The 281,549-nt window shown below is 46.3% G+C and overlaps 5 protein-coding genes across 9 annotated transcripts; 4 read left to right on the top strand and 1 right to left on the bottom strand.

The window, feature by feature from the left end:
* Positions 1-4,925: 4,925 nt before the first annotated feature.
* LOC100767629 (olfactory receptor 10AC1) lies at positions 4,926-24,104 on the top strand. Its single transcript, XM_027413401.1, has 2 exons — positions 4,926-5,600; positions 23,958-24,104. The coding sequence occupies exons 1-2, from the start codon at positions 4,926-4,928 to the stop codon at positions 24,102-24,104; spliced, it is 822 nt and encodes a 273-aa protein (XP_027269202.1).
* Positions 24,105-39,768: 15,664 nt separating this feature from the next.
* On the top strand, positions 39,769-150,671 carry Rnf216 (ring finger protein 216). Of its 3 annotated transcripts, none has more exons than XM_027413551.2 (17): positions 39,769-39,924; positions 50,920-51,055; positions 56,862-56,995; positions 60,402-61,037; positions 61,878-61,954; positions 62,978-63,080; positions 64,535-64,699; positions 70,411-70,525; positions 73,272-73,411; positions 80,565-80,615; positions 81,736-81,873; positions 83,904-84,052; positions 84,653-84,731; positions 125,682-125,779; positions 134,374-134,596; positions 147,891-147,960; positions 148,529-150,671. In XM_027413551.2, the coding sequence occupies exons 2-17, from the start codon at positions 50,989-50,991 to the stop codon at positions 148,843-148,845; spliced, it is 2,562 nt and encodes an 853-aa protein (XP_027269352.1). In that variant the 5' UTR covers positions 39,769-39,924; positions 50,920-50,988; the 3' UTR covers positions 148,846-150,671. The 3 variants fall into 3 exon arrangements, with proteins under 3 accessions (XP_027269352.1, XP_027269351.1, XP_035299023.1); XM_027413550.2 differs by having other exon boundaries at positions 60,231-61,037; XM_035443132.1 differs by lacking the exon at positions 39,769-39,924 and adding an exon at positions 39,966-39,988 and having other exon boundaries at positions 60,231-61,037.
* Positions 150,672-170,389: 19,718 nt separating this feature from the next.
* Positions 170,390-193,439, bottom strand: Fscn1 (fascin actin-bundling protein 1). 3 transcript variants are annotated; one of them, XM_035444802.1, is made up of 7 exons: positions 193,229-193,439; positions 187,349-187,600; positions 181,449-182,876; positions 173,133-173,289; positions 172,923-173,044; positions 172,531-172,698; positions 170,390-171,652 (listed from the first exon to the last, which is right to left on the bottom strand). In XM_035444802.1, the coding sequence occupies exons 3-7, from the start codon at positions 182,278-182,280 to the stop codon at positions 171,450-171,452; spliced, it is 1,482 nt and encodes a 493-aa protein (XP_035300693.1). In that variant the 5' UTR covers positions 182,281-182,876; positions 187,349-187,600; positions 193,229-193,439; the 3' UTR covers positions 170,390-171,449. The 3 variants fall into 3 exon arrangements, with proteins under 3 accessions (XP_035300693.1, XP_035300695.1, XP_027269350.1); XM_035444804.1 differs by having other exon boundaries at positions 187,349-187,568; XM_027413549.2 differs by lacking the exon at positions 187,349-187,600.
* A 37,343-nt stretch (positions 193,440-230,782) lies between these two features.
* Actb (actin beta) lies at positions 230,783-232,668 on the top strand. Its single transcript, NM_001244575.1, is given in 5 exon segments — positions 230,783-230,905; positions 230,995-231,234; positions 231,690-232,128; positions 232,227-232,408; positions 232,525-232,668. Coding segments are annotated over 5 exon segments (1,128 nt in total).
* Positions 232,669-243,567: 10,899 nt separating this feature from the next.
* Fbxl18 (F-box and leucine rich repeat protein 18) lies at positions 243,568-267,854 on the top strand. The gene is made up of 5 exons (XM_027413548.2): positions 243,568-243,691; positions 248,802-249,017; positions 249,710-251,253; positions 258,721-258,939; positions 266,664-267,854. The coding sequence occupies exons 2-5, from the start codon at positions 248,805-248,807 to the stop codon at positions 266,818-266,820; spliced, it is 2,133 nt and encodes a 710-aa protein (XP_027269349.1). The 5' UTR covers positions 243,568-243,691; positions 248,802-248,804; the 3' UTR covers positions 266,821-267,854.
* Positions 267,855-281,549: the final 13,695 nt, after the last annotated feature.

Here is a 281,549-nt window from a genome sequence, read left to right as displayed (position 1 = left end):
CCAAGCTGGTCTTGAACTCACAGTCCTCCTGCTTTAACCTCTCCAGTGCTAGGTTTACAAGCACTTGCCTCCATGTCTTAATAGTTTTAGGACTTTTTGAGGAGCCTAAACTATCTTTAAAAATAGTAAGATGAAGCCAGTCATGGTGGTGCACATCTTTAGTCCCAGCACTCGGGAGACAAAGACAGGCCGATCTCTGTCAATTCAAGGCCAGCCTGGTCTACAGAGTAAGTTCTAGGACAGTCTGAGCAGACAGAGAAACCCTGTCTCAAAAAAAAAATAAAGAGTGATATAGGGGCTTCGAAAAGGACCAGTGGGTAAAGTGTGTGCCATGCAAGAACGAGGATCCGAGTTCAGATCCTGGCACTTACGTAAAAGCCAGGCGTGGCAGTGTGTGCTCGGGAGGTGGACACAAGGGCTTGTGGCCAACCAGTCTTGGCCAAGTCAGTGAGTTCTAGGTTCAGTAAGAGACCCTGTCTCAAAAACTAAGGTGGAGGGGTTGGAGAGATGGCTTAGGCATTAAGAACACTGGCTGCTTCCAGAGGAGCCAAGTTCAGTTGCCAGCACCCACATTTGATGATTCACAATCACCTATAACTCCAGCTCCAGGGAATCCAACAGCCTCCTTTGGCCCCCTGGGGCACCCACACATAGGTTCACATATCCACACCGAGACACAAATACACAGAACTAAAGTAAAATCTTTTAAAAAGAAAAGAGTTGTTGAGGAAGATCTCTGTGGGAGGGGGTCTAGCCAGTGTGACACACACTCACACAGGCAGGTGTGTATGCTCCCATGCACATATTTTTTTTAAAAGATGGTTATGGCTGGTGGTGGTAGTGCACGCCTTTAATCTCAGCACTCAGAAGGCAGAGGCAGGTAAATCTCTGAGTTCAAGCCTGGTCTGTAGAGCGAGTGCCAGTACAGCCAGGTTGACACAGGGAAACCCTGTCTTGAAAAGACTGAAAAAAATATTTTAAAAAGAAGACGGTTCATTTTGAAAATAAAAACACAACCACAAACAACTTTTTATAGTTCCACAAAATAACAGATGGAGAAGAGACATCGTGAGCCTCCGGTGAGGAGAGTGAGGAGAGGGACCATTGACTAACTACAGAGGACAGCTCCAGTGATGGTGGGACTTCACCTCAGCCTACTCTCTCGGTCTCATGGTGTTGAAGGTAGGTGCGTGATCGACTCTAAAGAAGCAGAGACTGGACCCAGTCAGCTGAACTTCTTGGGAGAGATGAACTTGAGTTACCTTTGTGTGTGTATGTTGTATATGTGTGCTTGAGTGTACACAGGTACGTGTGTGTGTGTGTGTGTGTGTGTGTGTGTGTGTGTGTGTGTGGTATATGCATGCTTAAGTGTATGCAGGTACACCAGTGTGCATGCATGTGGACACCAAAGGTTGCCTCAGCTGTGGTTCTTCAGGTGCCATCCACCTTGGGTTTTGTTTTATTTGTTTCTTTGAGACAGGGTCTTTTGCTTGCCATGAACTCAGCAACTATGCCACATTAGATGGCCAGTGAGCTCTAAGAATCCTATCTCTACCTCCTCAGTGGTGGGGCTATAGGTGTGTGTCTCCACACCTGGCTTTAAAAAATTTAAAAAGGGGCTGGAGAGACGGCTCAGAGGTTAAGAGCACCGACTGCACTTCCAGAGGTTCTGAGTTCAATTCCCAGCAACCACATGGTGGCTCACAACCATCCCTTATGAGATCTGGTGCCCTCTTCTGGTGTGCAGATATACATGGAAGCAGAATGTTGTATACATAATAAATAAATAAAATTTTTTAAAAGTTTTTAAAAAATTAAAAAAGAAAAAAGAAAAGAAAATGGGTCCTGGGGATTGAACTCAGGTACTCATGCTCATAAGACAAATACTTTCCCATCTCTTGGACCCATCTCTCCAGCCTCAGAGCTTCAGTTAGTCTTTAAAGGGGACTAGAGATGTGACTCAGTGGCAGAATGGTTGCTTGGCCTCTACAGATACTTCAGGCTCCTCAAAAAAAAAAAAAATCTGGATGCAGTAGCATATACCTATACTCTGCAGCAGGAGGAGTTAGAGCAGTGGTTCTCAACCTCCCCAATGCTGTGACCCTTTAATATCTTTCCTCATGTTGTGGTGACCCCCCCACCCTAAAATTATTTTTGTTGTTCTTTCATCACTGTAATTCTGCTACTATTGTGACTCTTTTTTTGTGACCTCCGTAAAAGTGTTGTTCAACCCCTAAGGGGTCATAACCCACTGGTTAAAAACCACTGATTTAGAGTCTGAAGCCGGAATGGACTCTACAGTGAGACACTGTCTCAAAATTATCAAGGGGTAGGGATGCCATGCAATGGTAGAACACTTGTCTGCCATTCAGATGCTTCCATCTGAAGCATCATAAAATATGATGGTGGTGATGGTGGCAGTGATAACGGGGTGATGATGAAGATGATGATGAAGATGGTGATGTGAAGGAAACTGTTAAGGCATGAAGGTTGAGAAGAGAAAGAGAAAATGCATAATATAGTTGACACGACCTTTGGTAGCCAAATGTGGAGATGGATCAATTCTAATAGTTTGGGAGGTAGTGAGTAGAACATCCCAGCTGAAACTGATGGTCACAGTGATGGAAAGTGTCAAGAAAATGTTTAGGGAGGATGCAGCAGAATCTGGAGTAATTGGTGTAGGGAAGGGTGAGGCCAGGGGCTCTCTGAGGCCACAGGGCTGGAAACGCAGGCCGGGGAGATAACCAAGGGCCTGTGGGAGTGCAACACAAATGTGTGAGGACTGATCCCTCAGCTTTCAGTAATCCAGCAAATAACACAACTATATCTCAGACTGTCCATCCCAGAAGGCTGAGGTTAGTAGTGTTGCTGTGGCAACTGTAGCTTCAGAGAGTGACATCCAGCCTATAAGTCCAGCATCTTTGGAGGTTGAATAGAACTTTTCCAGACAGTCTAGAAGGGTCTCTGTGTCTGTCTATCTCTCTGTCTCTGTCTCTGTCTCTGTCTCTCTCTCTCTCTCTCTCTGTGTGTGTGTGTGTGTGTGTGTGTGTGTGTGTGTGTGTGTTTATTTTGTTTTGTTGGCAGTGCTGGAGATAGCATCCAGGGCCTCATGCCTGCTAGGCAGGTGCTCTACCACTGAACCACACCTCAGCGCCTCAAAGGGGGATTCTAGATGATTTCTATACAGAAGAGTTATCAGCTCAGCCTAAAAATTTCCAGATAGGCAATATGAGGTCCCAGGGGAATCCAGAAAGAAAATAGCAGGTAGAAAGATAGGGAGCAGGCGGGAACAGAGACCATCCAATAGGGTCACAGTGCAGAGAGGAGACTGATGAGCAGTGAGGCTGGCCTCAAATCATGAAGGGTGATGAGAGAGATGAGCTGAGGGAAGTAAGTTCATCCTGAAAACAAGGATGAGATAATGAAGCAAGGACCCGACTTCTGTTCTTAATTAAAAAACAAAAACAAAACCAAAAAACAACTCACTACAGTTGGTAGTGAAGTCATTTAGAAGGACAACCAAGTGTGGTGGCACACACTTAGCACGTGGGAGGTTGAGACAGGATCATGAATCTGAAGTCTGACTGGGCCACATACAGAGACCTTGTCTCAAAATAAAATAAAAATAAAATGTGAAGAGTCAGCAAAGTGCTTGTTTGCAAGCATGAGGACCTGAGTTCAAGTCTTAGAACCCACATTAAAGAACCACACATAATGGCACATGCCTATAATGCCCAGGATGGGGGAGCTAGAGATAGGAGGATGTCTGGGGCTTACTGGTCAGGCAGTTTAGCAGAATTTCCAACTCCAAGGTTCAATGAGGGGCCCTGTCTCAAAAAAATAAGATAAAGGGGGATTAAGGAAGTCACCAGATGTTGACATTTGGCCTACACACACACACACACACACACACACACACACACATATATGTATACAAACACAAGCACATACAGTCAGACTTTAAATCGTGCTTTAAAAGAGTCTTACTGGGAGTGAATGGACCCACTAGAGTCAATTGTGACTGTCCAGAGAAAGACAATGGAGGTCTCTAGATAGAAGGAAATGTGGAGAGAGGTTCCTTTGGCAGAGTGTGGCCCCTCATTTTACTCAAAGGTGCTGGAGAGAAAATTGATCCAGGACTACCTTTTTCCAATCCTGTCCAGAAGGGAGGTTTGACTTGAAAACCATGAGTCAAGTCAAAATAAGACCAGATGGAATTTGGTGTGTGAGTGCAAATGCTTTCGGGGGGGGGGGGGGCAGGGGCAGCGGCGGGGGGCGTGCTTTGAACACAGAGCATGGAGCACAGAGAAGGGCTCAGTCCTGGGACAGGTTTAGTAGTCACTATGGCTTAATCCATATACACAGGGCTATTGCTCATAAAGACCCTTGGCTGTTACCAACCTCAAGCTCTCTTGCTGGCACCAACACTGGGCAGCTCACAATAGCCTGTAATTCCATCTCCAGGAGATTCAGTGTCCTCTTCTGACCCCCACAGGCATATCACATATAGATACATATAATAAAAAAAATAATAAAACGTACCATCACAGGGCAGGATATAGAGAGCTGACACGGAGTTCTTGGGTCCAGGAGAAGATAAAGGCACACGGACCTTGGGAGGAAGATGTCCACCATGATGCTTCTCTCTCGTTTGTCCTCCACCAGGCCCCAACTTGAGCCATTGGTCTGAGCCCAACTGGACCGCACCGCAGGAATTTGTTATCCTAGGTTTCTCAGGGTGGCCTCAGGGCCTCCGTGTGCTGCTGTTCTCTCTCCTCTTGCCACTCTACTTGGCCACCCTGGCTGGGAACTTGCTCATTCTGGGCCTGGCCCTGGCAGAACCTACTTTGCACACACCCATGTACTTTTTCTTGGGCTCACTGTCTGCAGTCGAGGTGGCTTATACGCTGGTACTCACTCCGCGAATGCTGGCTGGATTCCTCCTGCCTCCCGGTGGCCAGGCGGTGGCGCCCTCTACCTGCGCAGCCCAAATGGGGCTATTCGTGGCTCTGGGTGGCTCGGAGTGCCTGCTGCTGGCAGCCATGGCCTTGGACCGCTACCTGGCTATCTGCCGCCCTCTCTACTACCCTCAGCTCATGACCACTGGGCTTTGCTGGGCCCTTCTAGCTTCCTGCTGTTTGGGTGGCTCTGTCCTAGCCTTAGGCCTCACCACTGCTATATTCCAGCTGCCTTTCTGCCATGGTGGCCTTGTCAATCATGTCTTCTGTGACCTCCCAGCTGTGTTGATTCTGGCCTGTGGGAACCGGGACCTTCAGGAACACGTGTTACTGGCAGCCTGCATGCTTCTGCTGGTGCTACCCCTAATCCTTATCTTGCTGTCCTATACCAGGGTACTGGTGGTCATCCTGGGGGTGGGGGATGGCGCTGGCCGCCGCAAGGCCTTCAACACGGTGGCATCCCATCTCACAGTGGCCGTGCTCCACTATGGCTGTGCCACAGCCATGTACGCCAGACCCTTGAGCAGCCGCTCCCTGGAGGAAGATAAGCTGGTATCCCTCATCTACATAAACCTCACACCCCTGCTGTACCCGGCCATCTACACGCTGCGCAACCGGGACATGCAGGGTGCCCTCCAACGGGTAGTGAGCCAGAGGACGATGGGGGTGGTGCAGCAAACTGATGTTGTCTAACTATGGATGCCTCCTCCCATCACCCGCCAGATGTGAACTTCAGACCAGCAGCGCTTCTTTCTGCTCACCTTCAGAATGACATAGCTCTTTGCAGTGGGGGTACATGTTTAGCAGCACCTCGGGCTTCCACTCACTGGATGCCGGTGGCATCCGCTGTCTAAGTTGTGACAACCAAAGAAATGTTATTGGAAAGCAGGTGTGGAGCTCACACCTGTCATTCTAGCCCTCAACAGGCAGAAGCTGGAGGATCAAAAATCCAAAGCCAGGATGCACTTACACAGGAAGACCATGTCTGAAAAACAAAACAGAAGCAACACCAACAAATTTGGGAGTGGTGGCTTACACCTGCAATCCTAGCACTTGGGAGGTGGAAGCAGGGGTTCAGGGTCAACCTCATGGTTACATGGAGGCTAGCTTGGACTACAAGAATCACTGTCTTAAAAATACATAAAGGGCCAGGTGTGGAGGCCCATACCGTCAACCCCAGCATTCAGAAGGCAGAGGTGCTGGGTGGTGCACACCTTTAATTCCAGCACTCGAGAGGCAGAGGCGGGTGGATCTCAGTGAGTTCGAGGCCAGCCTGATCTACAGACTGAGTTCCAGGACAGCCTCCAAAGCAATACAGAGAAACCCTGTCACGAAGAAAGAAAGAAAGAAAGAAAGAAAGAAAGAAAGAAAGAAAGAAAGAAAGAAAGGGAAAGAAAGAAAGAAAGAAAGAAAGAAAGGGAAAGAAAGAAAGAGAAAGAAAGAAAGAAAGGGAGGAGGAGGAAGAGGAAAAAGAAGAAGAAGAAGAAGAAGAAGAAGAAGAAGAAGAAGAAGAAGAAGAAGAAGAAGAAGAAGAAGAAGAAGAAGACGACGACGACGACGACGACGACGACGACGACGACGACGACGACGACAGAGGCAGGTGAATCTCTGTGAGTTTGAGATCAGCCTTGTCCACATAGCAAATTCCAGTCAGGGATATATAGTAAGACCCTGTCTGAAAAAAAAATGGGTTTTTTTTTTAAACTTTCAGTGTCCTACTCCTTTTTTTTTAAAAAAAGATTTTATTTATTTATTTATTATGTATACAACACTCTGCTTCCATGTATATCTGCACACCAGAAGAGGGCACCAGATCTCATAAGGGATGGTTGGGAGCCACCATGTGGCTGCTGGGAATTGAACTCAGGACCTGTGGAAGAGCAGTCAGTGCTCTTAACCTCTGAGCCATCTCTCCAGCCCTGAAAAAAAATATGTTTAAGAAAATACAGAAAGAAGAGAGAGAATGAAGGGAGGAGGGGTAGAAGAAAGATATTAGTAATTAGTAGAATTAAATCTTTAAAATGTCATTAGATCAAAGGCTCCCCACCCAGGGGCAAAACATTGCTGTTCTGATGCTCCAAGCCCTAGCCAAACAGTAGCTCTCAGACAGAGTTGCAAGATGCTTATAGGAGCATCCTTTACACTATGAAAAGTGGAAGTAACTACCCACAGCTGGGGGCCAGTAAGAGCTCAGTGGGTAAAGCTGCTTGCTGAGTAAGCCTAACAACAGGAGTTCCATCCTCTGGACCCTTGTGAAGATGGATGGAGATAATTAATCCCACAGCATTGTCTGAGCTCCACAAACCCACCAGCGCATGCACACCCCACTCCCATCATGCCCGTGTATGCACAATAATAGTAATTCTTAGAGCCTGTCCTGGAACTCACTCTGGAGACCAGGCTGGCCTTGAACTCACAGAGATCTGCCTGCCTCTGCCTCCTGAGTGCTGGTATTAAAGGTGTGTGCCACCACTGCCCAGCTACAAAATATTTTTAAGCATCTGCAAATGCAGACTATAAATAACCTATTGCATATTTATGGAATATTCAGGTGCAGTATTTGTGGTCCACTACCCAGCAATGAAAAGGAATGAACTGTTATTGTCAGAAACAAAACAAACAAAAAATGTCAACAACACAAATGTAGCGCCAAGTCTATTAAGCAAGACATAGAGTCCATCTGTCATGGACTCCCATGCAGGTGACAGACAGGGGTAATCCTTTGAAAATGGCTGGTGTCCAGAGACTGGTGGGATACTTGGGTTCATAAGGGACATATCAGGAATGTTGCCTGGATGCTAGAAATACTTTAGGGGGGCATGGGGGGATCAGCGAGATGGCTCAGCAGCTGAAAGTGCCTACTGTCAAGCCTGGTAACCTGAGTTCAATGGCTGGATCCCCCACGGCAGAGAGAGACAGTTTCTAAAAGTTGTTCTCTGATCTCTACACAGGTACCCACCCCTCAATCAATCAATCAATAAATAAATAAATATAATTTTAAAGCTCTATCAAGATTTAGACGCACTGAAGACTCATACATCACATTATAGCAAATAAGCTAAGTTGATTCTGATGGTTTGATTAGAGCGATTCTTCACACACCACCTGCGGCTCACACCACCTTGGGTCCCCGGTACCCTCTCTGCTTCCTCCTGTCTGTGCAGAACCTTGTATCAGTCAACATCAGGCCCATTATTACCCTCTCGGGAAGCCCCACTTCCCTTCTATCATAACCACTGTCGTCTAAAGTCTGTCTCAGAGCTGGGGAGATGGCTCATCAGTAAAATGCTTGCTGTGCAAGCATGAGGACCTGGAGAAATGGAGACTTCCAAGAACTCAATGGTCAGCAGGCTCCATGCTCAGTGAAAGAGCCTGTCTCAAACACTAAGACTATAGGTTAGTGAGATGGCTAAGGGAGTAAAGGCATTTGCCACACAACTGACTTTGATTCCCCAGAACTGTAAAAGTTGTAAAAGGTAAAGCTATAAGAGGAAAACAAACTCCACAAAGTTGTCCTCTGACTTCCAGATGTATGTAGTGGTGTTAGTGTTCAGGCATCTGTACTGGGCTGCCCTTGGGGTTCTGACAGGATACACCCTCAGCTGCAGCCACTAAGAGAACCACCTGTGCACATTCACTATGTTCCCTTTTAAAAGGGCCCCACCCACCTCCTCTCTTTCTTTCTCTCCTTCTGTCTGTCTGTCTCACTTCCTCTCTCTCTCTCTCTGTCTGCTCATCTTTCCTATTTCCTGCTGCTCCTGTCCCATGAGGCTGGTCTTCGCCCTCCCCTTTCCCCTTTTTAGGATCCATTTCAATAAATAAATAATAAAATAATAATAATAATAATAATAATAATAATAATAATAATAATAAACATCTGCTTGAACCCTGAACCCTGTTGCCTGGCATCTTTCTCTCATGCACTGTTTTTTGTTGTTGTTGTTTGTTTTGTTTTGTTTTTCAAGACAGAGTTTCTCTGTGTAGCTTTGGAGCCTATCCTGGTACTCACTCTGTAGACCAGGCTGGCCTCAAACTCACAGAGATCCTCCTGCATCTGCCTCCCGAGTGCTGGGATTAAAGGCATGTGCCACCAATGCCTGGCTACTGCTTTTCTTAAATTACAACAAGTGGTATGTACATTCAAACACACACATACACAAAGATAATAATAAAATTTAAATTTAAAAATATTTATCCGTCTGTGTAGGTATGTGCTTGTACATGCAAGTGCCCACAGAAGCCAGAACAGGTTGCTGTGTTGGAGTCCCTTGAGCTGGAGTTATAGGCCATTGTGAGCCACCTGATTTGGGGTGCTGGGAATTGAACTTGAGTCCTCCGCAAGAGCAGTATGCACTCTTTTTTATTTTTATTTTATGGTGGTGTGTGTTTTGCCTACATACATCTGTTTAGCACATGCCTGCAGTGCCTGTGGAGTTCAGAAGAGGGCATCAGATTCCCTGTAACTGGAGTTACAGACTGTTATGAATTTCCAGGTGGGTCCTAGGAATCCGAACCTGGGTCCTCTGGAAGAGCAGCCAGTACTCTTAAGAACTGAGCTATCTCTTCACCTTAATTCTTTTTTTTTTTATAAGGAGGCAAGCCACTGAAGAAAATATCCTACATCAACCTCTGGACTCCACACATGCCTGCACAGGTAAATGTCTCTGCACACACACAAATGAAACAATATAATAATCCAATTCAAAATGAGCTTGAAAGATGGCTGCTTTTTTTTTCCCTCTGTGGCTTTGGAGTCTGTCCTGGAACTAGCTCTGTAGACCAGGCTGGCCTTGAACTCACAGAGATCCACTTGTCTCTGTCTCCCAAGTGCTGGGATTAAAGGTATGTGTCACCACTACCTGGCTGGAAAGTGGTTGCTTTTTGTTGTATGGTTTGTTTTTTGTTTTGTTTTTTGTTTTTTGTTTTTTTTGTTTTTTTGTTTTTTTTGTTTTTTTTTTTTTTTGTTTTTTTGAGACAGGAGCTTTCTTTGGAGCCCAGGCTAGCCTTGAATTTGCATTCTTCCTCCTCAACCTCCTGAGATTACAGGCAAGCAATACCACATCTGGCAGATAGATAATTGAATGAATGAATGAATGAATGAATGATAAAGGTATTGGAGATCAAACCAAGGGTTTTCTAAGTGCCAGGCAAGAGCCCTATCATTGAGCTACATCCTCAGTTGTTGGATTTTTTTTTTTTTTTTTTTTTTTTTTTTGGTTTTTCAAGACAGGGCTTCTCTGTGGCTTTGGAGCCTGTCCTGGAACTAGCTCTTGTAGACAAGGCTGGTGTCGAAATCACAGATCCGCCTGCCTCTGCCTCCCAAGTGCTGGTATTAAAGGCAAGCACAACCACTGCCCAGCTCAGTTCTTGGATTTTGAAAGGGCAGCGTGTATATTTTTTATTTTGACAGTGTCTCATCAAGTTGTTGAACTCATCCTGTTTATTAGATTGGCCTTGCATTTGCAATCTGTCTGCCTCACTTCCTAAGTACCTCTGGGGTAAAAGGCCTGCCCCACCAGCCTGGATATGTTGTTGTTTGTTTGAGAGTCCTGGATGTTCTGGAACTTGCTATGTAGACCAAGCTGGCCTCAGTTCAGAGATCCATCTGACTCTGCCTCCTGAGTGCTGGGATTAAAGGCATGGGCCACCACTGCCCAGGTGTGAAATGTTTATATTATTTATAATTTCCAATTGCTTATTGTGAATTATCACTTACAGATAGAATACCATGTTGACAGAAATTGAGTCCCAACTTACACATAATATATAACTATTTCAAGACAGAGCCTTGCTATGTAGTCAAAACTGGTCTCTGTGACCCTCCTGTCTCAGTCTCCTAATTTGCTGGGATGATAGGCATGCAGAACTATACATAGCTATCTTAGTGACTAAACTTACTCTTATATTTTAAAGTTTAACATCCACAGTTAACAAGATAATCTTTGGTCTTTCCCCAGCCATCTGCCATGGTGGATGGATGAAAGACCCGAGCTAACATGGGGTTAGCTCGTTAAACAACTGCAATAAAGCCTCGTGCTGTTTGCATCAAGTTTTCGCCTCCGCCTGGTAATTGGGGTTGCCAAGGTTCTGGCCAGAGATCCTGGGGGCCTGAGCCTCCGGGGTCTTTCATTTGGGGGCTCATGCCCAATTTGTGACCACCCTTCACCTGAGTGGAGTCCATCTTGGAGGTAAGTGGGTACCCTAGTCTGTCTCATCTACTGTCTAAGTCTGTCAGCTCTGTCTATTCTGTAAAAGCGCTTTCAGTTTTCGGTTTGCAGTTGTCTTAGTGGTCGTGAGACTGCCAGGACTGCAATCGGTAGACGTGCCCAGAGGATCGCAGACTGATGCCCTGGGGGGACGTTCCACAGGAGGATTGGAGACCCAATGATGCTTGGGACTCTTCAGATAGCGGCGATCGTAGCCTCCTGGTTCTGCCGCCCGTCCACCCGGCACCATTGCCCTATAAGCAGCGCAGATGGATTGGGTTGGCGTCTATTCTTTTCTGTCTATTCTGTCTCTGTGTGTTTTTATCGTTGGTTTTCAATTCAGGATCCACCACGACACCCCCTTTCGCTGAGTCACGTGGTGCCACACAGGGTAACTTTCCTTTTTCTGTCTTTGTTTCTGTATGGTTTCTGTGAAGCCTGGAGGGTTGGAACAGGCTGTGTGACTGGCCAGTTAAGCGGGTTTTTTATTTTTTTTTTTATTTTTTTTTATTTGATCTGTTGCAATCCACAGTCTGCATGCCTGTTTTTCAGTGCTGGCTTGGCAGATCCTGAGCTGTATGTTCTGTGTCAGTTTTGTGTTTTCAGGTCTGCTGTTTTTGTTGATTGTGTAAATGTAAAGGTCCTATGTTGGGTTCGCTAGCAAAATCCGTAAGGGGACCCCAGTGGGTCACCTAATCTGTAGGGAGTGGCTTGGTTGTGGACCAAGTTGTTCCCCATGTGGCTAGCCGTCTGAAATTCTGAATAGGACCCTAGTCCTAGTCTGTGCTGTGTGTTTGTTAAGCCTGGCGTCTCTCTCTGTCCTTACCGCCCACGCACATGGCATGAGTGGGTCAGGGGTCTTTTCTTGCTGCCCTGAGCACGTGGTGTGTGGGACAGGAGTTCCTCTGCCATGTGTGCTGCAGTGGGACCCCCTATCTCTGAGCACATGGTGAGGTGGTTGTTCTGAACTCCAACCACTGCTGCGGCCCTCACAGCTGAGCCTGGCCAGTACAAGTGAGTCTAACTCTCCATCCTCACCTGCCGGTCTGTGAGGCATGCAAAGTGGGGCTCTCTCTCTGCCCCAACTTTGATCCTGCTGTGGGTCCTGGCATGCAGCCAGAGTTTCCCTGCCCTGAGCATGTGTCTTGCAAGGCCACCATTTGCCCGACCTTCTCCGTACTCCACACACGTGGTGTGCAGAATGTTGGAACAGGGAAACCTCGGGGAGTCGCTTTCCCACCCCTGCATTGACAGAGAGTCTGGGATTACCAGCAACACCCCCTCCCAAGTCTCTGCCCTGAGCACATGGAGCTGGGGCAGGTGAACCATCTGGCCTGATCTGGACATTCTAAAGAAACGGCCTTAAAGTTATTAAAAACTACAAGAAGGACTTTGGTAAGAGTTTTTATGTTGACTGAGAAATGAGAGAAAATGTAGGAGACTAAGGTAATAAAGAGGGAAAGGGAAAGAGAAATTTGTTCAAATAAGAATGTCTAAAAGAGACCAGCCTGGTCTCCAGAGCGAGTGCCAGGATAGGCTCCCAAGTACACAGAGAAACCCTGTCTCGAAAAACCAAAAAAAAAAAAAAAAAAAAAAAAAAGAAAGAAAGAAAGAAAGAAAGAAAAGAGAAAAGAATGTCTAAGGGAATCAGAGAGGAATGAACTGAAGGTATGTAGAAAGTTATAGAGGGTCAAAGAAAGTCGTAGACGGTCAGAGGAAAGTTGTCAAAGGTCAGAGGAAAGGTTTTTAAAAGTCAGAGAAAAATGTAAACTATTTGCTATGGTTTCTCTTGTCTAAAAATAGTAAATTTTAAAAATTGGTAATCTAAGTTAAAATTTTAACCATATTAAGTTAATTCTGTTTTAAAAGTTCTGTTTATTTCTCAAGTAATTTATGTATGCTTGTTTTAAAATGTTCTGTTTCCTGGCATAACCTAAGTTCTGTTACAAACATACAGCTAAAACAAATGGTGCAGTCAGTCACATGGCAAGCTGGTCACGTGGCTGGCTGGTAGCCATTTTGCTGAAGTTGAAAAAAGATACTTGAATAGCTATCTTGACTAATGGTGACCACATGGAAATTAGGAGGTACCATCTTATAAACAAGTTTTTCAATTAAGATTTAAAATGTTAATGCTTCTATATATTACAGAAAGACATTGATGTTTGTGCTTTTAAAATGTTAATGTTTCAGTTTAGAATCATTTCTAAGCAAAGCCTGACAATGTAAAGTTCTTGTTTTATAAAGGCTGCTAATCTAAGATGTTAAAAATACAAATTAATATAGTTTATGTTTTCAGAAGTTAAGCTTAAGCAAGCAACTAAAGTGTGTACATGTAGCTACTGTCTAAAGAATATATTCTAAAGAATATAAAGAATATAAATATGCAATTTAAATTCAACTGTGCTAAGTTTCAACTATTTTAAAACCAGTTACAGTCAGACTAAAAATTAATTACAAAAATAAGGATTTACCTAGCCACCTATGTGCTTAAGGCAAGTAACTAAAACAGGCAGACAGACCTCTAATGTTTCAGAGACCTGCAGAATATGGCATTTAAAATGTTATTTTAAAAGTTTATAATATCAGACAGACTGCCAGATCTTGACAGTGACCCAGTCTCCAAAGAAGATTATGAGGTACCCTAGTTCCTGCACCTGAATGATGTCAACGCTGACCAGTGAGTGAGATGCTCACATGTGACACATGCTACCTGCCAGGACCTGACCAAGACTGTGGACAAAACTGCTGGACACTGAAAATTGATTGCACCCGCTTTGCCTAGACAAAACAAGGTCAGTCTTTTCCATGTCCCTCTACCACAGAGAGAAAAAACCTCTCACCTTATAGGCCTGGGGAGATTGCCGTTCTTTGACACATCTGCCTCCAACGCGAATGGAGAGACTTGGATATGGCTAACTCCATATGTACTGTCTCCTGTCACTTTTTAATAGATTCAGAAACTGTATAAAATTTACCCTTCTCAGATCTCTGAAAGTATTTAATGGTTGTCAGCTTGACAGCATCAGGCAATCAGATACATATAGACAGCATGTTAGCTAATAAAGTAATGACTACCTACTGTTCAGTCACAAGCTCAAGGTTTTTACATTTATTTTGGTTGTCATCTAAGTGTAAGCTTAAAGGGCTTTTCATCAGGCCAAAGTCACCTCTGTCCAATCCATACCTGGCTCTCTGGACAGAAGAAAAATGTACATGCTTCTAGCCCAAATTTATAGTTTTTGCCGGGACTCGAAGTTATAAATATGTTCCTGCTGTTTAAACAGATATCCAGATATCTGCTTTTTTCTACACTGTGGGTTTCAGTAAATAAGTTTTAACTTCTGTTCCCAGTTTAAACATGTCTTAAACAGGTTTCTGCTTCTGCAGACACATCTGAGTATCAGTTGCTTACTACAGGCTGTTCCTAAGTAAACTGGGAGCCCTGGACTTGCTGTGGATGTGGACCAGTCCAGCTGGTATGGACACCCCCTATCTCTGCAACAGAGTCTGCCAACCAGCTGCTTCCCTATTGCCTGAATTCCCTTTTTTGCTTTTGACTAGCATTTCAGCCTTCTTGGGTCCCTAACTTCATCCCAAAGTCAGCAGGAAGTAGATGGGAAAGAATACATCGCCCATTTTCCCTGGTTAAAATACTAAGTCAAAATAAACTCCCTTACATAGGGGATGCCAATATCACTCACTCCCTGATGGGGACGCCGGAGAGACAGCAATTCCATGATTGGAATCTCCAAAAAGAAAATGAGGGAATGAAGGGACCAGCTCCCAATTTCAGCAGCCATAATAACCTAACACATGCTTGCCTGACCTTGCCTTGGTCACTAGGAGATCAGATGCTGCCTCGTGGCAAGGGACCAATCAGAAGTTAACTGGTAGTGCTATACTTTACAGCTCTGGGTGTGCTTTACAGAAAAGTACACAGCAATGACATGCAGAGCATAGCAACCGCCCTGGGAGGGCCTATGGGCCATAACAACCAGTTGACCAATCAACACAGGGAAAGCCCTCCAAGCCTGGAGGCAAACCAATCCTGAGCCTGTGCGTATCCCTAGAGGCTCCCCTTACGCTGCCCTATAAGATCTTTGTCCCGTGGTTTCTCGGCGTCTTTCCCCAGCCATCCGCCATGATGTGTGGATGAAAGGCCTGAGATAACATGGGATTAGCTTGTTAAACAACTGCAATAAAACCTCTTGCTGTTTGCATAAAAAAAGATAATCTTTATAAGTAAGAATATCCTTTAAAATATAGGCAGGCAAGATGGAATAGCATGCACTAAACAATTCTTGCCTTCTGGGTTGACCATCTAAATTAGGGTTCTCAGGGATATGGTAGAAGGAAAGAAATGGCCCCACAGATTGTCCTCTGGTCTGTATTCACAGGCTGTGGCACAGGTGCACCTGCATGCTTGCACGAATGCACCCACAAAAGTAAATAATAAATAAGACTTTGAAAATGTATCACTCAGGGCTGGAGAAATGGTTCAGAAGTTAAGAGTGAGTGCTACTCTTTCTGAGGAACCCAGTTAGGTTGCCTGCACCCACTGGGCAGGCAGCTCACTGCCTGTAACTGCAGCTCTAGGGAATCTGACGCCCTCTTCTGGCCTCTTTGGTACCCGCACTCACAAGCTTATAGCCATAGAGCTATATCACACAATAAAAGTTATTAGTCTTCCTTCATTATGTTGACTACAATGTTCTCTGCCTAACTGCAGAGGGACAGGATGCCCCTGGGCTGTGCAGATGGTGTCCCTGGAGTTGTTACTGAGGGTGCATAGGTCACATTTACCTGCCTTTGGATCCCTGTTGTGCATTCAGGGGTGTGTCCTGGCTTAAAGCCTACATTAGAGACATTCCCACTATGTCAGCCCAGAAGTCAGGATCTCAGATTTGAAATAGAGAAACAAGTTCCTGCGTCCATGGCACTCCAGTTTTGTCTGGGCCGGGTAGGCATTGTGCATAAACCCCATTCTCTGCTGTAAACCTTGTCATGATGATCACACAAGTGGGGCTGCTGTGTGGCTGAAAGCAGGTTTCCAGTTGTAGAGAATTTTTTGTTTCGTCACACTCACAGAGCACTTTGTTGGTTAGAGATTTTCTTCATCCTGCATCTTGAATGACCTGTCGCAACTGTGTATCTTCATGTCTGCATTGTCTAATACACTTGGGTATCAACTCTCCACACTTCTAGGGAAAAACAAAACAAAATAAAAAAAATCCACAAAACATCTCATTTTTTCCGGATCATGTCACAGAGCCACTTTAAAAATGTTCAGAAGGGGCTGGAGAGATGGCTCAGAGGTTAAGAGCACTGACTGCTCTTCCACAGGTCCTGAGTTCAATTCCCAGCAACTACTTGGTGGCTCACAACCATCTGTTATGAGATCTGGTGCCCTCTTCTAGTGTGCAGATATACATGGAATTAGAATGTTGTGTACATAATAAATAAATAAAACCTTTAAAAAATGTTCAGAAGGAAGATGAGTTTTGTTTTTCAAATCTAAACTGCTCAGACTGCAAAATAATAGTTCTTTTTTTAATGTGGTATTTTTGTTAATTTCTAAGAATTTCAGGCCTGGTGATGGTGGCTCACACCTTAATCCCAGCACTCGGGAGGTAGAAGCAGGTTGATCTCTGAGTTCAAGGCCAGCCTGGTCTACAGAGTGAGTTTCAGGACAGCTAGGGCTACAGCTAGAAAAACCTTGTCTCAAAGAACAAAACAAAACAAGTGAGAAAGGGAAAGGGAGAGATAATTTCATATATGCATACGATAGATAGATAGATAGATAGATAGATAGATAGATAGATAGATAGATCATATCTATCTGTCTTAGGTTTCTATTGCTGTGAAGAGACATCATGACAGCCGCAGCAACTCTTATAAAGGAAAAGATTTAATTGGGGCTAGCTTACAGTTTCAGAGGTTTAGTCCATTATTTTCACAGCAAGTGGCATTCAGGCAGACATGGTGCTAGAGGAGCTGAGAGTTCTACATCTTGATCCACAGGTAGCAGAAGCAACTATGTCACACTTAGCTAAGCCTGAGCAAAGGAGACCTCAAAGCCCACCTCCACAGTGATACACTTTCTCCAACAAGGCCCTACCTCCTAATAGTGGCACTCCCTATGGGGGCCATTTTGTTTCAAACCAGCACACTATTCCACTCCTCCCTCCTAAAGTAGTAGTTCTTGTGGTACAAACTCCTTATATTCCTTTGGGTTTTACAACAACAACAAATTGAGATACTGAATGAAAAAGGAGAAAACACTGACTATATTGAACCAATTAATGTAGCTCAGTTAGGTGGAGCATCTGCCTAGAATCCCCCAGTAAGGAGCTGAGGATATGACTCAGTGGTAGAGCACCTGCCTAGAATCCCAGTGAGGGGTAGAAAGTGTAAGCATTTGTCTAGCATATACCAGGCCCTGGGTTTGATCCTTAGTACTACCAAAAATAAAACACAATAAACTTAAATAGTTTATTTGTAGCAGAACACAATGGATTCCTACCATCTTGGTAAATGGAAAGCCAAAGCAAATGTGGCCAACATGTTAAAAAAGCAGAGAGAATTTTATTGTTAAGGCTATGGAGATGGCTCAGTGGATAAAAGCACTAGCCATGCAAGCCTGATAACCCAAGTTTCATCTCTGGAACCCAGGTTAAACAGCAGATTTAAGAGGTAGACATCTGTAACCTCAACACTCCTGTAGCAAGATTGGAGGCAGAGACAGGAGAATCTACTAGGGGAGTTGGTGGCCAGCCAGCCAGGAGTACCCACCACAGCAGCAGAAACAAGAGAAAACTGGCCTTGTAGAGGTAGAAGGTAAGAACTGACTCCTGAAAACTGACCTCTGACCTCTGCATGCATACTGCAGCACACACTCATGCACATACTTATGCATGCGCGCGCGCACGCGCGCACACACACACACACACACACACACACACACACACACAGAGGCATGCATGCGCGCACGCACACACACACACACACACATGCACACACACACACACACACAGGCATGCATGCACACACACACACACACACAGAGGCATGCACACAAGCACTCACATACATGTGTGCATGTACAAGCCCACATGCAAACACACATATAAATTAACTCATATGTGCCGGGTGTTTGGTGGCGCACGCCTTTAATCCCAGCACTTGGGAGGCAGAGGCAGGCGGATCCCTGTGAGTTCAAGGCCAGACTGGTCTACGGAGCAAGGGCCAGGACAGGCTCCAAAACTCCACAGAGAAAACCTGTCTCAAAAAAAATTAATTCATATGCTTCAAATTACATAAGTAAAATAATTTTCTTGAAGGTTAGCCTGATATGTTGGCATAGGCATGGAGTCAGGGGATCAGGAGAGGACGGTTTTTCCATTCAGAGACATCCTTATCCATTGTCAGTGTGCACAGCCAATGATAAACCTGTGCTGGCTTTTCACTAAGTAACGGGAAATCCCCCAAGCAGCTTCTTGACAACCACAAAGTGATAAGATAAACCAATGGCAGGAAGTGTGGTTACAGATTGTCTTCCTGGCTCCCAGAAACAGAGCAAGTGAATTGGTACCTGTGGTGAGCTGTTTCCTCAAATCTGAAACACAAAATTGAGGTTTGGTTTTGCTTGTTGCAGAACTGAAGGTTGATTCTAGGGCCCTGAGATGTGGTTATATATTGTTTATGATCTAATAAAGCTCACCTGGAAATCAGAACGCAAAGCTAGCCACACCCATAGCAGCCAGGAAGTGGTGGTACACTCTTTCTTTCTTTCTTTTCTTTCAAGACAGGGTTTCTCTGTATTGTTTTGGAGCCTGTCCTAGAACTTGCTGGGTATACCAGGCTGGCCTCAAACTCACAGAGATCCACCTGCCTCTGCCTCCCAAGTTCTGGGATTAAAGGTTGCATCACCTAAAATTTAGACCTTGTTTTGGTTTTTTGTTTTGCTTTTTGAGACAGGATTTCTCTGTGTAGCTTCTGGAGACTGTCCTGGAATTCACTCTGTAGATCAGGTTGGCCTCGAACTCACAGAGATCTGCCTGTTTCTGCTTCCCAAGTGCTGGGATTAAAGGCGTGTGCCGCCACCACCACCTAGCTGGTGGTACACACTTTTAACCAAGCAACCACACTAGTTAGCCATAGAAGCTGGGCAGTGTTGGTGCATGCCTTTAATCTCTGCACTAGAGAGGTATATAAGACAGGAGCAGGGTCTTAGTCCCCAGCCACATTGAGTACAGGATTGCCCCAGCCTTGGTTGAGGTTTAGAGCTCTCTGGTGGCTTCGCTGCTTTGCTTCTCTGATCTTCAACTTGAACCCTAATATCTATCTCTGGGTTTTTATTCATGCTACACTGCAATCTCTACCACTAAGTGACAATAGCCACCAGCTCTCTCTCTAGTTTTTTTTTTTTCTCTCTATTTTAGCTAGGCTGCATGGGCAATGAACTGTCAGTATCCACCTGACTCTATCACACACTGCTGAAATTCTAGGCATGTGCAGCTGTGCATGGCTTTCTATGTGTGTGCTGGGGATTCAAACTCGGGTCCTCATGTTTGCAAAGCAAAGTCTTTTATCTACTGAGACACCCTCTCTACAACCCTGCAGCCTGCCTTCTTAAAGCCAGATGTGACAGATACACATCAACAGGGCATTGGTGACCTCTGTGGCTCTTAAACTGTATCCCACTTGGATCAGCCCTTGTCTTCAGAGTTGCACTGCTTTTAAGAGACTTTTTGTATGTGTGCGTGTGGAGAGGGGTACATGTTCATGTATGCACATGTGTCCATGAGGGTAAAAAGGCTTGTATTGGGGCATATGTGTGATCAGAGGTTCTTCCTCAATCTCTCTGCGCCTGCCTTAGTTTTCAACACGGGTTTCACTGGACCAGGAGCTCATCACTTTGTCTAGACTGGCGGGTGAGTAAGCTTCCCCTGCACTTTGAATCCAGGCACACACTACAGCCTGCTGGGGAATTAACCTCAGGTCCTCATCTTGTTGTCTTTGGCAATAATGCACAACATTAATCCCTGAAGCATAAGCAGGATCTCTATGAGTTCAAAGCCAGCCTGGTCTACACAGAAGTTCTAGTGCAGCCCTAGCTACACAGTGAGACCTCGTTTCAACCAAAAGAAATAAATTAAAGAATATTTATAAAAATCCTTGGCTCAGGGCTTGGGAAATGGCTCAGTGGGTAGAAGCATTTGCCACATAAGCCTGACTGGCTGAGCTCGAGTCCCCACAGTCCATGTAAAGGTGGAAGGAAAGGAGAGAACTGGCCTCCACACTCACACTTGTGGTATGTGTATTCTCTCTCTCTCTCTCTCTCTCTCTCTCTCTCTCTCTCTCATGCACACAATATAAATAAACAATCAAATTAATTTAATTAATTTTAATTCATCTCTGCCTCAGGATTTGACCTGGGTGAAGAACACTTGCAGAGCATACGTGATGCCCTGGGTTCAATACACTACAAAAAGAAAAAAGAAAAAAAAATCCCAACAAATACAAGAAACAGTGTTTGCCAAACCTCATTGCCCATAAAATCAGAAACAAAAACAAGAATGTAAAATAAATGTGAGGTATTAGATATTAAACAGCTTCATTCTCAAAAATAAACTCATGAAACACCAGGTCCACATTTGAATAAAGTTACTTTGCATTCATAATTTACTTATTTATGTGTATGTGAGCACTTGTGCAAGTGAGCATATGTGCCACAGCACATGTGTGTGTAGGTCAGGTGTAGGAGGTGCACCCTAAAGAAGGCAGGGAAGGAAACAGACTTGTTGACATGAAGGCCTACATGACAGTTCAAAGTCTATAACTCCAGTTTCAGGGGATCTGATGCCCTCTTCTGGTCTCTGAGACCACTGCATGCACATGGTACCAAATGTACATGAAGACAAAGCACCTAGACACATTTTTTTATTTATTCTTCTCTCATATTTTACAACCTGCCCACAGTCACACATAATTTTTTAATGTAAAAACTATGCCAGAGGGTGGTGGTGATGCCTTTAATCCCAGCACTCAGGAGGCAGAGGCAGGTGGGTCTCTGTGAGTTCGAGGCCAGCCTGGTCTACAAAGCTATACAAAGGAAACCCTGTCTAGAAAAATCAAAAACAAAAAAACTATATGTAAGTTGGGTGGTGGTGGTGCACGCCTTTAATCCCAGCACTTGGGAGGCAGAGGCAAGCAGATCTATGTGAATTTGAGGCCAGCCTGGGCTACAGAGTGAGTGCCATTTTTCTTTTCTTTTCTCTTCTCTTCTCTTCTCTTCTCTTCTCTTCTCTTCTCTTCTCTTCTCTTCTTTCTTTCTTTCTTTTCTTTTCTTTTCTTTTCTTTTTTTTTTTGAGACAGGGTTTCTCTGTGTAGCTTTGGAGCCTTCCCTGGAACTAGCTCTTGTACAGTCTGGCCTCCAACTGGGTGCCACCACTGCCTGCCTGTCATCTCATTTTTCATGTCCAGGAATAAGTTTGTGTTTCCTGTCCCTGGATGAGCTGTGATTCTCTTTTGGGTGTTTCTTACTTTGAGACACTTGTTCTATCACCCAGGCTACCCTTTAATTCACTTTGTAGCGTGGCTGTCCTGGAACTCAAGATCCTCCTGCCTGAGCTTCCCTAACTTTATGATTACAGATTCAGGTAAGTAGAATTTGAGTTCCAGGAGAGCCTGAACCCTGCCTCCTGTGTGCCTCTTTTATAAGGGCAAAACCACAAGGTGGCGGATTTTACAGGCAAGTGTCATTACAGAAGCAAGACCAGGCAGTTACAGAAATCTCCCTGAAACATTTGTTACAGCCCATTCTGTGTTCACAGGGGTGGGGCACAGCCCAATACTGAGAAACAGAAACTTACATTTTACAGTAAATAGGAACCTAACTTAGAGTCGTGAAATGGCTCCCAGGGACAAAATGGAGTCAGCCGGGTTTCTCGGCTACCTGTAAAACATATTCTTTTTTTCTTTTAAATTTTATGTGTATGGGTATTTTGCCTGCATGTACGTCTGTGCAGCACATGTATGCAGTACCCTTAGAGGATGATATGGGATCCTCTGGGGTTGGATTTATAGATGGTTGTGAGCCATCATGTACATGCTGGGAGTCAAATTCTCTGGAAGGGCAGCCAGTGCTCTTAACACTGAGTCACCTCTCCAGCCCCTGTGTGATGTTCATTTTAGACACTTGGCAAAGACGAATGAGCACCAGTCACATGGATGTGAGGGAGAATGCAAGGAGGATTTGGCCCTGGATGGGAGATAAGACGGTAGGTACCATGCTGCCTCCTCCCTACTTGTATTTCTCCCTCCCACTGTCTCTTTTTTCTCTCCCTCCTTGTTTCTCTTTTTCCCTTCTCTTTTATTTTTTTGTGGTGCTGGGCCTGTAGCCTCCCCTTTCCAAGAGGGCATCCATTCATCCAGTATGCAAAATGATTAGGGATGCCTATGCATTGTGCAGTGCCCTCACTTGTGTATAATTCAGCAAGACTCCAGATAAGAATGGGAACTGAGTCTTTGCCTCTGCTGTTATCTGACCTTCACACTCAACAAATGTTTCTTTTCTTTTTCTGTATTTGTTAGTGTGCGTGTGTGCGCGCACGTACTGACTTGCAAGGGTGGCAGTGTCCTCTAGAGCTGGAGTTACAGACAGTCATGAGCCACTCACATGATGGTGCTGGGAACTGAACTTTGATGTCTACAAGTATACCACGAATCAACCTTCCTTCCTTCCTTTCTTTCTTCCTTCCTTCCTTCCTTCCTTCCTTCCTTCCTTCTATTTCTTTCTTCCTTCCTTTCAGTTGGGGAGGGGGTGATTTTGTTTTGTTTTATGTTAGTTTGAGGTTTGGGGTTTTGGTGTTGCTTTTGTTTTGTTGAGACAGGGTTTCCCCAAGTAGCCCTGGCTGTCCTGGAACTTGCTCTGTAAACCAGGCCTTGAACTCAGAGATCTACCTCCCTGCCTGGGATTAAGGCATGCACCACCACCGCTAAGCTCCACAAATGTTTCTTAAATGAGCACAGATCCCTGAAATAAAAACTTTTCAAAATTCTTCCTTGGATTTGCTCACTGCTCTGAATTTAATGCCGGCTGTAAAATGAGGTCAGCAGCAGCCAGGAAGATTATGGAAGAAAGGAAAATATTCTCTAAAAGAATGGGGTGAAAAAAAAAGAGTGGGGTGCACTGCCTTTGCTTGGCAGCCCCTGCTCCCCCTAGATACCCAGACACAGCAGTGGACAGGGGTGGCTTTCCAGTACCTGGATGGACAGTGAAGCTACAAGCAAAAGGGAAGGAAATCCACTTGGGAAAGAAGGGGTGGTATCTGAGCAGCTTTCTGGGCTCCGTACTGTCATGACACCTGAGAGCCTCCAGTGGACCACGGGCTCTGGGCTGAAGAAGAAATGGCCAGGGAGACAATAGGCTGGCCACAGATCTAGGACCCACCGACTTGTGTGGATCCCCAAACTAGCAGGACAGCTCCATCCAGACCAAGCACAACACATTCAGCTCTATAGCAATCGTTCTCTGCACTGCCAGAGATCAAAGCTGTGCTTCTGGGAGCAGATGAGACAGCAGTTGCCTGGAGTCCAGAAGTACGCACATCCGAGTCCGACCCCTGAAAACAAATATAAGAGACCCCACACTCCTGGGTGAATAGCATACAACTCCCGAAGGTCACCGCGGCATACTGTGGCAAGACACTTCCGGTCATCAATGACACATTTCCGTCTATAGCCTCAGAGGGCTGGGTGAAGTAACCCAGTTCCCGACCCCCATTAGCTACGTGGCCTGACCGAAAGACGCTTTCGTGGCACTCGTGGTGCACTCGTGGTCCTGGAAGTTGTGATGCACTATGTCCCCTGGCGTACCAGTCATATCCTTCGAGGGTACCACGCGGATTGGCCCTGTGCCATCACGAAGAATTAGCTGTCAAAAAGATCTAAATATTTGGGGGCGGTAGAGATGGCTCAAAGGTCTAGAGCAGTGGTTCTCAAAGTTCTCAAATGCTTCCACTCTTTAATACAGTTCCTCATGTTGTAGTGACCCCCAACCATAAAATTATGTTTTCGCCTCTACTTCATAACTGCAGTTTTTGCCAATGTTATGAGTTGTAATATAAATATCTATGTTTTCAGATGGTCTTAGGTGATGCCTATGAAAAGGTTTTTCAACGCATCCTGGAGTCATGACCCATAGGTTGAGAACCATTTAATGCTTTGAAGAGGACTTGGGCTTAATTGCCATTAAAACTTCAGTTCCTGGGTCCTGAGTTCAATTTCTAGCATGGTAGCTCACAACCATCTGTAATAAGATCTGGTGCCCTCTTCTGTCATGCAGGGATATATGCAGACAGAACTCTGTATACATAATAAATGCTACGTCCCCGTTCCCCATTATTGTGTATTAGGGTAGTGTAAGTCTAGTTAAGAATGACCTTCTTATTGTTTAGAGTTGGGATTGGAAGAAGGTGTTCAAGTTAGACACTTTTTCCACATGACTTTAAGACTTAGCTAGAATAGACATAGGATGTACCATAGCAGATTATTGTATCTTCTTGTATTTCACCCTTATGATTGTTAGTTTTGGATATTTTACACTATTAAGTTTTAATCCTCTTTTAGACTAAAAGGGGAATTGTAGGGAGACACCCTAGCCCTGCCCAATAGTCCTGGGACAGGTACCAGGTGGACCCGGGACTCGCCCATAAGGGCGTGGTGAAGGAAAGCCGAGGTGACGTAAGGGAGCTTCTTAAGGGGCTGCACGTGGGGACCCTGGCCCTTTTTTGTTCTGGCCGCGCTTGCTGGGTTCTTTAACCTAGCTCTGGCCTGTGTTTTGGCTTGGTGTCTTCTTGAATAAAGAGACTTTAATCTTACATAAATCTTTTTAAAAAAAACAAACTTCAGTTCCAGGAGATCCTATAATCTCCACGGGCACTGTGTAATATGTGGTACACACACATACATACGTGCACTCATATCCATCAAATCTTTTTTCCAGGACATCCAGGACTACAAAGGATGACCCTCGAACAGGGAGGTGGGGAGAACTTAAGTACAGGGGAAGAAAGATGGATAGGTGGATGGATGTATACTGAGCATAGTTCCAGGTCAACTTTGTAGGAAACAACCTAGAACTCACAGGGGAAAAAAACCCATAATCACTTGAATAACAAAAGACAGGTGTGAACAAATATAAAGGCATGCCCATTCATGGATAGATTTAATTTCCTGAGGATATCCATCTTCTCTGGGTGAATCAACAAACCAGACATGAGCTCAATAAAAACACTATTTGTTTCCCCATCTTTAAGTTAGGAAAAAGTTGAGCATCATTTTGAGAAAAAAAAATAAGAAGAGCCAGGCAATTCTTGAAGGCAGCGGGTTGCCATATATTGAGCCGTATTTTAAGCTTTTGTCATTAAAACAAGACACTGTCGTTTGCAGACACCACAGGGAAGCAGGAAAAATCAAATCTAGAAATAGAACCCGCCAGAGATGCAAAGGCAGCATGCAATACAGATAGCATCTTGAGCCAGCAATTGAGATAAAAGAATACCAATGCTTGATGGTGGGCTGATGGAAACAAAATGAAATCCAGTCCTCATTCCATCTAGTTGATACATTTGAAATGAACCAAAGATTGAAATGGGGGAAAATATGAACCCAGAGACTGGAAAAATGGACCAGCAGTTAAGTGCCCTTGCTGCTCTTGCAGAGGACCAAGTTTTGTTCCATACCCATATCAAGTGTTTTACAACTGCCTGTACCTCCATCTTGAGGGAATCCAACACCCTCTCCAGGTACTAGTACTCGCATGGCACCTACCCATACATCGACACATACACTTAATTAAAACTTTTTAAAAAATCTTAAAAAATGAAACCATACCAAGAGAAAAGCAAGTCGGGCAATGGTGGTGCACTCTTTTATTCCCAGCACTGGGAGGCAGATCATAGGAGGATCTCTATGAGTTTGAGGCCAGCCTGGTCTCCAGAGAGAGTTCCAGGACAGCCAAGGCTACACAGAGAAACCCTGTCTCCATAAACAAAACAAAACAAACAAACCATACAAGGAGAAAAGAACAAATAGTAGAAATTCTCCAACAATTTGTAACAGGGAAAGATTTTCTATTGTTTTGTTTAAGACATGGTCTCACATGTCTCAGACTGACCTTGAGTGCTTCTGTGAGATTGAGGATGACTTTGAATGCCTAGTCCTCCTGCCTCTGCCTCTGTCCCAATGCTAGATTACAGGTGTGTATTACTATGCTTGGGTTATACGGTGTTGAGAATCAAACCCAGGGAACTTTCCTAACAATAAAAGTCAACTACATGAAAGTAGAAGATAAAGCATTTACATATGATAAAATAATATGCCCAAAGTTAACAGAAAAATTACTTACAGAGGATGGAGGGTTATGATCTGTATCTCCAAACATAAAGAGTAACTATGTCTACTAGGTAGTTCTTTTTTTTTTTTCTTTTTCTAATTTTGAGACAAGTTTCTCTGAAGCTTTGGAACCTGTCCTGGAACTTACTCTGTAGATCAGGCTGGCCTTGAACTCACAGAGATCCTCCTGCCTCTGTCTCCTGAATGCTGGGATTAAAGTTGTGTGCCACCACCACCCAGCTACCAGGTAGTTCTTAAGGTGAGAGGAAGATGGCAAAAACCTTGTCATAAAAATGGGCACTTGGAGCCAGGCATTAGTGGCACAGGCCTTTAGTCCCAGCACGCAGGAGGCAGAGGCAGGTGGATCTCTGTGAGTTCAAGACCAGCCTGGTCTACAAGAGCTAGTTCCAGGACAGCCTCCAAAGCCACAGAGAAACCCTGTCTCGGGAAAAAAGGGGGGGGGGCACTTGGATGAGGGAGACAGCTCACCCAGTAAGGTGCTCACTGCCAAGCCTAAGGATCTGAGGTCTATCCCTGGAACCTACATGGTGGAAGGAGAGATCCAGCTTCCCCAAGTTGTCTTCTGGCCTTTACATGCTCACAAGAACATGCACATATACACCACATACATGCCCTCAAAATAAATAATACAGTGAAATCTGTGTCAAAGCCACTCCTGACAGAAAAGGTGAGGATGTCAGCCATTGCCTTAGCAACAGAACATGCTTTGCATTTGAATCGTCTCATCCCCATAGCAACGCAGAATCATAGCCCTTTGGAGTCCGGTGGCTGTAGGGTCTCTTTTAGTCCAACCTCTTCAATGAAAACAAAAACAGAAACCAAGAAAGATCTGCTCCACCTAGATGGCTTTCAAAGCCTGTGTTATTGCTTGGAAACACAGTGTAATGTTGATACAAAAGGGATGAGCATGCCTATTTTCTCACTGTTTCTGCCTCTGCCTCTGCCTTTGCCTCTGCCTGCCTGCCTGCCTGTCTGTCTATCTCTGTGTATGTGCTGTATATATGTGTGTAGGTACACTTGCCAGTGTGTGTACTTGCGTCAGCCAGAAGTTAACTTCTGGTGTCTTCCTCCATTGTTCCCCACCTTATTTTTTGAGACAGTGTCTTTCACTAGACTCTTTGGGAGCCCCTTACTTCTACCCTGACAAGTACTGGGGATACAAGCACACACATAACCATGCCTGTCTTTTATGTGGGTGCTGGGAATTAAACTTAGGCCCTCATGCTTGCACAGTAAATGCTCTATGCACTGAACCACTTTCCCAGCCCCCACTTTGCCAATTCTTCAGCTAATTTAAATGTGTAGCTTGGTTATTAGAAACAAAGGAGAAAAAACATTTTTTTTTCTGACTAATGGAGGAAAAGCAAGCTTGGCAGGGATGAATGTGGAAATTTTATTATTGGAGACCACAAAGCAAGGACTCCTCATTCCTTTCTCCTTAACACAAATGAGGCTACATCCTCCTCAGCTATTGAGGCTGCCAGGCAAGGTAATTCCCGTCCTTTTCATCAGCTCTAATTATGTATTATAATAGGAAAATATTTTCTCTGCAGGCACAGCACTAACTCGTGGCCTGGAAGCAGGTTGTTTGGTTGGCTATTTATTTACTTGCTTATTTTTGAGACAGGATCTCATTATGTAGCCTGTGCTTGCCTGGAACTTGCTATATAGACCAGGCTAGTTTGGAACTCACTAAGATCCAGCAGGACTTCTCATCCCCACCTTGTCCCAACAAGAACACACCGGAAATTTTAGTGACTCAGCTAAGTCCCATCAGAGACCTCAGGGCACACCCATGACCTCAAACCAGGAGAGACATACACGAAGGTTCCAATCAGGACTCACCTGAGCAGAAACCTCTCCGGGAACTGGCCATAGGCAGGACAACCTGAACTTTCAGTGGTGAATTACTGGAGTGAGAGCTACTCCTCCAATGGGACCTGGCTGTTGGCCCAAGACTATCTTGTGGGGTGGAACAGGCTCCAAAGGCGAGAAACATTAGAGGGGGCTGGAGGGAAAAATCCTCCTGTCTTTGCAGATGGGAAGGAAGTTAACAGGAGCACCTGTCCCTGAAGCACCTGGTTCTCAGGAGGATTAGGTAAAGGTGTTTCATCTGCAGGGCTTTAATCAGAAACCTCATAAACCCGGAGGGGTCGCACAAACCATCGTCATACATGCCCACTCCCACTCCCTTTATGCCCAAGCTATCCTCTGCCTCTGTAATGGTTAGTACTGGTTGTCAGTTTGGTGGGATGTGGAATCTAATCAGAGACACACCTCTGGGAGGGGCGATAAGGTATTACCAGGAAAGAGTAACTAAGAGGGGAAGCCCCTCCTCCTGAGTGGATAGGAGCTTCCAGAGGCAACTCAGGTTTATGTGGAGATGAGAGAACAGAACGCTGCTGTTTGCTTTATTACCTTCACTTCCTGCAGATGAGTGCATCCACCCCACTGTGGCTGCTGCTGCTCTCTGCTGCTCCCACCATTGTCCCTAGCTGATATCAGGACACAACTTCTTTTGTTGTCCAATAAGGACCAGCAACTCTCCTAGAATCCTCCAGGCCTTCAGTGTTAATTGGGAGTGTGGAGTCCCCCCAAAATCAGCAAGGAAACCGAATCCCCATATGCAAAAGCAAAGAGCCTTTGTTCAAGTTTGAACTCAGACTCTCCATGTATCCAACACATTGGCACGATCAGAGAGCCTTGAGATTGGTAGGGGGTGGGGTTTTTGTCATAGCAGAGGTGGGAGTGAGGGATTTCTAAGGTTCAGGACCCTTGATTGATATTTGTGCTGGGCTAAGGGACATAAAGTGATCCTATCTATAGTGGTTAGAACGTTAGGAATTTCCTTTGGAACTTTAGGTCCTTGGGTGGTCCGTTCCTGGGTGGTCTCAGTTTGTGGTCTTTCCTAGAGCCAGGTATTGCTTTAGGGTAGTCTGAAACTCAGGCCTCTATTGAGCTTGTCATGACTGGGCCCTACAGCATCAAGCCTGGTGAACTGAGCAGCTACTGTGTTCCCAGCCACTCCAGCAGGCAGACAGCAATTGTTGGACTAGCCAGCCTGAGTCAAATAAACCAATATAGTAAGTCTTTTATTAGTTACATTCATTCTGTATGTTCTGTTCTTCTGGACTAAGTCACCTATGCAAGTGGGAGAAAAGTAAGGGATTCCTGTCAGAGTGGTGACAGGTCAGTCAGTGGTGACAGTCACCAAGGCTAGAGGAGCACAGGGCTCAGGCTGAAATCATTAGAAACTTTGAAAAGGGGATAGAGAGAAGTAAGAAGCCTGCCCCCTTGCCCCTCCCCCTATTTTCCAATCACTCCCTCCCTCCATAGCCTGCAATTGGTAAGAAAAACATCTCAATGTGGTGGCACACATGTCCTTAATTGCAGCAGCAGCAACAGCAACGCTAGAAGCAAAGGCAGGTGGATCTCTGTGAATTCCAGGCCAGCCTGGTCTACAGAACCAGTTCCAGGACAGCCAGGGCTACACTGAGAAGCAGTGTCTTGAAAAAACAAAACCAACCCCCCACCCAAAGAAAGTTACATTAGTCATGATGTCTTATCATCATCAAAAGAAAAATGACTTAGACACTGGGTCTCTCTCCATGTGGCTTCTTACTGTCCTGTAGGCTTTTCCTGACCTTTAAATTTTGTTTTAGATTTGGGTGTCTGTGCATAATGTATTCATGCATGTGAGTACTGGTCCATATGTACACACACACACACACACACACACACACACACACACACACACACGCACACGCACACGCATGTGGAGGTCAGAGGTCAATGGTAAGAGTCTTCCTTGACCATTCTCTGTTGTCTTATTTTTTCCTTCAGTTTTCTTACATTGAATGTGTGTGGGCAAACTTGTAAGATCAAAAAAGTGGTTCTTTCTTTTTTTTCAACCTTGTTGGTCCCAGGAATCAAACTCAAGTCATGAGGTTTAGTGGCAATTACTTCTTTTCCACTATGCCATCTCCACAGCCCCTACATTATCTTTTGAAACAACCTCTGTCACTGAATCCAGTGACCACCATTGGCTGAACAGTGAGCTCCAGGGATTCTCCCATCACTGTCCTACTGCCATGTAAAAGGTACAGACCACACCTGGCTTTTTTGTTGTTGTTGTTGTTGTTGTTATTTTTTGACACAGGGTTTCTCTGTGGCTTTGGAGGCTGTCCTGGAACTAGCTCTTGTATACCAGGCTGGTGTCGAACTTACAGAGATCCACCTGCCTCTGCCTCCCATCTGGCTTTTATTTACATGGGTGCTGGGGATTTTCATGGCAGGCACTTTACTGGTGTAGTTTAAATGCAATTGGCCCCCATAATCTCATAGGGAGTGCCACTATTGGGAGGTGTAGGTGTAACTTTGTTGGAGTGGGTGTGGCCTTGTTGGAGGAAGTGTGTCACAGTGGGGGCTTTGAGGTTTCCTATGCTCAGGATACTGCCCAGTGTCTCAGTTGATTTCCTGTAACCTGCTTAGCAAGATGTAGCTAGCACCATCTCTGCATGCATGCTGCCACGCTCCCCACCATAATGATAATGGACTGAAACCTGAAACCGTAAGCCAGCCACCCCTTCCTTTATAGGCGTTGCTGTGATCATGATGTCTCTTCATGATAAAAAACCCAACTAAGACAACCGACCTCTCAGACCTATAGACCTGGATTTTTAAACATAGAACCCAAAAGACAAAGTTGTCTTCACTTCTTGGGGCCTAGCCTTGTAATAGTATAATATCCCTTCCATTGCCTTCTACTGAACCTGGCTAGTCACAGGGCAAGCCCAGGTTCAAGCAGAGAGAAGTAGACTATCACTTAATGGAAGTGTAGCAAAAGTCACCTTGTAAATTGGGAAGTCCTGCGGGAGGAGTGGCTCACCAGGGAAGGGAGTTCTTCTTGTGACAATCATCATTTGTCCTTCTTTTAACAGCTGATTCCACTCTGAGACGACAGCCCACAGAACTTCTGCTCCTGGGGAGCACAAACGTGTAGTTTACACCCAGAATGAATGATGCCTTTATTCCCAGTTAACTGAAACATAAATTAAATTGAGATAAGTTCTTATACAATGAGATTCTTTCCCTTTCACAAATAGGATATTAAAGGGGGTGAGAGGGGTGAGGTAGACTTGTAAGATGGCTCAAAGTACAGGCACTTTTGCCTAGCCTGATGACCTGAGTTTGATCCCCAATACCCACATTGTAGAAAGCACTGATACCTGCAAATTGTCTTTGGCCTACATATATATGCCACCATTCCCATGTGCCATGTGCTCTCTCTCTCTCTCTCTCTCTCTCTCTCTCTCTCTCTCTCTCTCTCTCTCTCTCTCACACACACACACACACACACACACACAAATATTAAATGGCAGAAGTAGGTAGAGTACTTGTGTTGTCTAGAATACACAGGCCCTTTTGTCTATCTGCAACACCTCTAAAAGGAGGGGAAGATGGAGAGATGGCTCAGTGGTTAAGAGTACCTGCTGCTCTTGTAGAAGACCTGGATTCAATTCCCAGCACCCACATGGTGGCTCACTGTAACTCCAGTTTCTGGGGATACTCTGACCTCCAAAAGTACCCAAGCATATACAGTACATGTGCATATGGACAAAATAATCAAACACACAAAATTATATAAATATTTTAGGCTGGGTGGTGGTGGTGAACACCTTTGATTCCAGCACTCAGGAGGCAGAGGCAGATGGAGCTCTGAGTTCGAGGACAGTCTGATCGACAGGATAGCCAGGGCTTAGAAACTGTGCCTCAAAAAAACAAAAACAAAAAAAATTAAACTTTAAAATTTAGTTAAAAGTAGCAGTTTAGATACTTGCCTAGTAACCTGTTTAGAGTTTGTTGTTGTTTTTTGTTTTTATTTTTTTGGCTTTTCAAGACAGGGTTTCTTTGTGTAGCTTCTGGAGCCCTGTCCTGGAACTCGCTCTGTAGACCAAGCTGGCCTCAAACTCACAGAGATCTACCTGCCTCTGCCTCCTGAGTACTGGGATTAAAGGCATGTGCCACCACCACTCAGCCTAGACTCTTAATTTTTTTAGTTTGTTTGTTTTTGTTTTTTTTCGAGACAAGGTTTCTCTGTGTAGACTCTTATTTTTTTTTTTTTTTTTTTTTTCTTTTGAGACAGGGTTTCTCTGTGGCTTTGGAGGCTGTCCTGGAACTGGCTCTTGTTGACCAGGCTGGCCTTGAACCCACAGAGATCTGCCTGCGTCTGCCTCCAGAGTGCTGGGACTAAAGGCATGCACCACCACCGCCTGGCGGACTCTTAATTTTTAAAATTTTATTTTATGTGTAATGGATGTTTTGCCTGCATGTGAGTCTATGTACCATATGTGTTGTACCTGATGCCCGTGGAGGCTAGAAGAGGACATCAGATCTCTTAGAATTGGCATTACAGACAGTTGTGAGCCACTGTGTGGATTCTGGAAAAACCTGGGTCCTTTGAAAGAGTAGCAAGTGCTCTTAACTACTGAGCCATCTCTCCAGCCCCACTCTTCATTTTTTGAAAACTCCAAAGTTATCAGCAGTGGGTCGGGTGGATGCCTCAGTCAGAGTGGAAAATGAAGAACCCTGATGTTGACCTCTGGCCTTCACCCATGTGCTGCACACAAGCAGAAATAACTAAATGAAACAAGTCACTTCATTGTGTACAAATAGGAGTGGTTGAAAGGAGCTTGCTGTGATAAACAAACCAGAACATCTCTTTCATCTTACTCTCCCTGGAGTTAGGAACAGAAACCAAACACAGATGTAGTGTAACAGGAGATGGTCCCAGGGCTAGCAATATGGCTCAGGGGGTAAAGGCTGAGAAACCTTAATTGGATTCCTGGGATTCACAGGCAGGACAGATGAACCAACTTCTACAAATTGTACACACACGCACGCACGCCCGCACGCACGCAACGCACGCACAGGCATGCACACATATCAAATAAATAAATGGTCATTTAAATTTTTGTTTTGTTTTTCGAGACAGGGTTTCTCTGTGTAGCTTTGGAGGCTGTCCTGGAACTTGCTCTGGAGACCAAGTTCGTCTCAAACTCACAGAGAACTGCCTGCCTCTGCCTCCTGAGTGCTGGGATTAAAGGTATGCGCCACCACCTTCCAGAATCATTTAGAAATTTTAAAGCTGGGTGGGTGGTAGTGGTACAGGACTTTAATCTCAGCATTCAGGAGGCAGAGGCAGGCAGATCTCTGTGAGTTCGAGACCAGCTTGGTCTACAGGGGGAGTTCCAAGACTGGCTCCACAGCTACTGAGAAACCCTGTCTGGGGTGGGGATAAAAAAATAAAAATTGAACCCAGGTCCTATCAGCTCTTATTGCTTAGGAAATCAATGGTGTTTGGGGAGCTCTGGCCAGTAACAAAACCAAAATTCTGATTTTTTTTTCCTGTATGACATGATCACAGTAGCTTTATTAAAATGTTGACAGGTTTTACAAGATATCAGCAAGTTACACATCTGTTGCCACTCTAGCATCTTAGTTAGCAACACATCCAAGTAATGGGAAGTGTTCAAGCTCACAGGGTAGATGGAAATCTCGATTTTAATCCTGTCCAGAGGCTCAGGCATTATCACTGAAAGCAAATACAGTTGATCCACTAGAAGTCCTGGTGTCCATTATTCAGTGACAAGAAAAAGATATCTCTGAAGTACACCCAAGTTGGAATCAGTGTAGCTTGTCTTACTCACTCTGTAGATCAGACTGGGCTCAAACTCCCAGAGATCTGCCTGCCTCTACCTCTAGAGTGCTGGGATTAAAGCCATGGGCCACCGCCTACTGGAACCATTATGATTTGGGTTTTTTGTTTGTTTGTTTGGTTGGTTGGTTGGTTGGTTTTGGTTTTTTGAGACAGGGTTTATCTGTGTAGCTTTGGAGCCTGTCCTAGAACTCACTCTGTAGACCAGACTGGCCTTAAACTTTCAGAGATCTGTCTGCCTCTACCTCCCAGGTGCTGGGATTAAAGGCATGTGCCACCACTGCCTGGAGGAACTGTTGTTTTTGTTTTTTTTTTAAAGATTGTATTTATTTATTATGCATACAACATTCTGCTTCCATGTATATCTGCACACCAGAAGAGGGCACCAGATCTCATAATGGATGGTTCTGAGCCACCATGTGGTTGCTGGGAATTGAACTCAGAACCTCTGGAAGGGCAGTCCGTGCTCTTAACCTCTGAGCCATCTCTCCAGCCCTGTTGTGTTTTTTAAATTAATTTTTATTTAAATTAAAAACAATCTTATTTTACATACCAATCCCAGTTCCCTCTTTCTCCTATCCTCTCATTCTCTCCACCAATCCCCCATTCCACACCCCATCCACTGCTCAGGGAGGGTGAGTCCTCCCATGGGGGAATCATCAAAGTCTGTCACATCTTTGGGGGCAAGACCTAGGCCCTTCCCTTGTGTATCTAGGCTGAGAGAGTATCCCTCCATAGGGAATGGGCTCCCAAAGCCCATTCATGTACTAGGGATAAATACTGGTTCCACTGCCAGAGGCCTCATAAACTGCCCAAGCCCCCAAACTGACACCCATGTTCAAGGGGCCTGGTTCAGTCTTATGCTGGTTCCCTAGATGTCAGTCTGTTTTATGACTACTTCCTGTCCTAGTTTTGGTTCTATTGCTATGACAAAGCACTCTGATGAAAAGCAACCCAGCAGAGAAAGGGTTTATTGTAGCTCACATTTCTAGGTTACAGTCCATCAGATCAGGAAAGTCAAGGTGACAGAAACTTTTAAACAGACATGGGATGGAGAGATGGCTCAATGTTCAAGAACACAAAGACCTGGGTTCAATTCCCAGCACCCGTGTTAAGTGGCCCACAATGGCCTGTAACTCCAGCTCTAGGGGACCCAAGGCTCCATTCCGGATTTACTAAGTACCTGTTTGCATGTGTTTGTATAGTCACATGTATACACTTAATTTTTAAAAAGTCATATCATATCCAGTCAAGATCAGAGAGAGGTGAATACATGCACGCACAGTGCTCAGCTTGCTTTCCCTCTTACTTATTTTTAATGTCTGTACATGTGTTTCTCTGAATGTGTCAGGTATATGGCACATTCTGGCTTCTTCTAAGCCAGAAGAAAAGCTAGAGTTACGGGCAGTTGTGAATCTCTAGGAATGGGTGTTGGAAATGGAACTTGGGTCCTCTATAAGAGCATTGAGCTGGGCAATGCTGGCACACACCTTTAATCCCAGCACTTGGGAGGCAGAGGCAGGCAGATCTCTGAGTTTGAGACCAATCTGGTCTACAAAGTGAGTTCCAAGACAACTAGGACTGTTACACAGAGAAACCCTGTCTTGAAAAACAAAAAACAAAACAAAAAAGAGCATTGATCACTCTCATTGGATGAGACATCTGTCCAGCCCCTTTTTCTTTTCTTTTCTTTTCTTTTCTTTTCTTTTCTTTTCTTTTCCTTTTATGAAACAGGGTTTCTCTTTGTAGTTCTGGCTGTCCTGTATACCAGGCCAGCTTCAGACTACGATCTGCCTACATCTGTCTCCCAAGAACTGGGATAAAAGGTGTGAGCCACCACTGCCTGGCTCCCTTCTCCTTTTTTATGCAGTCCAGGACCTTAACTTAGGTAATGGTGCTAGGTGGACTAGGTCTTTCCACATCAGTCCTGCAATCAAGACATGCCCACAGGCCAACCTGATCTAGAACATTTCTCCTTAAGATTCACACATGCATATAATGAATCTATACCATTCCTCATTAAGATTCACACATGCATATAATAAAACTATAAATTTCTTGCCTTATTACCCCTCAATCCTCCCTCTTTCTCCCTTCAAAACCTTTTCTTCCCAGTAAATCTCCCTTTTACCTTCATGTCTTTTTTAAAAAACCTGTGACCCAGTGAGCTTAAGTAGGATCATTTGCATGACTATAGGTAGAAGGTTATTTTACAGGAGCAGTCAATTTCCTAGTGGCCACAGCACTGAAGAAAATCACACCCTTTCCCCCAGCCACCATTAACTGAGAGACAAGGTCTCTCAGTGAAGCTGAGGGCTTCTGGTGTTTATTAGTTCAGTTAGGCTGGCTGGCCAATTTGTTTCAGAGACCTGCCTGTCTGTAGCTTGTTAGTGCTGGGGTTACAAATGTCACGGCCCAGCCACTACTGGGTGCTGGGGGACTGAACTCAGGCCCTCATGCTTCCAAGGTGAGCCAACTCCCCAGCCCCTGAGCTTGGTCCTGGTTGTGTGTTAGTCTTGTGAGTTTGCAGATTTGTTAAAACTGATAGAAAGTACATTTATCTGGGAGCAGTGTTCTGTATATAAATTATACCTCAATAACATCAATTTTCTTTTTTCATAATAATGGACCAGAATGATAGAAAATTGCTGCTTTTGAAAGCAGATCCAGTTTGGGTCTAGTTTCCTCTGTGACGAGACTCATGCAGCCGCCGTCTGCATTAAGCTGATGACAATGGACATAGCTCTTAGGATCAGAAGGATGGTACACACATTTTGGAGTAATGGCAGCCCTGCACTACAGAGACCAGTCTTACAGTTAAATGAATGTGAACAAAGTGCAACCAGAGGAATAAATCAGATGGTCTGTGGAGCTGGGGGTATGGCTTGGTCTTCTCAATACTGTCCATCTCAGCATCACAGTGTGTCAAGGACAGCCCTGAGAAAGTGTCAACAGCTGTAGGCATCATCTACCACAAGGGCATGATCCTAGAGGATGAACTTAGCAGGCCCCATGTCTTTTGCTATTGTTTGGACTGTAAATGTTCCCTAAAGGTTCATGTGTTAAAGATTTGGCTCCCAGAGGGGCAGAGGTGGGGCTGGAGAGATGGCTCAGTGGTTAAGTGCTGTTCTTCCAAAGAACCTGGGTTCAATTCCCAGCACTCATATGGCAGCTCACAACTGTCTGTGATCCCAGTTCTGGAGATCTGATAGCCTCACACAGACATAGATGCAGGCACAACGCTAATTTACTTACAAAAGAAATAAATAAATCATCAAAAAAAGACTTGGTACCTAGTGTGGTACTACTGGGATGTAGTATTATTAATATTTTATACATTTATGACATAGCAACTTAAAAGAACAGTTTTAAAGATTTTACTTTTTTTTTGTTTGTTTTGTTTTTCGAGACAGGGTTTCTCTATGTAGCTTTGGAGGCTGTCCTGGCACTCACTCTGGAGACCAGGCTGGCCTCGAACTCATAGAGATCCACCTGCCTCTGCCTCCCCAGTGCTGGGATTAAAGGCGTGTGCCACCAATGCCTGGCAAGATTTTACTTTTTTACATGCAAAAATGATATAAATAACAAATGTATTTTTTTCATAAAAAAAAAGCTTAAGTCACTGTGTTTTGTTTGGTTGGTCCTAGAAATTCCAGCACTTTGCAGAAAGCTGGAGGCCAGCCTGAGCTACATAGCTGGACCCTATGACATTAACAATAACAATAACAAAGTAACAACTGAATCCTAGAAGCAAGCCATAGGTCTTCTTACCCTCCTCCCTGCACCTCTGTCAGGGGCCTGACTTTGGTATGGTCTGACTATGTCCCTTAAAAGTCCATGCATTGAAACTTACTCCTTGGTTCTGTATGTTATTGATATTAGGAAATGGAGCTTTTTTTGAGGTTAGGTGAGGTCATGAGGGTGGGGCTCTCACAGTGACATTAGTAGCTTTATAAACAGGAAGAGACACCAAAGCTAGCAAACTTACTGTTTTTGACAATGTAATGCCTTTTACTATTTTATGGTTCAGTAAGGAGTTTCCTGATCCACAGTATCTTCTGGTCTTTGAACTTTCTAGCAAGATCATAAGTTGAAGGTCAGGCTAAGCTATGTTGTGAGTTCAAGGCCAGCCTAAATAACCTAGCAAACTCTTATCTCAAAATTTAAATAAAGTAATAAAGGGGGGGACTGGATTGACAGTTTGCCTAGCAAGTGTGAGACTGGGGGTCAATTTCAGCAACACACACACACACACACACACTCAGGAATGCATGCATGCACGCATATACTTTTGTCTAATAAAACCTAAAACAGAACTGGTGAGATGGCTCAAAGGTTAAGAGTGCTAACAGCTCTATAAGAGGACCGGAGTTCCATTTTTAACATGCATAATTCATGACTCAGAACTAGCTCTAGGGAATCTGATGGCCTCTTCTAGACTCTGAAGTTATCTGCCCTTGTACCACACACACACACACACACACACACACACACACACACAATTTAAAAACAAATTAAAACAAAACACGGTGACTTAAGTTTGTGTGTGCCACCACCCCCCCACACCGGAGACAGAGTTTCTCTGTGTAGCTTTGCAGCCTGTCCTCGAACTCATTCTGTAGACCAGGCTGGCCTAGAATTTACGGAGAGCCTCCTGTCTCTGTTTCCCGAGGGCTGGGATTAAAGGCTTGCACTACCACTGCCCAACGGAAAAAATTAACATCTTTCACTTTCTTTGAAACATTTTATGTGTATAGGTGTTTTGCTTGCATGTTTATCTGTGCACCACTTGCATGCTTAGTGCCCACAAAGGCCGGAAAGAGGTCGTCGGATCTTCTGGAACTGAAGTTACAGACCATTGTGAGCTGTAAGGTGGGAGCTAGGAATTAAATCTGGGTCAATGCTCTTAACCCCTAAGCCAGATCTCCAGCCTTTATTTGAATAGAATTTAAGAATACCTTATTCTGGCTTGTCGGCGGTGGAGCATGCCTTTAATTTCGCACGGAGGGGGCGGGGGGGGGGGAGGCAGGCGGATCTCAGTGACTTTGAGGTCAACCTGGTCTATAAAGTAAGTTCCAGGACAGCTAGGACTGTTAGACAGAGAAACAGGGAAACCCTGTCTTAGGAAACAAAAACAAACAAACAAACAAAACAACTTTATTCTTTACCAAATACCCTTGGGGGAGAGTTGAGTCATTTGACCTGTCTCACTTGGTACACAGAAACATCTCATAAGAGGGCAAATAAGTGGTTAATCTGTTGATTCCATGGTCAGCGGCCCACCGCAGCTTTAAGATGAGACAAAGACCCTAGGGTTCAGCTGTTCTTTTGTCCTCCAGTCGCAAGGGGGAGTCAAGGCTCTGAAGCTGTGGAGCCCAGATGGAGGCCCGCTAGGCAGCCATCTCTACAGTCTCGCTCTCCAAGCCCCTCCTCTCCGGCCCTCCGGGTGCCTCTATGGTTCTTCCTGTCATTAGTCGGGAGGGGGCGCTGCGCGCAGGCGCGAGGTGGACGCCGTGGCGAGGCCGGAAGGAACCCAGTAGCGGCCTCGGCGGCGGTAGCGGCGGCGGCGGCTGCGGCGCCTGCGGCTGAGGCGACGAAGCTTTTCAGGCGGCTGTTTCAGGTGACTTGAGACTCAACTCCGAGCGCCGAGTGGCGCTCGCGGAGCTGGGCTAGTTGCGTGGCGAGTACGTGACGGACGCGCGCGTGGGCTTCTCGGGCCTCGGGTCGAGTTGAGGAGAGTGGCCTCCCGCCAGGGCGCCTCTGGGGTGGGGGCGGGGGCTGAGGGGCGCGTTCGCGCGTCCCGGGGGTCCGGGGGGCCGCAGGGGTGTCGGGAGGGGAGCGGCGGAGACGACCGCTGGCCGGCCGGCTCTCCTCCCGCCACTTAGGAAGTTTCTCCGGCCGGCCTGCGGCGCGGGGGGCGACGAGCCGCTCGCTGAGAGACTGTGCGCTGGCGGCTCTCGCTTCGGTGGCGGCGCTCCCTACCGCGGCCTGGAGAAGCGGAAGAGGCGGCGGACTGTTGACTTTGAACTCCAGCCCGGGCTAGTTTGGGCCCCCTCGGGTCCGAGTTGACGCTGTCATTCCAGCCGGCGCTCCGCGGAGCAAGGGGACACACAGCTTTTGCAGTCGGAGCCCTGGTGCTCCCGTGGCGCGTGGCACGCTGGGTGAGCGGCGAGACCCACGCTCGAGTGAACGAGGCGGCCCCCTTGTTGCTCATCCGTGATCCCAGGCTCCCCGTCCGTCTAAACGGGTGCAGGGACCTGGGACCCTCTCCTCCATTGTGTTTAGTGTCTTGGTAGCCGTTACCCTTTTGGAGTTTGGTGTCTTTGTTTTTTTTTTTTTTTTTTTTTTTTTTTTTTCTTTTTAAGAGTCACTGCATAGCCGAGGCTAACCTGGAACCTGAGAAGTGGATGAGGTTGTCCCCTGGAACTCAGGAATTCACAGATCTCTGCCTTGGGAGTAATGGGATTAAAGGTGTAGGCCAACTAGTCCTGTTTTAATGTTTTGTTTGTTTTTTAGATAGGGTCTGGCCTCGAATTTAGATATCAGCTTGTCATTGAGTTTGAGTGCCACACATACCCCTTTTTGGGTTTTTTGTTTGTTCTGGTTGATTGGTTTGGGTTTGACTAATGATTTTTTTTGGCGGGGGGGGGGGCTTGCTTACAGAGCAGGGGTGAAGGATTAGGGTAAAGTTTCACCCCCATCATGGATGGGGGGATTCACCCCCATCAGTGACTTTATGCATCTGCTTGGTATTTTAACGTATGCAGAGGAGCTTGTGCCCGCCCTTGCTGGGTGGAAGGGAGGCACAGTATGTTGTTTGTTTTGAGACAGGCTTTCTCTGTGTAGCCCTGGCTGCCCTGGAAGTCATTTTGTAGACCAGACTGGCTTCAAGCTCACAGCGATCTGCCTGCCTCTGTCTTCCAAGTGTTGGAATTAAATGCATGCCCCACCATGCCCTGTAAGAACAGTATTTTTATGTCCTCATCTCAGTTTAGTTTATCCAAATTAAGAAATAACCAAGCTTTGTGTTCTGTTTGTGTCCAAATGAACTTCATGAAATGGCTGTGGATCTTGAACCTGGATTTTGGGTCTTGAACCTGTTGCATTAGGGACTTGTCTAAGAAGGACAAGAGCAGCTATTAAAAAGATCTTGAGAAATCTAATAAAATTGTAGCTTCTGGAGATCCAAAGTTTATGAAACCTGGTGAGAATGGCTTTGTTGTTGTTGTTATTTTTGCTTTTTTTTTTTTTTTTTTTTTTTTGAGACAGGGTTTCTTTGTATAACAGCCCTGGCTTCCCTAGAACTCATTCTGTAGGCCAGGTTGGCTTTGAACTCACAGAGATCCACCTGCCTCTGCCTTCAAAGTGCTATGATTAAAGGGGTATGCCAACACCACCAGGTGGGTGTTTACTAACAGTGAAGTACTGTTTCCTATGTTTACTGTATTCTAGGCTTTGCCATATTCTAGATCCCTCTTTGTCATCCTTCATCTATATAAAACTTTTGGGCGGGGAGGGGGTGGACAGAAAGTTTCTCTGTAGTCCTGACTGTCCTGGAACTCACTGTATAGATTTGCCTGCCTCTGCCTCCCAAGAGCTGGGATTAAAGGCATGTGCTACCACATGAGTTTTTTGAGTTTTTTTGAGACAGGATTTCTCTGTGTAGCTATAGCTGTCCTGGGACTCACTCTGAGGACCAGACTGGCCTTGAACTCACAAAGATCCACCTGCCTCTGCCTCCTGAGTACTGGGATTAAAGAGATGTGCTACCACCACCCGGCAAAAGCTTTTATTTAGTTTGTATATGGACACTTAAGTATGCTTAATGGTCAGAGGACTTTTGGAAATCAGTTCTTTTCCACCACATGAGTTCCCAGGTTTTGAACTCAGGCTGTCAGGTTTAGCAGCAAGTACCCTTAACCTATTGTGCTAACTCACCAGCCTTATCTTTCCAAACTTGATGCTAAGTACTACATAAAACCCTAAGCACCAGGCATTGGTGTCGATTGCCATTAATCCCAGCACTCGGGAGGCAGAGGCAGACAGATCTCTGAGTTCGAGGCCAGCCTGGTCTACAGATGGAGTTCCAGGACCGCCTCCAAAACAATACAGAGAAACCCTGTCTCAAACAAACAAACAAAAATCCCTAAGCGTTTTTCATATCACTCTTCTTAGTCCTGTCAGTGAGGTAGATTCTCCGGTGTGTGTGTGTGTGTGTGTGTGTGTGTGTGTGTGTAGGGAGGTGCTGAAAAATAACAAATGGAATAAGGTTCAAAGCTGAGTCTGGAACTCATTTGTTTGCACAGTTCTTGCCTCTAACTATCCTACTCTACCTTGTTAATGCTATCCTGTGGCGATATATTATTTATGATTTATTAAAACTTGCCTGAGGATTCAGAAAGCACCATCAGCTACAAGCCATAAAAGCGGTTTTTTGAGACAGGGTTTCTCTGTAGCTTTGGAGGCTGCCCTGGAACTAACTCAGTAGATCAGGCTGGTCTCAAACTTGCAGAGATCCTCCTGCCTCTGCCTCCCTAGTGCTGGGATAAAGGTGACCACCACCCGGCCAGGCACACAGCAGCCAGAAGCTAGGAGATGGTGGTATACACCTTTAATCCTAGACTCAGAATTTAGAGAGGTAGACTGAGCTTTCTGAGTTCCATGCCATCCAAGTGTATCAGATCACACATCCTTAATTCCAGCACTAGAGGGGTATAAAAGATAGAAGCAGGGTCTTCAGTATTCAGTAGGAGGCATTCATTCACCAGCCAAGCTGAGGAGAGGCAGTAGTTTGATGCTTGGTGAAGAGCTCATGCATGGGTCAGCCCTTTCAGTCTGAGCTTGAGAAGAGAGCTAGTTGCCCACTGCTTTGTTTCCCTGATCTTCAGGTTGAACCCCAGTATCAGTCCCTGTTTCATTTATTTTTTTCATACTACACTATTCAACATATGCTTTTAGACCAGCTTCTTGGTGCCTGGCAGTTATCCTTGTCCCCAGGCTTTGGAAGTATTGAGTCTTGTGCATTTGGAACTTAAGTTCCAGCAGAAGAGGTAACATTAAGTATAGTTTCCTAAATAGTTGAAAAGTTAATGGTGTAGTGGTTGAAGAATTGAGGGATCTGGTTTTTTGTTTTTTTTTCTTTTATGTATTTATTGTGTATACAGTGTTCTGTCTGCATGTATTCCTGCAGGCCAGAAGAGGGTGCCAGATTTCGTTAACAGAGGTTGTGAGCCACCATGTGGGTGCTGGGAATTGAACTCAGGACTTCTGGAGGAGCAGCCAGTGCTCTTAACCTCTGAGCCATCTCTCCAGCCCCAAGTGATGTTTTTTGAATGAATGTGGGGCAAGGACACTTAAAGGATGGACAAGAAAGGTTTTTCTCAGAGGAAGTGGAGAATTGAGGGATGAGCAGAGGTAATTTGGCCAAAGAGAGGCAGTCTCACAAAGAGAATTCAGCCTGAAAGAGTTTGGTAAGATCAAGGAACCAAGTCATTGCTGCTAGAGAATGGGGAAAAAAAACTATCAGGTGACACTGCTTGGGTCAGCAAATGCTGGATGAAATGTTTTGTATACTGTGGTAAGGACTTGGGTTCTCTCATGGTGACACTTGTAATTTAAAAACCAGCCAGGGGTGATGATGGTGCATGCCTTTAATCTCAGCAGAGGCCAGTGCTAGTTACATAGAAGTTCCAGGTCAGCCAGGGGTATTTATGCTTAGTAAGACTCAGTCTAGAAAACAAAACAAAGAAAAAACAACCCTCAGTGCTAAATAGGTCAAAGTGTAGGCCAAGAAGGCAGTACTTAGCTACAAGCAAGAAGCAAGTGTTATAAGCTCCTAGACATTTGATCTTCAAGGGCTAGGGCTGTAGCTCAGGAGTATAGTACTTAATACCTGCCAGGCCCTGGGTTCAATTCCTCACATTGTACCCCATCACCACCAAAAAACAAATTGAAAATATAAGTGACATTGTTTACTTACCTACCCCATTTCAGAATCAATTTTCTCTTTCCTTTTTTTTTTTTTTTTTTGAGGCGGGTAGTCTTTGATAGTTGCTTTGATGTCTGAGTGACAAGATGCTCCAGGCTCATTCTGTATATCTCCTGCCCATAACCTGGAGTTGGTAATTATCCAGAATTACTTTTGGTGAAAAAATTTAAAAAATCAGAGAAAGCCCTGTTATTTAGTTTTTAGCCGCTGCCTTCAGAAAATTGTTTTCTGTATCTAGTCTTAACAGTGGTTTTATATAAAAAGGTTTAAAAATTGGTGTATACACGCTGAGTTATGGCCAGAATGAAAGACTATAAGGTTAGTAATAGTGCCAGTCTTGGTTGATTGTGAGTGTTGTAGACATTAATACAGGGAAAGTGGTTAGACAATGCCTCATATAACACCCTCACCTCAGTTTTTCTTTATGTTGTTACCTTCTCAAACAAAATCAAGGATTATAATTCAGCTATCTAGTGAATACCTCTCCCTTAGTACACCACCCTTACTGTACAAGATTTTAATTTTGAGTTTAGAAAAAGGTTTTAATTTATTTTATTTTATTTTTTTCCGAGACAGGGTTTCTCTGTGTAGCTTTGGGGCCTAACCTGGCACTTGCTCTGGAAACCAGGCTGGCCTCAAACTCAGAGATCTGCCTGGCTCTGCCTCCCGAGTGCTGGGATTAAAGGCGTGCGCCACCAATGCCCAGCTAGAAAAAGGTTTTAAATTGGAGTGGCCTTCTAAAATTTAGACTTGATTTTGTCATTCATTTACTGTGCTATAGATTGATTCTTTAACTCGTGTGTTACTCTGGCTGGCATTTGGGATAAAAATTGACTTTATTACAATTCTGGATTCTAGAAGTCTCTGAAATAGGATTGCCAGTCTGGTTGGCTCTCTTGAGGTCTTTCCTCTAGGACCACAGACAGCTGCCATCTCCCTAGTGATAGTGGAGCAAAATCATAAACTCTCTGATTCTGCTGCTTTTGAGGGTGCCAAACTATAATTGGACTTCACCCCTTGGCCTTTTGTTACATTACCACTCAAAGCCCCACCTGCAGCTCCTGTCATAGTAAAGGATTGGAGTCAGTGCAGGGAGCAGGGAGACAATTATTCTAGATTACTGTTTCTCTTAATGAAGGTTTTTTGGGGGGGGGGGGTTGGGGGAATAAGTACCTGTTTGAGTATCTTTGGGTGGTAAATTCTTTGCATGTCTAAAAATAATTTAGTCCTTACCCCAAACTGTTTTAACTGATTAATTCTAGTTTTATATTTATTTTTTATAACCCTTAGAAAGTAGTTTTTCATTATCTGCAAAGTTATTCCTTCTAAAGAGCCCATGTTTTATGTGTAATAGAGCCCTGCTGTCCTGGAACTCACTTTGTAGACCAGGCTGGCCTCCAACTCACAGAGATCCGCCTGCCTCTGCCTCCAGAGTGCTAGGATGAAAGGTGTGAGCCGTTGGTGGCGCACGCCTTTAATCCCAGCACTTGGGAGGCAGAGGCAGGCGGATCTCTGTAAGTTCGAGGCCAGCCTGGTCTCCAGAGCGAGTGCCAGGATAGGCTCCAAAGCTACACACAGAAACCCTGTCTGGGGGGGGGGGAGGGAAGAGCCCATGCCCATGTTTTATTTCTACAGTTTTTAAATTTTTTTTTTTTTTTTTTGGAGGGGAGGGTTCGAGACGGGGTTTCTCTGTAGCTTTGGAGCCTGTCCTGGAACTCACTCTGTAGACCAGGCTGGCCTGGAACACACAGAGATTGCCTGTCTGCCTCCAGAGTGCTGGGATTAAAGACGAGCACCACCATCACTCAGATTCCAAGTTTTAATTATTTTAATCTTTGTCTTTGGGACACATTTAGGTATGCTTTTATTTTTACTCATGCTAAATAGTTGTACTTTCAATCATTAAGAGATATCTTGAGTTCAAGACCAGCCTGGTCTATAAAATGAGTCCAAGACAGCCAGGGCTACAAAAAATTAAAAAAAGAAAACAAATAATAAAATAATCCTACCCAGATAAATAAAATAATCCTACACATAACAGTAGTCCTAGTACTTGGGAGGCAGAGGCAGGCAGATCTCTGTGAGTTTGAGGCCGGTCTAGTCTACATAGTGATATCCAAGTCATTACTCAGGGCTACACAATGAGACTCTGTCTTAAAATAACAAACATTTTGGAGTCCAAAGTTGGCATCCTTAGCAGGGATGGGACTGGGACTAGCAAATGACCCTGCTCCCAGAGGGTGGAACTGGTTTAGAGGCATTTCAGCTCTACTGATACTTCTTATATTGTTCCTGGCAACTCCCACAAGTGCACTGTCGGACAGTTTCCAGGTTTGACAGTTTCTGGGTTCCCTTGGATGAAGAAGAGCCTGTGAGAATTCAGCAGATTATTAAAAAGAGCCATTGAAGATGCTGACTGAATCATGAATAAATAAAAAGAAAAGAATATACAAATCTGAGAATCTACAGCCCCACAGCCAGATAGTCCTGCAGACATTTAAAGTTCAGAAGCCTGTCTTTGGGAACTAAGCAGGAGGAGGAGGAGGAGGAGGAGTTCTAGAATGTCATTGGGCCTCCTTAACTACAAGCAAGATACCATAGGAGAAGATAGCTCAGGAGCCATGTTACCAGCATCTTTTATATTGGTTTTTCCACCACCCAGGAATGGTGAGATTTGAGGAGAATACAGTCTGTCTCTCCCTCCCAATCACACTCTTCCTGTTCTTTTACTTTACTGCGAAGGCAGTTCATTTATTCTGGCCATCCTTATACCATTCTGAGCCACAGAGCCAATGTCACCTCAGATGACTTCTTATGCAGAGGAAAGTGGGCTTCCGAGAGCATACACAGCTTCTGTCAGGTGCTGCCTGTGACTCAGTTTCCTCCTAGGGGAGGACCGAATGAAAAGAAAGTAAAGTGCCAACACAGGCATTGTACATAGAGAACCTTGAAAGGAAGCTACTGTGCTGTTTTCCTCTCAGCTCTAGCTTTACTCTTCCATACCCTGCATCTTCTCTTAATAACTCATCTGTGAGCTTGTCCTGTCCCACTCAGAGCTCCACCAGCCTTACCTGTACTGTGGTATGCCCTGCAAACTACCAAATTGCTGCTCCTCCTGACCCTTTCACTCCATGCCCTTGGTCCTTGAGATTGTAAAATATATAATATGCTGGACGGAATGTTCCCTGAGTATACTTAGCCAGCAGGATGAGCTTCTGCCTGCTTGTGTCCTTGCAGTTATGTGAGTTAAAGTGACATCTGTCTCTACAAAACTGATTAACAAATAATGAAGTGAATGTATCAATTCATGACAACTCAGAAAAAAAAAAACCTACCTTTTAAAATACCCCTTTACTTCAGTAGCTCTCAACTTTCCTAATGCTGTGACCCTTTAATACCGTTTCTCAGGTTGTGGTGACCCCAAACCATACAATTATTTTCATTGCTACTTAATAACAATGATTTTGCTACTGTTATGAATCATAATGTAAATACCTGTGTTTCCTGCTAGTTATAGGTGACCCCTGTGAAAGTCATTTGACCTCCAAAGGAGTTTTGACCCACAGTTTGAGAACCACTGCTTTGCATAATTCCTTCTTTTCTCTTTTTGAATTCTCTGGCACTTCTGTGATTTGTCTTTTATGACTAACCTCTCTTTAGTTTGTTTTTAGTATAATCTGTACTCAAATGACAGATAACTAGTTCCCAATTTGATGTACTCAACATATGCATGTAATAGACTCATGTAATAGATACTTCATCGAGCTCTACAACACTTCTGTTGCCCCAAAAGTTGCTTCATATTCTTTGAGGTCACCTTTCCTTCCACAAAGCAGCCCTTGGTTTTCTGTCATTATAAATTAGTTTCTCCAGTTGGGCAGACCTATAATCCTAGTGTTTCAGAAATGAGGTTGAAGGATTGTTAGAGAGTTCAAGGCCTACCTGGGCTAAAAGAGTGAGGCCCTTTCTGATAAAGCAAAAAAAACTGCATGGTGGCAAACAACTTTATCCTAGCACTCTGGAGGCCGAAATGGGATGATTTCTCAAGGCTAGCCAGAGCTACGCAGTGAGACCCTGCCTCCAAAAATTTTAGAGTCAAAAAAGGTGTATATTTGTGTATATGTAATTCATACATATATATGAATTTTCACATTTGTAGATTTTTTGTTGTTGTTGTTAGTCTTTTGAGATGTCGTTTCTCTGTCCTGAGACTTACTCTGTAGAACCGGCTGGCCTTGAACTCAGATTCCCTCCTGAGTGCTGGGATGAAATTCGTGCACCAACACTGCCTGGCTCACAACTTGTAGATCTTTTTTTTTTGGTTTTTCGAGACAGGGTTTCTCTGTGGCTTTGGAGGCTGTCCTGGAACTAGCTCTCGTAGACCAGGCTGGTCTCAAACTCACAGAGATCCACCTGCCTCTGCCTCCCGAAGGTTGGGATTAAAGGCATGCGCCACCAATGCCCGGCGACTTGTAGATCTTTATTGCAATGAAATATTACGTTTGTAGAGGATATAGTTCACTGGTAGAAAGATTGCTTGCCTAGCATGTGCAGGGTCTTGAGTTCCCCAGCACTTCAGTTTTGTCAGTCAGTAATTTTAAAGTTGACTTTTTTTGTGTCACCATTAGCTCTTTTTTTCTTTTTTCACTTTTCAAGTCGGGGTTTCTCTGTGTAGCTTTGTTGTAGACCAGGCTGGCCTGGAACTCACAAAGATCTATCTGCCTGCCTCTGCTTCCTGAGTGCTGGGATAAAAGGCATGCGCCACTGTCTGGCAATTAGCTCTTATTAAAATACTTAGTAAATAAGTTTAAATCATGTTGTGAAAATATGGTAAAGCATCAGGTTTAATGGTGCATGCCTTTAATGCCAGCCTGGTCTATAAATCGAGTTCCAGGAAAGCCAGGGCTGCACTGAAACTCTATCTTAAAAAAAAAAAAAAGAAAAGAAAAAAAGAAATAGGAACATACTTTATCACCAAAATTATTTTTCTCCTAGGACTGAAGATTGAACCTAGGCCTTTATCCCTCCTGAGCAAGATCTCTGTCACTGAGCTCTGGAACTCGCCTGTAGACCAGGCTGGCTTCAAACTCATGGAGATCTGCCTGCCTCTGCCTCCCAAGTGCTGGGATTAAAGGTGTGCCCCAATGCCCAGCCCTTTCTTAAATAATATTTTTTTTATTAATTTGAGAGTTTCCCTTGTGCAATATAGTTTAGACATTTTTTTTTTTTTTTTTTTTTTTTTTTGGTTTTTCGAGACAGGGTTTCTCTGTGGCTTTGGAGGCTGTCCTGGAACTATCTCTTATAGACCAGGCTGGTCTCGAACTCACAGAGATCCGCCTGCCTCGGCCTCCCGAGTGCTGGGATTAAAGGTGTGCACCACCAACGCCCAGCTATTTTAGACATATTAACTCCCCTAATATTCCTTCTTTTTGCTGAGTAGTCTGTATTGCTTAAGTGTCTATCAATTGAACTCTTTCTGTTGATGGAGACCTGGACTACTTCCAGTTATTATCTATAATGAAAGCTGCTATGTACATTTTGATTTACATTTTATTTATTTGTTTTACATATGCACAAATGCACCTATGGAGGTCAGGACTTTTTATAAGGGTTGATTCTCTTTTATCATGTGGGTTCCAGGACCCCAGGCTTAGTGTCAGGCACCTTTACCTCCTGCACACTCTACCATTTCTCTGACCTCTGAACATTGTTTTTATGCTAGATTGTTACTGATTTTTTAAAGTTTGTATGTATGTATGTATGTATGTATGTATGTATGTATGTATGTATGTATAAGTGTGTGACAGTTGCATGCATGTGCCTGAAACAGCCAGAAGAGAGTATGGGATTGCTTGAAGCTGGAGTTATAGACAATTGTGAGCTGCCCAGCATGGGTTCTGGGTTCTAAGTGTAGGTCCTCTGAAACAGCATCACATGCCAGGCCTGCATGTGGGGGTCAGAGAACAACTTCCAGAGTCAGTTTTCTCATTCCATTGTGTGGGTCACAGGCATCAACTCAAGTAATCAGGCTTTATGGCCAGTATCTTCCCCACTGAGCCTTCTTGATGGCTACCTGAATATTCTTATATGGGTTTTTTTCCTGCACATATTTTCTAGTTTTTATTGGGGGGGATGACAACAACATGGACAGACAGGGACAGGGTGTTAAATTCTCAAAGAAAATGCTATAGATGTTTCACATTGATAAAGATGCACATTTGGCATCTAAAAACTGCCAATTTCAGAGTGATTCCATTGCATATTTTAACAGTTGCAATGACCTATCTGGAAATATCTTGTGGGGATATTTAGGATCCTGTTTTTGCTTTTGTGTCAGGGTCTTCCTCTCTGTGTCTCAGACTGGCCTTGGACTCCATGGTCATCCTGCCTCAGTCTCTGCAGTCAGAGGATTTTAGTTCTGTATTGCCATTGTTTGTGGATTTCTTTTGTTTGTTTGGTTGGTTGGTTGGCTGGTTTTTGGTATTTGAAGATGATATTCCTCTGTGTGGCCCTGGCTGTCCTGGAACTCTATGCATCCACCTGCCTCTGCCTCCTGAGTCCTAGGATTAAAGGTACACATCACCACCTTCCAGTTTATACTGTTGTTAATGCTGTTTTCTCTTTCAGATCCTGTGGAACAGATGATGGCCATGTTTGGGTACTAACAACCACCTATATCTGTATAGAAATTTGAAAATGGCAGAGGGAAACAACAAAGAGGAGGTCATTCACTTGAACAACTTTCACTGCCACCGGGGAGAGGGTAAATTGTCTTTTCCCCCTTAATTCAATGCTTTTTTTTTTTTTTTTTACTTGCTCCCCACCTCTACCCACCCACCCCACCTCCACCCACTCTCCCCACCCCACCAACTCCACAAGGATAGTGAGGCCCTCCACGGTGGATCATTTGCCTCTAGAGGTTTTTGAGGAAATGGAAATTACACAGTAGAACTCTGGACCCATCAAATCTAAATTAGCACAGACAGTGCTAGGCATTCTTGCTCTTAATTTCTTTTCTTTCTTGCTGTAAGATTCGGGCTTAGGGCCTGGCAGTGGTGGTGCACGCCTTTAGTCCTAGCACTAAAGTTCACTGCTGTGAGTTCCAGACCAGCCTGGTCTATAAGAGCTAGTTCCAGGACAGCCTCCAAAGCCACAGAGAAACCCTGTTTCAAAAAAAAACAAAAACAAAGAAAATCCTTATAAACCCCATCTCGAAAAACCAGAAAAATAAATTAATTAAAAAAAATGCAGGTACTTTTTTGTTCTTTGCAATCAATGAATTTGTCAGAATTTTAAGGACTATAAAATAAAGAACTGTGTCCTTACATTCTCAATGAGGCTAAGCCAGAACCTTTTTTGGGGTAGGGTTTCTCTGTAGCTTTGTAGACCTGGCTGGCCTCAAACTCACATAGATTGCCTGCCTCTGCCTCTTGAGTGCTGGGATTAAAGGCATTTGTCACGACTGCCTGGCTAATGTTAGGATTTTTTAATTGGGCCTTAAATATGGTTGAACAGTTTTCTTCAGAAACAACTAGGCTGGATGTGGTGGCATATGCTTTTAATCCTAGCACTCAGGAGGGAGAGGCAAGTGAATCTGTCAGTGTGACCCTAGCCTGGTCTACAGAGTAGGCAAAACTAAACAGTGAGACTTTACCTCAAAAAAACTAGACAATTACTTCCTTTGAGAATTCTTTTTTTCTTTTTTTGGTTTTTCAAGAGAGGGTTTCTCTGTGTAGCTTTAGAGCCTATCCTGACACTCTGGAGACCAGGCTGGCCTTGAACTCACAGAGATCCGCCTGCCTTTGCCTCCCGAGTGCTGGGATTAAAGGCGTGCGCCACCAACGCCCAGCTCCTTTGAGAATTCTTGACTTTGGAAATGAATTTTTTGTTCAACAAATACAAACACGCTATACCTACCCATCATAAGGATGTTTGTCAGGTGTGTAGAGTTGATTAGCAACTTTTGTTGTGCCAATCTCAAGTTTTCTTATTAACAGTTCTGAAAATCGAACTTGGAATCTTATAATTTTGACCAGACCATTTTCTGCCACTGTATGAAGATTCCTCTGTGCTGCTTTGCAGCCATGCCTCATCCCATCTTGATCTCAAGAGGCCACTAATCTACTTTGTGTTGCTACTCAGTTTCCTATAAGTGAACCACCACAGTATACTTTTTTTTTTTTTTTTGGCTAGAATTCTTTTGCTCAGCATATTAGAATTAATACAAATCAATTACAAGTTGTTATTGTTTTTAAGATTTATTTATGTATTAGGGTGTTTTGTCCACATGTATATCTGTACATCAGAAGAGGGCATTCGATTTCATATAGGCACTTGTGTGTTACAATAAAACTTTCCGCCAAAAGTCGCCTGAGCCCCACCGCCACATGTGAGCTTTACGCCAGCTGCCCGCCCGAGTTAGGCCCAAATGAATACACAGAAACTTGTATTAGGTTCAAAGCTGCTTGGCCAATGGCTAGGACTTCTCATCTGCTAGCTCAGTCTTAACTATCATAAATCTATATATGTTAGAAGACTTACCTTATCAGATGCCTTATTGGTGTCCCTCCTTGTTGCTGGATCACATCTTGTCGCTGGAGCAGGAGCGGAGGGGAAAAGAGAGGGATCTTCCAGTTTCTCCTCGCTTAAATAGGAGTCTCCTTGCTATGTCATTTCCTGCCTGGACCACCACTTCTCTACTACATCTCCCAGAATCCTCTTTGACTCCTAGTTCCGTCTAACTTGTCTCATTGGCCAAACAGTATTTTATTCAACAATCAATAAGATAAACTTATTGATTATAGAAGTACTTCCCCCATCATCTCCTCTTTTCTGTCTAAAATAAAAGGATAACGTATCTTTTATAATAACTGAAGAAACCTATAACCATAACTATCTGTCTTTAACTCTATCAAAGACCACAGAAGGATAATATAAACTCTTAATATATAGACAGAGACTTCTCGTTACCTGGACAGTCATCCAAAGTTCCTCTGTAACGTTGGGGCATCCATCTTCAGCCCATAGGCCACAGTGTGTCTGGCACACTTGTCCATTTCAACAGGAACCCTTTAGTACTGTCTTGTTTTGTAAGTTCAGCAGTCATTTTCTTGTGGGTCCTGCATGTCTCAACAAACAGTCCAGGGCACGAGCAGTTTCTTGCCCAAATGGCTAATCTTGCCATGTTGAAAGCAAACTCCATAATGAGTTTCTTCGATGCCCATCCTCCATTCTGACGTAATTGGTGTGCCAGGAGCAGTTGTGTCTTACTGCCAAGAAAAACCCTAAACCATTTAAATGCCATATTTCTGTAGGTCTTTGAAAGGTTTGAAGAATACCTATCCATCTCAAATACATCTCTGTTCATCTAGAAAACTTAACTAACCTAATTATAAGTTCTGACTATTATAGGTAAAAGATCTGTATAAACACAATACCTAAACAAGAAGAGACATGTATATATAAGATAAACACACAGAAGTACTTCCCCCATCACTTGTGAGCCTGTGAGTGCTGGGAATTGAACTTAGGACCTTTGGAAGAGTTGCCAGTGCTCTTAATCACTGACCCATCTCTCCAGCCTCACAAGTTCTTATTAGAAAATCATAGCCAGCCAGCGGTGGCCCACACCTTTAGTCCCAGCACTCAGAGGCAGAGGCAGGTGGATCTCTGAGTTCAAGACCAACCTAGTCTACAAGAGCTAGTTCCGGGACAGCCTCCAAAGCCACAGAGAAACCCTGTTTCAAAAAACAAAACAAAAACAAACAAAATAAAGAAAATCCTTATAAAGCCTCCAGGTGGTGGCACACAACTTTAATCCCAGCATTCGGGAGACAGAGGCAGGCAGATCTCTGTGAAACACAATAGGCTTCAGACTAATCCATCACAATGGAAATCTGTGTTTTAAATATTTAAAGCCTAAAAATGCATGATTTTCCGCCAAGTAAAGCTGGGAAATTAAGAGTCCAAGTAAGGGATCAGAAATGTTAAGGTCCAAATAGTATTGCCTTGCAGACCATCTGTGTCTATTGCATCAATGTAGCAATACAATTTGTCTCCTAAGATTGAACATATGCTTACATTTCCATTCCTAGAATGTTCCCAACTGAAATGAGCACACCAAACCATGTACATAACAGCAGTATCCAAAATAGCCCATATTATCACCAACTCAGAAGTCCATTAAGGGAAGAATGAATAATTTGTGATGTATTCACAGTACACATTCTCATGTAGCAAAGAGAACTGTCATCATAGCAAGATGGATGTATCTCAGTCATGTGATTTGCAAGAAAGCCAGACACAGAAGAATCCCTACTTAGAACCAACCAAAACTGATCTGTAGAGTTAGAAGTCCTTTTGAAGCCTGGGCAGTCTATGGGGCCTCTGGTAGTGGATCGGTATTTATCCCTAGTGTACAAATGAACTCTGGGAGCCCATTCCACATAGAGGGATACTCTGTCAGCCTAGACACACAGGGGATATAACAGATGATGTAACAGATTTTGATGATTCCCTTGTGGAAGGCCTCACTCTCCCTGGGGAGCAGAAAGAGCATGGGGGGGGGAGGACATGGGAGGAAGAGGGAACTGAGATTGATATATAAGAGAAGATTATTTCTAATTTAAATTTTTTTAAAAAATCCTTTTGAGGAGGATACAGGGCAGTGATGGGAAGAGGCATAAGAAGGGTGCTAATGGGCTAGAAATAGAAATAGTCCCTGATCTTGTCATGGTTACATGGGCATTTTATGCCAATTCATGGAGCTAACCATCAATTTGTAGTGTTTGCTTGCTTAAGTTACACAGTGAATTCCAAACTAGCCTGAATTGCAGTGTAAGACCCTGTCTTAAAAGGAAAAACAAAAAAAGTTAGGGCTAGGGATTTTGCTCAGTAATAATGCTCTTGCCTAGCATTCATGAAACCCTGGGAGATGGGTGAGTTAGTGGGTAAAATAGCCACTGAGCAGAACCTTCTTTGGTTTCTCCTCTCTGTCTCCCAGAACCCACATAAAGCCAGACATGATAGTGCATGTCTATAATCCTGATGGTTCTACAGCAAGATGGGAGGTGGAGACGGGAATGTCTAGAAGCTTGTAGGCCAGCTAGCCTGGTATACACAGCAGTGAACAAGAGACCTTCTCAGACAAAGTAGAAAGCAAGGACTAACATCTGATGTTGTCCTCTAATCTTAATACATGGGCCCTGGTGTCCTCACATAGGAACACAGGTGCTGACATATACCACAATTTTATTTTAAAAGGCTAGATACAGCAGTGTGCATCTGTAATCCTAGTGCTGGGGATTCAGAGATGGTAGGCATCCTAAGACCTCACTGGCCAGTCAATATGGTTGAATCAGAGAGTAATTGAGTATGGCATTTGATATTCCTCCTCTAGCCTAAACACACAAGTGCTTGTAGGCCCCCTCACTCAAATAAAAAACACTTTTTCTTCGAGAAAAAGGTAAGAATAGATATCATCCCCCAACAATGGAGAAAACAGTTTCCACAAATGGATCCACACCTACCCACAAACTAGAGTGAGCAACAACTGTTGTCAGCCGTCTTCACTTACAGAGCTGGGTCTTTGGATTTAACTAGCTGTGGTTCCATTTAAAAGAGCAGGCAAGTTAAATTGCCTAGTGTCACAGATGCCCTGTGATTGCTTGGCAGATGCTAAGTGTTTGATTCAAATGGAAATTTTGCTTAAATAGTTTATGTATAAATTAAGCTGATTTTTAAATTTTAAGTGAATTTATTACTTTTGGGGGGGGTGGTTCAAGACAGGGTTTCTCTGTGGCTTTTGGGGACTGTCCTGGAACTAGCTCTTGTAGACCAGGCTGGTCTCGAACTCACAGAGATCCACCTGCCTCTGCCTCCCGAGTGCTGGGTTTAAAGATGTGCGCCACCAATGCCCGGCTGAATTTATTACTATTTTTGAGTGATAATTTTTTCAAGGAGTAAACATGGGGAGTCTAAAGAAGCTGGTAGTTCTATGACAATGTCATAATTAAAACAATTTCATATATAAAAAAATTTATAGTTGGCCTGAGTTCCTTCAGGAAAGTTGGGTTTTGTTTTTTGAGGCAAAGTCTGACTCCCTCATGCTGGCTTTCTATGTCTAGTAGAGGATGGCCTTGAGTGCTAGAATCTCAGGCATGTACCAATGCACCCAACTAAAAAGAACAGATTAAATGCCTATATTCCTAGGGGATATGTGGGATTACCAGGGATTTGAGGGTAGTCTGGTCTACACAGTACCAAGCTAGCTAGCTATAGCATAAGACCCTGTCATAAAACAAAACCAAAAATCCCTTCATATTTCTCTCACTTAACATAAGAAAAAGTGATACATGTTGAGCATTTTATTTTGTCTGGCATCTCTCAGTGTTATTGGCAAAAATCAACATGGAAACAGTTCTTAACTGCTTGAGTCTGTGTGCACTTGAGGTGGTAAGTTAACTGTTAGTAGCTTTGAATTGGCTTGAGGCTTGGGCCAACAGTGAATGTAGGGACTGAATGTGCTCATGCTGGCCTCAACAGTGACCACATTTTCTGCCTCCCTATAGAATGGATGAGTGTCAGAGATGGGACCATCACCATATCTGACTCTTCTGATGAGGAAGGAATTCCAATGCTGGTTACCCCAGCTACTGAGCAACATGAAGATGATGACCTGGATGATGATGTCATACTGACAGAAGTGAGTGTTTTATGAACTTGATGCTGACTTCATTGAAAAAATTATTTTCTTTATTATGGTTTTGAATATATAAATGTAAAAAATTTAAAGCTTGTTCTTTTTTAGTTCTACTGTAGTTTTTCCAGTTTCCTCTTCATTTTGAGTATTTGTTTCCTTCTTCCTCCCTCCTGACAAGGGTCTCATTGTGTAGTCCAGGTGACCTGAAACTTACCTTGAAATTAGAGAGATTTAAGCTACATCTCCAAAGTTGAGTGCTAGGACTACCCACTGGGCATTTCTCCTGGTTTTTTGTTGTTGTTGTTTTTTATTGTTTTGTTTTTTGATTTGATAAACTAACCAGTGTTTTCCTTCCTTGTTTTTAATAATTTTTCTTTTTTCTTTTCTTTTTTTTTTTTTTGGTTTTTCAAGACAGGGTATCTCTGTGTAGTTTTGGAGCCTATCCTGGCACTCGCTCTGGAGACCAGGATGGCCTCGAAATCACAGAGATCCGCCTGTCTCTGCGTCCTGAGTGCTGGGATTAAAGGCATGCGCCATCAACACCCGGCCTTTAATAATTTTACTTAAGATTTGTTTTTATTTATGTCTGTCTGTGAGAGTGAATATCACCTGTGTGCTAGTGCCCTTATCCAAAAGAGGACATCAGATCCGTTGGAATTGGAGTTACAGACATTTATTTGTAAACTGCCTGATAAAGGTGCTGGGAACCAAACTGGTCTTAAAGAAGAGTAGCAAGTACTCTTAACAGCTAAGGCATCTTTTCAGCCCATTCCCTTGGTTTTCTTCATTTCCTTTACCAAAGAAACAGCTCTGAAACTTAACCTAGAGGTGCTTGTATTTGTTTTCTCATACATGGATTTCTGCTTTGGTATTTAGTAGTTCTCTTCTTTATCATGTTTGACACACTTGGTTTATTATGTGGTTTCTTCACTACTTTAGTCATTCATTGTGTGTTTATCCACTTTTTGGTTGGTTAGTGGTTGATTGGTTAGTTTTTTGAGATAGGGTTTCTCTCTGAAACAATACTAGGCTGGCCTTAAACTCAGAGAGCCACCTGAGTTTAAACTCTGCCTTCTGAGTGCTGGGATTTAAAGATGTGTGCCACCACACCCAACTGCATATTCATCTTCCTATATCACATTACAACTTAATGACCTTGAGTATATTATGCATTCTTTTAGTTTGCATAAGTGATTTTAGTGTAAATTGATAATTATACAAATGTTTCCATGATTGATTTTAGAATATTAATGTTTAGAATATTTTAGAACATTTGCATCCTGGAATCACCAGTTAGTCATACCTATATCTTTCCTCTATCTTGCCCCCCTTTTCCACACTAAGCAAATATTAATCTATCTGTAGATTTACATTTTCTAGAAATTTCATGTAAATTGTGTAGTATTACACTTGCCTTCTGTTAGCATATTTTTCAAGTTTCATGCACACTACAATGTACATCATTTAATTCCTTTTATTTTATTACATTTTATTTGACATGTGCATGGCACACATGGAGATTAAAGGACAACTTGGGAGAGTCAGGTTCCTCCTTCCACCATGTAGGTAGTAGGGATCAAACTCAGTAAGTTCATCTGTATAAAGCATTTAAATCAATAGCTTTTAGTATGTTCATACAGTCTTGTATTTGTCATCACAGATCATTTTTAGAATATTTTCATCACCTCATGAAGAAATCCTGATATATTAGCTATCATCTCCCAATCACTTGTCCTAGGCAACCATTAATCTAACTTCTGGCTGTTCTTACTGACTTTTCTAGACATTTCACATAGAGTCATATATGGTTCTTTGCAGCTTTCTTCTTTTACTTAGCATATTAGTATTTTATTTTTATTTGTTTTTATTTTTTACTATTTTTGAATGTGTGTGTGTCTGCATGGTGTTGTGTGTATGTGAGTGCAGTGCCTGCAGAGGTCAGGATTCAGATCCTCCCAGAGCGGGAATTAAGGTAGTTGTGAGTTTTCCCAGTGAGAGTTCTACAAACTAAATTCTATCCTCTATGAGCACTGTATGTGCTCTTAATCTTAACTGCTGTATCTTCTCCAGTCCCTATTTTTTGGGTTGAGGTGTGGGAAGCATTGAGACAGGGTTTCTCTAAGTCCTGGCTGTCCCATGTAGATTTTTTTTTTTTTTTTTTTTTTTTTTTGAGCTCATTCCAACTGCCTCTGCCTCCCAAGGCATACATAGGCTTATCTACCAGACCCTATTTTACTCCTTTTATTGCCAGGCAGTATTTCATCCTGTAACTATATCACATCTTGTATATGCACAACAGATGATGGTCAATTAAATTGTACTTTTAAACTCTCATGAATAATGTGTGCTTCTGCTGTACACATTAACTTAAAGATTTGTGTGTGATTGTGTATTTTCTATCTGTGTATGTAAAGAAGTAGAGTTGTTTAATCACTCAAACTCTGTTAAACCCTGCCAGCAGTTATGCCATTTTAGATTCATACTAGCTTTAATTTTCTGGGTTCTTGTCATTTATCTTTTTACTATGACTAGATGATACTGATTTTTGTGGCTTGATTTACACTTCCCAGTGGAGCTGTGTGTGTGTGTGTGTGTGTGTGTGTGTGCGCGTGTGTGTGTGTGCGCGCGCGCTATGCATGTTTGGACAAATTGGCAAATGTGAGGGTCCACTCACTTATATACACATATGGAGAGTTTATGGGTTGCTGTCTTCCTCTGCTGTTCTCTACTTAATGTTTTTAATGCTGTCTGTCAATAAACCCAGAGCTCACCATTTTGGCTAGACTGGGTTAGCCAGGAGACTATTACAGTCTGCCTGTCTCTACTTCCTTGATGCTGGGATCAACACACATGCACTACCTCAACTAGCATTTTTTCTATGTTCTGGGCATTAAACTCAGGTGCTTGTCCTTGTGTCTAACACTTCAACCACCCAAGTGAGCCTCTACTTTGAGTCACATATACTGTAGTTTCATCAGTTTTCAATATTAAAATAAATGTGAGTGGTGTTTATGGGGTATATGCCTTTAATTCCAGATGGATCTCTGAGTTTGAGGCCAGCAGTGAGTATATAAGGAAACCCACCCTACCTTAAAAAAAGATGTGATAGTGTTTTTCCTCAGGGGATGCTTTGTTTCTGGTTTTGTTTCTTTCCTGTCCTTTCACTGTAAGTTCAGAAGCAGACATAGATACAGGAGAGAAATTGAATTTTTATTATTAAAATTTCATTTTTTCTTAGAAACATAAACCTCAGACATCCAGACCCAATCTCATCAAACCAGCTGCCCAGTGGCAAGATCTGAACAGATTGGGAGAAGAAAGGCCTAGAAAGTCTAGAGCAGACTGTGAAGCAGAGACCCACAGCTCTTTTTCCTTTTGTAACAACTCACTGTTTGGTTCTGGGGAACAGGATGACTCTGAGGATGAATATGGTGAATTTCTGGATCTTGAGAGTGGCACAAAAGGAGAAGCCAAACCTGGACCAAGCAATAAGCAGACAGCAAACAACACTGTCAACCCCAATTTGGATCAGAAAGTCCTTATATTGGGAGAAAATGACCTTCTTTTCCCAGAAAGTGAGCCTTTGGAAGCTCAGAACCAATCATATGAAGACTCAGAGACAGATCTCTTGTCAAATCCTGGAGAGCCAGCTACTTCAGTGGATGACCAGGTAATTGAAGAAGAGTACTGGCTTGACCATCCATACTTCCAGGCTCTGAATCCACAGCCTCAGGAGAGAACAAACCAGGTTGTGCCCCAAGAGCGGCATTCTGAAGCAGAAATGGGCCCATTGTTCTTGCGCCATGATTTCCCAGAGCCCGCTTTTCCAAGGCCAGAACCCCAGCAAGAGGGGATTCCAGGCCCTGCTTCTCCTCAGCTGGCCCATCCTCTGGGAGAACTTGAAGATCAGCAGTTAGCAATTGATGAAGACCCTGGGCCAGCTTTCCCTCTGCCAGGATCTCAGCAGGCCAATTTGGAGAACATGTGGGGACAAGAAGCTGCTCAAGTAGATCAAGAACTCGTTACACTATTAGTAAAAGAAACAGTAAGTTTCTTTTTATTATGATTTAAATAATACTATACTATTAATACTCATACTGTTTTCTATTTTCTGTCATTGCAGTAAACAAAGAAGTACTTTGTGTAATTAATTTTCCTAAAAAGTATATATCTAGAGTAAAAGAAAGGGATCCAGATATCTCTAAAACCTGCAACACAGAATATGCATTCTCTCCTCAGGAAGTGCTCTTGGTGCTAGCTGTATATCATGGTGCCTTGTGCTGGCATCCCTGTAAACTCCTGTTTATAAAAGGCCTTGAGTTCCTGTTTATTGAATTTCCTACATCTGGGCCATCTAATACAGCAGCCACTAGCAATCCCATGTGGGTATTTACATTTCAATCTCTGACTGCCGAATAAAGTCACATTCTATTTCCAGTGCATCAATTATTTTAATAGCTCAATTCAGTAGGATACCTGAGGTAAAGAGAAAAGCAGGCCTTTGTTTTCTGGGGTCACCTGCTTTTTCTTTCCCTGAGTCTCTTAATCCTAATTGGCCAGGTCTTTTTATTTGACACTGTGAGATGTGTCCTTGAAGGCAGGCATGGGGATTGTGTCTTCTTCATCTCTGGCCTGCATGCTCAGTATTTATTGGAAGAATGGAGACTAGAGCTATAAAATAAGACATAGGATACCTATGAGTCTTTGCAATCATCTTTGCCATCTAATCTGGAAAATAAGGATTGATTTTTAAGCCAGGCACAGAGCTGCTTTACAGCCATTCTCTAGTCTTTGGGCATTCTATATACTTTATGTCCTATAATTTTTATTGCCTTCCAGAACCATTTTAATGAACAAAATGTAAGTAATATTTATTCCTTTCTAGGAAGCAAGATTTCCAGATGTAGCAAAGGGTTATGTTAAAGAGATAATTCATTTGAAGAATTACTATGATTTGAATGTGTAAGTATTCCATCATGCTTGCTTGCATGTATGTGCTCTCTCTCTCTGTCTGTCTGTCTGTCTGTCTCATAAAATATAGGTAACATTTTGACCATTTACAAGCATACACTTAGATGTCATTAAACACTTTTCCTATTATTATGTAGCCCTATCAACTGTTGATCTCCAGAAATTGTATCATCATCTCAAGCTGAGACTTTATCCATTGACTTCATCCACTTAATTTCTTCGTCCCCTCTCTCAGCCCCCAAGCTTACTTTGTTGTTGTTGTTTTTCGAGACAGGGTTTCTCTGTATTGCTTTGGAGGTTGTCCTAGAACTCGCTCTGTAGACCAGGCTGGCCTCGAACTCACAGAGATTTACCTGCCTCTGCCTCGAGTGCTGGGATTAAAGGTGTGTGCCACCACTGCCTGGCTACAGTTTTCTTAATAGCTAATTTTTTTCTATATTCTCTTGTTCCATGCAGTTTCAGTGACTTCTTCTTGTAGAGAAAGTTCGGCGGAGTCTGCATTTGTCAGTGTGTTCTTTGTTTTTGTTCTGTTTGAGCTAGAGTCCTGAAGTGCAGCTTCAGCTGACTTAGGACTTTAGAGTCTTCTGCTTAAGCTCTCCTGAGTTCTGGGGTTATATTTGTGTATGACCACATCTAGCAAAGAGAAACCAGAAACCTGATGTGGCTGTCTTTATTATTTGATTAGTTTTTCTTGGGTACAGCGTCTTCATTCATTCATTTTTTTCCTTTCTTCCTTTCTTTCCTCCTTCCTTTTCTTCTTTCCCCTCTCTCTTTCTTCCTTTCTTTCTTTTTAAGCTGAAGCAGTGTCAAATTTGAGATCCTCCTTCCTACCTAAACCCTCTGAGTGTAAGGATTACAGGACTGTGCTGGCACTGGTATATCTTAATTCTCCGATAAGTGTCACTAGAAACATTTTTTTTTTTTCAAATATTTCCTGTGACTCAGTGGATAAATATGGGATTTGGGAAGTCCTCTGAAAGTAATGAAAGTAACACTGTGTGGGGGCTTTTGCAGACTTTGTAATTTTCTTCTGGAAAACCCAGATTATCCAAAGAGAGAAGACCGAATTATTATCCACCCCAGCAGCAGCCTGCTTGCAAGCCAGGATGATATGAAGGCAAGTATCCCTGGCGGCTTCACCAATTGAACCTGATCTGCTCTATTGATGATGCCTTCTTTGTTGTCTTGAAGGCAATAAAGTGCTGTTAGGCAAGCAAGGAAAATTGGATTTCAGAATTTTATGGACCTCCCTGGGCTCCTTTCTTGTGTTGTTATTTTATCTACCCATAACCATAAAGAATTAAGTAAATCTCTGTGCCTTTAATCCTACAGAGCAAGTGCCTAAAATGGGAAAAGAATTGGCCAAGATTCTCTGTGTTGTTCTAATAGTTTGTTTTTCTTAATATTTTATAATTGTGAATTTATATAAAAATTGAAATATATCACATGAATTGTTGGTATACCTACCACTAATACTAGTAAAATTTTATTACACCTGCTCTGTTATATCGCTATCTTCTATCTCCATTTATTAGAATATTTTCATTCTAAGTTGCAAAAGTATTACTACACTTTCCTGCAAATATTTCAGCATACTTGCCATCCTTGCAAGAAAGGTATGTGTTCAATCTATTGATCCAAATCCCATTTTAAAATGTCAAAAGTTTAAAAACTTTACTAGTCAATAATTGTGATCTAAGCTAATGTTGATTATATTTTGTGGTACAACCCCACCCCCCACCCTCCCATGAGATATGAGAAGTTAGTTTTGTTTGTTTTTGAGAGAGATGAGTTCTTAATGTATAGCCTGTACTGGTCTTGGACTCATCATTCCTTGCCTCAGCCTTCTGAGGTCAGAATTATAGACATGTACCACCATGTCTAAGTTTATCTACTACTTCCTCATTTTTATTTCATTCTGGTTACCTCCTTATAGAGTAATTATGAGAACAAACAAGATTCTTCCCTTTTAAAAGATTTATTTGTTTGGTTGGTTTGGTTTTCTTTTTTTGAGACAGGGTTTCTCTGTGGCATTGGAGGCTGTCCTGGAACTCACTTTGTAGACTAGGCTGGCCTCAAACTCACAGAGATCTGCCTGCTTCTGCCTCCTGAGTGCTGGGATTGAAGGCATGCGCTACCGCCCTGCTTGGTTTGGTTTTTCCAACACAAGGTTTCCTGGCTGTCCTAGAACTAGCTCTAGGAACTCTAGAGATGTGTCTGCCTCTGCATCCCAAGTGCTGGGATTAAAAGTACACATTACCACCACCCAGCCTATTTGTTATTTTTTGTGGGGTGGGAACTGAGTGTGTATATGTGTACCATGGTGTACATGCAGTTACCCATAGGGACTAGAACATAGCATTGGATTCCCTGAAACTGGGGTTGCTGGTAGCTTTTATTTAGTGTCTGTGTGTCCTGGAAATCAAACCCAGCTCCTCTGGAAAAACAGCAAATGCTCTTAACTGTTGAGCCTTCTCTCCAGCCACTGTCATGCATAATGCTGAGAGCACTTTCTCCTTTGTGAAAGAATGTGCTCTCACTTCCAACTTTATGCTTTTTGCCTTATTTCAGTTGCCTAAAGTTGACTTTTTTGACTATTCCAAACTGACTCCACTTGACCAGCGATGCTTCATCCAAGCTGCTGACCTCTTGATGGCTGATTTCAAGATGCTCAGCAGCCAAGACATCAAGTGGGCCCTACATGAGCTCAAAGGACACTATGCAATCACCCGAAAGGTATGGCTTTGAATTCGTTTTGGGGTCTCTCCTTGATTCTCTTGCAGAGACAAAGGGTTTATAGATTACAGAGATCACTAACGAGAAAAAATGCTGCCAAGAATCAGGGAACCACAAATCTCCATAAGGCCCTACAGGATGATATTTGTACTGTGGAAAGCAGGGTGCCCGGAGTATGACGTGTATCTACCCATATCATAGCTTGTTCGATCATAATAAGTTCTAAGTTAAACCTTTTTAGAGCCATTAGTTACTAAGTCTTTTATCTATAGGTCCTCAACGTCTCCTTCCTGCTTTTTATTTATTTTATTTTTTTCTTGAAACTTATTTGCTGAAGAAGAAATAAAGAGTTGTTTATCCTATAGGCTTCAAGAGTCTGGATTTTGTTAACTGTATCCCCAGGTGTCATCTGCTGGTCCCTGTGTTTCCTGTATTTTCTCTAAATTTCTAGATCTTCAGTCTGATGAAGTGTAGGGTTGACCCTTATTTTCTTTCCCCAAATTCAAACATTCAGGTGCCACTGCTTATTAGTCTGTGATTTGAGCAAGCGTCTGGCGCACATGGAGCTTCAGTTTCTTGTAGTATAGAAAGGATCTCAAACACATCCATTAGAAGAACTGGATAATAGTGTAGAGCTGTGACATGGTGCCTGGCTCATGTAGGAGGGTTTCAGTAAACAAGTTCCTGCCCTACCACATTTAATGTCTGTAACTCCAACCCTATCTGGCCTCTGAGGGCATTTCATGTATGTGGTGGACAGACATACATACAGGCAGAGCACCCATGCACATAACATATAAATAAGTCTTTTTTTTTTTATCAAATATTGTTCAAATGCCTGTATGCAGTTTTTTTGTTTGTTTGTTTTTTGTTTTTTGTTTTGTTTTCTCCATGTAGGGTTTCTCCATGTAGCCCTGGCTATCCTGGAACTCTTAAAGAGATCCACCTGCCTCTGCCTTCCAAGTGCTGAGATTAAGATTAAAAGTGGTGTATCACCACTGCCTGGTTGCTGGTATGCAGTTTTAAAGTGGGAGACTGGAGGCTGCTGTTCTCTTTAGTCAGTTTTGTAGCATTTGCCTTCATGATTTGATCATAGGCTTATGCTTTATGGATCATTTTGAGAACTTGTTCACAGTTCTCTCATCATTATAAGAAAATCTTACACCTGTGTGTGTGTGTGTGTGTGTGTGTGTGTGTGTGTGTGTGTTTTCTTTTTTTAATCAACATGTTTGTTTTGTTTTGTTTTTGTTTTTCGAGACAGGGTTTCTTCATGTAGCTTTGACTGTCCTGGAACTAGCTCTGTTAGACCAAGCTGACCTCAAACTCACAGAGATCCACCTACCTCTGTCTCCTGAGTACAGGAATTAAAAGCATGCACCACCATCAGTATTTTCTTTATTAAGACTTTGGAAACGTGTTTGTTACTAGAACAAATATTGTACTCTTTATATGTTTTCTTGCACTTCAGAGGATTTGTAGTTAAAAGTAAGTATGGTAGTAGTGATAGAAGCAGGCTAGATGCACTCTTTAGCAAGGGTCAGACATAAGAAAGCAAAAAGCAGTAGCTTTTCCCTTGGACCTCCTTATGTCTGGGCCATTGCTGGGAAGGTATTGCCCCACGCTAGGGAAGGGTCTTCTCCTGTCAGTTAGTTTCATGGGAATTTCTTCCAGAAAATACCCTTATACATCTCCCTAGAGGCTTTTCTTTTAGTTAATTCCATATGCAACCAAGATTGACCAGGATGGCTGTCTTGATTTGCATACTCAGGCCTATGAACTTCACCAGCTTGGAAATTGATTTCCTCTTCAGCTTCTTTCTTCGTTATTCTACTTTAGATGTGACTATCTTATTCAGGCTGTTCATTGCCAGCCCCAACCCCAGCCCATCCACCAGGAATATCAAAGAAACATGAAGACCTCTAATGGAGTAGGCCATCTTTTAATCTATTCTCTAACTTTTTCCAGGTATTCACTCCCCCAGGCTTCTAAGTTTCCTTCTGCCATGTAACTTTAATAGTCATCTTGGCTTCTGTATGAGTGGCAAAGTCCCCACCTTTACCCATCCACTCTATCAGACTTAAGTCTCTTCCTGTCCCTTGTTCTTTAAGGCATCAACATGCCCATTGTACTTCTGAGACAGGGACCTGCCGTGTAGCCTCATCTAGCCTAAAACAGGATTCTCCTGCCTCAGTCAGTGGCTTTTAGCTTTTAGCCACTGACTGAGGCAGGCAGATCTCTGTGAGTTAGAGACCAGCCTGTTCTACAAGAGCTACTTCCAGGACAGCCTCCAAAGCCACAGAGAAACCCTGTCTTGAAACCCGCCCCCCTCAAAAAAAAAACCTAGATTATTAAAAAAGAGCTCCCAAGAAGCCTTGGTAGTGCACGCCTTTAATCCCAGCACTCAGGAGACAGAGGCAGGCAGATCTCTGTGAGTGCAAGGCCAGCCTGGTCTACAGGGAGTGCCAGAATAGGCTCCAAAGCTACACAGAGAAACCCTCTTTCGAAAAAAAGAAAGAAAGAAAAAGAGAAAGAAAGAAAGAAAGAAAGAAAGAAAGAAAGAAAGAAAGAAAAAGAAAGAGAGAAACTATGATGTGAATGACTATTAACTTAAAAATGTAAATAAACCCAGGGAAAAGATTAGACAATAGCTAATATAACATTTTTGAGTTCCTGGGCAGGTCTTTTTGATTCCTTACTTCTTAGTGTGTACCTAGGCTGACCTTGAAAATCTGGGGATCAGTAAAACACAAAGTAGGGTATGACTGCCATGCACAAGGTCCTATGCTCCACCCTCAGCACTATTAAAAAGAACAACGATAAAGAAAGAAAACTAGGACACCGAGAAGCTTCCACCCAAAGAGCTTTTAGTCTATTTGGGGGCACAATGTGATAAGTGCTCTAAAGGCAAATAAGAGAGCTGGGAGAGCTGAGCAGTCACTAGAGCAGAGCCTTGATGGAAAGATGCTTTCACCACAGGCATCATGCAGATGGCTAAGAGGCAAGAAAGTGATCTGAGTATCTAGGTGCATAGACACAGGATACTAGGCATTCTTATTCTTGCCCTGTAATCTAATTATATTTAGTCTACATAATTAGGCATTTGGCCAACTGTAAACAAAAGTGCTGACTACTACTAATCCAAGTGAGAACTTGGAGAAAAATTTATATATGAAATTTTAAAAGATACAGTTTCCTGACAAGTACTGAATGTTCATTTTAAGTGGGACTTTCCCACTTAATGAAATAACAACCCCTCTAGGACTCCAGTCTGGAGCTTCTTCCTCCCTTTATTAGGAGCCACCAAGCCAGTACACCACCATTCAGGAGCTCTGAACTCACCTTCCAAATAGCACCTCTGGTTTAATGGCCTTACTTGTAAAATGTAATTATGGTCAGAATTTTAGCAAATAGCTCCAATTTGGTCTACAGAGCTAGTTCCAGGACAGCCAAGACTACAACAGAGAAACCCTGTCTTATAAAACCAAAAAGAAAAGAAAATGTGTTTTGCCCACATATATGTCAATTCACCACATGCATGCATGGTACCAGAGGAGGCTAGAAGAAGGTGACAATTTCCTGGAGCTGGAATTACAGTTGTGAGCTACCATTTGGGTGCTGGAAATCAAACCCAAGTCCTCTGTAAGAATAGCCATTATTCTTAACTGCTGAGTCATCTCTACAGTCCAAAGTTGATGAATTATAATATTCTTGTAGCTGTGTATTAAGATGTGGCTTTAAGATTGATGCATGAGGGTTTGAAATTTCAGAAAGGAAATGGAAAGTTCCACAACCAAAGAAGGAGAGCAGAAAGGTAGCATGATGGGTTTTACCCTTGACAGGCTTTGATGGGGTTTCTCCAAATCTGTCTGAGGATGAGGTGCCATTGTCAAAGAGGGGAGCCTCAGTTCCTATACTGCACTGTCTGTAAATCAAGCCATTCGTAGGCATTACTTGGGTAGTCCTTCCTCTCAAAACCTTGCTTTAAGCTCTTGGAAGAGTAAGCTGGAAAGTGCCGCTTCTCTCTTGGCCTACTAAAATTAAAATGTCTTGGTGTTTTGGGTTTTTGTTGTTGTTGTTTGTTTTTTATACATCAACACGGGTATATTCTTTGTAATAACCCAGTTTTGTGGGGCTTCTGTCCTGTCCCATTGGCTAGTCTGTCCCTGGTCTGTGTTTGGAAGGAGGAGTGTGGATTGAAGAAAGAAATGTACAAAAGACAGATAGAATCAGGAGGGCATTCAGTGAATATTGAACCACCCATATTTATTGTTCAAAGTATCTTTATACTCCCATCAAAAGATGGGAGAAAAGGCAAAAGACTTCTTTACCAAGATACAAAGAACAAGAAAGCGTAATTACCTTCTCAATACCGAAAACATCAAGTAATTCTCTCCTAAGTATTTATTTAGGCAAGACATGCAGCAACTATACCAAGTAACTATAATCCTGAGTTAAGTATTGGTGTTTAGGCTGGACATGCAGCAACCACTTGCATGTGATGTGCAGGTTACCAAGGGTATGTCATGAGCTATGCAACAATTTTCTCCAGAGGCTCATAGTCTGGTGGAGGAAATGAAGCAGAGAAGCAAACAGTTACACTGTTAATGATTGAGATGTACTCTGAAAGGAAAAAATATGTTTACAGAGGATATATCAGGCATGGAAGAAGACTTGTAGTGTCATTTGCTAGAAGAAAGAAAATCTAAAAGAACTGATTTGCAGGGAAGGAATAAGAGGCCACTCTAATGCGTAGTGTTTGTAAGGCAATTTATTAGTTAGTTGAATGTATAAAAAAGGTTAGAGAAATGTCTGGAGACGGAATGTTGAGAGTTACCAGGTTGCAGAGGCAAACCTGTATTGTGATATTTTAAGAATCTGTCAGGTAGAGAGGACTCACAAACTGTGAGGATAGGCTACCAGAGAGAGGAATGAGGAATAGTAGGTGGGAGCATGGGCATATGCACACTGCCAGGGAGGTCCAGGAAATAAGGATTCATGTGGAGGGGTGTGCTTCTGAGAAACATGGCTTCTGTGAGTTTTGTTCATGCCCATAGGAGGGGACAGGGTGAAACATGATCTGATGCTGCTTTAACCACAAAGAGGTGAAGAGCTAAGAGCTGACGGGGCAATGAGTTCTTTCTAAGTTTTGATTGGAAACATCTAAGACTTGAAGAAGAAGCTGGAGTTTCAAGGGAAAAGATAGACACTGGTTTAAGGATTTCAGACTGCAGCATATAGTAAAGAGCCTCGATGTGCTAGGGAAGGAATCATTGGGGGCTAGAGAAGGACTGCTACCAAAAACATCATGTACGCTGTGGCTGTGGAACCCAGAGTACTGCTCTCAAACACTTATATAACAGCCTGTGCTCAAGCATGGATAACTTTCATTTCTTTATGTTGCCTTTTAACCTGTTAGCATTCTGTTGTCACACTGGCCAAAGCTGGCACTGTGAGGGAAGATGAGATTTAAGGATTGCCTTCTTTTTTTTTTTTTTTGGTTTTTCGAGACAGGGTTTCTCTGTATTGTTTTGGAGCCTATCCTGGCACTCGCTCTGTAGGCCAGGCTGGCCTCGAACTCAAAGAGATTCGCCTGCCTCTGCCTCCCGAGTGTTGGGATTAAAGGTGTGTGCCACCAATGCCCGGCCAGGATTTCCTTCTTTTATTTGTTCTTTACATTTATGATGGTAACCTTTCCCCTTTTCAATTTTTAGGCCTTTTCTGATGCTATTAAAAAATGGCAGGAGCTATCACCTGAAGCCAGTGGAAAACGGAAAAAGAGGAAAGAAATGAATCAGTATTCTTTCATAGATTTCAAATTTGAACAAGGTAATGGGAAGCTGAGTATTAACCATACCATGTAAAGTTGTAATCTGGTACCTTCTTTTTTGTGAGGGCACATTGTATTCGCTGTTTACAAAGACCAAATAAGCACAAGAGGAACTGACTAGGAATGTTTGGACAGCTCATCACAACTTAGAGACAGAACTGCAGTTGTTGGCTTCCTCTCTCCTTAGGTATATATAGCAGGACTATGCTGTGCAGTGGAGAATTTCGTGTGTGGACTAAAGGGAAATGATGCTAATCAAGGAAAAACTGCACTTGAGATGTCAGAATTGGCTATATAGCGGTACCAACCTTTAGTCTATAATCAATTCATGATTATTTGCTATCGAGAGGTAATTTCGCACCCCATAGCATGGCTGGTAGCCAGATTTTTATAAAATTTCTTTATTCTCATTGGAATAGTTTATGGGAATTCTGTCACTGCTCCAATAACCTGTTGAAAGGAGCATTTGGGTCCTTGGGGGTGGAGTTTTTGGTGACTGAAAGGTAAGGTGTAGTGGGGGAGGCATACTTAGCCCTTTGGGATTGAGGAAGCAGGAGCCTCGGCTTCAGCAGTTCAGATTCTCTGTTCTGTTTTTATGATAACTGCATGGATTTTGCTTGTTAATAAACAGTAATTACTTCATTCATTAGGAATAACTGCAGAAAGTCTTTCAAAGAAATCACTTGGGGTCTGAGCTCCCCCCACACACAAACATGGACTGCTGGATTTTATAACATTTCATGTGACTTAATCATATCAACAAGGAATTCACTGCTCTTAACTTTAGCCACATCACAGATAGGAAAGTTGTCATCTGTTTGTCTTCTGTTACATGTGTGCTTCTAAAGCTTCATTCCATGATTAAATGCAAGTTAGAAAGGTTTTGGATTTATGGATTCTTTGTTCTAGCTTTTAATACATGAGGTTGTGACTCAGAGGTCAGGTCCTTCAACGGTCTTCAGAGGAGTGCCTTCTTATGTGACAGCCTTACTTGTCTCTGGTTATGATGTAGGTGTCTCTCACTCAGCTAAACTAATGGAGTTTCTCTAACATCCCTAAGATGTAGTCATAAGGCTGTTCCTGGTGTTCAGTAGTGGAAAGCATGTTCCTTGCACTATGTTTTAACACCTTGTTGGCCAGTTTTGTCTTTCACAAAACAAAGTACACTTCTTGAAATTTCCTGCCACAGTTACAGTTTATGTAAAGAAAGTAAAAAACTGAAGCAAAAAAAGGCTAAGTTCCTTGCTGGTGAATATATAAGTAGACCAGCTGAGATTCCGGTCCTGATGATCTGACTTTGCAGCTGATTCTTAGCACTATGCTTTACTACCCCTAAAGCAAAGAATTGATTCTCAAATCAGAAGTTTACATTTTTTTTGTTTTTCTGAAACAGGGTTTCTCTGTGTAGCCCTGGCTGTCCTAGAATTAGCTCTGTAGACCAGGCTAGCCTCAAATTCAGAGATCTGCCTGCCTCTGCCTCCTGAGTGCTGGGATTAAAGACATGGACTACCACCTCCAGGTAGAAGTTTACATTTTTAAAAGTATTAAGAAGAACAAAATGGAAAAGAGGGTAAAATATATGAGGAACCAGACAATAAATACTGTTAAAATGAAAAGATTGTCAAGAATAAACCAGTAGTATTTGAATATCTGGATTAAAAGATTGTCAAGAATAAACCAGTAGTTTTATGGATATGTTAACGGGAAAAATCAGTGCAGAACAGCCCAGTTGTTCTGTCTTTTATTCTGGGTGTGATTTTGGTTAATCTAGGTGCTGCTCTTACAGATATTTTAAGTAGTTCATTTTCTCAAAAATTTAACATGTAGCCAAGTGGTTGTGGTGTACGCCTTTAGTCCCAGCACTCTAGAGGCAGAGGCAGGCAGTTCTCTGAATTGGAGGCCAGTCTGGTCTACAGAGTGAGTTCCAGGACAACCAAGGCTACCCTGTCTTGAAAAACAAAAAAGTTTAACATGCATAAAGTATATTTGCTTCTGCCCCAGGGAGTAAAAGAAACATCTGGTAATATCAGGTATGGACAAGCATGTGGAACAGATGGAACCCATAAGTTGCTCTTGGATGGGGGTTATATATTGGAAAGACCATTTTGGGAAAACTGCATTTATTTTCTAGAGCTTAATGTAAACATGTCCTAACTCTTTCCTGTAAACCTAGGTGACTGGCAGATTGACCAGTAAACAAACCCAGGGCATTCTAATTTTATCTGTAATAGTTGAGAACTGAAAAGCCATTGTTTTTATAAGGGTAGTAAATTGTATGCTGTGGGGCTGGAGAGATGACTCAGAGGTTAACAGCATTGGCTGCTCTTCCAGAAGACCTGGGTTCAGTTCCCAGCACCTAAATAAATAGCAGTGCACTATTTCTATTTACTCCCATTCCAGAGCTTCTGACCCTCTCACACAGACACACACATACAGGCAAAACACAAATGAACATGAAAAAATGAAAATAAATGAATAAACTGTATGCATGCTCACATAGTACAGTGCTGTCAGAGTGGGAGAGGCTTTGCAGTTGGTGTTCACAAAGAAAGTGAGGAAGGACAAAGACCTTACCCCAGGTGAAACATGAGAGGCATATGGTCTCAACTGCAAGATGAGTTATAGAAAGATGTAGTGTCCTGCCACAGGGCTGGTGGGATGCTAAGTTGTAGAAGACAGAATGGTTTGGCCTGTATTCCTAGTGAACAGTTGTCCCTGTGGTTTCACTTTGTCTTATGTCTGTAGGTAACATAAAAATAGAAAAGAGGATGTTCTTTCTGGAAAACAAGCGTCGACACTGTAGATCCTATGACCAGCAAGCCCTCCTTCCAGCTGTGCAGCAAGAGCAGGAATTCTATGATCAGAAAGTCAAAGAGATGGCAGAGGTAAGAAGCTGTGCTCTGATCTTGGAATGTGGTTGTGAAGTTCTAGTCTGCTCCCTGTTGGAGTGTGGTACATGGCTGGCTGTAAGAGTTCCTTTGGGTGCTGGGGATATAGCCCAGCTTGGGTCCCTTCACTAGTATCATACACATAAGAAAAGTGTGGTTGTTGTTCCATCCTGTAAGTCTAGCACTGAAAGCTAAAGCAGGAGAATCTTGAATTGGAGGGCTTGTTTATCCCTTGTACCGGAGGTTAAGCATGCAGTTAACTTGCTGCTACTGAGGTACAACATCCAGCCCAAATTTTCCATTTTTTGAATGATTCCATGGTAAAGTTTGTTTGCCTTTAAGTTTTTGGTTTTTTGAAACGAGGTCACACTGAACCAGTTTGTCCTGGTACTCTGTATGTTGCTGAGACTGGTATTGAACTTTTGGAAATCTTCCTGCCTCATGTTACTCCAACTGCTTAGGTTATAGGAGTGCACCAACACACCCAGCTCACAGAAAAGGTTTTTGAGTTTTTGTTTTGTTTGTTCCTTTCTTACTACATCCTTGATCAGTTACTCATTTTGTTTGCTTTCTGTGTTGAGTTTCTTCTCTTTGTTGTTTTCAGGACAGCAAAGGTTTTAAACAAAACAAAACTATATTTTATTATGATACCGACTAACCTCATGGTTTCATAAGTCAGATTAACATTAGAGACTTAAAAAATTTTATTGCATTTATTGCACATGTATGTTTGTGCTAACATGTGTACCATGACATGTAAGCTATGTCTTTCACTCCCTTCAGCCACAAGTGGTGAAGAAAAAACAAGGAAGAGTCTCATTTAGCTCTATAACTTTCCCAAATATTATTAAACATTCAATTCAATTGGAATAAACATATTAATTATTTAGTAAAAATCTTGTAGGCTTTGGTGGCCTTGGGTTCTGAGTTCATGAATATCCAAGCCTGTGAGGTCACATTTTTTTGTTTTGTTTGTTTGAACTCACAGAGATAAGCTTCCCTCTGCCTGGGATTAAAGGTGTATACCATCTTGTCCCATCTGAGGTCACATTTCTTAAAAGGATGAATAGAATTTGCTTTTATTTTTTTATTTTTTGAACTGTATTAAATTTGTAGCAACAGAAAAAAGCAGTAGTGACTTAGCAGTCTCCCTGCACTCACTTTTTAAGATGCTACTCTTATCCATGTGTGGTGATGTAATCCCAGCTACCCTGGAGGCTGAGGCCAAAGAATTAATAAAATTTCAAGGCTAGCCTAGATAACTTAGTGAGAGAGTCAAGGATATGGCTCATTGGGAAAACATTTGACTTAGCATGTGTGAGGTAGTTCTGTTTAATTCCAAGACCAACAAGAAAATAGTACAATATGTCAATTTTAATCAGGTGTGTGGCATACACCTGTAGTCCTAGCACATGGAAGACTAAGGTGGGGGATCACAAGTTCAAGGCTATCCTGAGCTATATACTGTTAAGATAAGTCTTTACACCATCCACCCAAGCCCCGCCGTCATGTGGGTACTTTCCACCAGGCTGCCCAAGTTCTGCCTGCTGCCACATTAAGGTCCCAAGTAACACACAGAGACTTATATTAGGTACAAATGCTGCTTGGCCAATGACTAGGACTTCTCTCATCTGCTAGCTCAGTCTTAATTATCATAAATCTATATATTTTATAAGACTTATCAAACACCAGCAGAAGCATCCTGTCTTCCCGGGCTCACATGGTGACTCTGCGCTTTCTCCTCCCTTTCCCAGAATCCTCCTTGACTCCTAGTCCCACCTATTGGCCAGCAGTATTTATCAACCAGTAAGACAGTCATATACACAGAAGGACCTCCCCCATCATCTCCTCTTTTCTGTCTAAATAAAAAGAAGGGTAACTTATCTTTTATAATAACTGAAGAGAACTATAACCATAACTGTCTTCAACTCCATCAAAGACCACAGAAGGATAATATATAAACTTGAGACCTGACAGAGACATCTGGTTGCCTAGACAGTCACCCAAAGTTCCTCAGTAACATTGGGGCATCCATCTTCAGCCTATAGGCCAGTGTGTCTGGCATACTTCTCCATTTCAGCAGGAACCCTTCAGGACTGTTCATCTTGTTTTGTAAGTTCAACAGTCATTTTCTTGTGGGTCCTGCATGTGCAGTTTATTCAGCAACAAACAGTCCAGCACGAGCAGTTTCTTGCCCAAATGGCTAATCTTGCCATGTTGAAAGCAAACTCCGTAACGAGTTTCTTTGATGCCCATCCTCCTTTCTGACGTAATTGGTGTACCAGGAGCAGTTGTGTCTCACTGCCAAGAAAAACCCTAAACCTTAAATGCCATATATTCTGTAGGTCTTTGAAAGATTTGAAGAATATCCATCTCAAATACATCTTTGTATATCTAGAAAACCTAACTAACCTAACTATAAGTTTTTTGGTTTTTCCAGACAGGGTTTCTCTGTGTAGCTTTGGAGCCTATCCTGGCACTCAATCTGGAGACCAGGCTGGCCTCGAACTCACAGAGATCCACCTGCCTCTGCCTCCCGAGTGCTGGAATTAAAGGCATGTGCCACCAACGCCCAGCTAACTGTAAGTTTTGACTATTATAGGTGACTATATAATCTGTATTTAATTATGCATTACATTTTAAAAGATCTGTATGGGGCTGGAGAGATGGCTCAGAGGTTAAGAGCACCGGCTGCTCTTCCAGAGGTCCTGAGTTCAATTCCCAGCAAGCACATGGTGGCTCACAACCATCCGTTTTGAGATCTGGTGCCCTCTTCTGGTGTGCAGATATACATGGAAGCAGAATATTGTATACATAATAAATAAATAAAATCTTTTTTAAAAAAATCTGTATAAGCACAATACCTAAACAAGAAGAAACAAAGACATATCACAAAATTGACTTTAAATTTGTATCAATGACTGGCAGTGGTGGTGCACGCCTTTAGTCCCAGCACTCAGGAGGCAGAGGCAGGCAGATCTTTGTGAGTTCAAAGCCAGCCTGGTCTACAGAGTGAGTTCCAGGACACAGGACAACCAGGATTGTTTCACAAAGAAACTCTGTCTCTTCTCAAAAAATTTGTATCAATGAAAATCCATTCCAAAACAAAGTATTCATTTCTATAGCCTATTCCCCTTTTTTCCTTTAAAAAGAGATTGACTGTGATCATTACGTTTTATAACCAACCCCATTTAAATGAAAATAAAGATTTATAAACAATATATGGGAATTTGGCCGTCCGTTCATTCCAAACTGCTTTCTGCTGGTTGGGATGTCCATACATGGGGATCATGATAAAACACAGAAATCTGGCCATAGCCTGGTGGAAAGCACCCACGTGGCAGCAGGGCTCAGGTGGATGGTTTAAAGACTTATCTTAACAGAATGGTATCAGTGAGTGGAATCACTCCACACCCCGAGGTTCAAAGAGGAAGCGGAGAACCTGCTGCTGCAATCCGCCCTGTCGGACTGCTAGGCAGCATCGGAGCAGCTTCCTTCCATACACTCGCTCTAGTCCTTCCCCTCTCTTGGGGGTTGGACTCCACACTCTTGAAACAGCCTGCAGCCCTGCAGAGTTCTGGGGCTAGGATTCTGAGCTCCTACCACCTCAATCACTTGGGAGGCCTAGCAGAAAGCGCCCACGTGGAGGCAGGGCTCCAGTGGATGGAGTAAACACTTACTGTTACAATATACTGAGACCCTGCCTCCAAGAAAGAAAAAAAAAAACTACTTTCACATGGAGCTATCTTTGGTAAAGAGTCAAAGTTAGTGTTGCTGTTTGGGTTTTCAAATTTTGAAGTAATTCTATGCAACAAAATGAGAAGTGCACCAGGCATGGTGATACATGCCTTTGAGTTTGAGACCAGCCTGATCTACAAGAGCTAGTTCCAGTACAGCCTTCAAAGCCACAGAGAAACCCTGTCTCAACCCCCCTCCCCCAAGCTGGGCATTGGTGGCACACACCTTTAATCCCAGCACTAGGGAGGCAGAGGCAGGCGGATTTCTGTGAGTTCAAGGCCAGCCTGATCTCCAGAGCGAGTGCCAGGTTAGGCTCCAAAGCTACACAGAGAAACCCTGTCTCGAAAAACGGAAAAAAAAAAAAAAAATTGTACATCTCAAGCAGACATTAGAATTTGAAGAAAGTTTCATCTTGATCCATCCATCACAGAGGATTACAGAGATAGTTCATAGTACTGGCTGCTCTTCTTAAGGATTTAGGCTCTATTCCCAGCACCCATATGGTTCCTAACAACTATCTGTAACTCCAGTCTCAGGGGATCTGATGCCTTCCTGTGGCCCTTTTTGGTACCACACACACATAGTACACAGACATCCTTGTAGGAAAAACACACAAACACATAAAATTGAAATAAATTTTAAAAAGTCACCACAGAGCTCATCAGAAAACAATTTAAAGATTAATAGATTATCTGGTATTTGTAGTCAATATTAGCCTTATATCCAAATTATTCTCTAGCCAATGGCAGCCCCTCTGTCCTGACCTGGTAGTCTCTGACCACATCTTTGGTCTGGTGTCTCTGGGTTTGTCTTAGTTGGGGTTTCTAATGCTGTGATGAAACACCATAGGGAAGAAGGGTTTTATTTGGCTTATATATTACCATATCACTGTTCATCATTGAACAGTGATGTTCATCATTGAACATTGAAGCCAGGACAGGAACTGAAATAGAGCTAAAACCTGGGGGCTGGAGCTGATCAGAGGCTATAGAGGGGTGCTGCCTCCTTGTTTGCTCATTATAGTTTGCTCATCTTGCTTTCTTATAGAACCCAGGACCACTAACCAGCCTAGGGATGGCACCATCAATAATGAGCTGGGCCCTTCATGTAATCACTAAGAAAATACCTTACAGGCTTGCCTATAGCTGGATCATATGGAAGCATTTTCTTAATTGAGGTCCTCTCTTCTCAAATTACTTTAGGTCCTCTCTTCTCAAATTACTTTAACTTGTATCAAATTGACATAAAACATCCACCATAGCCTGTTGGTGGTGGCGAGTGCCTTTAGTTTTAGTCCCAGCACTCGCACTCGGGAGGCAGAAGCAGGCAGATCTCAGTTAGTTGGAGACCAGCCTGGTCTACAAGAGCTAGTTCCGACAGCCCCCAAAGCCACAGAGAGACCCTGTCTTGAAAAACAAAACAAAACAAAACAAAAAAATCCAGCATAGGCCTTGACCTGAAAACTTCTCCTAAATGCTTTACTTTCTTTATTGAGAATTTCATGCTGAGATTTCTGGTTAGAATTCAATGTACAGGTTGGTTTTTTGTTATTGTTGTTTTGGTTTTTCAAAGACAGGGATTCTGTGTGTGGCTTTATAGACCAGGCTGGCCTCAAACTCACAGAGATCTGCCTGTCTCTGCCTCCCAAGTGCTGGGATTAAAGGCATGTGCCACCACTGCCTAGCTCAATGTACAGGTTTTATCATTCCTTTCATTTTATGTTTATTTTGTGTGTGTGCCAAGGACACTTTTGATTCTTTTTTTTTTTTAAAGATTTTATTTATTTATTATGTATCCAACATTCTGTTTCCATGTGTATCTGCACACCAGAAGAGGGTACCAGATCTCATAAGGAATGGTTGTGAGCCACCATGTGGTTGCTGGGAATTGAACTCTGGACCTCTGGAAGAGCAGTCAGTGCTCTTAACCTCTGAGCCATCTTTCCAACCCCACTTTTGATTCTTAATGACTTAACATGATACCTATCATTTTAGAAGATTCTAAAATCTTCTGAGCACAGTGATAGTCTCCCCAGATGGGAGACTGAGGCAGGGGAATTATTTTACCCCAAAGGTTCAGAACCAGCATAGCAAGACTATGCTTCAAAAGAAAAATACAAACGAAAACCATGAAGTTGTTTGAAACGATTCTGGTTATGCCATTAACACGAACAGTTACGCTTATTTGTGCCTGTTGTTTATATTTGACTTGTAGAGAAATGGCCTTTTTTAGGTGGGTCTTCTTTATCCTTCAGTTTTGTAACATTTTTATTTAAGTCAAAACTATAAAGCAAGAATGTCCAGCAAGCCAGATTTTTCTCACACTGCCTCTGTAGTAATACTCATTTTAGTTTATCTTTATTTAAGTAAAAGCAAGTATGTAGGGGTATTTTATTTATTTCTCTTTCTTATCCAAAAGATAGACTGCTAATAAGATGCCCCACTGGGTAAAGACACTTGCTGTTCAAAGCCTGGAGACCCGATCCCATGTGAACGTGTATGAAAAGAACTGGCTTCACAAACTTGTCTTCTACACATGCTTACATACACACATGTATAGCATTATCAAGACATTTATAAGGGAAATACTTTTCAGCATCTGCTATTTATTTCACTTAGCAGTGTATCCTAGCATCCATGTAACAGCCATCCACTGCTATAACATTGTCTGATGAAGGTCCGGGCTTGTTTCCAGGGTTTGCTGTTTGTAAACAAGTTTGTACATGCATCAGTTCATATTTATGCCTCAGTGCATCTTGGGATAGATTCCTGAACATGACTTTGATAGCTAAACATAGTGGCACACAACTTAAATCTCAGTTCTTGTGAGGCAGGGGCTGGCAGATCTCCATGACTTCGAGGCCAGCCAGGGCTATATAGTGAGACTCTGTCTCAATATGTAATTTTTGGCCAGGCTTGGTAGCTCATGCCTTTAATCTCAGTACTTGAGGTAGGGGAGGGAGGTAGGCTGATGTTTATGATTTACATAGTTTTAGGTCTGCAAGGCCAAGACTACATAGAGAGATCGTATTTCAAAAAACAAAATAATTTGTTTTTCTACTGTTGAGTTCGAACTACATGCCTCCTTCACAGTCAGCCATTTTACATCTTCTACAATAATACACAAGTGCTGGTTGCTTCTCAACTTCACCAGCAAATTGTGTTATCAAACTTGGTTTTGGCCCATTTGGCTTGCTGTTTGCTTATGCTCTTCTTTGCTATACCAGTGGTTGGTGTTAGTCTGTTCCCTTATTCACTGCAGATTTATTCTTTAGTAGCCTTTTCTATTACTAAACCATGTTAACTGAAGGAGTACATTGTTAATAATGTACGTAAATTGAAATCCATGCTAACGGCTTTGGTCATCTCCTTTCTACATTTGTATCTGAATGTTTGATTCTCTTGTTCTTCAGCATGAAGACTTTTTGCTTGCCCTGCAGATGAATGAAGAACAGTATCAAAAGGTATTTTGAATTCTCACCAAGTTCATTTATTCAGGGTGTACTCACTGGGCTTTTGAAAGCAGCCTTTTTCTATGTAACCTCCTGTTGACTTGTGAGTTTGCAATTCACTCAGGTCACAGTTACATCAGCTAGAGAAGGTTATCTTCATACAAGACCAGACCAGAACTGAAAGGAGATATATATGTTCTTCAAGAACATAAACAGAAATTAATAGAAGGGACTGTTCTGCATTCCTACATTCAGATTCCCTGTGTAGCCTTGGTCCAGGGCTTTCTGTGCCATCTCTGCCAACTTGCTTAGTGGGCTTTTTGAGCATGGCTCTGTGTCATTGGTGAGCACTGACATTTCATCTCTGTAGGTACTTAAGTATGGGACTTCATTTTACTTAGTCCCTTACCAAAAGCAAGGGCTGGCTTATGGTCTCTTCACACCACTGTCTTCTGACAAGAGGAACAAATCCAGCTTTAGAAAGCTTCTTGGATACTGTATCATACCATTAACCCTTTTAAAGACACATCAGCATCTGTTGCAGCAGTTGTTTGCTGTCTTTAGCTATAGTGCAGTGTTATACTGATTTCCTGAATTATGTTTATTTTTTTGTTGTTGTTTATTTACCTTCTTTTTGAACAAGGTCTCATTCCATTACCCTGGTTGTCTTCAAACTTGAGTTCCTTCTTTCTCAGTGTCCTAAGTATTGTTATTACCCATACATTGCCATGATACCCAGCTTCTGAGCTAGTTTTAGATAGCAAAAAAGGTTTGTTACAGGGGCTGGAGAGATGGCTCAGAGGTTGAGAGCACTGGCTGCTCTTCCAGAGGACCTGAGTTCAGTTCCCAGCAACCATGTGGCTCACAACCATCTATGACGAGATCTGGTGCCCTCTTCTGGTGTCCAACCATACATGCAGACAGAACACTGTATATATAATAAATAAATAAATAAATAAATAAATAAATAAATATCTATTAGAAAAAAAAATGTTTGTTACTTGGTGTCTGCTAGGAGTCAGTTTTGACCTCAATGTGTATCTGGTGCAAGGAAATGTGTAGGGCTATAGATGAGACCTCAGTGCTTGAATGGGGCATGGGGGCATTCACATGTATCTCCTTTGGCTCATAGGATGGACAGCTGATTGAGTGTCGATGTTGCTATGGGGAGTTTCCATTTGAGGAGCTGACACAGTGTGCTGATGCTCACTTGTTCTGCAAAGAATGTCTCATCAGATATGCCCAAGAGGCAGTGTTTGGGGCTGGAAAGGTAAGGCGTGTGTCATGGGGGTGGGGAGGCAAAATTCTGACAATAGGTGATTTGTGCATGGCCTGACTTGTGTGATGTTGGTTCTGAGTAGAACAGGTTTCCTGACTCCCTCATGCCCTGTGTCTAGCTCCACAGGGCCCCTGCCTCAGCATTCACTTTCCTGGTTACAATTCAATAAAGGGTAAGCTCAGGATGAGTTTATTTAAGCATATGAAAGTGTATTACTATATTTTCACATACTTTAAAAGATTTTATAGTTGGTAGTTGGTTTAAAAGTCATAGTAAGTATAAGATCATATTCCTCTGTCCAAAGTCCATTTCACTGAACATCAATGAAACAATATTAAGAGGAATTGTGTATTGTTTTCTATCTCTTCGAGCAACCATAACAAAGTAATAGTGAGCTAAGTGGCTTGGTTCTGTAATACCAGCTACATGGAAGGCTGAGGCAGAGGATCACAAGTTGAAAGCTAGCCTAAAAAAATTTAATTTGAGACCCTGTCTCAAAGTTAAAAAAAAAAAAAAAATAGGGAAGAAGGACTAACATGTATAAGGCCCTGGGTTCCATCCCTAGTACTAACAGAGTAAGGGGAAGAGAAGAGGGAGGGGGAAAGAGAGGCTAAGAGAGAAGAAACCAACACCATGATCCAGAAAGTGGCCTTTTATTTTTAAAGATTGTCATATACATGTAATGTATTTCTCTCTCTCTCTCTCTGTCACTCTGTCTGTCTGTCACTCTCTTTCACACTCCATCCAATGTCTCCTGTGACTACCATCTTCAAATTTTTGGCCTCTTACCCTTTATTGGGTTGAGACAGGGTTTCTCTGTTAAGCCCTGACTGTCCTGGAGCTCACTATGTAGACCAGGCTTGCCTCAAACTCAGAGATCCTCCCCTATGTCTTTTTAAAACATCCTTATTGTTATTTAGCACTCCTCCCTCCCTGAAAATAACCTTTTTCTTTATTTTTTTTTTATGTGTAGGAGTGTTTTGCCTACATGTATGCATTATGTGCATGGCTTGGTGGTTGGGAGCCCTGGCTGCTCTTTCCTCCCGGGGACAGATTAGATTCCTTGGAGTAGAGTTACAGTTCTAAGCCACTATGGAGGTTCTGAGAATTGTACCCCTTAAAAGAGCCGCCAGTGCTTCCAGCCACCCAGCCATCTCTCCAAACCTAACCTTTTAAATGGCCTTTAGCATCATCTTATGACATAGTTTCTTCCCCTGGAAAAGGGAGATGCTTAGGAACTGTTGGGAACATTGAGATCATTTCATTGTCTTTACTTTGGTGTCCTTTCTCCTGTTATGGTTCTTCAGATGTCTGGCACTTTCCATTCTTAATAAAGATCTGTTTGGAAGCTATTTGAGCCACAGGTGTATAGGCTGAGTGGTTACTTTGGGTGTTTATAAATAGTGTTTCCTGTTGTGATTCTCCAATGACATTTTAATGCATTTTCACTGAATGTGGATATGATATTGCCCCTGTCCCAGAATCCTAGAACTGACTGGGAAGGAGCTGGAAATACTGCAATTCCATGTGCAGGTTTTGCTTCAGGTCTTCTTGAGGCCACACTGGAGCTCTGCTGTACCTAAACATTTCTGTTGATTTCCATTCGGAGAAAGTAAGAATAGAAGTCCCTCCCCCCTCTTTTGTTAACCTAGTTACCACCTCTCCCATCCCCTTCCAAAAGGATCTCCAGCTTTACAGATCCCACCAGGGAAGCAGCCTACTTCAGACATGGTAGCCAACCTCCTCCAACCACTGAGCCATGTCACTTTAGCTGTTGGTGTTCCATCTTTATAGATTGTAGCTTGGGCTGCTGGAGGTCATCTACTAGGATCAAGGAATGCCTTTTTGCTCTTAATGCTTCCTGGTTAAAGAATGATTTCTCAGAGAGGAGGACTTTACTACCTCCACATCTGTGTTTTGCTACTGGCCTTTTTCTTGAAAGATGTGTTTGACTTCCTTGGCTCTTTTGTTATTCTGAATCCTTTTTTTTTTTTTTTTCTTTCCTGCTTACTTTATTCTAGTCAGAACTGAGCTGCATGGAAGGCAGCTGCACGTGTTCCTTCCCAACCAGTGAACTGGAGAAGGTGCTCCCCCAGACCATTCTGTACAAATACTATGAACGGAAAGCTGAAGAAGAAGTCACTGCAGCCTATGCTGATGAGCTTGTCCGGTGAGTTCTGATACTCTGCTGATCCCCAAGGTGAAGTCTGCTGGAACATTTGATCTGGCATGATTGGGTTTTTTGGCACTTCTTGCTGAGAAATGAAATAATTAAACTTTATAATGTAAACATCTATCAGTGGACTCTTTGGTTTTGTTTTGTTTTGTTGTTTTGGTTTTTCAAGACGGGTTTCTCTGTGGCTTTGGAGGCTGTCCTGGCGCTAGCTCTTGTAGACCAGGCTGGTCTTGAACTCCCAGCGATCTGCCTGCCTGCTTCCCCAATGCTGGGATTAAAGGGATGCGCCACCACCACTCGGCTCTATCAGTGGACTCTTACGTGCTTTTCTTACCACCTAATCGCTGAATCACCGTGTCCTGGGTGGGAGAAAAAATATTGGTTACAAGGAATCCTTGAAAGCTTGAGGTGTTGTTGATAGTAAATTTGGGCATTGATATGGTCCTTGGTAAAGAAAGAAGCTCAATCTAGGTTACAGTGAAAACTAAGGAGTACAAAGCACTGTCTGCCTTACTCAACACTCCAGCTGGGTAGCACAATCCCATGAAACCTACTTAACCATCTTGAGTGATACACCTTCCCTGTTTATTTCAGGTGCCCCTCGTGTAGCTTCCCTGCTCTGTTGGACAGTGATGTGAAGAGGTTCAGCTGCCCTAATCCTCGATGCCGGAAAGTAAGGGAGAGTTTTTTCCTAACACATTTGCTTGAATTTTGGTACTTTGCGCTATCCTGGTGACCCATATACTTTGTTCTATTATCTGTTTGCCTGTTCCTTTTCGTGAAGCAGCTGAAGATCAGTGTTTTGTGATGGTTGTGCATCGTTAGGGATGAGATTATTTGTGGATTCCAGTTGCAAATCTCAGTATCTCTTTTCTATGTCATGTTATAGACCGGTGCTCTGATATAAAATGTGAAGGATTTTATTTTTATTTTTCTGTGTTGTATCTCTTGCTTGCTCTTTTCCCTGTCCTGTGCTCAAATGCAGCACATACACACATACGCTCCCTGCCACTTTTGAAGTATAAATGACACTTTGATCAAAGAACTAAGCACTGTGTTAGCAATGATGGAAAGGGAATCTCAGAGGATTTTCAATACTCAGTGAAGAGAATGCAGTACAGTGTGTTACAGCTTCCAGGATTATCTGCTTCAGAATTTAACCTTTACCTACGGGGTAATGGCACACGTGTTCTTAGGTTCCTTTTCTGTTCTTTGGGGAAGGGGTCTGTGGGAGATAGTAGAAAACCCATAATAGAATGCAAAGTAGTATCCATGCTAGACTATCTTGTGTGAGCTGCCACTAGATGGCACAAGTGCTCCACAATAAGGGTCCCTCTCCCCTTTGAGTATTTCCAAAGTAGTCAGCTTAACTGTCTAGTAAGCAGAATTGATGAAATTCTTCCATGTTAGTGCTAAAGCAAACCACTGCATGCATATAAAACTCACTGCAGAGATAGCTGCGCTGTTAGGATATCTGCCCTTTTCCTCTGTACTCACCCTAATTCTCTAGGCAACAGTCTTTCTCTTCAGCAGGATAGCTAAACTGGCAGTTATCCTTAAGATTTTTGCATGTGTAAAAAAAATGATCCACAAGCTAATTTTGGCCCGTGTAAGACTGAAAGCATCTGTTTTCTCATTGCAGTGTTTGCCAGTAACCTACAATCCAGTTGAATTTCCAGGAACCTGTCACTCTGAGATAAGGAATTGTAGTTAGGTATTATCTGAAAGAGGTTTGGTATCCAAATCACTGAAAACTGAGACTGTCTTCTGTGAAATAGGTTGTGTCTCATAGGTGTGATGGAATGTTTGTCTGGGCCTTCTGTTCCCTGGTATGCTCTCAAAGCATTGTTTTGTCATGCTGCTTTCAGCAATGGATAAGAGTATTTTCAGCATGGAGTGGAAGAAGGGTGGGTTTTGGCAAGTTCTGAGGTAGTTTCAAATATTCTGTGGAATATGTATTCTTAGGTTCAGACATTTCCCTGTTGAATTTCTTTCTACCTTCTTGGGGATATATGCTCCACAGTACATGTAGAACTTCCTAGAAAATTGGCCAGGGTCATGAGGTAGAGATTCACCAGTCCACAATAAGCAAGTGCTAAGGAAGGAAGGATAGTATAGAGAGTTGAATGAAAATAAAAAAGAAAATCTTATCTGGGGTCTTTTAGTAGACATAAATGTCTACTAAACCAAACTTGGGTTTGGTTTATTTGTTCATTCCACCTACAAAAATCACATCTGCAGCCGGGCATTGGTGGCACACGCCTTTAATCCCGGCACTCGGGAGGCAGAGGCAGGTGGATCTCTGTGAGTTCGAGGCCAGCCTGGTCTCCAGAGTGAGTGCCAGGATAGGCTCCAAAGCTACACGGAGAAACCCTGTCTTGAAAAAAAAAAAAAAAAATCACATCTGCAGTAAACCAGTTTGTTGTTAAAAACTGAGTATCTCACCTGCCTGCAGTAACTAAATGCTTGTGTGGAGAAAATGTAAATTAATCTGACCTAGCTGTCATTTCCAGGACAGCTCCAGCTGTGGTAGTAGGCCATTGGCACTTACTAGCCACACTTCAATGGGGGAATCTAGTAAGTGTGCTGACTCCTAGACAAACCAAGCTTCACATTATCCAGAGATGATGAAGCCGATCTTTGTGTTCCCTATGTCAGAGACGACCTTTAATCAGAAAGTACATTGACAACCAAATGTCTCGGTGACAGAAAGATTGCTAAGCCTGTAGGTGAGGGCTCACTTCATAATACATAATTGGAGTCAGAAAGGGAGGGGTTAGAATGGAAGGTCCTTGTTGTGAACATGGCCTTCATTTGTTGCAGGTCTCTGGGGCTATGATTATACTGTGTTCCTTGGATGTCTACTGTGGATGGAATAGTGCCCTTGGTTCAGTGCTAGTCACCACAGAACTATGCTTAATGGACACTGAAGCTTGACTTCACGTGATGGACAGTGATAGAGCTAGCAACCCAAAGGAAAGCCCCAGGGCATATCCCAACAGCCATCACTGGGAGCCAGCTTTCCATCAAATGTGCACCAGAGCCAGCACAGTAGCAAGGGGTTTCAGAGTTGCACTGCTTGTTTTAATATTTTTGTCAAGTTCCTATAGCAAGAGCTAGAGTGATGGATGGCTCAATAGTTAGGAGCACTTGTTGCCCTTGCAAAGGAGCTGAGTTCAGTTCCTAACGTACCTTAGAACTGTCCTTAATTCCATTTCCAGTGATCTGGTGCCCTCTTCTGGCCTCCATGGGCACCAAGCACACATGCAGTGTATCTACATACATGTGAATATAATACTCATATGCATAAAATAAATATTAAAAAATTCTCTGTAGGAACACCATCATGCATCTGATCTTGGTGGGCCTCTTGATCATGGCATGATCTTGTTTGAAATTTTACACCTAGGCATGTCCACTAACTTTCCAGCTAGAGACCCACATTAATGCATGTGTGTTTCCAAGAATGAAAAAGGAACCAGCAGGTAAATACTGCTTACCCATCCTCCTCATCTTCCCACTGTGAGTTGAATAAATCCTATGTTTGCTGTTATTTGCAGTGACTTTAAAAGGGAGAACGATAATTACCCCATACAGGAAAAGAAAAGAAAATATAAATAAAAACCTTCATTCCCTCTTGGCATAAAGAAAGTTTTTGTTTTTATCTTTCATCTACTTTTTCCTGTCTAGAGCCATCTACATAGCTCAGCAGTCAGCAAAAATCTCAGGGCCCCAGGGATCTAACAGCAAATCCCCTGGGCTTTGGGTGTTTGCCCACTTGCCCAGGAACTGGCATCTCTCTGCCTTCTCCTCCATTGAATGCACTGGTACTTATTTCTCAAACCCACGAAGCAGCCTGTGATGATAGTTAGTTACCACTTCCCAGGAGATAATCATAGACAGTCAATAAAGCATGTCTTTCTCCTCTGTCAGCACTACATAGCACAAATCCTTTTGGTGCACTTTCTTGGTAAGCTGTCTGTTTTGAAAGTTGTCTTAAAGACTGTTAATGATAAGTTAGCATCCACTGATGAAGTCCTCTGTGCTCTGCCCTTTGCCGGGTATTGTGAGGCTGTGAATGTCAACTAATGTCATGGCTACGTGCAGGAAAAAGGCAGCACATTGGTTACCTGAAGAGCTCTGACTTCACCTCCTCCCCTTCCTAGCATTGAGATCTACGCTAAATACTCCCCTGACCATACTGTTTTATCTGTTAAATCAAAATCTTGCACAACGTTAAGGAAAATAAGTGGCATAATATAGGCAAAGGTAAGGTCAGTGCGTGGTGCTTTTATGTCACTCAATTATGACCATATGTTTGAGGGGCCAGTGAGCTACAGGCCCAGTAATGAGAAGAATTCTTAGAAATTTGGAACTTCTTCCCGATTCGTACAGTTTACTGCCTTGAAATTGTTTATTAAGCGACTAGGCATAACATCCCATCAGGAAGCAAATGATTTGTCACTCAACCTTGTATTTTAAAATTACATTCAAAGCACTTATTTCTAACCAGCTTACAGTCTGCTACATCAGGGACAGGTAGGTTTGGCTTTTTTGGCTTTAGACAGGGGCTCTTTAAATAACCTTGAATGGCCCCAAACTTTCCTCAGTGCTAGGACAATAGGCCTGTATTGCCAAAATTAATGGGGGAAGACTACAACTCCCTGGACTAGGGACTTAGTAATAAAATGCTTCCCCAGCACCGATAAGCCTTAAAGTTCAACCCCAACACGGAAAAAAAGAAAGGGGGGGCAGATGTGACTCCAACAGCTTCCCACCCCCTGCAAACCCCAGTTGTCAGGCTCCAAGACAGGTGTGGTACTGCCCAGGGACAGCTTTGTCCTCAGGAAGGCTGCTTATGAACTGTTGTTGTCACTGAAGTCTTTGCACTTCTGTCCACAGCTCTGCTGTCCCCTCTCCTGGTGCATTGCTCATTGGTTTCCCACTGGTATCTAGAAGGATTGGAATGATGCTCAGAGATGGCATAGCAACAACCTAAAAGGAAAGTAAACAGCACACTTTGCTGGAGAATTCAGAATTAGTTAGAAGTAAAGATAAGATGTGTTTGTCTGTGTGACTTGTTGGTCACATTTTTTACTTGATGGGAGGCCCTGGCCCTTACTACTTCACTTGTTCCGAAGCAGGGGTCCTCCAAGTCAGAGCTGCTATTGTCTGCTGTTCTTGAAGCAGAATATACCTACCATCTCTTGGTTTTGCACTGTGCTACTTACAGAAAAAGTCTGGATTTTTATCAGGTTTTTGCTCTATTGCAATAGAAACTGCCCTTTTAGTGTCTTTGTGGTCACTGGTTTAGTTTTGCTTTTCAAACTCATCACAGCCCTATCTCATTTACACATTCTACCAGGACCAAAAGCTTGCAGGGGCTCTTTCTAGAAACCATACACCAGTTTAGTTAGCCACTCATTATGTTTTGTGTAAAGTAATATAATTTTTCTTTGTTATGGCTTCACTGAAAAATGTATTTTGATTGTCTTTAAAAATCTCACGTTAAAGATGTCTTAAGAATTGATAGCAAACTCTTTAGTGATTTACCCCATGTTATCTTCGCTAATTGTGAATTACCAAGTGTCACCATTTTAATTTGTTTTTCTGATTTCATTGTAAATGTCCTTGAGCAAGGGCTGTGTGTGAGAGAGTGCGCATGTGCTGTGAGGGTGCTAAAGACAGCATGGGCAATCCCGTTCCCTCCTTTGCATTCTCAGCACAGAGTACTGCAGGGTTTCTAGCTTTTCCAGGTAGAGACATTGTTGCTATGGCAATACCAGAGGGAGGAAGCCCCTGAGTCCTGGAGGGAGGGTCTATGTGTGTCAAGGCAAAGGACATGGGGAGGGAAGTAGTAGCAAAGGGATGGGAGAGCATTTACTGGCAAAATGAGAGCAACTTTGGGACCAGTTAGTCCTTCCTGAACTAGAGGCAGGAAATAGAGTGGGAACAACTGTTAACTTACTAGCCCCCACATGCTCCATGACCTTCCCACAGACCACAGTTAAAAAACAAAGTCTCTTTCTGGCCTGCTACCCTGACCTGGAAAACCTCACTACCCAAAACAGGGGAAGATGTCAGTCCCTTTGAAACTGCATTGAACTGTGTGCTCTGTGTCTGCACTTGCATGGTAATGAACCCTGAGATGGCTCGGTAACCTTGGTAACTCAGAGTAGTAGTGGAGAGAAACAGAATCTGATCTGCTGAGGTCAGGGCCCTGAGTACAAAAAACACAGCTAGAGAGCAGTGCCTCTGCCAACTCAGTACGTGTAGTCATGACTCCCTGGCTTGGGAGCTTGACACCATCTTTAGGCTGAAGTCCACAGGCTTGTTAATGGGAGCTCTTCCCTAATGAGTGTGAGATACCTTATGTTTGGAGTCACACTGTAGCAAGTGCTATCAGTGGGAGTCAAACCCAGGGCTTCCAGTTGTGCTTTGGGTATACTTGGGATGGTTTATTGTGTTAGTTTTCAGAGTCTTTATCTTTTGGAGATAGACACTGAAATGTTAGTAAATGAACCAAGTAGTCTGGAGTTAGTTTGGAATTTGTTTCATGGTTATACAGGGGTGAATAGAAGAAGATGAAGGGGGCAGATAAGCTAGTGTTGGCCATGAGTCAATCATTAGTAGCCATTAGTGACTGGGTATATGGAATTCTTTATATTATCTACCTTTGCATTTTTCTTACCAAAAATAAATAGTACTAAGATATTACAAAGTGTTAGAGGTGTAGCTTGGCAGTAGAGCACTTCCCTAGCCATGTGCAAGGCCCTGGATTCAAGTTCCAGCACTGCAACAACACCAAGTAAACAAATCCGTATCTTCTTATTTTAGCTATGTCTGCTTTGCTAGTATGTATGTGCATCCCTCACAGGGACTGGAAAGACCTTACTCAAATGGCTTCTCCTAGGGCTGTCAGTCACTTTTCTGAGATGAGAATATTGATAATGTAACAGGAAAGTAGCAGCAACTCCCTTGGTAGGGCAAAGGGTTCATTGTCCCAGCAGAAGGAGGGTTGGTTCTTTGTTGAATTTTTGAGAGTCTGTGTTCTTTGACCAGTACCTGGGAAGTGGGTCACACAACCTATCAGAGCCTCACACATGAAATTCATCTTGGCCCAAAGGGTCTTGGTGTGGCCTGCAGAGAGGCTGCTGGGAAACCTGAGACCCTGTATCAGTGTGGATATGGCTAACAGTTCCATCTCCAGGGCAGATTGCATGCAGACTATTTTACCTGAAGTCCAGAAGAGAGACAGATAATCTTTTTAGTGTTTTCCTTCCCAAAGTCAATGGTTTCTTGAAAGCTAGGATGGGCATTTGCTTTTCAAAAAGAAACAGACTAAGAGTCTCTCACATTAAATCCCAGTAGCCTCATAAAAGCACCCCCCCCCCATTTATTCCCCATCAGAGGTTCATATGAAAAGCATTTTCCCTTCAAAAGCTCCCTGAGCCTGAGAAGCTGATCCATATTCTAGCCCAGAGCGAATAAAATATCACGATCTCTCTTTTCTTTTCTTTTACTACAGCTTGTCCTTTTGCCTTCCTCTCCTCTACTGTCAGGCTTGGGAGGCTAAAAACACCTCTGGTTGCCATAGCTCTCTCAACTTGAAGCCTCTCTCGCCCCATGAAAGCCTCCTCTTTGCTCTCCAGGCAAGTGCTTGAGTTCTCTTCTAGGGTCTCCTTGCTGCTTCTTACCCAGACTGTAGTAGGTGCTGCCCCTGTCCCCTGTTGCCTCTCCTGCACAAAGGAAACAAGCCACCAATTACAGGAACAGTTTGTTAATTGAACAGCTAGCTGTGTTGGAAAGAATTCTATAGGCCAACTCAAGTAGATAGCACTGGGAGATAGTGGGACTCCCAGGAAGAAAAGATCACTAGGATTTGGCACACTGTGTGAATAAACCACTGGTGTGAGTATGGTTTTGGCCTGACACTGCTACAGTAAGACCTAATGGGTGGAGACAGTTTTACTGTGGGGGCCAGAGGATCACATGAGCCAAGCTGTATTCAGGGTCATCCAATGGACAAGTAATGACCACAGTGAAAGGAAGTAGGATTAGGCAGAGAAATAGACTCCAGATCATGGGCTATCACAGTTTAGAGCAAGGAAGGTAAAGTTAGTTCTGCAGATGTCAGGGAACTATTATAGGTGTCAACAGTGGGTTCATGGTGCTTTAGAGAGTGGACTTTTAACTTTGAGGGGAAGCAGTAGATAGAGACCTTCAGGGAGCCTCATCAACATACCACAGCAGGTCATTGCTGGCAACCTGGGGACACAGTCTTGCAGTCCTTGATCAGTCTCATTCTAAAGCCTGTTAACAAAGCTCTGAGTATTTGCATGGCTCTTTCCCCAGAAGGCTGAGGTGGACGAGGCTGAAGTAGCACCAATCCTTTGGATTCTGATGAAATACGGGTGCCAAGGAGAGGTGGCTTTGGGCCAGACAGGCCACCCCAGGGCTATCTGGGATACAGACCCCATATGCATGCCCAGGAGTATTGTTCATCCTTCCTGTAACCCTGGAGCAGATTTCCTGGGCAGTTGGTGTGTTCCGGGCCAGCTTGCCTTTTTTTTTTTTTTTTTTTTTTTTTTTTTTTTTTTTTTTGTCCTTTTGAACTTTAAGTGTAGAAGAAAGTGTGCAAGCATCACAGTTATGTGCTCCCCACCCCCCCATTTTAAAAGGCTTGTTTTCCAGCTGAAAGCATGTTGGATAAGCTTAATTTCTCTCACTCAGATAAGCTTAATTTCTCTAACTCTTGATGTGCCTACAGAGAATTGCCTAATTCTCCTTTTGCAATGTGTGTCTGCAGCTGCTGGGAAGCCTGCTCTTTTTTTTTTTTTTTTTTTTTTTTTTTTTTTTTCCTGTGGGCCTCTTGACAGAAATGAAAACAATTTAAGGCCCTGTGTTGCAAACTACTGCTTTATCAGCAGAAGGGCCTGGGACATTGCTGTGCTATCCTGAGGGTAGACTTATCTACAGTGGGTGGCTGTTTTCCTGGTTGTCTCGTGCTTCACAGGAGATGGGGAACTCATAGCCACACTGGTCCTCTGTCATGTGAAGCTGCCTCCCTGTTCAACCCTAGTCCCACTAGCTTGGGCCTAGTGAATGGAACTCTTAACTTCTGGGGCATTTCTGCTTAGACCTTTCACACAAAACAAGACCTTTTTACGCCTTGTTTTATAAAAAAGAACATTTCCACAAAACCCAGGCTCACCAATCATAAACAACATGTCCTTTCTCAGGCAGAGTAAGGGAAGATTCCTCCAGCATTTGGCCAGGCTTGTTTTCTTCCTTAGCAGATGCCTGGTATGAACCATATAGCCAGGGTGGCTAAAGACAGAACACTTATGCTGTGGCTGCCAAAACCACAACAAACAACAACTTTCCCCTTCTGTCATCTCTGGGCCTCAGCCCTAGGCAAGCAATTCATTTTTCTACCATAAAAGGGCAATGAGATTTGTCTATAACTACCGTGTCTGCTGCACCATGGGGAGAAAGCAGAGACAGACAAGAAGATCTTCTCTGATTAGTCCTGGTCTTGCTAAATTCAGGCTCCAGCATGACCATGGAAGCTGTAGGAGGACTCATCTGACGGCACAGCCTACAGGAAGACTTGAGCATGGGAGCTCAAATGGATGTGGTATTTGTTTCCCTTTCCATTATCCAGTGGAACCTACCCAGGTGTTGATTTTGGTTCTCATGGTTTATAACTCATGGTTTATAACCTGGGAAACCATGTACCCCAGATAATCCTCAATGTTCTTAGCCAGTAGAAATGAACATGTTAATTGGTAGATTTATGTTGGTTACTTGAAGTCTTTTGGAAAGTTCGTGAATTATAAACTATTAAGAAAAACTGGTGGTCTGCCAGGCAGTGGTGGCACACACCTTTAATCCCAGCTTTTGGAAGGCAAATGCAAGTACATCTCTCTGAGTTCAAGGCCAGCCTGGTCTACAGAGCTAGTTCCAGGACAGCCAGGATTGTTACACAGTGAAAACTCTGTCTTGGGGAAAAAACAACAACAACAAAAAAAAACCCTGGATCTTCTCCATGGTAATAAGTTATTGTTAGAACCAACAAATAAATACTTTTTTGTTTTTTGAGACGTGGTTTCTCTGTGGCTTTGGAGGCTGTTCTGCAACTAGCTCTTGTAGACCAGGCTGGTCTCGAACTCATAGAGACCCGCCTGCCTCTGCCTCCCGAGTGCTGGGATTAAAGGTGTGCGCCACCACCACCTGGCTAGAAGTACATTTTGAAAAGTAAATACTCAGCCGGGCGGGCGTTGGTGGCGCACGCCTTTAATATAAGATAGGCAAGTGTCTCAATGGACAAGCTGCTTCAGCTAACCCCAAGACAAGGACCACAGGTAAGGGATTCCTATAAAGAACTACGGTTGTCTTTATCTTTTAAATCTCCCTTTATTCTAGACCCTGTTTTGAAGCTTCAAGACTAGCATTTTCTGGCAAATAGAGCAGCTAGATAGGTAGCCTGAAAATGGAAAGTCCGGGTTTCTTGTGCTCTCTCCCTCCCTCCCTCTCTTCCTCCCTCCCTCTCTCCTCTCCTATCTCTCCTCTCTTCTCCTCCCTCCCCTCCATTCCCCTCCCCTTCCTTTTTTCTCACTAGCCAAACCTGAGACTTTGCATATGCCAGGCAACTGCTCTACCTGCCACTAGCTATATCTTGAGCTTTTGACTCTTTCTTCTATTGAATTGCTGAAATGTGATATCCCTGGCCTGACTCAAAGATCTGTGCTTCCCTGGGAGTGGACAAGGGGATAGGTGGCACATTTACTAATCCATATGATTTACTTCTGGGAACTTCCTCTCTCTCATCTCTCCACCTACTCCCTCATCTTACTATGTACCTTAGGCTAGCCTCAAACTTGTGCTGTACTGTTCCCACTCCACTGGAGTGCTGGCATCATAAGTATGTACCACTGTACCTAGCCTTTTGGAAACTTGTGCCCCCCCCTTTTGGGGGGGGGGTCTGCCACAGCAAGAAAAAATATTCTGAGTAAGTCTAATTTTTAAGCTTGATTTCTCAAGCAAATAGCATTTCCTTCTGGGACTGATACTTCCTCCACATCCATCACTCTCTGCATGCCTGTACATCCTGACTGTGTGGTGACCAGTTAAGAGATATCAGCCAGCTTGTTTCCTAATTTGGTTACGGTATGCTCCAAACAGTCTTGCCTAACCTTAGAAAAATACAAACACAAGGAATAGCTCCCATAGAGCAGAGGGGAATTTCCTCTTATCAAAAAACCATGGTTCCTTTCTTACTTCCTCTACAAAGAAGAAGTAACATTTTGAAGAGGTGGTTGCTCTCTCTAGTTCCTCTTGAAGCTTGGCCTCTTCCTCATCCTGAATTCTTCCCAAGTATAAGTTTAATTTTATTATTTTATTGTTTTATTTTGTGTTTTATGACAGAGTTTTTCTGTAGATAAGGCTGGCCTCAAACTCAGATCCACCTGCCTCTATCTCCCAAGTGTTGGGCTAAAAGCATGCATCACCACCACCACCAGGCCTTAATTTTATTCTTAAGGACATCCATTTTCAAGACTAGAGTTAATGGTCATGCCTGTAATCCCAGCACTCAGAATCAGAGGCAGAAAGTTTGAGACTAACCTGGCTGCAAGAATAAGATGTTGTCAAAAAGGGGGTAGGGGCTATCCATTTTCTCTTTGGACAGCTATGAACAGGGAATAGTTAGATAAGGTTACAATGTATATGTATACAATGGCATATGCTAGGTAGGAGGCAGCAAACTTCTTACAAAAAGCAAGGTTTTACAGACTATACACTGTCTGCACACTTGTGCTAAAAGCGTGACAGTAATGGTAGGTTGCACTAAGCAAGTAAATAGGATGTATTTATAATTACTAAAGCAGATAGCAGATCAGATAGGGCTTCTCAAATATGGTATGCTAGCGTATGGCCACCTTCACTATACACTGAGTGAAAAGAACAAAGAGTTGGGTAATGGATATAGAGTGCTTGTGTTAGGTCGGTTTGGTTTGGATTGGATATAAGGTTCAAACAAAGTGCTCCTGCTCCCAGCGCTGATGTCACGGGCATGCACCACCATACTCACCTCTACATTGGAATCTTAAATGGGATGAGAAAGATGTTTGATAACACACATAAAGCTGATTTGAAAGGCTAGACATGGCATTGGTAGGAGACATTCCCCACATAGGAAGGCTTGTTGGGAGTCAAGAGAAGAATATATACATATTTACAGCTTTTAACAAAAGAATTAAAGTTGTCACCAACTTATCATTCCGATCATTTCTTTGTATGATTTTTCAAGGCAGGATTTCTCTGTAGCTTTGGAACCTGTTTGGAACTCACTCTGTAGAACAGGCTGGCCTCTAAGATCTACCTGCCTCTGCCTCCCCAGTGCTGGGATTAAAGATGATTTATTTTTTGTGTATGGATTTGATTCTTGCCTGCGTGAATGTCTTTGCATTGTGTGTGTGCAGTGCCCATAGAAGCCCGAAGAGGACACTGGATCCCAGGACCTGGACTTAAAAATAATTATAAGCTGCTGTTTGAGTGCTGGAAATCAAACATGGGCAATTTGCAGGAGCAGCCAGTGCATTTTACTGCTGAGTTCTCTCTGGCCCTCATTTAGAGCTAAAGGATTCATTTCAAAAGAACTCAAAAGGAGGAAAATGCAATAGTCAAAATATGTTTTTAGTTTTTAGTTTTTATATCTGTGTGTCTCTGGTCCCCATAAGGGCTGCTATGCCTCAGTGCCTTAGGTGAAGTGCTAGATTTGTGTGAATGGAAAGAGCTGCACTTTGCTTGAGGCTTTTCTGCCCCAGCTCCATTCACAGCAATTGCGTTAGCGCTGCCACTGCCCTGTTAGATGTGAACTGCCCTTATAATTGAGTTTGAAGACTGCTTCTAGTCTTCCCTTTCCCATACAGACTCCTTCTGACTAGCAGGTCAGGATAGATTCTGATTGAAGAAGCGTTGCCATGACAGACTTTTAAAATGTCTGGTTAGGGTTGTGAGAACAGCTGATGGAGTCTCTGCTTTCCTAGTATGTGACACAGCTTGCTTTTTTAGTGCATGCTGGAGGCTGAGTAGCAAATCCCTCTGCTGAGGGGGCAATGTGGGGTATAAACAGCTGAAGAATTCACATGGCTGTGGCCTCCTCCCAAGCAGATGCTCTTCAAATAGCCAAACTAAGCCTTTCCCAGGCATAATTTGCAGGCTTCTTTGCCATCATTCAGTTTGCCTATAAAGCTCTGTGTAGGAATGTCAGAAGTGGGAGCTTTTGAAATCTCTTCTTGCAGACATGGAGATTTGTGGAGCCAGGGAGGCAGTAGCAACAATACAGACTATCCCCACCCATTACAGCAGTGGAGGGAGCTGCAACTGATCAGGCTCCTGTGTGCTGCTACTCTTGGCTGTGGCTAAAAAAGTGGTCGTCAGGCATGTTCTGCTGAACAAGCAGGCCTGGCCCTTTATGAAATAGGTTGTTTCAAATGTCAGAAATAGGTTTGAAAGATGCTAGCATAGTTCCTCTGACCTCAATTTTATCCACTGGCAGCTCTCCAGTGCTGATGGACTTCCTGACAGGTAGCCAGGAATGTTGGCCCACTCCCAGACAGAGAAAAAGCCATGCCTCCAGTAGCTGTGCTTCATCGTGCTTGGTGCTCCTAATGAGAGTTGGGCATTCCAAAGAGTCTCTTTGAAACTGGCATTCTCTTTCCCACACACATGCATGAGCATACCTTTTTCCCCTCTTCTCCCTATTCCCATCCCAGCTAGTTCCTTTGATGCTTTTAACCTTGAAACCCCTGTTGCATGCTTCTGCATTCTTCCCAGTTCTGCTCTTCCATTATTAATGGGCCTGAAAGAATTCAGCAAAACCCTGACACTACTAATCACTACTTAGAACCCAAAAGTTAGAAGCAGAGAGGAGAGAGTCCTAAGACATTCTTCCTAGCAATACATTCCAACTTTCAAGCAAGTTGTGTCTGTTCAGGATGTGGATGGGTTTATTCCCTCAGACAAGCAGACCCATCTGGGTGGGAATCCAGATACTCTTTATTTGGTAATTTTGGGCAAGGGTTTAGAGAAGTGGATGTGCTCTGTCAGAACCTGCAGCATCACCAGAATGAGGACAGAGTTCTTTGTGTGTAAAAGTGGTAGAGTAATGGGAAGTGAACACTCACTGGCTCAGGGTACTTGGATAAGCCTATGACTTTCAGTGTTAACTCATCTTAAGTTCAGTTTCTTCCACATCAAAAATCATAGTGATTCTCTGGTGATTGTGTATATTATGCAAGTGTGTGATTAGAATACCCGAAGTTGCTGGAACAGAGCTGTGCTAGCAGAAGATGCCCATATAGGAGAGTCTGGAACTAAAGGTCAACCTGGGATACACAATAAGACCCTGTCTCAAAAGATAGGTAATTTTAAAAATATTTTATTTATGTTATTTTGGTTTTTCAAGACAGGGTCTCTCTCTGTAGTTTTACAGACCAGCTGGCTTTGAACTAAGAGATCTTCCTGCCTTTGCCCCCTGAGTGCAAGATAGGTAATTTAAAAATTGCAAGGCAAAAAAGGAAATGGGTGCACAAGCTTAGATTTTTCTTAAAAGAGCTCAGAGCTCTGTGAAAACAAGGAGTCATTGATTGTGGGGTAAACAGAAAGGTATAGCTCCTAAGTGCTGCCTCCTCCTTCCCAGGTTCCCTTTCCTTCTCCCACTCTCCTTCTCCCTCCCCCCTTCCCAAACTTGACTTTGTAGCCAAGTATGACCTTGAATTTGCCTCTCAAGTGGTGGAATTATAGGAATATATTGCTATACCCAGTTTATGCAATACTGAGGATTCTACCCAGAAAAAGCTAGACAAGCACTCTACTTACCTAGGTATATCCCCAAACCCCTCCTCCTCCTGCTCCTTCCTCCTCCCCCCCTTCTTCTTTCTTCTGTGTATTACTCAAATATGGCCATGCTTGAGAGAGTTTTGGGGTGAGTCATGGTTGCTAAAACTGAAAGTAAATCCTGTCAGATTTCCCATGTCATCTTCCATAGCAAGAAATGTTGTTGTAGTTGACAGAGTGATACCAACCTTGCAGCCACCATCCCTCCTCCAACCTGCTCCAAAGAATTACATCCTCTCACCGTGGTGTTCTTGGCCCTACAGGTTGACACACAGAATCCTAAAGGTGCTGCTGCATTATGGGCCTTCATTCTGTTTCTTGGCATTGAGCAGAACCCAGTCTACCAGATCCTCTGAGGACAGAGCAAGCAGTGCCTTTGTTTAGTCTTCTAACACTTTTTGCTTCCTTTCCTACATTCAGTCAACATTGGCTTTTAGGCTCCTAAAATTTTTCCATCTGGACTGAGCTTACAGGTAGGCACCACCATACCTAGCTCTAAGTTTTGCCTTAAAGAACAGTGTTTAGAGCCAGGCAGTAGTGGTGCATGCCTTTAATCCCATCACTAGGAAGGCAGAAGCAGGTGGATCTCTGTGAGTTCAAGGCTAGCCTGGTCTACAGAGTGAGTTCCAATCAGGCTCCAAGACTACACAGAGAAACCCTGTCTTACACAACAACAAAAAAGCAGTGGTTTTTGTCTTGATCCATGAGATCATGTGTCATAGTTATCTAAAGCAAACCTTTCATCAATAAGAAAGTGAAACACATAGAATTAGTGTTGTTAGTCATCAGTTTTCATATTCCATTCCAAAAACATGTAAGTGCTAATAAGGAAGTCTTACCAAGGGCTCAGAGCAAGGCAAAGCTTCTTAATCCTTCTGTCTAAATGTCCAGGGCAGTCTGTGGCCATACCAGATATGTCTGATGAACATGCCTGATCTTGTCTAAATGTCCAGTATCTGTCTGCTAAATAGAGGCATAGCTTCCTCTCCCCCCCCCCAGGAATCTAACAGCTAAAGGATGGTGTGTATGTGTGTTAACAGAGTTGTTTGTTTGTTTGTTTTTGTTTTTAAGTAGTGATTTGGGCTGAATACCATCCCCTTGTTCTTCCTAGAATGAACCAAGTGGTAGCCCTTCATTCTTTTTTTTGGCTCATAGGTATATGAGGATGTAATAGAATATGCAGTTCACTTCAGCTTCATTTAATGTCAGATTCCACTTTTTTGTTAGGTTTTACTTTTTCTCTCAGTTAACTAATAATTAAAAGACTAAACATTGCTGGAAGTGCTTTCCACTTTGCACAGTTCTCTGCTTTTAACAACAAAATGAAAGCCTGGTGTCTCCACCAGCCAGCTCTAGCCTCGCTGACGTCAGCAGAAATGTGTTATGCCAAGCCAGTGCCTCCCATCTTCTGGATGGCCATTTTTTTTTTCCCTGCTAGGAAACAGGAAGGTGTGTTGACAGACTGTGGCAGATGGTATATGTGGTGTAACAAAAAGTTCCAAGCCATTCTTCATGATCAGAGCAAATCCTTGATCTCTTAGCAAAACACGGCTTCCAGCTGGGATACAATTCAGTTGATAAGCGTACTTGCCTAGCAGCATGGATGAAATCCTGGGTTTGTGAATAAACTGGACATGAATGGCACATGCTTATGGTAAATGCTTAATAGCACTCAGGAGGTTGAAGGAGGGGAATCAGAAGTTCAAGACTGAACTGGGTGTGGTGGCACACACCTTTAATCCCAGCACTTGGGAGGTAGAGGTAGGTGGATCTCTGATTTAGAGGCCAGCCTGGTCTATTAAACTACACAGAGAAACTGTCTCCAAAAACCAAAAATTAATTTAACTTAATGTCTCTGAAGTTCAAGCCAACCTGGGATACTCGATTCTGTCTCAAAAACAAAACCAAAAAAAAAAAAAAAAGCATTACATTACGTATTTTAAAGCATAGTTTAATAGCCCATGAAGTGGTTACTGCCAGAAGAAAGAGGAGAGCAGAACCTTATGTGATAGTACACACCTTTAATCCCAGCACTTGGGTGGCAAAAGCAAGCTGATCTCTTAGATCAAAACCAGCCTGGTCTGCTTAGTGAGTTCCAGAACAGCCAGGGCTACACATAGAAATAAGGGGGGGAGGGAGAGTGGGGTACACCTGCAAATTTATTTTATCACCTTTCACCTTCAGGTCTTTGAAAATCAAATAGATTATTTTATCCCTTCCTTCTGCTGAGCTGCTCTTGGGTTTGTTTTGTTATTTGGTTTTCTGGTTCACATTTGGGTTCATTCTATTTCTCTGAGACCTCCTTACCCCAGAATCTTGCAAAGAGCAAAGGTCTGAGTCCAGCTTAGGTTAGAAGAAACTTCAGTGTCACTTAAATCCATGGTGCTGAAAATAGGGTTCTTCAGCACTGTCTTTTCTCCAGAGCTAGCTGCCCTTGGACTCTTTAATATCTAGAAATTTCACACATTCCTTAATTTTTACCTTTTAATTTGGAACCTGGTGTTCCTGACAGGTACAATCAATTGACCGTGGTAATAATCCAGCTGGGCTGGTCAGGGCTTCAGCTTTGTCTTTAAGACCCTTTATAGTTAACAGTCTATTGCTGAAAATAGAACTTGCTCCTTTGGCAAGTTTCCCAAACCCTACTCATGTATTTTAAAGAAGTGTATGATTGTAACAGCAGAAGTAGTGGGCTTGTTACTAGGGCACTCAGTAGGTGACTCTGCCTGCACCGTGGCTCTGATAGTTCCCTGCAGCAGCTCCCCGTCACAGAAAAGAAATTCAAAAACTGTATGATGGTCAACAGAGTATTCACCATGACTTTCTCACCGGAGAGCTCGTGGCAGTCCAAGTCTCATTGGGAGTTTTGATGTGCACATTACTTCTGCAAGGAAGAACTTGGCTGTCCTCCTACAGAATGCAATGTTGGGGTAACCTTTTGTCATCCCACCCTGGAGGACTGAGAAGTCACTGAACTTTTATCCAGGACTCAAATGAGAGAGGAGCTCAGAACTGCAGAAACAAGACTCTCCAAGGTGCTGGGGGCAACCCAGAGAGTCCATGTCAGAACACAGAAAAGGAAACAGAAGTCATGATTTGCAGGTTCAATTATTCAAATCCTAAAAAGTGAATCTGTGAGGGCTTAGGGGTATAGCTCAGCAGTGAATCACTTAACTTACATTAGTGAAGCCCTGGACTCAGGCTCTAGAAATGAAAAGGAAAGAATGGAGAGGAGAAAAACTGTTTATTCAGGCACATTTTTATAGCTCAGTATGGCCTGAGATTGTATCTGCATTCTTCTACCAGTTTTTAAAGTGTTAACCAGTTTTTACAGTGTATGCTTTATGGTGTTTTTTACCTAGTTTTCTACAAGGTCAGGACAGAAATGCATGCTAATGCTACAGATTTAAAGAATGCACATTTGAAAGTGTTTTTGCTTTTGTCCAAGCCTTCTTAGCATACATATTTAATTCCAAGGCATGAGGATTAATGGGGCTTTGAATATTTAAAGCTCTTCTCCAGAGATTCATTGGATTTAATTACTCCTGAGATAGGCGTTTGCTGCCTTGGTGACTTGCCATTTGGATAGGAATGTGAGAGGAAAGGGGACGAATCTGTGTCTTCTGACAGGTTCAGCTTTGGGCTTTTTACTTCCCAACAGTGCCTCCTCCCCTCTGGCTTTTTGTGCATCTATCTGGGAGGAGAGAGGACAGGTTAATATAGTTTGTTTTTATGAGGTTTCTCTCACAGCACTGTTTGCAGCAGCAGTAGTGCTTAGTGTGCATGCCCTGGCGCCTGGGGAAGTGGGTAACAGAACAGTTTCTCTAGCCCTGCATCTTTATGTCTTTCCCTGTTGCTGTGATTTACAAAAAAAAAAAAAAAAAAAAAAAAAAAAACCTAACAGACAGGTTTGTTCTGCTTGCTGTTCAAGGGTACAGTCCATCATGGTGTGGAAGGCAAGGTGACGGGAGCTTGAAGGAGTTGTTTACATCACATTCAGAAAGCAGATCATGATAAGTGCATGTTGCTGCTCTGACCCTTTTCTTTATTTATAGTCTAGGACTCCCGCCAAGTGCCATCCCCAGTAACCAGGTCTAACTACCTCAATTAATGTAACCAAGATAATCCCCCACAGGCAGGTCCATGGACCTGTCTCCCAAGTAATTCTAGATTCTGTCATGTTGACAGTTAATGCTAACCAATCACCCCTTGCTCTCCAAAAGACTAAGAAATCCTCTCTAGACCCTGGCTTGAGTCCCAAAGACCTATGTGGAGAAAGGGCATAGGAAACAGTGGCCCAGCTGCCACTTATACCCAGCCCATGTAGTCATAGTCCTGAGAGGCATAAAGGAGGGGCTTATTTTTTTTCCAGCGCATTTCTTTGGCTGTCTATGCATCTGTAGATCTGTAGTGGTGGTAACTGTGGAGGACAAAACATCCAGAGGTCCACTGCTCTTGCCTAATATGGCTCCTGCCAGGCCTACTGTGGCATGAACATCTAGTAGTCAATATAGAGGGCTCACCAGGAGAGCCAGTGCTATCCAGAGTTGTAGCTTACAACCCCTAAGAGACCCAAGTACCTTGTTACTTAGAGGACTGTACTCTGGAAAATCAGGCACATGGTTGCTCTGTTTAGTCCTGTTCCCTCTTGAGCTGCCTGTGGTAAAGGAGCCTTAGCCCTTCCCAAATTTGTCTGAGTACCCAAGCCTCTTTTCCCTCTTGGAGAAGTAGAGAATGTCTTTGAGCACATGTATTCACAAAGTTCCACACCAGGAACCTCTAATTCCAGCCCTCTGGAAGGCATCTCTGTATTTGAAGCCATGGTCTGCATAGAGTTCCTTGGCAGAAAAAACTACACAGCAAGACCTTGTCTCAATAACAAAGGTCTAATAAAGTGGTTGTTTTAATCTGTCCTCCTGTGTACCTTAGAAATAATGAAATTATCATTCCATTTATTAGAGGGCAGAAACCAGAAAAGTATAAGTTGTTTTTCTTCCCATTCATCAGGTGCCTTTAGTAGCCGTGATTGCCCACTGGAACAGCTATTGTTCCTGCTAAGAAAGCTGTACTTTTTCCTCTGCAGTGGGAAAAAAGTACCAGCTAGGGAATGGAAACATGGGCATGTGAGTTCATCTGCTGCCCCTCTACCTGCCAACTTCTATCACCAGAAACCATGGGAAGCTGTGCTGCCTGGACCCTTGAGAAGTAGAGCTGGTGCCTCCCTTAGTTACCGGGAGTTCTCTTCCCTTCCACAAAGCCCAAAATGGACACATGTGCCATGCCAGGGCTAGAGCCAGCTTCAGTGTTGTCTTACTGTTCGGCTCACACCTCAGTCTGTTCAACCTCATACCAGCCCAGTCTGCCTTCTCATCTGACCAAAGTGGTAACAGAATGGTACTGTCTGTCTGTAAATTCAAGTAGTGCAAATGTCAATCCTCTGCAGGAACTAGAAGGCAGTCTGTTGTTTGTTTCTTCTCTGAGTGACAGACAGCTAATAGGCTGGGAACTGCTTAGCTATCCAAAAACATTGGTTGACTATCAACCTGTCCCCCTGATTATATAGCTCAGGGCTTATCTACTGGTATCCTGTCATAATATTCTCAGGCTACTTGATGGGAACAACAAGGTTCTAGGTTAAGTGCACACCTAGGGCAGAGTTAGAGAATTCCTTTGCAGACATCCATTTAGAAGGTTATGATGGTTAAGTTAGGTATGTCCTGTGTGTGTCTGTTCATTCCAGATGGCTTAAAGCGGGTCCTTCTTTAGTGTTTGGAGCTACCAGGCACCACTGCTGGATGAGCGTTTGCTGTGTTAAGGTATCAGCTATTGTAAACAAGACACATGACATTTCCCTATATCATCTTTCTGCTACTCCTGCAGGACTTTGTTTTTCCTGGTAGTGGTAAATAATATTTCTTGTTTGTCTTCAGTCTGTTTTTCAAACTGCTGCTAGAGTAGTCTTTCAAAAAGTAAGGCTTAGCTGGGCCTTGGTGACTCACACCTTTAATCCCAGCACTCGGGAGGCAGAGGCAGGTGGATCTCTGTGAGTTCGAGGCCAGCCTGGTCTCCAGAGCCAGTGCCAGGATAGGCTCCAAAGATACACAGAGAAACCCTGTCTCGAAAAAAAACAAAAAGCAAAAACATAAAGTAAGGCTTATAATGTTAAGAATGCCTAGAATCACAAAGAATTCATTTGGGGAATATTACAGTCCAGGGTTGCCGTGGCAGTCCAGGTCAAAAGTGATGGTAACTTCTGACCTTGGCATGAATGAGAGATCTGAGGTGTATATAGGGGTGGAATGGGAAAGGCTGGCTGGTAGATGTGATGTGAGGGCTGAATGAAAAGGAAGCATTAGGGTAGTTTGCTTGAACAGCTAGTGGGTAGTTACAGCCTTCAGTGATGCAGAGGAGACAAAGAACAGCTTTGTGGAGAGTCCAGCAGATCATACTGTGTTGGGGTACCTGTTGAATATACACCTCAAAGTGTTGAGTATCCAGTGAATCAGACCATATTCTTTGTAGAAGAACAAGAAGTACCATAGATCTGCCTGGTATATGCAAGAACCACCATAGCAGTGACCTTGTTGTTGAATATAAAGGCCTTTTAGAACTCAGTAGAGGACGATGGAGGAGCCTTCCAGAAAAAGACATTGTATTAGAGAACAAAGCCTGTGACAGGGAACTAGAAGCCTCAGTTACTGTGGGAAGAGATGGTGTGCCCTTGTGAAGAATATCTGAAGGCAATGGGGTCATGAGCATGAACCAGTCTTAGGGTTTTGTTTTGTTTTGTTTTTGTTTTTTTTTAACTTATTTATTTATTTTTAGCGATTTGATAAATGAGCTGGAAGTAAGAGACTTTTAGAGTCCTGCTCAAGGGCACCGTTAGTGGGGACTATGAAGCCAACTTGTTCACCTGCCCTGAGACTCTGGATATTGAATAGAAAGACTGATCTGAGGGTCCCAAAGTGGCTCAGGAGAGGCTGGCTCTGTCTATCCTGACTACTGGAGCCAGTCATACCATAGGCAGTTCTAAAACTGTCCTTATTCCCATGAGACCAGTAATGGGAAATGCCAGCAGACTGGTAAAGGCCTTCTGTGATAGAGTATACCTGTGCCTCCACCTTTCTTCCGTTCCCTTCCTACAGTAGTACATTCCTTGGGCAGATTCCATAATAAGGATGATCCATCTAATTGCTTGATTTCAGGGTCTTAATTTTGTGGTCCATTACCATAGCTCCAGAGCACAGTCCTTATCAAACACTCATCCCATGAACACTTAGACTCCAGAAACAGGAGACAGGAAGGCTCTCAAAGGCTCCCTGCTCAGCTTTCTTGCTACCCTAGCTCTTTGCCAAGTTTCCATGGTGCACCAGAAGCCTTGTTAACACCGTATCTATCTCTTCATGTCAGTGTAAGCCTATCACCTGCCCACCTCTTGAAGCTGGCCACTCAGCTCTTTGCCCTATATCACACATTCTGGACCTAACCAGTTTGCCCCAAATCATGTCACTAGATGGAATAGAACAGATCCTTTGTTCAGAGCTGAGGTCCTGTTGCCTATTGTTAGGTGACCTCCCCTCGAACATAGAATATCAGCTACAGTTAGTTCTTCTTTATGGCCAGGGAAGGGTGACAGAAACTCCTGAAAGGGAATGAAGATAGGCAGTTTGGTGAGTGGGGTTCAGCCCTAAACATGTCCTCAGAGGTGGCCGTCACTATTCCTTCTGCTGTTACCAGTCTTTCCTGCTCTATTCAGTAAACTTTAAGATAATTTCCCAGCTAGGCATAGTGGTGCACGCCTTTAATTCCAGCAAGTTAGTCTATATGAATTTGAGACCACCCTGGTCTACGTAGTGAATTCCAGGGCAGCCAGAGCAACATATATAGTTGAAACTCTCAAAAAAAAAAAAAAAAGATACTGTTTCCTTTGTTGCTCTCCTCATTATCAGAGTTGTTGGGAAAGTCATTGACAAAGTGGCTCTTGCTATATTTTTCTCAGTTTCTTTCCTGGTAGGCTGGGTCTGTCCAGAAACATCTGTCCCCCATCTATATGAAAAGTGGCCTCCAGCTCATCCCACTGAGCAGGGTTCACTATGCTAGGAAAACAGAAAACCCAAAAGCCCAGGCTGGCCTGGTGACAGCAGCAACAGTAGAGCAGCAGATAACATTTTTTAGTCGATGCTGGGAACCAGACACCTTACTGGGTGCTTGGAATGCATTCTCTCCTTTATTCCTGATATCTCCTTTTATACATAAAGAAGGCTAGGACAGGAGGCCACTTGCTCAATCAGGGCTGCTGCTTAGTAAGTGGCTAAGGAGAATTAGCTCTGCCTAGAATTATGCTCTGGACCAAGCCAGGTAAGTCATAGAATCTGTCCTGCAAGATGAGGTTCCTGGTGTTTGTTAAGATGGTGACGCCCCTTGGCTTCTAATGATAGTTGGGTTTTGTTTTTTTTTCCTTAAGCCTAACACAGGCTTTACTGTTTCCCATTATAAAATGTAGGTAAAATATTTATATTGCAGAAGACACCATAGAAAGCACTATAGCTCTCTTTGCCTGTTTCAGTGAACTTGAACGTTGAAAATCAGTTGAGAGCCTCAGAAGTGGTATAGCAACATAGGAAGATCTTGTTGGCCTAAAGAACTGTTGACAGTTACTGAAAGCAGCCGGTAGATGGCCCTACAGCTTCACAAATAAACCTGCGTTCCAGCATAACCCTGACTTTTACAAGTCGGTAACCAAGAGCCTTCACCTGGGAGGAAGCACCAGTATCAGAGAAGATAGGTGTACCTAAGAAAGGGTGTGCAGGAAAAGGAATACAATCAGGGTGGCGAGGGAGGCAAATTCCAGACCTCGTTCAGATGCTCAGTGTAAATGTGAAAAGCAGGTAAGGAAAAATTATGTAGTGGAGACTTATATTGGGGCCTACTCTTACTATAATTTGCCAGAAGCTAGCCTTGCCAGGCTGTGTAGCCTTTAATCTCAGCACTGGGAGCCAGAAGCAGGCAGATTTCTGAGTTTGATGCCAAGCTGATCTACAGAGCGAATTCTAGGACAGCCAGTACTACACAGAGAAACCCTGTGCTGAACAATAAATAAACAAATAAATAAATAGTGGCTCTGCATGCCATCCTTCCTATCATTTTTGTAGACTTCTCTCTTTTTTTAGAGGAGAGCTTGTGACAATAGCAAGAAAGACACACACACACACACACACACACACACACACACACACACACACACCCACCCACCCACCCACCCACCCACCCACCCACCCACCCTCTAGGTAACAATCACAACCTTCAAAGGGGAGTGAACCATCTATCCCATGTCTACTTTTAATGACAACATGTGGCATTGCCCACACTATCCACAGAACAAAGAATAGGACTTCCTGAAAGAATGGCCAAAGGCTAGAGAGATAAGGCTGTTCCTCCAGAGGACCCAGATTTAATTCCCAGCACCTACATGGTGACTTACAAACATCCATAACTGTAGTCCCAGATCTGGCTCCCTTTTCAGGCCTCCAAGAGCACTACACATACCTAGTGCATAGGCATACAAGCGGGCAAAGTACCCATACATATAAAATAAAAAATAAAATCTCAAAAAAGTTTTTAAGGGAGGTTCTACTCCTTCCTTGAGGCTGAACAGTTCCCAAGTGAACACTTTGATCTTGCCAGTAGAAAATGAACTCATGAAAATAACTGTGTGGTAGCTTAGGTTTATAATCTGCCCACTCAAGAAGCTGAGGCAGGAGAATTGTTACTATAAGCTATGCATCAGATTTATCCTAAATCTGTTCTGGATATATGTAGTCTGTACAGTGTTTTAACCAACATCAGGCCACCACCCCACCCCCATTCCTTCAGATCATTGTTATGTTACTTCTGAACAACGATTCTACCCATGGAAATAATGGACCTTGGTTGAGGTTATATCCGCACCCCTGGTCCCATGTGGGCCCACACCTGCTTCACAGGCCCAGGCCAGCCTGGATTTAGAGGCAGAGAACAATGGCTAGAGGGGAAGTGCCTGAATCCTGAGTCCAGTGACTTTTGTGTGTGTGTCATGGCTCAACTGAATCGCATGTTTAGGTATCTTTTCTTTTCTTCACAGTTGTTAAGCTTGAAATGTCCATTCTTTCAGAAAAGGACTTCAGGTGGGACTAACACCACCCCCGCCCTCCCACACCCACACCCATGCTCTTTTTAGTGGTATGTGGATTCCCCTCCCTGCTATGCCTGTCCACACAAAGGGTGGCCTTTGTGCTCCAAGATTCCTTTGGGAGGTGGCAGCCAAATAGATGGGTATCAGCACAGGATGAGAGGCAACCAAGAAACAGGGCCACCTGCTCAGCCTTGAGCACAACTGTAATTGCTGCCAGGAGGTCCTACAACTTTTCTGATCAGAGAGCTTCTCTTGATTTGGAACCTTACCGTTTTCACCTACTGTTAACACTTACACTTCCATCTTTGTCTTTTTTAAGAGGAGGGACTTTTTTTTTTAAAGACTTATTTATTATATATAAATAAATAAAATCATTTCTCCCCATGTATCCCTGAAGGCCAGAAGAGGGCACCAGATCTCATTACAGATGGTTGTGAACCACCATGTAGGTGCTGGGAATTGAACTCAGGACCTCTGGTTTAGAGCCAGTGCCCTTAACCTCTGAGCCATCTCTCCAGCCCACCATCTTTGTCTTAAGGTCAAATAAAATTTCCAAGTTTATGTCTGGGAGAAACAATGTCTTTGGGGTGGGAAGAACTTGTTAAGGGGCACCCAGTCCTCTCCTGGCTTGTGTGGTTTCTGCTTGTGTTGGTTTGAATGATCAAGGATGTGAGTCATGAGGAGGGCATGCAGAGAACATTCTCTTGAACAGGGCAGAGGCAGAAAAGGCTTGAAGCTGGGTGTAGGGAGCCGTCCCTGCATTCTCCATTACAAGATGGCGCCTGCATCCGGCAGGCACCGAATGTAATGGAGAATGCAGGGACGGCTCCCTACAGCTGGGTAAGGAGCAAAGCAAAGTCCAGTTTAGGTGCTAGCAGCTAGCAGGTGTACACATGTCAGCATGTGTACAGTCTGCCAGAATGTCCCTAGTCTGTAAAGTGCATACCCAGAGATGGTAATCTAGGCCTCTAGAACTTAAGTACCCTGGACCTTGCCAAATGTGTTTGATCCTCACAGCAATATAAACGGTGTTTTATTTACATATAACACATGCAACCAGATTTCACATGTAATCACATCCTGCCTGGTAGCTGCTGGTCATTCCTGGTGTTACAGATTTTCAACTTGACTGCTTCCCATGAAGCATTTAGCATTCACTGATTTTGGTTTAGACCATGCTCTACTAAAAGTCAGAGACAGAGTTTCTGCTTGTTATGTGTGTCTGGCTTGCTTGTATTCAGTAAGTGGTGAAATAGGTCTGGTCAATCACACTAAGTACCATAACTACAAACGTAATTCAACATGGATTCTGTGAACTCTAAAACCTTCTCTGTTCTCAGAAAATGATCCATAATCAAGTCCCATTGAAGTAAGTTGGCTAGAAAAATTTTGTTGTTTCCAGGCACTCTGTTAAATGTATGGTATTACACTCTATTAAATGTGGATGCCTTGTTTCTGCTTAATTTAACAGACATAGCCCTCCAGCTTAGCATTTTTGTAGCCTGAGATTGTTTGCTATAAACATCAGTAGAGACTAGAGTGACTTGTGAACCTGTGCACATGCTTTTGTGGCCAGTGTGTATACTGTCCTGAGAGCCCTGTGTTGGCATCAAGAAAATGTCCCAAGGTGCACTGTCCCCAGATGCATTTTCAAAAATGGTTTTGTGGATTTGATATAAAGTTTGGGTATAGCCAGGTGTGATAATACATACTTGTTACTTTAGTAAATGAAAGACAAGAAGATCATGAATTCAAGGACTATATGATGAGACCCTGACTCAAAAAACAGCCAGTACTGGGTCCAGTGGCATACACCTTTAATCCCAACACTTGGGAGGCAGAGGAAGGTGCATCTCTCTGAGTTCAAAGACAGCCTGGGATGCATAGAAAAACCCCATCTTTAAAAAAACAAACAAAACAAAAAACAGCAGGTATGGCCACATTTAATCCTAGCACTTAGGAGGCAGAGGCCAGAGGATCTCCAGACCAGACGGTGCTACATAGTTAAGACGCTATCTTTTTAAAAAAAGAACAAACAAAAAAAAGAGCCAGGCATGGTGGCAAACACTTTTTATCCCAGCATCAGAAAGACCTCTTTGAGTTCACAGCAGGCCATTCAGAGCTACACAATTAGAATATGTCTTAACAACAAAAAATAATAAAATTAAGATCTTCTGTTTCATTTGGAGCCCAATGGGTGAAAGTTCCATGAACATTGCATGAACTTTGGCTAGTCCTTTAGCCACGTTGAAAAGAAGAAGCTACTACTTGCTTGTGATTACTGACTGTAAAAATGGGATCTCACAAGGTTAGAACAGGTAAAACCAAGACCTGTCAAGGAGTCATGGCTTCCCAGACTGTACAGTCTGTTGAAATCATTCAATGATCTTGTCAAAAAATATGATATTCTCTATATTACCCCACCAAACTAAAGGGCATTATTAAAGTACTTACATTCCTTGCAAAGGGTACTGGTTTTCAAGTGTGTTATGCCAACACAGAATCTGCTCTAGAAACCTAACAAAGAACAGCAGAAAGAGAAGCACACAAATACGTTCCACAGAGAAGCAGAAAGAATAAGCTAACAACCCATCAGTCTTGTTATTACTGAATTGTCAGAGCGGTAAAGACACAGATGTCAGAGGGCAAGGCCAGGCCATTCCATGAGGTCAGTGTTCTGGACAGCCTACTGAGTGCCAGGAGCTGTACCCTCAGCTGGTCCTTATACTGCCCAGAAGATAGCAGATCCAACACATTGAACTCCACCCTGTCTCCATCGCTGAAGCCTGAGCTCCTCCCACACACATACATTCTGTTTCTGTTCCTCTCAGGAGATTGGGCAGCAGATAGGGTGATTTGAACTTCAAAAATAAAAGTGGAAGGAAAACCAGTGGGACTTCCCAGTTAGCAGCCCCAAAATATACCAGAAACTAGGACTCAGAGCCCATGACTACAAAACATAACTGACTTCCTGCTTGTTGCTTCTACTTCCAATCTGTTTATCCAGGATGAAGAATGGTAAGATGTTTCTCATAAAACACTGTCTGAGGGAACAGAAAGAAAGGGAGAGTTGGATGATAGGATGGCAGATGGCTCAGTAGGTAAAAATCTTGCTGCAAAAGCCTGAGGACCTGAATTTGATTCCAGGATCCCAGGAACAAGTGCAATGAAATAGTGAGCTTCTGTAATCTCCACACTCCTGTTGCAAAGACAGGGAACTCAAATCTAGTGGGTAACTAGCCTGAAAGTTTCTTCCAAACTCTGAATGCTTGTGGCACAAGCACTGACGCATCACACACACAAGAAAGGAAAAGGGGAAGTAGAGACTCCATTTTCCTAAGGCTCAAAAAAAAACGGTTGAGTGGAGTCATGGTCAAGTAACTAGACAGCAGGCTCAGCCAGTGGCAGGCAGGCCCTCTTGACTTTCCCTATTCCCCAAAGCTGTCCATAAAGTGAAAGGCTGTCACTTAGAAAACCAAGATGGGGCTTGGGCTACCTTCAGGATGCATGCAGGGATGGTGTGGTGGGCAAGCAAGGCAGAGGAGCAATGAGAAGCTTATGCTCTACTCCACTTCCAAGAACCAGTTTTATTCCATGTTCTTCCAGAAATCATTGTCATAGCAAAAATAATCATGTGAATTACAGCTACCAGTTTTATACCTGTGGAAGCTATATTTCCATGTGTTTACATTTTTCACCCTAAATATAAACGAAGTTCACCTATACCAATAGGATAACCTCTAGTTAGGCTAGTTAATATACCAGTTTTTGATATTTGCCTAGCAGTTCTTTATTTTATTTTTTTGTAAGTTGGAGCTGATATTTGTGGTTGGTCTTAGAAGCTGCTTCTAATTTATTGTTTTATCTTACATGACTACTGCAATTCTAACTTATCCATGATCACAGAATTCGAACCAAGAACTGCCAGTGTTCTGGCTGTTGGATGGACTCAAAGTTAAGCCAGTTCTGTTTCTGCCTGCCACTGTTCCAGGAAGCCTTCTCTAACAGGGCTTTGGGTGTAACCCTGCCCTGGACACTGACCCTACCTTTACCTAGCACATCCCTCAAACACTCCACATGACCTCAAATGAAGCACAGCAATATTTCTTCACAAATAACTCTCCTAGGAATGGGAAATGTGCTGGTTTGGTAGAGTGCCTACCTGGCTCTCTGGAGTAGAGACAGAAGCATAAAAAGTTCAAAGCCAGCTACATGAGACCCTTGTCTCAAAAAACAAAATACTCTTCTCCTTGAGCCCCTTATAGGGTTAGGGAGATACTTATTTTGAAAAGTTAATGAAATGTTTTGAATAGAATCACCAGTGACCACGATATAGGGCTATTTTGTGAGCAACACTGGTTTCCTCTAAGGTAAGTAAGTGGCCAGAGTTGATTGATTCACCAAACACAGGACCACAGACTGCAGGCCCTGCCCCAGAAATTGACATTTACTGCAAAGATACTGCCCATCTCTTTGATATTTTCCTGTTTAGTAATGTTAAGTTTTTGTCTTTTTAACAATTTGGGTTTTTTTTGTTGTTGTTTTGTTTTGTTTTTTTGTTTTTCGAGACAGGGTTTCTCTGTGGCTTTGGAGGCTAACAATTTGGTTCTTAAAAGTAGTGTCAGGACATAGACCCTAAGAAATTAGGATTAGTTTAGTTTAGGAATATCTGGGGGTTAGATCCAAGAAAACCAATGCACTTGGCTCCCAGGGCATGGACTCATGTTGAGTGTTGACGAGAACCAAGCTGGCAGGCTCCCAGCAGTTAGACCTGCCCTTAGGGACAGTGAGATACTATCTGTCTTCCTTCTCCAAAAGATATCAATTGCCCCACATCCCTGCAGCCATAGGCAACACTAGGCCCTCCCTACTCTCACCAAAGTAGGAGGTGGAAACAGGCAGGTTGAGAAGGGTCAGCCAGATCAGTTTGTGCCTTTCTCATCAGCCAAGCTGAGCAAGTCCTCAGCAGACCAGCCTTTGAAGCTTCGGGTGGTTCAGCAAAGTCCATGGGCAAACAAGTCTATTCTTGTTTCAGATTCTTACTGAATGCCCTACACTGATTTCTAGTCCTCGGTGGGAAGAAAGTGGGAGTGTATGAGCTAAGCTAAACAGGCCACTGAAAACAGGAACAGACTGACCAAGATAGTCATGAGGGCTCCACAAAGGCATAGAAAGTCTGCAGATAAACAGAGGGACATACAGCACCATACATCATGGTGGACTCCCAATTGCTGCCCCAAGTCACAGCTCAGAGCAACCAGTGGTATACCCTGATACCTTAGCCACTAATTAAAAGGAAAAGATCGAATGGCAGCCCAACACTGTGAAAGTTCTCCCAGCCAGGTGGTGGTGGCCCACACCTTTAATCCCAGCATTCGGGAGCCAGAGACAAACAGATCTCTGAGTTTGAGGCCATCCTGATCTACAGATCAAGTGCCAGGATACAAAACAACCCTGTTTTGAAAAACAAAACACAAAAAAGAATGTATTCTCAAATGGTTCAAAATAAATAGTGTTAATATTTAGAATATCTAGTACAGACATCTGAGAAATACAGAATTCCATCTCCCTTTAAGTGTGTGCTGTTCCTACTGTCTTAATTTTTTTAGCAGTCTATAAAAATTTAGTTTTAAACAATGAAATAGATCCCTAAATCTAACCAGAGTAGGAAGGTGACAGAAAACTGAACCCCAGAATGAACACTTTCTTGTCCTCATGCCCCACTGGGTAATGTCTGGTTTCTGATGACATGGCTAATTCAGGAGTTACATACTTCTTTTCAAATTATTGGGAAAATGTAGCTAGCAATAGCTGTTAGAGCCAATACAAAAATGACTGTATATCTGAGTTAATCATGACCTCTACCCCAAATTATTCAGACAGCACTGTCCTTTTTAAGGCCCTCTCTCAGGTTAAGTTTCATTTTTTTGTTTTTGGTATTAGGGATCAAACCTAGGCCTTGCATATGCTAGACAAGCACCACTTAGATACCTCCCAATCCACTCTGATTTTCTAATACTACCCCCTTAAACCCTACTTAAATGTTCTATATGTCCTTAGATATATATCTTGAAAAAGTGAGGTTCTGTGCTTGTGGCTTTCTTGCAGGATGGAATGTGCTGTGTGTACATCACCTGCTCCTTGACCAGAGTTAAGCCCCTTTTTCTGTATAGTGTTCATGCAGTATTCTTCCATTCTTTCCCCCACCCCCACCAGTGATTCTAGGGACTTCTCAGTATAAGAATGAGCCTCTGCTCGGAGGTTAAGAGCACTGACTACTCTTCCAGAGGTCCTGAGTTCAATTCCCAGCAACCACATTGTGGCTCACTGCCATCTGTAATGAGACCCGGTGCCCTCTTCTGGCCAACAGGCATATTTACAGGCAGAATTCTGTATACATAATAAACAAATAAATCTTTAAAAAAAAAAAAAAAAGAATGAGCCTCAGTTACTTTCTTTTTCCTTTTTTAAAAAAAAAAATTTAATGTGCATTGGTGTTTTCCCTGCATGTGGGTGTTGGATCCTCTGGAACTTACAACTGTCAGCTGCCTTATGGGAATTGAACCTGTGTCCTGGAAGAGCAGCCAGTGCTCTTAACTGCTGAACCATCTCTCCAGCCCCATCAGGTCCTTTCTTATACCTATTTTTGAATGATTAAATCTATATTAGCCTATGAACGTTTTTACTTAGCATAAAATGAGTGCACAAGTATATAAATGTCCAACTGAAATAACATTTGGTATGTGGAATGCACACTTTTTTATCCTAATTCAAAACCCACTTATAATCTAGTGGAATGATTTCACAACCTAGCAAAGGATTGCAGTTCTTAAATTGATAGCTGCAGTGACTTTGACCCCACAAATTCCAATTGTGTGGATCCTATGTAATAGGCAGATACCTCTGAAAGGGCCTGAGTCATGGCCTCTTCCTTCCTGCCCTTTCAAGGCTGTAAGAACTGAACCTCTGGGCACAAAGTAGAAGCAGGCAAGACCCCAGCCTAGCAGAGGAGTGGCTCAAGCCTGAGACTGTCCCCTTGAAAGGGCAGCCAGCAGATAGAGGTTCTTTAGAATTAGCTTATTCAGAATCACTATGAGGAGACTCTAGCCTCTGTCTATTCTGGGTGTTCATCTGCCAGAGTCAGGCAGCCTCATACTCCCACAGCCCCTGCTTGATTCTCTTGACTAGTCTCCTGCCTCTCTCCTCCAAGTTCCCCGAGACATCACAAAACATAACACCTTGGCTTCTGTACACCTTTACTTCATTACAGGCCTTCCCTGCTACCCATCTCATGACTGTAAACTACAGCCCTGAATGCTAACCCTGATAAGTACCTTTAGTACTTACATCCTGTCTTATTTGTATTTCACTTATTTAACATTTCATCATCTCCCTCCAGTGTAACTTCCTGGTGGACACGGGGTTGATTTTTTTTCTTTTATTCCCCAGAACAGGACCTGGAGTGCCTAGAAGGAACTCAGATGTTTGTTTCTAAGCTTCTGTGTAAATGTCCATTTGCCAGGTTTTACATATGATCTGCTTAAAGGGCCTCAGAGAAACCAGACTCAGTTTTTAATTACTTCTGGAGAAGATTGATGGGTTTAATTTGAAGTCGGTTCTGATAAAGGTAAACTGAATTGTCATTGATGCCAGGAAGGCTTTGCCAGCCACTTTATCTTAGAACTCTGATCCCAGCTGTACAGAAAGGAACCAGTCTCTGTGGCCCTGATTAATCTAAGGGTCCAGTCTCTAAAGCAGGATAGAAACCAATGTGCTCTTATAACCTCTTGCCTCTAGAGGGCAGCATTAGTACAGAAATCCAATTCTTTTGCCTTTGGAAATAATAACATTGAGTGGTTCCTTTACTGAGTAGTGCAGTATGTATCCAGTGCACACATACTTTAGATTTAGTGTGTGTTCATGTAATTTTTAAAAAACTAAACGAAATCTTTTCCTTCAGAAGTTCTTTCCCAGAGACCAGAGAGAAAACCAGGATCGACTTGCAGTGGGTGGTGGTGCACACCTATAATCGGGAGGCAGAGGCAGGTGGATCTCTGTAAGTTCGAGACCAGCCTGGTCTACAAGAGCTAGTTCCAGGACAGCCTCCAAAGCCACAGAGAAACCCTGTCTCAGAGAGAGAGAGAGAGAGAGAGAGAGAGAGAGAGAGAGAGAGAGAGAGAGAGAAACGAACCCAGGATCATTGTAAGATTTCACTTTACTTGGCTGGTCAAACCCAGGTTGAAATTTCTGAAAGATGGTACCTTTTGAAACAGTGAAAAACCCCTACATATAGAACACCACTTCCTGGAAAGGGGTGAGTTGATTGCCAAATACCACTTTTTAGGATGAGTTGTAAAAGAGCAGGGATATATAACTCAGCATTTAGGAAACTGAGGCTCCATATAAGGCCAGCCTGGGTAACAGTGTGGCCGTTCTTAAAAACACGCATGTAGTTGGGCAGTGGTGGCCATGCCTTTAGTTTCAGCAGCAGTCTGGAGGCAGAGGTAGGTGGATATCTGAGTTTGAAGCTAGTGAGTTCCAGGACAATCAGGACTATACAGAGAAACCTTGTCTCAAAAAAAGAGAAAAAAGAAAAGAAAAGATGACAATAAGGCATACTATAATGGAGTGTAAGCCATGTGCCCCAGGAATTCAAGGAAAACACCAGCTTTTTACCAGGTCATCAAGATTTCCCAGATGCCCTGATATATGAAACAGCTATGCCATTGGTAAATACAGCGGATGTGGACATTGGCAAGAAGCTACTAGTCTTGGCCATAGGTACTGGCTATTCAGTTGATTCTCCACACTCCTCACTCCAGCTCTGGATCCCACCACTGTCCCTCTTCAATTCTCTGTATCCAACAACTTTCCCAAATACCCTCAGGTTGATCAACAATACTATCTCTGTATGGGACCTTCGTGTCAGCCTGAAGGAAAGGGAGGTCACTATACCCATATTCCTTACCTTGCCTGGCCTGACCTCATCATACTCAGTCCTCAGAGAACTCCGAGGCTTGATAATGACCCACCAGCCTAGAGGGAGATGGAGAAGGAAGGGCCTCATAATGCCCATCTCACAGCCCTTTGCTGAGAGAAGCCCTGCCAGATGGCTTGACATTCAGTAGCACTGGATAAAGAGGCAAGAATGGGCAAGTGGAAATGTTTTTGTTCCTTTCAGTGCTGAAGTCATTGCCATTTTGAATATCACTCTGAATCAGAACTTTGACCCAATCCTGTGACAATAGTAATCATAGTCATCAGCAAATCTTAACAGCTGGGCACAGTGACACATGTCTAAAGTTCCAGGAATCAGGAGGCAGACACAAGAGGATTGTGGGCTATAAGCTAGTCAGTGCTATATAGTGAGACTCCCAAAAACATAAAAATTTTAAAAATCCTAATGGTCAGAGTCCCAGCCATTTTTGAAGAGACAACTGTTGAGTATTCACAGGAAGGATCTAGCACTGGCCAGCCATGGAGAATGACTAACTGATCCTTGACTCTGGTGTAGAAAGCACACATGGAGCCTGTCTTTCTTTGTACATACTTCTTTCTGTTGCCCCACCAGATGTGCACAGTGGCTGAAGGTAGAAGGAATAGCCATTCATTTCCTTGCATGTGACCAGTTTAAGGATACTCTGATTAGCAGGCTCCTGTCATGATCTGAAAGAAAGAGTAGCCTCATATTTGATCCCATTCCATTGTGCTGTTCACTGGGTCATTCTCAGCTCTCCAGGAAGCCCATTCAGGAAGCAGGGTCCTGCACAGCTGCAACTAGGTAGCCTTGCCAGTTGCCCATCTGTGGCCTCTTTACATGAGACTCCATTGGGATCTCACAGCTTATCTCATGGCCTTGTGCCTCGAGTTTTCTGCTAAACAATGACCTGTTCTTTTCAGCAAATACCACACGGGGAAGCAGTGGGAACAGAGAGTGGAAAAGAGCAAGCCTACTTGGAGCCAGGCTAAATTGTGTCTATAGTTTCATGGGATTGGCCAAGTAATGTGACTTTCTTAGCTTCCTTTCTCATTTACTTCTAAATGCATACCTGTATAGGTCTAATGGTGCAGGCTTTTCTTCACAGATTTACTGTGAAATTAAACAGAAGGACCTGAGGCTGGAGAGATGGATTAAACATACTTGTTCCTCTTCTAAGGGACTTAAGTTCTTAAGTTTGGTTCCCAGCACCCAATCAGCTCTCACAACCACTTGTAACTCCCAACTCTAGCTTCTGTGAACACCTGCACTTGTGCACATAGAATCACAGATACATGTAATTAAAAATGAAGAAATTTAAATCTTGCAGAAAGAAAAAGAAAAAAACAGATCACTCCGTGAGCCATCCTTACAGAGTGTCCTTTGGGAAGACATTTGCATTTTTAGTACCTGGCAGCGGTCATTTCTAGCTCCAAAGATCTGGGGTACTGCCTACCCTCCTTTTTTAAAAGTGTGGGGGGGGAGAATGAATGAATGAATGAATGAATGAATGAATGAATGAATGAATGAATGTGGGTTGAGTTTATGCTTACCATGGGCATGCTGGACCCCAGGGAGGCCAGAAAAAGTCATCAGACCCAGCACCATCACGACCTCTGCCACTACAGCCATCAAATCATACTTCTCTCACACTCCACCTGACTTCCTGTAGCCTTTGCACCAGCAGCCTGCTAACTAGGCCTCCTCTCTGCTCCTCAATATCTCATCCTCCACAGACTTCTCCAGCCACTGGGCTGACTGACTATGGTTATTCCAGTGCCTTCCCCTGCCTGCATGACAGCACTGGCCATGGTGGTGCACTAGGGAGACAGAGGCAGGCAGGTCTCGGATTTTGAGGCCAGACTGGTCTACAGAATGAGTTCCAGGATAGCCATGGCTGTTACACAAAAAAAAACAAATAAAATAATAGTTCCAAGATGGCAGGAACTGAGTCTCATTTGCCCACTGCCACAGCCTTAACATTTTACAGGTGGTAGAAACTTCAGCCCTGACTCAGACCAGCTAGTGTCACAAGTTCAAAGCTGAGCAATCTTTCTAGACTTTTCTTCCATTTTTGTTAAGTGTCTTCCCACCTCTGGCCTCAGCTTCTTCAGTCCTTTGTGGAGTATATTGGAGCATAGCCCAATATTTTGCTTATCTGCAGCTTATTCTTAGTTGCCTGGTATCAACAGGAGCAGACAACACAACTTTCTGAATGCTCACTGTGTCGGAGCTGTAGAGAGCAGAAGACTCACATGTACATGAGCTTGTTTATAATTACATGTGGGTAATGCTGTTTTTAGCTGTGCTGCAGACATAACTAACAAAATAGAAAATAGAAAAGGGTAGGATAAAAATTTTACTTTATATTTTTGGTTGTGAACCTAGCCTTTAACAGCTGAGCCATCTCTCCAGCCCCCCCCCCTTCAGTTTCTTGAGACAAGGTTTCATGTAGCCCAAGGTAGCCTTGAGCTGACTGTGCATCCAAGGGGTAGCCTTAAACTCCTGATCCTCCTGCCTTAGCTTCTTCCTGTGCACTGGGATGACTGGAATGCTATGCTATCCCCCACTTCTGAAGCTTCAATTTTTTTAACCTCGAGGGAAACAGGAGCTAGGACAGTTAAAACACACACACACACACACACACACACACACACACAATTTAAATTTGTTGGGAAACTAAAACGTATTTTAAAAATATTGTTAAATGTGGTAAATTTCACAGGCTAAATAAACAGAAAACAAACAAGGCAAAAAATTTTACTTTATAGTGTCATTATTGGTGATGTGTACAAGTGTGCATGCAGGAGCCTGTGCCATGGAACACACATGAAGTCAGAGGATAGTCTTCAATTCAGTTCTCACCTTACCTTGGCTCCCAGAGAGCAGATTCAGTGTATCAGGCTTGCAAGCTTACTACTCACTGAGCTATCTCATCACCTCTATTTATATTATTACTTGATTTTCCCAAAAAAAACAGGGTTTCTCTGTGTTGCAGCTCTGGCTGTTCTGGAACTTGCTTTGTAGACCAGCCTGGCTTCCACCTCACAGAGATCCACCTGCCTCTGCCTCCCAAGTACTGGGATTAAAGGCATGAGCCGCCACTGCCTGACATTACTTGTTTTTTGTTTGTTTGTTTGTTTTAAAGATAGGATCTCATTGTATCACCCAGGGATACCTCAAACTGGCAATTCTCCTGCCTCTCCCAAGTAACACCAACCCAGCTTGTTATGAACCATACCTTGAGATAATTTTTGTTTGTTAATATGAAACCCTTCTGTGTTTATTGAAAGTTCAGCTTATGTAATATATCTTATTTTTGAGCTGTTGGTTCAAGGGTCTGTTCTGAATGTTGGATGTTTAGTTGTTGTGGCTGCCAGAGCATGGAAGGGCACCTTACCAGTCAGTGTGGGTCCAGTTGTGTGGGTGTGTGTCCCATAGGGAGTTTTAGTGTAAGGCATCCGCCAGGTGTAATAGCACACACCTGTAATTCCAGCATTCAGGAGGCAAAGGCATGCAGATCTCTGAAAGTTCGAGGCCAGCCTGGTCTACCGAGTAAGTCCCAGGGTTCTCTTGTTGGTTTTTATTCTTTGCTCTTACTATTTGGGCTCTTTGTTCTTTAAGGGACCTATCACCCCAGCTCCCAAATAAATCACACATGGAGGCTTATTCTTACTTATAAATGCCTGGCCTTAGCTTGACTTGTTTCTTGTCAGCTTTTCTTAGATTATTCCCATCTACCTTTTGCCTCTTGGCTTTTACCTTTCTCTTATTTCTGTCTTTTCTTTCCTTCTTATCCCTTATCAGGCTCCTGACATCTTCCTTTCCTTGTTTTATCTTGCTCCATCCTCACTTCCCAGATTTCTCCTTCTGTTCTGTCTGCCTGCCAGCCCAGCCTATCCTTTCTCCTGCCTTGCTATTGGCAGCCCTTTATTAGACCATCAGATCTTTTAGACAGGCAAAGAATCAGGGCTTCACAGAGTTAAACAAATGCAATATAAAATAATGCAACACATCTTTGCATCATTTAAACAGATGTTCCACATGAATAAACAAATATAACACCCCTTAAATAATATTCCACAGCACTTTGTAGAGAGACCCACCTCTCTCAAAAAAAAAAAGACATCATCAGCTCCTTAGAGTATACATGCCACCACCTCTCTCAAACTGAACAGACATGAGTATGCATCGAAACTGTCACCTCGTGCCACTGTGACCTATTTGGTTTGCTGAACTAGGTAGCTACTGAACTTTTAGAGATGAGGATCAGGCTCCTGCTGGTGTTGCCTATTCTTTGCCTAGGAGAAAGGGAAGTCCCTGGGGCCTCCAGGAAAGGAAGCTGACTGAATCTCCCCAGGCTTTGATTTAACTGAGTACATGTTTTCACAGCATCCTTAAATCAGTGTCCTTTTAGGTCTTCTGACTCTTAACTCACATGGCTCTGGGGGATGGCAGTGTGGAAGATTACTGTCTTCAGGTGGCCTGAAAGCCTGTGGTCCCTAGAGTTGTGGCTAATCATTAGTGAAGTAAGGTGTCTCATCTTTCACTTGGAAGCATCAGGGAATTGACCGGGGTTGGTGGTTTTTGTTGTGGGTTTTTTTGTTTTTGTTTTTGTTTTTTTGCCTGTGTGTGTGTGTGTGTGTGTGTGTGTGTGTGTGTGTGTGTGTGTGTGCCTTAGATGACAATAGAAAGCTTTAATTTCTCAGATTAGATTTGAGTGGGCTAACAGTCTTTGCCCTAGAACTGTGGCTGCAATTTCTTATCTACTGGAAAGCAAGTTGTAAGATTTAGCTGGAAGAATTAATCAAAAACAAGAGAGCAGTTTGTCTGGTGTTCTGACTCTGAGATACGCTGGAATCTGGAATACAAGCAGTCACAGTGGCCTGGAAAGAGTGGTTAGTGAAACCTGCTGCAGCTTCGGGTTTTCTTTAGATTTTTTTTTTTTTTTTTAAACCACAAACTGAAGACCAAAGAGACCCTTGTAACATGCTAGGCTGTGGGTAAGAAAGATGATGGTCCAGGAACATTTGTTGGTTTTGAGGAAGCTATGCTTCCGAGAAGAAAATTCAGCTCTCTCATACTCATCTAAAACTAAATAATTTGTTTGTCTTTTGGTGTTGTTTGAGGGACAGAAACTTGCTATGTAGTACATATTGCCTTTGAACTCTGCTAGTTCATTGGTGTTTTTGCCTATGTGAGGGTATCGGATCCTCTGGACCTAGAGTTAAGATTTATTATGTATACAACATTCTGCTTCTATGTATATCTGCACACCAGAAGAGGGCACCAGATCTCATAATGAATGGTTGTAAGCCACCATGTGGTTGCTGGGAATTGAACTCAGGACCTCTGGAAGAGCAGTCAGTGCTCTTAACCTCTGAACCATCTCTCCATCCCCCCCCCCCCCCCCCCCCCCCCCCCCGGCTTTGAATTTAACAGTCATCCTACCTAGGCCTTCTGAGACAAAATAGGTTCTAATCTGTTTTGCTCATTAAACACTCAGGTAACAGAAAATGGATAAGAGGAGACTCAGAGTGAGTGTGTGCATGTACATAAATTAATGTGAATCCAATGATCAATCTCTGGTGTTCCTCCATCTTGTTTTTTGAAATGGAATCTCTCATTGAGGGCTTGCTGATTAATGAGGGCTGCCTGGCCATAGGGCCTCTGGCATCAACCTATCCCTTCTTCCCCAGAACTAAGATTACAAGTACCCTCTGCCATGCCTGGCTTTTTTAATGTGGGTCCTGGGGATTGAACTCAGATCCTAATGCTTGCAAGACAAGCACTTTACAAGCTGAGCTATTTCCCCAGCCACTTATGTTTTCTCTATATTGCAAGATATCTTAGCATTTCAAGGACCAGTGGGCCCCATAAGACCTCAGCAGCAGGTTCCTAATATGATAATGAACAGCAGCTGGTAGCAGCTCCTTTAATGAGTTGCCTAGATTAGCCAGCACCTGTGTCCCCTTGCTTCCTCCTGGACTGAAGTCACCAGGAAAGGGATGGCATGAAAAGCTCAGGCCTGGCTGAGTTGGGTGGATATGGTGTGCTGTGCTTCGTGATGGTAAGTTACTGTCAGGGTGGTCTGCCCTCCATAATGACCTTCTGTCATTTCTCATTCTCCCCAGTTTGAAGAACATGGTTGTCTTCACATTGCATAAGCTTCTTGGTGTTTAGGAACAAAGCCTAGCTGGGCTTGGGAGAAGAGAATTACAGTTTAGTACACACTGTTTAATAGATGATGCGAGGAGCTCCACATGAGAACTCTACCCAGCCTACTTTATACTGGCCTTATTTTAATTGTGGATTTCAGTGTCTGGCTACAGTTCCTCTTCAGAATACATTGAGGGTTATTCTCTGGTACCCCTCTACTGTGAAGGACTATAACTGACAGCCTTACCATTGTGGTATTGAATACAGACCAGAGGACTTCCCTTTGACCTTCATGAACCATAGGCTCCAGTGTGGAGAGGCTAATTTGTGGGCTTGGGCCTTACTGGAGAATGGAGTTTCTTCTCTTAAGAAGACAGGCCATGAATTAAGGACTGAGTCACAAGAAATGCTCAAAAGTACTGCCTTTCTGCCATGTATTGTTTTCAGGCTGTCATCTGGTAGGTGGCTCTTGTTTTTGTTTAAAAGGACAGGATCCAAACACCAGCACACCTATTTTTCAGCTGTTGTTTATGCCACTTTCCTGGAATGGTCACAAGGTCTTTTTTTCTTTTTCTGGAGACAGGGTCTTTCTGTGTAGCCCTGGCTGTCCTGGAACTCTCTACTTAGACCTGGCTGGCCTTGAATTCATTGAGATCCACTTGCCTCTGCCCCCTGAGTGCTGGAATTAAAGGCATGTACCACCATGCCTAGCCACACAGTCTTTTATTGTTGTTTTGGGAGACAGGGTTTCTCTGTGTAGCCCTGGCTGTCCTGGAACTAGCTCTGTAGACTAGGCTGTCCTGGAAATCACAAAGATCCATCGGTCCTTAGTTCAATTCCCAGCACCCATATTGTGGCTCACAACTGTCTATAACTGTAGTCCATTGGGATCCTATAACCTCTTCTGATATGCAAATGTAGACAAAACATCCACTTACATATAAACATGCACACACAAATATCAAAAAAAGAAGGCAGTTCAAGGTAATTCTTTACTTACACAGCAAAATCAAGCAAGCCAGGGCTACATGACATAATGTATTAGGGCAGATGTTGGAGACTTACAGGAAAAGTCTTGTCAACCCACCCCTTTCAGCCACCTGATGGCCACTAGTGATCATATTCCAAACTATTTCTTGGTTCTGTGTAAGAGCCTGGCTGGAAGAATTGTGGAGGGTAAGATCCTAACAGACAAACCCTCAAACAGCTCACAGTGTTTTGAAGAGTAGCCTGTGCCTTCTGATGGCTCCTCTCTCCTGCTGCTGCTCTGTCTTCAGAAGAAGCCTTGCTCATTGGGACAGCAGCTCTCAGACTTAGAACCCCAAGAAATACATTTTGTAGGCATTTTGTTAACAGAAGTATGTGGCACCCACTCACCATAAACTGTCTTTGTGTCTGTCTTTTGGCCCCAGGAGACCTGTAGGAAGTGTCAGGGACTCTGGAAAGAGCATAATGGCCTCACCTGTGAAGAGCTGGCTGAAAAGGATGACATCAAGTACCGGACATCTATGTGAGTAAATATGATGGCTGAGCTGGTCCTGCAATAACCACAGGGTTCTATGGGAAGTGCCATCTCAAGCCACCCATGCACAGAGGAGTCTTAGGCAGGACCCTAACCCCAGAGCCTATTTCTTTGTTTCTACAAACTATAGTTATTCAAATGTCAGGTGGTACCTATGGAATGTCTGGCTTATATGTACTCTATTAAAAATCAGCCACCCCCTTCTCCTGTCTAGCCAGTAAGCAGGTATAACAGGTCTTCATAGGTGAGATTGCCCTGATATTGCTTCTGCCTGTGTCATAGAATACTGGCAGCCTGAGACAGTGAGTAGAGTTGCCAACCTCCAGAAGGCAAAAGACCTTATCAATAATATTAATAACCCGCACTGTGTGGTACTCCCTGTGTGATGAGAAATTTCAATAAAAATGCAGTCACTTAAGTGCTAGAGAAGACTCTTTCATAAAGAATCCAGCTCTGGCAGGCTCACACTGACTCCCCACTCCTATGTGTGGTGGTATCCTCTGGGTGGTTGTGTATAGGAAAGGAGGAGGAGGATTGGTTATTAGGCAGGCAGCTTTTCCTCAAATTGGAAGCCTGGCACTATATATGGCCTCTAGGTGGTTAACTTCCATGTTCTGCTTAAATATGGAGAGTGGGGATAGGACTTTGTTGCTTAGATGATGAAGTGGAGAATGACGTTTGGGGCAGTTAGAAGTCTCTGGGTCTGCATCACAGATAGGTCCTATTGTCCTCACTTTGCAATCAGGGCAAGGAAAACCCAAGTAGCTTGACAATTGTCACACAGGTAATAAGTGGCATAGCGGGGACTTGGACGTAGGCACATGGCTTCTGGTTGTGCTCTGTGTCATAATAATGTCCCTCATGATACTCTCCTTGCATACAAGGGACTTTACAAATGTGTTTAAAGTCATGGACCTTGTGATGGGGAACTTCTCAGCATGAACTCATCTGATTGGGGGTTCTTGAAGTAGAATGGCTTTCCTGGACTTGGGAACATGAGGACTTGATCTCCCATTGCTGCCTTTAAAGCTGGAGGGAAGGGCCCTGAGCCAAGGAGTGAGATAGCTCCTAAAAAGCTAAAAGCAACCCTTACCATGCAGCCCCCAAAGAAATGGAAATCTTTATCTTCAATATCAAGGAGCTGGATCTTGGCCAACAGCCCAGCTATGCAGCCAGCAGGCCATGGATAGTTTCTCAGGGAATCTGTAATTGTTTTAGAGTAGACACTCCCATTCTGCTTCTGATAGCCCTGCATACCTGGAGTATGTAGGACCTTCTAGATCAACAGACCTATCAGAGTAGACCATCCAATACAATGTTTGTCAGTTCCAGAATCCAAATTGCCTCCCATATATACTTCACTGTATGTGAAAGATGGTGGAGATACACAGCACACACTTGCTTTTGGGGAGCCTATCCTGATGCAAACCTGGCCTCCCAACCCCCAGAACTTTGTAGAGATGACACCCGCCACTGTTCCATATCAGTGCATATAGATCACCTGCTACTTGAGTCACAGACTGGTATATTGTCTTGGTGTGTGACAGATAAGATCCTTGTCAACTGCTGTTCTCTACCATTGAACAGAAGAAAAAAGCATTTTCCATATCAGTAGCTGTGTGCCAGTTGCCAGAAGCTGTTTATTGCTACAGTAAGAATAGCATCTGGAACAACAGCTGCAGTTATTCTGTACTCTCTCCTAGGGCCATACTTTGTGCAGGCCACACAGGGAAGTAAATAACCTATGAGGAGAATCAAGTCAGTGTGACTATAGTCTCTTAAGATGCCTGTGGGAGTTGGGTACTGGTTTTAGGTAGCTTTATTTTGCCCCCTCACCATGTAGCCCTTTCTTGACCTGGGGGATCCTGCTTGTTGCCATGTAGCAAAAATAAGAAAGCTCAAGGTGTATGCAGGGAAATGCTATGAGGTACTGCTCTGTCTGGGTGAAATATTCTGAGCTTGGTATGGTGGCACAAGCCTATAATCCAAGCACTTAGGAGGCTGAGGTGGGAAGAATACTATGATTTTGAGACTGCGCTGGGTTACAGAGTAACACCCTGTTTCAAAAATACAGACACAACACACACATGCAAAACAAAACTGTGTGGAGAGCTGAATATAGAGCATTCACCTAACTTACAGTAGACTTTGGTATAATTGAATGTTTCTCCTAAAGATTCATGTCCTGGAAACTTTACCCCTAATTTTGTGAGTTGAGGTAGCAGGACCTTTAGTAAGTACTCTTGGGGTGGTGGGAGGCGCGCCTTTAATCCTAGTACTTGGGAGGCAGAGACAAGAACTCTTGTCAGCCTTGTCTGCAGAGCTAGTTCCAAGACAGCCAAGGCTACACAGAGAAACCCTGTCTTGATTCCCCCTCCAAAAAAAAAAAAAAAAGAGGTATCTACCAAAAGGTATTAGGGGCACTACCCTTAGACAAGATTAATATAGCTCTCACAGAACTAAGGTAGTCCCATCAGAATAGGCTATTTAAAAAGAATAAGCTTGCCAGGTGTTGGAAGCATATGCCTTAATCCCAGCATTCAGGAGGCAAATAGATTGCAGAGTTCCAGGACAGCCAGGGCTATGCAGAGAAACCCTGTTTCAACCACAACCACCCCCACCACCACCACCCCCCAAAAAAACAGTAAACTTAAACTTAGACTGGAATGTGGCTCAGTGGTAGAGTATTTGCTGTCTATGCAGAAAAAGAAAGGAGGACTGCCTAGAGGTCAAAACCAGCCTTGGCTGTATATAGTGAGAAGACATTCTCTCACAAAACTTAAAAAAAAAAAAAAAAACTTCCCAAAAATGAGCCCTGCATGATGTTGCATGCATGTGATCCCAGCCGTAGGAAGACAGACAAAGAGAATGACAAATTCCAGGCCAGCCCTGCATAGACCCTCTCAGGCAGAAGAGGGATAACCCTGTGATCTCTTCTGCATTTCTCCCTGCTAGTAGACATCTACATCAAGATCCTCACCACAACCAAGTAGATGTCATTGTTGTGTTCTTGAACTTCCAGAACTATGAACTAAATAAACCTTTTCTTTATTAATTTCCTAGACTCAAGTAGTTTGTTACAGCAATGGGAATCAGTAAAATATATCTTAACTTTGTAATGATGAAAGCTATGATGTATAAATGTGTGTTTGTACATACCTGATACACAAGAAAGGCAGAAGAAGGCTTTAGATCTCTTAAAGCTGGAGTTTTGGATGGTTGTGAACCAAAATGTAGGTGGTGGGAATCAAACCCAGTGTCCTCTTCGATAACAAGTGCTCCTAACCTTAGCCATCTCTCTAGCCACATCTGCTTTTTTAAAAATCCACTTGTATCTTATGAAAATATTTAAGCATCCAACTGGTGGTGCAGCTCAGTGATAAAGTGCTTGCTTAGATGTGTGAGGCTCAGGTGGGATACTTAGCAACACACAAACTTCAGGTGTCTACAGTAGAAATACTGGTGAATTAACACCCAATAACCATCAGCATTTTGCCATATTTGCTTTATCTGTCTGTCGTGCTTGTTTAAAGCCCTGGATATTTTCAAGCAAATCTGTTCTTGGAAATCGAGTGTTTCACCCCCAGGTACTTACTCTTAGTTAGCATTTGCCACTGTCATCATTTACAAAATTTGGCAGTAAGTTTATGTGATGTCTGTTGCCAGATTCATGGCCCCCCAGTTGTCTCAAAAGAATTACAAACAGATCAAGTCCATAAAAGGTCTGTTTTGGCCATAAGTTCACCACATAGCCCAGCTGGCCCCATACCCAAAATCTTATCATGTTAGTGACTTCTGACAAAGACAGTTGGCTACAGATTACATCCTGACATTGACTGCTTTCTCATGATCTTGTCAAACTTGTTTCTCCCTTTATGTCCTCTAGCATAGAGTCAGGTGGCTTTAGTGAGATTTCACAGAGGAGCTGAGGTACTTAGTGTTCATCTGGCCCAGCATCAGATGCTTGTAAACAAATGTTAGGCCTAGATGCCTTGGAATTAATGGCTACATGGCAAGTATCTTTAACAAAAAATAGGCTAGGATTAAAGAGAGCTAGGCATGGTGGCCTATACCCACAGTTCCAGCATTCAGGAGGTGAAAGCAACAGGATCAGAAGTTGTTGTATGGTGATAAATACTGTGTTACTCCCAGCACTCTGGCAAAAGCTTGGAGATCTCAGTGAGTTCCAGGGCAGCTTGGTCTGCAAAGTAAAATCCAGCTAGGACTACACAGAAAAACAATCTCAAAAAGAATAAATTGTCCTGTGAACTTTCCCTGGGGAGATGGGAGTAGGCCAAACTTGGGGAATGAATAAATTCTATAGTAGAACTTCTAGTAATCCATATTATACAGTGAGTTGAAGACCAGAATGGACTAGGTAGGAAAGACTCTTCTCTCAAAAAAAGGGAAAGAAGGCCGGGCAGTAGTGGTGCACATCTTTAATCCCAGCACTCATGAAGCAGCAGGTGGATCTCTATGAGTTCCAGGACAGCCAAAGCTACACAGAAATCCTGTCTCAAAAAACGGGGGGTGGAGAAAGGGGAACAGAAAACCGCAGTAGTCCAAGCTGCAGTTACAGAGCCTCAAAGGATCATGACACTGAAGTGGGAGAGGGTTTGGTGTGTTTTGGTTTTTGCTTGTTTTTTGAGATAGGATCTATGCATAGCCATGGCTGTCCTAGAACTCACTATGTAAAACAGGCTGACCTGGAACTCAGAAGAAGATCGGCCTGCCTCTGCCTCCTAAGTGTTGGGATTAAAGTCATGTGCCACGGTGCTTAGCACACTTAGGAAATCTTTAAGAAGACAAATTAGCAGGACTCTGGCTAATAATAGATGAGGGTATGAAAGTAGATTGATTCAGTAATGATTCTCAGGATTCCAGCCTGAGTGACTAAACCATCCTGCCTAACCAAATCAGGAGTAATAGAGTAAAATGAAGGTTTCACATGTGAACACAGGAATCAGCCTCATGACTCACCAGTTTTTTATCAAAAAAATTAATACACTGAAAGGAAAAGGATGCTACTAAAAATGGTTGTGTATGGAGCTGAAAACAGGACACCCTTCACACTAAAGCAACAATTAGCAGGAGCTGCCAGAGGCAACTGAACAGTCTCCCTGGGGATTTTGTTGGGAGGATTTAAAGACAGACTAGTTGCAACAGCCTGAGATCTAGGAGGCTGTGTGAATGACCAGGGTACCAGGGTGACACACTTCAGACAAATCCAAGAAGACCTTGGGCTTCCACTGTGACCATGCAAATGATAGATAAAAGGCAGGTGGGAATTTAAAGTAACCTTGGCTAGGTGGAAGGAGTGCAGAATCAGCCAGCCAGCCAGCCAGCCGAGATCAGGATAGCACTTGTTTGTTTTCTTTTTCTTTTTCTTTTTCTTTTTTTTTCTGTGTGTTTGGTTCCAGGGCTTAAAAGTATCTTTCAGTTCCAACATTGATTACTCATCATAACCCCACACTATAGTAGACACAGTGCTTACAGAAAGAACTTTTAAAAGCCTCATAACTGCCAAGCCTGCAAGAAGAAGTCTGGTTACAATTTCCAAAATTTGCAAGGCGTTCAAAGAAACTAGGAAAGTGTGATCTATTCACCAGAGGAAAAACTGTGGGCAGAATTATACAAATCCTAAAAATCTATTGTCTTAGAGAGTAAGAAGCCATGGACATAAGAAACCAGTTCCAAGGTGAATAAGCAAGTAGAAAATATCATAACAAAAGACACCATTGAAAATTACAAGAGCTGCAGTGAAAAACTATGAAAATGTAATAACAAATTTAAGCAAAAGAATGGGTCCAAGAGAGCTAGTGTTATAGCTCAATTGGTAAAGGGTCTACCCTGTATACACAAAGCCCTGAGTTGAATTCCCAGCACTTTGCAAAAGCAACTGCAATGGTACATACCTGTAATCCTAGCACTTGTGCTGTCAAAGCTTGAGGATCAGGAGTTTATGGTCATCTTCAACTAAATAGCAAATTTGAGGCCTGCATTAGATTTTGTCTCAGAAGAAAAGAACTCAAGAGGTGACTCCAAAGCACTGGGATTAAAGGTGTGTGCTGCACCACCACCACCCACTAAGACTTTTTTTTTTTTTTTTTCATGTGTATACACACATGACTTGTAGAGGACAATTTTCAGGAGTCAGTTCTCTCCTTCTATCATGTAGGTCCCAGGACTGGTGGCAATCGCCCCCACCCACCAACCCATCTCACCAGCACTCAGCCTTATGCTTTGAGACAGGAACCTATAACTCACCAATTCAGCAAAACTAGTAAGCCAGCAAATCCCAGGGATCTTCCTGTGTCCACCTCTCCAGTACTGGGCCGAGACACATGCACTGCCACACATGCTTTTACACGAGTGCTGAGAATCTCAATTCAAGTCATTCTTGTCTGTGGCAAGCACTTTACCAGTTGTACTATCTGTCCAATCCTATTAATTTTTTAAGACATTGTCCTAAGCTAATCATGGTATGCATTTATAATCCCCACACTTAAGAGAAAGAGGCAGGTGGGTCTCTATAAGTTTGAAGTCAGCCTTGTCTACATAGTGAGTTTTATGAACCAGCCAAGACTACATAGTAAGATCTTGGCAAAGTGGGGGGGGGGGGTGTAGAGAGACGGAAACCTCCAAGGATTATTTTCCATTACCCTTGGGTAGTAAAGCACAATAGTAACAGAATCATGGGATGTCAGCTGGCTGTACAGAGGATGTCCCTGAGTCTTCCTGTTGAACATTAGGTTAGCAGACATAGCCAGCCTCAGCTTAGGCTTCTGTCTTCCTGTCCTGCTTCTGGAAGCACATCCTGTGGGACTTCCTGCCTAGTTCACAGACTTCTTTCTGGATAACTCCAATAAAGGCTGCAGCAATGGCTTCTCAGTTCCATCCAGCAGCACATTCTCATAGTAGCAGTCCTTTTTTTGGCATGTGCCCATTCTTGCCCTTTTGATTTGTTGTTATTGTTTTGGTTTTTCAAGACAGGGGTTTTCTGTGTAGTCCTGACTATCCTGGAAATCACTCTGTAGACAAGGCTGGCCTAGAACTCAGAGATCCTCCTGCCTCTGCCTCTCAAATCCTAGAATTGAAGGTGTGCGCCACCACATGGCCTGGCAGATCCTTGAGTCTTAGTGAGCATCATTGAGAAGTGTCTTCACAGTTCCCAAGTAAATAAATTCATTGTCATGCACTACTCTCAGTCGGCAGTAGTAATAAAGTCGCTTTAAATCTGGTCTCCTGGGCACTCTCTTAATCCCAGAACAAGAGGCAGAGACAGGCAACTTGTCTGTAAATTTGAGGCCAGCCTGGCCTACATGGTGAGACCCTGGTTCTAAAACATTAAGCTTGCCCTTCCTGTTCAACAAAATTTAGAAATCATTAGTTCTTCTGTAATGTGAACTGGCTGTAAATTCTTTCAAGCTAAAGTTCTACTTCTTCCATTTCTTGCCACTGAAAGATTGTACCTAAATAAGTAGTAGCCAGTTTTCTCATGCATTTGACTATTTTTAAATGCATGGTCTGGTGTGTAAGGAAGGAACTGCCTCAGTGTTTAAATATCTGTAGTTCAGTGGAAGCACTTCCTGCCTAGATTCACCTCTAGATTGCAGCAAATCCTGCTGAACTCCTTCACTGGTTCATCTTGTAGCTGGCCACCCTTTGTCTCAGTAGCAAACCTGTTTTGACCCTGCCTCCCTTCCCTCTGTCTTTTGAGGGCCTTCAGTGTAACAGAGAAAGGTGGAAGGTTTTGGTTTGTAGTTGGGAGCAGCACTGCAAAATTCCAACACAAGAAGTCCCTGGCAAAAGTAATGTGCCCTCCTTATCAGTTCAAATGGTTCTAGAAACAATCTCACTTTGGGGGAACTGTGGAAGTGGGAACTTTTGACATGAGAAGTGTGTTCTTTCAACAGGGAAATAGTAGACTGACCGTAGAATTGCTCATTCTCAGGCCAAGTGTTCAGAGGCCCAGGTTGTATAAGGTTTGAGCTCCAAGTTCTTAGGTACTAGCTTTTCATAAATAAAATTCTGTTTAAGAAGAAGCTAAGTTTCTTCTCCACATTGTCAGCCTGTAGATACCTAGAACGAAAAAGTCATTTTTCTAAATGATAAGTGCCAGGAATTTTTCCAAATGATTTTAAATCTTACTTGAATTCCAAAAACATCATTAAAATGTCAAAAGTGTAGCTGGGCTTGGTGGTGCACGCCTTTAATCCCAGCACTCAGGAGGCAGAGGCAGGAGGGTCTCTGTGAGTTCAAGGCCAGCCTGGTCTACAGAGTGAGTTCCAGGACAGCCTCCAAAACAATATAGAGAAACCCTGTCTCGAAAAACCGGAAGGGAAAAATAAAGGTTAAAAGTGAGAGAACTGAGTCTCCTGGCAATTAGGAAATTTACAAAAGGTAATACAGGTGAGAAACTTTGAGCCTAGCTCTCTCTCTCAGCCTCCAAAACACAGGCCCATTTCACAGTTTAAATGTCACCAAAAGCCTCAGTCACTACACATGGGGGAAAAAAATATTAATGACCATATTATTTTTCATTCACCTTCCCTGCCAACTCCATTTGTTTCTTTTCTCAGTGAAGAAAAAATGACTGCTGCTCGAATTAGAAAATGCCACAAGTGTGGGACTGGCCTCATCAAATCTGAAGGCTGCAACCGCATGTCTTGCCGCTGTGGTGCCCAGATGTGCTACCTCTGTCGAGTTTCTATCAATGGCTATGACCATTTCTGCCAGCATCCTCGCTCTCCAGGAGCCCCTTGCCAGGAATGTTCCAGGTGCTCCCTCTGGACCGACCCAACTGTAAGTATATGCATGGCAACCCAGTCCCATATATGGGAAAAGAGGCACACATTGTATATACATGACAGGTTCTGATTCATGGAAACATACAAGAAATTACATAGCCCAATAACCACAGGAAAAACTGAGCATGTCATCAAAACAATGCTCATTACAAAATGGGTGTGGTGGGCATGCCTTGTAGCTGTTCTCAGGAGGCCAAGGCAAGAGAATCACTGAGGTCAACTGAGCAACAGAGGGTAGCCCCATCTCAAAGTCTTGTGGGCAAATTCCCCCAGTCCTCTAGGAAATAAACATTTTCTCTGCCATCTGAAGTGTTATGCAGAGCATTGGAGAGTTACCGATGAAAGAGTCCTGCAGAGTTCTCGGGAGCCTCACAGAGAAACAAGACCCCACACTTGTAATTCTAGCTAGCATTCAGAGAATGAAACAGGAGGATTACAAGGTTAAGGCTCTGTAGGGGGATTTGGGACCCTGTCCCAAAAATTTAAAAATGAAAGCAAAACCAAATAATGTGTTATAGTTCTAGAATACAGTATCTTATAGAGATGCAAGAGTAGCTTAATAGCAGCAGCATTTTTGTTTTTTGGGTTTTGTTTGTTTCAAGGCTGGATCTCTCTTTGTATCCCAGGCTGGCCTCAAACTTGGAGAACCTCCTGCCTCTGCTTCCTGAGTGCTGGGATTAAAGGCATACTTCCCCACCCCCACCCAGGTTAATTTTAATTTAAACTTTAATAATTTTATGCTGGGCGGTGGTGGCATATACCTTTAATACATAAATTTTTTTTAGAAAAGCATCATCAACTTAGGTATAAATAACATTGAGCCTAAAATAGTAAGAGTGGCCAGTGAAATGGCTCAGTAGATAAAGGAGTTTGCTTGTGGCCGAGTTTGATCCCAGATGCTATCTGGTAGAAGGAGAGAACCAACTCCTTCAAGCTGTCATCAGACTTCCACATGTGGCATCCACACACACAGGAATAGCAAAGGCTGGTTGTATCTTAGCAGAACAGTTGCCTAGCACATATGGAAGGATCTAGATTCAGCATTCAAAAATAAAAGGGAAAGTGTCTAGAGATACCTTTCACCCTCTGTGAGTCCAGAAGTGGACAGCCCTGGACTAGAGTAGCAGTCCACTAGGGATCAGTTGTTTCTAGCATTCCGATTCACCTTCTAAGAGCTCATGTCTTTAGGATCCTGTATGGCTGGTGGCTAAAAGGGACAGGAAGCCTATCTAACTCAAGAACATTATGCCTCCAGATAGACACTGCTTTTTGTCACCTCTGCTTTGGTTCCATTAGGAGAATCTTTACATGTATTTTAGGTGAGAATGGACTCAGCTAATCTCTTGCTTTGGGAGACAAATGTTCTTGCTATGAGTCAACTCGGTTTATTCCTGCTGGAAGAGATGGGTAGAAAAGTGAAGGGTTTCAGGAAGCAGAGAAGCACACGCCAAGCTGCCAGCTCTCCTGCCAAACCACAGCCTATCCAGATTATGATACTGACATCCCTGATATCTAGTACATGGAGGTGGCATGTTGCCTGTCAAAGTTTGCTTCCATTCATAGGAACCATGTTATTAAGGGATTGGCAAGGTGGCACCATGCATATTGAAGTAACATAACCAGTATGGGGCAACAGTGTACAAAAGGGATTTGTTGTTGAGATGGGTTCTCACTGTGCTGCTCAACCTTAACTTGCAATCCTCCTGCCTAAACTTTCCAAGTAACTAGGATTATGGCCATATGCACATTCCTGGCCAGAGCAGAAATTTGAATATGTATCAACTAATGTTAATGACCAGTTCAGAAAGGTCTACAAAATTCCTCTGTAGTTATTTAAAGATTGTATGCTTAGAACCACATTTTTAAATGGCTCGAACCAAGTTATATGTCATATTTTAGATATGCTGAGGTTTGAATAGTATAAAAAAAAATGCCATATGTATGTCAGTTTTCTCCTAATATGGAAGAGAAATGTGAAAGATTGACTTGTAGAATAAGTTACATGGCTATAGCTGCGGCCATAGACCAATTACCACAGACCAGCTGGCAACCAGGCCTGAGGACTGGGGAGCCAGCATGGCATGGAAAGATGTGGCTTGTTTCAGGGGCTGCTGCTTAGAGTTGTCACACTCTCCAACTCCCAGAAAATCTGTGCCTTAGTGTAGCATCTTCTGGTTGTAACAATTGGCATTTACCCAAGTATCTTGAAAACTGTTCCAGCCAGGAATCTGTCACCCAAAGCAAAGACCTTTTTCTGCCTTTGTTGTGGAAATGTGCGGCATACATACCACAAGCAGCCAGGTCACTAGTTGGCCACTCTGGTAACCATGGAAGTTGACTTAAATACATGTTTTTAAAAAAAGAAGTAGTGCATGCCTTTAATCCCAGCACTCAGGAGGCAGAGGCAGGAGGATGTCTGCAAGTTCAAGACCAGCCTGGTCTACAAGAGCAGGACAGCCTCCAAAGCCACAGAGAACTCCTATCTCAAAAAAAAAAAAAAAAAAAAAAGTAATCATACCAGCCTCAGAGCCACCACAGTGGGAAAGCAGTGACGCTCTGGGGGCCAGGCATGCCTACATCAGTAATGCTCTGTTGGGAGCAGGTTCCTGTGGCTCATTGTGCCACTACTAAGTTGAGGAACCAACCTCAGAAATTATCTGGTCTTTTAGCACACAAACCAATGAAACCTCTAGCAAGCCTATCCTCTGTCTCCAATGGGTCTGTGGTTTTTGTGGGTAGAAAGTATAATCTTCCCAAATTGCTGGTTGTGGAGAGGCAGCCTACAAAGGAAGGGGTATACCTCAGGTACTTAGGAGGCCAGTTGAGATAGGCCTGGTCATTCCACCAACTCCTGCCACCACCTCTAACTTGCATCTCTAGAGGTTCAGGAGAAAATGGAGTCTCTTTCCTAAGCTGCAGCTCTTTCTACAGCTGTACTTCATCTCTAGAAACCGTACAAGTAGGTATCACCACACAAGGCTGGTAGTTTAGCAGCCTGTCCTGTGCTTGGAGCCACTGTCTTGTTTACTCCTCCATTCCTCCTCCTCTTCTACATGGAATTGTTTTGTACCTCTTCTGCCATAGCAGAACAGGTACCTGTTCCTGTTTTCTTGTTGAATTACCATCTCGTAGCCTGAGGGAGGTTCTGTGGTCACTCCAAAGTTTGAAAAGAAGGTCAGGCAAATAGCAGTCCCCCTGTAGATGTTGTTCCACTTGTCCCTTTCCCATCAAACCTGAGATCAGCCTGGTTTCCTTGATTCTCACCAGGAGATGGATTAAATTCCAACCCAGCATCTGCTGAGTCCTCTGAGAACACAAAGCCATTCAGAATTGCCAGAGACAAAGCTTGCACTGTCCTGCTCCCAGCCTCTGCTTCATTAACCAGCAGGCCAGGAAGAAGCTCTCATTGTCAGCACGGAATTGTTCTGCACAGCTTGGGGTGAAGAGAAGTTTGAGCCCTTAATGACTAGAGGTGGCTTAGGATCCTGAGTGGACTCTGTACTAAGGGCTCAGATGGCGAATAGTAGTTCTCTTTGTTTGCTACCACAAATACCTTGCCACAAATATGTATGCCAGAAACAAGTCATGAAGCAAGCTGCCTTTAGGAAGAAGGGAAAACAGGAGTGATGTGGGACAAGGGACATAGTTCAGAGGTAGAATACTTGCACAGCATGTACAAGACCCTAGATTCAAACCCCAGTGCTGCCCAAAAGAGGGGAGGGGCAGGTGTTGCTCAGCAGTGGAGAGTTGTTCAGGGAAAGGACTGAATGCCAGAGTTGAATTCTGCTTGTCCACACATGGCTGGGAATGGGGCAGCCAAGGCCAGGAAGCTGTATTTGACTAGAGCTGTGTTCACAAGAGTATCCCTTGTCAGGCTGGACTCTGGAATGATGAGATTGATGGCTGGCCTCAAACTCACAGAAATCCACCTGCCTCTGTATCCCAAGTGCTGTGATTAGAGGCATACACCACTATGCCCAATTTATTAACCCATTTTTTCAGTATTCTTGCTCTCTCATACCTGGCTCTAAGCTGTTCCTAGACTTACAGAGTCTCTCCCACTTCTTCCCCTTTGGCCTAGAATCAGATGGTCTGACTGCAAGCATGTACTAAGGACTACCCATCAGTCACATGGTATAGCCCCCCCCCAAAAAAAAAGGTGAGAGAAGAGAACCTCACTGTAATACCATGTTGCTGTATGTCTTCATCTATAGCATTAAAATAACTAAAACAATCTTACCTAAAAAGCAGTCAGCATCCATGTCCCTCTTGATCCCCAGTTTCAAAACCTTCTAGCTAGCTGTACATGGTGGCATACTTCTTTAATGCAGGCACTTGGGCTGCAGAAGCTGGTCAATTCTCTGAGTTCAGGCCAGCCTGGTTTACATAGCAAGTTTCAGGACAGCTGGGGCTACATGATAGACTGTCTCAAAATAAACCAAAAAACCTTCCAGTCATCAGTTCCAACAGTTGGCCTTGACTTTTATTTCTAGTCACTGCCTTTAATCCAATTGTTTCTATAAGAAAACACAAAGAGGAGGGTGAAGAGAGTGGGTGTCATCATTCGAAATGTCTCTGAAACTTCCCTCAGTACACAGCACTATGTTTTTCAAATGTTAGGTGGGATTTTGACAGCATTGCAGGGAGGAGCATTGCTTTCCCACTTTTGCAGATTAGGAAAACTGTCCAGGATTCTGGACTTAGTAAAGGCAGAGTGAAAGCCCAAGTCTCCTGCCTATCAGGCGTCCTCCACAAAACACAGGAGATGGCCTAAAAGTGCCCCTGGGGTCACTCCTGTGAACTAGACAGGCCTTGTAGTAGGGTGGGGACTCATTGGCCTTACCAGATGAGCAAGCTGCAGATGGTAGGAGAAGCCCTTCAACTCCACCTCCTTGATGGGGTACTGGGTCACTAAAGAAATCTTGTCAGGGTGGGCAGCGGGCCTTGCCTGAACACTTGTACCTGGAGTCAAACGGACACATTCTACATGCCTTGGGGCTTTGTGAAGGAGGTATTTGGATGCCTGGCTTTTGTGACTAAGAAGATGGCTGCTGAAGCTAAAGGATAGTCTGGAGCCTTTGTATGTAATCTTTGCTCCTCCTCCCCAGCACATTGTCCATTTCCTTCTGCACAGCATGTACCTCCCCCTAAGCTGGGCTTTCCCCTCCACCACCCCAATTTCCTGTTGTAAGGAGACAGCTGGGGGTGGGGGTTAGGGCTGCTGTTGTTCAGGCAGCCCCACAACTGAGCTGGGAATAATTTGAAACTAAATCTCTGGCCCTTTGGAAGCCTTTCACAAAATCCTTGCAAGTTTATTAACAACAGCTGTGGCCACACATGACCAGAATCATGGGGGGAAGGGGCCAGAGTCGGGCAGCCGCAGGCTTGCCTGTCACTTTTCTAGAGGGAGAGAAAACTAAAGTCACCCGTCATCACACGATCCAGGCCAGCAGGCAAGCAAGTAATAAGAAATCAGATTAGGGTTTGGGCTCATCAGATCTTGGAAAGTCTTAGCAGGAAAAGCTCTGTGCCAAGTGCTCAAGCATACATCTTGGGACCCACAAGCTGTGGCTGGTGATGGCTGTTAGTAGCTGAGCTGACCTGTAAAGACAACTTCTGCCTCCACTCCACTACATACAGTATTTCTTCTGTAGTTTTAGTTTCTTTTTTCCAGACCCTGCTGTGTGGACATCTGTGGCATTTGTAGTTGAGGGACAAGCAAAGGTCTTTGCACTCAATGAAAACTTCTCTGGTGATTTCTATTCTACCTCACTTCCTGTGAGTTTCTAGAACATCTGGGCCCCTGCTTTCTTCCTCAAACTGCTCTCCTCCCCACCCACCCACCTTGTAGCCTTGCATGTGAAACAAGTTTTGCCAGGACCTTTTGTGTCTTGCTGAGCTCAAAGATTTCAAGGATGGAAAATAAACTTTTGGGTATGAGGCTCCATATTACACCTTCATCTTTTATCCTTGACCCTGCAGTTGGGGTGCCCTGGTCCACTGTGGGGTGTTTCACTTATTTACTTCTCCATTCTCACGGAATTCAGGTGATCTAACAGCTTCTTAAGAGTAGCTGTAGGTGTCACTTCCATGACAGCCTGGTATGTCCTTTCCCCCCTTTCCTTTGAGACCTTGTCTTGGGACAGCTTCAGCATTGACCAGTATCAGCTGGCCCCGCTCTTCAGAAAGGAACTCTGTAGATGTGTAAAGTAAATACCTGCTCTACCCCCTAAGATTAGGATGAGTCAAAAAAGGACACAAACTCATTCAGGACTGTAGCATTCTCCTACAGCCAGGGACCAGGGAGGGCCAGGAGAGAACACTGCAGGATTCTTTCCCACAGTTGCCCCTGGCCAAGGCAGGAAGGTGGGAGTGGATCTCAAGATAGCCTTAGGTCCTATAGAGCACTGGGGTCTATTAAGTCTAGACCTCCTGCCCTATCTCCACTGCACCCTCACTTGAGCCAACGCTCAGCATGTCTCTGGATCTTTGGCTTCAGTGCCTTCTGACTGTACCCTTCCAGTCTGTGTGTGTAAACATGAGCCATGGTACAGGGTGACAGATGCAGAGGAGCTTTCCAGTGTGAAATCTCAGGGATTAAAGTCAAGTCAGAAAGAAACAATGGAAATGTACCAACGTATTACTAGGAGTTGCTTCTGGCAAGAAATTACCAGTAGATGGTTGGTTGATTTTGCTAGTTTGAAAGTTTTTGTTTGTTTGCTGATTTGTTGGGTATTGGGATTCAAACTCCACTCCTCTGTAAGAGAAGTTTGTGTGTTTAACCATTGAACCATCATCTCTAGCCTGTGTACACTAACACTATAGCAAATGACTCAACCAACCATGAATTGAAAGTACTTGGGAGCAGAGGATATAACATTTACTCAGAGAACAAACAGAGACTGAATGAAATAGACCTCTAACTTGGAAACTATGCTTTGTGTAGCCAAGCTGTAAGGGAGGACTGCCTACATGGAACCTCAGTATGCCTTACTTTCCTCTGAAGTAATTAGGAATTCTTAAATTTCCCAGACTTGCCTTGGCAGCTCTGATGGAGGTAATTCCTTAGTTGAAGATCCCTATACCTGGGTGGGGAGTTGAGTTAGGTTCCAAACCTGGGTCTGGAACCCCCAGAGTTGTAGGTGTTCTAGTCTCATCCACTACTTAACCCTATGGCTTTGGCCAGACAGGCTTCAGCTCCCTGCAAGTGACTCAGCCAAAGAGCTGGAGAACTAGCCTGTCATCCTCTTTCCTCCTATTGTTCCCATTTCCAGCAGCCCCACAGCAAGCCAGTGTCCCTCAGTTAGGTGACCTAGAATGTCTCTAAAGGGCCTCCATTGCCCCATCTGTCTTCAAATCAAAGGGTCAAATCAACCCTAAACCCAGCCTTCCCTAGTTTTTTTAACTTTACTGATTTTTCTTCAGTTGTGATAAAGTAGATACGAGATAAAAACTGTATGTCGGTCCAGCTTGCCTCAGCTTGAGGAACTGTAGACTGAAGGGAAACTGGGTAGGGACCTCCGCTCAGTGACATAGGAAGTGACCAGAGTACACATACTGGCTGCATGTGGTATCTCTCTATGTCTGTCTCTCTTTCCTTTAAAGTTGCTAAACACAGCAAAAGCCAACTAACGCAGTGTTTGCTCAGAGTTGGTTTTTTTTTTTTTTTTTTTTGCACAGTTTTGTGTTGTTTGATTTTGAGATGGAACCCTAGCTAAATCACCCAGACTGTCCAGGAACTCACAGACCTTCCTCCATCATCTAAGAGTAGGCATCACAAGTCTATGTCCCATGCCCAGCTCATAGTTGAGGCCCGAACTGTCTGACCAGCAGTTTACTCATGATTCTTCAAGGATCATAGCTGAGTCCCATTGTCACAGTAACAGAGACTGACATAGGCAACAAGGACATCTCCAGACTTCCAAACAAACTCAGGACAAATGGTCTTGAGGATACCAGGCACATCTGATAATGAGCAAAACAAAGGAAGAAATGGGAGGAAAGGCTGAGGTGGCTGCTTCCTGTGCTCAGGAAGGAACTCTCAGTGGCAAGCATATAGCCTTCTGTCTAAAAAGAAAAGCTCCCGTGTCTCTTATGTTCCAGCCATCCTTGGTGACAGACACAAGGTTCTGTCTAGACAGTCCCACCTCAAAGCATAAGCAATTGATCAGAAACATGGTTTCCAAGCCAGAAGTACAGTGTTCAGGCTCTGCCTTGATCTCAACAGATGCTATAAATAGTTTCCAACCATAGTTGGTTAAATTCATGGATCTGGAAGGCCAGATGTAATATTCTTGCTAATTAAAACTGAGACAGAAGCATCTAGTCTTTAACTGCTCTGAAATTTCATAGCAAAAAAGTGTGTGAAGAGCTAGCTATTACCTGTGCTCAGGACTGAGTGAGGTGTGATGATCCTGTAGGGGACCACACTGCTTCTGTCCTCACCTTTCCTACACCTTTCATGATATTGCATAGTACTGGTTAACAAACTAAAGGGAGGCAGGCAAATAACCCTGCCTTTAAGCTCTGTAAACCTTCAAGACAAAGGGACCTGCAGCATTCCTTAACTGAATTTTCTTCAAGAAAGCTATTTGAATGACACTGGGATAAGAAAGGCATTCTTGCCAGGATGTCCTAGCACACACCTTAATCTGAGCACTCTGGAGGCAGAGGCGGGCAGATCTCTGGGTTCAAAGCCACCCTGGTCTACAGAGTGAGTTCCAGGACTACACAGAGAAACCCTGTATTGAAAAAGAAAAAAAAAAAAAGGCCTTCTTTCTGGTCCACTTCCACACAGCCAAGTATGAAGGATTCATTTTCTCTGGACCTCAGTTTTGTGCTCTAAGGAAGTTAGAATAAATGATTTTTTTTTTTTTTTTTTTAAACAGACTGAAGAGGTAGCTCAGAGGTTAAGAGCACTGGCTGCTCTTCCAGAGGTCCTGAGTTCAATTCTCAGCACTCACATGGTGGCTCACAACCATCTATAATGGGATCAGGTGCCCTCTACTGGCATGCAGGCAGAACACCTTTAAAACCTTGGGGAGGGGAATGACAAATTTAAAAAAAAACAAAAACAAAAACAGGTGTTGGACTCAGATTTTGTTGTAACTGAAGGTGACTCTGAATTTTGATCATCCTTTCTCCATTTCCAAAAGGCTGGGGTTTATGGGCATGAACCATCACACAAGACTTGGAATGTGTGATTTCTTGTTTTGGGGTGGTTTGGTTGTTTTTGTTGTTGTTGTTTTCAAGGGTTTCTCTGTGTAGTTCTGGTTGTCTGGAACTCACTCTGTAGACCAGGTTAGCCTCCAATTCAGAGATCCTCCTGCCTCTGCCTCCGCCTCCCCAGTGCTAGAATTAATGTGTGTGCGACAGCACCCATTTTAGAGGCCTTAGCTATCTCCCTAGGAAGTGCAGGCAGAACCCCATCTAGGTGTTGAGAGATGAAGTGTTGTGGAATGAGGTGTCGTGAAATAGTACTGACAGTTATGTTAGTGTCAGTCAGGAAACCTTGCTCAAACTGTAAAACCAAACAGAGCTGTGTATGGTAGCGTATTGTTATAATCCCAAAACACTCAGATTGAGTCAGGTGAATTCAAGGCAAGCCTGGGCTTACAAAGTGAGACCTTGAAAAAAAGCCACTGAGAGCTAGAGATGACTTAGAGTTTAAGAGCACTCACTGGCTGATGTTCCAGAGGACCTGGATTCAATTCCCAGCACCCACATGGCAGCTCACAGTCCCAGGGAACCCAATGCCCCCCCCACTTCTGACCCCCTCAGGCACAAATGTGATACACAGATATTCATGCAGGCAAAACACTCATACATATAAAATGAAAATAATCTTTAAAATTGGGGCATGATGGCTCACACCTTTAATCCTAGCACTCAAGAGACAGAGACCAGTCTGTTCTGCATAACAAGTTCCAGAACAGCCAGGGCCACCTAGAGAGAGACCCTGTCTCAAAAATAAAATAAATTATGGACTTGAGAGATGGCTTGGTGGTTAAGAAAACATAATTGCTCTTCCAGAGGACCCAGGTTCAATTCCCAGCGCGCTATATATAATATATATATAATATATATATATTATATATATATATATATATATATCGATGGATGCTTGCAAAACACCAGTGCATGTGAAGTAAAAATAAATCTAATAAATAATAATAAAATAAGCAGCCGGGCAGAGGTGGTTGGATCTCTGTGAGTTTGAGGCCAGCCTAGTCTACAGAGCGAATTCCACCCAGGACAGCCTCCAAAGCCACAGAGAAGCCCTGTCTCAAAAAATCAAAATAATAATAATAATAATAATAATAATAATAATAATAAATACCATTTTTTCAAGACCCACTGAAACATGTAATGAAGACATGTCCCAATCTCTACCTCATTTTAAATGTTCCTGAAGTCAGTGTCCATCCTACCTTCTAAATGAGTACTTGCCTTACACTGAGTCCTTTACAGGTATTCCTATTTGAACCCTTCACCAGCCTCTCTTACAGAGAAATGCCTTGAGACTCAATTGGCAGGAATGTGCCTGGGCTACTTAGCCTGTGGTAGAGAGCCCTGTTCAGCCTCCCAGTTGTCTGTGTCACTTTGCTTAATCTTTCTTAAGAAGCCTGCCACTAGCTCCACAGTGAAAAAAAAGAACTTATAGCCAGCAGATAATGCTTTTTTATTTATTTATTTGTTTGTTTGTTTGTTTGTTTGTTTGTTTTTTCGGAACTGGATTTCTCTGTGTAGTCCTAGCCATCCTGAAACTCTCTGTGTAGGCCAGGGTAGCCTCAAACTCACAGAAATTCACCCGGCTCTGCCTCCCTAGTACTGGGATTAAAGGCTCATGCCACCACCGCCCAGCAAACTTGGGTTTTCTTTTTGGGGGGGAGAGGGTGTCGAGACAGGGTTTCTCTGGCTTTGGAGGCTGTCCTGGAACTAGCTCTTGTAGACCAGGTTGGCCTCTTTTGAACTCACAGAGATCTGCCTGCCTCTGCCTCCCGAGTTCTGGGATTAAAGGCATGCACCACCACTGTCCGGCAATCTTGGGTTTTCATACAGAGAATTTTATATATCACCTGGAAGATGTATATGGGCTTACAATACTCCTCCCAGACAGTGGCATTATTTTACAATTTCTTTTTATGTGTACTGTGTTCTGCCTGCATGTATGCCTCTCAGGACCTCTGGAAGAGCAGTCAGTGCTCTTAACCTCTGAGCCATCTCCCCAGCCGTATTTTACAATTCCTGAAATTCTTGGTGGAATACCTGGCCCGCTGTGACTATATTTGTTGGCACACTGGGATATGCAGTAAGAATTCCCCCAGCAGTGGTGGCGCACTCCTTTAATCCCAGCACTCAGGAGGCAAAGGCAGGTGGATCTCCTGTGAGATTGAGGCCAGCCTGGTCTACAGAGAGAGTTCTGGGACAGCCAGAGCTGTTGCACAGACAAACCCTGTCTTGGAAAGCTTAATTTGGATCATTTCAACCACTTGTCAACTAGGCCTGGAAAATGTGAGCATTCGACAGTGTGACCCAAGTTACCACAGAACCTGCTCCACAGAACCTGCTCCAGCAGCTGTCTAAGATTCTAAAGTCCTTTGTCAGGCAAGGGAATATGCTGCATGCCAGCTGGTGGCTCTGTCTTCTGGGTTTGAGATTCAGCAGTGAACTTAACAACAGTGTGTCAACAGAGCAGCATGTGGTACACACATCTGTCTAATGAAATTCCTGACTTGGGGGACATGATAGCCATGTGGCGAAGTCAGTAATTACTGCTTGGCTGTGACCTAAGACTCTCACCTGCAATGTAGATGCACAGACTTCCATGACAAGAGGTCCAGGGCTGTGGTCTTTGTCACTTTCAGACTGTATGTAGCCTTTTTCATCTCAGAACTTGGTTGGGTGTCATCAGATCAGCATGAGAACCCTAGTGGCATATGCACTCAGGTGGCTTAGGCCAGCATGGACGACAGTAGGATCCTTGTCTCAAAAAAAGCCAGCAAGATCATGCAGGTGGTAAAGGAGCCTGCTGCCAGACCTGAGGACATGCATGGTAAAAGGAGAGAACCAACTTCTGCCAACTGGCCTCTGACCTCCACACAGGTGTCATAACATACATATACATAACACACTCCACATATGCAATACATAAATACTTGTAATTTTTTTTTTTTTTGGTTTTTTCGAGACAGGGTTTCTCTGTATAGCTTAATACTTGTAATTTTTTAAAAATTGAGAGAACATTGTCAAAGATAGGCTGGTGACCTGGTCTGCAGAGAATCAAGTGTTTGCAAGAGATTCTCTTAGCGCAATGAATCTTGCCCTCATCCCCCATGTAGGTTTAAGGATGACCTTAAACTCCCAATCTTGTACCCCCTACCCCGCAAGTGCTAGGATTACAGGCATGCACCACCACACTCAGCTCTGGTTAGTATATCCTTGGATAGCCCAGGCCAGCCTAGAGCTCACAGCGTTCTTGCCCTGTTTTCCAGTTGCTCAGATCCTAGGCATGCACCATGTTTGGCTGTTTATAACCCTTCATGAGCTCTTTTACATGCTCCCAATCAGCACTGTCTGCTGCAGTGCCATGCCCTGCTTCTGATGGGCCACCACCCCTTGAGACCTCCAGCTGGCCCGAAAAGATGTCCACCATCTTAGTGGATTTTCTTTTGGTTTCTTGAGAGAACTCAACTCTGGAGATCAGGCTGGCCTCAAACTCAAAGAGATCATTCTGTGTCTGCCTCCCAAGGGCAGAGATTAAAGGCATGTGCCATAATACCCAGCCCTTGGTCAGGGTTTTCAAAACAGTGAAGCCTTTTGGTACCATTGTAAACTAGAGAGTCACTTTGTGGGCTACTCAAGAATGGGATGACCCTATCCTGACACATGAAGCAAGCATGGGTAATGGTGCTGACTAACGTCAGGTCTCCTTCCAAGCACATGGAAATAACAAGAATAGCACATGGCAAAAACCCAGCCACTCATAATTACAGGCAGCTTCTACTCAACAGGCTTGCCAGTGTTCAGAGAAGTGGGTCCAAAGGCCTGCTGTGCCCAGAGCTGTAGCATGGAGAGCAGAAATGCCTCAGGCTTTTAGTCCTTTTGTCACCAGCTGAGAGCATAGACTGCACTCAACAGCCCCCAGGCCTCCTTATTAGACGGCTAACCCACTGGTGAAGGAGGATGGTGCAGGAGATGGAAAGTACTGTAATCAGACACCGCCCTCTGCCCTATGACCTTACTACACGGTGCTGCAGACTCACCCCTTGGTGTTGCTTTTATTCTAGGAAGATGATGAAAAGCTGATTGAGGAAATCCAAAAGGAGGCTGAAGAGGAACAGAAAAGGAAGAATGGAGGCAAGTATTCTTTCCAGGCACAGATGGGGCTGGAGGTGGTTGGGTGGAGGCTCTCCCTCAGAGGTTAAAGCTCAAGCCATGGGAAAGCAGTGAAAGCCATGGGTCCCTCATGATTGGACACTCCCAAGAGTATGTTTGAGCACTGGAGGCAAATAGAAGCCTGACTAGGGACCACTGTGGAGCTTTAGGAAGAAATGATAGCAAGTCCCTGGGCTATGAAGGGACATCTCACATGGGCTGTTCCAAGCTAGATAAACAACATACTGCACTCTATGGACTATGCCAGTAACCACTGGCAAAGTATAGATTTGCCCTTTGGCATCTTGCTCTGACAGGCAGTGGGTGTCTTTTGTCTGGAATTTGACATCCAGCCTACTCTTGAGAGCCACCATTTCTGAGCCCAGAGGAGAGTATGCTGAGGGTCAGAAGTAACCCTCCTGTGCTGGGCTGTCCCTATAGGCTTCCATTCCCTGACAGTCATAGTAGCATGCAGTGCTCTAGTCACAGGCAGAAGTGTATTGGAGTTAGTTCTGTGTGTTTGTTTCCACTGAATCCCATCTTCTTTCAGAGAACACATTCAAACGCATCGGCCCCCCACTGGAGAAGCCAGCCGAGAAAGTACAGCGTGTGGAAGCTCTGCCACGGCCTGTCCCACAGAACCTGCACCCCCACATGCCACCCTATGCCTTTGTGCACCCACCTTTTCCCCTGGCACCTGTGCGGCCCGTGTTCAACAACTTCCCCATCAACATAGGTCCTGTGCCAGCACCCTACGTACCCCCTCTACCCAATGTGCGAGTCAACTACGACTTTGGCCATGTGCATGTCCCCCTGGAACATAACCTGCCCATGCACTTTGGCCCCCAGCCACGGCATCGCTTCTGACACCCAAAGCCCTGTCCAGCCACACTGGACCCGGTCTGCAGGAGGACCCAGTCTCACCTTAGTATGGGTGGAGTCTTGGCTTCCCTCTTGATGGTGGGCCGGTGTCCTTCTGTTCTTCCCTTTGCAAGGTCCACTGATCCTTCAGGTCTGATACCCTTTGGGTGCTGACTGACTGTCACTGGGCCAATGTTAGGGCAGCTCCCTGGTTGTGCCATCTTAGCAGCCGGTGCAATGGCCCAGACCATGAAGCTCAGGCCTTTTAGTCATTTGCCATGTTCCCTCCCCAGCATACCATTAAAACCCCAAGGGAAGTGGCCTAGCATCCCCCAGGCCAGGCCTCTCTCCCCTTGTGGGCCAAGGCCTACTCAGGTTCAAGGGCCTCCAAGACTCGTCTGTGGCACTAGTTCTGTTCTGTTATCAATGTAGCTTCTCCTGTTCACATAGTTTGACCTGAAGTTGTTTGTGGGCTACTCAAGTTTGTCCCCCATCCTTGAAAAGTTGGGTTGAAAGTATTTCCCCAGGGTTGGCAACTGCTGAGAGCCAATCATCCTAACACTTGACATTAGACAAAAGGGCCTTTTTGCAAAGTTGTCACTTACTCCTGGGCTACCACTTTTCTGGGGGAGACCTCACTTGTCACCAACCTGGGATGAGCCACATCTCCTCTAAGGTGTTTTGGGTGTCCCTAGGGGTGCAGATGGCCTCCTGGGGCTGCTGCATCTGTTACAGCAACCCTCCTGCCTGCTTACCTGTTCCCTCATTAGTTAGCAATGGAAGCAAGCAGAGGCTGAGGCCCCAGCTCCCTAAAGTCAGAATGTTCCTGCCATGCTCCCACTGCCTATAATCCCCTCCTGTCCACACCAGGTCTCTGTATCCCTCTAACCTGTTTGTGGAACAGGACTGGAGACAGATGGGTTTCTCAGTTGTATCAGCTATCCTTGTGCTCCGATTGCTGTGGGGTGCCCCAGGGTCACAGAGTATACAGACTTGGAAGTGAGATGTCCCTGGGGAGGTGCCCATGGTCACCTGAGTGGGTGGGGCACACAGCGGTGCCTCGGGAGCTCTGCTGTGGGTCACTTGAACTGTGCTACTAGTCTGAATGACAGTGCCTTGGAAAGATGGGCCACATGCTGCATGACAGGATCCTCCAAGTACCTTAACTATTAGCGTATTTGTGTTCCCTGCATTTCTCCAGAGGCCTCACGGGTGGGTGGTTATTCCAAGCACTGCCCCTGCAAGCCTCATGAGCCGCTGGACTGGACACCCAGTTCTGTGTCCACCCAGTACCCCTATCACGTAACTCCACAAAGAGGCCAGGTGAACCTGGAAGTTTCTGGAGTTGCTGGAAGAACAGGTGCCACCTAGACCTTGGCCCTCAGCAAATGAAGTCAGGGTCATATCCTTGGAAATATAGTCTGTATGTGGCTGCAGGGCAGGCAGTTGCTACTGCCCATCTCCATCAAGGCATCTTGTCCTCAGTGGCCCTCCCAGTACCTGTGTGCCAGCAGGGATCCCCAAGACAGCTGGCACGCTAACCTCTGGGGCCCAGGCTGCTTCCTGGTCTGAGAAACTGCCTAGCCACTCCCGGTGTATTTGCCTTAAAACTGGAGAGAATCTAGTATTTGCACTTAGCAAAAGATTTCAAAGTTAAAAGTGCATGATCTCACTTTGTACAAAAGAGAAAAAAAAAATGAAGTAGATGGTTAAGTGTTTTTCTTTACCTTTTGGTAGTAAAAATAGAGAACCAAGTCTGTTTAAACTACTGTGTAAAAAGACTGTATCATATGTAACTTGAATTTTGTGTAAATAAATGTTTGTGAACACTTCTCTTGGCTCTGTTTGCTGTCACTCAGATCACAGGTTCCCAGGAAGTGTCACTCACTTCCCCATGAAGGGTTGGGAACTCCTAATGCAGCATCATGGGGTGGTGAAAAGAAATTTGGTGCCTTGGCTCCCAAGTCCCAACCAGGGTACAGAATTTAAGTTGCTTTAGCAGAGAACCCTCTTGAAAGCTCAGGCAGTCCTTATAGGACTCTTTCCTCAGATGTTCCCAGTGTGGCATTAGAGGGTAGCCCTCAAATCCTGGGCTAGCCTCATCCAGCTGACGGGAAGAGAACAGCACTGAGTCTGGCATGGGGGTGCCTGGCCTGGCTGACTGGGTTACTGCACTCCACAGACAACACACCTTGACCTTTGCTGCCACCCAGCCAGGAGGGCCTGGGCATAGGGGAAATGGGACCTGCAGATAGAGGAGAGCCAAGACAGCACTCCAGGAGGACGCAGTGTCCTTTCCTGCCATTTGTTGTCTTATTGGACTTGTTTCACATCTGATAAAAAGTCTGCTGAAATTTAGGAATGGAATTTCTCTATATCCCCCAAGTTCCAAAGCAGTCATTACCTACAGACTTCCTTAGTTGTCCCCAGCCATCCTGAACTGCACCTGCATAGGTTACACATAGTTTGTGTTGGCTAAGGCTCTGCAGCTGGTTACAACTCCCTTCTAGGTAACAGTGGCCTCCGAGACACACACAGACACACACACACACACACACACACACACACACACACACACACCATGCCCCTACTTGCATGTTCATACCCACTGCTAAGGCTTTAGACCTTTGTTTCTACAAAAGTTTTTGCCAGGATCTTCCTTATTACAGCTTTTCTGGATACCATGTGCACAGGAGTTGTTTAAAGACAGGGTTTCTCTGTGTAGATCAGACTGGCCTGGAACTCACTGTGTAGACCAGGCTGATCTCAAACAGATCTGCCTGCCTCTACTTCTCTCATGCTGGAATTAAAGACGTGCCACCATGACCTACAGGTTTGTACTTCACTGGATTTACCTGGTTTCTCAAACACTGCCCTCAGTAATAAATCCAGACGCTTCCACTGTTGTTGCCATCTCACCCAGTCCTTCAGTAAACACCCTGTGCATAACGGGTCACAGAAGCTATCCAAGAAGTACCACCCACAAACATGGAGTGGGGGTTTTGTAGCCCAGGCTAAGCCTTGAACTCTACAAAGATTAGCTGGCCTCAAACAGACTGCCCTGCCTCAGTGCCCCAAGTGCTGGGATTATAGGCATGTACCACCACACCTGGCCTATATAGCATCTGTAGGGATTCAGGGTACAGGGGTGTGTAAACAAGTATACCTATGGAGGTTCTCCATCTTTTATTGTTGTTTTATGAAACAATGGTTTTACTGTTGCCCTGACTGGCTTGGAGCTCACTCTATAGATGGGCCTCACAGAGATCTGCCTGCCTCTGCCTCCCAAGGGCTGGGATCAAAGGTGTAAATCTTATTTTTTGAGACCTCTCTGAACCTAGAATTCACCAACTTAGTTAAGTTCTCTAACCAACAGGCCTCCTCAGGAACCCTATTTCCAACCGGCTAGTACTCAACTACACATGCCTACCTGCCCCTGGCCTGGAGTTTGGTTTAATTTTTTGGGTTTTTTTTTTTTTTTTTTTTTTGGTTTTTTGAGACAGGGTTTCTCTGTGGCTTTGGAGGCTGTCCTGGAACTAGCTCTTGTAGACCAGGCTGGTCTACAAGACCTGCCTCTGCCTTTGAGTGCTGGGATTAAAGGCATGCGCCCGGCAAGGTTTAATTTTTATATGAATCTTGAATCCTCATGCTTCTGTGCCAAGCCCTTTACTGACTGAGCCATCTCTCCAGCCCTTCCCATGTTCTTTTGTCAGGGGTGTTTGTGTGGTTCTTTGCTATGATAGATAATGCTTCAGTTTTCTCCTATCTGGGGGAAGGGGCGGTAATCAAAATAGGCTCCCTATGCATTCTGAACTTGGACTCCTACCTTGGCCATGTGCCAATGTGCTCTACTGCCTTCCCTGTGGTCCAGCAAGGGTTTCTCTCTCAGGGTGGCAGCTGAACTCCAAACCCTCCTGCCACAGACTCTACTTGCCTCCTGCTTGAACTTGGTGCCCTCGTTGTGGCTGGTGTGGTGCCAGCACTCCATTCTGCTGACCCCTGGGGAAACAGTCACTGACATAAGTCTTAGGGTCTGTCTCAGTCTTCACCAGACAGGACTTAATTACGCATCAGTTCCTCCCATCGCTTCCTCTGCCAGGGCCTGTTTGTTTTGCTCAACTGGAAGGAACATGGAAGTGAAGGCTTCTCTCCCGTCATGCTCGGCCCATCCCTAACTGTCAGTGGTAATAGACAGCTCAGCTGTGGTAGTCCTAGGATGTCTGTCAGATTTGTCCAGTGAGTCCTCCAGGCGATTGGAGCCCAGGCTCTGGGACCTGTCAGTTTTCAGTAACGGAAACAAGATGCATTCTAGCTGGGCATGGTGGGACAAGCCTTTGAGCCCAGCACTTGGGAGGTAGAGATTACAGATCTCCGTGAGTTCCAGACCAGCCTGGCCTACAGAGTGGGATTTCCCACCATGTAGACAAAGACTGCATTCTAGGGTAAACAGCACCTGCCACACAAGCCTAATTAACTGAGTTCAATCCCCAGAACCCATGTAAATGTGGAGGGAGACAGTTGTCCTCTGGCCTTCACTACACATACTTAAAATACACAGTAGAAAAAGTAATTCAGATTGTATCCTAGATGGGCATGGTGGTGCATCCCTGTAATCCCAGCAGAGACACACCTTTGTGTTCAAGCCCAGCTTAGTCTACTTAGCAAATTCTAGGGTTACGTAATGAAATTTTGTGTGAAGACCTGAGTTCAAAACCCAGATCCCATGGTGGGAGATGAGAACCAACTCCTGAAAGCTGGCCTCTGGCCTCCACACTTGCACTGTGACACAAACATACCTACATTCACTCACATACACAGGCCATATATACATACCACACAATAAATACAAAATTCAAACTTTAGCTGGGAGTGGTGGTGCACACCTTTAACCCCAGCACTTGGGAGGCAGAGGTGGCAGATCTCCCTGAGTTTGAGGTCAGCCTGGCCTGGTGGGTCTATATAACGAGTTCCAGGCCAGCCAAGGCTACATAGTGATTTTTTTGCTAAATAAATCAATAAATGCAATCTTTTTTTCAATAAATGCAATCTTATGGAGACTGTGTCCTCTTCTTTTTTTTAAATTCTTTTGTTTTTTTTTTTTTTTTACCTTATGTGCATTGCCTGTATGTATGTCTGTGTGAAGGTGTCAGATCTTAGAGTTACAGACAGTTGTGATCTGCCATGTAGGTGCTGGGATTGAACCCAGGTCCTTTGGAAGAGCAGTCGGTGCTCTTAACCACTGAGCCATCTCTCCAGCCCTGTGTCCTCTTCTTGAACTGTGACCATTCAAGTGTGGCCTGGTGTGATCGTGGCAGAACAGAGAGGCACGGGGCTGCTAAGGAAGGTGTGCTAGGGATCGAACCCAGGGCTTCCTGACTGCTTGTCAAGCAATCTGCTAACTGAGCTCCACCCTCAGACCTCAAAACAGCATTTGGAGCCCCTGGCTTTCATAGCCACACCAGCCTGCTCAGCCTCCAAAGTCATGCTGGCATGCCCAAAAGCATCTCTCTCCTTGCTCCATTTTGACAGGACCCAGTGCCAACCAAGAAACTCAGAACATCCTTAGAGGTGACAGAGCCACAGGAAACCAGGACACTGGGTTCTGTCCCCATCTGTGGCACTAACCACTCACATTAATAATCTCCTTAGGGATATTTTCCAAATTCCCAAAGCCCTTAAACACCATTAAGCTCAGAAATACACTCTCAGTCCCAGATCAGGGTCTGGCGGGCTTGGAAGAATGAACCTATCGAGTGGGCATGGTATTAAATGCCTGTAATGTCAGCACTCAGCAAGACAATCATGAGTGTGAAGTCAGCCTGGGCTGTGCAGTAAGTTCAAGACTAGTCTGAGCTACATAGTAATTTTAAGACTAGCCTGGGGTACAGAATGTGGCCTTCTCTCAGAAGGGGAGAGGAAAAGTAGGGAAAGGAGGGGGTGTTAGAAAAGGGATGGGAGTTGAGAAGAAGAATTGGTGCCTTACATGTGTAATCCAACACTCTAGAACTAAAGGCCAGGCTAGATTACAGAGGTCAAGACTAGGCTAGACATGCCTTTAATCCCAGCACTGGGGAGGCAGAGGCAGGCACATCTCTGTGAGTTAGAGCACAGCCTGATTTGCAGAGCAAGTTCCAGGACAGGCTCCAGAGCTACAGAGAAACCCTGTTTTGAAAAAACAACAACAAAAAAGACTAGCCTAGACTACTTAGTGACACTCTGCCTCAAATAAAGAGGGAAGGGAAGAAGAGAGAAGGAGAAAATGTCCCTAGCCCTGAGGGGAATTTGCTGTGAATTCTGTGAAATGGCCTAAATGAAGACAGTGGGACCCCCTAGAAGACACAGGGAAGTTGGTTTGATATTCTTAGAATCAGAAAGGTACATGACAGCCGGGTGGTGGTGGCACACTCCTTTAGTCCCAGCACTCAGGAGGCAGAGGCAGGTGGATCTCTGTGAGTTCGAGACCAGCCTGGTCTACAAGAGCTAGTTCCAGGACAGCCTCCAAAGCCACAGAGAAACCCTGTCTAGAAAAACCAAAAAAAAAAAAAAAAAAAAAAAAAAAAAAAAGGTACATGACAGTTATTTTTGCCAGGGTCATCCTGTGCCTTGGTTTTCACATTTGCAAACCGGAGGAAGGTTGGGTAAACCTCTACCCACTCCCTGCTATCCTGGCACACAGATCTGAAGAGTTTCCAAGTCTGGGGAGCTGCTCATTAGAAAGGTTTCAATTGCAACGGTCATTTGATGTCATCCAGGACAGCCAAAAAGAAGCAAACAGCCAAGGGCGGTGAAGGCACATCATCACAGCCACTTTCCTCTACCATTAAGCCACGCCCCCAGTCCCTCACAGGGGGATTCTAGGCAGGTGCCCTACCACTGAGCTATACCCCAGCCCCTCACTGGGGGATTCCAGGAAGAGAAAGAGGAAAGCCACTTAATAGAGAAAGGAAAGAAGAATGTGATCATAGCGTGAGTTCAAGGTCAGGCTACGTAACTTAGAGAGACACTATCTGTTTCAAACAGTAAGAGGGCTAAGGTTATGGCTTAGCAATAGAGAGCTTACATAGCATGCTGAATTCATGGGTTCAATCCCCTACACACCAAAAATATCCTCTGCTTAGCTTTTAAGTCTGCACTCAGGGAAAACACTGTCCCCAGCCTTTCTCTGCCAGTTTCCTCCTCTTGTATTGCCCTGGCCCAGGCAATGAGCTAAAGTTAGGTCTTTGTTAGGCCAGCAGCTCTGAAGAAAGGGTATTGCCGGCAAGTTGTAGTTCTCCAACCTTAATTCCAGCACCAAGATCTGAAGCCAGAGCATCAGGAGTCCAAACCCAGCCTGGGCTACATAGTGAGATCCTATATCAGAAAACCAAAACTAGCTGGGCATGCGTGACAGCACATGTTTTAATCCCAGCACTCGGGAGGCAGAGGATGATGGATCTCTGTGAGTTCAAGGCCAGCCTGGTCTCCAGAGTGAACTTCAGGCACCCAAGGCTGCATGCTCACTAGGCAAGCACTCTACCAAATGAACTGCATCTCATCTTGTTTGTTTTGAAACAGAATCTTACATATAGCTCAGGCTAGCCTCAAACTTCAGAGTATCCTGCTTCAACTTCCTTAGTGCTGGGATTACAGTCATGCACCACACCAAGCAAGAGTTTTTTGTTGTTTTTATCTTTTAATTTGACCACTTCTATTAAAATGTCAAATGATAAAGGAATTGCCCTCCAAAGAATCTGACCGGACATTTGCACAAAGGGTTGTGGACACAGTAGCTCATACAACCGTATTTCTGTTAGTTATGAATGAGGAGTGACATATGTGACAGTGAGTGGGGGGATGTAGATAGGACACGACATGCATCCCACACAGTGAGGCCTGTGTGTGCAGATAAGGAAAGTTCGCTTTTGTTAGGTGACAACTCAAGAGCCCAGCTATGAGGCACATGCTATCCCATGTGTAAACAAATAAAATAGGAACTGTCAGTCACAGAGGTCAATAAGATTATACAGTCATGGTGGCAGCTGCTATAATAGTTTAAAAGTTTAGCCAGGTGTGGTGGCACATGCCTTTAATCCCAGCACTCCCAGGCAGATGTAGGTGGATCCCTGAGTTTAAAGACAACCCAGACTACAGAGTGAGTTCCAGGACAGCCAGGATTACACAGAGAAACCCTGTCTTGAAAAAAAAATTAAGCTGGACATGGTGGCACATGCCTATAAATAATACCAGCACTCCAGAGGCAGAGGCAGAATTACCAAAAGTGTGAGGTCAGCCTAGTCTACACAGTGAGACCCTGTCTCAAACACCAGGATTGGGGAGACGACTCAGCAGGTAAAGGTGCTAGCCTGCAAGCCTGAAAACCTGAGTTCAACACCAAAACCATGTAGAGAGCTGGATACTGAGGCATGCATCTGGATCCTCAGCAGTCCAGATGGGATGCAAGAGACAAGAGACTCACAGGCCAGCTAGCACAGAAAACACAATGTGTCAGCCAAAAAAACGAGAGACCGGACCTCACCCAGGTGAAACATTAAAGAACTGGCTCACCAAAAGTTGTTCTCTGACCTCCACAAGGATACAATGGCACACTAGCCCCTTGCCGCCCCAACACACACACACACACACACACACACACACACGCACGCACACACACACACACACACACACAAATTAAAGACATGTCCCCTGTACATATTTAAAGCATATTTAAAAAATAGTAGGGGCTGAAGAGATGGAGCTGAGGTTAAGAGTGTTTGCCACTCTTTGAAAGGACCGGAGTTTAAGTTCTTTGGGTCTCTTCAGGCACATACACACATGGCATACATTTATACAGACACAGGCACACATACACATATAAAATTTTAAAGTTTGTGCCAGGCGGTGGTGGCGTACGTCTTTAATCCCAGCACTTGGGAGGCAGAGGCAGGCGGATCTCTGGGAGTTCGAGACCAGCCTGGTCTACAAAGCCAGTACCTGGACAGCCTCCAAAGCCACAGAGAAACCCTGTCTCGAAAAACAAAAAAACAAACAAACAAAAAAAATTAAAGTTTGTTTGCTTGGTTGTTTTTTGTTTTTTTTTACAAAGATTTATTTATTCATGTATTTTATGTATATTAGTGCTCTGTTTTCATACATACCAGAAAAAGGAATCTGATCCCATTGCAAATGGTTGTGAGATACCATGTGGTTGCTGGGACTTGAACTCAGGACCACTGGAAGAAAAGTCAAGTACTCTTAACCTCTGAGCCATCTCTCCAGCATCCTGGCTTTAGTTTTTTGAGACAGGATTTCTGTGTACCCCTGGAAGTCTTGGAACTCACTCTGTAGACCAGGCTGGCCTTGAACTCACAGAGATCTGCTTGCCTGTACCTCCCGAGTGCTGGGATTATAGGCGTGCACCACCACTGCCTGGCTAAAACAGTTTCAAAACTAAATGTAAGCCAGCACTCAGAAGGCAGAGTCAGGAGGATCACAAGTTCTAAACATTCATGAGCTCCATAAGGAAAGGCTGTCTCATAAAACCAAGGGCTTTTGTATAGCCCCACTGTGGAGCACTCACCTAAGCATGCCCAAGGTCCTAACTGTAATCCCCAGGACTGCAGGAATGCATGAATGAACTCACTAGCTTGTTACTGGGCAGTTACACCCCAAAGAACAGAACCAAGAGTTGAGACCTTGATCTCGCAGAGAGAGATCACTGCATGCCCATGTTCACAGAGACATTATCAAGGACATAGAGCAGGGCTAAGGGGTATAGACAGGCTCTTGCCACCAAGCCTGATGAACCGAGTTGGACCTCTGGAAACCCATGTGGTAGAAGGAGAGAACTGACCTTCGACCTCCATATGCACACAGTGGGGTGCATGTGTGCTCGCATGTGATATGGGTATGTATGTGTGTGTAGGGAGCCGTCCCTGCATTCTCCATTACAAGATGGCGCCTGCATCCGGCAGGCACCGAATGTAAACAAGATTATTGCGCAGGCGCTGGGTAATTTTCCATTCCTTGATCTCTGCCTATTCCGTGGCGTCATATGGCCGGATGAGCTACAGCCAATCATAGGGTGACACGTCCCAGGCGGCGGTTGCCCTCCTTTATTAGGGGACGGGATTCTTGGCTCAGGGTCTCCGCTCTGGGAAGCTTATGCTCTTTCACTCTCAAGATGCATTAAAGCTTGTCTGCAGAAGGATCCGAGTGTCCCGTGTATGATTTCTTGCTGGCGAGAAATACAGAGAGCGCGCGGGACATATGGTGCCGAAACCCGGGAACATATGAACATCTCCAGCACCGCGGAGACCCCTTGGCTACAAGGCGGATTCAGAACTGCAGGGTGGTAAATTCGGAGAGGTATGTTTTTTCTGGACTTTGGCTTGGGAATGTTGCTATTGTGGGAGGTTAATATAGAGGCTTCTATGCTTTTACTAGGAGCTATTTTGACTTTTCTCACTGTTGTAGCAATCTTAAAGAAGTCCAGAATTATATATCAGAAACCGAATGTAGTGAGAGATGGGGCGCGCCCAACAATAAAATATAAGGAAAAAGGACCTCCCGGGGTGTCGAATGACAGGGGAGTGTATACAAAAAACAAAACGGCAACGAAAAAGGAAAAAGGACCTCCCGGATTGTCTAATGACAAGGGAGTGAATAATTTGTTAGATGATTCTGTAAAAGCTTTAAATCTTGATAGCTCTGATGACTCTGAAAGCTCAGGAGATGAAGTCTTAAATACTGGGGAAACAGCTCAGCTAGGTGAAAAAGAAACAAAAAAGGGGGGAGAGAAAATAGGGGATAACCGGTCACACCCCGGTAAATTTAAGAGACCTGTTAATCCAGCGGGTGTACTTCCATCAGCACCCCCATTATATGAGTTACAACAAAAATTTGGTACCGACTCCTTTTTACCATTAGAGGAGCGGAGAAAATTGCAGATGGCTTTCCCAGTCTTTGACAGGGGAAAAGGCCGCGCATGTTATTCGCTCAAGTAATTTATGTATGCTTGTTTTAAAATGTTCTATTTCCTGGTACGGCCATTTTGTAGCTGGTCACATGACTGACGGTAGCCATTTTGCTAAAGTTAAAAAAAGGATACTTAGACCGCCATCTTAACTAAAGGTTACCGCATGGAAATTAGAGGTACCATCTTAGAAACAAGTTTTTCAGTTAAGATTTAAAATGTTAAAGCTTCTATATATTAAAGAAAGACCTTAAGGGAATTTAAATTTCTTTTTAAAACCAGTTTTCAAATGTTTGATTTTATTAATGTTTGTACTTAAAGAGCTTCAATTTAGAATTTTTAAACAAAGCCTGACAATGTAAAGTTCTTGTTTTGTAAAAGATGCTATTATGTTGGTAGCACACACCTTTAAGCTCAGGGTGTTGGTGACACACGCCTTTAAGTTTTGGGCGTTGGCGGCATACGCCTTTAATCCCAACACTCGGGAGTAAGAGACAGATGGATCTTTATGAGTTCAAGGCCTGCCTGGTCCGACAGATCGAATTCCAGGACAGGCTCCAAAGTCACAAAAAAAACCCTGCCTCAGAAAGAAGTTAAGCTACTGTTTAAGAAAGTTCAGCTGTATTACAAAAATAAGACTTTACCTAGCCACCTGTGTGCTTCTTAAAAACAGATAATGGGCCGGCTTATACCTCTCAAAAGTTCCAGCACTTCTACAGACAGATGGAAATTACCCATCTAACTGGCCTACCTTATACAAGGCATTGTGGAACGTGCCCATCGCACACTTAAGTCTTATTTAATCAAACAAAAGGAGGGAATGGGAGCATCCTTACCCTCGGTGCCAAGAGTTGCAATATCCATGGCACTCTTTACCCTTAATTTTCTAAACACCGACGCTCAGGGCCATACAGCGGCCAAGCGTCATACCTCAGAACCTAAAAGGTCTAAGGAGATGGTAAAATGGAAAGATGTCTTAACTGGTCTTTGGAGAGGCCCGGATCCTATTCTCATAAGATCCAGGGGAGCTATATGTGTTTTTCCACAGGATGAAGAAAATCCCCTGTGGATCCCAGAAAGACTCAACCCGAAGAGCCTCTTCGGATCTTCAAAAGTCAGAACTCCACCCTCTCCCCGGGAGTTGAGAGCCGCTATTATCCAGATTAACTCCTGTCCTTGACGGAGGGACTGTCATCATGGATTGCTTCAGCTGTCTCCTATTTTAAGGAATGGGTGGAGGTGGGATTGTTTGGTGCAGCCGTTTGCTGCGGATTGATGTTGCTTCTCTGGCTGGTCTGTAGGCTCAGGGCTCAAACTAAGAGAGACAAGGTGGTTATCGCCCAAGCGCTTGTAGCTTTGGAACAAGGGGCTTCCACTGATATTTGGATAACTATGCTTAAGCAATAGGCCGCTGGCCAGACAGCTCTTGCACACCCGGAGCCTAGGCTCATTGCACAGGGTAGAGTGCCTGGCTTGAGCAGCCCATGAGGGATGTCGAGCAAGGCATCGCACAGAGAGTTGCCCAATATACAGGCTTCTCTGGGAGGCATGTTGTCCTGCATAAGGGTTGCCTGCCCTAGTCTCCCTTTCCCAGAAAAACGGCAGAGGACAGGTCGAGAGCGCTTCGGGTCAAGCTAACAGCCTGATGGCGACTCTTGTACACAGTCTTAATATTTGATTGGGAAGGTACAACCTCTGCCTCTATCCCTCAACATTTGGGTGACCTATTTGCTTGTAAAAATATAAAGCCTTATCATTAATTAATAAAAAAGGGGGAGATGTAGGGAGCCGTCCCTGCATTCTCCATTACAAGATGGCGCCTGCATCCGGCAGGCACCGAATGTAAACAAGATTATTGCGCAGGCGCTGGGTAATTTTCCATTCCTTGATCTCTGCCTATTCCGTGGCATCATATGGCCGGATGAGCTACAGCCAATCATAGGGTGACACGTCCCAGGCGGCGGCTGCCAGCCTTTATTAGGGGACGGGATTCTTGGCTCAGGGTCTCCGCTCTGGGAAGCTTATGCTCTTTCACTCTCAAGATGCATTAAAGCTTGTCTGCAGAAGGATCCGAGTGTCCCGTGTATGATTTCTTGCTGGCGAGAAATACAGAGAGCGCGCGGGACATGTGTGTGCAGATATGGAGTGTGTATGTATGTGTGTGTGTGATGTGTGTATGTACTATGTGTGTGTGTAGTGTGTGTGTCAGAGAGAGATGTGTATGTGATGTGTGTATGTACTATGTGTGTGTGGTGTGTGTGTGAGAGATGTGTGTATGTGATGTGTGTGTGTGTGTGTGTGTGTTTAAATGCAAAATGTAGTCAGACATGATGATGTATTCATGCCTTTAATCCCAGCACTTGGAAGGCAGAGGCAGGGGGTCTCTGTGAGTTCAAGGCCAGCCTGGTCTACAAAGCGAATTCCAGGACAGCCAGGTACACACAGAGAAACCTTGTCTCAAAAAACATAAATACCTAATTTTTATTAATTCTATAATATACATATATATTTATAATAACACATAAATATATATGCTAGGGTCCTGAGATCAGCCGGCATGGTAATACCTGAAGCAGACACCATGATTCCCCCTCTTTTTGGGGGGGCTAACACCTTCAGGTGCAGTGAGCAGACCCTTGCACCAACTATCCTGTGTCTGCTTTCTGTCCCCAGGCGAGTGCGTGCTATGGTTGGGTGTGACAGGGTCCACGTTGCAGGAAGCTGTGGCCCAGCTCCTAGGCAGATGGCTCTGGTGTGATCTGCTTCCTCTGAGCTGCCCAGCTCTCCTGTCCACGTGGTGACTCTGCTGGGCCCTTCCTGGCTGCACTGCATCTGAGTCCTCCCCTGCAGTGCTTCCTGTCGTCTGTTCTCAGATAAACTACACTGTCTTGAAGGGCTGTGTTTTCCCAGGGAAGCCTGTCTATGTGCCAGTGTGGGCTTTATGATTTACCAGGGAGGTTTTCCTTTGAGATTTTGGGTTGTTATTAATGGGAAAGGGTCTTGACAGAGTCTTGTGTGGCTCAGGGTGGCCTCAAACTCACTATGTGGCCAAGGATGCCCTTGAGCTCCCCATTCTCCTGCCTCCATCCCCACCCGACTCCAGGTGCTAGAATTACAGGTAGGTGCTACCAGAGTTGGCCAGCCTGATTCACTCTTCTTATAGGAACCCCAATCTTTTGGATCAAATCTTGCCTAATGACCTCATTATATCGAATCTATCTATCTACCTATCTATCATCTATGTACCTACCTGTCATCTACCTACCTACCCACCTAACTATATACCTGTCTATCATGTATCTATTTATCTGTCTTCTATCTATCTATTGTGTATCTATCTATCTATCTATCTATCGTGTATCTAACTACAGTGCTGGGGACTGAACCCAGGCTTTGCACATGCTCCCTAAAGCCTTCTACCACTAAGCCACACCCCCCAGCTCATTTGACCTCACTTTAACTCATTCACCTCTTTATTTGCAGAAAAGGAAAGAGAGACAGGCTCTCATATAGCCCAGGCTGGCCTCCAATTTGACATTTAGCCAAACCTGGCCTTGAATTCCTGATCCCCCCACCTCCACCTTCACTTTGCTGGGATTGTAGGCTTGCATCAGCAGGCCTGGCTTCTCTTTCTCTTTAAAGGTCCTGTCTACAGGCCAGGCAGTGGTGGCACACGCCTTTAATCCCTGCACTCAGGAGGCAGAAGCAGGCAGATCTCTAAGAGTTCAAGACTAACCTGGTCTTGGTAAGGAGTTCCAGGCCAGCCAGGGCTACATAGTAAGACTCTACCAAACGAAATATGGTAGGGATGCTAATCAGATAGCTCAGTGGAGAAAGCTGCTACCAAATAAATATGAGGGCCAGAGTCTAGATCCCAGCACTGGGGGCTGTGCGTGCAGCAGACAGCCTGTAGCCCCAGCACTTCCAAGACAGTGGTTGGGTTCCTGCAGTGAGGTGGCTACTTACACAGGGGGACTGTCAAGCTCCAAGCTCTGGAGTATGATGGAAGCAGACACTCAGCATCAAATTCCGACTTCCACACACCGAGCACGCACATGCATCCAACCCATTCAAACACACATAGACACTCCACACACACCATACAAACATAAACAACCAAAAAGCAAAATAAAAAAAAAATATATACCATCTCAAAATAAATAAAAAAGGGTGAGCGGAGGATGCAGGTTAGTGGGGGCATTCAGCAGGTGGGAGGCTCTGGGTTTAGTTCTCCCATACTGTGCCCCCAAAAAAGGGAGGATATGCTTTCTGTCTTTCTGTGACTCGCATCTCTAAGTCCCCTTTGATTCTTGAAGTCCCCTTTGGTTTTATTTTCATTTATTTACTTTGATGTGCATGCATGTTTTGCAGGCTTGTATGTGTGTGCACCCCATGTATGTAGCATCCTCAGAAGCCAGAAGAGGGTGTCAGATCCCTTAGAACTGGACTTAGAGATATGTGGGTACCGGGACACGATCCTGGGTTCTCTGCAAGAACAGCAAATGCTCTTAACCACTGAGCTATCTTTCTAGCCACCTCCCCTTTGACTTTATACATTTATTATCTTAATTTCTTTTGGTGGGAGGGGGAGGTTGAGATAAGGTCTTGCTATGTAGGCTTGCCTGACCTAAAACATACTATGTAAACCAGGCTGGCCTCCAACTCACGGAGATCACCTGCCTCTGCCTCCTGGGTGCTGGCATTAAAGGCCTTCACCACCATGCCTATAGTGGGATATTTTTCCCACCAACACTCCAAGATTGCTGATAAAATTTACCTTGAATCAGAGAGGGGAGTCAGTGATTGGCTGACTGAAATTAGCCATACAGGTTTATGAAGGACCCAAAATACATATAGAGAAATATAGAGAATAGTAGGGAAAGGTTTAGAAAGACTCGAGGACCCTTTAGGATTGGAGGAGAGAGGAAGGAGGTCACTGGTTGTTTCTCCATTGCTTCTCTGATCACTCGGGTTTTTACCTTGATATATAACTCCCAAATTTTATTTAATCATAGAACAATATAAGTAAAATGCTTCACATGCCCCTCACGATCTTAACTTTATTTTAAATTTTGGTTTTGAGACAGGGCTTCTCTGTGTAGTCCTGACTGTCCTGGATCTCACACTGTAGACCAGGCTGGCCAGGAACTCACAGAGATCTGCCTGCCTCTGCCTATTTTAAATTTTAATTACATTTGTGTGTGAGAGAGAGAGCGGGGAGAGCACAGGTACACATGCAAGTATACCACCACACACCTGTGGATATTACCAGACAGCTCACAGAAGTCCATTCCTTCCCTCCCCCATGTGGAGCCCAGGGATGGGTCCCAGGTGTCAGCAACCTTCCCCACTGAACATTCTTAATTTCTTGCAGTGGTATCAAAAATATCATTAATTACTGAAAGCTGGTGGTGTGGCTCTAGTTAGGGAACTCAAGAAGGCAGCGCCCCCATCTTTCTCCTCCCTGCAAGGTTCAGGCCTGGGTCCAAGGAAATGGAGAGGAATGCTGACCACTCCCCCCAACTCCCAGTGGGGATGACTTTGCCATGTGAGGCTTTAAGCCAGAGGCCCAGGAAGAGGCTCGGGTTTCATGGCAAACTTAAAGCCCACCCGCCACTTCCCTCTCAGGCATCTCTCTCCCTGGGAGACCCCATCTGTCCCTTCTGCTATTATCAACCTCAAGGGACCGACCCAGAATCCCTTATCTCCCCATCTAGACAAGTGTGCGACAACCCAGAGAGGTCAGGAACTCTTTATCCATTGCTCAACACAGAAAAAACAGGATGCTCTTGGATGCCTCCCAGACTCATTTACTGTAAACAGTAAGGGCACGGGCATATGCATACACACACACACACACAGTGCCTGTGCACTAAGTTTTCTTTTTCTTTTGAGACAGGGTTTCTCTGTGTAACAGCCCTGGCTGCCCTGGAACTCACTCTGTAGACCAGGCTGGCCTTGAACTCAGAGATCTGCCTGCCTCTGCCTCCTGAGTGTTGGGATTAAAGGCGTGTGCCACCACAGCCCAACGCAAGTTATCTTCTGAAGGAAATCCAGTAGGCTCTTTTGGTTGATTGGTTTTGAGATAGTCTTAATCTCCTTCAGCCTGGAACTCAGTTTGTAGCCCAGGCTGGCACTGAACTCTAGGTAACCTTCCAGTTTGGGCTTCTTGAGTATTGGGATTAGAGGGGAGAGCCACCCCTCGAGTTGGAGACAGAGTCTCACTTAGTAACTGGATATGTAGACCAGGTAGGCCTCAACCAGAAGGTGATCCTCCACCTGTCTCCCATGTACTAGGATTACGGGCACACATTACCAAGTGGATTAGGGTTTTACATGCATATGTGCAGACACATGTGTGCACATATTTATGGATGCTAGGAGTCAGCGTCCGGTGTTGTTCCTCAAGAGCCATCCATCTTGGTTTCTGAGATTGCCAATTCAGCTGGGCTGCAGGACCAGTGAGCCCAGCCTGTTCTTACCTCCCCAGCTCCGGGGATCAAACTCAGGTCCAAATGCTTGCAAGGTGTGGTGGTTTGAAAGAAAATGGCCCCCAAAGGGAATGGCACTATTAGGAGGTGTGGCATTGTCAGAGTGGGTGTGGCCATGTTAGAAGAAGTGTGTCATTTTGGGGGTGAGATTTGAGGTCTCCTTTGCTCAAGCTATGCCCAATGACTCAGTTTACTTCTTGTTGCCTGAGGATCAAAATGTAAGAACTCTCAGCTCCTTCCCCACTACTGTCAGCCTTGATGAATGCTGCCCTGTTTTCAGCCATGATAATAGACTAAACCTCTGAACTGTAAGCCAGCCCCAATTAAATGTTTCTAAGAGTTGCTGTGGTCATGGTGTCCACTCACAGCACCAGAAACCCTAACTAAGACACAAGGCAAGCATTTTACCAACTGGACTATTTCCTCAGCTCCTTCCATTCAACACTTTAACAAGGTCAGATCTTGTCTCTCCAGTAGGAGAGGCCACTCAGCTCTGGAGAAAATGGGGGCCCTGTGGGGACTCAGATGTCACTCCCGTAGGTCCCCACAGGGATTAGAAGCAGGCCTTGGACAGGGTGTCTAATGTGGACTTGGTTGGGAAATTCCTAGGGGCCTTCATCAGCTCCCCATCAGAGAGATCTGATGGGGATCACAGCACTAGACTGTGTCCCATCTCATTAGGCTTCCTGAAGGCTAGACCTGCAGGATAGAACTGGGGGTGCTGAAGCTGGAGTCTGCACTGACAAACCCCAGAGGGGACTCTCACCCACCTGCCAAGCTTCCTGAACTCTGACAGAACTGGAGGAACCCATGAGGGCCAGAATAGCTTCTCCATTCTTCTTTCCTACAATGGCTCAAGCCTGTAATCCCAGCACTTGGGAAGCTAAAACAGGAAGGTTGCCATGAGTTTGAGAAGCCAGCCTGGGCTACATAGCAAGACCCTGTCCAAAAAGAAAACAAAGAGGGATGAGGCTCACTTGATAGCGTGCTTGCCTAGCATATATGAAACTATGGGTCCAAAGCCAACACACCTGTAATCACCCAACGCTCAGGAGCTAGAGGCAAGAGACAGAAAGTTAAGTGTTGCTGGTTGTTTTTTTACCCTTGGGCTCTTTTGGGGGGCCCACCACCCAACTACCAATAAATACACATGGCTTATTCTTACTTTATAAATGCTCGACCTTAGCTTGGCTTGTTTCTTGCCAGTTTTTCTTAACTTATCCCAACTACTTTTGGCCTCTGGGCTTTACCTTTCTCTATTTCTTTTCTTTTCTTCTAATTCTGTGGCTGGCTGGGCGGCCGGGTGGCCTGGTGGCCAACCCATGACGTCCTCCTCTCCTTGTTCTTTCCTGGCTCCTTGCTTCCAAATTTCTCCTATTTATTCTCTCCAAATGCCAGTCTCCACCCCCCATCCTTGCTCCTGTCTTGATATTGGGTGTTCAGCTCTTTATTAGAGCAACAGGTGTTTTAGACAGGCAAAGTAACACAGCTTCACAGAGTTAAACAAATGAAGCATAAACAAAAGTCACACATCTTTACATGGTTAAACAAATGCAACACAGCTTAAACTAATATTCCCCAACATTTAAGGTCACTTTTGACTACAGCCTGAGCTACATGAGACCTTGTCTCAAAAAAAAAAAAAAAAAAAAGTAATGATGGTGGGGGAGACTGAAGATGGCTCCATGGTTAAGCGTGCTTGCTCTTGCAGAAGACCAGCACCCACGTGGTGACTCACAACCATTCATAACTCCAGCTTCAACGGACCCAACACCTTCTCATCTCCACAAGCATCAGGTATTCATAGTGGTGCGCATACATACAGGCAGGCAGGACAGTTGTACAAATAATTTTTTTTTTTTTACCTAGAGAGAGAAAACTCATTCACTACCCTGTGCTGTAAGCTTCCCCGAGACTCTGCCTCAGTTTCCTATCTGTGCAACGGGAGTGAGATTCCTGCACTCACACACAAAAATAGATTTATAGGGGATCCATCTGGAGCTGTGGGGTCCCTGACTCAGCTGGAAGAAATGAAGGGATGGAGTACAGGGACACATTGGTACCCAGCTACAGCTGGCTATGAGAGCTGCTCTATGTACAAATGTGCTCGGACATATCTATGGTGTGGGCAGGCTCATGGGTGCCCCCACTTCCCTCCAAGATGCCTGTTACCTCCACAAGTTGCCTGGGCCCCTGAAACTTGTCCTCACTAGCCCAGCCATTCTCTGACAGCTTCCTCTGTTCAGGGCCTGTGCTTAGGAGAGTCCCCTGACCAGGAGCTCTTCCGTCCCTTTTTCTGGATCAGACCCTGTACCAGCCCCCGTCAGATCTGTGCCTCCTCCCTTAGACCCTGGGCTGCCTGCAACAGACTCCGGGAGCCTTTACCATTAAACTCAGCCCCTGCCTCCTCCATCGGACCCGCCCCACGATCACGTGTGGGACTTCCACAGTCATCAGGTGGCCACGCAGTGCTTGGCTGTACTTGGTGGTGATGATCGACAGGATGTTCCTTTCCCTCAACGAGGCCCCCACCAAAGGCTGAGAGCTTGACTCTACAGGATTCATCTGTCTCTCGTGTCACTGACACTTTCCTGGCTTGGGGCCGAGCTTCCACCCTGCGGGGGCCAATGGACCCTTTGTGGCCATCTGCCCCAGTCAATCTCCCGCACGCCTTCCCTCGGGAACCGCCAATCACAGCGCAGCCTCTCCATTTCGTCATCAGCAGCCAATCAGTGTGGCTCTCCAACCGCCTCTGCAGAGAGCCTCCAGCTGCTGGGGCTTGGAGCTACTCAGCACTCTCCAGCAACAGCAAAAAATGTTGGCTTTTTTTTTTTTTTTTTTTTTCTTCCTTACGCCCTAGTGTCCCCCTGCATAAATGGGACTCTGGGATGTTCCAAAAGTCCCAACAAAGTACCTGACTGTCGGGAGGATTCGCATAGACAAGCCACTAGAATCCTGTAGGTTTCAACCCGCAGACCCTCTGGCACACTAAGACACTAGCCTGCCCTCCAAAGATGAAGGCAGCCTACTGGCTTGTCTCTTAACTTTCTTTCTTCTTGACTTTCTTTCTTCCCTTCCTTCCTTCATGGCTTTTCGAGACAGGTCTGGCTGTCCTGGAACTTGCTTTGTAGACCAGACTGTTCTCAAACTCAAATATCTGCCTGCTTCTGACTCTTAAATGCTGGGATTAAAGGCTTGCACCACCATGCCTGGTTTGACCAACACATTTTGTGGTCAAACTTATTGGAATTGAATCTAGAGCCTCAGTTATGCTGCCCACGAACTACATCCAGCCTGCCCCTCAAGGTGCCCAAAGGCTAGCCTTGAACCCACTCCGCAACCTTGGCAGCCTTGAATCTATGATCCTCCTACCTCAACCTCCTCTCCTGAGTAGCTGGGATCACAGGCCTGGCTTGTGTGTGTGTGTGTGTGTGTGTGTGTGTGTGTGTGTGTGTGTTGTCTCGGTGTGGAGGCCAGAAGTCTATTTGGGGTGTGTGTGTGTGTGTGTGTGCGTGCGTGTGTGTGTGCGTGCGTGCGTGCGTGTGTGTGTGTGTGTGTGTGTGTGTGTTGTCTCGGTGTGGAGGCCAGAAGTCTATTTGGGGTGTCTTCTTCAACCCACCCTCACCTTACTGAGACAGGGCCTCTCACTGAACCCAGAGCTCACAGATTAGGCAAGGCTGGGCAGCCTCCAAGCTCCAGGGATCCTCCTGTCTCTACCCTTCCTCCAAACCCTGGAGGAGGTGTACACCACTGCACCAGATTTCCTCACATGGGTGTTGGGTTATCAGGCTTGGCAGCAAGCAACTTTACCTGCTGAAACCTCTTGTCTGCCCTTGGCTTGAACTTTTTATTGTTGTTTTTGGAAACCCAGTTTCTCTGTAGTTTTGGAGACTGTTCTGGAACGTGACCAGTAGACCAGGCTGACCTTGAACTCACAGAGATTTGCCTGTCTCTGCCTCGAGAGTGCTGGGATTAAAGGCATCCACCAGCACCAGCACCAGCACCAGCACCAGCACCACTACCACCACCACCACCCTGCAGCCTACACTTTTAAATATCCAGGTTGGTCCTTCCCTGGGCCCCATCCACTTCCTCTGTGAGACATACACAGGCTGCAGACATGGTGTTATTTTATTTTCCAGTTCAAAGCTACTATCATGGGTCTTCAGAGTTATACAAATGACAGTTACAAAAAAATAAAAGACCGAGACACCCCGAGTGAATGAGATGCACGGTGTTGGGGAATTGGTAGAATGGGGTGTCTGGGAAGGGCCCCCCTGAGGTTTACTCCAGGGTTCCCAGGAGGGACACACCTGGCTTTCTCCCACCCCAGGAGCCCCGAGGTGTCAGGAAGACATGGAGCACCAATCACAGGGCCAGGGCTGGAGGTGGGCAGGCAGGGAGGGAGGTAGGGAGGAAGGAAGGGAGCCCACTGGGGAGGCCAGGTGTCAGTGTCTTCCCCCAAGACCACTCACAGCTACAACCAGCCAGGCAAGTTTTGCCCAGGGGCCCTTTCAACAGTAACATTTCCTCTAAAAACAAAAAAAATACTGATTTGGTCATTTTTCTGCTTCCAGTCAGGCCAGGGTAAAAAGGAAAGAGATGGGGGCAAGGCCCATCCCCCAACCCCAGAATGTGCAGGGGCGACCTGGCAGTGCCACCCAAAGACCACTCTCCAGCCATGATACAGGAAAAAAACAAAAACCAAAAACTTGTGGGCAAACCAGGCTGCACCTGGCTTCAGTCCCACCAAAAGGCTTGCCTCCAGGTGCTGGGGCCAGATAGTCAAAGAGGTGTGATCTCCAGGGGGAGGGATTCCAGTTACAAGCTCAGGGGCGGGGTAATTCCCTCACACCCGCCCCCCTTCTCCTAGGCCACTTCCTGGGGAAATAAGGCTCAGAGTTGTCTGAGGTCAGAAGATAGGTGCCAGCATGCCCCATGGCAAAGAAGGGACCCAAAGTCCCTCCCAGGGACAGTCTGCAGCCGCTGACCCATGGGGAGCAGAGAGTTAGGGGTAAGGGGTCCACAGAGGGCAAACAGGCAAGGGCACCGTTTTCTCTTGGGTTTCCAGTTTGAAAGGCAAGGGGCTTGCCACCTGCTGCAGGGCCACGTGGCGAGTTAGGATAGCAGGAGGGACTGGATGAGTGGCCCGCAGAGGGCAGGTGGCCCTAGTACTCCCAGAGTGAGGCGGGGTCGATGGTCTCCGCACAGGCCTTCAGGACCCCAGCGTGGTCCCCCTTCAGGTAGCGGCCACCCACCTTGATGGCCACCTTATTGTAATCACAGAATTCAAGGAAGAAATCCACAGGGGTATCGCTGCTGCTGGTGACCGAGGAATCACTGCCCACTGTCCAGTACTTGCCCGTGGAGTCTGGGGAGGAAGACTACATGTCAAGCTGTGTTCCCACCCCACACCCATTCCTGAAAGGGTTAATATCCCCTCCCACAGTCAACTTCCAGAATTGAGTGGGGTCAGTTAGACGTGGGAACAGTCCTGTAATCCTAATACTCAAGAAACTGAGGCAGGAGGATTATCTAGAATTCAAGGACATCCTGGGAAATTTACTGACACCCCATCTCAACCTAAAAAAAATATAAGAGGACTAGGGCCTGGGCATGGTGGCATATACCTTTAACCCCAACATCTGAGAGGCAGAAGCAGGTATATCTGACTTTAAGAGCAGCCTAGTCTTCAAAGCAAGTTCTAGGATAGCTAGGAACACATAGTGAGACCTTGTCTCAAAAAAAAAAAAAAAAAAGAGGGGTGTAGATCAGCAGCAGAGCCCTGCCTAGAATCCCCCAGTGAGGGGCTGGGGTGTGGCTCAGTGGTAGAGCCCCTGCCTAGAATCCCCCAGTGAGGGGCTGGGTGTGGCTGAGTTCAGTCCTCATCACTATAAAGAAAGGAGTGGGCTTTGCCTTACCAAGGCCATACACACACATCTTACACCTCAGGACCGTTGGGAGTCCTCTCATCCTAGTCTTGGTCCCACAGCCAAGGTATCATATCCTTATCTTCTATCTTCTCCTTTTATCCTTTCTTTTCTTTTTTAGATAATTTTCCTGCCTCAGATTCAGGTTATAGCCATGCACCACCATCCCCAGCCGCTTCCCACCTTCTCCATCTGCCTAGGATAGGCTGGGAAAGTTCTCTCTACAGACAAAAGGGGAAGCAGCTACCCCAGTGGCCACCGGACACCCATCCCCTGATGACCCTGAATGGCTGTAAGCATCCCCACCCAGAGAACCTGCCTTTGATGTTGTAGGCGCCATCATTGAATTCCAGCTGGAAGACATCGTAGCTGGAGCGGTTGGCATCCAGGGTGCCCGTGACCTTGCGGCAGCCGATGAACCCGTGCTCCCCACGGAACACGATAATGGGGCGGTTAATCAGCTTCATGAGGAAGAGTTCAGAGTCCCCTGTCACAGGGAAAGGGACCATTGAGTTTATAGCAACAGGGATGGGCCAGCCAGGGTGTGCCTCAGAGAAGGACATCAAGAAGCTAAGGGTTAACCGTGCCAACCTAAGGAGCTGCCTGCACACAGAGAGAGAGGTTCAGGTGGGGCTGGTGACTGACCACAGGGTGACTGTCCCTCTAAGACACTAAGGAAACAGGCTTGGGTGCACGCCCCCATGTGGCTACCTGCTGTCTCCACTGAGGCGGCCAGCTGACCATTTTTCTTGGCAGTCACAAACTTGCCATTGGATGCTCTTAGAGTGATGCGACGGTCACACCACTCAATGTCAAAGTAGCAGCTAGCGTTCCTGGGGAAGAGGAGAGGGGTTGGCAACACGGGGGTCAAGTGAGCTGCCCAGTCCCAGGAGAATGATTCGGGGGTGGGGTGTCACTCACTTGGTGGATGCAGTGGATTGTACCCCTCCAGTTGATGTCAACGTCCAGTACTTGCCCGTGTGGGTGCGGAAGGCACACTTTCTCGTGTCACGGTCAATCTCCAGCTGGAAGGTCTCCTGATCAGTCTCTTCATCTTGATTGGCCGACAGGTCCATTCCTGCAGAGGGAGACCCCGGCCAATGAGGCCACTGTTATCTCACCGCACTCAAGGTGCCACAGGGCAGTGGGCTTCCTCAAGTGGGGCTCTGATCCCTCAGATGGTATCCTGGCAGTGGGCACTTGCGCAGATACTAAATTCAGATCCCTAGAAACCACATAAAAGCCGGGCATGGCAGTAGAGCTGAAAATCCCAATACAGGAAAGTCAATGACTTAGCTAAATCACCGATCTCTAGGCCACTGAGAGATCCCTTTTTTTTCTTTTGTTTTTGGTTTTTCAAGACAGGGTTTCTCTGTGTGGAACTTGCTTTATAGACCAGGCTGGCCTTGAACTGAAGAGATCCGCCTGCCCCTGGCTCCCAAGTGCTAGGATTAAAGGCATGCGCCACCACATTTGGCTGAAATTCCAGTGTCAAGTACAGAGTGGACAGTCAGGAGACAGAGCTAGATCTTTGTGAGTCTGAGGCCAGTCTGGTCCACAAAGTGAGGTCTAAGACATCCAGAGCTACATAGTAAGACCCCAGCTCAAAAAAAAGTGTGTAAACTGGATGGTGGTGGTGCACACCTTTGATCCCAGCACTCAAGAGGCAAAGGCAGGTGGATCTCTGTGAGTTCAAGGCCAGCCTGGTCTACAGAGCGAGTTCCGGGACAGGCTCCAAAGCTACAGAGAAACTCTGTCTCAGAAAAAACAAAAGGTGTGTAGAATGACAGATAACAACATAGCTGATGTTGACCTCTGACCTCCATGTTAGGGGCACACACATATATAATGAAAATCAGAGGTACCAGTCCTCAGAAGACTGAGTCAGGCCAGCCAGGGATATATAAAACACACTCTCTCCCTCCCTCCCTCTCTTTCTCTCTCTTTCAATATATATATATATATATTTCTTTAATCTCTAGCACCCTAAAAGACAAAAAGGAAGTAAGTCTTCAAACTTCAAAACGAACCACCCACAAAGTTGTTCTAAAGCCAAGCAATAGAACTTTTCTGGGGCCCGGGATTGGGTTCTAAAGATTGGTTCCAGTCAGGCAATGCGGCTGTTATGTAAGGATCGGCCTGGTTTTGTAGGTACAGATGGGGGCGTTTCCGGATAAGTCGCCCCAGTGTTGGGAATTTGCTTTAAATACAACCAAAACCATCGAACAAACACACAGATGGAGCCAGTTCTGCAGAATGTCACATTGCGGGGTGCTGGTAAAAGGGGGCTCACTACCCACTTCTCAAAGAGGGGATCTGTGAAAGTAAAAGAATATAAAGTATGAGCTATGCCTGGCAACCCACGCCTATCATCGCAGCACTCAGCAGGCTGAGGTTAGCCTCAGCTACGAGTGAGACCCTATCTCAAAACATAAGATAGAGCTGTGGCTATAATTCAGTTGGTAGAGTGCTTGCCTAACATGCACCAAGTCCTGGGGTCCACCCCCAGAACTGCATAAAGGATCAGAAGTTCAAGGCTAGCTTGAGCTACACCACAGGGACCCCACCCCCAGCGCGCTCCAACACACAAAGGGTTGCAGGCCCTTTGAAGTAAAAACACCTGCCACTGAGCCTAACAACCTGAGTGTGATACTGGGACCAACACGGCAGAAGGAGAACGGACTCTGTCTGACATCTAAATGTATATCATAGCATGTGGACCACCACCTAAAGACTGGAACCAATCTTTAGAACCCAATCCCGGGCCCCAGAAAAGTTCTATTGCTATTTGTATACAAAACTAATAATATATGCTTTTGGGGGGGGGTGTTTTTTGAGACAGGGTTTTTCTGTGTATCTTTGGAGCCTGTCCTGGAACTCACAGAGATCCACCTGCTCTGCCTCCCAAGTGCTGGGATTAAACGTATGGGCCACCACTCAGCCAAATGCATTTTTTTTTAAAAAAGAAGATGGGTGTGGTGGTACATGCCTTTATCCCTAGTACTCAGGAGGCAGAGGTGAATCTCTATCAGTTTGAGGTCACCCTAGTCTATGTAATGAGTTCTAAGCCAGGGCTATATATAAAATAAACAGAGAGGGGATTGGGAATATAGCTCTGTAGTAAAGTGCTTGCCTAGCATGGTGGAAAGCCCAGCACTCCATCCCCAGCACCACACACTCTCAAAAGGGAGAAAGATGAAGTCATACTCTATCCCTGCCCCCACCAGCCACAGACACTGAAGCTTACCCTACCATCTCCCTGCTGGTGGACATGGCCACCCAAAAAGGTTGTTGGGCCTCCCCTTTCCTCTCTGTTTTATTGATTTCTTTTCTTTTTTGGTTTTTTCAAGACAGGGTTTCTCTTTGTAACAGTTCTGGATCTCCTGGAACTCACTCTGTAGACCAGGCTGGCCTCGAACTCACAGTGATCCGAGTGTCTCGGCCTCCTGATTGCTGGGATTAAAGGCCTGTGCCACCACTGCTCGGCTAATTTTCTTTAATTAAAAGACATATATATTTCTTGCTGGACAGTGGTGGCTCATGCCTTTAATCCCAGCAGTTGGGAGGCAGAGGCAGGTGGATCTCTGTGAGCTTGAGGCCAGTCTGGTCTACAGAGTGAGTTCCAGGACAGTCAAAGCTATTACACAGAGAAACCCTGTCTAGAAAAAAAAAAAAAAAAAGGAAAAGACTTGTATTTTATATGTATGTTTTGCCTGTCTGTGTGGATATGAACCACATGTGGGCCTGGTGTCCTCTGAGGCCAGATCTCCTAGAACTGGGTTACACATGGCTGTGAGCCACCATGTAAGCGCTGGTCCTCTGTAAGAACAAGTGTTGTAGAGCCGGGTGGTGGTGGTACACACCTTTCATCCCAGCACTCAGGAGGCAGAGGCAGGTGGACCTGAGTTAGAGACTAGTCTGGTCTAGAGTTCCAGGACAGCCAGGGTTTTCTCACACAGAGATACCCTATCTCAAAAAAAAAAAAAAAACAAAAGAACAAACATCCTACAGCATTGAGCCATCTCTCCATCGTTCCCTCTTTTTTGGTTTGGTTTTGTTTGAGGCAGGGTTTCACTGTCTATCCCAGGCTAGCCTTGAAGTCAAGAGATCCACCTGCCTCTGCCTTCTGAGTGCTGGAATTACAGGTGTGTGCCCCAAGGCTTTCTGACTTCTTGCTAAATTCCCGTGTTACATGACCCCATTGAGCCCAAGTAAGGTGCTGCTCCTAGGACCTGCTCTGCACACTGGCTTTGCCTCCACCTGGAAGCGGGATCGTGGGTCCTAACAAGACAAACTGAGGCATTTCTAAAAATGCCCTCAGCCAGGTCACAATGTACACTGCCAGGTTTAAAGATTGTCTTTAAGTGTCCTAATGAAGCAGGGACCAAGTAGGAGAAGGCAGATGCCCCCCACTTTACCCTTGCCCCTAGGAACCCATTCCTGGTCGACATCCCATCCAAGGGTGAGCCAGTGCCATCCTGTCAACAGTGTCTCTATCTGTGCTGTGCAATGGGGACCCTTACCTCACAAAGTAAATGAGGTTTCGAGGTGGCATGGCCTTGACTCAAGGTTACCCAACAAAACCAAGGGGTTTCTTGGGGATAGACAAATGCTTGGCCATGTCTTATCCCTCACTTCTAGATCAGCAGACATGGCTTCGATGGTGGGTCACCCAATATCCTAACCCAGTCCCTCCACTGAAGCATGGGAGAGGGTGAGAAGGCCCTCCCAGGCTAGGCAGCCACCCCAAAGCCACAGCTCTGGGCTGGAGTCTGCTCAACTGCCCACCTTCTCAAGCAGAAACTGGCTCTCCTGCCCAGGGCCACAACAGGGACTGCTAAACATTGAGAAGACAGCTGGCCGCATGAATGTGGGGTGCTTCCCACTGCCCCCTCTGCCTGCCTATAATTGGGCTGCCATGTGCAGAGAAAGCTGGGTCAGCACAGCCCACTGAGAGAATAGCCACATCTAGGGCCAACAAGGGCAAGGAATCCCATTCACTTAATACATGCCCAGAGGGTAATGGGACAGCCAGGACAACCCAGCACTGGGACCTAAGTGGGTAAAAGCCCGTGTCACCAAGCCTCCAGAGTCCCATCTCCAGGGCCCAACTGGTTGAAAGAAAAAACTGATTCCCACCAGACCAAGTTCCATGTGTGTGTTGTAGCCTATATACACACCCACATACAAATAATTGATGAAGGTAATTAGAGTAAAATTTTATTTTGAAAAAGAGAAAGAAAAGCCAACATTGGGAATGTGACTCAGTAACAGCATTTGCCTAGATGGGGGGAGAAGTGGGGGGGGCTGAGGGTGTGGTCATCGGTGGAGCACCTGCCTGTCATGCACAAGGCCTCAGGTTTGACCAGCACTTTCCCACAATAAAAGCAAATCACACCTTTACTCCCAGCACACAGGAGTCAGAGGCAGGCGAATCTCTGAGTTCTTCGAGGCCAGCCTGGTCTATAGAGCAAGTTCCAGGATAGATAAGGCTACACAGACAAACCCTGTCTCAGGAAAAAGAAAAGAAAAGCCCCTCCCAACCACCCCAGCAGCAAAATGCTGCTCCAAGATAGGCAAGCAAGAGGGGGCTGGAAGCCAATCAGAAGTGATGGCCCACAACTCTCAACCCAGCATTCTGGGGATGGAGGCAGGAGGATGGAGACTTGAAAGCCAGATGGACAAGACAAAAACCAAAGCTAAGGTGGGTGAGGTAAAGGCGGCTGAAATGTTGGCTTCCCAGCATGCAAGCTATCCCTGTACAAGGGAGAGGCACGGGCTCAAGAAGTTGTGGGCACAGAGTTCCAGGCGGGGCAGTACCGAGGACAATACACCAATAGTCAGCCTTGCAGTAATTTCTGAGAAATGAGACCATTCAGACTGAGGACAAAAAGAACCTCATCCAGGCCACCATCCGGATCTCATCTCCAGGTACAAAGGGGCTGTTGCAGCCAAGCTTTGTTTAAAGGCCTAAGAGGCCAGTGAGGCACCAAATATGGACTCTAGACACCTTTGGTGAATGCCTTCGCCTCTCTGTGCCTCAGTCTCCCTACCCTGCCAAAAAAGATCATCTCTGCTGGGACCCTGAAAGGATGTGAGGGTCTGTTGCCTAGGAGATGCAGAGGTCTCCGCCCTCAGCAGGAAGGGTGGGGAAAGTCAGTCCCCTTGCAGAATGGCCGCTTCAAGGCCCAGCCCAGGGGGAAAGACCCCACTTGGCCTTGGAATCACATTGGAGCTGCGTTGCTATGGTAACAGAATTTCTGTGGGATTTTTTTTCAACAGTGCAGCACAGAAAACCTGAGTCACAGGCTCCAGGAGCCCACAGGAGGGGGCGTGGTTATCTTCCAGCTTCACAGGCTTTGGTGACTCAGAGGGTCCCCCAACCCTCACCCGCCTCCTGAGCTCAGCAGCTTGCCAGATTCTCTTGCCTTATTCTAAATAAGCATCCTCCACAACCCATCTGATTTAGGAAGGGGGTTCAGCTTAGAATCCTCCAGGACTTCACTTCACCCCCCAGAGTCCACTCAGGGCTCAAAACTATGCCAATCCTGTCAAGAATTCGGGACCCTTAGACATCCCACAAAGCCCAGCCAGCCACCCCAGAAATGATGGGGACAAGACCCTTCTAAAGCATGCTGGGGCAGGGGGTAAGAACCCAACATGTGAACCAGGTTGGGCAGTGTGGGAAGATACAGCACAGGGTCTCCTTGAGCCAGCAAGGGCTTGTGAGGATCAGAAGACTCTCCCCCTATCCTGTTCACTCCTCTCATGCGATCTACACCTTCCAGGACCCAGGAATCTGTTTTACAGATGGGGAAACTGAGGCCGGGGAGCAGGAAGCAACTTGGCAGGGATGATTCACAGCCCCAAATTGCGCCTTCCCTCCCCCTATTCCTGGCTAGGAGTTCCGAAGCCCAGCCCCGCCTCCCTGCCACGCAGGCCTGCCCAAAATGGCCTCCCCGGCACACCCACCCAGCAGCTCACCTCAAAAAAGCCAGGGAGTTGGCTGACATGAGAATGAGACTCAGACCCCCAATATGAGGGCAGAAGAGGTCTAACCATGACTCCAAGTTCCCTTCAGATCCAATTTCTACCTCTTCCTGCCTCATCAGCGTGAATCATGTACAATCATGACACACTCAGGGGAGTACCTGCCCAGGCTCGCAAAACTCTAGCTCCTTCCTGGCCCCAAGGGTCTAAGTCACCTGTTTCAGCCTAACATTCCCCAGGGCAGCAAGCCTTGGACACAGCTCAGTAGACAGCCAGTCTCTCTGCCAGGGAGTCCCTGGCATCTGCAGGGTTCCCTCCAGTCCCAAATCCCAGCCAGTCTTCCTCCCGGATATCCAGGGTTTTCTCTCTGCACCTCCCTGCCTCAGGGCCTTTGCACTGACTGTGCCCTCCGCCTGCAAGACCAGTCCATATACTTGATGCCTGCGGAATTTCTTCTATTCACTCTCCGGGGGCAGCTCAGAAGAGACCCCTGACCTTGATAATCTAGTACCCTGGTCCTGTACCCCCAATCATTTGCTGTACATTCCAGTCTTGTTCCCAAGAGACATTTACTATCTCTTATATCTCCGTGTTTGTTAAACAGGTGGGAACTCTGACCCTTCATCCAGCAATGTGAAACTGTGAAACAAGAGAAGCTGACATGCATTGGAGTGTGTGTGTGTGTGTGTGTGTGTGTGTGTGTGTGTGTGTGTGTGTGTGTAAAATGAGAGAACATTCTGGAATCAAATACACTCAATTCAGCATGTTGCTGATTTACTGTGTAACCTAAAGCAAATGGCTGCTGCACCTTTCTGAGGGTTAATTCAGCCAAACTCTGGGAGGCCCCACCCAGAGCTTGGGCCTCTGCATTGGGGGAGGGAGGTCTTCCTCGCCACAGGCTCCCATTCAGCTATCTCCAAATCCTGGGGTCCAGTTTCCCATCCAAGGCAGCGAGATCTCACAAGCCCCTGCCAGCAGGCAGCAAAGACCCTTTGGCAAAGAAGTAAGGGGTATGCCAGAAAGGAGGCGCCTACTTGTGGCACGCCCATGCGGGTCGGAAATGGCCTGCCAGCCTGCTGGAGGCCCTGGATGGGGACAGATCCAGTTGCAAACGATTGTTCCCAGTTAGGGGCCTTGGGGACCGGTTCACTCGAGGGTAGAGGCTTCTAGACACTCGCAGGGCCGAGTGCCGGACCGCGAGGCGTGCACCAGAGGGCAGGGAGGGTACCTGGCGCGCAGCCACCAGGGCCACGCCACCCGCCAGCCGGGGTGCGAAGAAGACCCAGGCGGCTGCACTCCGAGCCTCCACACCACAGTACCCAGGGCCGGGGACGACGCCTAGGGGGTTGGGGGTGGCTCCTCCGCAGAGGGACCCGCCCAAGACGATCCCCTCCCCCAGCTCCACCGCATCTGGTTTTCCCATCTGCAGAGCCCTAGCAGGACAAAGGGGACGAGGGAGGGCCCAGACGAGGCGACCCGCCCCCCTGCTCACAAAGGCCGCGGCCCGGAGCGCCAGGCCTAGGCGAGGGGAGGCGGGGTGGGGGAGGGGCGGCCCCGGCGGACATCCCCCCCTCCCCCGTAGCAGGGCCGACCCCGCCCCGCACACCCCGCCGGGATCAAAAGCCCCGCCAAACCTCCATCTCGCCAGGAAAGGCGGGAGGAGCAGGGGTGACCATCTCCTGGCCCTCCAGCCAAAGGCCCGAGGAACAGGAGGAAGGGTGCAGGAGGAAATGGACAAGGGTGAACCCTTCCTTCCCAAGACCTGGGGCAGCCTATCCTAGAGGATCAGCCCACAACCAGATTGGGAAGAGGGAACAGAGAAGATCTAAACTAGGTCTAGGGAGACCCACGCCCCCAGCCAGGGGTGGGGGAGGTGGACAACGTTGCTTTAGGATATGCTAGGCCGCACCCCACGTCACCTCCTCCGGGCAGAAGTGCACATCCTGGACAGGGGGAGGTAGCACACGGCCTTTAATCCCAGCACTCAAGACACAGAGGCAGAAGGATTTCTGTGAGTTCGAGGCCAGCCTGGTCTACAGAGCGAGTTCCAGGACGGTCAGGGCTACACAGTGATACCCAGTCTTTCTAAAACACAAGCCCACCTCCCTCTAGGCGAGGCATAAAGGCCTGTGTGCCTAACGGGAGCGCATGGGGGAGGGGGATCGGGAAGCAGAAGGATGCCCGAGTTGGGAGGATGCTTTTGTGCACTTTATCAGGACCCAAAAGGGGGACATGTCCCCAACTCACCCTGGCGCGTGGACACGTTCCTCTCGTTGGCCGCCTGCAGCACCACCTGAGCGCAGCTCTGTTCCAGGGCGAAGAGCTCATCTTTACCCACCTTGGTGGCCTTGCCAGCCTTGAGGGTGCCACTGGGCCCGGACGGGGCCAGGTAGCGACCTTCGCAATCGCGAAAGGCCACCTTGCCGGAGCGGAACTCGAGAGTGTAGCCCGTGGCTGGCTCGGGCCGCGCCACTAGGCGCCCGTCGTGGCGCAGGAAGCGGTGGTCCGACGTCTGCACGCTGTAGCGCTGGTCCTGGAAGGCCAAGGTGATAAGCGAGTCGACGCCCCAAGGCACGTCGCGATCCACCGCGATCTCGTCGGCCGGACGCGCGCTCAGATGCGCGTAGCGCTTGCGGGTGACGCTGTAGATGTTGACCTGTGGGTGCATGGCGATGTGCACGCTCCATTTCTCTGCCGGCGACACGCTCTGCGCGAAGCACGACAGGCGGTCCTCGGTGCCGCCGAAGTAGCGCCGGTGCGCCTCGGACTGCAGCGACCAGCGGCCGTCGTCGTGCGCCACGACGATGAAGCGGCAGTCGGCGCTGGGCACCTCGCGCTCGCAGGTCACGTTGCCGTCCTTGTCGGCGGCCAGGTAGCGGCCCAGGTGGCTGCGCAGACACACAGCCGCACTGCCCGCCTCATCGGGAGGCTGCTCCAGCGTCCAGATCTGCTTCTTCTTCAAGCTACTAGCGGACGCGTTCACCTTGAAGCCGAACGCCTCGGCTGTCAGGTACTTGTTGCCGCAGCTGATGAGCCCGAACTGGATCTGCACCGCCTCGGCTGTGCCGTTGGCGGTCATGGTGGCGGAGGGCGGCCCAGTGGCCCCGGGAGCTTGGGTGGCTGCGCCCGACCTCCTTTGTTCAGCAGCACAGCTTAGCCCGCTGCAGCGCTCCACAAAGCCAGACCGGCGGCGCCCTGGGTTTTATATGCGGGTGACGTCACTTTGTTAGGCCACGCCCCTGTCCGTCCTGCCAGGGGAGGGGGCTCTGCAGTGCGCGCCGGGGCCTCTGCGCTTCTCCTGAGGGTTTTTCTGGGTTTTAAGACAGGCTCTCACTCTGTAGCCCGGACTGGCCTTGAAGTCGCTGTATAGCTCAGACTGGACTCGAACTCTTAGCAATTCTGCCTCTGGCTCGTGCTGGTTGGCTAGTCCAATTAACTGCCCCTCCACTAGCGTCCTCTTCAGTATTTGGATGATCCCCAACTTTCTCCTGCTCTCTGGGGCTCCCCTGGAGCACCCCACCCCCAAACCTAGCAGATGGGAAGGATCAGCCAGGTTTAAGGTAATGATACGCTCCGGATGGAGGGAGGGGTCCAGGGAGCACCAGGAAGTAGCTTTAGCGCTGTTCCTTGAAGAGGCCAGAGACACCGGAAGACACAGGCTGGAAACAGAGGATCCTGGGGTAGAACAGAGGTTGGACTCAGCAAGGAGCATACAGAGCTCTACCCGCCCGCCTCAGGGTTTCTCAGGGCCTGTTCTATTCCAGGACCAGTGTAGAGTACAGCCACCCTGTGGCACAAGTCAGTGACCAGCATTCCCACTCTGGTGATGCTAAAACCCTGGGCTGCTGGTCGACCAGGAAGCCGGGTAGGTAAGGCAGAGATTGCAGTCTGTTTACGAGGAAGATCCAAAAAACAGGACAACTGGCTGGCATGGCACAGCCCCAGTGTGATTCTGACTGCACCCCCTCTGATTCCAGACCAGAGGGGCATTCCCACCAAACACCACCTCCCACCACCCACCACCCCATGTAAGAACACTTCCCTTTGAGTTTCTGGAAGACTGAAACTTCTAGGACATTCCCCACATGCCAGGCAGGCCCCTGGAATGCTGGCTCTACCACAGGCTGCCCACAAGATCTGAGCCCTCTGGCCCTGCCCAGCCACAGGCTGACCAGTCCTTAGGGTGATCTGTGTCCAAACAGATCCCTGTCCCAGGCAGTTCCTTCTAGGGACTATCAAAGAAGAAGGGTAGAGAAGCCCCTAGCAATCCTTGCTGGGAAATCCCTTAGAGGTCATGGAAAAGGTCACCAAGAACTAGGTCAATGCCCAGCCACCCTCTCTGGCCGTGTGACTTTGGACAGATTACTTAGACTCTCTGAGCTTTCCCTTTTCTGTAGTAAATATATATATTCTTGGGTACAGTGACTTATACATGTAATCCCAGAACTTGAGAGACAGAGGCAGGAGGATTGCTACAAGTTCAAGGCCAGCCTTGGGGAAGCAAGTCAGAAGACTGAAAGCAGTAACACCCAAAACTCTATACTGAGGGGTGCCTGGGATCTAGTACTCTGTTCAAACCTGTTTAACCCAGGAGCATCTCGGGCAGACTTGGACAAGTTAGCCTCATTACACATCAGGCAGTTAAGCCAATGTCTGATATGTGTCAGGGCTCCATAAATGCTAGCTATTGATTAGTCATTTACCATCAGGTCAGGACATGGGTGCATTCACCATCAGTCCCAAGCTTTAGGCTCAGGTTGTGGGGGATGGCTGGGTGTGGGGTGCAAACCTGTAACCTTAGCACATCAGAGGATCAGGAACCAGGATCAGCAGTAAAAGGTCATCGTAGGCTACATATGGAACTCCAGGCCAGCGTGAACTATATGAAACTTTGCCTCAAAAACCCAAAGTGGGGGGCTGGAGAGATGGCTCAGCAGTTAAAAGCACTGGCTGCTTTTCCAGCGGACCTAGATTCAACTCCCAGCACCCACATGGCTGCTCTCAACTGACTGTAACTCCATCTCCAGGGGTTATGACACTGTCACATCAATGCACGTAAAAATAAAATTAAATAAAAATTTAAAAAAGATTAATTAAAAAAAAAGTTGGGAGCTAGAGCAAAGGCTCTGAGGACAAAAGTATTCTGAATTCAGTCTCCAGGACCCTCCTGGTAGAAGGAGAAAACCAACTCCCTCAAGTTGTCCTCTGACTTTACCCCCTTGCACTGTGCTACACAAATGCCCCCCCCCATACATACATTCAGGCACACACAGGTAAGTGGAAAAAACTGGCCTGGGGAAATGCCTCAATAGGCAGAGTTCAGATTGTGCAAGCATAAGAATAAAGTTCAGGCCTGACTGGGTGTTGGTGGCGCACACCTTTAGCCCCAGCACTCGGGAGGCAGAGGCAGGCGGATCTCTGTGAGTTTAAGACCAGCCTGGGCCAAAAGAGCTAGTTCCAAGACAGCCTCCAAAGCTACACAGAGAAACCCTGTCTCGAAACCTGCCCCCCCCCAAAAAAAAGAATCTTAATAAGATGGAGGAACCAGCAAGATGTCTCTGCAGGTAAAGGTCTTTGTCTCCAAGCCTGAAGACCTAAATTGGCTCCTTAAGACCCATATACTGAAAGAAAAGAACTGACTTCTATAATTTGTCTTCTGCCCTCCACGCATTCAGTGCCCACAGACATTCACACACAAAAAAATAAAAATAAGGTGGAGAGCAATTGAGAAAGACCAACATCAACATCTGGTCTGCACTCACATGCACACGCTTGCTTGCATGCACGCTCACATACACTTGCGCACACACATGCACAGATGTACAAGCACACACACACACACACACACACACACACACACACACACACAATCAGAGTGGGAAGGAGACCACAGAGAGGATCCTTGGGTTTCCCCTTAGGGCAAGGCAGGTCCTGCACTCAGAATAGTGGCTTAAATGTTGGGGGAAATCCATCTGGCCCTGGATGAGGTCATCTGTGGAGAATTGAGGTTCATTTCAGCAGAACCAAAGCCTTAATTGTCATCATTTCATGTGCCATCCCTGGGAACAGACAATACATCTACAGCTGCATAGTTCAAATATAAATGAGGAAACAACTTTTCACCGCCCCATTCCCACCCCACCCTCTCCACCACCAGGTACAGATCCTTGCTTGTGTTTTTCTTTAAATGAGACAAGCAAACATGAATGTATATTCAACTCCTCTGATAATTTCATTTGTTTTGTGATATTTTCAATGAAAGCCATGGCCTTTTGCATGTTAGGTGAGCAGTCTGTTACTGAGCCACACCCCAGCCCCTCACTGGGGGACTCTAGGCAGCTGCCCTACCACTGAGTCACACCCCAGCCCCTCACTGGGGGATTCTAGGCAGGTGCTCTACCACTGATCCACACCCCAGCCCCTCACTGGGGGATTCTAGGTGATCACTCTGCAGCTGAGTTACCACCTTATGTTGTTTTGTTTCTTTGATTTTGGTTTCATGAGAAAGACTCTTATATAGCCTAAGATGTATACCAACTCCTGATCCCCAGCTATGTGGTCATTTGCTATTTGTTTTGTCTTTTCTCATCTCCTCCTCCTCTTTCTCTTCCTCCTCTTCTATTTTTTTTTCTTTTTTTGAGACAGAGTTTTGCTATGTAGCCTCAGATGGCCCCAAACTCACAGACCAAAGGTATGTGCCACCATGCCTGGCCATACCTGTTTTTTTCCTTGGGTTCCAGGGATGGGATTCAGGTTCTTGTGTTTGTAATGTAAGCACTTACTGTCCCTTCAGCCCCACTTTTACTTTACATGTCTTACTACATATTCTTTGTTAAAAATAGTAGCTTCCACCTGGATAGTGGTGGCTCAGGCCTTTAATCCCAGCACTCAGGAGACTGAGGCAGGCAGATCTCCGCGAGCTCACGGCCAGCCTGATCTACAGAGCAAGTTCCAAGACAGGCTCCAAAGCTACACAGAGAAACCTGGTCTCAGGAGAAAAAAAAAGTCTCTTCGTCATTCCTTTTCAATACAACATAATATTCAGTTGCATACAGTTAGCTTATGTGAACCAGACCGCCCTAACAGTTAACCCTTTAATACTAATCCCAATGTTTTTCACTTTTCTTTGCCTGGATCTGTAACACACACACACACACAGAGGCACACACACATGAGACCAGTTATATGTTTTCAGATTGATTGCCTCTGCCTCTGGTGACAGGGAGGCCCCTTTAAGCTCTCTCTGAGCTATTGTTGGTGATACATAAGCATTTGCTCTAGCTTCGGTGAAGGCTTGGGGGCGAGTTCTCCCAGGTTAGCTCCTGGGGCAGAGGATGGATGTCCTTGTGAACTGAGAATTCCGCAGTTTTGGCTGGATCTTGTAACCACTGAGCTTTGTGCAGGGGCTGTTATTATTGTTGTTGCTGCTGTCTCCCTGTTGTAGGCAAATTCAGTAAGAGTCACACTGAGCTCTGTCCTGCTCTATGCCCACCTTCCTAAGTGTCCCTGACCCTGGCACCTGTGTCCTGCAAGGGATGAGCTAGCCCTGTACACATCACGAGGTCTTCCCTTCAGCCCCACCTCAGGTCCCTCTGGGGAAAGATGGGGACATGGACACTGTGTCCCTGGGCCCCATGGGGAACCAAGTGCCACCTGATCCTTGCTAGGATGAGGGCACAGCACAAAACAGAAGCACTTAACAGAGTCGCTCCTGGCTGGATGCTGTGCCCTGCACTTGCTCCAGACAGGGATTAAGGCCACAGGGACAGGCTGCCCTGTTCCCTGACACCTACCTTGTACTTAATTCCCTGAGGGAGGATGCTTGGGAGGTCTGCAGAGTCCCCAAGATCCCTGCAAAGCAGGGACCCCCAGAGGCCCAGCAGTGACTCCCTGGGCTGCACAGCACCCATCTCCATGATGTCGCAGTATTTTTTTTCCTATGCTGATTCTTTGTGACAGAGCACATGTAGCCCAGTCTAGCCTCAAATTTACTATGTAGCTGAGGATGACCTTGAACTCCTGATCCTCCTGCCTCTACCTCCTGAGTGCTGAGATGGTAGGCATGCATCACCACACCCAGCTCCCTGTGGTTCCAGGCTGTAGTTTGAATGGCACCCCCTTACCACCTCAACTTTGCAGTCTCTCACCTCCTGGCTTTCCTGGAAATCTCATTCACACTTTCCCAGGAACTCGGGAACTGGAGGAGCAAGGCAGGGTCCAACCTTCCATGCTCTGGTAGTCGCAGAAGGCCTGGCCCTGAGAGGCTGTCAGCAGATCTGCTCAGTGGAGCTCCTCACAGCTGTGTGTGATCTTGTCCTAGCTGAACCTCAGTTTCCCTGGTCTCAATAGGACATCAGTGCTGGGCAGCTGTAGGGAAGTCGAGGCAGGAAGATTGCCACCTACCAAAAGAGACCTTTGCTCAAACAACCTCCCTCCCCCAAGCATGACAGCACAGACCTGAAATCCCAGCACCTGATAGGCACAAACAAGAAATTGAGACGTTGCAAGCAAGCCTTGACTACGTTGTGCATTGAAGGCCAGCCTTGGCTACATAAGACCCTATTTCAAAAGAGCAAATAATACAGCCAACGAGGTGGCCCAACAGGTAAAAGCTCTTGCTACCACCCACTGGGCGGTAGTGGTGCATGCCTTTAATCCCAGCACTCCGTGAGTTCAAGACCAGCCTAGTCTACAAAGCTAGTTCTAGGACAGGTTCCAAAGCTACACAGAGAAACCCTGTCTTGAAAAAAACAAACCAAAAAAAAAAAGCACTTGCCACCAGGCTTGATGACCTCAGTTCCTAGGACCCATATGGTAAAAGGAGAGAACTGATTCCCACAGGTTGTCCTCTGACCCCCACACACAGCACCATGGCACACATGCCCACACACAAATAAATAAGACTGTAAAAGAAAACATTGAATACAGCTAAGGATGTGGCTCAAATGTTAGTGAAATCCTGGGTTCTGCCTGAATTACCTCATAAACCAGGCAAGGCAGGGCAAATCTGTGACCCTAGCACTCAAGAGGTAGTGACAGGAGGGTCTGAAGTTCAAGACCATCCTCTGCTATGAATAGTGTTAAGGCTGGTGGGTCTACATGAAAGCCTTCTTCAGGTAGCTAATTAGATGAATAGATAGATAGATAGATAGATAGATAGATAGATAGATAGATACAGAGAGATAGGGATAGATATGGATGAATAGGTTGATTTTGATAAATGGTAGATAGATATAAATATATTGATAAATGATATAGATAGCTTGATAGATGATGATGATGAAGATAGATAAATAGATAGCTAGATAGATATGGATAGGCAGATAGAAAGAGGAGGTAGGGATAAATAGATATGGATAGGGCCGGGCACTAATCCCAGAACTCGGGAGGCAGAGGCAGGTGGATCTTTGTGAGTTCAAAGCTAGCCTTGTCTACAAAGCTACACAGAAAATCCCTGTCTCAAAAAATAATGTATATATACACGTATGAATAGGTAGACAGAGAGAGATTGATAGATGCTAGATATAGATAGACTAATAAATGATAGAGATAGATAGGTACCTGAACACACAGAGATCACTGTAGCTGGCTAGACAGCTCAGAATTAGCTTCCGTGCAAACCACACAGCCGTCTGTGGTTCAAGCCCTCAATAAAGGGGCAGCCTCGTGAACCAGAGGCCATGAATAGCTTCTTTGTGGCTCTGTGGTCACCTGCTCCGAGGGCCCCTCGAAGCAGCCTGGCACCACTGGCGCTACTTGCCTGTCAGAGTCTAGGAAGTGGGAGGGGCCAATGCTAGGACCACACTCCAGCCTGGATGAGTCCCCAGCTGGGCTTTGCCCCCAGGCCCTGAGCCACACCAGGCCTGCTGCCTTTGACCAGGAGGGCAGGCCAGGCTGTCACCTACCATTGCTTTGTCTCCATCAACACCCGAGATGCTCTTCGCCTTCAAGGAAACTGAACACAACAGGATCTGACCCACAGTTTTCTGGTCTGGTGGCTCTTAGAAAATATGGGTTTGGGGAGCTGTAAACATGGTTTGGCAGTTAAGGGTACTGTCTGCCCTTCCAGAGGTTCCAAGTTCAGTTTCCAGCACCCACACAGTGGCTCACAGTCTTCTGCAACTCCAGTTCTAGGGGATTCAATGCCTTCATCTGTCCTCCAAGGGTACCAGGAATGTATGTGACACACAGACATGCATGTGGGCAAAAAACCCATACACATAAAATAAGTTAAACAAAATCCGGTTTTGAGCTGGGCGTTGGCGGCTTACGCCTTTAATCCCAACACTCCTGAAGTAGAGGTAGGCAGATCTCTGTGAGTTCGAGGCCAGCCTGGTCTACAAGAGCTAGTTCCAGGACAGCCTCCAAAGCCACAGAGAAACCCTGTCTCAAAAAACCAAAAAAAAAAAAAAAAAAAAGTGGTTTTGTTTTTGTAATGTTTTTGCTTGCTGTGGTATGTGTGTGTGTGTGTGTGTGTGTGTGTGTGTGTGTGTGTGGACAGCACACCTTTGCACATGCATGTGGAGGTGGAGGCTGTAGGTCAGCCTTGAGTGTCCTTCCTTGGGACATCTGCTGGTGTTTATTTAGACAGGATGTCTCCCCAAAACCTAGAGCTCACAGATTAGACTAGACAGGCTAATGAACCCATAGATTCATTCACCTGCCTCTGCTTACCCAGGGCTGGGATTACAAGCACATCTACCCATACCCAGCCCCCAACACCCCAAGTCAGGGTTTCTCTGTGTAACCCTGGCTGGAACTCACTCTGGAGACCAGGCTGGCCTCAAATGCACAGAGATCTGCCTGCCTCTGCCTCTGGAGTGGGTGCACCACCACACTTGGCTTCATATCCAGCTTTTTTTACTTGAGATCTGGGGATAAAACACAGGTCCTCATAATTGCTCAGCAAGTATTTTGCTGGCTGTTTTCACAGCCCCTAGGTCTTTTTGAGACAGAATCTCATGTAACCCAAGTTGGCCTTAAACCTGTCTGCGATCACCCTCCTGCTTCAGCCTCCTGAGTGCTGGGATGATAGGGATGAGCCTATAGCTGACTTTCTTAGCAGAACTGAATAGACAAACTGTGACCTTCCTTCCACGTGGGTCCTAAAATGCCCCCATCTAAGGTAGGCACCGAACCTGCCCGGTGGCCCCAGTTAGAATCAGGAGACTGGGCCTGGAGAGATGGCTCAGAGGTTAAGAGCATTGACTGGCTGCTCTTCCAGAGGTCCTGAGTTCAATTCCCAGCAACCACATGGTGGCTCACAGCCATCTATCATAAGATCTGGTGCCCTCTTCTGGTGTGCAGGCAAATATGCAGACAGAACACTGTATATGGAATAAAAATAAGTAAATAAATTAAAAAAAAAATCAGGAGACTGTCCCAGCCAAGGGTGTGATCACCGTGAAAGTCCATATCAGCTGGATGTGTAGCACACACCTGTCATCCGAGTACTCAGGAGACTGAGGCAGGGGGACAGGAAGGAGGAAGCCAGCCAGAACCTGTCACCAGGCACTCCAAGAAGGGGTGGGGAAGAGGCTGGGTTAGTGGAGTGTTTACCAAGCATCTGGGAAACAAGCCTGGGGTTCCATTCCCAGCACTACATAAACCAGTAATGATGGCCAGGCAGTGGTGGCGCACGCCTTTAATCCCAGCACTCCGGAGACAGAGGCAGGCGGATCTCTGTGAGTTCAAGGCCAGCCTCTACAAGAGTTAGTCCCAGGATATCCAGAGCTACGCAGAGAAACCCTGTCTCAAAAAAACAAAAACAAAACAAAACAAGAAACCAACCAGGAATGATGCGGGCCTGTTGTCCCACCACTTGGAGTTCTAGGTCAAGGTCTTGGCTAGCCTGGACTACATGAGACCCTATCTTAAAAATAAATAAAGGGAGGGGGGCTGGAGAGGTGGCTCAGAGGTTAAGAGCCCTAGCTGTTTCTTCCAGAGGTCTTGAGTTCTATTCCCAAAAAGCACATGGTGGCTCACAACCATCTATGATGAGGATTGGTTCCCTCTTCTGGCATGTACATGCCAGAATACTGCATGAAAGGTTCAGGCATTAGGCTGGCCTGCCCCTGTTACCTGGTGGAACAGGCAGTACCCTGGTCAGCCCAAGGTTCCACGGGAACTAAGTCTGCACGCAGGTGCAGAGGACCCCTTTAAAAAGACAGATCCCTGCCCATTTACTCTTTCTCTTCCTCTCGGCTTCCTCTCTACTCTCTCTCTCACCTATGTTCTCTCTCTGTCTCTCTGTGGCAACCAGCCATGGTGGTCAGCCATTTACCCCTGTTCCTCTTCTTAGTCTCTCTACTCTGCCGGGCCTCATAATAAACTTATAGTCAACATGTCTCATGTCTCAGCATTTCTCTTTTCTTCTTTTTAAATAAAAGAATAACACTGTATACATAATAAATAAGTCTTAAGAGGAAGGAAGGAAGGAAGGAAGGAAGGAAGGAAGGAAGGAAGGAAGGAGGGAAGGAAGGAAGAAGCCAGGCAGTGGTAGAACACACCTTTAGTCCTAGCATTAGAGAGGCAGAGGCAGGCAGATCTCTGAGTGTAAGGCCAACCTGGTCTACAGACAGCTAGGGCAACATAGAGAAACTGTCTCAAAAAACCAAATATACATAGATAGGGGCCAAAGGGTGGAAGCAGCCTATAACCTATTCCTGAAATCTTTTTGCTTCATGTTTGTTTGAAACAGGGTCTATCTCAAGCTTGCTTCCAAGTCTTGATCCTCCTGCCTCCACCTCCCCAGTGTTAGCAGTGCAAGGTGTATTGCCATGTCCAGCATTTTGTTGTTGTCATTGCTTTTAAGATTTATTTCATTTTTTATTTTTATTTTTATTATTTTTTGTTTATTTTATTTTTATTTATGGTGTGTGTTTGTGTGTGTGCATGTGTGTGAGTGTAGGGGCCTCAGAAACCAGAAGAGGGTGTTGGTTGGAGCGCCTGGAACTGGAGTTACATATAGTTATGAGCCACCAAGTTGTGGATGCTAGGAATCAAACCTGGGCCCTCTACAAGAGTAGCAACCACTGAGACATCTTTCCCAGTCCTGCCAGCATTTTCGGGGGAAGTATGTAGACATAGGATCCCCCAATTAGCCCAGGCTGGCTTCAAATTATCAGCTATCCTCCTGCCTCAAGTTCTAAGATTGCAGGTGTGCCCCATCATGCACAATTTCTAAGTTACAGTTTCCGTGGGAGAAACCTGGGCTGGCCCCAGGAGCCAGCCTTGAGCCCAGCTCCCCTGGAGGAAGGACAAAACACCTGGCCATCCACCCTCCTCATCTGAGCCAGAACAGCTCAGGATCCAAGGTGAATTCTTTAAAATGAGACAATGGTGGCCAGTGCTTGGCAAGAGCCTGACTAATTAAGAGGGCATTAGTGTCATGGGCAGAGCCAGGCTCATGCCAAAATATCTCTGCCAGAAGAGGGGCCACTGGTTGATGCCAGGTCTTGGCCTTGCCTGCCTGGCAGTTACCCAAGCCTATCCCCTCAGAGACCTTCAGGGTTCCCCTTCTGGTGAGCTGGAGCCCATCTGTCCTTTGAAGTACCTGGACCTCAGACAACTCCCCCCTAAACTGGGGTGGCAAAGCCAGTTTCTAGAACCCTGCCTCATGGTTTTCCTAATCCAATAAACATTGAGCACTTGTCCCATGTTCAAGAGAGAAAAATAACCAGGCATGGTGGCACACACCTGTAATTCCAGCACCCTCATGCTGAGGCAGGAGAATTACGAAGAGTGAGGGTCTAAAGCTTCTCTATGCTTAAGAGTATTTCTGGCAGTGCAGTGGTGGTGCACACCTTTAATCCCACCTTTTATCTCCGAGTTTGAGCCCAACCTGGTCTACAGAGGGAGTTCCAGGACAGCAAGGACTACATGAAAAAAAACCTGTCTCGAAAAAAAAATAAAACAAAAAACAAACAAAAGCAGAACTGGTGGGTCTTGCAGAGGAGCCAAGCTCGGATCCCAGCTCCCACATCACAACCTCCTGTAACTGCAGATCCGGGAGACTTAAGACCCACCTGCTCTCCACAACCTGGTCGTCCTTTCTCAAGGCCTCCATGTGCAATTGCTGGAAGTCTGATCTCAGCCCAACCAGGCTGTGTCATCACCTGTGTTCACAGGAAAGTGCAGAGCAGGCAGGACAGCTGGGGTCCACCCTGGCAACTTCCCCGGGCTTCTAAGGGAACTCCCCTTTCTCCCTTGAGAGCTGAAATTGAGAAACAGAAAAGCCCAATTCTGTTGTCTAAACAGGAAGACAAGGGACTATAGCTAGAAACAAAAAAAGCCCCGGAATAGGGGATTCCCAGGATTGGGTAACTAGAATGTAGCCTAGAATAGTCTCTGTCTTTGTTATCCTCAGCAAATAGCTTTAAAGTCCTGGGATGACTTCCCAGATGCCAGACATCATATTTCCCTGACTATCTAAACCAGGCCCTTAAAAGTGTATATTTTATTTATTTATCATTTATTTTGTTTGGGTTTTTTGTGTGTGTATGTCGGAGGGTGGGATTTGAAACAGGATTTCTCTGTGTAACTTGCTTTGTAGACCAGGCTGGCCTCGAACCCACAGGGTGCAGGGATTAAAGTTGTATACCACCACTACCACAGACCACCACAGCTTGACGTTATTTATTGTTTTTTGAGACAAGGTCTCATGTAAGCCCAGGCTATGAAACTCACTCTGAGATCAAGACTAGCCTTGGACTTTTGTTTTTCAAGACAGGGTTTCTCTGTGTAGTCCTAGCTGTCCTGGAACTCACTCTATAGACCAGACTGGCCTCAAACTCACAGAGTTCTGCCTCCCAAGTGCTAGGATTAAAGGCATCTGCCACTACCAACCGGCTTGATTTGTTGTTTTATTTATTTATTGGTTTTTTGAGACAGGGTTTCTCTGTGTAGCTTTGGAGCCTATCCTGGCACTCGCTCTGGAGACCAGGCTGGCCTCGAACTCACAGAGATCTGCCTGCCTCTGCCTCCCCAGTGTTGGGATTAAAGTCATGCGCCACCAACGCCGGGCAATAGAGGACAATCTCTAGGAGTTAGTTTTCACCTTCAATCTTTTTCTCTTTTTGAGGTAGCATCTCTCTTGTTTCTGTTACTCTGGATGCTTCAGACTAGCCACCAGTGGGTCTTGGTGATCCTCCTGTCTGCCTCCCACCTCACTGTAGGCATTCTCGGATTACAGCTGTGCACCGTGGAATCCTACAGCTTTCCTACATGGCTCATATCCAGTTTCATATAGTGCTGGGGATCAAACCCAGACTGAGAACATGCTGCCAATTGAGTTACTACCCCAACCCTTAATTTTGTTTTCTCTGCGTGTGAGTGTATGTGTATACATGTAGAGATCAGAGGATGACTGCACCATCATTCCTCAGGTATGGAACTTGCCAAGTAGTAGTGTAGTCTAGTGGGCCAGTGAGTCTAAGTCCCAGAGATCCACTGGGTCTCTGCTTCTCCAGTGTGTGAGTATGAGTGTGTGTGTGTGGGGGGGGGGTGACTATGAGAGTGTGCGCATGTGTGTCTGTGAGTGTATGTGTGAGCATGTGTGCATGTGTGTGTGTAGACCAAAGGTTGACACCTCTGCATGTCCTGCTCAATTACTCTATTTTTAAAAGAATTATTTATGTATTTTTATGTGTGTGAGTCAGATCCCATTACAGATGGCTGTGAGCCACATGTGGTTGCTGGGAATTGAACTTAGTATCTCTGGAGGAGCAGCTAGTGCTCTTATCCACTGAGCCATCTCTTCAGCCCCCAATTACTCTCCATTTATTGAGCAGGGTCTCTTTGCTGAACCTGGAGCCCACTGACTGGACTAGCTAGCCTCCTTGCCTTGGGATGCCTTTGTCTCTACTCCCAAATGCTGGAATTACAAATGGGCCACCACAAGCATCTGTCATTTTATGTGGGTTCCGGGGACCCAAACCCATGTCCTCATGCTGTCATAAGCACTTTACCTACTGAGCCGCCTCTCCATCCCTGAATGTGCACACTTCTTTGTTTCTCTTTATTATTTTAGCATGTATTGAGATTTATTTATTTTATATGTGTGGGTGTCTTACTTGCATGGATGTCTGTGCACCACATGCCTGCCTGGTAGCTGAGAAGAACAGAAGAGGACACTGGACGTCTTAGAACTGAGTTAGAGCCAGGCATTGTGGCACACACCTTTAATCCCAGCACTTGGGAGGTAGAGGCAGGAAGATTACTATAAATTCAAGGCCAACCTAGTCTAAGAGTGAGTTCCAGGACAGCCAGGGCTACACAGAGAGACCCTGTCTTGAAAACCACAATAAAACAAAACTGGACTTACTATGGATGGTGGTGAACTGCCATGCATGTACCGGGAACTGAACCCATGTCCCCTAGAACTGCAGGAAACTGAACCCATGTCCCTAGAAAAGAGTAGCCAGTGCTCTCAACCGCTGAGCCATCTCTCCTACCCCAATATGTATGCATTAAAGACATCTAGGTGTGATGGTGCATGACAGTCATCCCAGTGCTCAAGAGGCTAGCCTGGGCTACACAGCAAGATCCTGTCTCCAATATATACACATGGGGAGCTGAGAGGATGGATCAGTGAGAAGACTCAGTGGGTAAGGGCGCTTGCTCTGAGAGCATGAAGACCTGAGTTCGAACTTCTAGCTCTCATGTATTTTTTGGTTTTTTGAGACAGGGTTTCTCTGTGTAGCTTTGGAGCCTATCCTGGCACTCGCTCTGGAGACCAGGCTGGCCTCAAACTCACAGAGATCCGCCTGCCTCTGCTTCCTGAGTGCTGGGATTAAAGGCGTGTGCCACCAACGCCCGGCTAGCTCTCATGTAAAATGCCAGGTGTATCTGTGTGTTCCTATAACCACAGCACGGGAAGATGGAGACAAGTGGATCCTGAGAGCTTGCTGCTCACACAACCTAGCTGAATCAATGAGCTTTAGCTCAGTGAGGGACCCTGTCTCAAGGCAATAAGGCAGAAAGTAATAGAGGAAGACACCCAAAGTTCTGCTCTGGCTGCCACATGCACATCCACAGGTGTGTGTACCCATACTCTTAGGTACATGGAACACACACACACACACACACACACACACACACACACACACACACACACACACCCCACACACACACACACACACACACACACACACACACACACACACACACACACACACACACACACACACACACACACACACACACACACAAACATATACAAAATATGTGAAGCCAAGTAGGGAAGTGGTGGTGTATGACTTTAATCCCAGCACTTGAGAAGCAGAGGCAGGTGGATCTCCAAGAGTTCAAGGCCAGCCTGTACTACAAAAAAAGTTCCAGAACATCCAGGACTATATATACACAGAGAAACCCTGTCTCAACGAAAAAAATAAAGTGAAGCCAGTCAGGCATGGTGCTACAGGTCTTTAATCCCAGCAGAGGCAGGAGGATCTCATGAGTTCCAGGCTAGCCTAGGCTACACAGTGAGTTCCAGTCTAACCTGGGCTATATTGTGACACTCTGTCTAAAAAGGGGGAAAGCAGGAGTGCTGGAGAGACGGCTCAGCAAGTAAGAGCACTTCCTGCTCTTGCAGAGGACCTGAGTTTGGTTCTCAGCCACTACATCTGCTATTCAAAACCCCCTGTAACAGACGTTAGCACTCATGTGTACACACACACACACACACACACACACACACACACACACACACACACACACGTAGTTCGTGTGGTTTGTGGATCTGTAGCCAGTAGTGACCCCTCTATGACTCACCTGTGCTGGGGTGGGTAGGTGGCACCTCCCAGGCTATCCAACTCAAGCCTTGCACTCACCCACAGTTCAGAGAGGCCCAGAAACTTGCTGAGGACACCCAGCCAGCCAGAGGCATGAGGTGAACAGCCAGACCTCCTGCAGTGGCCCAGGGAGCCAGATCAGCCTCAGGAAGTCCTGGCAACACTGGCCCGGAAAGAGAATTGTTTTATTTTCTGGACCGCCCTGCAATCCCAGCCAGCTGTTTCTCTTCATGTCCAGGGAGGTTTGGAAAGGAAGGCCTCTTCACCGGAAAGACCTGAAGTCTGAGCCTTAGCTCCCTCTTAATGAGATCCCCAGATCTTTCTAGGAGGCAGGCTGGGGGAGGGGGTTCACTCTGAGAAGAGAGGAGAAAACGTGGTGGAGGGATAGGGGGGTCTTCGAGGATGGAAGGAATATCCGGGGAGGATGGAGGGAAAATAGCAGTTGCTCAACTTTTTTTTTTTTTTTTTTTTAATGTGTGTGGGTGTTTTGCCTGCAAGTCTGTGTACCATGTGTGTATCTGGTGGCCCTGGAAGCCAGAAGAGGGCATTGGATCCCCTGGAGCTGGAGGTACAGACAGTTGTGAGCCACTATGTGGGTGCTAGGAATGGAAGCCAGCTCTTGACCCCTGAACCATCTCTCCAGCCCAAGTTGCTTGACTTTGGGCTCTAATTTCCTCTCAAATTCTCACTTCAAGATGCCCCAGAGACCCCCAGTAAGCAGCAGTAGAGTACAGAACCCTTCCTCCTGGCAAGAGGCTGTGCCTAGGATGGGATAGGACTTTAAGAACAACTTGAGGGGCTGGGCAGATGGCTCAGAGGTTAAGAAATCTCAATGCTGTTCCAGAGGACCTGGGTTCAGTTCCCAGCACCCACATCAGGCAGCTCACAACCACTTAGAACTCCAGCTTCAGGGGATACAACACCCTCTTCTGGCCTTGGATGGCATCTGCAGTTATGTTCACATACCCATCCATATAGACACATATGATACACATAATTTAAAATTTAAATTAAAAAATAAAAATCTTTAGCCAGGCAGTGGTGGAACACACTTTTAATCCCAGCACTCAGGAGGCAGAGTCAGGCTGATCTCTGTGAGTTCAAGGCCAGGCTGGTCTACAGAGTGAGTTCCAGGACAGGCTCCAAAGCTACACAGAGAAACCCCGTCTTGAAAAACCAAAACAAAAAATAAAATCTTTGGGCTGGAGAGATGGCTCAGTGGTTAAGAGCATTTTTCTGCTCTTCCAGAGCTCCTTGGTTCGGTTCCCAGCACCCACATCAGGTAACACAGGCCACCTGTAACTCCCTCTCCACACCCAAAGATCTCTTCTGGCCTCCACAGGCAATACATTCGCATGCATAGCCCTATACAGAGACACAGGATACACACATAACTTAAAATAGAATAAAAAATAAAATATTTTTAAGAAGTTTACTTGGGGCCAGGTGGTGGTGGCACACACCTTAAACCCACCACTCAGGAGGCAGAGGCAGGTGGATCTCTGTGAGTTCGAGACCAGCCTGGTCTACAAGAGCTAGTTCCAGGACAGCCTCCAAAGCCACAGAGAAACCCTGTCTCAAAAAAAAAAAAAAAAGAAAAGAAAAGAAAAGAAAGAGAAAATAAGTTTACTTGGGAAATAACCTCATTGGTAAAACACTTGACTAGCATAAACAGAGCCCTCCAGAGTCCTCCCCGCTTCCTCTCTTTCTCCTTCTCTAACTTCCACCTCTGTCTTCTCCTCCCTCTTAGTCTCTCCTTCCCTCCCTTCTTTCCTCACCCCTCCCTCTGTTGTCCCTTCCTTCTCAGCACCCCACGTGCAAGCCGAGGCTGTCCACAGGCTCACAATGCTCCAGCTCTGAAATCACAGGCGTGTGCCAACACAAGTGGCTGAAAGCACTTATCTCTGAGCAGTGATGCATCCTACAGCCAGGACAAGAAACTAGAAGCCATCCCCTCAACAGAGGGCAGAACCACAATGACTGTGGCTTCTGGCCAACACTGGTCTTTTATCTCTGGCCACAGGTTTAGTCTATTATCTGCAAGGGAGAACAGTCCTGTCCCCACCCTGCCCCACCCACCCCACCAGCACAAGCCTGTTTAGTTTTTTCGGGTTTTTTTTTTTTTTTTTTTTTTTTTTTTGCATCTCAGGCCCAGGCTCTTTTGATCCTGACAGGTCTGAAGTGACCACATCCTCCTGGGGGCAGACATGTTTCCTGGAGAGCTGTGAGGGACCAACCAAATCACGTGACCACAAAATGAAGGCGCTGGAGATGTGGCTCAGTCAGTGAAGTGTTCTCCGAGAGTGCCTGAGACCCTAGGTTCCAACCCCACCATCCATATAAGACAGACTGGAAGGCATTGGGAAGAGGCAGAGGCATGAGGATCAGGATAAAGACCAGCCTAGTGTCCATAGTTGCTTTGAGGCCAGCCTGGGCTACATAAGTTCCTTATCTCAAATTTAAAAAAAAAAAAAAAAGGGAGGGAGGGGCTAGAGAGATGGCTCAATTGGTTTTTTGAGACAGAATTTTTCTGTATTGCTTTGGAGGCTGTCCTGGAATTGGCTCTGAAGACCAGGGTGCCCTCAAACTCACAGAAATCCCCCCCCCCCTCTGCTTCTGGAATGCTGGGATTAAAGGCATGCACCAATTGAGCTCAATTGTTAAGAGCACTGGCTGCTCTTCAGAGGACCTTGATCCAATTCCCAGCACCCACATGGTGGCTCACAACCATTTATAATGGAATCTAATGCCCTTTTCTGGTATGTAGGTGTACATGTAAATAGACTACGAATACATAAATCACATATATCTTTTTTAAAAAAAATAAATCTTTGGCAGGGCTTTGGTGGTACATGCCTTTAATCCCAGCACTCAGGAGGCAAAGACAGGCAGATCTCTGTGAGTTCAAGGCCAGCCTGGTCTACGGAGCGAGTGCCTGTCTTGAAAAACCAAATAAACAAACAAACAAAACTTTTTTACTTAAAGATCTACTCAGAGTGGAGTGTCTTGCTATTCCAGGGAGGAGCTGGCTTCTGAGGGAAAAGGACTGCAGAGAGACCTCAGGAGGTAGTGACAAAGGACACTCAACAGATCAACTTCGTCTGTTTGATCCTGGGTCTTCCCTTTTTCAATTTTGTTTTTTCGAAACATGGTTTCTCTATGTAGCCCTGGCTGTCCTAGAACTCACTGTGTAGACCAGGCTGGCCTTGAATTCATAAAGATCCAACTGCCTCTGCCTCCTGAGTGCTAGGACTAAAGGCGTGCACAACCACCACCGCCGCCTAGATCCCTGAACTTCATTCACTAACTTTCAGTTTAAACTGGCCTGCTGGAAAATGTAGTTGCAACTACATTTCAATGAGTGTCAATTAGGATCAGACAACAGGTGATTTTTTTCCCCACTGGCTCACTTGAAGCTCAACATGGCCAATTGACTTTTGACTTTTATTCTGCTCTGTTGTGAGCCATTGCAGGATCTTAGCCCCACATAAGAGGCTCCTGTCTCTGGAGGTTTTTTGCTTTGGTTTGGTTGGCTGATTTTTTTGAGATGTTTTGTTTTACTTTGCTTTTGGAGACAAGGTTTCCTTGTGCTGTAACCTCAGTGCTCAGGAGTGGAGGTAGAGGAAGCAGGAGTTCAAGGTCATCTCAACTACATATTGAGTTTGAAGCCCTGGCTGTCCTAGAACTCGTTCTGTAGACCAGGCTGGCCTCCATCTCACAGAGATCTGCCTGCCTCAGCCTCCTGAGTGCTGGGACTAAAGGTGTATGCAGCCACTACCTGGCTCTGTCTCTTTTTTTGTTTGTTTTGTTTTGTTCTGCTTCAATTATTTTCGTGTGTGTGTTTGCTGTGTGTGTGTGTTTATGTGTGTGCTGTGTGTGTGTGTGTGTATGTGTGTGTGTGTGCTCTGTGTGTGTGTGTGTGCTGTGTGTGTATGTATGTGTGTGCTGTGTGTGTGTATGTGTGTGTGCTCTGTGTGTGTGTGTGTACGTGTGTGTATACGTGTGTGTATGTGTGTGCTGAACGTGTGTGTATGTGTGTGTGTGCTGTGTGTGTGTGTGTGCTGTGTGTGTGTGTATGTGTGTGCTCTGTGTGTGTATGTGTGTGCTGTGTGCTCTATGTGTGTGCTCTGTGTGTGTGTGTACATGTGTGCTGTGTGTGTGTGTGTGTGTGTGTGCGCGTGCTTACCAGCATGAGTCATGGTAGATAGGTGAACAGTAGGAGACAACTTAGAGGAGTCAGTTCTCTCCACTATGTGAATTCCAGAGGTCAAGCTTAGGTTGGCAGGCCTGGCAGCAAGAGCCTTTTCCTGCTGAGCAATGTCAGTGGCCTCCTGGCTTCCCTTTCTTGGACACTGTCTTATGCAGCCAAAGCTGCCCTCCAAACCCTGAACCCTCCACCTCCTCCTCTCAAGTGTTGGGATTTCTCGAATGCATAATCACTCCCAGATTCCCAGTGTTTGTCTGTATGTTTAGAAATTATCAGTGGCACCTCAACCAGGCGAGCTGTGAAAAGTAAGAACCAGGGAGCATGTCCTTAGGACACAGGTGGGGCTGAGAAGATGTCTCAGTGGGTAAGAGCACTTGTGGCTCAAGCATAAGGACCTGAGTTCAAATCCCCAGCACCCAAGTAAATAGGTGTAACTACAGTGCTGTAGAGACAGGAGAACTCTGGGGCCTGCTGGCTCAGTGGATGTCCTTCTCTGGCCTCCATCCTGGAGATTGAGGCAGGAGGATTACCATGAGATCCACACCAGTATGGGCTACAGAGGCCCCAAAACCAGGAAAATAAAGAGCTGGGACTGAAGCTAAGTTGGAGGAGTACTTGCTAGCATGCACGGGTAATGGGTTCAGTGTCCCACATCCTTCTCATGGTGGTGCACGCCTGTTATCTCAGCACTTGGAGGCAGGAGGATCATAAATTTATTGTGAGTGCCAGGCCAGCCTAGACCCTGTGTCCAAAACAAAAAACGAAAAAGAGATGATTTAGTTCATGGGTGCTATGGGCAGTTTAGGGAACCTGAGGGCATGGCTTGGTATAATGGGTGAGTCAAAGCTTGCCACTCTCTCTGTGCCAGATGTGGGTGGGACCTAAGGAGATAGACCAATCTGGAGAGTCCAGGTTCTCAAGAAACTGCAGACGTAGCTGAGGACATGGGCAGAGCTCTCGGGGGAAGCTGGAGGGTTCCAGGGCTGCATACTTGCAGACCCCTGGTTTTCTCTCGGGTCCCAGTTCCCCAGTTGTGCATCTTATCTACCCCACTTTGTCTCACGTTGCAGAGGTCTCTGGAAGTTCAGCAGATCAGAGATAGCTGCTACTGGTCAGGACGTAGATGGATGGCTTCTGCGGAATTTGCTATTCCAAATCTAGTGAAACCCAGCAAAACAAGATTCTCCAACTCCTACAGGCAGGCCAGAGCAGCCACAGTCCCTTCCCTGTGCCAACGTGGTGCATGGGAGCCCAGAGAAGCTGCAAACGTGTGAAATCACACAGCATTCAAGTAGACCCAGAGCCTCTTAACCCAAAGCAGGGAAAATGAAGCAGGTGTCTTGGGATACATTTGGAGGTAAAAATTAATGAGGAGGAGGAGAAGGAGGCTGAATCTGCTGAACGATGTGTGATTCCTGAACTTAGGAGGTTGAGGGAGGAGGAAAGATACCAGTTTGAGGGCTACAGACTAAATAACCAGAACCCTGACAATCCCAAATGTGCTAGCATAGGCCTATAATTCCAGCACTAGGGAGGTAAAGGCAGGTGGATCTCTGTGAGTTTGAGATCAGCCCGGTCTACATAGAGAGTCCCAGGACAGCAAGGACTACATAGAGAGACCTTGTCTCAAACAAAACAACAAAACAGTAGATAGCAAGCCAGGCTTAGTGGCGCAAACCTTTTAATTCCAATATGCAGGAGGTAGAAGCAGGAAGACCAGGAGTCCAGTGTCATCTTCAGCTACATAAGGAGTTTGAAGGTAGCCTAGTCCTTCAATAATAAATAATAAGAACAAAACAACAAATAAATAGCTTGTGGCTGGAGAGATGGCTCGGTTGGTAAAAGTATATGAAGGCCTGACTTAGGTGTCCAGCATTTATATGAAAAGCTGGGTGCCTGCTGGATACCCCGTTTGCGGGCCTCTGCCTCCTATATGCCAGTATGACGGACATGAGCCACAACACAGTGTTTTCTGTATTTAATTTGTATTTAGTTATTTGTGGCATGAGCTTCTGGCTCCTTCCACCCAGGGTTTTGAAGCAGGGTGTCTCATTTCTGCTGCCGTTCTCCCCGTTTCAGGCTAGCTGGCCAATGAACCAGTAAATTTCCAAGAGATTCACCTGTCTCTTTCATCTTGGTGTAGAAGTTATGGAATTACAGGCACATGCCACTGAATCCAGTTTTTGTTTTGTTTTGTTTTGTTTTGGTTTTTAATGAGGGTCCCAAGGATCAAACTCAGGCCATGGAGACAGTGTCTCTCTAATATCTTCATAGTCCTGGTTGACTTGGAACTCACTATGTAGACCAGGCTGGCCTCAAACTCACAGAGATCAGCCTGCCTCTGCGTCCCGAGAACTGGGATTAAAGGCCTTTGCCACCAGGCTGGGGATCTTTTGCCTTTCTTTTTCCAAAGACAGGATCTTTTGCCTTTTCCAGCCCAGTGTTTCTCCTCCCAAATGGCTTTCAAATGGGTCTGAGGGCATCTCCCTTGGTGTCCTCAGCCTAGCAGATACAGCCCTGCCCAGCCTGATCAGGCTGGCGTGTCTCTATCGCCACCTCGCGGCTTCTGGGAGCATAGCAACCCAACTAGGAGACGGCGTTCAGGTCTGGGCCTCCCAACGCCGGAGTTTGCCCAGGCCTGTAACTGTACTCCTGGTAATAGTGGAAGTCTTCCCCGAGGTGAACAAGTTGGATTCAGGACCTAGGAGGTGTCATTTATTTCCAATGAGTGCCACACCAAGTTGGGTGTACAATACTCCGCCTGCCAATCCAACAAGAATCATTCTTGGGGTTATGCCCATTCTATGCATGCAGACCGAGGCTGTGTCCCTAATGACCTGGTGTTAGCCCCAGAGCTATTGGTTACAAGCTCCAGACCCACTAGTCCCCTCGGGGGCCACAAGATCTGACTACAAACTACATCTCCCAGAGTCCCTGGAATCAAGCCAAAAGGAGGCACCAGAGCTCAACCTGTTTGTAGCGGACCTCCCCATGGTACAACTCTCAGGGCTCCTTCACAGAAGCATGCTTTGAAGCAATAAATAAATAAATGAGTCGATGCATAAATAACTAAATAGATAGATAGATAAATAATTCATGGGAATGGTGGGACAAGCCTTTAATCCCAGCACTTGGGAGGCAGAAGCAGGTGGATCTCTGTGAGTTCGAGACCAGCCTGGTCTACAAGAGCTAGTTCCAGGACAGCCTCCAAAGCCACAGAGAAACCCTGTCTCAAAAAACTAAGAAATAGGGGCTGGAGAGATGGCTTAGTGGTTAAGAGCAGTGGTTGCTCTTCCAGAGGACCCGGGTTCTATTCCCAGCACCCACATGGCAGCTCACACCTGTCTGTAACTCCAGTACCAGGGGATCTTGTATCCTTACACCAATGTACATAAAATAAAGTTAAAAAAATATTTAAAAAATTAAAAACTAGCAGATGTGGGGTGCACAATGAATGTCAGCACTAGGCAGGCAGAAACTGTGCTGAGTACAGGCTGCCTATCCCACATGGGGAGTTGCAGGCCAACCAAGGCTACATAGCTATACCCTGTAATTATTTGTTCTTTTTAAAAAAACAACATTGGAATGTGAATAATAAATTAATAAAAAACATACACATATTTATACAATTTATATATAAAAATATACAATATATTTTGTATAACTTATGTATTTTATTATATATGTAGTATACATATATGGGGGGTTGGTTTCAAGACAGGATTTCTCTGGCTGTCCTGGAACTCACTCTGTAGACCAAGCTGGCCTTGAACCTGGAGATCCACCTGCTGCTGCCTCCCGAATGCTCAGATGAAGGCATGCACCACCACCATTGGGAGGGGGCGTTATTTTATTTTTCATTATGGGTACCTGTTTTGGTTTGTGCGGGTCAGTGCAGATGCCCATAGAGGTCAGAATGGAGTTACAGGTGGTTGTGCAGCTCTTAGTGGGGTGCTGGGAACTGAACTTGGTCCTCAAGAGCAGCAATACATGCTTTTAGTCACTGAACCATCTCTCCAGTCCCAATTTTTATTATTTGGTTATTTAGAGACAGGGTCTGACTTTACAGACCAGCCTAACCCCAACGCCCACTCCTCCTGCTTCAGTTTCCGGAGCTCTAAGACACAGGAATGTGCCACCACACCTCGATAGAAATACTTTCTACTTTGCACTGAACATACTGACATGCTTTTTCTTGTCAATATGCAATAAGTATAGTTACACTTTGCATTTCATTTTCATCTTATACATATTCAAAGTCACTTACAAATGGTTGAGATTTTTTTTATTATTTTTATGTACTTCCTGTGTGTGTGTGTGTGTGTGTGTGTGTGTGTGTGTGTGTGTGTGTGTGTTGTGTATGAACATGCCAAGGCACTTGCGAAGAGGTCAGAGGACAAGTGCAGGAGTCAATTGTCCCCTGTCACTATGTGGGTACCAGGAATAGAACCAGGTCATCAGGCTTGGAAGCAAGAGCCATCTTACCAGCCCAGGTTTTGTTTTTATGCAAAGGGGTCTCACGCCTGTAGTTCCAGTTATCCTGGACTCACTATGTAGCCCAGGCTGGCCTCGAATATATAATGATCCTCTTTCCTCATCTTCCCAAGTGCCAGGATTACGGGTGTGAGCTCCCAAGCCTGGCTCTGCATTGTCCTTAAAGCGTCTGGCTGGAATATCGCCATCACCAGCTCACCTTGCGGGTGGGGGTGAGGGGGTACCAGAGAGAAGGTCCCCACTAGATGGCGCCAGAGAGTCGCCTCTGACTTGCTAGTCTTGCCGTGACCCAGTCAGTCCTCAACAGTTTCTGTGCTGCCTCTTCCTTCAGTAGTTTCCCTACCTTCACTTTCCTTTCTGCTCTTACTAGGGCCTCAACTGCCCCCGGGCCTGCCCCCACCCCCTTGGTTATTTCTAGCCAAGTTGTTTAAACCTCCCTGCACTTGGGGAAGACTCAGAGCTGGAGCGATGGCTCAGCGATTAGGAGCACCAGCTGCCCTTCCAGAGGACCCAGGTTCAATTCTCAGGAACCATATGACCATGAGCAATTGCAGTTCCAGGGGAACCAACACCCTCTTCTGAACCTTAAAGGTGCACATATATACATGTAGGCAAATATCCATATGCATGTAAAAATAAAAATGAAATTTAGTCCAGGAAGTGGTGGCGCGTGCCTTTATTCTCAGCACTTGGGAGGCAGAGGCAGGAGGCTCTTTGAGTAGAGGCTGGAGGCCAGCCAGATCTATGGAGTGAGTTCTAGGAGAAACCTTGTCTCAAATATATATTTAGAAAGAAAATAAAAAACCTCTGTGAGGGTCAATGGGAGTCTTCCCTGGAGAATTTGGATACAGTGTCAGGCACACAGCTTAACAGAAACAAGAGGACTGGGTATGTATGTATGTAGATCAGGCTCTGGCCTTGAACTCAGAGATCCACCTTCCTCTGCCTCCTAAGAGTTGGTATTAAAAGTGTGCACCACCACCGCCTGGCCTTTTGTTGTTATTGTTTTGTTTTTTTAAAGCAGGGTCTCACTGTGACGCTCTGGCCATCCTGGAAATGCTAGTAGAGCAGGCTACCCTTGTTCTCACAGAGTGCTCCCTGTCTCTGCTTCCTGGAATGGGCATGTACCAACACCCACCATGCCAGGTCTCTTTGGTTTTGTTTCTCTTGGCCAGACATAGTGGCATACAGCTTTAACCCCAGCACTTGGGAGGCAGAGGCAGAAGCAAGCAAATCTCTTTGAGTTCTAGGCAAGCCTGGGAGAGTGAGACCCTGTCTCAATTTTTATTCATTTCTCACGCACGTGTGTGTGTGTGTGTGTGTGTGTGTGTGTGTGTGTATGCAGGCACACATGTATAAAGCACACATGTGGAGGTCAGAAGACAGCTCAGCTTTGGAGACTGTTTGCTTCTCTTCTGCTGCCATCGGTTCTGGCCATTGAACTCATCCTTTTTTTTTTTTTTTTTTTTTTTTTTTTGGTTTTTTGAGATAGGGTTTCTCTGTGGCTTTGAGGCTGTCCTGGAACTAGCTCTTGTAGACCAGGCTGGTCTCGAACTCACAGAGATCTGCCTCCTGAGTGCTGGGACTAAAGGCGTGCACCACCAACGCCTGGCTTTTTTTTTTTTTTTTTTTTTTTTGAAACAGGGTTTCTCTGTAGCTTTGGAGGCTGTCCTAGAACTCGCTTTGTAGATCACAGAACTCGGCCTGCCTTTGCTTCCTGAGTGCTAGGACTAAAAGTGTACACCACCACCCCCGGTTTGAACTCAAGTCTTTAGGCTTGCACAGCAATACTTGCTAAGCCATCTTGCTCACCTGGGCCGAGAACTTTCTGGCCTCTGGCCTTAGCCTCCTGAGTCTGGAATCCCAGGCATGTGCCACCAGGCCTGTTCCCTTTGCTCTTCTCTGTCTCTGAAGCCCTTTCATCATCCCACATTCTCCTTCCCACCTCAGAGGTGCCCTGAGCATCACACCTGCCCACAGATGTCCTCAGAGCCCAAATAGGCTGCTGAGGTTCCAGACACCTGGAACTGGAGTCTAAGTGACCTGCCTACTGGGTTCTGCTAAATGTGCTGGTCTTGAGCCTTACCTGGAGTGACCCCAGGCTGAGGGACAGGACAGGACTGGGCAGACTGAGCCCAGGGATTGGCTGGCCCCATTCCTTAGAAACATAAGCCTTTCCAGCTAGCCATGAACTAGCCACAGTGAGCTGTGAGCCACCCAGATCCTCCCACCTTAACAAATCATCAGTCCTCCCAAGAGGGGTTGAGACCAAGGGGAGGGTAATACAGCAGACTCCTTTGTTGAGCACCCACTGAGTATATGGGACTCATGCTCACCCTTTGTGTCATAGTTTCAGAATAAACAACCTCCAACAGTGGTTCTCTACCCCAGGGCTTGAACAACCCTTTCACAGGGGTCACATTTCAGATGTCCTACATATCAGATATTTATATTATGATTCATTACAGTAGTGAAATTACAGTTTTGAAGTAGCAACGAAAATAATTTTATGGTTGGGGGTCAGTACAACATGAGGAGCTGTATTAAAGAGCCTCAGCGCTGGGAAGGTTGAGAAGGCCTGTTCTACAGAAATCAGTGCCTTGCGGCTCTAGAAGAACAGAAAATCTAAGAGGTTGCTCATTAAGGTCAATGTAGCCATTTTGTCTTTTTTTCCTTCTTGTTTCTAGGAAGTATAAAACTTCTAGCCGGGCGGTGGTGGTGCATACCTTTAGTCCCAGCACTCGGGAGGCAGAGGCAAGCAGATCTCTGTGAGTTTGAGACCAGCCTGGTCTACAAGAGCTAGTTCTGGGACAGCCTCCAAAGTCACAAAGCAACCCTGTCTCAAACACCCCCCAAAAAAAATTAAATAAAAATAAAACTTCTCTTCTCGTGAGTCAGGGTCTCACTGTTGCCCTGGCTGGCTTGGAACTTGATATGTAAACCAACTGGCCTTGAACTCACAATGCTCCTGCTTCTCTGCCTCCCTAGTATTAGGACTATACGCATGCATCACCACACCAGGCAAGGTGTTTCCAGTCTATGGAAAGGTACCTGAAGAACAGAATTGTGGCACCCACAGACAGACTAATTCATTTCATATTTATCCAGCTGTTTTCTCAAAGACAAGTGAGATATCAGAGCTGTCTGTCCCCCCTTAGCCCAGCCTGGTGTTGCAGGTCAGCGATTCCAGCTGCTTAGACAGATGGAAAGTTCAGCTATTGGATCCTGGGAGATGGCTCTGTGGCTAAGAACACTGGCTGCTGGTCTAGAAGACTAGGGAAGCAGAGACAGCCAGATCTTTGTATGTTTGAGACCAGCCTGGTGTACCTAGTAAGATCTAGGCCAGTTAGAGCTACAGTTAGTGAAACCCTGTTTCAAAATAGAGAAAAAATAAATAAATAAAACAAAAATTTGAGTGCAGTGGCAAACATCTGTCACCCCAACTCTCCCGAGGTGGAGACAAGAATTAGTTCAAGGCCAACCTGGACTCTGGGGTTTACACCTTTAATCCAGAGTCAGGTGGATCTCTACCAAGTTGAAGCTAGTCTGGTCTACATAGTTGAGTTCCAAACCAGCCAACGCTGCATAGCAAGACCCTGTCTCAAAAAACAAAACAAAAGAGTTCCAGGACAGCCTGGACTACATGAGACCCTGTTTCAAAGAAATATACAGGAGCCGGGTGTTGGTGTCACATGCCTTTAATCCCAGCACTCGGGAGGCAGAGGCAGGCGGATCTCTGGGAGTTCGAGGCCAGCCTGGTCTCCAGAGCGAGTGCCAGGATAGGCTCCAAAGCTACACAGAGAAACCCTGTCTCGAAAAACAAAACAAACAAATATATAATATATATGTATATATATATTATAGAATATTCATGGGGGCGGGGGACTACGACACTGGCCTAGCATGTGTGAGGCACCAGTTTCTACCACTAGCACTGACGGGAAAAAAAAAAAAAAAAAAAACGAACAAACAATGTCCCTTCCAGACCTTCCTATCCGCGCTCCCTCCCTCCAGGGTAACAGCTGTGCCTCCTGGAAGCCCTTCATGCATTCCTAAACCCAGAGTAATGGCTCACAGAGTAAGTGGATCCCAGCACTTCCAGGCTGAGGCAGGCTAGCCTGGGCTATACAGACCCCCAGCCCCCACTCTCTCAAACACATGCCCCTCCGCGGTGCCCTCTACAGGGCAGCGGCCAGGCATCGCGGGTCCCCAGCGGCCCGCAGGTCCCCTTAGGGGAATCGGGGCCATTTCGAAAGGCAGGACCACACCTCGCATCCCCTGCGGGCTCGGCTCTCGAAACGGGAAGTCGGCCGGCGGAGGAAGTCGCGCGGGCAGCCGCCGGCCGCCGCCGCATGACTAAGTTTGGCGCGACCTGCGCTCCTTGCCTTTTATGGACGACTCGTGGGCAGCGGCCGCGGGCGGGGACCAGAGGGAGGGGACACCCCAGCCCCCCAACCCTGCCAAACCCCTGATCTCTGTACGGCCCAGCTGCTCGCCACCTAACCCCATCTGCAGGCCAGGCCCCGCCCCTCCTGAAGTACAGAAAGGGAAACTGAGGCCCTGAGCTAGATGGAGATCAGCTGCGGTCCCTGCCTAGTACTTGAAGCCAGAGGACACCCAAGGGCTCTGCTCTCCAGCCCCTTGGCCTGGGTGGATGACTGACATTCCCAAGGGGGGTGAGGAGGTGGGCAGGGCTGCACTTTAGGGAATTGAACCCAGGGCCTAGAACATTCCATGGAGCTATAGCCACAGCCTTCCCTTTTCTTTTCCTTTTAAAAGTAGTATTTGTGGCCAGGCATGGTGACAGTGGCCTTCCAGCATCGAAGAGGCAGGGGCAGGCAGATCTCTGTGAGTTCGAGGTCAGCCAGGGCTACATAGTGAGACCCTCTCTCAAAACTTCCAAAAACTTCCACAACTTGGGAGGCAGAGGCAGATGAATCTCTTGAGTTCAAGGCCAGCCTGTGCAACAGAGGGAGTTGTAGGATGGCCAGGGCTACACAGAGAAACCCTGTCTTCATAAATAAAACAAAACAAAAAACCCCACAAAAAACAACAAAGTTTCACTGTGTAGCCTTGACTGGCCTGGAACTTCCTATGTAAATGAGACTAGCTTTGAAATCACAGATAATTTCCTGCCTTTGCCTCCCAAGTGCTGGGATTAAAGCCCAGTTAAGATTTATTTATTTATTTGGTAGTTGGGGGCTGAGGTAGGGTCCCTTGTAGACCTGGCTGGCCTGGAACTCTGTGAGTGCAAAGTTCTGCTTTGCAAAGGCCTGTGCTGTAGGGTGCCAACGCACACTGGCAATGTATTTTATGTTTGGTTCTGTTAATGTGTGTGTTGGTATGTGGGCATCCTTGGAGGCCAGAGACTGGGATCCTCTGGAACCAGAATTATAGGCAGTTGTAAGCCACCTGACATGGGTGCCAGGAACCAAGCCAGGTCCTCTGCAAGAGCAGCAAGTGCTCTTAACTGCTGAGGCGTCTCTCCAGCCCCTACCGCTCATTTGTTTTTGAGACTGGATCTCATGTAGCCCAGGCTAGCCTTGACCTCCCTATGTAGGCAAGAGTGAATGTTACTTTCTGATCTTTCTGCCTTCCTTATGGACATGCATCTTCATATCTGGTTTATGCCACGGTGTGCTGGGGTTCTGAGCCCAACCTCTCAAGCATGTTCGGCCAGCACTCTACCAAGGGAGCTCCATCGCTGCCCCCAGCCTCCTTTATATACCTTTTGTTTTGGGACAGAGACACTAAGTTGACCAGACTGTCCTGGAACTCAAGATCTGCTCCTGCTCTCTGGCTCCTCAAGTAGCTAGTTCAAGGGCATGCACCATCAGGCCAGGCTGCATGACTGAAATCCCAGGGTTTTTAATCCTGGCCTCCCTGTGTCTGTCCTCTATTGTTCTGAAGGGGTAGGTACTCAGGCTCCTCAAAGGGGACTTGGGGTTTGTGCCTTGGCAGGGAGCACCACCAGTTGACAAACAGGACTAAAGCTGTGAGCAAAAGCAGCAGAGTTGAGTGTGGTGACTCACCTGTAATCCCAGCACTGGAGAGGTTGAAACAGGAGGATTGCCATGAGTTCCAGGTCAGCTTGGACTACACAGTAGGTTTGAGGCCAGTCTCATTTATAGAGCAAGACTGTCTCAAAAAAACAAAACAAAACAAAAACAAACAAAAGGCACAGTGGCCCTCACCTGTGGACACAGTGCTTTAAGGGCAGAACCAAGAGGATCACTACACGTGTGGGGCAAGCCTGATCTATACAGTGAGTTCTAGGCTAGCCAGGGCTCCAATAGCTAGATCTTGTCACAAACAAAAACAAAACAGAGAATAACAATAAAAACCCAGCTGAACCTGGTGGCACAAGCCTGTTGTTTCAGTTACTACTGAGGCAGGAAGATGGAAGTCCAAAGCCAGTCCTGGCAACTGAGTGTGACTCTCTCCTAAGAGAAAAAGGGAAAAGAAGCCTGGGGATATTGCTCAGTGGGTTAGAACTCTTGGTATGTATGAGACCCTGGGTTCAATCTTCAGCATGAGAGAGAGAGAGAGAGAGAGAGAGAGAGAGAGAGAGAAGAAAACCTATGCCTTGGGGTCCAGGACATCTTTTGCTGGTCTGTCCGAGGCCCCTACTTGTGACACCCCAGATACCACAACTCCACTTGGTCACCCTGGGTCCTCAGTATCTTCTTCAAAGGCACAGTCTGGGATGGAGAGAGGAGATAAAGAGAGAAATGACCTCAAGGTCCTGTACAGGAGCCTGTAGTGGGGGCCCAGACAGGGATTTCATGAGCCCCAGCTGCTGGGATTGTATCCTGTTTCCCCAGGTTGGTCCACTGCTCCCTCGGGGTAGAGGGGACAGCTGCTTGGAGGCTCCAGCGCCCCCTCCCTACCCTTCTCCCAAACTTAGCCTTTTAAGGAGAGGAAGTTAGGCCAAGTGGGCTGGGCCAGCTGAGGGGGTGGGGTAGGGACTGGTCTGGGCCTGCAGGGAGCCTGGGCCAGGCTGCACTGGACAGGGATAGGCAGGGGGCTGCTGGCCTTATCTCCAGAACTAAGATAGCCCTGGGACTGAGATAGCCAGAGGACATTCAGAAGGCGCCAAGCCAGGCCCGCATGAACTGGTGGAATTATCGTCTGATAAGAGGTAGTCACCTGCCCCAAAGCCCTGGCCCTGCACTAGTGAGCCAGTAAATCCCAATTTAAGCCCCTGGTCCTGGGTTCAAAAAATAGAATAACACTGACAGCAAAAATACAACTGAGCCTGGTGACCAAAGCCTGTCATCAGTTACTGCTGAAGCAGGACTGGAAGTTCAAAGCCAGCCTCAGCAACTAGTGTGACTGTGTCTCAAGAGAAAAAAGCGGAACTCCTTCCACCGGGGGTTCTTCAGTACCCTAATAGCCCTGAGGCGCTCCTTGTCTCCCATCAAGAGTTCTTCTCTATATTGCAGCCCAGCTCCCCTGTCACCCTGTGGGGTGCCATTTGAAGCCAGACCCTCTATCACCTGTGTTGTTAGGAGTCCCAGGGTTGAGAGTACAGGCCCTGGAGGAGGGGTATGGTGGTTCTGTTCCTGAAGCATGGAGTGTGGGTGCCTGACTAGTATCACCACCAGAATTACTGTCCTGAGTACTCCCAGGAAGGGTTCCCATGGGTAGTCAGTGACAGAGGGCCAAAAGATAGCCAGGGCCTCTAGCACTGGACACAGAGCCACACCCCAGGTCCCAGACTGTGATTTTTTTCAGGAGACAGCCCCCAGTCCCCACCCCGATCCCACACACAGAACCTGTCTCCAGGCTGCTGTAGGACTCTGGCTGGCTTCACTACTGCTGCTGTGCCGCCACTGATCTTGGGGTTCCCTGGGCTTGACTGATCACCCAACAGTCTCAGACCACTCACTCTGAATGCTGTTGCAACTGTTTTTGGAGGGTTTACTTGGTTTTTGTTTTGTTTGTTCCTTTTTTTTTCCAGATAGGGTTTCCCTGGCTGTCTTGGAACACTCTGTAGACCAGGCTGACCTTGAACTCACAGAGATCTGTCTGCCTCTGCCTCTGCCTCCCAAGTGCTTAAAGACATGTGCCACCACCACTGGCCTGTGGGTTTTTGAGACAGGGTCTCTCGTAGTCTACACTGACCTCCAACTTGCTATGGAACCAAAGCTACTTTTCTGATTCTCCTACCTCAGCCTCTCAATGGTGGAACTGGAGACATGATGCCCCACATTTAAATTTTTCTTTTATATTCTGCCTGCACTGTGTTGCTGTATTGTAGGTGGGTACTGAATGTCTTCCTCACTCCCCTACCAGCACCTAGGATCCTCTTTTCTCTGACTTTAGCACTGGGGTTACAGGCACTGGGGAGCCATGCTCAAGTATTTACTGTCGTCCAGCAAGGACTTTACCCACAAACTGTCTCCCCAGCACGAACCCACTTCCCATCACCAGTGCCAGGGGGCGCAGGCTTGTGCCACATGCCTAACTTAGCTAACTTTTTTGTTTTAAGTTTTAAGACAGGGTCTCTTTGTGTAGCATTGGCTGTCCTGGAACTCAATATTTAGACCAGGCTATTTTTGAACTCACAGAAATCTGCCTAACTCTGCCTCCCGAGTGCTGGGATTAAAGGTATATGCTCACATTGTCTGGCTAATTAATCTTATTTATGGTGTTTTCGTTCTTGAAACTGGTTCTCTGTATTCTTGTCTGATATGGAACTCAGTAACTCTAGTTGGACTTTAACCACCAGCTATCCTCCTGCCTCAGCTTTTGGCTATACCAAAAAAACAAAACAAAACACCCAAAACTTCTGTGCCTGGACTTTCTGAGACTCTTAGAAAATATCTGCTTCCTGCTCCAGGGCCTGAGTGGCTGGGGTGGGGATGTAGGGGGAGAGCTCTACTGGAGGCTGGCGCCACACCTGGCACACCCTCAGGGAAGGGTGACTATCACAAGTGTGGGTAATACCCCACGGTCAGTCCTCGGATGACAGGCGGAGGCTACCTTGTGTCCCGACTCTTTACCCTTTGCTCTCTGCCCTGGACTCAGGGGCCCCTGGGTCTGGATTATCTACCACCTAACCAGGAAATTTAGTTCATCAGGTGACCCCTGAACACTGTTTTCCCTCCTGTCTTTGCTCCTCCTTGCAGACAGATGGCCTGGGCTCCACCCAGGAATGAGCAGTAATCAAACAGCTTGAAATTTCTGAGGTTTTTCTGGCAGCTTTGGGGATGGAATCCAGGAACAGAGAAATGCTAGGCAGGTGCTCTACCACTAACCACACCCCAGCCCCTCACTGGGAGATTCTAGGTAGGTGCTCTACCACTGAACCACACCCCAGCCCCTCACTGGGGAATTCTGGGAAGGGGCTCTACCACTGAGCCACACCCACAGCCCTCTTTTTACTTTTAATTTTGAGACAGGGGCCTCCTGAGTTACCCAGACTGCCTTGGAACTCATTGTGTAGCTTTGAACTTTTGATCTTCCTGCCTCAGCCTCCTTCCTAGCTGGGATGACAAGGCTTGTGCCTCCAGGCCCAGCCTTTGATAACCCTCAGAAGTATCCGGCCAGCTGCCAAGGGACAGAGACTCTCAGGTGAAACTCAGTTCCTTCTCATCTCATCCAGGTGAACACACCACACCCAACACTCTAGAGCTGTCCCAGACCTCCATGGTGGAGCAAGGTACCCACAACCCTGAAATTCCTGCATCACCTACCTCTGAGGTCTCCATGAATACCTGCTCCAAATTACCAAGCATGCAAAAAGTGAAAAGGCTACACAAGACACACAGGTGGTTCTTCTGGGCACTGCTGGGGTTTAACTACTAACAACAGAAACTTGAACTAGACCAGAGCAAAATTCAAAACCAGTTGGAAGCCATGGCTGCTCTTGCTGATGGCCTGGATTCAGTTTCCAGCACCTACATGACTGCTCACATCTGCCTATAACAATGCCAGTTCCAGGAAATTGATAAGTCTTCTGACCTGTGGGCTCCTATACACATGTAGTACACATACATACACTTGGGCACACAACATATATACAAAATGAAATAAGTACATATATTTTAAAACATTTTATTCATTTTATTTTACATGTGAGTGTTTTGCCTGCATGCGTTCTTGGTACCCATGGAAATGAGAAGAGGGCATCCATACAGGCACTGGGAACTGAACCTAGGTCTTCTACAAAAACAAAATAAAGCAAATGCTCTTAACGGCTAAGCCGTGTCTCCAGACCATCATATTTTTAAAAGCCCAGGGTTCCTGAGATCTCTTCAGCCCTATTAATCTTCTCATTGTTATCATTTTTTTACTTTGCAGACACAGGGCCTTCCCATGCTAAACCAGTACTCTACCATTTAGTTCAATCCCAAGTCCTGTTATGCTCTTTTTAATTACATTTTTTTTTTTTTTGGTTTGGGGGTTTTCCAAGACAGGATTTCTCTGTGGTTTTGGAGGCTGTACTGAAACTAGCTCTCGTAAACCAGGTTGGTCTCCAACTCAGAGATCCGCCTGCCTCTGCCTCTCGAGTGCTGGGATTAAAGGCATGCGCCACCACTGCCTGGCCCTTTTATTACATTTATTTATTCACTTTTTATTGCACACATGAGCTTTACATGCACTGACACATATGTAGAATGCAGAGGACAACTTGCAGACATGGTGTTCTCTCTCCTTCTACCATGTGGATTGTAGGGATCGAACTCAGGACACTAGTCTTGGCAGTAAGTGCCTTTACCCACCGAGCCCCTCCTTTGTCCCTTAGGACTTTTACAATGTTGACCATTTTCCTGAAGCACTAGCCCTGCCCCATTCTTCTTCAGACACTCTCAGAGGCTCCCAATTACCCTCTAAGAGCAAAGTCCCAGTTGCAGAGAGCCCTGGCCAGCCCTGTACCAAAGAACACCCTTGCCCCAGGTATTTGGGGACACCAGCAAATCTCCTGCCTGCCAGAGCACTTTATTACCACCTGGCTGAGTTCCCAAGCCACATTTTGCTGTGTGGCCCTATGTGACAATCTACGTGTGTGTGTGTGTGTGTGTGTGTGTGTGTGTGTGTGTGTGTGTGTGTGTGTGTGTGTTCTGGAGGCCAAAGGCACTTGTATGGAGGTCAGTTCTGTTCTTTTACTCTGTGTGTCCTTGGGATCAGACTCAAGTTGTCAGGCTTTGTGGCAAGTCCTCTTACTTAGTGAGCCATCCTGTCTACCTTTCTTTCTCTGTCCTGGGACATGGTTTCCAGTTTCCACCAAGTTCTTTATTTTTGAGACAGGTTCTCATGTAGCCTAGGCTAGCCTCAAACCTTCCCTGGAACCAAGGATGATCTTGACCTTTTGGTCCTCCAGTCTCTGCCTCCCCAAGGCTAACATTAAAGTGGTATGGTGCTGGAACTCAGGACTTACTGGCTTTTGGGCAATCACTCTACCAACTGAGCCATCACCAGACCCTCAGTCAACTTCCTGAAGCACTGGGTTCTCCTGTCTCTGAGTGCCCAACCCCAGGAGAGCCCCCACCTCTTGTTTCCAAAATTTTAATTTTGTGGTTTGGTTGTTTTGTTTTGTTGGGGCGGGGGTTGGGGGAGGTTGTTTGTTTGGTTTTGGGTTTTTTTGTTTGTTTGTTTGATTGATTGATTGATTGTTTTGTTTTTTGAGACAGGGTTTCTCTGTGGCTTTGGAGGCTGTCCTGGAACTCACTCTGTAGACCAGGCTGGCCTCAAACTCACAGAGATCTGACTGCCTCTGCCTCCTGAGTGCTTGGATTAAAGGCGAGCTCCACCAACGCCAGGCTTAGTTTTGTGTGTATGAGTGTTTTGCCTGCATGTCTGTACACCGCTTGCATGCTTGGTGCCTGCAGAGGCCAGAAGATGCTGTCTGATCCCCTGGACCTAGAGTTACCAATGGTTGTGAGCTGTCATGTTGGTGCTGGGAATTGAATCCAGGTCCTCTGGAACCAATGTTCCTATCCTGCTGAGCCATCTCTCCAGGTATATCTCACTCTTACCCCTGTGATCTCCAGATTCCAGGCTGAACAAAGGCAAGGGAACCTCCACTTCACTGCCAGATAATGGAACATCAGCTTGAAGTCTAGCACATCCCCTCAGGGCCAAGGATATAATATCCCTTCTGGCCTTCTTCTCCTAAGCTGTGTCCCAGAATGATCAGTATCAAAAGGTGGGGTGCAGGCAGTGCTATGAGAATTCCCCAACAAACTCCCACAGCTGCTCAACCCTCTCCTGTTGGGCTCTTTCTCAGGTGGAACCTCCACGGATAGTGACAGCATGGGTATTGGCCAACACAAGAATAGTATCGTGCCCAGTCCATCTCAGGAAAGCCCCTCTGGACACTTCCTAAAGTGTCTTTCTGTCAACCCCTCCTCCAAATCCACTCCTTGGTGGACTCCTACTTTGGGGGTAAAACCCACCCCCAAAGACTTTTGACCTTTAGAAAGGTCCCTTCCCAACTGCACAGTCTGGGCTGGCCCCTCCCACATTCTGAGATATCAGACTTCATTGCTTTCCCTGGGGCCCCCTGAAGAGCAAGGCTGGAGTCTGAGCTGTGAGTACTGTGGGTGAGTCAGGGGCTGCTCACTGAGCTCAGGACTTCCTGTGACACACCCCTGCTCCCTGCTCCCTGCTGCCAACATCCGCTGTGAGGTGTAAGCTCCAAGCTAGCTGGATCCTTTCCTCCAGTCCTGTGTAACATCAGCTGTCCCGTGTCAGACACACTCCCTGCCAGGACTGTGCCACACCCTCCTGGACAGGGACACCTCCCCAGACAGTCACCACACAGCCTCACCATGTCCTGCCCCTTTTGATATCACATTGAGTCAGTTCTTTCTGCCTCCTTCCCTCCTCTTTTGCTTTCCTTTCCTTTCCCTTCCCATCCCTTCTCTTCCCTTCCTTCTTCCTTCCTTCTATCCTTCCTTCCTTGCTTCCTTCCTTCCTTCCAAACCAAAACACAAAATAAAGCCAGGTGGTGGTGGCACATGCCTTTAATCCCAGCATTTGGGAGGCAGAGGACAAGCAAATCTCTGAGTTCAAGACTGGCCTGCAGAGAGACTTCCAGGACAGCCAGGGCTACAGAGGAACCCTGTCTCAAAAACAAAAACAAAACAAAACAAAAGAAAAAAGAGAAAAAGCAAATTCGGTCTCTTAAAAAAAAAAAAAAAACTAAAAACCTGTAAAACTCCAAAATTTCTTTTAAAAGTTCCTCTTTCTCAACTGTGGGTTCTGATTTAAAAAAAAAAAAAAGTTAAATACTTCAAGAGTGAAGAACCAGGACACAACATCACAATCAAATCAAAGCAAAACCAAATTCCAACTGCATAAATAAATGTCCAATGTCCGGGATTTACTCAGAATCTTCTGGGCCCCTCCAAAGGGCTTGGGTCTCTTTGAATCTGCCTTCTGCCACACACACGGCTTCTCTTCTAGGCTCTGGTTGGCTACACCACCACTGCTGCTCTTGGTGGCCATCCTGTTGTACCAGCATTTCCAAAATGCTGGGGTCTCTTGCTGCCTCTGGGCTGCAATTTCACCAATAACCTCATCTAAGCACTCTTTAAGGACTGTAATGAAACACCATGACCCTCCCAAACAGATTTTTGCAGACTCTGTGGGCTCAGAGAAGGCAAGTGACTTTCCAAGGACATCTAGACCCAAGTGACATCAGTGGGTGACAAAGCTGAATCCTTTTTTTTTTAAAAATTTACTTTATTTTATGTGCATTTATGTTTTGTCTGCATGTGTATCTGTATGAAGGTGTCAGATCTTGAAGTTACAGAAAGTTGTTAGCTGCCATGTAGATGCTGGGAATTGAACCTGGGCCCTCTGCAAGAACAGTCAATGCTCTTAACCACTGAGCCATCTCTCCAGCTCCAGCTGAATCCTTCTGGACACAAAGCCTGAAGAGGTTCACAGGAAGAAAGGCTGAGATCCACGATGGACTATTCTGTGAAACCTTAAAGAGCTGGAGGAAACACATATGTTCCTGGCTGCTCTTGGTTGATATGGCAAAGATTCTGGCCCCTGGCATTATGCAAAGCTGGTTTGCAACAAAGTCCAATGTTTTTCCAGCCTGGTCTCTCCATGAACTGGTGCCCAGTCTCAGGTACAGCCGTGCCCCCTGCCTGAACTGCGCATGTGAGTGGTGCTAAGTTGGTTGTGGTTTCTCATTAGTTTGTTTGTTTGTTTGGTTTTGGTTTTTCAAGACAGGGTTTCTCTGTATAACATCTCTGGCTATGCCAGAACTCACTTTGTAGACCAGGCTGGCCTCGAACTCTGTGATCCACCTGCCTCTGCCTCTCAAGTGCTGGGACTGAAGATATGCCACCAGTGTCCAGTGCAATTTTTTCTTTTTTTATCTCAGCTCTCCAGAGGCAGAGACAAGCATATCTCTGTGAGTTTGAGGCCAGCCTGGTCTCCTAGTGAGTCCCAGGCCAGTAAGGACTAAATAGTGAGACTCTGTCTCAAACAGGCAAAAACTAACAAGCAAGCAAACAACAACAAAAGCCTACAAAGAGAAGATTGAGTTCTACTAAACAGTGTATGGCTGTGTGTCCCCGTGGGGGTGTATATAGACAGCATGGTGGTCCCCAACAACTGGCATGGGACCAGGCATTCTGGAAGCCTGGATAGCCAGGCCAGGCTGGTTCTCCATCAGTCAGCTCCAGTTCCTGGCCAGCCCAGAAACAGGCTGAGATTTCTGGCTGGGAAAGGCCTAGTTACAAGGTGACCTGCCTGTGGTGATCGAGTTTCCAAACTTGGGCCAGGCCCAGGCCTTGTGGCTGCAGGAGCCAGCGCTTACAGAGCCTCTGTGCACCCATGGAACTGAGCCTCAAAAACACCAGCACCTCCAAAATCCAGGACTCTGTAAAGGGCCCGAAGGCTTGCTATGGTACTGTACTAGGCTCCAGAGAGTTAAATTCTGATACATTCAGGTAAAAGCTAGAGTGTGTTGTCTATTTTTTTTGGTTTTTCGAGACAGGGTTTCTCTGTATTGTTTTGAGCCTGTCCTCGAACTTGCTTTGTAGACCAGGGTGGCCTTGAACTCACAGAGATCCACCTGCCTCTGCCTCCTGAGTGCTGGGATTAAAGGTCTGTGCCATCAATGCCCAGCTGCTTTTTTTTTTTTAAGGAGTTTTTTGTTTTATTCTGTGCACATGAATGTTTTGCCTGTATGTGTGTCTGTATATTACGTCTGTGCCCAGTACCCTTAGAGGATAGAAGGTTTTGGATCACCTAGGACTAGAGTTACAGTTTTGAGCCACCAAGTGAGTAGCCCATCTCTCCAGCTCTTAGTTTTTGTTGTGATTTTTTTCTTTGTTTGTTGGTTTGTTTGTTTGGCTTTTTGAGACTGGGTTTCTCTGTGTAGCCCTGGCTGTCCTGGAACTCCCTCTGCATACCAGGCTGGCCCGGGACTCATAAAGATCCTCCTTCCTCTGCCTCCTGAGCACTGGGATTAAAGGTGTGGGTCACCTCTGTCTGGCTTTATTTATTTTTAACTTTATGTGCATTGGAGTTTTGCCTGCATGTATGTATGTACAAGGGTGTTGGATCCCCTGGAACTGGAGTAACAGACAGTTGTAAGCTGCCATGTGGGTGCTGGGTCTTCTGAAAGAGCAGCCAGGGTTCTTAACCACTGAGCCATCTCTCCAGCTCCTGGCTTTGTTTTTTAAAATTATTTTTGTTTATTATTTGAGTACTTGAAATAGCCATGGTGTATGACTAGAGGTCAGAAGACAGCTTGAAGGAGTAGGCTTTCTCCCTCGGTCATGAGGTTCAAGGAGATTGAACTCAGGTCTTCAGTCTTGGTGCCAAGCATCACTGAGCCATCTCGTTGGCCCTGATCCCATTTTTTCCCCTGTTTTGTTGTTGTTGTTTTTTGTTACAGGATCTCATGCTGCACATGGTGTCCCCAAACTAGGATTTAATCACAGGGCCATTGTATGGTAGGCAAGTGCTCTACCACTGAGTAACATCCCCACCATCTTGAAGTTTTGTTCTCTAAGCCAGGCATAGTAGCTCAGGCCTTTAATCACAGCATACTGGAGACAGAGGCAAGTAGACCTCTGTGAGTTCAGGGCCTGCCTGATCCACACAGAGAGTTTTGGGCTGGCCAATTCTACAGAGTGAGAACCTGTCCTTTTTTTTGTTTGTTTGTTTGTTTTTTGAGACAGGGTTTCTCTGTGGCTTTGGAGGCTGTCCTGGAACCAGCTCTTGAAGACCAGGCTGGTCTCGAACTCACAGAGATCCACCCGCCTCTGCCTTTAATCCCGAGTGCTGGGATTAAAGGTATGTAATCCCTGCTCGAAATTTTCATATGCATAAGCAATGTATTTTGCTCACACGCACCCCAACTTCTCCCTCCAACTCCCCTTTACTTTTCACTTCCATTTCCCCCAGGTATTTGATCCATTTCCCATCCAACTTCCCACCTCATGGTCCCCATACAGCACTGACTGGCTTGGAACTTACTATTTAGACCAGGCTGGCCTGGAATTCACAGAGATCTGCCTGCCTCTGCTTCCTAAATCCTAGGATTTGAGGTGTGCGCCACTGAGCCATGCAACCTGTTGGAACATCTTTTTTTGTTGTTTGTTTGGATTTTCTGTTTTGTTTTGTTCTTTTGTTTTGGTTTGCTTTTTCAAGACAGGGTTTCTGGGTATGGCTGTCCTGGAGCTTACTCTGTAGAGCAGGCTGGCCCTCTGGCCTTGAACTCTGCCTCCTGAGTGCTGGGATTCTAGGAATGTGTCACTATGCCTAGTTAAATTTTTTTTTTGTTTTTTTTTAGATAGTCTAGCCTCCAGTTCTCCCAATCATACTGCCTCAGGCCCTGGAATAGCTGGGATGATAGGCCTATGTCACCGTATTTGGTCTTATACTGTCTCGTTTGTTCATCTAAGGAACAGGGAGATTCCGGCTGACTGGGTAGGGGTGTGGTAAACTAGAGGTAGCACTCAGTGCCCTATAGAACCTCAGCAGGCTGGGAGGCTGGGATTGAGGCACAGGCTGACCCCTAGGGCTCAGTTTATGAGTCAGCTGTGGCCAGACACACCTACATCTTACCAGCCCCACTTCCTCCAAGGCAGGCATTCCCCTAGGTAAACTGCACTTCTCCACTTGTGAGGGGCGTTTCCAAATATACCCTAAAAATCTGGGGGCAGGCAGGGATTTTGTTCGTTTGTCTGTTTGTTTTTTGGGACAGGGTCTTACTACGAAGCTTTGGCTTTCCTGGAACAGGCTGCCCTCCAATGTACAGAGATCCACCTGCGTCTGCTTTCTGAGTGCTGGGATTAAATGTGTGCACTACCACTGTGGTCAGGCAGGATGTTGTTAAAACTAAGCCCTCTCTACCAGGAAGGAGGCAAGCCCCTCATACTGACCAAATGACCCAGCAATGGCCTGACTTTCAAACTTTGCTTCCCTATATATTCCAGACTGCCTATCTCCTTTATTTGTTTGTTTATTGTACTGGGGATGGAAGGCAGGATTTAGCATGAGTTAGAGATCACTCTTTTTTGTAGACTAGGCTGGCCCCAAATTTATTGAGATCAACCTGCTTTTGCCTTTCAAGTCCTGGGATTAAACGTATGGACCACAAAGCCTAACATGAGTTAGGGACCACACTTTGCTGAGTCACACCTCCAGCCCCTCACTGGGGAATTCTAGGTAAGTGCTCTATCACTGAGCTATTTTTAAAAAAGATTTATTTATTATGTATACAGTGTTCTGCCTACATGTAGGCCTGAGGTCAGAGAGGGTACCAGATCTCATTACAGATGGTTGTGAGCCACCATGTGGTTTCTGGGAATTGAACTCAGGACCTCTAGAAGAGCAGGTAGTGCTCTTATCCTCTGAGCCATCTCTCCAGCCCCCCAATCCCAGATATTTCTTCCAACTGTCTTTGAGACAGACTTTCTATGCACCCTAGGCAGGCCTTGAACTGGTGATCATTCTGAGTATTCTAAATACCTAGACAACCTGAAGAGATCAAGGTCCCCAGGAGTGCCATAGCCTTCGCCTTCTGGTGACATCAAGATGGTTGCCACCCCCTTGTAGGCTGTTAGTTTGGATCCAGAGATAAGTGGATACCCCCACCTTCCTTCATCCCTCTGACTGTCTTTCCACTGAGCACTGGGTGGTATTTCCACCCATAGGCAGGGACAGGAGTCCTGCCCACCCAGGGACAAGTAGAAAGGGTTCTACTGGTGTCTGAACAGGGGAAGACCTGGAAGTTTCTTTTCTGTTTCTGAATAAATCACTTTGAATTTGCAAGTCTGGGAACTCCCCAGAAGGGTGGGGCAGTTTTTCCTGGTGCCCTAGGGGACCAAGACAGAAGGTAGTTTTTAAAAGGATTTTTCAAAACTCTCCCAAGAAGTCTAAGAAGTTCCCCAGTTCCTGGCTTGGGGCATTGGACCATGCTTCTCATCTCAGCACTGACTCTGACTCTTCTAGTTGTTATGTGTGGCTCACTCACATGCGTATACACACACACACACACACACACACACACACACACACACACACACGCTCTCACACACACAGGTTCACACACTCACACGCACAGTTTATTAAGCCTGTGGAAACTAAGCGTGAGTGTGGTAGTATTCCTTGTGATGGGAATGTAGATACGACAGGATCAAGTGTTCAAGGTCAGAAGTTAGAGTGATGACTTAGTGGTTAAGAGCATTTAACTGCTCTTGCAGAGGACCTGGGTTCGGTTCCAACACCCACATTGGGTGGCTCACAACTGTCTGTAACCCCAGTTCCAGGGGACCTGACACCCCTTCTGATGTTCAGGGGCACAAAATAATGTTAAAAGATAAAAGAGTTCAAGATCATCGGCCTCCCTACACAGCTGGTTCAGGTCAGCCTTGTGAGACTGTTTCAAAACAAAAACAACATCTGGGCATGGTGGGGCATGTCTGTGTCATCCAGTGGTGGAGGCCCAAGGATTAGGGATTCAAAGCATCTCAGACTAGGAGAGACTACCTAAACCAAAGAAAGACTAAAAGGCTAGTGAGACGGCTCAGGGTGTTTCAGCTCTTGCCACAAAATCTGAGTTTGATTTCCTCCTACATGGTAAGAGGAAAAAGCCACCTTCCCAAGTTGTCCCTTAATTTCCACAGGTTTGCGGTGGCACACTCACAAATAAATAAATGTAATATAAGTGGCAAAGATTAAAAAGGTGCCCTTGGGGCTGGAGAGATGGCTCAGAGGTTAAGAGCACTGGCTGCTCTTCCAGAGGTCCTGAGCAATGCCCAGCAACCACATGGTGGCTCACAACCAACTGAGATCTGGTGCCCTCTTGGGCATGCAGGCATACGTGGAGGCAGAATGTTGTATACATAATTAATAAATAAAATCTTTAAAACAAAAAGGTGCCCTCATTGTGTGCCCTTTCTAAGGAAACCTGATTGATTGATTGATTGATTGATCGATCGATCAATGGGTTGATTGAGACAGGGTCTCTGGACAGCCCTGGCTATCTTGGAACTCTCTATGTAGACCATAGATACCATAGGCCTACTTTGAACTCACAGAGATCTGCTTCCCTCTGCCTTCCGAGTGTTGGGCTTAAAGCCATGCACCACCATACCTGGTGGAAACCTTTTTAAAAAAAAAAATTGTTTTTGAGGCTAGAGAGATGGCTCAGTGGTTAGGAACACTTCTTGCTCTTGCAGAGGACCTGAGTTTGGGTCCCAACACCCTCATGAGGTAGTTTTCAACTGTCTGGCATCTGCATTCATGCGGTGCCATTAAACTCCTGCAGGAACACATACACACATAAATAAAATTAATAAATAAATCTTTAAATAATATTTTAGCAAGCCAGGCCATGGAGGTGCACACCTTTAATCCTAGCACTTGGGAGGCAGAGGCAGGTGGATCTCTGGACCAGCCTAGTCTACAGAGGGAGTTCCAGCACAGCCAGGGCTACACAGAGAAACCCTGTCTTGAAAAAAAAAAAAAAAAAATTAGAGCAGGGCAGTGGTGGTGCAGAGGGAGGTGGATCTCTGTGAGTTTGAGACCAGCTTAGTCTACACAGCAAGTTCCAGGCCAGTTGAAGATACGCAGTGAGACCCTGTTTCAAAGGCAAACAATATCAACAAACAAACAAACAAACGTACATTGATTTATGGGGGGGGTGTGTGCATGGCACAGTTCTAACCTGGAGGTGAAGGACAACTTGAGGGAGTTGGTTCTCTCCATCCAGCATGTGGGTTCCAGAGATTGAACTCAGGTTGTGAACTTTGGAGGCAAACACCTTTAACACTGAGCTATCTAGCCAGCCCTAAAGAAATCTTTCACTTTCCTTCTTGGTACCAGTATACATCTCTTATTTGAGGGCTAGCTCAAGGCACCTGCTTGCTTTATTCCCATTGTATTCCTATCGCTCAAAACAGAGCCTGAAAAACCATCCCATATCCATATTCCCCACCCCCCATCCCCCAGCCACAGCCACAGCCACAGAGCCAGCAGCAGGTACTGCAACTGTGTATGTAATTCAGCAGCTGCTTGGGAGAAAAGGACCATCTGCTTTGACCCCAGGCTATTCCTTTTCTGGGTCATCTTACCTGGATCACTTGCTCTCTCTGGGCCTGGTGAGGGCAGCCTGAAGCTGGCCCCAGAGGCTGAGCAGTTAGATAGAGGAGCCCCATACTCATTCACAAACCTCCTGTATTCTAAAAGCCCCGAGGGACTAAGGATCAAGGGAACAGGGTGGGGAGGACCTGCCAGCATGTTCCAGTAGATTCTTCCAGTGGTACCTTATGACCAAGAGCCTTTGGCTCGCCCTCACTGAACCCCAGGAGTTAGAAATATGTAGTAAGGAGGGGGTGGGGCTAGGAATTCCAGCTTCAGAGCAGCCCTTGGACCCAGTCCCCGGGGACATTCCAGAGGCCACTTTACCCAGGGAGGGGCCCTGAGTACAGAGGCCTTATGGCTAGATTTCAAGGCACTGGGCACTCTTTGTCAGTCCCACCTCAGTTTCCTAGTCTGTAAAAAGGGAGTATTTTTCAGGGACGTCCTACTGACAACTGACATCCCGCTGTCCCCAGGGAGCCACCCTCTTGGACAGAGCCCTTGCCAGTGTAACAGGAAGTTCCTTTCTTCCTCAATTTCTTCCCTAAAATGTGCAGTTTAGTGTCTTCCTGGACAGCTGGGCTTGAATGTCCCCAGCAGAAGTGACATGTGGCTTCTGAGAGAAGCACCAGGGAGCAGGCCTTGAATGAGATTGAAAATTTTTTCTTGTCCCAAGGTCTTTCAGGGCAGGGGACCCTTGAAGAAAAAAAAAAAAAGCCACCAAAAATTAAAGCTACAAGTGTCATCCATCGCCGTCGCCGGGCCATGCTGGGCCTGCCAGCTGGGTGCCTTCCTGACAGTGACAGCGCTTTGTGAGGGCAAAGTTCTCCACAGAAGACCAGCTTCACTTCCTCTGCCTTCCCCTTCCTCCACTTCCTCTTCCCCCACCCCCACCCTGTTTTCTGTGCTCTCTCCTGTCTGCACATCAAACTCAACAACTCAGGCATCCCCCTCTGGCCCTGCCATCTTCTCAGGGTCCTCTCCTTTTTCATGGCTGAGGACACCCAGGCCAGGCAGTCTCGTATTCATCCAACAGAACAGAGCCCCTCAGTGTGTGTGTAGTGGGAGGAAGTGGGGGTGATGGAGCCCCTCAAAGGGCTGTCTTGTTTGATGTTGTGGGGGTTGGGGGCAGTGCTGAGTTAAGACTAGCCTGAATAGCACCATGACTGTCTGCATAGCTACTCAGGAAGCTGAGGCAGGAAGATGAGGAGTTGGAGGCCAGCCTGGGCTATATAGGGAGACACTGTTTCAAACAAACAGGAGGAGCTGGGCATGGTGGCATATGCCTTTAATCATAACACTCAGGAAGTACAGGCAGGAGGATTAGGAGTTCAAGGTTACTTGGCTACATAGAGAATTTGAGGCCAGTCTAGGCTGCGTGAGACACTGTCAAAAAAACAAAAGAACAAAACCCCCACACACAAAAAAAACTTCCCAACAAACCAAGAAAATCAATCTCTCTCTCGTTATCTCTTGCTTTCTCTCATGCCTAAGAGAACACTGGAAAATGGCCATTGCAGACCAGACAGAACCATAAGCCAGTGGGATAGATCAGAAATGTTCCAGAGGTGGGATGGGGCCAGAGTGCCTGCCCCTTGAACCGTCCCAGGGACCAGAGGTGACAAAGTGGCAACACAGGTCCTGCCTGGGAATCTGGTCTGCTCCTACTTAGTAAAGCTGCCTGGTGTCACACAAGAGGCCCCCACTTATTCCTGCACCCCTGGTGGTAGGTGGCGTCTTCTCCCCTGCAGCCACCAGGCTCCCCTGAGAACACTGCCGGCAGTCCTCATTGACAGGCAGTATTCGCTCTGCCCCACCCCCACCTGTGAATTGCAGGGCTGGCAGGTCCTCAGGCAGCTGGCAAACCGCCTGAACAACTGAGAGATACAGGGCCAGGGCCAGGGCAGTCCCGTCCCCCGGAGGCAGGGAGGGGACGTGCTGGGAAAGTTCTCTCTCTCAGGCCCAGGTTGGTGACTGCAGAAGGCTTCTGTCAAATCTCTTTTGTGGGAACCACAGAGTAGCCCTGAACGTGGGGGTGTGCTTCCAGTATACTCTGGGGTCACCCTTTCCATACTGGAGGCCTCTGCAACTTCAAAATGCTCTGCTACCAACCTAGCACAAGGAAGTTGGTCCAGCCTCCCCACGCAGGGCCACTGCTGCAGTCCATATATGGACTAAGCCTTCCTTGGTTTCAACACCTACACTCACTGAGCCCCTACTATGTGTATGCAGAGCCGAGACAGGCCCTGAGCATCTCATCTGAAGCACCCTTCTTGCCTAAATTCAGTTTTCTGTCACTTTCTCCCAGGAGGTGTGTGTCCCTCTAAGCTAAGCCAGGGGTCCCTCACCCCTGCCCCACTCCCATCCCTAGTGTAGGTATCAGCTGAAGAGCTTCCTGAGCAGAACACTCTTGGGTGCTGACATTTTGATAAATAGGCCCATGTTGAGGAGAGCAGGGGTCCGGGGGCGGGAGATCTTCTCTGGTGGATTGAGGGCTCCAAGAACTACTCTTTGAGCACGCTGTCCCTCCCAGAGTCCCCACAGCCTCCAGATGGACTAGAACACAGTTCGGCTGTGGCTGCACATAACTAACAGAGGATAGATGGTGGGTCCCAGCCCAACAGTGCCTGGCAATCACCCAGAGCCACCAGCTAACGGCCTTGGCTTAGTTTTTTGCCTGGGTGTGATCAGGCAGCCCTCCAAAACTGCCCGGACTCCATGACAAGTTTTGCTTGTTCTATAGAGCACAGTTCCTTTCTAGGTCTGGGGCAAGGGACATCGGGAGACATCTTCCTGCAACAGCTCCAGTCACTGGACCACCAGGCTCGCCCTGTCTTTGGTGTGTGGCCCTGAGTCTCCTAAGTGGCCCAAACCTGTGAAGACCCCTCCAACCACAGTTTTGCTTCTAAATTGTACCCCAACACACCTAGCAAATTGAAACCCCACCAGAAGTCCCCCAGATCTGGCTTTCCGGCTATTGCTGGCAAGGGGGAGTGACTCCCGGCCCATTCAATCCAGGCCCCGCGTGTTCCTCAAACAAGAAGCCACGTAAACATAAACCGAGCCTCCATGCTGACCCTTGCCCATCGAGGTACTCAATGTTCACGTGATATCCACACCCAGAGGGTCCTGGGGTGGGTGCATGAGCCCCAGAATGCAGGCTTGATAACCGAGACCCTGAATCGGGCAGTGTCCACAAGGGCGGAGGCCAGTCATGCATGTTCGGGCCTATGGGGCCAGCACCCAACGCCAAAACTCTCCATCCTCTTCCTCAATCTCGCTTTCTCTCTCTCTCTCTTTTTTTTTTTTTTTTTTTTTTTTTGCAAAAGGAGGGGAGAGGGGGTAAAAAAATGCTGCACTGTGCGGCTAGGCCGGTGAGTGAGCGGCGCGGAGCCAATCAGCGCTCGCCGTTCCGAAAGTTGCCTTTTATGGCTCGAGTGGCCGCTGTGGCGTCCTATAAAACCCGGCGGCGCAACGCGCAGCCACTGTCGAGTCCGCGTCCACCCGCGAGCACAGGCCTTTCGCAGCTCTTTCTTCGCCGCTCCACACCCGCCACCAGGTAAGCAGGGACAACAGGCCCAGCCGGCCACAGCCCTCCCGTGGGCAGTGACCGCGCTGCAGGGTCGCGGGGGACACTCGGCGCGGACACCGGGGAAGGCTGGAGGGTGGTGCCGGGCCGCGGAGCGGACACTTTCAGATCCAACTTTCAGTCCAGGGTGTAGACCCTTTACAGCCGCATTGCCACGGTGTAGACACCGGTGGACCCGCTCTGGCTCAGAGCACGCGGCTTGGGGGAACCCATTAGGGTCGCAGTGTGGGCGCTATGAGAGCCGATGCAGCTTTCGGGTGTTGAACCGTATCTGCCCACCTTGGGGGGAGGACACAAGGTCGGGAGCCAAACGCCACGATCATGCCTTGGTGGCCCATGGGTCTTTGTCTAAACCGGTTTGCCCATTTGGCTTGCCGGGCGGGCGGGCGCGGCGGGCCCGGCTCGGCCGGGTGGGGGCTGGGTTGCCACTGCGCTTGCGCGCTCTATGGCTGGGTATTGGGGCGCGTGCACGCTGGGGAGGGAGCCCTTCCTCTTCCCCCTCTCCCAAGTTAAACTTGCGCGTGCGTATTGAGACTTGGAGCGCGGCCACCGGGGTTGGGCGAGGGCGGGGCCGTTGTCCGGAAGGGGCGGGGTCGCAGCGGCTTCGGGGCGCCTGCTCGCGCTTCCTGCTGGGTGTGGTCGCCTCCCGCGCGCGCACTAGCCGCCCGCCGGCGGGGCGAAGGCGGGGCTTGCGCCCGTTTGGGGAGGGGGCGGAGGCCTGGCTTCCTGCCGTGGGGCCGCCTCCGGACCAGCGTTTGCCTTTTATGGTAATAACGCGGCCGGCCTGGGCTTCCTTTGTCCCCTGAGTTTGGGCGCGCGCCCCCTGGCGGCCCGAGGCCGCGGCTTGCCGGAAGTGGGCAGGGCGGCAGCGGCTGCGCCTAGTGGCCCGCCAGTGACCGCGACCCTCTTTTGTGCCCTGATATAGTTCGCCATGGATGACGATATCGCTGCGCTCGTTGTCGACAACGGCTCCGGCATGTGCAAAGCCGGCTTCGCGGGCGACGATGCTCCCCGGGCCGTCTTCCCATCCATCGTGGGCCGCCCTAGGCACCAGGTAGGTGACCCTTCCCTTTGCGGGTAGCGATGCTGGGGTTTTCCTGGGGGGAGAGGTGACCATATTGAGAACATCGTTCCCCTCCGCAGGGCGTGATGGTGGGCATGGGCCAGAAGGACTCCTACGTGGGTGACGAGGCCCAGAGCAAGAGAGGTATTCTGACCCTGAAGTACCCCATTGAACACGGCATTGTCACCAACTGGGACGATATGGAGAAGATCTGGCACCACACCTTCTACAACGAGCTGCGTGTGGCCCCCGAGGAGCACCCTGTGCTGCTCACCGAGGCCCCCCTGAACCCCAAGGCCAACCGTGAAAAGATGACCCAGGTCAGCAGCCAGGGTGGCCACCTCCATCTTTGCCAACTTCTCGGCCACGCCCTTTCTCAATTGTCTTTCTTCTGCCGTTCTCCCATAGGACTCTCTTCTATGAGCTGAGTCTCCCTTGGAACTTTGCAGTTTCTGCTTTTTCCCCGATGAGGTCCTTTTTTTCTCTTGATTGCCTTTCTGACTAGGTGTTTTAAACCCTACGGTGCTGTGGGTGTAGGTACTAACAATGACTCGTGTGACAAACCTAATGAGGCTGGTGATAAGTGGCCTTGGAGTGTGTATTCAGTAGATGCACAGTAGGTTTAAAATGGAGCCCCTGTCCTGAGATTTCTCCCAGCACACTTACCTTAGCTGTGTTCTTGCACTCTGCATGTCCCATATCTGTCCTGACAGTCCTACCTGCCTTGACTACTTGTGGCTTTTGGAGTTTGACAATGCCTCATTTTTCTTTATAGATCATGTTTGAGACCTTCAACACCCCAGCCATGTACGTAGCCATTCAGGCTGTGCTGTCCCTGTATGCCTCTGGTCGTACCACTGGCATTGTGATGGACTCCGGAGACGGGGTCACCCACACTGTGCCCATCTATGAGGGCTACGCTCTCCCTCATGCCATCCTGCGTCTGGACCTGGCTGGCCGGGACCTGACAGACTACCTCATGAAGATCCTGACCGAGCGTGGCTACAGCTTTACCACCACAGCTGAGAGGGAAATTGTGCGTGACATCAAAGAGAAGCTGTGCTATGTTGCCCTGGACTTCGAGCAGGAGATGGCCACTGCTGCATCCTCTTCCTCCCTGGAGAAGAGCTATGAGCTGCCTGATGGCCAGGTCATCACCATTGGCAATGAGCGGTTCCGTTGCCCTGAGGCTCTTTTCCAGCCTTCCTTCCTGGGTGAGTTGAAGTGACCTAGTTTCTTCATCTAATGGTGACCAACTCTTGATCTTGAGACCATGCTATAAGTCTATCTTTCTCTTTCCCTTTTCCCTCAGGTATGGAATCCTGTGGCATCCACGAAACTACATTCAATTCCATCATGAAGTGTGACGTCGACATCCGCAAAGACCTCTATGCCAACACAGTGCTGTCTGGTGGTACCACCATGTACCCAGGCATTGCTGACCGGATGCAGAAGGAGATCACTGCTCTGGCTCCCAGCACCATGAAGATCAAGGTGAGCTAAGCATCCTTAGCCTTGGACCCATGATGGGCCCTTCCAGGTCAACCCCTTGACTGTGGGTAAGACAGGAGTCCAGAGCACTCACTATCACTGTGTCTTGCCTTCTTCAGATCATTGCTCCTCCTGAGCGCAAGTACTCTGTGTGGATCGGTGGCTCCATCCTGGCCTCACTGTCCACCTTCCAGCAGATGTGGATCAGCAAGCAGGAGTACGATGAGTCCGGCCCCTCCATCGTCCACCGCAAATGCTTCTAGGCGGACTGTTACTGAGCTGTGTTTTACACCCTTTCTTTGACAAAACCTAACTTGCGCAGAAAAAAAAATGAGACAACATTGGCATGGCTTTGTTTTTTTGTTTTGTTTTTTTAATTTTTTTAAAAAAGGTTTTGTTTTTTTTTTTTTTTGTTTTGTTTTGGCGCTTTTGACTCAGGATTTAAAAACTGGAACGGTGAAGGCGACAGCAGTCGGTTGGAGCAAGCATCCCCCAAAGTTCTACAATGTGGCTGAGGACTTTGATTGTACATTTTTTTTCTTTTTTAAGTCATTCCAAGTACCCATGAGATGGCTACAGGAAGTCCCTCACCCTCCCAAAAGCCATCCCCATTCCCTAGAAGAGGATGGCTGAGTCCATGCCCTGAGTCCACACCGGGGAGGTGACAGCATTGCTTCTGTGTAAATTATGTACTGCAAAAATTTTTTTAAATCTTCCGCCTTAATACTTCTTTTGTTTTTATTTTTGAATGGTCAGCCATCGTGGCCCTTTTTTTTTTTTTTTTTTTTGTCCCCCCAACTTGATGTATGAAGGCTTTTGGTCTCCCTGGGAGTGGGTTGAGGTGTTGAGGCAGCCAGGGCTTGCCTGTACACTGACTTGAGACCAGTTTAATAAAGTGCACACCTTACAAACAGTGCTGCTTGTTTGTGGCTTTGCTAGATTCTGGGTAGCAGCGGGGGAGGGGGTCACTATTACCTTTGCTCCAAGAGGTTCTAGGGTGGTCTGGGCCTTGCCTAGTAGTTTTTAGTGGGAGGACACAAGCATCATGACCTTTAACCAGTTATCACAAATACCCTGTCCATTGAGTTCTGAAGTCTTAATTGTGTCTTGGTTGGAAGGGTGTCCATCCTGAATTGGGAATACCCCCTGGGCCAAGTTGGGTTCCTGCAGCAAACAACCCTGTAATCTCAACCTTCCTCTACCTTTGTGGGAAGCAGGAATCCTGTTGGGAGGGTAGCTTTACTGCCTTTGAGTTCTGCAAGACAGTGGGAAGTAAAAGCAGTCTCGGTTCTCTTGCTTTACCAGATACATGATCACAAAGTTTAAGGGTGTTAAGGCTCCCCAGGCATGGGTATCTTTCCCCGGTACCTTGAATTAAGCATCACCGGAAATAAGTCCTTTTGGTGTGGGAAGTCTTCAGCAAGTGCCCTCCTGGCAGTTTCAGCTGGACCACTTGATCACACATGGGTCACCTGTCCATCCACTTAGCTGTATATCTACCAGTCCATTCATCAACCCATACACCTAGCCATTCACCCACCCTCATTCATTTGCCAAGCAACCACTTGGGCAATAGGGTAGAAACCAAGCCAAATGTGCCCTTGCCTTCTGGAGATATTCAGTGTATGGCAAATGTAAGGCAAATTGCATATACAGTCACAAGGGCTGGAGACATGGCTTAGTTCTTACAGGCTAAGGCTCAAGACCAAAAGCACGTGGAGAGCAGAGGCCATGTGGTCTCACTAATGTAGACAACAAAATTCAAAGGCCAGATGTGGACACCTGTCATCCCAGCTCTGAGGCAAGCCTGAGCCCAGCTTGGACTTCAAGATGAGACCCTATTTTAAGGGAATGAATCTCATAAATATTGTCTCAGAGATGAAGGCAGGAAGGTGAGTACAAAGCCATCCCTAGCTATTCATTGAGTTTGCCTGGTATACATGAGACACTGCCTCAAACAAAAGTCCCTAAAACAATAAACCACCTCAGGCAAGAACAAAACCTAAGAAATTTGATTTTTGCCCCACTCCAAACAAGCTGGGCATGTTGGTGCACAACTTTAACTCCAGTTGTCTGGAAGCAGAGGCAGGTGGATGTGTGAGTTTGAGGTCAGCCTGGTTTACTGTGTGAGATCCTTGACAGGCAGAGCTTCATAGAGAGACCATCTTGAAAAAGAGACCAAAGCAAAGGTAATACAGGCTCTATGTATGATAGACTGGGGCAGAGAGGCTGGAGGAAGTGACCAAGGCAGACAGTGCAAGTGTGGTTGGAAGCCAGGGTTGACTGGGGACAAAGCTGGAAGAGAAAACACTACCCTCAGGACAGAACAGGACCCAGGTTGGTTGCCAAGTCGCCATGTGAGAAATGGGCACACCAGTAGCAGCTGGTGCTCCTTCAATCTTTGCCATTAAAGGATCCAAAGTGCAGCCTCCAGAGTATCCAATGTATCCTCTGGCCCCGCCCCCTTTCCTCCCTGATCTAGCAGGCAAACTGGCTATTCAAGGCCAGGTTCACAACAAAGGCCTATCTTTGTGCATGCCTCCTCTCCTCCTAGAGATTGTACCAGGGCCTCATACGTCACCAGAGAAGTCTATCTCCAACTTTTATCTGGTCTTCTGCTCCAGCAGCAGCAATAATAACAGCAACAATAGCTGTACCTCAGTTGATCAAAGTCCTAGGTTTGATCCCCAGCAGGAAGACCAGCAGTCCAAGGTCATCCTTGATTATATAGTGAATTAGAGGCCAGCCTGGGCTAGATGAGACCCTGTTTCAAAACAACAACAACAAAAAAACAACAAAAAAGTGGAGGTGAGTGATTGATAGGCAAAAGTTCCCACCCTTGATTCTTTGCTTTCCAGAAATGTGAAAACTTTGCCCTGCAAGAGACAGATTCTGCTGGGCGGTGGTGGTTCACTCCTATAATCTCAGTACCAGAAAGGCAGAGGCAGGCAAATCTTTGAGTTCGAGGTCAGCCTGGTCTACAGGTGACAACCAGAGCTACAGAGAAACCGTGTTTCAAAAAAACAAAACAAAAAAGCCAAACAAAACAAAACCAGAATAGGGAAAGAGGAAGGTTCTGCTCTGTGCTCTCTCCTCCCACTGCAACAGGGCAGATTCACATCTGTGGACTCCATCCCTAGGACAGTTGACTCTGGCGTTTTCAGGTCACTGGCTCCCTCATGAGGCAGCTCTGACTCCAAAAGTCACCTTTGAGGACTCGAATCCCACTCTCCTTCCACAGGTCACCCAGGTCCTGCCCCAGCACAGGTGGGAGGAGAGAGCCCCATGAGCCTTCATGAAGCCCCATGAGGAGGACAGAGAGAGCCTGCACACGATCACACTACTGTTCCAAGGATGGCCATCTCACCTCTGGAGAAACTGAGGCAGCTCTGGGGAGGCAGTGGTAGGATTTGAACACATGCCAGGCTGGGAAGGGACAGCTGGCAGAGCATCCATTGTCCTAGCATCAGAAGAAGGACAAGTGTTGGGGCAGAGCAGAAGGGAGGCCCTCCCAGGGCACACTGCATCTGATCAGCTGGCAGTTACCCAACAGACAGACAGGAACCATCATAGCCCACAGCAGTGACTAGATTCTTCATTCAGTCATTTATTGCTCAACAAAATTGTGTGTGTGTGTATGTTATAGACAGAGCCTCTTGTAGCACAAGGTGGTAATAAATTCAGCATATAGCTGAGACTGGCTTGGCACAGGGCTGCCATTTCAGCATGTGGGTGGTAGAAAGGAGAATCAGAAGTTCAAATTCAACCTTGGATACTTGAGACTCTGTCTCAAAAGAGCAAAAGAAACAAACAAAAAAGAGGTGAAGTTACTAGGTGATGGTGGCTCACGCCTTTAATCCTAGCACTTGGGAGACAGAGGCAGGTGGATCTCAGCGGATTCAAGGCCAGCCTGGTCTACCAAGGGAGTTCCAGGACAGCCATGACTGTTACACAGAGAAACCCTGTCTCGAACAAAAACAAAACAAAACAACAACAAAAAAAAAACCCAAAAAACAAAACAGGTGAAGACTCACTGTGTATTCCTGAAAAGCCTAGAACTATGTAAATCAGACAGGCAGACAGGGCTCTCCCCTCACTGGGGGATGCTAGGCAGGTGCTCTACCACTGAGCCACACCCCAGTCCCTCACTGGAGGGTTCTAGATGAGCATTCTGCCATTAAGCCACATTCTCACCAGTGAAATTTACTCTTGTTGCTCAGTTTAGTTCTATGTGTGACTTGGGTTTATTTAAATTTAAATTTAGTACAATGAAGAATTGAGTTCTTTAGTCACACAAGCTGCATCGTGATTGTGCAATAGCCAGCGGCTGCAGGACTGGGGAAATAGCTTAGTGAGTTAAGCTTTCACTGTACAACCATGAGAAACTGAGTTTGGACACTTGGAGTTTCTATTGCTGCGATGAAACACAACAACCAAAAAGCAAGATGGGGTAAAAAGGGTTTATTTGGCTTACACTTCCACAGCACTGTTCATCATTGAAGGAAGTGAGGACAAGAACTCAAAAAGGGCAGGAGCTGAAGCAGAGGCCATGGAGGGGTGCTGCTTACCTCCCCTGGCTTGCTCAGCCTGTTTTCTTATAGAACCCAGGGCCAACAGCCCAGGGATGGCACCACCCACTATGGGCTGGGCCCTCCTTCATCTACCACTAATTGAGAAAATGCCTTACAGCTGGATCTCATGGAGGCATTTCCCCAAGTGAGGCTCCTTCCTCTCTGATGATTCTATAGACGATTCTATAGCTTGTGTCAAGTTGACACAAAACCAGCCAGTACAAACACCCAGATATGTCAAGCTAGACATAGTGCGCATCTTTAACCCCAGAAGCAGGATGGGGGGTAGGTCCAGGGGAGTACCTGGAAACTGAGGCCAATTATCAGGGCTTACACAGTAGCAAACAACAGAGTGAGGGCCCAGCCCCCACCTTGTTGTTCCTGGCCTCCACATGTGCACACATATGTGCGCACACACATAGCAAACATTAAAAAAAAATGTTTTTCAAGCCAGGTCATGGTGGTGCACACCTTTAATCCCGGCACTCAGGAGGCAGAGGAGATGGATCTCTGTGAGTTGGAGGCCAGCCTGGTCTACAGAGCTAGTTCTACACAAACAACTAGCAACACAAGGAAACCCTGTCTTGAAATCCCCCCAAAACAAATAAAAAACATTTTTTTTCCATTTATTTTGTGTGTAGGGGCTAGCGTACCAGGGTGTGGTATATGTGTGAAGGTCAGAGGACAATTTATGGGCATCAATTCTCTCCTTTCACCATGTGGGTCCTGGTGTTGAACTCAAGTCATCAGACTTGGCAGCAAGCATTTTTACTTGCTAAACCCTACTACCCCAGTTTCCCTCAGATTTAAAAAAATTGGTTACCTCAGTGGCAAATCACTTCCCTAGCAAATAAAAATTCCCGAGTCTGTACCCAGCACTGGAAAAATAATTAATATTCTTCTTCTTTTTTTTTTTGGTTTTTCGAGACAGGGTTTCTCTGTGTAGCTTTGGAGCCTATCCTGGCAAAAATTAATATTCTTTAGAGCAGTTTTTAGGCTCACAGTGAGATCCAAGGAAAAGCACTGAGAGTTCCCATGTGATGCCTGTCCTCATCCACCCACAGCCGCCCCCACTGCCAGCATGGGGAAGCTGGGTGCTCCATTTGTTACAAATGATGAGCCCACATCCACACCTCCCTTCTTGCTGGCAGTGCTGAGGCTGCAGTAAGCATTGGGGTTCCCTCTTGATGGTGCGTCCCTGTAGGTTTGCACACTTCTAGTGATCTCAGCTGACCATTGTAATAAGTGATGATGAACTTGGTCCTGCAGTGAAAACTCTGGGCTTTGGGCTGGAAGCCATGGCTCAGTAGTTACAAGTTTTCTGCTTTATCGAGGACTCTCAGGTTTGGGTCCCAGCACCTACATGGTAGCTCCCAACGGTCTGTAACTCCAGTCCCAGGGGATCTGACATCCTCTCTGACCTCTATGGGCACTGCATGCATGTGGTACACAGATACACATGCAGGCAAGACACTCATGCACATGTATGTATAGGGGTCTGAGGAAGACAGATGAGGGTGTCAGATCCTCTGGAGCTGGAGTTGCAGGTGGTTGTAGGGGATGGGAACCAAACTCAGGTCCTCTGGAAGATCAGCACACACTCTTAACTTCTGAGTCACTGAGTTTTTTTTTTTTTTTTTTTTTTTTTTTAGGGTTATTTATTTATTATGTATACTGTGTTCTGCCTTTGTGTATCCTTTATGCCAGAAGAGGGCATCAGAACCCACTAGAGATGGCTGTGAGCCACCATGTGGTTGCTGGGAATTGAACTCAGGACCTCTGGAAGAGCAGTCAGTGCTCTTAACCTCTGAGCTATCTCTCTAGCCCTAACAATTTTTTTTTTTTTTTGGTTTTTTCGAGACAAGGTTTCTCTGTGGCTTTGGAGGCTGTCTTGGAACTAGCTCTTGTAGACCAGGCTGGTCTCGAACTCACAGAGATCCACCTGCCTCTGCCTCCTGAGTGCTGGGATTAAAGGCGTGTGCCACCAACGCCTGGCTCTGAGTCATCTCTTTAACCTCTTGAAAGTAATATATTTTTTTTTTCGAGACAGGGTCTCTCTATGTAGCTTTGTAGACCAGGCTGGCCTCGAACTCATAGGGATCCACCTGCCTCTGCCTCCTGAGTGCTGGGATTACAGGTTTGCACAACCACCACCCGGCTTAATTATGTTTTTTTTTTTTTTTTTTTTTTTTGACACAGGGTCTCACTCTGTAGCTCAGGCTGGCCTGAAATTCACTATGTAAACCAAGCTGTCCTTGAACTCAAAGAGATCCACCATGAAGTAGCCTTGGAGTCTGCACAGAACACACCCAGACACCAAGTTCTCGGCACAAAGGACATTTATTATTCCAGGAGGGACAAGCCAGGGTGGTGGTGCGGGGTTTGGGGTGGTGGGGTAGGGGTGAGGAGGACTGCCTCTGACTTGGACAAAGACAGACAGCAGGTGTTTTTGCAGGCGTGGGTTTTAAGGAGAAAAGGGGAAGTCTGTGCTTGGGTGAGTTGGTAAGTCCTGATTGGACAGGTTAGCCAGTATAGCCAAATAATGAATTTTGATTGCAGAACCTTGGTGTTTTGATAGCTGGACCTTGGAGTTTTAGTCAGGCATAAGGAAGTGTCCAAATAAGGAAACAGGTTTTGGTGTCTAGCTTTAAGAATGTAATCTAACGGTTTAGTAAGAGAGGAAAGGGAAGAAGGCAAGACCTACTAGCGTCATGTTTGTTGTGCTTGGGCCTATTAGAGCACTTCACCTTGGGCTGGAGAGGTGCCTCAGTGGTTAAGAACACTGGCTACTCTTCTAGAGGACCCAGGTTCAATTTCCAACAAGCATATGGCTCCATTTGTAGTGTACTTTTATAAAATCTAACTCAATTCAGCAAGTCTTTTATATTAAGTAGTACATTTTGATTTATACCTTTTCTAGTTCATTTAGTATGTATGAATATTAATTACTTGGGTTAATACAGCAGGACCATAGTCAGGGTCACAGAAATACCAAATATGTTGCCAAGGCCACTGTGGCTGTTGGGGAGTATGGGGCTTAGAGTATCCATGAAGATACAAAATGAGGTCAGGATACTGTGACATTATCTTAGTCACTTCAACACAAACCACTGTTTGCGCTTGAAGACCAAAGGACAGTTTTATTTTCTCCTTCTACTTTTTGTTGTTGTTTTGCTTTCCCAAAGTTTCTCTGTGTAGCCCCAGCTGTCCTGCAACTCTCTGTAGACCAGGCTGGCCTTGAACCTAGCGACTTGTCTGCCTCTGCCTCCAGAGCATTGGGATCAAAGGTGTGCACCCATCACACCTGGTTTATATCCAAGCCAGTGATACCTTCATCATGTACTACTGACTTGCCTTTTCTCAAAAGTCCTCAAGTTGGAATCCCACAGGGGAGCCTTTTCAGGTAGGCTTCCTTTGTTGACTAATGTGTATCCAAGTTTGAGGACACACATCTGTGTCCCAGCCCTTGGGAAGCAGAGGCAGAAGGAGCAGGAGTTTGAGGTCAGCCTGAACTAAATAGTTTGTTTCAGGCCAGTCTGGAGAGGGCCTGGGAGATTGTTCTTTGCAGAAAAACACTTCCGATACAAGCTTAATGTGTTGACTTCCATTTCTGCAAACCATGGTGGAAGGAGAGAACTAACTCCACAGGTCTCTCATCACCTCTGCATGTGCTCCTTTTTTTTTTTTTTTTTTTTTTTTTGTGGTTTCTCTGTGGCTTTGGAGGCTGTCTTGGAACTAGCTCTTGTAGACCAGGCTGGTCTCGAACTCACAGAGATCTGCCTGCCTCTGCCTCCCGATTGCTGGGATTAAAAGCGTGTGCCACCACTGCCCGGCTTTTGCCATTTTTTAAATTGACCTATACATTTCTCCCCTCTCCCTTTCCCTCCTCCCCTTCTTCTTCTTTTTAAACGATCTGTTTCTTTTTATGTGCAATGGTGTTTTGCCTGCATGCATGTCTGTGTGAGGGCTTCAGATCTACTGGAACTTCACTTACAGATAGTTGTGAGTTGCCATGTGGGTGCTGGGGCTTGAACCCCAGACTTCTGGAAGAGCAGCCAGTGCTCTTAACCACTGAGCCATCTCTCCATCCATCTGCATGTGGTTCTTGTCACATGGGCCCACACATATACATCATGTTCACACACACTCACTCACACACACACACTAAATAAAATAGTAGACGTAATTAAAAAAATTAAAAAGACATCCAGGTGGTGACATAAGCCTTTAATTCCAGCATTTGGGAAGCAGAGGCAGGCAGAGCTCTGTGAGTTCAAGGCCAGCTAGGTCTATGAAGTGAGCTCCAGGTCAACCAGGACTGTTACACAGAGAAACCCTGTTTCAAAAAATAATAAATAAATAGAAAGAAAGAAAGAAAGGAATTGCTGGGCAGTGGTGGCACACGCCTTTAATCCCAGCACTCGGGAGGCAGAGGCAGGTGGATCTCTGTGAGTTCGAGACCAGCCTGGTCTACAAGAGCTACTTCCAGGACAGCCTCCAAAGCAACAGAGAAAGCCTGTCTCAAAAAACCGGAAAAAAAAACCCAAAACAAAATAAAACAAAAAACCATCTCCCTCAAAAAAGAAAGAAATCATTATGTATTGATGGCTGTGATGAGCCAGAGCCCATGGAAATTCTGGACCCCTCAAAATCTTTTGTGAAGGGACAAGTTCCTCTCCAAAGATGGAGACAGGACCTCCATTTGTGGCAGTCTGTAACTGGTAGTACAGAGAACCAGCTGAAGTGGAGTGATCAGACTCAGACTTTCTTAGTGGACTCCACCTAAGTCCTGTTCCAGGCTTTACCCACCTCTTCCTCCCAATGCTCCTGCGGTTTTCTTCTCTCTGTAGTAGCTGACAATGCTGAACTGGAGGGCTTAACCAGGGGCTTGAAATCCAGCTCTCCTGCTGTGTTCATGGTTTATTATTATTATTTTTATAATTAATATTCAAATTATGTGTTCTGTCCTAAGGAGGTAAGAAAGATGTTTGTTTTTGTTTTGTTTTTGGTTTTTGTTTTGGAGCCTGTCCTGGAACTCTCTCTATAGACCAGGCTGGCATTGAACTCATGGAGATCTGCCTGCCTCTGCCTCCCGAGTGGTGGGATTAAAGGCGTGCGCCATCAACGCCTAGCTTGTTTTTGTTTTTTCAAGACGGGGTCTGTGTAGACCAGGCTGGACTTGAACTCAGAGATCCACCTTCCTCTCCTTCCTGAGTGCTGGGATTAAGGCATGAGCCACCAATATTAGGTGTTGAGGAGGTAAGGCAAGAAAGATGTATTTATTGGTTCTCCAGTAGCCTTGGCTGTCCTGAAACACACTTGTGGAATAGGCTGGCCTCAGACTCACTATGTAGCTCAGGATAACCTTGAACTGTTGGTCCTCCTGCCTCCATTTGGTTTGGTTTATATAGTGCTGGGGACAGAACCCAGGATTTCATACCTGTAAGGCAAACACTCAACTGAGCTATATCCCCCAACTCTTTCTAAACTATTACCTTAATTAAAAAAAAAATGTCCTTCCTTCCTTTCTCTTTCTGTGTGCACTTGGGCTAGAGCATGTGTGAATGGCAAAGTGCAGACACAGACGTCAGAGGACAGCTTCAGGGAGTTGTTTTTCTCCTTCTACCATATAGGTCCTGGGGATCCAGCTTAGTTCAGAGGTCCGGCAGGGTCAAGCCCCTTTTCCTGATAAGCCATTTCACCAGCTATAGCAAACGGTTTTTAACTGCAAATTCTGTGGGAAACGTCATTATTCATTTATTCAACAAATATTTATTCAGTGTTGTGACATGCAAAGAACAGTCCTGGCTAGAGTCTCTGCCTAGTTATGGGGGATGAGTACTGGCCCTGCACTTACTTTTTATGTTTCATTTCTTCTTTTCATTGGTGTTTTGCCTATAGGTATGTCTGTAAGAGGGTATCATAATCCCTGGAACTGGAGTTACACACAGTTGGGAGTTGTCAAGTGGATGCTGGGAATTGAACCCCCGGCCCTCTGGAAGAGCAGCCAGTGCTCTTAATCACTGAGTCATTTTCCCAGCCCCTATAACACTTACTTAACACGAATGAGGCGTTAGGTTCAATCCTCAGTAGTGGTAAACAAACAATAATAAGGTGTAGCAGCCTAGGTATAGAGGGGAGGTAGAGGCTGGGCAGATCTCTGTGACTTCGAGGCCAGCCTGGTCTACATAGCTAATTCCAGCATAGCCAGGTTTACATAGTGAGACCTTGTCTCAAACAAAAAAGGTATAGTAAGTCAGATGGTGCAAAGAACTATTGAGAGTTATAAAACAAATGAGGGGCAAATTCAGGAGCGTGTGCACCTGAAGGTTGCTACGGTTATGCAGGACACCTGAGTGCTGTGACAGGTGGCTTGCAGCGCAGTGTGCTGCGCGAAGGCCAATGCAAAGGCCAGGAGCTGGAGGCTAGCTGGAGTGACAGCAGGAGACTACTGACGTAGCTTAGAGATCAGTCACTTGTGACCTTCTGAGCGCCTCTTAGCCCTGAGAGTACTTTATGCCACACCCAATATGGCGGCACCACCCGTCCATCCGGGCGCCAGCGGAAGTGCGTATGCAGGGGCGCCGAAAGTGAGGCGCAGCCACGCCCCTTACCGGGGTTTCTGTGGAGCTGCGGCGGTGCCGGCTTCGAGCATCCCTGCCCTGGCAGGCTGGGGGACTACGAGACTGCAGCTCCGGCGGCCAGCTCCGCAGAGGTACGACCCGCGCCTCTCCCGCCCTGGCGGCTGGGGTCCCCTGGGTGCTTCCTCCCGGCCCTGGCCTTGCTCCGAGGCCCATCCTTGCCCCCATCCTACTCTTCTCCCAGGCCCTCCCTTGTGTCCCCATCCTGTTCTCAGGCTCGCAATCCCGATGGTCAGAATGGGCCTTTTCACATTGCCTGCTGAATTTCTAGGCCATTTCCCCATCTCCCTGTGCGTTGGCTGGGCTCTCGCAGCTCCGGGACGTTTCCCCTTCTGCTCCCGTTTTCTTGTTTGGTTTACTCTGTAGCTCAGACTTGCCTGGAACTCAGTGTGCAGCCCACGCTAGTTTTGAACTTAAAGCAATTCTCCTGTTTGAGCCTCTGTATTGCTGGGATCACAGGTGTGGTTCACCATACGAGGTTTTATGCTCAGCCGTGGATAGAACCTAGGGCTTCGTGCATGCTAGGCAAACCCTCTACCAACTCAGCCACATCCCCAGCCCCCGCTTCTTTTTTCCTATCAGCATAAGTGCAGCCCACTTCTTTCTGGAGCCTGGTTGTGATGTGGGGGAGGATGATAGGGCTTCGGTCTGACCCCAAGGCTCTATGATCTAGGTGCTCTGGAGAATCCCACTGCATCCTGTTATGTGGGTGTACAGTATTTTCTATGCAGACACAGTACAGGTGAAGGGTGGAGGATCTGGGTGCTTCCCCATTGCTGCCTGCCCATCTGAATTTATATTTGTTCTTTCCTAGGACTTCTACCTGTAGGCACACTTTATTATATTAGTGTGTATGTGTGTTCATGGCATGGCATGCATGTGGAGTTCAGAGAACCACTTTCAGGAGTTGGTTCTTGCCTCTCACCTTGTTTCAACTGTTTATTTTTAATTATGTGTATGAATATATAAGTGTGTGTGTGTGTGTGTGTGTGTGTGTGTGTGTGTGTGCACATGAGTCAGGTGCCGGAGGGAACACGTGCACTTGGAGGAGTTGTAGTTGGTTATCAGCTCCCCTGATGTGGGTGCTGGGAACCGAACTCAGGTCCTCTGAAAGAGGAGTTGTTGCCTCTAACCACTAAGCCTTCGCTTCAGCTTCTGCCTCCCCCTTTGTTGTTTCCACCATGGTGCATGTTCCACAGTAGCTGGCTTCCCAGCTTCTGGCTGATCCTCCTGTCTCCTGTCTTTCTGTAGCAGTGCCGGAATGGCACACGTGGGCCGCTGCATCCAGCATTTTATGTGGGTTCCAGGGTTTGAACTTGGGTCATCAGGTTCGCAAGGCAAAGCTCCTTTGCTCACATAGCCATCTTGCTGGCCTCTGGGCACACTTTCAAGTCTTAGCAGTTTCCTTGCTTTTGTCCAGTGAGACTTTCAAGTGTTTTCTAGAGAGATGGAACATGGGTATGAGAACCATGGCTGGGGTCTGTTGGCTGCTTCTCTTTTGAAGGAAACTGGGTCCAGAAGTGTCTCCTCAATTGACAGGGAAGAGTGTGTAGTCCAGCTGCAGATCAATGAGAGAAGAGTAGGATGCTAGAAAGCTTGTCTCCAACAAGAAGAGTTCCAGGGTAGCATTGTTGTATTAGCAACTCTCAAGGAGTTGTATGAGTTAGAGATTAGCTATGTCTGGCCATGTGGTCCTATGGAGTCCTGACTCACAAGCCCCTCCCTTTCTTGAGTGGACAACATAGCCAGCCAGTAAAGTTTGAGCCATTGAAATTAGATCTTGTGCCAGGCAAAAGTAATGCACACCTTTTTAATTCCAGCACTCGGGAGGCAGAGGCAGAGGCAGGCTGATCTCTGTGAGTTCTAGGCCAGCATGGTCTACAGAGTGAGTTCCAGGACGGGCTCCAAATCTACAGAGAAACTCTGTCTCAAAAACAACAACATAAACAAACGAAAGAAATTAGATCTTGTTGTGTTGCCTAGGCTGCTGACAAACTTACAGGTTGAAACTATCTTCTTGCCTCAGCCTCCTAAGTAGTGGGGACAATAGATCCACACTACTGTGTCTGGCTTACGTGTGTGTGTGTGTGTGTGTGTGTCTGTCTGTCTGTCTGTCTGTCTGTCTGTCTGTCTGTCTGTCTGTACACATGTATGAGTGCATGTGGAGGCCAGAGGTCAATGTTGGGTGTCTTCCATAGATACACTCTACCTTAAATTTTTTTTTTTTTTTTTTAGGGAGTTGGAGAGATGGCATAGAAGTTAAGAGCACTGACTGCTCTTCCAGAGGTCCCCAGTTCAATTCCCAGCAATCACATGGTGGCTCACAACCATCTATTATGAGATCTGGTGCCCTCTTCTGTTGTGCATACATACATGGAGGTAGAATGTTATATTCATAACAAATAAATGAATCTTTAAAAAAAATTTTAAATCCAGGAATGATGGTGCATGCCTTTAATCCCAGCACTCAGGAGGCAGAGGCAGACAGATTTCTGTGAATTCAAGGCCAGCCTGGAGTACAAAGGTAGTTCCAGGAAACTCTTTGTTACATAGTGAAACTCTGTCATCCCATACCTCCCCATAAATAAATAAATAAATATTATTTGGTTTTTCAAGACAGGGTTTCTCTGTATAATAATCCTGGAATACACTTTGTAGACCAGGCTGTCCTGGAACTCACAGAGATCCACCAGCCTCTGTCTCCTGAGTGCTGGGATTAAAGGCGTGTGCCACCAACACCCAGCCACTCCTGGTCTTTTACAAGAGTGCCAGGGATCCAAACTCAGGTGCTCATGCTTGTGTGGCAGGCTTCTCAATACTAAGCTGTTTCCCCAAAGAATAAGAGAGACCGCCAGTTTAAGGTCAAGCTGACCGTCTAGCACTGAAATCCATGCGAGAACTGGTGGTTGGAAGGAGGACTCAGGAGAGAAGAGGTCGTAGGAAGCTTTAAGGGTAGTTCTCTCTCTCAATTTATTTATTGTGTAGTGTTCTGCCTGCATGTATGGATATCAGGAGAGGGCACCAGATCTCATTATAGGTGGTTGTGAGCCACTTTGTGGTTGCTGGGAATTCAACTCAGGACCTCTGGAAGAGCAGAGCAGCCAGTGCTATTAACCTCTGAGCCATTTCTCCAGCCCAAGGGTAGTTCTTTTTCTTTTCTCTTTCCTTTTTTTCTTTTTTAAGGTTTTTTTTTTTTTTTTTTTTTTTTTTTTGTTTTTTGGTTTTTCGAGACAGGGTTTCTCTGTGTAGCTTTGGAGCCTATCCTGGCACTTGCTCTGGAGACCAAGCTGGCCTCCAACTCACAGAGATCCCCCTGCCTCTGCCTCCTGAGTGCTGGGATTAAAGGCGTGCACCACCAACACCCGTCGAAGATCTTTTTTTAAAATTTTATTTATTTATTATGTATACAACATTCTGCTTCCATGTATATCTGCACACCAGAAGAGAGCACCAGATCTCATAACAGATGTTGTGAGCCACCATGTGGTTTCTGGGAATTGAACTTAGGACCTCTGGAAGAGCAGCCAGTGCTCTTAACCTCTGAGCTATCTCTCAAGCCCCCTGGCTTTTACTTTATAATCCTGCCTCATCCTCCTAGGTGTTAGGATCACAGGTGTGTGCCGTCACACAGATACATGGGTAGTTCTTAACTTACGACTTCATTTTTTTGCTCTGAGACAACACAGGGTCTAGTGAAGAAGGGAATGGCTGGGGCTGGAGATGAAAGCAGAGCTTTGGGCTCAGGTGGAGAAGGAACCACTTGGAAGCATAGGATCAGTGTGTCCCAATGCCTCTGCCTCCCGAGTGCTGGGATTAAAGGTGTGTGCCATCAACAGCTGGCTATTATTATTAGTGTGTGTGTGTGTGTGTGTGTGTGTGTGTGTGTGTGTGTGTGTTTGTTGGGGTATATGCATGTGAGTGCAGTTGCCCACAGAAACCATCAGATTCCCTGGAACTGAAGTATAGGCAGGAGCCACTCAACATGGGTGCTGGGAACTGAGCTCTGGTCCTTAAGAGCAGTATGCACTTGTAACCTCTGAGCCATCTCTCTAGCCAGGACTATGAGATCTACATATTGGATGAAAGAACCGACATCCACTACTTTACAAGTTGTTCTCTGATCTAATACAGACACTTGTGCACCAACACACACTCTCTCTCTCTCTCTCTCACACACACACACACACACACACACAGAGTTACATGTATGTTAAAAAAGGGAAAATTCAATATAGTATGTACCTATGAAAATTGCTAAGTGTCTTGTGTGAAATTTGCTCTTTCTCAGGGAGATGTGCCTGGGGAGCAGAGTGGCAGAGGATAGGCTGTGGTTCAGGGGCCTGTATGCATTGTATACTGGAAAGGCTGTTAGGGGGCTGGGATGTGGCTCAGCTAGAGTGCTTGCCTAGCAGACATGAAGCCCTGGGTTCTATTTCCAGCACTGGGTAGACTGGGCCTGATGGTGCATTCCTGTGATTCCAGCACCCGGGAGGTGGAGACAGGACGATCAGGCCAGTTTGTGGTCAGTTTGGGCTACATGAGACACTGTCAACAAGGAAGGAAAGGGAGTAGAAGTGATTATTGGGAGCCAGGCGTGGTGGTACATGCATATATATTGCCAGCACCATGTTCAAGCTCATACTGGGCTACATAGTGAGTTGAAGGCCAACCTGGGCTTTATAGCAAGCTCCTCCCCCCCCCGTTTTTTTTGGGGGGACAGGGTTTCTCTGTGTATCCCTGGCTGTCCTGGAACTCACTCTGTAGACCAGGCTGGCCTTGAACTCACAGAGATCTGACTGCCTCTGCCTCCTGAGCACTGGGATTAAGGTATGTGCCACCACCACCTGGCAGAAAGTTGTCTAAACACCCAGGAAAAGCCAGAACATCAGGGAGTTGGCTGAAGGTGGCCATCAGTGGTTTTCTCACCTCGTGTCCTGGTTTGAGTTCTAAGAGAAGATTCTGGGAACTCTGTTCTTCACCCTTTGGTGAAGAGTTGGTAAAATTTCTCTACTGTGGGGGTGGGCTCCTCCTGTTTGTGCATCCCCAGTTCTGGGATTGCAAGCAGGTGCTACCTTGCATACCTTTTTATGTGGGTGCTGGGGATCCAAACTCACGTCCTTCTGCTTGTCCAGCTAGCATCTAATGACTGGTCCACCCCCTCCCTCTGTTGTCCCTCACTTCTAGGACATGTCCAACGATGCTGCTGCTGCCCCCACAGCTGCAGAGGCAGCAGGTGACACCCACCTGCTGGGCTTCTCAGATGAGATCCTCCTGCATATCTTGAGCCATGTCCCCAGCACAGACCTGGTTCTCAATGTGCGGCGCACCTGCAGGAAGCTCTCGGCCCTGTGCTTGGACAAGAGCCTGGTGCACACCGTGCTGCTTCAGAAGGACTACCAGGTGACTCAGGCATGGGTGGAAGGTCAGGATCAACCAACGTGCTAGCTTGTGGGGGCTGGTGGTACTGATGTTTGCACAGAAGACTATGTAGCTGGGAAAAGCCACACATTAGGATTCAGTGACAGACCCAGGATAGAAGAGGATAGGTGGTGTGTCCCATGGCAGGAGGGCATAGAACATGTGGATGTAGTTCTGGGAGGGAAGAGCCTGGGCCTCAGATACAGGGCTCAGCGGGGGACTCCTTCCCCATAGGTACCCTAGGGTGGAGTTATTGCACCACAGGGTAGATTGTAGAAGGTCCCTGTGAAGTGACACAGTGGATGGCACAGTTGACATTGCTGCAAAATGAGTCCCCCATTGCTCAGGGCCGAAGTAGAAGTATCTGATTAACCTGGGACATGAGCCCACTGTGGTAGGATACACATGTAGTCCCAGCACTCAGGAATTTGAGGCAGGGTGATCACAGCTCAGAGCACTTTAGTAAGGCCTTGTCTCAAACAAAAAGAAATAAAAAACCCCAGACAGGTGTGCCTGATGGCATAGGCCTATAATCTCAGCATTCAGGAGCCAAGGCCAGATCTGTAAATTCAAGGCCAGACTGGTCTATACAGAGTTCAAGGCCAGCCAAGGCTACAAAGTGCGGCCTTGTCTTTAAAAAATACATGTCTCTCCTGCCCTGTCGCATTCTGCAGGCCAGTGAGGACAAGGTGAAGCAGCTGGTGAAGGAAATTGGTCAGGAGATCCAGCAGCTGAACTTGGCAGGCTGCTATTGGTTGTCGGGCTCTACCATCGAGCATGTGGCCCGCTGTCACAGCCTGGTGAAGGTGAACCTGTCAGGCTGCCACCTCACCTCCCTGAGGCTGTCTAAGGTGCTTTCAGCCCTGCAACATCTGCGCTCACTGGCCATCGACGTGAGCCCCGGCTTCGATGCCAGCCAGCTGAGCAGTGAGTGCAAGGCCACGCTGAGCCGAGTACAGGAGCTCAAGCAGACGCTGTTCACACCATCCTATGGTGTGGTGCCCTGCTGTGCCAGCCTGCAGAAGTTGCTGCTCTACTTTGAGATCCTGGACCGCACACGTGAGGGTGCTGTCCTCTCCGGCCAACTCATGGTGGGCCAGAGCAACGTGCCCCATTACCAGAACCTGCGTGTCTTCTATGCACGCCTGGCTCCTGGCTACATCAACCAGGAAGTGGTGCGACTCTACCTCGCCGTGCTCAGTGACCGCACGCCTGAGAACCTGCATGCCTTCCTCATTTCTGTCCCTGGCAGCTTCGCGGAGAGTGGGGCCACCAAGAACTTGCTGGACTCCATGGCCCGCAATGTGGCCTTGGATGCCCTGCAGCTGCCCAAGTCATGGCTGAACGGCTCCACCCTTCTCCAGCATATGAAATTCAACAATCCCTTCTACTTCAGCTTTAGCCGGTGTACACTGTCAGGTGGCCACCTGATCCAGCGGGTCATCAATGGGGGGAAGGACCTGCGCAGCCTGGCCAGCCTTAACCTCAGTGGCTGTGTGCATTGCCTGTCTGCAGACTCGTTGCTCCGTAAGGCAGAGGACGACATTGACAGCAGCATCCTGGAGACACTGGTAGAGTCCTGCTGTAATCTGCACCACCTCAATCTCTCAGCTGCCCACCACCACAGCTCTGATGGCCTGGGCCGCCACCTCTGCCAGCTCCTGGCCCGGCTCTGCCACCTGCGTTCCCTCTCGCTGCCTGTCTGCTCTGTGGCTGACTCAGCACCTAGGCCTGACCGCGCGCCTGCCCCGCCGGCCATGCATGCAGTGCCCCGTGGCTTTGGCAAGAAGGTGCGCATTGGGGTTCAGACCTGTCCCAACCCCTTCCTGGGCCAGTCGGCCCCCCAGCCTGCCTCTGTGTTCTGGTCTCTGCTGAAGAAGCTCCCTTATCTGGAGCACCTGGAACTGATCGGGTCCAATTTCTCCTCAGCCATGCCACGCAATGAGCCTGCCATTCGCAACTCACTCCCACCCTGCAGTCGGGCACAGAATGTTGGGGATTCAGAGGTGGCTGCCATTGGTCAGCTGGCCTTCCTGCGGCACCTGACACTAGCCCAACTTCCAGGCATGCTGACAGGCTCTGGACTAGTGAGCATTGGCCTACAGTGTCAGCAGCTGCAGTCTCTGTCGTTGGCCAACCTGGGCATGATGGGGAAGGTGGTGTACATGCCTGCTCTTGCTGACATGCTGAAGCACTGCAAGCGGCTGAAGGACCTGAGGTGAGGGTGTGAGAGCATGAGGTGAGGGACTGAAGTAAGAGAAAGGGAGCTGAGGTGTAAGGAAGGGGTCAATGACTTGACAAGAAAATCTGAGTAACTGAGCTGGGGGTATGAGGTGAGGGGGCTGAGGAGCTGAGGTGTGAGGGGCTGAGGAGCTGAGGTGTGAGGGGCTGAGGGCCTGAGGTGTGAAGAGCAGAAGACCTCAGGCTTCTATGGGGCTTCCAGGGTTTGCAGATGTAGTCTGCCTGTCAAGGTGGAGCTCAGAGCCAACACAGACCTGTCCTGGAGATCAAAGGCATGAGAGACCTTAGTGTCTGCAGGGGATGGCTTCAGGAAACTGGGGTCATAGTAGTTAAGCAAAGCCTTGGGAGGTGTGTGAGGCAGGGACTCTGGGGATCCTGAGCTTACTTAGCATTTCATCTTGTCATCACCACTTCTCACATTTACTTAGTTCTTGCTGCGTGCTCCACATAGTACTACCTCATTCACAGCCTGTGATCTTAAATTATTTTTATATTTATTTACCTTTATTTTTATATGTGTGTGTTTTGCCTGTATGCCTGTTTGTGGCACCACATGTGTACAGTGCCTGTGGAGGCCAGAAGAGGATGTCGGATCCCCTGGAACTGGAGTTACTGAAGGTTGTGAGCCACTGTGTGGGTGCTGGGAACCCAACCTGGGTCCTTTGGATCAGCAGCCAGTGCCCCTAACCATTGAGCCATCTCTCCAGTGCTGTGTCCCATTTTCCCTACCCTTATACCCCCATTTTTTGAGATGAGGTCTGTCTGGCTGGCCTGGAACTTACATAGACCAGGCTGGCCTTGAATTTCCAGATCCTCCTGTGTCTGCCTCCTGAGTTCTGGGATTAAAGGTGTACTCCACTATACCCAACCCCAAATTTTATTATTACTATTATTAGTGTGTGGTGTGTGGTGTGTGTGTGTGGGGGGGGATACATTGCCACAGTGCACATGTGGAGTACAGAAGACAACTTTTTGGAGCTGGTTCTGCCCTTCATCTTTGTGTGGGTTCTGAGGATGGAATGTAGGTCATTGAACTTTCACAGCAAGTGCTTTTACTGTCTGAGCCATCTTATTATTCAAAACCTTAATTCCTCAGAAAAGGTGTTTCCCTGAAACTCATCATTCTGGCTGGCCAGGGAATTCCTGGAGGGTTACAGACATGTGGCCTTCCTGGGTTTACATGGTTGCTGGGAATTGGAACTCAGTTTCTTTTCTTTTCCTTTTTTTTTTTTTGGTTTTTCGAGACAGGGTTTCTCTGTGTAGCTTTGGAGCCTGTCCTGGCACTCACTCTGGAGACCAGGCTGGCCTCAAAGTCAGAGATCTGCCTGCCTCTGCCTCCCAAGTGCTGGGATAAAAGGTGCCTGGCTACTCCTTGGATTTTTGAGATAGGTTCTGTCTAGCCCAAGATGGTCTCATAACTGATGGTCTCACTCCATCTGGAATTACAGAATGCACCCCCAGGAATGGTGAGGGCCTTTATTCCAAGGAAGCACTCTACCACTGATCTGTCTCCAGCTCTCACTTTACTTTGTTTTAAGCAAGTTGTTATTGTCATCCAGGAGGACCTTTAACTCCTGATCATTTCACCTCAACCTCCAGAGCATCGGGGACCACAGGTGTGTCCCATCATGCTCCCCCCAATTGTAAGCATTTCTTTTTCCCTTCTGGACAGAGTCTCATGTGTCCTGGGATGGCCTCCTACTTTCCGTGTAGCTGAGGATGACTGGGACATCTTATTGACCTGTCTCTGCCTCTCAAGTGCTGGGATTATCGTGGGCTCCACCACGGTGGACACACCGTGTAGTGAAGACCCTGGCTCTGGGCAGGCAAGGGGGCCAGTTCTTTTTTTTTTTTTTTTTTTTTTCCTTCGAGACAGGGTTTCCCTGTGGCTTTGGATGCTGTCCTGGAACTAGCTCTTGTAGACCAGGCTGGTCTCGAACTCACAGAGATCCTCCTACCTTTGCCTCCCGAGTGCTGGGATTAAAGGCGTGCACCACTACCACTTGGCTAGGGGGCCAGTTCTTAAGGATTCTGCCAGTCCAGAGCTGTTGGTGGACGGGTAGAGGCAACATTGGGGCCACAAAGTCAGGTCTTAGTCTAAAGGGACTTGTACATGGCTGTCACTCTCTAGTACAGTTACTGCTTCTTTGGTGCTTGTCTCAGGGTGACTATTGCAGTGATGAAACACCATGACCAAAAGCAACTTGAAGAGGAAAGGGTTATTTGGTTTATACTTCTAGATCCCTGCCAGGATGGGAACTCAAACAGGGCAGGAACCTGGAGGCAAGAGCTGATGCAGAGACTATAGAGGGCTGCTGCTTACTGGCTTGCTCAGTCTGCTTTCTTATAGAATCCAGGGCCACCAGCCCAGGAATGGCACCACCTTTCAGGAATGGGCTGAGTCTTCCCCATCGATTGCTAATTAAGAAAATGCCCTACAGGTTTGTCTGCTTACGGCCCAGTCTTAACAGAGGTGTTTTCTCAATTTAGGTTGCCTCCTGTCAGATGACTCTAGCTTGTGTCAAGTTGACATAGATCTAACCAGCACAGGAACTGTACTAAGGGTACAGAGCTGATTTTTTCCCCACAGCATCCATGGATGCTGAAGCAGGAAGCCTCTCACCTATCAGTCGAAGCCAGAACTTCACTTTGACCTCAGGACCCACAGGGAGGACATGGGGAGGGCAGGGTATATCCTTTGCCTCTAGCTCCCCTCCTAGCTTCACTGTGACAGGAAGTCAGCAGGTCCTGTGTTGCTCATGGCCCAGAACCTCTGATAGCTGCTTGGCCAGGCTGTGGCCTCTGTTTCCTGTCCTCCTTGGAACAAAACCATACTAAGGCTGTCTAGGTCTGAGGCCTCTGTCTTATGTGGTCATCTGCCCTGCTGCTCCAGCTTCACCCTTAGCTAAGCAGACCCAGTAGGTCTCTGTGGACAAAGCTGGTATCCATGCCTGGGTGTCCATCCATGGGCATGGGTCCTGTGCCTTCTGGCTATATTTGCTTTGGGAACCTGCCTGTGGGCTTTCTTACTCCCCCAGTTTAGAGGTCCCAGTCAGTTGATTGTGGTGGCATATTCCTAAAATCCCCCAACAGTGGAAGCTAAGGCAGGATTGCCATGAGTTCAAGGTCAGCCTGGGCTAGAGTAAGACCTTGTCTTCAAAAGCAACAGCACCCCCTCCCCCCCCACACACAAAGGAACCAGATGTGACTGCATGCCTGTCTGCCTCCCCAGCACTCAGGAGGTGGAGGCAGGAGTTAAAGGTCATCCTTGGCTCCATAGTGAATTTGAAGCCAGCCTGGGCTACATAGACCCTGTTTTAACAACAAAAACAAGACAATGTTTTTTTGTTTTTTTTTTCTCTTGAGACAGGGTTTCTCTGTGGCTTTGGAAGCTGTCCTGGAACTAGCTCTTGTAGACCAGGCTGGTCTCGAACTCACAGAGATCCACCTGCCTCTGCCTCCCAAGTGCTGGGATTAAAGGCGTGTGCCACCAACGCCCGGCAAAACAAGACAATGTTAATGTGAGCTTTGGGCTGCCCTCTGTATTAAGACTTTGTAACTGTGGTGGGCAAGTGCTGCTACAGCAGTCGCTCCTCCTCTCTCCCACATCTGCCTTTCCCTTTCCCAGGCCCACAGATGGACTCCTTCCTTCTGGGCTGCATCTGTCCCTCCCTGTAGTCACCAGGCCCTCCATTTCCTTGCTGCTTCCTTTGTGGTGTCTCTCACACTTGTGTCTTCCTGTGCTTGTCCTGTCACACCCCTGGCCTTTCCTGAAGCCCAGTTAGTGTATGCTTGGCCATTGTTTGCCAGAACGGCAAATGTGTCACAGATACAGACTGGGGAAGCAGAGCAGCCAACAAAGGGCTTGCCTCGAACATGCAAAGTTCCATCTTTGATGCCTAGCAAACTGGGTGTGGTGACACACCTGCAAAGCCGGCATGGTGAGGACCAGAGGGAGGAGGGTCAGAGATTCAAGGCCATCCTTAGTTACATAGTTTGAGCCAGCCATGAGACTATCTCAAGAAAGAAAGAGAAGATGGATCAGAGAATGCATACGATGGATAACCCCTCCCTCTGCTGGGCCACCACTGTTGACTATGGCCTGTGATTAGGCCCGTTTCCTAAATTCAAGGCTACCAGGTGAGCCTTTGAATCTTTCTTTTTTTTTTTTTTTTAATTTTATTTATTTATTATGTATGCAGTCTTCTGCCTGCATGCCAGCAGAGGGCACCAGATCTCATTAAAGGTGGTTGTGAGCCACCATGTGGTTGCTGGGTATCGAACTCAGGACCTCTGGAAGAACAGTTAGTGCTCTTAATCGCTGAGCCATCTCTCCAGCCCTTGAATCTTTCAAAGCCAGGGTCTTTCTAGATTTTTCTGTCTTGCTTCTAGGGTTTGTTTTCCACTGGTCCTTCAAGCCTTGTGGTTTTGCAGTAGGTGTGGTGGTGCACACCTATTGTGCAGGGAGGCTGAATCAGGATTGTGAATTCACAGCCAGCCTGGGCTATATGTTGGTTTGTCCCTGGGACCTGGCATCTTCTCCAGAGGCAGGACTGTGTGTGCATCATGGGAGGCCTGGAGGACTGGTGATAAATTTGTCTCCCCAAGAGCTTGATCACAGTTCATAGTGGCATCTCTACCCAGGCTCCAGCCTGTGCCCAGAACTGTCTGCTGTGTGAGGTACTGCCTGTTCTGAACACACACAGGCTTCCAGAACAGCCAAATGGTGAATTCCTCTGGATCACTGCCTTCTGAGGCGGGTGAGCCCAGAGATAATGCAGCAGGTGGCAGGAGCTAGAGTAGGCTCAGGAGGCTCTGCTTGCTTGGGGGTTGCCTCCTGGGGTTTGGGGGGCTGCAGGGGTACCTGCATTTTCTGGGGGAGTGTTCTGATGGCAGTCCTGGGAATCCCACCTCCACCGCAGCCTGCCATGAACCTGAGCTTGTACCAGCCTGGCTCCCTGTTGGGAGGAGGTGCCACAGGGACAGGTTGTTCTGGCTGTGGGCTTGGGGCACACCCCTGTGGTGAGAGAATCACGTGTCAAGCAGAAAAGGGTGCCACCTTTCCCACGGCTGGAGGCGGGGTGTTACCCTGAGTCACCCTAGGCTGCCTGGGCAGAAGCAAGAGAGCTACTTGAGCCAGGCCTGGCACAGTCTCAGGAGCAACTTTGAGCTCTCATTCTCCCTCATCCTGCCTGGCTCAGAGTGCAGTGTCCTTCCCTTAAGCAAGAGGAGACAGGTATAGTCACTGCAGAGAGCTGACCCTTGCTGACTGGTAGTTTGAACCAGCTGGAAAGGGTAAGAGTTACGATGAGGTCCGATCTGGGTGGATCCCATTTCCTAGTTCCCTGTCTACCCTCAGCGCCTCCATTAGGTCAGTTTCCCAGGCATCCTGGGTGCTGCCGACCAGCCTTGTGCACAGGGAAGAGGGTGAGGGCTCACAGGCCCACAGTTGGAGTGTGAGAGAGAGGATATTCACACCAGGCTGAAAACTGGCAGATGACTTCTTTCAGGGCAAGGTTCTGTAAATGACTGTCTAATTGGAAAATATTTAGAAGTCTGTACCGGACACGTTACACTACCACTGTAACTAAGCTGGCCTGGGAACTCCTGAGCTGTAGTGCAAGTCCATGCCGCCACCTAGTGGTAGAGGTGACAGCTGCTGCTTGGCACTGGGATTCCATGGGTTGCTGTTGGAAGCATTGGTGAGGGAGAGGACAGGGACACACACTCCTTCCCTCCCTCCCTTCCTCCCTCCCTCTCTGTGCTGGTAACTCCAAGGTTCCCAGGGGCCCTGCACCCCTCCTTGGCAGCAGAATGAGACCCTGTCTCAAAATAGAAATTGAGGGATGAGCCAGGCAGTGTGGCACATGCCTTTAATCCCAGCAATTTGGAGGCAGAGGCAGATGGATCTCTGTGAGTTCGAGGCCAGCCTGGTCTACAGAGTGAGCTCCAGGACAGCCTCCAAAGCTACACAGAGAAGCCCTGTCTGGAAAAAAAGAGTTAGGGATGAAAATGACTAATATACATGATGTACATATGCAAAATTGTGAAAAAATAAAAACAGGATTTAAAAACTAAAGGGCTGGGAGTATGGTTCAGTATAGAAATGCTTGTCCAGCCTAGCATGTCTGAGGTCTAAGTTCAACTCCCAATACTGCAAAAAGCCAGGCAGTGGCACTGGTTACACACCTTTAATGGCAGCACTTGAGAGGCAGAGGCAGGTGGATCTCTGAATTGGAGACCAGCCTGATCTACAGAGCAAGTTTCAGGCCAGCCAGGGCTACACAGAGAAACCCTGCCTATTTATTTATTTATTTATTTATTTGAGACAGGGTTTCTCTGTATATAGCCTTGGCTGTCCTGGTCTTACTCTGTAGACAAAACTGGCCTCAAACTCACAGAGATTCACCTGCCTCCACCTTCCAGTTGCTGGGATTAAAAGCGTGTGCCACCACCGCCCAACTGAGAAACCTTGTCTTGAGGGAAAAAAATCAACTAAAAAGTGTAAAAGCCAGGGCTGGAGAGATGGCTCAGAGGTTAAGAGCACTGACTGCTCTTCCAGAGGTCCTGAGTTCAATTCCCAGCAACCACATGGTGGCTCATAACCATCTGTAATGAGATATGGTGCCCTCTGCTGGCCTGCAGGGATACATGCAGGAGGAACAATGTATACATAATAAATAAATCTTTAAAAAAAAAAATGTAAAGGGCTAGCTCAGCGGTAGAGCCTGACTGGCTGGCATGTTTGAGGGCCTGAGTTCAATCCGTAGCATGAAACTAACAGAAATGAACAGCAGAAAGGGTTGGGCCATGGAGAGGTGGCTCAGTGGTTAAGAGCACATAGTGGTTGTTGCAGAGGACCTGGAATCAGTTCCCAGAAACAAGTGGCTCACAAAAATTGGTAACTGTTTCTAGGGGACCTGACACCTCTTCTGCCCTCCTTGGGTACAGGGCACACATATGATATACATACATGAAAGAATTCACACATATGTATAAAATATTAAATTTTTTTTTTAATTCAAAAGCAGTGAGGCTTGTTCATTGTGTCTAAGAACAGTAGTGACCCTTCCATGGAGTCTGTGGTGGGGCTTGTGCTCTGGGCTGATGACAAGATGCTGGCCTCAAAGCAGCCCCAAGGGACTTTCTTCTTTTCTGTCCCTTTCCTATCCACTCTGGCCTGCTAGACCTGCTCTTTCACCTGCTTTTGTCAGCTGATCTGTCACTGCCATCAGACTGACTCCCCAGGGTAGCATGTGTGAATTCCCCTAAGGTCAGCAGGTGTGACAGAATGGGGTGGAATAGCATACTAAGGAAGGCAGATGGCCTTGAGCCAGTGCATGCTGGCAGGGTCTGTAGACAGTTACTAGCCGCATCTTATCTGTGGAGTCAAGATCTTCTTGGGAGATCCAAGGCTCTGGCACTCACACCCTTCTCTCTGCAGGCTGGAGCAGCCCTATTTCAATGCCAACGCACAGTTCTTCCAGGCACTGGGCCAGTGTTCATCTCTGCAGCGCCTGTGCCTGGTTTCTCGAAGTGGCACCCTGCAGCCGGATGCTGTGCTGGACTTTATGGCCCGTTGCCTGCAAGTTGTCGTGTGTCACATGTTCACTGGAGAATCCCTCATCACCTGCAAGAACCTGCAGCAGGCACTCCTCCGGAGGTGAGTAGCATGGCCTGGCATTGTCTGTTGGTAGCTGGGAGGTCTTGGACAGTACCAGTGTCCTTAGCCCAGTAGCAACTTTGGGGAGATGGAGTACCAGATCCTAGCTCATGAACAGAGAGAGGGCCTGGCCTCCTGCAGGGGACCAGTTCCTATAGATAGTCTCTGGTCTCAGCCACTTAGAAGACCAGGACACAAGGATCCTTTGTTTATACTGGGTTCTGGAAGCCAAAGTCTTACTTCACTATGTCTCATATGGGCCCAGGAAGGACTTTTTTTTTTCTCGAGACAGGGTTTCTCTGTGTAGCTTTGGAGCCTATCCTGACACTTGCTCTGGAGACCAGGCTGGCCTCGAACTCACAGAGATCCGCCTGCCTCTGCGTCCGCCTCCCGAGTGCTGGGATTAAAGGCGTGCGCCACCAATGCCCGGCCAGGAAGGACTTCTTGATCTTTCCTTCATCATCGTGAAGGCTCTGTCTTCAGACCTCCCGAAGCTCCACCTTTTGAAAAAGGGTCTCTCTGTATCCCAGTTATCCCAGGCTAGTTTGGAACTCACTGTGCAGACCAGGCAGCCTTGAACTTGGGGCTCCTCCTGCCTCTGCTTCTGTAGTGCTGGGATCTCATGCTGTGAGTCACTGTGTCCCTCATCCCTTTTGCTGGCAGCATGTCAGCAGTTAGGGTTTCAGCACAAGGACTTTGGGGGCACAGCATGCAGCCCCTGATCATTGCTGATAGTTTTGCTTCCTGTCTACTCACTGAATGCCACCATGAGAAAGACATGCTCCTGGCTCCCCTGGTTTATCCATGGTTTTGGTCATTTTATCAGGTACTAGAATGGACTTACAGTATTCAAATTTTGTATTACATTTATACATTTATTTATTTTGTGTGTGTTTTCAGGACAGGTATGCATGCCATGGCATGTGTAGAGAGGTCAGAGGATAGCTCTCGGGGGTTAGCTCTCCTCCTACCACAGGGGCCTAAAAGTGGGTGTATTAACTACAGCTTACAGACGAGGGGTGCAGGCAGGAATTGCTGCAGCCGGTTGGCAGCGTGCAGGATGGAACTGCACATTGGAAGGGAGAGAGAAGCTAGGCTTGGTGCTACAAACCTGGAATCCCAGCACTCAGAATAGGGAGTTTGGGTCAGCCTGGGCTACATAGTTCAAGGCAACTTGGGTTATATAGCAAGACCATTTGAAAAAAACAAGGGATAGAGTATTTGTCTCAGTTGGTAGAGTGCTTGCCCAACAGGCACCAAACCCTGGGTTCAGTTCTTGCAGCATGGGGCTACAGAGATGATTCCACAGTTAAGAGTGCTTACTGCTCTTGTTGAGGAGCCATCGCCAGATCAGGTGGCTCACAACTGCAGCTGCCTGTAATACTGATTGAGGCTACCTCCTGGCCACTCTGGGCACCTGCATACATGTGGTGTACATAAACACACTTTTGTGGGTTCACATACATACACGCACCTAAATAAATAAATCTGGATCTCTGCAGTACCACAGATGTGCTGGCACATGCTCGCAATCTCAGCACTTGGCTGGTGGAGGCAGGATTCAGGGTCATCCTCTGCTATATAGTGCGTGTGAGGCTAGCCTGGGCTACACAAGACCCTGTCTTAAGAAAATGTAAATTGAGGGAGAGGAAGAGAGTGTGGCTGGTATGAGAAGCCTTTCACGGTAAGTGCTGAGTCCTGATCCAGGCCGGCACAAAGCCTTCTCCTGGATTGTTGGCAGCCTCTGACCACAGCAGAGCCCTCGAACCTCATAGAAGAGGCTGTTCTGTGGATGCCTCTGCTGCATCCTTGCCATCTGCAGAGTGGCGGCTCTGCCGTGTACCCCTCCCCCAGCGTGACAGCAGCCTTTCTAGGTGGCCCTTGGGCTCCTGCACTCCCTTCAGAAGCCCAATTGTGCAGGGTGCTCTGCTGCAGTGCTCCAGTAGGTGGTGCTGTTGCTCTCAGAAGCCCGTCATTCAGTGCTCAGGGTGTTGGTGAAAAGCAACAGGGTGGCTGTCCTCTTTCCTGATGCTTTTGTTGTTTGTTTAGTTTAAAAACTTTTTTTTGTGGATAGGGTTTATGTAGCTCAGGCTGGCCTTGGGATGACCCTCAACTTCTCCTCAACCTCCTGACTCCATCCTGAGTGCTGGGATTATAGGCGTCACATCACTTTTGGGGTACTCCACGATGGTCTTAAATCTCTTCCTCAGCTACATGGAGCAGTCCCTAGTGCTCTTCTTCTCTTGCCTGGAGAGCTCAGGGAGGCACTGAACTTGTTCTCCTGAAAACCCCATCCCAGCTGTTGCATGCTTAGGGGCCCCTTCACCCAGCAATGTGGAGGTCTTGGCCAACAAGGCTGGGGTCCCTTCCTCCCTGCCACTGTAACTGGGGAAGTGTTGGTCCTTTCCAGGGTCACGCTTTGTGTCTGTCCCCAAGCTGGCTGCTTGAGTGCCTCAGGTCCCTGGGCAATTGCTTCTTTCTCACCTCTCATGTTTGGCTTTTTTGTTTTTGATGCCAACACTGCAGCCCAAGCACTTCATGTTTTGGGGTTTTGATTTGGATTCCTCCTCCTCACAGGAAACAACTGGATTTAGGTTGCCTCTGTGTCTAATGCCACACACAGTAGCATGGATCTCACTTGTTCTCCCTGTTTTGTGTTCCATGGCTGCCTGCCTGCCTTCCTTCCTTCCTTCCTTCCTTCCTTCCTTCCTTCCTTCCTTCCTTCCTTCCTTCCATTCTCCCTCCCTCCCTCCCTCCCTCCCTCCCTCCTTCCCTCCTTCCCTCCCTATCTCCCTCCCTCCCTGTCTCCCTGTCTCTCTTTCTTTCTGTGATAAGGTCTCAGGTAGCCCAGGCTAGCCTCTAATGTGGTGAAGGATAACCTTATATTTCTCAAGTTTTGGCATTACAGGTGTATGCCGCCTTGTTAGATTTATGCTGTGCTGGGCCTGTGCATATCCTGTAAATACTTTGTAGCTGGGCCATGTCCCAGCCTTGGGATTCATGTGTCCAGTGCTGTTCTGGGGGTGACATTTTACCCTCCCAGTGCTGGGGTGCCAGGCATCCACCGCCATGCCAGGTCTTTCTCTCACCTTTAGTACCATGCGGCCCTACTAGGTATTGTATGTTCTTCTGCATGTCCTTCCTCTATTTGGGCCTTTTGACCCCATATGAGATCTGAATCCACTGTCTGGGGACCAGACTCAGTGACAGCGCTTCTTGGTGGACCCCGGGGGCTTGTGGCCTCCCAGGGTGATGAGCAGAGAAGTGTGTCTGCCCAGATTACCCTAGTTCCTGCCAGTGCCCCTGCCTTCCGCTTTGCTTCTGGCCTCAGGCACACACACCTGCCCAGCACTGGCCCTGCCTCTGCTCACATTCCTGTCTTTCCTAGAAACTTGTACTGGCCAGTTCTGTTCATGGTCACCTTGCCTACTGATGTCTGTTTGCAGCACTGTGGCAATCGGGGTCTGGGCCCTGGCATATGGCCTTTGTTGAGCCTACCCTGGACTCATCTTTCTCACCTCTACTTCTCAGACCTGGCAAGCAGGGAGGCCCCGTAAGTCCCTGCTTCCCTGGGGATGGGGTGGGCCCGGTGTCACCTGGTCACTGTGGCATTGTTGAGGTCTAGCCTACACCATGTCTCACCAGTCCCAGGATTCTATGTGGGCTTCTCTATCTTCTTTATCTTTGGGGAGAAGCATCTTCTAACCACACCTGGAACCTTTTGGTGGTAGACCAGGTCTATGCCACCCTGGGTGAGCTGTGATGTGGGTACTGTTGCCAACCATCCCACTCAGTGCCATCTTCCCAAGGGTTGAGATTGGCTTCCTGGCTTTCCTCCTCACGTTCTGTCCCAGGCTCTTCATAGCACTTCCACGTAGCTCAGGCATGCTGTTTAAATCCTGTGTAGGATTTTTCCAGGTTCTGTCTCCTCTCTGCAGCAACCCGAGTTCAGGAGAATGTGTGATAGCCTCTGGTACAATCACAGCCAGTAGCCAAGCCAGTGAAAGCGAGGGAAGACCTAGTGCTTGCCTGGAGCAGTAGACCTGACATCTGTGAGCCCAGAGCCTGTGCTCATGCTATAGCCTTCATCCTAAAGACTCAGATTCCAGCACTGCCCTCCACTTCCTCTCAGGCTGCTGTGTCACAAGTCTGCTGCCGACTGTGGTAGCCATGCCACTCTCTCTTGAGGTCCAATTGGCACTGCCTTCCCATATGGGGTCTTAAAGTGTGTTTGTGGCCTATTGCCGTATGTTGCATATGGCCCTGGGAGACCAACTGGCTGCCGCAGCCCCTGCTGTGTCCCATGTAGACACGGGGGCATTCTTCCCGTAAATTTCCAGCTTGCCAGAACCATAGTTACCAGCTTGTTCTCTGCTACTTCGTTCTGGCAAGCTCTAGCCCACAGCAGTCCCAGGGGCCGCACTCAAGGCTGAGTGAGCAGATATGGCTCTCCATGCCAGGAAAACCACTTGGTCTGTGTCTGGTCTGCAGACGTGTGGAGAAGAGAGTGTTCTCAGGTGGAGCAGGGGATTGCTTAAGTCTCGCCAAAACTGAGCCTTAGACTTGGGCATCAGTTTTCAAGAATGGATTAGGGGCTGGGGAATATGGCTTGGTTGGTATAATGCCTACCTAGCATGCACAGCCCTGGGTTCCATCCCAGCATGGTACAAACTGGGCATGGTGGTGCAGGTCTATAATCCCAGTACTTGGGAGATGGAGACAGGAAGAACCAAAGTTCATCCTTGCGGGGCGTTGGTGGTGCTCACCTTTAATCCCAGCTTTCGGGAGGCAGAGGCAAGCAGATCTCTGTGAGTTCGAGGCCAGCCTGGTCTACAGAGCAACAGAGCTCCAAAGCTACACACAGAAACCCTGTCTCGAAAAATTAAAAACAAAACAAAAACATCTTTAACTGCATAGCAAGTTTGAGGCCAACCTGAGAAACATAAAATGTGAAATTCTGTCTCCAAAAATAAAAAAAAAAGAAGAAAGAAAGAAAAGAAAATAAACTGACCACTCTCCTTTAATCCCAATACTCAGGAGGCAGAGGCAAGCAGATCTCTGTGAATTCAAGGCCAGCCTGGTCTACAGAGCGAGTTCCAGGACAGCCAGGGCTACACAGAGAAACCCTCAGGGAGGAAAAAAAAAGAAAAGAAAATAGAGCTGGCTTTGCATTACTTTGTAGCCTGCACAGCTTCTATGAGCAGCAGTTGAAGTCTAGGAAGCTGCCTGGCTCAGCACTGCTTCGTGGTAGCGCTAGAGCAGGCTGTTGGCATATTCTCACCTGTCAAGCTGGCCACGTGGGTCTGCATTGGCGGGTTCAGTTGGAAGAACTGTGGCCTAGATACTGAGCTAGTGGCTGCTATGTTCCAGCTCCACGGAGCATGCTCAGAAGCCAGGAGGAGCCACTGTGAACTGTGACGCCTGGAGGAGATGGCCAAGGTGCCTGGATCCCACCATAGTGTTGGTAGCATGTGGGGGTCAATGAGGGACATGAAGGGGCCTGACTGGAGCCACATGCTATTTCAGATGGGGAAATGTTGTCTGGTGTTTCATTTAGTAGGTCTGTCTATCTGGGTGTGGAGCCAAAGGTGGTATGACCTGGGGATTCTATTCTTATTCCAGAACCTCCAGTTGTTTTTATTTGTATGTGCTTGTGTGTCTGTGTATGTACATGTGGGTCCAGTTACCTTCAGAGGCCAGTACAGAGTGCTGAATCCCCCTAGAACTGCAGTTACAGATGGCTGTGCACCACCATGTGGGTGCTGGGAATCCAACTCAGGTCCTCTGCAAGAACAGCCAGTGCCTTTACTGAGCCATCTCTCCAGTCCTCCCAGATGACTACAGAGTCAGGTCACATTGTCATTCGGGTCAGCCAGTGCTGGTTTGAGGGTGCCTAGGTTGTGTAGGTACAACGCCATCCATTGTCTGTAACGGCCCAGAAAAGAATGGTGTGGGGCATGTCTTCCTCCAGTGCCTACCCTGTGCCCTCCTCAGCTTTGGTCTGAGCCCCGCCTTTTTTGATGTCTTCTATGGGAACAGTGCAAGGGAATGCTTGTTTGTTTGTTTGTTTGTTTAAGATTTTATTTATTATGTATGCAGTCTTTTCCTGCATGCTAGCAGAGGGCACCAGATCTCATTCAAGGTGGTTGTGAGTCACCATGTGGTTGCCGGGAATTGAACTCAGGACCTCTGGAAGAGCAGTCAGTGCTCTTAACCTCTGAGCCATTTCTCCAGCCCCCACCCCACTATTCTTAAAACATTCCCTTGCGGGCTGGAGAGAGGGCTCAGCGGTTAAGAGCACTGACTGTTCTTCCAGAGGTCCTGAGTTCAATTCCCAGCAACCACATGGTGGCTCACAACCCTGAGATCTGGTGCCCTTTTCTGGCCCGCAGGGACACATGCAGACAGAACACTGTATACATAATAAATAAATAAATAAATAAATAAATAAATAAATAAATAAATCTAAGGAAAAAAAAGCCTTACAAAATTAAAAAAGAAGGAAAGAAAGAAAGAAAGAAAGAAAGAAAGAAAGAAAGAAAGAAAGAAAGAAAGAAAAAACAATAGTGGGGTGAGATGTTTCCAGCCTGGGGCTCCTGAGGCTGCTGACAGGGGCTCTGGGCCAAGCAAAGCATTTTGCCATCCCTACCCCTCATCTCACCCCAAGTGAGTTTTGCTCCTGCTTAAGTTTTTGTTTTGTTTTGTTTGAAACAGGGTGTCCCTATGTGGTCTTGGCTATCCTAGAACTCCCTATGTAGACCAGGCTGGCCTCAAACTCACAATTTGATCCTGCTGCCTCTGACTCCTGAGTGCTGGGATGAAAGGTATGAATCACCAAGCCCTGCTTGTTTTACTTCAACATCAAACCTAGTCTATAGGTGAGGATGACCTGAACCTCTGACCACTGCCTTTGTCTCCTGAGTGCTGGGACTACAAAAATATACTTAGTTAATGGGGAGTGCTAGGGACTGAACCCAGGGCTTTGCCCTGCCTCAGTGGGTAGGCAGGCACTCTACCCACTGAGCATGCCCAGCCTGGCAGTAACTTTCTTCTTTCTCCTTTAGATTTGTTTATTATTTTATGTGCCTTTATGTATGTCTGTGCATCGTGTGTGTGTGTGTGTGTGTGTGTGTGTGTGTGTGTGTGTGTGTGTGTGTGTGTGTGTGTGTGTGTGTGTGTGCCTGCAGAGGTCAGAAGAGGGTGTTGGATCCCCTGAGACTGCAGTTATAGATAGCTTTAAGTCACCATGTGGGTGCTGGGAACTGAACCTGGGTTCTCTGACAGGGTTTATCTGTGTAGCCCTGGCTGTCCTGGAAATCACTCTGTAGACCAGACTGGCCTGGAACTCACAGACATCTGCCTGCTTCTGCCTTCCCAGTGCTGGGATTTTAACCATGTGCCACCACCGCCCGGCTGCAGTCAGTGCTCCTGAGTGCTGATCCTCCTCTCCAGCCCATCACTGTTTTCAATGTGTGTATTCATTACTACTCTCTGTTCTTGACCCCTTCATGTTCCATATGCTCTATAGTGTTAAGCACTGACTGCCCCAGATCCCGGCTCCCTCCAGTCTACTCTGGCTCTAGGAATCTGATGACTTAAGTAGGATCAGAAGCAAGTGTGCTGGAGACTGAACCCAGGCTCTCCTGTGGCTCACCAAGCACTCCTCCTGCTGAGCTGTGTCCTCAGCCCCCATATCCCCTGTTAACAGCTGATCTCTGGTTCAGTTTCCAGGCTGAGAGGCCCGCCTTGAATGTCGTCATCTTCCCCCTGCTCCACGAGGGCCTGACAGATGTCATCCGAGATGTCCCCATGGTGCACCTGGACGAGATCACCTTATTTAAAAGCAGAGTGGCTGAGGAGCCACCGAACCTGTGGTGGTGAGAGGGCTGCCTGGCCCCCAAGCCCCTCCACTCCTGCCAGCAGAGCCTCCAAGAAGCCAGCGAACAGTGGGCCCTTGTTTTGTGACAGGAAGAAAGAGTTTCCAGTTGTTCTGAGACATTCACCCCAGTCTCTCCAGGTCTCCTCTCTCTTACTCTTAGGAGTACTGGGGCTCAGTGACAAGCGATGAGGTGGGCCATGGATGTGAGAGCAGTGGACGAGCCATACTGGCCTTCAGGGCCTGGTCACACTCCCAGGGGCTTTGTGGGCTGCAGGCCCCAGGCCACCTACTTACTTCAGCCTGGGTACTGTCCCTCAGCCCCTTTGCCCATGGTAATCTACAGTTGAGCTGTATCCACATGGGGTCAGGGTGGGCCGGGCTCTCACTGTGAAATACCCACAATGACATCTGTGAGCCTGTGGCTCCTTTTCCTACTGAGACAGATTTTGGACATGGTCCAATGGCAGAGCACTAGCCTAGTGTGTGTGAGGCCCTGGTTCCATCCCCACCACAAAGAAAAAGAAAATGTTTTAACTCAATGGTGTCTCTGGGATGCTTTCAGCCCAATGATACCCATGGGGCAGCAATTGTGGGATGGCACCATCCCCAAGCTGAGCCTGAGGACTCGGGCCTGTATCTCACAAGTGGTCACTTCTCCCCCATAGTTCACGGGCTTCTGCTTAAAAAGTCTAGGTGCTGTGGAGATGTGAATGCTTCCTAGGGAGTCCACAACCACTGGCCTTGTTAGGATAGCTAAAAACAGTAAAAGCCAGAGTGGGCATAGGACGCTGGAGCAGGGATCACAAACCTGTTTAGTCATTACAAAGATTCACTGAGAGCCATGGGTGTGCATGGGCCCCGGTTTCCATTCCCAGCACTGCATAGTCCTTCCTGGTGGCTCACACGTGTAATCCTAGCATTCAGGAGGTCAAGGCAGGAGCTTTCAGCATCTTCAGCTACATAATTGAGGAAGAGGCTGGCCTGAACTACATAAGACCCCATTTTAATCTCAATAAACCAAAAAAAAAAAAAAAAAGGAAAAAAAAAAGGAAAGAAAGTTGAGGGAGGACCCAGTGTCTGTGGCCTTACTTTGTCCCTCACATTAGTTACTCTGAGTCAGTACCCAGAGGGGACTTGTGACAGCCTGTGGTTGGACTCCTGCCTGGACTTCTCGGTGGTGGGTCCCCAGTATGCTGTGGTCATTACTTCAGGTAGCTTCCGGTCTGGACATAACAGTCCATACAGGCCCATCAGGCCTCGCTCTCTGCTGGTGACCTTCGAAGACCCAGCCTGCCTTCATCCTCTGTTGACAACAGGTCCTCCTGAGATGTGGTTTCTTTTTTTTTTTGTTTTTTTTTTTTTTGTTTTTCTTTTTTTTTTTTTTTTTTTGTTTTTCGAGACGGTTTCGCTGTGGCTTTGGAGGCTGTCCTGGAACTAGCTCTTGTAGACCAGGCTGATCTCGAACTCACAGAGATCCGCCTGCCTCTGCCTCCCGAGTGCTGGGATTAAAGGCGTGTACCACCAACGCCTGGCAAGATGTGGTTTCTTGAGCTGGCCTCTGGGTGTGTGTCCTGTTGTCTCCGGCAGGCAGTGCCTGGCAGCTGGAGCCTGGGGGGCCTGGGGGCTTCGGACCTGGCTCTGGGGACAGTGTTAGGGAAACAAATTCCCAGGCCCCAAGAGATGTGTCTCTGCCTGGCCCCCTGCTGTTCTAGTTCCAGTGTTTACACGTGGTCTGCAGCGCCAAGCCCTGCTTTCTCATCCATCTCTTGCCTGAGGGAATCCTCCATTCTCTACAGAGCCCAAGGTGCTCCCTCCCAGAGGGATCCTTCTATCTGTAGGCTCATCCCAGGGGATACCCACCCCACACCTAGAGCCCTCACCTTCACAGACCTAATGCAGTTTCTGAGAGCTATGAGCCTGTCCTATCTTTTCTGGGCATTGCAGGCCATGGGACCGCTGCCAAGGTTCCAGAGGGCAGACTGAAGCCCCACACAGCTGTATCTGGGTCCCAAAGGTGTTGGAACTCCTTCCCCAGTTTCTGGGCATGTCTTTAGAGCATTAAACTGACACCTGAAGGCCACCATGTAGGCTCTCCAGGACCATCTGCTGCTTGTCCTACAAACAAGAATGTAGCTGGTCACAGCCTATGAGGGAGGCAGGTTGCTTGGAGGTGGCAAGTCCCAAGTCCTTGTGACTTCTTCCTTTATAGGAAGCTCCACTCAGCTGGGTATGGTGGTGCAGGGTTTAATCCCAGCACTTGGGAGGCAGAGGCAGGTGAATTTCTGTGAGTTCGAGGCCAACCTAGTCTACATAGAAACCCTATCTCAAAAAACAAAAGAACACAAACGGCAGTCCTGTTCAGACAGGAAATCACCTTTCTGCTGGGATTTTATTTCAGAGGCCAGAGCTGTCCTGTCAGTCCTATGGATAAGCAGTTCTTAGAGCCAGCAGTTTTAGCCAGTGGCATCATTTATGCCCAGAAACTGAGCTGACAGGGAGGGGCCTGGTCAGAGGAGGCTGGGGTGCAGACTGCCTGAGGAAGCACCCCCAAGTAGCAGGCCTTGTATTCTTAGCGTCTCCTGCAACAGTTCTTTGACTTCAAGTGAGAATTTTCTCTCCTTCTCCACTGGGGATAGGATCCACCAGATGTCAATAGCGTGCTTATTTTTGCTAAGTGCTATTTTGGCACTAGTGTTAATCTCAATTTATAGCCTGCAGCATTTGACACTGGGAGAAGAACCCACCCTAATGGGCCCCGATTGGCAGGACTCGGCTGTTAAGTGGCAGACCATATGCTGCCTGCTGAGAAGATGGTGAGTGTTTGTGCCTGCGAGTGGGTATCTATGTGCCTGGTGTGTGTGTGTGTGTGTGTGTGTGTGTGTGTGTGTGTGTGTGTGTGTGTCTGTGTGTGTGTGTGTGTGTGTGTGTGTGTCTGTCTGTCTGTGTGTGTGTGTGTGTGTGTGTGTACACGCGCTCGTGTGTGTGCACACATGCGTGTATGCCTATACATGGGTGTTTGCACCTGCAAGTGTGTGCACGTATACCTATGTATGCCTGTGTGTGTGCACACGAGTTTGCATCTTCTGGTGTGTGTTCTCTGTGTTAGAGTGAGACAGTAGAGAGGAGGGAGATGGGTGAATTTATCCTTGTTAATACAGTCCCTGATCTCCCCTGGCTGCTGGGATCCCTGCCTCAGCCCAGCCCTGGCTGCTCTTGCCTCCACCTCCTGCTCCAGACCTTGTGTTGTTTGTTGTTTTGTTTATTTTGATTTTTCAAGACAGGGTTTCTCTTTGTAGCTCTGGCTGTCTTGGAACTCTCTGTAGACCATGCTGGCCTCAAACTCACAGAGATCCTCCTGCCTCTGCCTCCCCAGTGCTAAGATTAAAGCTGTGTGCCACCACCACCCAGGCAGCCCTTGTGTTTTATGTCCTATCTTTGATGCTTATCTCCTAAGCCTGTGGCTTTCCTCATTTTCTCTCTTATTAAAACCCTCATGTGCTGGGCGTGTGTGACACATGCCTTTAATCCCAGCACTCGGGAGGCAGAGGCAGGTGGATCTCTGTGAGTTCGAGACCAGCCTGGTCTACAAGAGCTAGTTCCAGGACAGCCTCCAAAGCCACAGAAAAACCCTGTCTCGGGAAACAAAAAAAAAAAAAAAAAAAAAAAAAAAAAAAACGAACGAACAAAAGAAACCCCAAACCCTCGTGTGTGTGTGTGTGTGTGTGTGTGTGTGTGTGTGTGTGTGTGTGTGTGTGTGTGTGTGTGTGTGTTCAGGTCTGTGTGCCAGGGCCCATGTGGAGAGGGCAGAGGACAATTGTGGGTGTCTCCTTTCACCTTCCACCTTGTCTGAGGCAGGGTCTCTTGTTCACTGTTGTATACACTAGGTTAGCTGGCCCATAAACTTCCAAGCAGTGTCCTGTCTCCATCTCCCATCTCTTGATGGGAGTTCTGGGATGACAGATGTACACTACCATGTCTGGCATTCTGTAGGTTCTGGGGAATCTGGATTCAGGTTGTCACACAAGTACTCTGTACACTGAGCCATCTCCCCAACCCGCTTTCCTGATTTTCATAGGAATTTTATCAGCCAGAGCGAGGAGTGCTTTGTTCTTATATGACAGGTACAGGCTTTGTCCCGCCATTGACCTCTGTAACAAGGCTATAAGGTCCAGACCTGGTCTGGACCCAGGCTGTGGGCAGTAGAGGGCTGAACCCAGACACTGAGCCCAGTGGATGCCTCTCACATTTGGGCATCCAGGGCAGATTCAGTGTCCATCTGCCACATCAGACCAGAGTTAAAGGCTGTGCTTAGCAAGATGATGGAGGTTGGGCTGGTGTAGGCCCAGAGAGGTCTGTGGGAAAGATGGGCCCAAGCAGTGGGGCTGTAGGTACCAAGGGCCTGGCCTCCTAGCCAAGGCAGAACCTTCAAGGAGGATGGACAGCCACCCTAGCACCCCTCCCAAGAGGTGCCAGCATGCCACCTCGTCCTCCAACCTTTGCTGTGACCTGCCCCTTTGAAGAGCTGGAAATTGCTGAACTCACTCTTGCAAGGAAAAATAAAAGAAACCAAGTGTGATGGGGCATACCTGTCGTCCCAACCTGCAGAAGGTGGAAGCAGGAGGATCAGGAGTTCAAGGCCAGCTCTGGCTATATATGAATTTGAAGCTAGCCCTGGCTATATGCCAGTAGAGATGAGAGAGACCGAGACAGAGAGAAAGAGATGAAATTTTGAATGGGGTATGAAGAGACAAGAAAGAAATTCTGAATGGGCTATGAAGTGTGACCTCTTCTTGTGGGTGCAACCAGTCCATTGGCACTTGTAATTATTAGCGGCATCCACTGCACTGTTGTAGGGTTTTTGTGACTGTTCTCATCTGCATTTGAGGCTCAGGGTACAATAGAAGTTACTAGGCTCTATGTTAATACTGTATGGGAGTCTAGACCAGCTATGGGTCCTATGTTAGCTACTCAGTGGTTGCATCTTCATCTCGTTGGAGGAACACCAGCGAATGGGCTTTTCTTTGAATCTTTTGACTAGGAGCTTGGCTGCACCTGCCCCACCCCAGCCAGACTTGGCAGGCTGCCATAGGGCTGCCAGTAGCAGTGCTATTCAAGGAGGCAAGAGTCCCTGAAGCTGCTGTTGCTAATGCTGGCCTGGGATCTGCCTCAGAACCTGAGGTGGGGGGGGGGCAAACAGGGCAAGCTCAAGTCCAGCCAAAACCCTGACCTCTGTGCTAATGATGTGTTCACTGGTCTCTGTGCAAGGAATGTGTGTATGAACAAGGTTTTCCATAGCAGGAGTGTTCATGCATCTGCATTTGCATCTGTGTGAGTGCACACACAAGAGCTTGTGTCTAGGTAACGGCGTGAAGCCTCTCCTATGCCACTTCTGACCATGACACATTGTGCGTGACTTTACCTGGCAGCATATGAGTTGAGTGTTTTGTTTTGGGGCATGGAGTGAGGCCTTTTGACCAGGTGCTAAGTGCCCCCCACCTTGATGACTGACCGCCCTGACTCCTGTCTGTCTGGGAGAACTGCCTGTAGTTAGTATCTGGTAGTGACACCCACCCTGATATCACTGTGGTGCTGACAAACTACATTCTGAATGGGTGTTTTTATGTAAATCTGTGGCATGTGGAAAATCAAATAAAATGAACTTGATTTGGAAAACCAGGCAGCTATGTGGTCCTTCCAGCAGGGAGTCTTGATTGTCCATGTGTGGTCTACTTCATAGGCTCAAGTGGGGAGGTTCCTCCATTCTTTTTTCTTTTAATCATTTATTTCTATGTGCATTGGTATTTTGTTTTGCCTGTGGAAGGGTGTTGTAGTTACAGACAGTTGTGAGCAGCTGTGTGGGTGCTGGCAATTGAACCTGGGTCCTCTGCAACAGTCAGTGCTCTTAACCACTAAGCAATCTCTCCAGTACCCCTCCTTCATTCTTTTTTGAGACAGGATCTCAAGTGGCTTAGGCTGGCTTCAAATTTCATATGTAGACAAGGCTAGCTTTGAACTCCTAATCCTGCTTCTGCCTCCCAAACGCTGGATTACAAGTGTGCACCACCATTCCTATCTGGTTGTGGATATCAGTGTTGACCTTGTCCTTGGTGGAACCTCTGGCAGAAACACCTACCTGTGGTCTCCTCTGGGCTAGTTGGGCTTCTTTACAACATGGCTGCCAAATTTAATGTACAAGCATCACAAGAAAAGCAGCAAGCTGTGATCAGCTTTGGCTCTCACCATTGTTGTCACCTCCACCCTTGACATGCAGTCACAGAAGTCTACCACATTCAACAGAAGTGGACACGGACACCACCACCCCCAAGTACCAGGGGATGTGGGGGTCTCAATGTGGACGACCTGATGGGATGGGAGGCAGTACTGTGTCCATATTAGAAAGGGCATCTGTTTGCAACCTGGATTTCCAGCCTAAGCAAGGCAGAGGCTATGGCGTGGCTATGAGGTATGTATTGGGGGATCATTGCCTCATGTTGGGGAGGGCTTACATTAGTGCATAACTCCCTAGCCAGTGTCCGTTTGTGAGGTGCACTGCCTGCAGCCATAGGTCCATGGACTGTTTGGAGCACTCTATGAGGCCAGCTACCCTTAGAGTTGGCTGGGGGGAGCTACCTGACCTTTGTCCAAAAGGAAGAAGAAAAAAGAAAAAGCTGGGTAGTGGCATTGCACGTCTTTAATCCCAGCACTCGGAAGGCAGAGGCAGGCAGATCTCTATGAATTCAAGGCCACCCTGGTCTACAGAGTGAGTTCCAGTATAGCCAAGGCTACACAGAGAACCCTGTCTATAAAATCAAATAACAAAAAAAAAAAAAAAAAAAAACCAAAAACACTAGTTCTTGAGCTGGAGAGATGGCTCAGCAGTTAAGAGCACTGGCAGCTCTTCAAGAGGGCCCATGTTTAATTCCCAGCACCTACATGGCAGCTCATAATTGTAACTCCAGATTCAGGGGATCCAATGTTCTCACACAGACTATATGCAGGCAAAATAACAGTGCACATAAAAAAAATAAATAATTACAAAAGTGCCAGACAGTGGTGACACACATCTTTAATTCTAGCACTTGGGAGTCGAGGCAGGCAGATCTCTGAGTTCCAGTGCTTGGTCTACAGGGTGAGTTCCAGGTCAGCCAGGACTACACAGAGAAATTCCATCTTAAAAGAAAAAAAAGAATTAAAAATGTTAGCTGACCAGAAGCAAGCAAGAAAGGATGCATTTATTCTCTCTTCCATCTCCATTATGGCTGTGGTATGATTAGCGCTTAAGTTTTGCCTTGAATCCCAACAATGATAGACTAGTCTGGATTTGTAAGCCACACCAACCCTTTACCCCCCCTTTTTGTTCATGGTTTTTATCACAACAGAGATGAAACTGTAACAGTGCACACTGTCTGTCATCTCAGCACTTGGGAGGTGGACGCAAGGGGATGAGGAGTTCAAGGAAGGTCAATTGGAGGCTAGCCTGTGCTATACAAAACCCAAAGTAACAGAACAAAACAAGAAAAATGTTCATTTACTCTCTCCCTTGAATATACTCATGGTTTCTAAGACATGTTCCACAATCTTTCCTGCTTTACTGCCAGATAAATAACTTTGTTTCTGTATGTTGTATGTGATTCTGGGGGTGAAACCAGGTCCCTGCACATGCTATGCAATTGTGCTAGTGCCTAGTAGCTATTTCCCCTGCCCCTAACTGGGAGATTCTAGGCAGATGCTCTACCACTAAACCACACCCCCAGCCTCTCATTGGGGGATTCTAGGCAAGAACTTTAACACGAGCCACACCCCAGCCATGGGCTGAGAGTCTTGTTTATTCAAAAACATTTTTCTCTCATACTTTAGTGCTCTGTTTTCTTTCTCTCTGAGAGAGAGAGAGAAAGAGAGAGAGAGTATGTTTTCTCTACCCCAAAGACATCTGACCTTAGGTTTGATCCAGGCAAAGACAGCAAGCTGTTTGTGGGGTTCCAGGAAGGTCCCCATATATGTACATACCCAGGGTCTTCTTATGGAGCTACAATCATAGGTTGACCAGCATCAAGCCTAGTGATACCGGGGCAGATAACAAAGGCAATGGCCAGGCGGTGGTGGCCTTTAGTCTTAGCACTTGGGAGGCAGAGGCAGGCGGATCTCTGAGTTCAAGACCATCCTGGTCTACAAGAGCTAGTTCCAGGACAGCCTCCAAAAGCCACAGAGAAACCCTGATAGAAAAACGGAAAAAGGGGGGGGGGGAATGGATTGTATCTGGTGAGTACCTGCTGAATACAGAGTGCTGTTCTGAGCACTTCTTATCATTAACCTATCCTATAAAGAAGAAACAAAAGCATTTATGTGCCAAGGGCTGAGACAAGAAGTTAATAATGATCAGGTCCCCAGACCACCCCAGCCCAGCCCAGCCAGATGTCATCCACCCTCAGAACCATGTCTCAGTCAAGGCAAATGCTACTTACAAGAGTGTGCTCCGGGAAAGTACAGTCTTACCCACTTCATCACCTATGAAAGTGGTAGAGGTAATTTAAGTTTTTTTCTTTCAAGACAGGATTTTAAACAGCCCTAGCTGTCCTGGAACTTGCTCTTTAGAACAGGCTAGCCTCAAACTCACAGAGATCCGCCTGCCTCTGCCTCCAGAGTGTTGGGATTAAACGGGTGCACCAGCACTGTCTGGCTTGAAAGTAGTAAAATTAAAATGTTAGATCATGGGATGATGGCTCTGTCATCGAAGTGCTTACCATATGAGCATAAGAACCTGAGTTCCAGACAGACAGACACAGGTGGATCTCTGTGAGTTCGAGGCCAGCCTAGTCTACATAGTTCCAGGACAGCCAGGGCAGAAACACAGAGAAACCCTGTCTCAAAAAAAAAAAAAAAATCAGGGCAGAACTAGACAGGACTGTCCACACCTTAAACCCCACACTCAGGAGTTCAAGGCCAGCCTTGCCAACATAGTAAGTTCTACACTAGCCAAGGTCATGATACTATCCCACAAAATAAAAAAGGGGGACTAGAAAGCTGGTTCAGTGATTAAGAGCACTGGCTGCTCTTGTAGAAGATCAGGTTTGATTCCCAGCACCTAGGTGGTGGCTCACAGCCACCTACAACTTCAGTCTCAGGGCATCTGATACTTTCTTCTGACGTCAGGGGCACCAGGCATGTGCCTGGTCGACAGACATACATGCAGGCAGAAAGATGAAGAACAATTGAGGAAGGTGCCCGATGTCAACTTCTGGCTTCTAATGCACATACATGAGTATGCACACGTATGATCACACACATACACACCTCCAGGCACACACAAAAGAGAAAACCTTTTACTGGCAGGACTATGAGGGGGACAGGAGCTCTTGTGTCCTGAAGGCGGGAATGTCAGTGGGCTCTGCTAAGTCATGCGGAGGGCACTGACTGCAGTGGCTGCGATTATGAAATCATGTCTACTTGACACAGCAATTCCACCTTGGGGGATTATTTCACAGCTCACTGAACAGGCGCCAAGTGACAGATATATAATGTTCATTAGCAGCTTCACATGTAATTGCCAAAGTCTGAAAGTATTCTAAGTGTCCAACCACAGGGGATGAGTTAGATAAATTATCACACGTCCATCCATCCACCACAAAGTATGACTGAGGAGAGAATGAATGCAAAGAAGGAAACTTTGAGGGCTGGGCTGGGCTCAGTGGGAGGCCACAGGCCCTAGCTTTTATCTCCAGCACTATCAAAAAAGAAAAATTAGTTAAAAAATTCACCCCCAAGGCCGTTGAGATGAATCGGCAGGTAAAGACACTTGCTGCCAATCCTGACAATCTGAGTTCAATCCCTGGGAGCCACATGGAGAGAATCAATTCTGAAAAGTCCTCGGAACCCACATACATGCCATGGTATAAGTTCAAGGCCAACTCAGGATATAGTGTGAAGTCCTGACAGTGGTGGCTCATGCCTTTAATTCCAGCACTCAGGAGGCAGAGGCAGGTGGATCTCTGTGAATTCCAGACCAGCCTGATCTACAGAGTGAGTTCCAGGACAGCCAAGGCCAAACAGAAAAACCCTATCTCAGGGGAAAAAAAAATTCACTCCTCCATAAAAATCACAGAAAAACTTCCATAATTTCCTAAAAGACACTTTTCAGATTTCTGGCAACAAACCAGAGACTAGCTGTACACTGAATATTTATTTGTGGGGGAAAAAACAGCTGAATCTTTGCTAGCCCATCAAGCTTTGAGGCATTTTTCCTTTGGCCGATACTGTCCTTTTTTCTCCAGCTCAATGAAAGCCACATTCCTGGCTTAAGGAAGTGATGACTTGGGATCTCTGACACCCCATTCCTAAAACCAGACACCTTTAGTGGACCCCTGAAAGACACCTTTTTTTTTTTTTTTTTTTTTGAGACAGGGTTTCTCTGTGTAGCTTTGGAGCCTGTTCCGGCACTCCCTCTGGAGACCAGGCTAGCCTCGAACTCAGAGATCTGCTTTTCTCTGCCTCCCGAGTGCTGGGATTAAAGGCGTGCGCCACCAACACCTGGCTAAGACACCTTTTTATGAACAAACTCAAGATCTCCCCAGCACTGCAGACCTCTCTCCAGACCCATTTGTCAGAACTATTTACAACCAGGTGTTTTTTGTTGCAGCTGCCGGAGGCAATCAATAGTAGTTAACCGACTGACTAACAAAGCCCAAATAGACTCAAATCAGAGAGAAATAGTAAAGAATTCAGACATGGCCCGGCACAGTCGTGTGCACTCAGAAGGCTGAGATGCTGGCACCCAGGAGATGGCTCCGTGGGTAAAAATTGCTTTGGGTACAAAACCTGACGACCCGAGTTTCATCCTCCAGTGCCAGGTAAAAAGATTTGGAAGTGTGCATCTATAATCCCGGCCCTCTTACAACCAGCTGAGAGGCAGAGACAGGAGACTCAACAGAGGTTCTCTTAAACTGAGCAAATAAAAGAAATTCTACCTCAAAACAAGGTGGAAGGGGCGGGATGTGCTGGCAACTGTCTTTAATTCCAGTAGGTGGATCTCTGAGTTCAAGACTAGCCTGATCTACATAGCAAGTTCCAGGATAGCCAGGGCTATGTAGAGAGATTGGGGGTGGGGTTCCGATGAACTCCTGAGTGGTTGATGGGGCCGGCTTGTGGCATCCTCACCTCCTTGTGTAAACAGCTAACACTGTTCTGAAGAGCCCTCAGTTCTACCACTTTTACCTTATATCAGGAATAAAAAGATTTGATGATGCCCAAGACTCACACAAAAAAACCCACAAATGAATACTTCCAAATGCTGAAGTTTACCTCCCTAGGTTCAAATTTTCTGTTATTTTAGTGATATGTAACAACAAAATAAATACTATATATATATAGATTTGATGATGGCAGCTGTCTCAACAGCTGAGACTGAGGAGTCAATGTTTTTTGTACTTCACTAAAAAAGAGTGGACCACCCTGACTCTCTCTCAGACCAAAGGCCCTGCACAGGGGTGTGATGCTGAAGAACTATGCACACATGGCATTCGGGGGTATGTCTCAAAACTTTAAAAAGAAGCTCAACTAGCTGAAAGAATAGTAACAGCAAGGAAGGCAAACACCCCTGCACGTCATCCCGGCTGGCAGATGGGAAGAGAGCTTAGTCCGTGACCTTTTGGTATCAGCTTGACAAGGAAGGCAATTCCTGAGCCAGACGGAAAGATGCCAAGTACCCACCCTTCCTTCCTTCCTTCCTTCCTTCCTTCCTTCCTTCCTTCCTTCCTTCCTTTCTTCCTTCCTTCCTTTTCTATTTTATTTTGAAACAGTTCTCTCTGTGTAGCCCAGGCTGTCTTCTCAGGGAGATCCGCCTGCCTCTGCCTCCCCAGTGCTGGGGTTAAAGGCGTGGGCCACTGCTGCCTGGCAAAATGCAATTTCTTTTTCTGTAGTCTTTTCTATTTCGACCGTAATGCTTTTCAGCTCATTGAAGTTGTTCATTTTGATGTGCAAAGAGAAGTTGCCCATTGACTCCACACACACCATATACACAGTTATAATAAATGCTTTAAAAAATAATAATAAAACAAAGCCAGGCAGTGGGGCTAAAGTTACGTACCATCACACTGGGTCCTGGTTCCTCTTTTAAGATGCAGAAGCCAGCCGAGTGTTGGTGGCACATGCCTTTAGTCCCAGCACTCCGGAGGCAGAGGCAGGTGTATGTCTGTGAGTTCGAGGCCAGCCTGGTCTACAGAGCGAGTTCCAGGACAGCTAGGGCTGTTACACAGAAACCCTGTCTCGAAAAACCTAAATAAATCACTCAAGGGAGCGAGGCAGTGGTGGCTCATGCCTTTAATCCCAGCACTCCAGAGGCAGGTGGATTTCTGAGTCTGAGGCCAGCCTGGTCTGCAGAGCAAGTTCCAGGAGAGCCAGAGCTACACAGAGAAACCCTGTCTTGGGGAAAAAAAAAATGTTATATATTGAAAAAGGAACCAAACTGAAAATCTAGTAGCTTCTGGATGATGATGTGGTGCAGCCTTGGGGGGATGCAGGGGCATGTCTATCACTGCGCCCAAGTGGTCAGAGGACAGTTTGTGGGAGTGGTTTTCTCTTTCCACTGTGGGTCCCAGGGATCAGACCCAGATGGTTAGGCTTGAGTGGCAAGTGATTTTTACCCATGTCAGTAGTTTCAAAGGGACAGAAGGGTTCAAACGTGTACTTCACTCAGGTGTCCTGGGAATAGAAAGCCTCTGCAAGTGAGCTGTAATGGCTGCACCACACTGTCGGTTCCCTGACCATGGTTAAGACGACAAATTATGTCAGGCTGTGGTGGCGCACGCCTTTAAACCCAGCACTGGAGAGGCAGCGGCAGGCAGATTTCTGTAAGTTTGAGGCCAGCCTGGTCTACAGATGTAATTCCAGGACTTCCAGGGCTACGTAGAGAAACCAAAACCAAAAGAGACAGACGGATGAGAAATTATGTAGCATGTGTATTGTAACACAATGATTTTAGAAGGTGAAAAGATAGGGATGTGGGTCAGCCATGGAGAACTTGCCTGGAATCCCCCAGTGAGGGGCCAGGTGTGGCTCAGTGGTGGAGCACCTGCCTAGAATTCCCCAGTGAGGGACTGGGGTGTGGCTCAGTGGTAGAGCACCTGCCTAGAATCCCCCAGTGAGGGACTGGGGTGTGGCTCAGTGGTAGAGCACCTGCCTAGAATCCCCCAGTGAGGGACTGGGGTGTGGCTCAGTGGTAGAGCACCTGCCTAGAAACCCCCAGTGAGGGGCCGGGGTGTGGCTCAGTGGTAGAGCACCTGCCTAGAATCCCCCAGTGAGGGACTGGGGTGTGGCTCAGTGGTAGAGCACCTGCCTAGAAACCCCCAGTGAGGGGCCAGGTGTGGCTCAGTGGTAGAGCACCTGCCTAGAATCCCCCAGTGAGGGGCTGGAGTGTGACTCAGCTGTAGAGTGCCTTTCTATCATGCACAAAGACCTTGGTTTGGACACCAAATAAGTATAGCAGTTGCACACATGTGTGCATGCGCGCGCACACACACACACACACACACACACACACACACACACACACACGCAAATAAATAAAATATAACTGCAAAAAAATAAAAATAAAAAGAAGCTGGGCAGTGGTGGCTCACATCTTTTAATCCAGCACTTGAGAGGCAGAGGCAGGTGGATCTCTTTGAGTTTGAGGCCAGCCTGGTCTACACAGAGAAACCCTGTCTCAAAAAAATCAATTGACCAATCAACCAATCAATCAAAAGGAGTATGTAGCATTTGTTGGCTGAGGGGTTGGAAGTGACTTCAAGGATCATGGGCTAGCCCTTGTCAGATGAGGGTTGCTGTCAATCCCTACTCTGAGACTGGCAAATATATTCCAGATTTCGGGGGTTTTGTTTGTTTGTTTGTGACAGGATCTTGCTATGTAGCCCAGGCTGACTTTAACTCTAGATGTTCCTGCGTCAGCTTCCTGAGTGCTGGGATTGCTTGTGTATGCATGAAAATCTCTTCTCTCTCTCTCTCTCTCTCTCTCTCTCTCTCTCTCTCTCTCTCTCTCTGTGTGTGTGTGTGTGTGTGTGTGTGTGTGTGTGTGTGTTTGTCTGTCTTGTCTCTCTAGGCAGCCCTGGCTAGCCTGGAACTCATGGAGATCCTCCTGTCTCTGTTCCCCGAGCACTGGGATTAAAGGAGCACACCACCATACCTTGCTCTTTCATTTTTAGCAGAGAAAGAATTCCTGAGAGTAGGAGGAACTCCACCATCTTCCCACACTCAAGCTCTTCTCTTGGACCCCAAACACCATCAGCAAAACCCCACTGGCAGGATAAAGGCCCCTGGGAAGCTGCCTTCCTCCTGGGAACAGAGTGCACAAGGAATCTAGGGCCCCTCTCCCCAGAATCATCCTTGCTCTGTTGCTCTGGCAACCAGCACCTCCTTATCAAGCTGCAGAGAAATCCTGAAGGCCCCACCTGTTTTTCAGCTTGTGATTTAGAGCTTTGGGTGTTTTTAATTGTAGGAAGTGAAATGAACAGTGCTCGCTCCCTCTGCATGGGAAAGATAAAGCCCGAATCCGCCAGAGCGCTGTCTGCTGGGGAGAAATCTCTTTCAACTTGCGGGCGATTTTCCAGCGAGTCTCTAGTGGCATCAAGAGAGCTGGCAACACATACGATGACAAACTCTGCCATTTCAGGGGGGTCCTCTCCCCATCAGGGAAGGCTGGGTCCTGGCCAGCCAGGTACAGTTTCTGGGATGGCATTCTATC

The sequence above is a fragment of the Cricetulus griseus genome, chromosome 4 (assembly GCF_003668045.3).
Source record: "Cricetulus griseus strain 17A/GY chromosome 4, alternate assembly CriGri-PICRH-1.0, whole genome shotgun sequence".
In the NCBI taxonomy this organism is placed as follows: Eukaryota; Metazoa; Chordata; class Mammalia; order Rodentia; family Cricetidae; genus Cricetulus; species Cricetulus griseus.
This window is presented reverse-complemented; position numbering and strand designations above follow the sequence as displayed.

Excerpts from the sequence above, each read along its gene's own strand:
- LOC100767629 (XM_027413401.1), top strand. The coding sequence starts at position 4,926 with ATGCTGGCTGGATTCCTCCTGCCTCCCGGTGGCCAGGCGGTGGCGCCC. Across the intron at positions 5,601-23,957 it reads TGCAGGGTGCCCTCCAACGG|CTACGTGGCCTGACCGAAAG; the intron begins GTAGTGAGCCAG and ends GACCCCCATTAG.
- Rnf216 (XM_027413550.2), top strand. The coding sequence starts at position 50,989 with ATGGCAGAGGGAAACAACAAAGAGGAGGTCATTCACTTGAACAACTTT. Across the intron at positions 61,955-62,977 it reads AATTACTATGATTTGAATGT|ACTTTGTAATTTTCTTCTGG; the intron begins GTAAGTATTCCA and ends GGGCTTTTGCAG. Across the intron at positions 125,780-134,373 it reads ATCAAGTACCGGACATCTAT|TGAAGAAAAAATGACTGCTG; the intron begins GTGAGTAAATAT and ends TTCTTTTCTCAG.
- Fscn1 (XM_035444802.1), bottom strand. The coding sequence starts at position 182,280 with ATGACCGCCAACGGCACAGCCGAGGCGGTGCAGATCCAGTTCGGGCTC. Across the intron at positions 173,290-181,448 it reads GAACGTGTCCACGCGCCAGG|GAATGGACCTGTCGGCCAAT; the intron begins GTGAGTTGGGGA and ends CTCCCTCTGCAG. Across the intron at positions 172,699-172,922 it reads CGCCTCAGTGGAGACAGCAG|GGGACTCTGAACTCTTCCTC; the intron begins GTAGCCACATGG and ends TCCCTGTGACAG.
- Fbxl18 (XM_027413548.2), top strand. The coding sequence starts at position 248,805 with ATGTCCAACGATGCTGCTGCTGCCCCCACAGCTGCAGAGGCAGCAGGT. Across the intron at positions 251,254-258,720 it reads AAGCGGCTGAAGGACCTGAG|GCTGGAGCAGCCCTATTTCA; the intron begins GTGAGGGTGTGA and ends TTCTCTCTGCAG. Across the intron at positions 258,940-266,663 it reads CAGCAGGCACTCCTCCGGAG|TTTCCAGGCTGAGAGGCCCG; the intron begins GTGAGTAGCATG and ends TCTCTGGTTCAG.